The 288,358-nt window shown below is 39.4% G+C and overlaps 8 protein-coding genes across 11 annotated transcripts; 6 read left to right on the top strand and 2 right to left on the bottom strand.

Annotated features, from left to right (window-relative positions):
- Positions 1-24,640: 24,640 nt before the first annotated feature.
- On the top strand, positions 24,641-43,496 carry sax (saxophone). Its single transcript, XM_065217286.1, has 9 exons — positions 24,641-24,767; positions 25,672-25,780; positions 36,194-36,492; positions 36,559-36,782; positions 36,848-37,062; positions 37,126-37,348; positions 37,404-37,591; positions 41,983-42,208; positions 42,282-43,496. Exons 1-9 carry the CDS (start codon positions 24,713-24,715, stop codon positions 42,432-42,434), a joined length of 1,692 nt encoding a protein of 563 aa, XP_065073358.1. The 5' UTR covers positions 24,641-24,712; the 3' UTR covers positions 42,435-43,496.
- Positions 43,497-51,548: 8,052 nt separating this feature from the next.
- On the bottom strand, positions 51,549-54,008 carry LOC135697530 (uncharacterized). Its single transcript, XM_065217287.1, has 4 exons — positions 53,860-54,008; positions 52,831-53,799; positions 52,514-52,774; positions 51,549-52,456 (listed from the first exon to the last, which is right to left on the bottom strand). Exons 1-4 carry the CDS (start codon positions 53,914-53,916, stop codon positions 52,157-52,159), a joined length of 1,587 nt encoding a protein of 528 aa, XP_065073359.1. The 5' UTR covers positions 53,917-54,008; the 3' UTR covers positions 51,549-52,156.
- An 11,097-nt stretch (positions 54,009-65,105) lies between these two features.
- Mettl3 (methyltransferase like 3) lies at positions 65,106-67,117 on the top strand. Its single transcript, XM_065217269.1, has 3 exons — positions 65,106-65,357; positions 65,416-66,889; positions 66,948-67,117. Exons 1-3 carry the CDS (start codon positions 65,150-65,152, stop codon positions 67,060-67,062), a joined length of 1,797 nt encoding a protein of 598 aa, XP_065073341.1. The 5' UTR covers positions 65,106-65,149; the 3' UTR covers positions 67,063-67,117.
- A 97-nt stretch (positions 67,118-67,214) lies between these two features.
- Positions 67,215-68,683, bottom strand: LOC135697520 (uncharacterized). The gene is made up of 2 exons (XM_065217268.1): positions 68,558-68,683; positions 67,215-68,491 (listed from the first exon to the last, which is right to left on the bottom strand). The coding sequence occupies exons 1-2, from the start codon at positions 68,575-68,577 to the stop codon at positions 67,357-67,359; spliced, it is 1,155 nt and encodes a 384-aa protein (XP_065073340.1). The 5' UTR covers positions 68,578-68,683; the 3' UTR covers positions 67,215-67,356.
- A 15,283-nt stretch (positions 68,684-83,966) lies between these two features.
- On the top strand, positions 83,967-85,482 carry LOC135697519 (BTB/POZ domain-containing protein 6-like). The gene is made up of 2 exons (XM_065217267.1): positions 83,967-84,090; positions 84,157-85,482. Exons 1-2 carry the CDS (start codon positions 84,068-84,070, stop codon positions 85,250-85,252), a joined length of 1,119 nt encoding a protein of 372 aa, XP_065073339.1. The 5' UTR covers positions 83,967-84,067; the 3' UTR covers positions 85,253-85,482.
- Positions 85,483-89,832: 4,350 nt separating this feature from the next.
- On the top strand, positions 89,833-99,866 carry Cdk4 (Cyclin-dependent kinase 4). Its single transcript, XM_065217288.1, has 5 exons — positions 89,833-90,052; positions 90,207-90,375; positions 90,480-90,621; positions 98,830-99,158; positions 99,224-99,866. The coding sequence occupies exons 1-5, from the start codon at positions 89,959-89,961 to the stop codon at positions 99,441-99,443; spliced, it is 954 nt and encodes a 317-aa protein (XP_065073360.1). The 5' UTR covers positions 89,833-89,958; the 3' UTR covers positions 99,444-99,866.
- A 10,535-nt stretch (positions 99,867-110,401) lies between these two features.
- or (AP-3 complex subunit sigma-2 or) lies at positions 110,402-111,827 on the top strand. The gene is made up of 4 exons (XM_065217266.1): positions 110,402-110,568; positions 110,695-110,786; positions 110,848-111,247; positions 111,311-111,827. Exons 1-4 carry the CDS (start codon positions 110,500-110,502, stop codon positions 111,323-111,325), a joined length of 576 nt encoding a protein of 191 aa, XP_065073338.1. The 5' UTR covers positions 110,402-110,499; the 3' UTR covers positions 111,326-111,827.
- A 2,796-nt stretch (positions 111,828-114,623) lies between these two features.
- On the top strand, positions 114,624-283,837 carry zip (myosin heavy chain 10). Of its 4 annotated transcripts, XM_065217273.1 has the most exons (15): positions 114,624-114,798; positions 131,640-132,492; positions 150,758-150,973; positions 219,329-219,485; positions 241,790-241,911; positions 270,297-270,317; positions 270,793-270,816; positions 275,391-275,483; positions 275,564-278,303; positions 278,373-278,677; positions 278,933-279,287; positions 279,350-279,759; positions 279,823-280,884; positions 280,956-281,119; positions 282,891-283,837. In XM_065217273.1, the coding sequence occupies exons 2-15, from the start codon at positions 132,358-132,360 to the stop codon at positions 282,994-282,996; spliced, it is 5,910 nt and encodes a 1,969-aa protein (XP_065073345.1). In that variant the 5' UTR covers positions 114,624-114,798; positions 131,640-132,357; the 3' UTR covers positions 282,997-283,837. The 4 variants fall into 4 exon arrangements, with proteins under 4 accessions (XP_065073345.1, XP_065073347.1, XP_065073344.1 ...); XM_065217275.1 differs by lacking the exons at positions 114,624-114,798; positions 282,891-283,837 and adding an exon at positions 281,216-281,395 and having other exon boundaries at positions 131,193-132,492; XM_065217272.1 differs by lacking the exon at positions 114,624-114,798 and having other exon boundaries at positions 131,194-132,492.
- Positions 283,838-288,358: the final 4,521 nt, after the last annotated feature.

Below are 288,358 nucleotides of genomic sequence, written 5' to 3'. Positions count from 1 at the left end.
ATGTGAATTTTTTGAATAATTAATTAATTTAGCTTTATTTAGGATATTTTTTGAATAAACACGATTGTCACGGATTGATTATAGCAAAACTTGTCATATAGGGGAAATGGCTCTAATGTTGGCCTATAGATCTAAGATTGGGCCCATCGCTAAAAATATACTGTTTATCAATTTTATCTAGATGAACGCGTCATGGGACGGTACTAAAGAAAATTTTTGGTCGCTATTGAAAATTTTGTCGATTGCTTAATTTATGTATGGTCCCAAATTAAGGGTATTTAGGCCGAAATTACATCCATTTCCCCTACAATCGTTATAGTACAATTAAGTAAGCAAACTAACACTTCTTCCTTGTGTGTCACCTTTGTATTGGGGGCCTAGGACTGGAACCAACAATCAATACGAAACTAACGGTTTCAAATTGGCTCACTACTTGACTAGCCTATTGGTCCCAAGCAAACGATTAACTTACCCCATTCTAGTCAAAATTATAGTACTACACAATGTTTGTTTTGATTCGCTATGAAAGTTTGACAGACAAAATGAGGGGTTCGTGGATTTTCCTATGTTTCGAGGGGTGAATCGATTAGCTTGGGACCGAAGATAGTACCAGAGCTGAGCCAAAAAGTTGAGCACGTTTCTTCGGAACCTACTAGTCTTAGAGTTACCTCCATGCTGGAACCTCCTTTGTTGAGAACGTCAGAAAAATCTATTGAAACATTTGTTGGCAGCAGGCATGGAAAATCAGTTACATTCATTTCATACATTCATGTACAATCATTTGTCTCTAACTTTTTTCATCATCAGTATTCCGCAAAATGATGTATAGAGCTTTTGTAACTTTTATTATTAGCTACAACTTTTGCTCATAACTCAATTATTTATCTCTTATGCATCACGAACTAGAGTGGGAAGAACTTGTTACTGTTTTTCAGTGAATGTAAAATACATTCACTGCAAAACAGTAGTGGCTTCTGTTCGCTCTGGTTCGTCATGCATCAGAGATACGGATTTTACTTGTTAACAAAACTTGTAGCTAATAACAAAACCTTTAAAAGCTCTATACATTATTTTGCGGAATGCTGTTGTTGAAAAAAGTTAGAGGCAAATGAATGTAAATGAATGCACGAAATGAATGCAAATGATTTTCCATGCCTGGTTGGCAGCATCAAAAATCTCCACCAAAATTGTGTGGAACCTCCTCAGAGCAGAGACAATGTTATATAAGAGACGCGCGGAGGGAAAAAAGTAAATCTGGTTTGCTCGACCAACTAATTTATTTTTCTACAAGATTTGGCAACCCGCAGTTTTGTGTTTACTTCAAATGACTTTTAATTTGAGCGACCTTCAGCTTTTAACCGTATCGGTAGTATCGCTATTCAATGGAAGTATTTGAAGACTCAATTTTTGACAACTATGAGTGAAACCAAATATACCACATTGGAGGGGAGTGTACCCAATTAGGCATAAATACGTTAGGCATACGGACGTTAGGCATACGGACGTTAGGCATAATGGACGTTAGGCATAAAGTCATTAGGCATAATGGACGTTAGGCATAATATACGTTAGGCATAATGGACGTTAGGCATTGCTGCTGTGCAACTCTAGAAACCTGCTTAACCTGTAAACCTGTGAACAATGCTTAAATTAGGCTCAGCGTTGAATAAAAAATGATACATGTTAAACAAACATAGTTTATTTAATATGCACAGTTTGGAATCCATTATTTATCATATCATAAGTGACGTATCTACATATTTACTTAGATCCATGATTAGTAGCGATAGTGGTTAAGTAATCTTACAATGAAAACTCAGCTTAGTTTTGAACTATATCTTGAAATCAATCGCATCTAGGAATAAAAAAATCACACATTTGTTGTAATATATTCTTACACACATATTGCAAAAGTCAAAGAAGAAAAGGTTTTCCTCAAAGAACAGCTCATGAAATGAATGGTGAATTCTGTGATTTTTCATTCAATAACAAAAAAAACAGCCAAGGTTGAATAAAATATGATGCCAAAAAACAGCTCATGAAATCAAGAATGGTTAATTCTGTGGTTTTTCATTCAATAACAAAAAAACATACCTGCTGCTTCCAGGATTTCCTGCCATACTTTCCGATACAACGATTCTGATTTTGTTGTCATCAGAATGAAAACTAGCGGAACCGTCTGCTGATGTGAGGGAGCGATACTTCCATGAACAGTGACGAGTTGCCGAAACAAACAAGGAACTGTGGCAAACGTACCATCTGTAACCCAATACTTTGCCTGTCCAAGACGTCGTTCATGAGTTCCAAAAATTAAGGCTCTTTCATTATTGTCATCGAAGTCAGCAATCAATAGACGGTCTCCATTATCATCCTTCTGGAATTCATCCGGTAGATTATGCCTAGCGTCCATTATGCCTAACGTCCTTTATGCCCAACGTCCATTATGCCTATCGTACATTATGCCTAACGTCCGTATGCCTAACGTACGTATGCCTAACGACCGTATGCCTAACGTCGTGCACCCTTGGAGGGTACACAATGTACACAAATTATTCAATCCACAATGGTTGCTTCCTATCACGTACAAGTGAAATCTCTTTTTAAGTCTTTCACAAAGTTTACTTTCTTGAAAAATTGCACCGGAAACGCCTTGATCTTTGTTGAGGCCCAAACGCAATGTGGACGAAAGCGGAACGGAAACGGAAAGTTTGACAGTTGTCACAAATGACATCAAGATGCCTAACCAAAGTCGATTTGGTTGCAACAAGTTTTCAATCCGACAAGTTGGCTTACTGAGATCGGGCTTTTCCGTTGCCGTTCCACTTCCGCTGTCATTGCGCTCGGGCCTGTGTAGATGTATTTCGTTGTGCTGGAGAAAATATTTCGTGAAAACATAACGAGAATACAGCTGTCCAATTTCACTTGTCACACGCAAACTTAATTATAATTATTTAATTCTCAACTGTTAACCAGTGTCTGGCTGAAAATCTCCTTAATAAAAACACCCAACCTCAACAATTAAATTCAACCCCTATCTCAATACTTCTCACGCTTTTCTTCGTGAAGCGCTAGTGTTTATTTACATTGCTCGATTGGAACCGCGTTTGACGGTTCGATTGGAACTTTTGGCTTCAGTCTTCACGCGTCTCTTATTCAACATCGTCTCTGACTCAGAGTATTTCTAGTTGCGAACGTCGTTCTTTGTGCAAATCACAACAAACACTAGACTAAAAAGTTGCAAATGGAAAATTTCGTTAATTAGTTAAAATAATAAATAACATTTTATATTAAATATGTTATTTGCAGTCATCATTGGTGATTTTCCTGTAAAGATGAAAAAGGTGCTGGACATACTGACATTTTCAGGTAGCCTAACCATAGCGCTCTTGAAGTCTGAAGCTACATCACAATTGGAAGAGGACATGATGACGATGACAGAGTCAATTGGGAAACGGCACGAAAACAACTATGCAGACCTGTATGGGGACTTCAGTGAAACCCCGAGAACTTCCACCTGTTTACCCCATTGTTACCCTAACCTCGAGCATGCCACGAGTAATCGGTCCTCGTTCCATTAACATTAGGTTTCAGAAAACTCTGTTAATCCAAAATTGAACTTCGGCTTTGTGAAGCTAATGAAAATGAGCTTTGACACATAAAAAAGTAATGGTTTACATTTGGCTCACTGTCCTCTTTCATATGTTCGCCTATTAGTACTGAATTTGATCAAAGGATTCAAATTAATCACTTATCTATTTCTATCTATTTATGTATCACCTATCTACCTTATTTTGATCGAAATCCGTTTCGATCCCAATACGGAATAGGAGTGAATATCATGATGAAACTTGTACAGAAAAAGTCTGTTTGCTCTAATACTATCTCAAATATAACTTCTTAAATAAGATAGACGGGTACTTCGGTGCAGCTGGTAAGCAGATTTTTTTAATTTTCTCTTATGTCAGAATGAAAGACACATTCTCATAAGCAAAATACATACCAAAATTGGCCTTTCCTCTGAAGTCGTACATAAATCTCTTCCTTTGTATGATTTATTCAATAAATACTCGCTCGCAATTCAGAGAATCACATGACAACATTGAGCAAACAAACAACATAAATTTTAGCAACCAGGGAAGCAATCTAGTACTAGGTATTTCTTAAGTATTTTTAAGTATTTATAGGTATCTAAGATATCAGTTAGAACTTTGTAAGTACATCGTAAGAAATACAAAGTTTAGAGTGGGATGCCCCTAATTAGCCAGAATTCAACTATGTTTCCTATATTTGGATACTGGAGACAACGGAATTGTCCTCCGAAAGATCCGCAATAACCCTAAAATCAAGTCAATCCATGAAACTGAAGCCCTTGAATTTATTCGAAAGCCATTTTAACTGTGATAAGATAATGAATTTGGGGTCGTGAAATAAACATGGACCTTAATGGCTACGGAAACGATCATCCGGAAGATCTGGAACATCCGTAAAAGTGGTCAATCCATGAGACTGATCCTAAAGCTCCACTTTTTTCGAAATCCTTTGGAACTGTGATATAAGAATGAATTTGGGGTTTGTGACATAAATATAGACTCCAATGGCCACGGGAACGGTCCTCCGAACGATCCGAAAAATCCAGAGTGGGAATCCCAGGGAACAAATAACAACGGGTTACAGTGAACTGGATCCACAAACATACAGTCACACATCAGCAATGTATGCTTCATCGATCTCACGCACTCACGCACACTCATGCAAACAGCTAGTATTTTCCGACTCATAAAACTCAAACATCAGAAAACAAATCAACTGTCTTTAGCTAAGTGGCGCAGGTGGTGTAGTGGTAAGCGTGATTACCTCTCACCCCAGCAGGCCTGGGTTCAATCCCAGTCGGCGCCGCCAGGATGGTCTGAGGCATAACATCTCTGATCACGTTTCCCTTCGGAAGGGAAGTAAAGCCGTTGGTCCCCGGTTCATGAGTTTGATGGGTCGATAGGTGTAGGGTCCAGGTGTGGGAGCTGCCTCCCTAGCGTCAGTAGCATTGATGCTCAGCACGGAAAACAAGATCGACGGAAAACAAACCAAAGGAGAAAAAAACTGTCTTTAGCTATCCTATAATGAGCTTTTATAGCCACTTTGCATGCCCATTTCCAGCGCAATTGCATCAAAAATGCAACTCCCATAATGACAAGAGCTTAAATTTATCTTCGCAATTAGTGCATTTTCCTTGCTGCCATGCCGGTAGTCTTTGATACATTTAATACACACACACTCACGCGGAAGTGCCATAGCTTTACTTCCTCCTCTCCTGAACTCAACCATGTGGACAGAGATGAGAGATGCTACACGCGCGCTTATTCTGCCTTTGTTGGTACCGGGGAAAAAGGGAATTTTCTCACTCACGAGGACGCCCGGACCAGGCCGACGCTGAAGAAGCGAGTTAATTTTAGCCATCGTTCAACAACCGTCCAGCCTGGAACCTATTATAGACTAAAGGTCTGCAGTCTAGTCTAGCTGAAGGCCGATGTGGTGTGATGTGACAAACCGCACCAGGATGCAGCAAAGCAAAGCAGGGAAGCATTTTTACCATTGTTACAAACTCAAGCCCAGGTTCATGCTCCACAAGGGACGCCCAGATGCCTCATTAAAATACGGGAAATGAGTTTATTACATCGGAAAGCACACCGGAGAGGAGAGATAGATAGCGCTAACGCGTTATGAAAAGTTGATGAAGCTGTTTAGAAAGACGGATGAGACCGAGTTTGGTTGTTGGCTGGAAAAATGAAGCTGTGTTGAGCGAAAAAAAATGGTTTTAGCGGTCTCTTCGCCAGACGATGGAGATAATTAAAAAAGTTTCGAGGGGCATACGAGTTTTCAGTGTAGATTACTCGCTGCCGGGACGTTTATTTGAAATCCCTAACAGCGAATGGTTCTCGTCACTGCGTCAACCATGAAATCAAGTATTGAAATGATAATGCAACCAAATTCATTTCAAACAGAAATCCTCGTCCCGAAACATTTAAATACATCCCAACTACAAGGAACATCCTCACTGAAAACCAAACGACCAGCTTTGTCCAGCATTCTACAGGAGCACAGCATGACCTATGATAATTGTTCAACGTTTGTCCAATCTAGTTGAACAATTTCTACCTCATGCCACACACAATGAATGGCAACAACAGCGTTCTATTCCATGTAACAAGCTCAACTTTCGTCCTGCTGCTTCGACTACCTACCGACTGGTGCCATCCTAAGCCTGGCCAATTCACTCTGTTGACATGTGAAATTCATTAACACTAACCACATAAGCCAGCAAATGGATTGCATATTCACTGTTGGTGAGTCCCTGCTCCTTCCGTGTACCATGCAGCAGCACCCACAACCGAACGAATGGAATCAGGGTCAATGTTGCCCTCCTATCATTGTTGTTCATGCTGCCGGTGGCACTTTTGTGTGGTTGTGGTATTTCTAACTAACCATGCCAACCAGCGTGACGACCGACAGGTAGCCTACTTGCTGATCTAGCTTATACCGTGGAAGCGGTTGGTGCTTTGTATCATCAGGTTGAGTTATGCTATGGTCGACCCGTTTCCCGAGCGACTGCGGGAAACAGCATAATGCATACATTTGATAACTGGCAGCAGTTTATTTTATATAGCCCCACATAGACCGTTCCTTTGCAAAGTTTTGGGTGGCAGCACTTTATCGGAATTTTCCAGATTTTTGTTCCTCCTTCCTGATAAACACCTGATCTCTGATCCTATTGCTGATTTTTCCGGATCTTTTTTTGCGATTAGTTTGCTAGTGTCTATGCAAATATCCAACCATTTGGACGATTTTCTACGCAGGGTTGAGAAGGGGGGGGGGGCCTAAAACCTCTTAAAAAGTATCTACACGGCGAATAAGAACGACCAAAATTTGAGTTTAGTTCACTCATAATCGCCAAAAATACAAGTATGCAGGCATGATCTTGTGGAAAACCAAAAAAAAATCTGCTGGAAAATGAAGGAAATTGACGAAAACTATCTGAACTTTATGTGATTTATAAGTTAACTTAACTCAAATTTGGGTCGTTCTCATTCGCCGTGTACGTAGTTTTTTTTTTTGTATTATTCGTTTATTTTTCCAGGCTTATTTGCTGTAGCTTTGCGGAGCCGGTATTCATTGTTTAGATAACAAAATTACTTAAAACTATCGTTAGTAAAGCGGGGGCCGATTACTCGCGACTATCTCGAGGTTAGGGGTAACAAATTGTTACAAATAGATGGCAGGGTAGGGATTGAGAACACAAGGTTTGGAGAGCAATGTGCTCTTGATCTCGAACTAGGCGACACTCTGATGAAAAAGACAAGAATGGGGGTACACCGATGGGCAGCTAACAACTTAGGAGAACACAAGATGACACTAACTACTAAATCTTCAAATCTATCCGTTTTAAAAACACATAAATTAAATTCAAATAGTCGAGGTCTCGCCTCGCCAAGACATCTCTAACGGGTATCGCGGGTTGTTTTCCTCGGGCCCTGAGGGATGTAGATAACTCAGATCTGGCAACACGGTGTAAGGTACATGACCAAACAACATGCTCGATATCGTGATAACCACTGCCACACGCATATAAATTGCTGCCTGAGAGCCCAATTCGATAGAAGTGCGAGTCTAACGAGCAGTGATTGGACATAAGCCTTGATATAACGCGTATAAAGTCGCGGCTCATGTCCAACCCTTTGAACCATGGTTTGTTCGACACCTGTGGGAGAATAGAATGTAACCATCTTCTCAATTCACCATCATTACATTTTTGTTGCCAACTGATGAGGACTTGCTGACGAGCAATGGAGAAAAATTCGTTGAAGACGATTTGTCGCTCAAAAATATCGCCTTCCATAGCGCCCACCTTAGCCAATGAGTCCGCTATCTCATTACCCGGAATTGAGCAATGAGATGGGACCCAAGCTATGGTGATAGTATAGGAGCAGTTAGATAAAGCACTCAGTTTAGATCGTATTTCAGGCAGGAAATACGAGGAGTGCTTCATCGGCCTCATTGAACGAATAGCCTCCAATGAGCTGAGACTATCCGTATAAATGAAATAATGGTCAAAAGGTAGTGAGGCAATTCGCTCTACTGCGTAAAATATAGCTGCGAGTTCCGCAACGTATACGGAGCATGGTTTCTGCAGTTTATAGGAGGCGCTATGAAATTGATTAAATACACCAAATCCAGCATTTACGGTTGACCCATCTGTGAAATATCTTTTATCGTTACTTACATGGTGGTACTTGATTGCAAAAATTGAGGAAACAACCATCGACCGATGGTGATCTGGTATTCCACGGATTTCTTACATCATGGTCAGATCAAAATTTCAGAGGAACTATAGAAGGCTTGAAAGCAATCACGATTGAAGATTAATGAAGAAGGACCAACCTCCAGCGTCATGTACTCATAGTTCAAACTCATGAATCTTGTTTGAGGATTTCGGTCGAGTAGCTTCTCAAAGTGTTCTATTACCAAAGGATTCATTACTTCACAACGGATGAGAAACCGGAAAGACAGCTCACCGAAACGATCTGTCAGTGGGAGAACACCCGCGAGTACTTCGAGGTGTATGTAGTTGATGAATAGCCCTTTTCCGAATTAAACCACCTCCGTTTGGATGTTGATTCATCTTTTTCAAATTCATTTGTGTTGCAACACGTATATTCTGATCAATTGTAGTTAATATTTAAAAAAATTTGGCCCTGTGCTTCACATGGAAACGTTCATTTGTTTTAAATTAAACTGTGGGCCAGTAAGAACCCGGAAGTAGTTTATTTTATGGTTGGTTGTAAAATGTTTTGATAGCTGTTTATTGAAAGTACCTTTCTTTTCGTGCTGCTAATTTCGTCCCGACTCTTGCAATTTTTAAAAACTTGTACCTGCTGCAAGACGAGAGTAGAAAATTAATCACATCATTCGATCACACGACCAATAAGAATAACTTGGAGAGAGAGTCACTTCTACTTAGTAGTATAAGAAATTTATAAAAAAGCGCTGAGTAACTACAGTTTTTAGTTAATTTCCCATACAACTGAATAGAAGTGACTCTCTCTCTCTCAAGGTTATTGTCATTGACCGTGCAGTTCAAAATGATATTTCCCACCACTCGATCTTGCTCTCCCTACAATGTTATTTAGTTGGTATTTAGGCAGCTATGGAAACGTTATATTAAAACCATGAAATCCACCTTAAACATTGAAAAAATGCTGTTTTACTGCGTAGCTACTCAGATTTACTGTCCAGCCCGTATTTTTTTTTAACAGAGGAGCGGAAAAGCTTCTTTTAGAATCTTCTTGATAAGCTTCTGCTATACGCTTCTTTTAGAATCTTATGTTAGAATTTGTTTACTAAGCTTTTTTTAGAAGCATTTATTTTTTAAAGAATCTTCTTCAGAAGCTTATTCTAAACGATTTACCGTTGATCCGCTCCTCTGATTAAATAAAACACGGTAGGAAAGTAAATCTGAGTAGCTACGCAGGAAAAGAGCATTTTTCCAAAGTTTAAGGACCATTTCATCGTTTTAATATTGCAAAAACTATTTTCTTGATGATGAACTGGAAGGTGTACAAGAAAGAGTGCCTGGTAAAACACATTCTTTATGAAAGTGCATTATAAAGTTTCATTGTGACCTGGGAGGGAGAAGCAAACTCATCAAAATGAACGTCAAAATGAGCCAGAATCAAGCTGTCATGAACTGTCATTGGGAACCAAGCAGTTTGATGATGGTTTTCTTATAGTCGAACAAGAATGCAAAAGGCGGTATTAAAATCTTGCGTTATGTAATTTATTACAAACTGTCGTTTCAAGCTACTTTATTCAATGGGGCTCAAATCAATATTGAGAGATTCATAATAAAATGTATATTGCTTAACGACGTGTTCGGAGTATCCTTCATACTATTTGTGGAATAGTTTAATCATTTGGGTTATCGTTCATGTATGGTATTTTTTTGATTTGGGATACCATTAACCACGGTTTTTGTCAAAATATTTAGCGGCAAATGGACAATCTCAAACAATCACTACACGCTCAAAGCAAAGCAGGCTATTTTACTACGCCTATTTTGATTTGATTTCAACAGCACAAATGTTCATGACAAGAAGAACAAGCTATAAAATTAATTCAGTGTGTGCTATCTACTTATCCCTCCCCGTAGAGATGAACCAGCCTAAGGCTGAAAGTCTCGTTAATAAAGGAAAAAAAAAAAACTTATTCCTCCCAGATTGTGACTAGTTAAACAATTTCTTATGTCAAACCAATCCCGAGATAGAACTGATTTCTAACTTCCGGATTCTAACTGGACCACGCTTTAACATAATTACTAAGTGGACAACGATTAATAATTGTATAATCCTTTAAATTTCCAAATAAATTTAGATAATTGCTTCTGATGATTACTTTTTAATGCTGTATTTTCGTGAGTCTCTGTTCCGTAATCAAATATCAATCACCGTCGCCAGGGAGGTCACTGAACACTTAGACGCTAAATATCTTCCAAACAGGGATGCCAGCTGTGTTTAGCAAAATCTTCAACAAGATCGACGAAATGTCTTCACCGCTATTTTTAAAATTTGCAGGTGGGGAAGGCGTTAAATATTTCGGATTTATAAAACTGTGTCTACCGAATTAAAAAAAAAAAAAGTTCAGAGACCTTCGTAAAGGCCAAGGGCAATTCATAGATGTTAAGAGAACATCATATGATTTTAGAGAACTGTGTTGAAGTTCGAAGAACTTTGTTGAAGTTCGAAAAACTTCGTAAAACTTTAAGGAACGTTGTAGAATTTCAAGGAACATCATAGATCTTCCGGAAAATTTGTACAGTTTTAGAATACTTCGCAGAAGTTCTTCAAACTATCTAGTAGTGCAGTAAATTCTATTGTAGTTCAGCTAACTTTGTAAAAGCTTAGAGAACTTTGTAGGAGCTCAGTAAACTTTGTAGAAGATCCACAAACTTTGTAGAACATCAACACATTTCGTAGAAATGCAGATAACTTTATAGAACTTCAGCAATTTTAGATTGATAGTGATTTCATAGAAGTTCAGTGAACTTTATAGTAGTTTCGTGAACTTCATAGTTTGGCAAATTACGTAGCTATTTCAAGAAACTTCGTCAAACTTCATAGAAGTGCAGGGAATTTCGTAATGTTTCAAGGAACGTTGTAGAAGTTCAGTAAACTTTGTAGAAGCTCAGCGATCTTCGTAGAAGCTCAGGGAATTTCCTAGAAGCTGAGGTGATATCGTCAGGGTTTGTGATAGGAACTTCCTGGAAGTTTTGGGAAGTCGTTTTTTCCGGATGTTCAGTAAAATTTATAGAAAAGGTGCAGCGTCTTTCCGAAAGTTGTGAGAGGTTCAGATGGAGGGGGGGGGGGATAATCCTCACCATCCCTCTCCAACGGGGGAGTTTGGTAAAGAGAGATGATAAAACCGATTTACACCTTCCTAAAAAAAGTTGTCCTAGCTAGCTTTCTTCTCTCTATGTGCAATTTTCACAATGCCGTACTCTAACGGAACTATCAATTCTACACTTTTATCTCCTCATCTATCCTATAAATATTACCAAGACGGTAGGACAAGTCCTCTAGTGAATAATGGCTTTTTTGGCTTTATGTAAAACCCAAGTAGCCCGCTATTTAAAAATCAACGGAAAGATCTCACCCGAATGATCTGTTACAAGCCTTCCTTCTCATGTTCCGAAACTGATGAAGCCCGTTTCTACTTCTCGGGCCCGTTTCTACTTCTCGGGCCCGTTTGACTCACTCAATCACGATAACCTTCAGTTGCCTATCAGCTTCTGTCACTTTTCCTCCCTTAGCTGCATCCTCTTCAGCGCACAGCTCCCAACGAATGTCGTAGAAGGAAATTCCTTCTCATCTCAAAATCAAAACACGTCAGTTCTTCCGTGCTGGCTACTTCGATCCTTAGATGGCCGTCTTACCAACAATCAATACGAAATCAACAGCGATATTCTACAGCTGTCAAACCCCTCATGTTCAGTTATACCATAGAGGTAACTCTAAGACCATAAGGTCCCGAATAAACGTGCTCAACTTGTTGGCTCAGCTCTGGTACTATCTTCGGTCCCAAGCTAATCGATTCACCCCTCAAAACATAGGAAAATCCAATAACCCCTCATTTTATCTGTCAAACTTTCATAGCGAATCAAAACAAACATTGTGTAGTACTAGAATTTTGACTAGAATGGGATTCGTTAAACGATTTGCTTGGTACCAATAGGCTAGTCAAGTAGTGAGCCAATTTAAAATCGTTAGTAGATGCGAGAAATGAAAGATGATTTTTCGAAGATTGATTCGCTAGTGTGAGATTTTTTGGCACCGGTTTATTAATTAATTTTACAGAAACGATGAGTTTATCCATACAGAAGACATTGCAGGATAATGGATTCAAATGGGGCCTCTATTTTAAATCCAAGCGTGAAATATCCCTTGTTCACCAACCTTTGCTAGTGAAAGCCGAACTGCGAAAATTTTCCCAGTAACTTATTACTTAACCAGCAAGGTTCGACACCAAAAACCAGTGGCACAGCCAGGAATTCTGTCTGAGGGAGTTTTGTAAAAAATACATGATTAAAAAATCTATTTTATATTGTTAAATCAGTGACATTCTTGGAATAAATTTACACCAATTCCTGGGAAACAGCTAAATGAAAGGCATGCCAAATATAGATTTTTACTAAAGATAGCCCACACCGACCAGAAATCCATGAGGAAATCCATTCTAAGGAAATACTCTGTATTTTTTTAAATAATCAATAAATTAAGAGAAATTTCCTGTGGATGCTTATGGAAACTTTTTAGAGATGTTGGAAAGCACATCGAGGAAAGTCGGAAAGTTCCAACAATGATCAGAACGAAATTCCGGGAATAGTCTAAAGACACTTTCAAGGGAATACAGCAAAAACTTTCAGGATAAGTTGGAATAAGCTTCCGGAGTAAGTAAAAATGTTTCTTTAATTCATTTATTAGTTTATGGATATTTAGTTTGAACCCTGAACCCCTCCCCCCTTAGCTACGCCAGTGACAAGATCGCTCCAGTCATCAGGCGCTGCTCATATATAGATGGAGATGGAGCTTATTATTATCATTATTCTTGCGAAACAACCAACTTCCGAAACAGCTGTCCATTATGATATTTCGAAAACACATATAAATAGACGCAGGGTGGTTCAAATTCAGGCCGAACATGGCCGTTGTTCGCGAACAATGGATTAGGTTCTAAGTATCATACACAGATTCTCTGCCTGATGAATGTTCTGCGCACAGGTATACAATCGATCTCAAATAAAGTCCTTCAAATTTAAGCACCTTTGATGGCAACCTGGTATAACGATAGAGGTAACTCTAAGACTAGAAGGTCCCGAAGAAACGTGCTCAACTTTTTGGCTCAGCTCTGGTACTCTCTTCGGTCCCAAGCTAATCGATTCACCCCTCGAACATGGGAAAATCCACTAACCCCTCATTTTATCTGTCAAACTTTCATGCCGAATCAAAACAAATATTGTGTAGTACTAGAATTTCGACTAGAATGGGGCACTTTAATCGTTTACTTGGGACCAATAGACTAGTCAAGTAGTTAGCCAATTTAAAATCGTTAGTTTCGTATTGATTGTTGGTATAACTATTTGAAGTTAACATTGGGAATACTCATCATAGATTGTAAAAAACTACGTCAGCTGCAGTTCAATGAAATCAGTTAGCTAAAAATCAAACCAAACAAGGTACAGCGCATCAAGCAAAATGGATTATTTGAACCACCCTAATCCCCGTCTACACCGACCGCACGTTCAGCTGCGGGATCGGATACCAAAATAATCCCAAAGTAAGGTAGATGAGTAAAAGCACTTTCACGCCTCTTGGAAGCGGAAGTTTAGCTGTTCTGTTTCTCTGGAGATGCTGGACTCAAGACGGGATATTTATTTATCATCTCACAGGCCGACGGGTGGCTGCTCGTCACATTCAATGAACGTTGCACGATGGTCAGACAGAAATGCTGCACTACGTGTTTCCGCCACGTGCTGCGGTCGAGAAAGTTATTGATTATGTGCGATTTATTGAGAGGAAAGAATTAATGGAATTATGGGAGTTTCACTGGGTTTCCGCTAGGATACTGAAGGCGCAAGGAATCGACCTACTTACATTGATTGGGTGTATGGATGGAGTATACTACCAGGGGAACACGAGATGATGAGCTCATTAATCAAGGTGCTGCTGATCAAAACGATTTGGCAATAAGGCACGTGGTTTTGTTTCAGTGCTTTACTAGCGATGCGATTGTTTTGAAAAGTCAAGAAAGATAATGAGGCCGTTCAAATATGACATCCACAAGTTTTTCGATTTTTAACTCCCATTCAATGATGTGCACAGTGTTGGCAAAATCATCAATCAAATTATATTTTTCCGCACTCATACACTCTCAATATCACGTGTGATATTGGATAAAATATCAGGCTTGTTCAGCGAATCTAAACACATGAAGCAACCGACGATAAAGACAACACGATTGCTACTACGATAAAGTCTCTTTGTAATATAGCTTGATCAGAGTTGTAGAAGAATAATGATATATTGCTTGCAATATGCATGGTTGAACACACCTGTATCATCGCGCGAATTGTTACAACAGGGAATCTATTTTCTTGTATTTTGACAGTCGACTGCGTCGCCCATAATGAAATAGTTTTTGCACGGTCGTTTCCGCGAGAGAAGAAGAACACGTCACAGACAAAAAGAAGCCAGCTGTCTCCTCTTCATCTTATGTTCCCTTCTACCGGCCCGAGCGAGCCAAATTTCAAAGGCAGTTTGTCATGAAAAAAAAAAGGAAGAAGATTATATCATTATTGCTTTCCATATCTGACAAAGCGTTATCGTTCGGCTCGTTTATCACTTGTCATTTGGAGATAATTTTGATTCATTGGATATTGATTTTACAAGCGAAATATTCACAACGTGCAAGAATCAAGCTGAGAAATGACTCGACACAAAAATGCACATAGTTTTCATAGAAAGAGAAAGATGGTTTGTTATCTCTTTTTACTCTTCCACACAAGTACAAGGACCAACGGATCATTTCAAGACTCCGGACCGGCCATGCGAGGATTTCCCACAATTTTGGTGGGACACCCTTCCACAAGGTTTGTCCAATCTGCAGCATCCCTGCCTCGGTGGAACACGTGCTGTGTGTCTGCCCAGAGTTTCAGAGGCTACGCGAACAACACCGACTCCCAGAGAACATCAGGGAGCTGCTTGGCAACGACCCCTCGACGCTGGCTGCGCTGATTGCTTTCTTGAAGGACGCCCACCTGTACAACCAAATCTAGCACTCTCGTCGTTGGCTGGCGCTGTCCGTGTTCTTCCACCTTCCTATTTTCCTGCCGTCGGGGTATCTCTGCCGGACTGGGGCACTGTCTCTTACGGTGGAGCTCTACCTTGTTAACGCATCCATTCCTCACCACAGTCCCGATGTAACTCCCATTTTACATTAAGTTTTTTTTTTTAATGTCTCAGAGCCAATTTAACGTTACGTTAATGTTAGACTGAACGTTTCCTTAGAGGCAGGCATTAAGCCTGACCTTCTACTATCAAATGTAATGAACTAGCCTACGGCTAAAAATCACAAAAATAAAGAAAAAAATTTACTCTTCAACCGAGGACAAATACGAAGCTACTACTGCCAGCAGTGACGGTAGTTTCGGGTCGTGGTTGGATGTAACAAAAAAAAATCATGATACTCAAACTCACCACGGTTTGGTTGGAATTGTAGCTGTTGAGATTTGTTAGCTTGATATTCGTAAACACAAGAAATAAAAGTTAATAAAATAAAAAAAATAAAACATTGGTAGAATTAAAAGGTTTTTTTTTTTTGGTAGAAAGTCTTTAGCATTCAAAACAAAAGTCAACCAACTGTCAACTCAAAAGTAGCTCGGTCTCTACTTTTAAAAGTTGAAACTTTCAAATCGAATTGTAGAACGGTAAAAAGGTAAATGAATCATTAAACAATTACGATGTTCCTTAATAAGTAAAAAAAATCAATTGTTTTATGCTTTAATAAAATTATTGAGACGAAAGGTTAATTGTATCTAAAACGCAGGCATGACTTTGTTTTGCTATCGTTGAATGCACTCGCGATTAGTAGATGGAATAATTTGCTCCTGAAAGACTCGATGTGGGACGTGCCTGAAGCAGAGTTGCTTCTTGATGATGATGGTTGGAGTTGGCTTCCTTGCTATCAAGCCCAAGTAACAATTTAGCAGTCTTTAGACTTTCACACTGATTTATTGTTGTTTTATAATGGCAATAAGCAATCTTTTTAGTATAAATACAGCATTTAAAAGTGCAACACATTCTTGGTCACTAGTTCAGCATTTTGCTGTTTTAAAAACCTTTTAAAGCCTGACGATAAAGTCAAAATAGGTCTGGTTTTAAAAATGAATTTAAAACAGCACTCTATCTCCGCATAAAACTGTTCAGGTAGTCAATCATAAACCTGCTCGGTAGGTTTTTATTGATGCCACGACAATATACTCCATAAAGGTATTTTATCATTATAAAAGCAATTATAAAACATTTCGGTTTTAAACGGGAACAAAAAGCATTTATTGCTGCTTTTTGGTGTCAATAAAGTGTATCACAAAAATCCCTACTGCTTACAAATTAAACTAAAAATATGGATATGGAAAATAAAGCTAGAGCTTTTAAACGAAGAATCGCAAGGAAATGCCAAAGGATAGTCGAATAATAATACTAGCGATAGTAAGAGGAATACTTGTAGCGATGCTTGCGACGGAAAGGAAAAGGACTCCAATTCCGGTCAACAATGACGGAACAGCCGACTGAGTGAGTGAATGCGGTTCACGAAGCACTGGAAGCCGTCAAATTAGACGCTTAAAATTGATGGGAATACCCGAAATATTATCAATGGCGTTTGCGACACGATCTGAATAAGCACAGACTAACCTTCTCCAGAAATCGCGTTTCGATGATGATTCGAATAACATGCATCAGTGCCAAACTGGGACTGCCGACAGGAAACTTCAGAAGCTGTCAGTCAGCTGGAAACTGACTGCCGACAGGAAACTTCAGAAGCTGTCAGTCAGCTGGAAACTGACTGCCTTCCGAACCATAGCAGTGGCTTCATTCGGTGAAAGAGTTTACTGTTCCGAAAAATCCAAGTAAGCGCACATTAATTACCACGGATCATCCGGGAGAAGGGAAACTTTTTGGGAACGATTAGGCATCCACTTGTTCCAAGTTATGCAGATACACTTCCTGATTAACTGCTTCCAATGGATGATAATCGCCCTTATCGAGGATGCCACGCAACTTGTTGATCCAACGCAGGAGTAGAGGCTCGGTGCAATGAACGCGCATCAAAACTATCGAAATCTAAACAAATTTTGACGTTTAACTTTTTCCAGGCACCATTAATGCCGTCATAAAATTAAACGGAATAGGATCAAGCAAAATGGCCTCGGTTAAATACAATTCAGACTGCAAATTATCTTCATTAAAGCCAAATTAATACGTTTTGTATTTGTTAGCGATTTCATGAAAGCAAAATAACTTTTTCACAATTGGCCTATGGAAAATCAAATTTTATGCCACCGCCATATTGCTATTATTACATTTGTTTTTTTATTCTATTATCTTCGTTTTTCAAATAACTTGAAAATAACTTTAATCTCATAAATTCAGCGATGAGCAGTAAGATAGATTCCGAAAATCATTAAATTATCTCGGCTGGACGCAATGATGATGTTCCTAAATTAAAAATAATAAGTAAAATCAACGATTTCCGAAGGCGGACTTATTTTTTTCGAGCTTCCGAAGCACATTTCACATTAGATTTATTCTGTCACCTAAAATTAGACCACAAAATGAGAACTGCTTTGATAATAAAGGGTGATACGGTCAAAATTTGGTCAATATCAACTTGACGTATTTCTTTCAAAATTGCATTTAAAAAACCTGAACACCCCTCATTTTGAAGGTGTGTGTGTGTAGAATGTTGCTCCTATTTTGATTTTGGAATTCACTCTTCAGTTGTCAAAATGCCGTCCAAGCAAGAAGAGCAGCGTATCAAAATTTTGCTCGCGCATCGCGAAAATCCGAGCTACTCGCACGCAAAGTTGGCAAAATCGCTAAAAGTTGCCAAATCAACCGTTACAAATGTAATTAAAGTGTTTGGGGAACGTTTGTCGACAGCCAGGAAGTCTGGATCGGGGGGAAATCGAAAACCGGAAGCCGCTGAGACGACAAAGAGAGTTGCCGGTAGTTTCAAGCGAAACCCTAACCTCTCTCTCCGAGATGCCGCAAATAAGCTGGGTGTATCGTCTACAACCGTGCATCGAGCCAAAAAACGAGCCGGACTATCGACTTACAAGAAGGTAGTGACTCCAAATCGCGATGATAAACAAAATACGACGGCCAAAGCGCGATCCCGGAGGCTGTACACGACGATGCTGACGAAGTTTGACTGCGTGGTAATGGACGACGAAACCTACGTCAAAGCCGACTACAAGCAGCTTCCGGGACAGGAGTTTTATACGGCAAAAGGAAGGGGAAAGGTAGCAGATGTTTTTAAGCACATGAAACTGTCAAAGTTCGCAAAGAAATATCTGGTTTGGCAAGCCATCTGTACCTGTGGCTTGAAAAGCAGCATTTTCATAGCTTCCGGGACTGTCAACCAAGAAATTTACGTGAAAGAGTGTTTGAATAAACGTCTGCTGCCTTTCCTGAAGAAACACGGTTGTTCCGTACTGTTTTGGCCGGATTTGGCATCTTGCCATTACGGTAAAAAGGCCATGGAGTGGTACGCCGCCAACAACGTGCAGGTGGTTCCCAAGGACAAGAACCCTCCCAACACGCCAGAGCTCCGCCCAATTGAGAAATACTGGGCTATTGTCAAGCGGAACCTAAAGAAGACCAAAAAAACTGCTAAGGGCGAGCAGCAGTTCAAGGCAAACTGGCTTTCTGCGGCGAAGAAGGTGGACAAGGTGGCTGTACAAAATCTGATGGCAGGGGTCAAGCGTAAGGCCCGGCAATTCGGATTTGGAAAAGCGGAAGTCTAACTGAATATTTTTCCTGAATTTTATACTAATTGAACTTGAAAAAGAAATTTAATTTGATTTTTTAAATAAACGATTTCACCGATTTACACGCGTTTTCTCTTGACCAAATTTTGACCGTATCACCCTTTATTGGTAATTCTTTCACATTAGATGAGTAAATTTAAGAAGTTTTTTGAAGGATTCATTTTTGAACAATTAATTTGGCAACATCTGATGATATTTATGTATCCCTTCTTATCTTGATTGATGCTTTATTTTCAGTGCGGTTAGCAAGCATCAAAAGCAAATGGCACAAGTATTGATGCCAAATGGCTTTTATTGCAGTTTTGATAAGGATTTTAAATGGTTTTCAATGCTTTAGTCGTATAACCTTTTTTCAGCAAATAAATCTTCGAAAATATTCCCTTCAAAACTTTCTTCGGGGTGGGCCAACTAGACAGATTCTAGTCTTAATGAGGTTTTAGTGGATGTAATAAAGGCAAAGCCGTCTTGACCAGGGTTACTTGGTAAACTGTTACTTGGGAGGGCAGCTGAAAATATTCAAAATATTCTCTATTTATGGCTTTATTCGGCGCCCTCATATTAACCACGAGCCGGAAATCTGACTTGCCTTTTGCTACGGCAGACATGCCACTTATCCAGTTGGGTACAATAAATTTTGTCACTTTTTCTATTATTCCGCGCTTTTCCATTTCGTTCAGTCTTGTCCGGGCAGCCTCCCTGAATGCTGCTGGGACGTTATAATACGCACTCTTGAGTGCTCAACTTTTTGACTCAGCTCTGGTACTCTCTTCGGTCCCAAGCTAATCGATGCACCCCTCGAAACATAGGAAAATCCACGAACCCCTCATTTTATCTGTTATACTTTCATAGCGAATCAAAACAAACATAGTTTCGTATTAGAATTTCGACTAGAATGGGGTACGTTAATCAATTTGCTTGGGACCAATAGGCTAGTCAAGTAGTGAGCCAATTTAAAATCGTCAGTTTCCACCGGTTGCTAATAAGTACCTCGGTATTTTATTTAGCTGGATCTAAGTTAAAAACTTTCCGAGATTCAGTGAACAAAACCTGTAACAAAGGGGAATTTGGCCGAGGTCTCATAGGGTCGTTTTTCAAAGCAATGAAAATTTTTATATGGCCGACTGCATTTTTGAAATTGGCACCTTAATATGCGTCCATGATGAATTAAAGTAAGTCGTAGTTCTCAGCAACCATTGGACCAAATTTGACCCACAAACCGCCAAATGAAAGGTACTCGTAGAACGCCATTGATTTTTTTTTTTTTAATCGGCCATCTGGTTCTGGAGATATGGAGAAATTGGTCGAAAGTTTCGTCTTAAAGACCATTGCTGAAATCTTATTATGTAAGAGCACCCGCACCAATGCGTTGCTATTCGGGCTGCTAGTTTGACAACTTTAGCCAAAACTATTTTAGTTAGCAACTTGTTTACGCACCGCTATCACGATTGTGAATTTACGTTTTCGGCTTTCGCACCGATAGTTGCTAAACTTATCGTCGAACTTTGAACTGAAATTGAACACAGAGTTTCGTGATTGTGTTTTCGGCAATATTGATGTATCTAACCACGAAGACTGAAGATTGAAGGTTAAGATCCAACTACAGACCCAATATTACAAAATTTAAACTTAAAGACCTATGAGTAAGTTCCAGGCAGCTCCATGAATATCAGGAAAACTGTGAGAACTTGAGGGACGTTCCTAAAACTTTAGGTTTGTTTCGAGAACTTTATGGCAGTTCCATTTATTTCAGTAAAATAATAGAAACCATCAAGAAGTTCCGAAAATTTAAGGATAGTAAAAAAAAGTTCAGGGAATGAACTTAAACACATTAAGAAAGCTACACAGAAGATCCATGTTTAAAGGGAAGTTTTAAAATCTTCCTGGCAGTTCCATTAATATCTGAATAATTCCAGGAACATCATAAGGAGAACATATGGGAAGTTCCGTAATTTAGGAAAACATAGAGATCTTCAGGGGAGTCTGAGGAATGAAAAGAAGTACTGAGAATTTCAAGAAGTTTTATAGGCAATCTGTGAGAACAAAAGTTAAGCTCCGAAAACTTCTGGAAATTTTGGTGAACTTCAGGCAAACTTCAGGATTTTCAAAGTGGATCCAAAAACTTCAGGAAACTGCAGGAACTTTTAAGACAATTTGAGAAATTCAGGGATATCCAAAGAACTTAAAAGAAGTAAAAATATTTTCAGAAATATGGAGATAACTTGAGGAAAAATGACATTTTACAGAACTTCCAAGTACCTCAAAGAAGTTAGACTAGAGAGCTTAAGGGAATTTCAGAGATATTAACGGCACTTTCAATAACTTCATAAGTTCGTGAAATTCAAGAAACTCCAGACTTTCAGATAAGTTCGAAGATTTGTATGGGTAAGGTCCGATAAATTTCGGTCAGTTCCATAAACTTCAGAAAAACTTCGGGAATTTTTTTTAACAGTTCTATTTAGTTCAGGGTAATACCACAGACAAACAGACGTAACTCTTTGAAAAAGTTTTTCTTGAAAACATAGTATCTCAAAACATAGAACCTCAGTAGCGACATCTTTCAGGCTTCTCGCGGAAAACAAGCCTGCTCGCTAACTCGCAACAATATTGCATAAAAGTTCTATAGAATGTATAGAAACGTCAAAGTGATCCGATGCCAGCGCTGCGGCGAGTAGTTCGCGGAACTGATAATATTAAAATCAACCGTTAAATTCGTGAACGAAGATACACAATGAAGAGTTACGTCTGTTTGTCTGTGGTAATACCAACAATCAATACGAAACTAACGATTTTAAATTGACTCACTACTTGACTAGCGTATTGGTCCCAAGCAAACGATTAACGTACCCCATTCTAGTCGAAATTCTACAATGTTTAATGAGAGAGAGAAGGATTAGTATTTTCCATTTAATTCCACTACTTTATTTGCTTATCCTTGACAGATACGCGTATTTCGTCTACAATGTGCAGACTTCTTCAGTGTCTTGTACTAATACTCGACTGTCGAGTATTAGTACAAGACACTGAAGAAGTCTGCACATTGTAGACGAAATACGCGTATCTGTCAAGGATAAGCAAATAAAGTAGTGGAATTAAATGGAAAATACTAATCCTTCTCTCTCTCATTATACAAGTATTCCACTAAGACGCCCACATTCATCAGGATTCTAAAATGTTTGTTTTGATTCGCTATGAAAGTTTGACAGATAAAATGAGGGGTTAGTGAATTTTCCTATGTTTAGAGGGGTGAATCAATTAGCTTGGGACCGAAGATAGTACCAGAGCTGAGCCAAAAAGTTGAGCACGTTTCTTCGGGACCTACTTGTCTTAGAGTTACCTTTATGGTAATACCAAGAACTTCAATAGAATTGAGAGTACTTCAGGAATGCTTCGAGAGCAGAAGGACTGATCAGTGAAACTAAGAACAGTTCAACTAATTTCAAGGAAACTGAAGAATGTTTAAGAAGTTCCAAGAAAATTAGGGAATTTCCGAAACTTCATCACCAAGACCTTTATTTAAATTTCGGAATCATATAAGATGTTACATTTCAAAAAAATGTGAGATCATTTTAAGGGAGTTCCATCATAGAGGTAACTCTAAGACTAGAAGGTCCCGAAATAACGTGCTCAACTTTTTGGCTCAGCTCTGGTACTTTCTTCGGTCCCAAGCTAATCGATTCACCCCTCGAAACATAGGAAAAACCAATAACCCCTCATTTTATCTGTCAAACTTTCATAGCGAATCAAAACAAACATTGCGTAGTACTAGAATTTCGACTAGAATAGGGTACGTTAATCGTTTGCTTGGGACCAATAGGCTACTAAAGTGGTGAGCCAATTTAAAATCGTTAGTTTCGTATTGATTGTTGGTTCCATGGTTTTCAATGCAGTTTAAAGAACTGCAAAAAAATGCAAGAACTCCAGCAACGATCAGGTTATGTTCAAGAAAATCGCGAGATCTTTAAAATGATCCGAAATCTTCCAGAATTTCTAGAGACCTTCAGAGAAGTATATAGATTTTTTGGTAGTTTCATTATATTTTGAGAAGTTATCGGAACTTCGTAGATGATTAGAGATCTTCATATCAGTTTAATTTGTTTAAGGAAAATTGTAGGATATTTCAAGGAATTCCACTCAACGGAATTATGGGATATTTCAAGAATTTCATGAATTTTGCGATGCTTTAGAAACAATGCGAGGTCTTCAGGAAATTTTATAAATATGATTAGAAAAAATAATGAACTTCAGGAAAGATTCAAAACCTCACAGAAGTCCAAATAAAACTAGGATTTTTACGCGAATTGTCTACTTTTGTGGATGTTCAAAATCTTCCAGAGAACCACACCGCTACCTGATTGCATATGCTAGTCCTAGATCTTAATTCATACATGTAGCTTCAGAATAAGTGAATCGTGAAGCTCTTGAATCTTTGTTATGAATTGATCACTTTTACGCATGGTCTGGACCTCCCGAAAGATCGGGTTGTGGCCAGCAGAGTTCGCATGCTGGTCCCAGATCCAAATTCATTTATGTAGCATCATAATAAGTGATTTAAAAAAACGGAGCTCTAGGATCTTTTCTAAGAATGGGCCCCCTTTACGGATGTTCCGGATTTTTCGAAGGACCCTTCCATGGCCACCAGAGTGCACATACTGATTTCAAATCCAAATTCATTCATGCAGCATAACAACAAGTTAATTTAAAATTCTAGGTTCTTTTTTACTAGTTTTCCACATTTATGGATATTCCGGGTCTTCCAGAGGAATGCTTTGCTGTCCCTTGGGTCCACATTTTTGTCCCAGATCCAAATTCATTCATATATCACAATGTTCAAATGAAATACAAGACAAACATTTCATAGATAGCAACGCTTGGGCCGGTTGCTATCGTGCTGCTATATTTGTCAACCCGCTGTTCACAGAGAGACAGATTGTTATTTACCGCACTTGCATAGCAACCCCAAGTGCGGTTACTGCGTTATGGCGGAGGTTGCTAAAATAGCTTTAGCAACACATTGGTATGGGTGCTCTAAGAATTGGTGGCTAAATTCGAGGCTAAACGAATCAATTTACCCACTGTGAAACCGCCGATTCAAATGTGTCGCACACTGAAACCTCATATGAAGCCTCCTATGAAAAAGCACATGCAATCCGTTTGTAAACGGACGATCAGACCAACTCAAAATTGAGTCGAGTCGACTCAATTTCGTCAAAAGTGAATTTCTACTAAGCTGATTAAAATTTTAATAGATTTGCTTCATATTTGAAAACTTTTTCCTAGTTTGCACGGTTTTTGCCCGGAAAATGCAACTCACTTTTGAGTGAATCCACATTTGACGAATTGAGTCACGCGACTCAATTTTGAGTTGAGCTGATCGACCGTGCAGCTGCTTTTTCGCACTGGGACCAGAAAGCTCAAACAAAAGGGGAAAAAAATCAACTCAATCAACATACAAACGAAACCAGCAACACTGCTGTCAAAAAGTTATCGCAACAAAACTTCTCGGAAGCGGAGGAGGCAGCGAAACAGAAAAGAAACAGCTCTAAAAAGTGAAGAAAAGTTAAGATGGTGTTTGCAAAGATCGGTTTAATTTTGCTGCTAGCGCTAAATCTCGTCAAAGGTGAGCCCGTATTCCACTTTCGATCGGTAGTTCCGTGCCCGGCCAGTCGGTTTCCGATGGGAACCGTTCGCGAGTGTCGTTTTTCGGGGGTGAAAATTACGTCTGAAAATTCCATTTGGCTGGCTGGGTGGTGAAGTGAAGTACCTTACACTAGCTGCAGCAAATCAGCCCCCTCAATCAATGGACGAACGCGAGAGTGCATTTATGTTGCGTTTTTTCATTTGTGAAGGAAGGAGGCAGGAGCTTTTTTCCCTGAATATCGAAGAAAGAGTGTGCAAGCTGATTTTATGTTGATCTCACGTTGTGTGGGTGCGGGGAAAGTGTAGTGAACGAAGAAGGTGGTAGGGGTAAAGAACCCAGAGGAAGAAGCACAAAGCAGAAAACGATCATCTTTTCTTCGACCTGATGCTTCTTTTTATGTGTGCATGCATGGGCGCTCCACTGCCGCATTCGTACGTTCGCTCATTATACCTATTCCTCGATCCAGACATGACTCCTCGATGTCGCGACTGAATGGAATCTCTTGCGGATCGAGTTGGAAGCAAGCGGCGACGACGACGATCGGGCGTCGTCGTACAAGGCGTTTTATGTTTTCTTTCGATTTTGACTAACGACACACACAACTGCTTGGTGGGGATCGCGATCGGATTTATATACTATAGTTTGATGATGGTCGTTGCCGTCTTTTTGCGTCGTCGTGTTTCCATTCGCCGCGGTTGACAAATTTTGACGTGAGAAGTAGTGTTGATGATTATTGTTTACGTTTGTTTTGCTGATCAATGAACGGATTCGATTGGGCAAAGTCACAGAGAGGACATTGAATAAGGCGCAGCAAAAATATTGTCGAAACTAGCAAAAATTATGACATCTACAACGCAATCCATTCTGCTATCCCCTTCAACAGGAGATTCACACGGCAAGCTGCTGGATGAAACCGAGGAAACGATGGACCTGGAGACGTACCATCCGAATCGTGATCTTCCAATACCGAATACTATAGTGTCCCACCAAAGGTAAGCCTGCATAGTGTTGCTTTGTTTACATTAGTGTAGCTATTCGCGTCCAACTGATAAGCGCTGTAAATTATTGATAACACCGCCGATCTCCAGACATGGCACCAAACATGCTGAAAGCTGAAACTGTTAAGTCTGCCAGACGATTTTTTTTTTTGTTTTGCCTCTAAATTAGTTCTGCTATCAGACGAATTAAATTCCATATACAACGTAGATAGAGAGCGTAGCTTCCTGGCAGACTTGAACACTTTTACGACCTAATAATTATTGTGGAGCGCGCATCGTGAATCTTTTACCATTATCCAGTGAGTGTGAAGCAAATCGAGCAACAACTGGAGGAAAATATTCCACCCAGCCACAATCAACACTCCACTTTTCATAACATTAATAACATCTAATCATTCTTTCTCCCCTTCCCTTCTTCCCTTACCGATTGGCGCTACCCGTTGCGCAAATAACACACAAAACCGTTCCATCTAATTTTAACTCCCGATGAACCTTTATCTCCACGAAACTCGGTACCCAAACCACACATACTCGCAATAACACATTCTCTTCGGTGGTATTGTTTGCTGGATAAAACAAAAATCTGCCACCGGATTTCGGTGGTATTTACTGGTACTATCGGCAAACCAACAGGAGGCACTCTAAATCCAAGCGACGGATGAAACGAAGGTAACAAAACTTTGGGGCGACAAGATTTTCTGTTGTTCGATATTTTGTTGCGCTTTTATAAGATTTGCTGTTGATTTGTTCACATTTGTTTTATTATCTTTTATAGAATATGTGCTTCATTACAGAAAAATGCACACATTTATTCAATAATATTATTTGCTAATCTTCAGATTGCACCTATTTTGGACACAGTAAACAATGTGTTGAGTGAGCTATCAGTAACTTATTTTGTAATTGTACTAAGCACGGAATCCTAAGAGTTGAGATCCGAAAAATAAGTTTTTATTTAAAGATAAACTATTGCTGGTAGCACCAGGCCAATTTTACTAGAATTCTAATAATGTGGGGTGATTTGTTTGATAAATGTCCATACAAAAGCAGGTCTTACTCGCATTTGACTGAGTTCAATAAATTAGGTGTTTCGTACTGCTTCTGACAGCATAATAATCGTGATACTTTGGTCTTGCATCACGGAATCTGCTTTATAGCTCTTGAGACTAAGAGCAGTTTTCATAATAAACTTTTTAGGTTTATGTTTATTAATGATCTGTTCTTCAATATTGGTAAGACAGGGTGACCAGTAAGCCGGAAAATCGTTAAAACCGGAAAATCGTCGGGAATAAGAAATGAAATGTTGATAACAAATCGGGAAATACATACTTCGTCCTCTCTTCGGAAGAATCCGATTCTGGATCTTGCAAAAATGTCAAGACCCTTGGACTGGAAAAGATTGTAAAACTTTGAAGAGTATTTCAAGGAGGTATCAGATTGAATTCTAGGAATAACAAGAAGATATTTCAGCGAAAAATTCCATGTCGGTTTTGGGAAGAAATTTTTATAAAGTTTTGAATAGAATTCCAAGTCAACTGTGAGAGTTCAGAGTAGATGTTTTAGGTCAGGCCTGCCCAACCTTACAAAACTTGCTTTTTCAAATGGCTGTAATGTGCGTTCAATGAACATGTTAAAAACAACATTTTGTTTCTTTTTCATTCATGCTGGGCTGAAATTAATAATGATGAATAAAATTTGACTAAAATGATGCCATTGCTTAAAGGGTGATACGGTCAAAATTTGGTCAATATCAACTTGACGTATTTCTTTCAATTTTGCATTTAAAAAACCTGAACACCCCTCATTTTGAAGGTGTGTGTGTGTGTAGAATGTTGCTCCTATTTTGATTTTGGAATTCACTCTTCAGTTGTCAAAATGCCGTCCAAGCAAGAAGAGCAGCGTATCAAAATTTTGCTCGCGCATCGCGAAAAACCGAGCTACTCGCACGCAAAGTTGGCAAAATCGCTAAAAGTTGCCAAATCAACCGTTACAAATGTAATTAAAGTGTTTGGGGAACGTTTGTCGACAGCCAGGAAGTCTGGATCGGGGGGAAATCGAAAACCGGAAGCCGCTGAGACGACAAAGAGAGTTGCCGGTAGTTTCAAGCGAAACCCTAACCTCTCTCTCCGAGATGCTGCAAATAAGCTGGGTGTATCGTCTACAACCGTGCATCAAGCCAAAAAACGAGCCGGACTATCGACTTACAAGAAGGTAGTGACTCCAAATCGCGATGATAAACAAAATACGACGGCCAAAGCGCGATCCCGGAGGCTGTACACGACGATGCTGACGAAGTTTGACTGCGTGGTAATGGACGACGAAACCTACGTCAAAGCCGACTACAAGCAGCTTCCGGGAAAGGAGTTTTATACGGCAAAAGGAAGGGGAAAGGTAGCAGATGTTTTCAAGCACATGAAACTGTCAAAGTTCGCAAAGAAATATCTGGTTTGGCAAGCCATCTGTACCTGTGGCTTGAAAAGCAGCATTTTCATAGCTTCCGGGACTGTCAACCAAGAAATTTACGTGAAAGAGTGTTTGAATAAACGTCTGCTGCCTTTCCTGAAGAAACACGGTTGTTCCGTACTGTTTTGGCCGGATTTGGCATCTTGCCATTACGGTAAAAAGGCCATGGAGTGGTACGCCGCCAACAACGTGCAGGTGGTTCCCAAGGACAAGAACCCTCCCAACACGCCAGAGCTCCGCCCAATTGAGAAATACTGGGCTATTGTCAAGCGGAACCTAAAGAAGACCAAAAAAACTGCTAAGGCCGTTCGCAATGCTGAGTTTCAAAATTGTTTCAAACTACTCGTCAATTCTATAATTTGAAACTGTCAAAAATAAAACTGCAACACGATCAGCGCAACGCACAGTTCTAAAACATGTTTGTAATCATCAAGTTCCATAAACTTTACTATTCTCTATGAAGTTCTCCGTTTTTTTTTGTGGAGCTCTTCGAAACATCTTCAACACATCCAAAGAAATTTGAAACAGAGTTTCATTCGTGTTTCAAACTCGCTCAGAAATAAAACAGAATAGTCGAGCAGTTGCAAATCTAGTGCAAAATAGTGCTCGAATAATGAAACTGCAACTCAGCATTGCGAGAGGTGCGTTTCTGTTCTAGTTTCAAATTGAAACAGTCCTGATAAAATACAACAGCATTGCGAACGGCCTAAGGGCGAGCAGCAGTTCAAGGCAAACTGGCTTTCTGCGGCGAAGAAGGTGGACAAGGTGGCTGTACAAAATCTGATGGCAGGGGTCAAGCGTAAGGCCCGGCAATTCGGATTTGGAAAAGCGGAAGCCTAACTGAATATTTTTCCTGAATTTTATACTAATTGAACTTGAAAAAGAAATTTAATTTGATTTTTTAAATAAACGATTTCACCGATTTACACGCGTTTTCCCTTGACCAAATTTTGACCGTATCACCCTTTATACACCCGCCTGAAAGACGAAGCAGCAAAGGTCGGACTGGTGGTGAGTGCGTCAAAAACAAAGTACATGCTAGTAGGCGGAACCGAACATGACAGGATTCATCTAGGAAGTAATGTCACGATAGACGGGGATACTTTCGAGGTAGTGGAGGAATTCGTTTACCTTGGATCCTTAATGACGGCTGACAACAATGTGAGTCGTGAAATACGAAGGCGCATCATCAGTGGAAGTCGTGCCTACTACGGGCTCCAGAAGAAACTACGGTCCAAAAAGATTCACCCCCGCACCAAATGCACCATGTACAGAACACTAATAAGACCGGTGGTCCTCTATGGACACGAGGACCCTGCAAGCACTCGGAGTTTTCGAGCGACGTGTGCTAAGGACGATCTTCGGCGGTGTGCAGGAGAACGGTGAGTGGCGGCGAAGAATGAACCACGAGCTCGCTGCACTTTACGGCGAACCCAGCATCCAGAAGGTGGCCAAAGCCGGAAGGATGCGGTGGGCAGGGCATGTTGCAAGAATGCCGGACTGCAAAGTTGGTGTTCGCTACTGATCCGGTCGGCACAAGAAGGCGTGGAGCGCAGAGAGCACGATGGGCGGACCAGGTAGAGCGCGATCTAGCGAGCATTGGGCATGACCGAGGATGAAGAGCGGCAGCCGCAAACCGAGTATTGTGGCGTACTATTGTTGATTATCCCGTAAAAAAAAGAACCGTAGAGGTACAATGAAATGTATTGTAACCATACAATAGAGTTTATGGTATTTACAATAAATCGTATTCTCCACAACGATAAAATAACAATAGAATGTATTGTTTCTACAATAGAATCTATGGTAAATGGGGGATTATACAATAGATTAAGGGGGTTGTTATGTATCTTAACCATACGAAAAATCACTTTTTCCCGAACAAACTTGAACCATTTACCATCAATTGTATTGTTGTTCTATTGTTGAAAACTCTTACTATATGGGACGTATTGTACATCTATTGTAATAACAATATGTTAAAACTTCGTGTACTATATACACACAATAAGATCGATTGTTGGCAATAGATTTACTTGTAACTGTATTTTATTTTATGGTAATTGTATGGTTATTTTTTTCCGGGATGTCTTACCTTTAATGTGATGTTGTACAAATAAATGTATGTATGTAGGGGGGAGGGGGTAATTTTTTGCTCGATTTAGCGTGACATAATTAATGCATTGGCCCTTAAACATAGTGTTGGGCATAGTGCGCTGTATTCGCACTATGGTGCGATATAATGCGCACCATGTCCGAGAGTAAAATCGAATGTCACATATGTGGTTTTCCGGTGATCAATCGAAGTCCCAAACACACCAACACAAATACATCGCAAATACACGAAATCTGGTTACGTTAATATAGGTCGATTTCATCAACATTTTTAGTGAACATGATGTGTAGGTCAAAGTTACTAACGTCACGTAACATTTGAGATTTTCTAATATTTTACGTAAATCGGACGTGACGATTTTTTAGAGTGTAGGATTTCCAACTCGAAAGGTTTTCTATAGACAGGGCTGGTAGCAGGTCACTATTATGAAGCCAGTCACTTAAAAGCCAATTTTTACACCAAAAAGTCACTACAATCACTATTTCCCTAAAAATAGTCACTAAAGTCACTTTTTCACTACTAAAATAGAGTGAAATTTAAAAATATCACCGAAGTGTTGGGTACTTGGCACTAAGAAAGTCTACAGTCGTTTTCAAAGTAGTTTTAACAAAGTTAAACAAATGAAAATTTTAACCAGGGTGACCAGTGAACCGCAAAACTTCAGAACACCAGAAAACTATTAGGAAATGCCTTCAATTTCGATTAAAATCGGGGAAAATACACCTTCTTTCCCAGAAAATAAATTAATAACCTTGGAAACTTTTCAAAGGCATTCGTTTGTGATAGATTTTCGAAAGTCTTTCAAGGATGATTAAGAACTTTAAAAAATCCAAAGTAAATTTAAGAGAATTTTGGATGACACCAAAATACATCAGAGAAGAATACCAAAGTACAGACTACGAAAGTCTCATGTAAAATTAAGTGCTCTGAGGACCGATTTCTTCATCTTCGCTTAAATCTTAAACCAGGTTCACCTACATAGTTAAACTTGTCTTAACACATACGAGCGTTTTTTTGATTATTGTTTAAATTATTAGAGCATGCATGAGCATAAGCATGATTGACCACCCACGGTTGCTACTCTGTTATTGCCAGACCAGCTGTAATTACACAGAGAACCAATAGACGATGCTTGGGACTAGCAATCATCCTCAATGTGTAAAAACTGGTGATCTCAAACTAGGCAATACCAGCGCCGGCCGCGCCCGAACACAGGTCAAGAAAGGAAGGGGTAGGAATGTGTTGACGTGACACTCGCTTTGATGGAAGCCGAGAACACCTCTGCACTTCCACGAGGAATCACTGGGATATTGGGTAATAGGGTTGGGTTTGCAGCAGGGTTCGTTTTGGTGAACGATAAGCTGAATTGATGTCCTAACAATCATATAACGCGAAGGAGCTTGGGATTGAACCCACGGTCTTCTGCTCAGTAAGCAAAAACGTTTGCACTAGGCAGACGAGCTCCTTTTTTTATCATCGAGTTGCTGTTATTACCATGTAGTAATGTTAACAAATAAAACGATTTAAGAATCTTGAATGTGGATGGGCTTGAGATTAGACTCATGATGTTCTGCTCAGTAAGCAAAACCGGTTGCTCTAAGGCCACCGAGCCCCTCATATCACATTATAGCGTTACTCAAGTTTTTATGACTATTCAGACACGGCACCGACGACAACGAAAAGTTTTACGAAATACACGATAAACAAGCGATCTAACCATACATTTTTAATATGAAAGGATCTGGGACCGCGTTTTTCTGCTCAGTAAGCAAGCCACTGCAACCGACGATCTTTGAAATCCTTAAACTAAAAGCTATGAAAGAGGCCTTCATAAAGGTCCATTTTCACGCGACGTTAAATGTTTCGATTTTCTCTTTACGCATGGTTAGCTATGACCGACGTTACGATTGTTTAAGACCTGGTTGAACAAGCTATTCAAATGAAATTACGTTCTCGAATTTTACTTGGCATGTAATGAACAACAGAAATACGCGATAATTCATATTTTCAGCGGTTGGTGGTTAATTTTAAATATACTAACGGTACTGCCTACGACTACGACGGCGATTACGACAGCGACAACAGCGAATTTGTAACTTACCATTTGTCTAGGATAAACACCTTTGCCCGGCACCTCCATTGGTTCTTCATGTCCGCTATCTGTCACTGTTTGCAAAATATCTAATAGCAATTACCTTCCAATACCAATACTTCCTGTATTGCCATGGTCATCTGGGAGGAGGGTCGCATCTAGTGCTTTCCCCAGGAACCGTTCACGGCCACCAGCTACTGCCCGTCCAGTCTTGGGCGTATCCAGCGAGGCATCCTTCAGATTACTTACAATCTCCCACACTCAATGCAAATCGCAGGCACACTTACGCTAGTTACAAAAAAAAACACACCCGTGCAAAGAAACGGATCAAATAAACGTCACTCTCGCGAAAGCACACCCGTCGTCGTCGAACGGCAAAAAAAAAGGAATCGGTGGGCAATTTTGTGATACGGATTTCCAAAATCAACCGGGAATGCACGAATTTCACCACACCCAACTACGAAACACGTTCAGAAGCACTTTTGGTACACTTTCGTTCGAAAATAATTTTTTTTTTTTCAAAAATGGTTGCGGGTGAACCAACATCATCACCGCGTAAATAAACTAAAATTAAAATTATCGCTCGCGATGCCACAAATTTCTGGACCGGGAGAAAAAATCAAATAACGCAAATAGATGAATCATGTTTTCTTTCTCGATTCTAAAACTTCTCGGAAAGCGAGAAAACCACCACTCACACACGTGTAACCGTCTGGGAGGCAGAGTGCCAGCGCTAATCCGGCAAATGCAGCCAAAAACTATGAAAGCTAATGCACGCACAAAACAGAGAAGAAACTCAAGACACAACCGTATCCAAAGGCGTTCGAAACTCGACTCCTATTGTTTAAATTATTAGAGACGCAAAATTCGGCTCCGAAACATTTTTTGAAATAATTCCAATATAATTGAGAGTGAATTTTAACGAGAGTTCTGAGAAGAATGATTGGATGAGGATTCTAGGTCCAATTCTAAAAAGAATTCAAAATTTGTTCTGAAATTTTGCTTAACGGAACTCTGATGAAAGTTCAATGAAAATCCCGTGAACTCCAAAGATGGTTTCTGCGGATAGTTCTAAAAGAATTCTGGGGTGATTTCTGAAGATACTTTCAAGAGAATTCTTAAGTGTTCGAAATAAATTCTGAGAAGAATTCCAATGGAATCGAATTTTGAGGGTTTAATCTCAAAGGAATTCTGAGAAGATTTTCATAGTTATTCTGTGATGGATTTTTGTTTTGAGAATTCTGAGAAAATACTATGGGAATTCTAAGAAGAATACGAATTGAATTTCCAATTGAATGCAAGGGAGAAGTCCAAGATTATTCTAAGCAGAAATTTATGAAATTTCTGAGGTCAATTGTATGGAAATTCTAAGGAGAATTCAAAATGGATTTATGGAAGGAGCCTTCAGGGAGTTCCTAGAAGAATCAATAAAAAACGAAAATAATCTACTTCAACTACTTACTTCATGCGTGAATTTTACGATTTACATAGTCGGAGATGCGTAACGTCAAATATCAGACTTAAAGTGGAGATTTTATACGATAGATGAGGCGATTAAATTACAGAGTTGATAGTTCCGGCAGTGTGAAAATCGTATGTACAAAGTAGAAAGCGTACTATAACGGAACTATCAACTCTTTACTTTCATCTCCTCATCTATCGTAAAAATGTCCACTTTAATTCTGATATTTGATGTTAAGCATTTCCAATTTCGAATATAATCTATTTCCAAGAATTTTGTAGCTGTTCTGCAAAGAATTTCAAGAATGCAATATTATTTTTGTAAAAGCTTATTTGCCTCTAAGTTTAAGAGAAGGGGAAATATTCTAAAAACAAACTTGAGATCATTCTAAAGACATTCTGTAAAAAGAGCGTATTATCAAAGTTATCTACCTAGATATAACAAAATTTTAAAAATAAATTCAAGATCATAAAAAAATGGGAATTACTATTTGCTAGTCATCATGTATAACGTAAGCAAAAGTAAATTATTCAAATCACTTCAAATGCTCTTCACATGAGATTCCGTTGTGAGATTCGATTAAATTAGAAGAATTAATGACATTTGATTTTAAGTTTCATCACATAAAAGTTTTTTTTTCAATATCAAACCGTATTTGAATTTCTATGTTACCATATAAATGGATACTTATTTAGTATTTACAAGTCACTATTTGGTCACTATTTCCGTAATTTTAGTCACTAAAGTCACTACTATTATATCGAATCATCACTACCAGCCCTGTATAGACCGAATGGAGAATCGAACCCGCTGCCTCGGGCTTGGTAATACCATAGAGGTAACTCTAAGACCAGAAGGTCCCGAAGAAACGTGCTCAACTTTTAGGCTAAGCTCTGGTACTATCTTCGGTCCCAAGCTAATCGATGAACCCCTCGAAACATAGGAAAATCCACGAACCCCTCATTTTATCTGTCAAACTTTCATAGCGAATCAAAACAAACATAGTGTAGTACTGGAATTTATACAAGAATGGGGTACGTTAATCGATTTGCTTGGGACCAATAGGCCAATGAGCTGGATTACCGAGGTGAAGCAATCACTCACACAACCACTGTACGATACACGCAAGTACACGCAAGTAGTGACGTCACTACTTGCGTTTACGTTGATTTTTTGGTTTACTAATACAACCCTATTTCACGATCTGCGCCACCTCTCTCTGTACCTCATTGCCAATAGGCTAGTCAAGTGGTGAGCCAATTTAAAATCGTTAGTTTCGTATTGATTGTTGGTAATACCAACAATCAATACAAAACTAACGATTTTAAATTGGCTCACCACTTTAGTAGCCTATTGGTCCCAAGCAAACGATTAACGTACCCTATTCTAGTTGAAATTCTATTACTACACTATGTTTGTTTTGATTCGCTATGAAAGTTTGACAGATAACATCAGGGGTGTGTGGATTCATGCAGAACATGCAGGGGTGAGTGAAATAGCTTGGGACTGCTTGGGACCGTTGTTCTGGTACTGAGTGAGCCAAAAATAATAATGATTTTCTTCGGGACCCAGTGGTCTTAGAGTTACCTCTATGGTAATACCGTGCCTTTACTAAGTAGGGTATCCTGTGCCATCTAGTTGATGGGTTTTTTGTCGTTTTTTTTTTCACCGGTCCGCCGGTTCAAATAAATGAAGCCCCACCCAAATCTGTCTATGATTATCGAGATAGACCGTGGAATAACGAGAAAAGTGGCTACACATATCGAATTATGGAGGGTTGAAAATCATTATTAGAATCATGGACGTAATCAAACGTCAAATTCGCATCCCAGAATGGAACCTTCCATCGCTCAGCTTGAACGGCTATTGGGAGGCTTCAGTCTGCATCTACAGCGTGCACACTTCACGATTTTGTCTTCATAACTCCCGGCTAATTAGATTTTCTTTGGCAGAAAGGTAACTGCAAAGCTCGCTGCAAAGCCACTGACCTTTGATCTACGCCATGCTGCCTATGCACAGTGGCATAAATATTTGTGTGCAACAAGTGCACCATGCAAATCAATTGTCCACAGCACTGAGGTGTTCCGTGTTTAGTGATCTTTTCAATTTCCGTTGTTTTTTTTTCAATTCCGTTAGCGTTTCTTATTCCATTTAGATTTCTCACAAATTCCTCCATTTAAATTCTATAATTTGCGTTTATTCGTTTATGGAAAATGCGCTGTATGTAATCCAATACTCACTCAAAACTGCTCTTTCCCCCTCACACTGTCCCAGATACAAATGCTACAGCTGCGAACCGCCCGACTGTGCCGACACGACGGCCCACGCCCACCTCTGCCAGAATGCGATCCAGTGCTGGAAATCGCGGATCCGCGACCAGTACGGACACGAAAGCGTTTCCCGCGGGTGCACCACCACACACGAGCAGCTTCCCCTGTACTGCAATCCGAATCTGATGAACAGCAGCGGACCGAAGAAACGGCACGCCTCCGGGACGTACAACATCGAGTGCTGCATCGGCGATTACTGCAACAACGGGAGCTTTCCCGCACTGCCGCCGGTTGAGTATGGAAGTGAGTTGCTTTGCTTTAAGATTTTCGCAAAGAAGCGTTTCATTGAATGCGAACGATTCTTTCCAGATGAAGTGATGAAGCTGGAGACTTCAACCTACCCCTTGAAACTGACGATGGCCATCCTGGGTCCGGTGCTGATATTGGTCATTGCCGGAACAATCGCGTGGTGCTTCATGCGCAGATCACATCGCAAACGACTCATGGCCACCAGGAGTAAACACGATCCGGAAACCTACTACGCCAGTGATGAGATTCTGAGGGCAACCAGTGCCGGAGACAGTACGCTGCGGGTAGGACTGCACTGCCGAATGGTTTTTTTTTTTTGTGCTTGGTTAATCAATTTTTATGATTACAGGAATACCTACAACATTCGGTCACATCCGGATCGGGTAGTGGTCTACCGCTGTTGATCCAGCGAACGCTTGCTCGACAGGTATCACTGTGCGAGTGTATCGGCCGGGGACGATACGGGGAGGTTTGGCGGGGCATCTGGCACGGGGAAAGCGTTGCCGTCAAAATCTTCTTCTCGCGTGATGAGGACTCCTGGAAGCGGGAAACGGAGATCTACAGGTTTGTTATGCACTTCAATTTTTTGCTTTCTGAAAATTTAAGCAAGTATGTTTTCGATTCCAGTACGGTCCTGCTGCGGCACGAGAACATCCTCGGCTACATTGGTTCGGATATGACCTCGCGCAACTCGTGCACCCAGCTGTGGCTCATCACACACTACTACCCGCTGGGGTCGCTGTTCGATCACCTGAATCGGACTGCCCTGAGCCATCACCAGATGGCGACGATTTGCCTTTCGATTGCCAACGGTTTGGTGCACCTGCATACCGAGATCTTCGGAACGGAAGTAAGTATGGGTTTGACGCGGCGTGGATGTTTCTAAAGCTTTGTCTGCTTTCCAGGGCAAACCGGCGATCGCTCATCGTGACCTGAAAACGAAGAATATCCTGGTGCGTATCAATGGGACGTGCGTGATAGCGGACTTCGGACTGGCCGTGACGCACAGCCAGACGACGAACAAGATCGACATAAGCAACACGGCACGGGTCGGAACGAAGCGGTACATGGCTCCGGAGGTGCTGGACGAAAGGTATGCTTCCTTGCAATGCTCTAGTTGTAGCTATCTACTGCTTGTGGTACTGCCAGGAAATTTTTGGAGACGTTGAGAGGTCTTTCTGGAGAACTTCAAAGTGTAGGGAATGTTTGTTAGACAGCAGAAGTTTCTGGAAATTTTCTAAATCACGAACAGCAAGAAAGATTCTTTTGTGAAGTTGGGGTCATACTTAACCCTCTCCTTCCCATGGTAGCACAGGTGATCCACAACTTTAATGGTCCGTTTAATGTTACCATTAAATAGTCAGTACTTATTTAAGCTCCTCCGTTTGCTCACTATTATTTGTAATATATAATTTATAACACAAGCGTTCATGTAAAGTTCCATAACGATTTCAGTTAAAGTTAAGCAGGGATTATAAACAATTTTTAACCATTTTCGGTAAGGTCAAGTTATGGTTCGCGTTTATGTGGGAACAGGGTGTCTACTACCTGGAAAAACCTGGAAAACCGGGAATTTACAGGGAATTTTATTTTTTTCTGGAAAAACCTGGAATATTCAGGGAATTTTGGTTCCACTCAGGGAATTTTCCAATTATCACTCCATTCGTAATTCAAAAGAAGTTTTTCGTTCAGTTTCTCGAAACGTTTCTTAAGGACACTGGATTTGACAAGCATCTGACATCTAAGACAACGTGTGCGAACAAGACAAGTTCATTCAGAGAGTCTTGTCACGCTCGCTCTTCGCTGATTTGTATGTGGAGGATCAAAATCGTCGTAAAAGGAAACAGCCGAAAAAGAGAGACTGGCAAAAGGAAGCATACGAAACATGTATTGTATAAAAATAAGCATGCCAGACAGCAGGTCTGAGAGCCTACATAGATTTTTTTTTTTTTTTGAGCTTCAGAGAGGGTCGGAGATCTACTGAGAAATTTGTTGAGCTTCAGGGTAGTTCATAGATCTTGAGAACAGAACTACAAACAAATTGAAAGTAATTAACAGAAATTCATAAAAACAACATCACAAGAGAGGTCGTAGATATTCAGATAAATGTTCAAAGAAATTTTCAAAACTTCAAGCAAGCAAAAATAATTTCAAATCAATTTGTAAAACTATAAGCGAAATTTTGCAAATCTTCAGGGAAATTTGCAAAACTTCAGACAAGTCCAAGAATCTACAGTGAAATATAAAGTATTTCACAGAAGTTTGGAGATCCTCGAAACATTATTCAACATCAGAAAAGTTTGTAGATCTTCAGAACAAAGTTACAGAACTTTGAAAAAAATTACAGGATTTCTGAAAAAAATCACAAGAGTCTCAGAAATGTTAATGACTCTTCAGTAAAAATTGCAGAACTTCAGGGAAGTTCGGCGCTTTAAAAAAAAATATTTACACGATTTCAGGAAAATTTTTAGATCTTGAGAGAGACATTTAAAACTTCAAAGAAGCTCAAATATTTTCAGATAAATTTTGACAACTTGAGGTAATCTTCAACGAAATTTTCAAATCTTCAGGGTAACCCGAGAGGAATTTACAAAACATCAGAGAAGTTTGCAGATCTACTGAGAAATTTATTGAGCCTCAAGTTTTTATTTGTAGATCTTGGGAATAGAGCTACGGAGCTTAAGACAACTTTACAGAACTTTAAAGATATTTGCAGGAATTTGACAGAAAGTTTCACAGTTTCACACAAATGTGAGATCTTTAGAAAAATTCGTTAAATGTCAGAAAAGCACCTCAATTCCAAAAACAAATCGCAGCGAAGTACAAAAGTACAATATTTTGCAGAACTCCATGGAAGTCGGAAATAGATACACACCAAAAAATTCTGAATTTTACTGGCGATGTAAACATCCATGCATGCAAACATTAATACATGTCACGTAAACTAGCAACTTGCAAGAAATGTTGCAAACAAAAGTGGACAGTTGCATACAATATATGGGATATTACATGACTTGTTTCATAAATTTACACGATCTATAATCTAAACTTGTATGATATATGACGCTCCATTTATGTGCATCATAGTAACGGAAATTTACACTACTTTTTTTTTAGCTGTGTAGATCTAAAGAACTTCAGAGAAGTCCGTAGACCTTAAAAGAAGTCCGTAGACCTTAAGAGCAGTCTGTAGAACGTCAGAAAGTTCGTACGTTTTTAGAAAAATTTGCAAAACTTCAGCAAAACTCACAGATCTTCGGGAAAGTTCGCCGATCTTTAGTTCAAGAATCCACAAAGAAATTTAAAGAACTTTAGAAAAGTTCGGAGATCTACTGTGAAATTTATTGAACTTCAGGGCAGTTCGTAGATCTTTAGAGCAGAAATACAGTACTTCAGAAAACTTTACAGAATTTGAAATAAATTTTAGGATCTTCAGAAAAGTTCAGAGGATAGATCGTAAATCTACTGAAAAATTAGCAGACGTTTGAATAAATTTTCAGAATTTTACTGCGGTTCTTGGATTTTCAAAGACATTTACAGAACTTCAGGTAAGTTCGCTGATCTTTAGAGATATTTGCACAGCTTCAGAAAAATTAGAAAAACTTCAGAATACTTCCTAAAACTTCCGGAAAGCTCAAACATTTCTAGATAATCTTTTAATTCTTTAGAAAATTGTATAGATTGTCAGAGATATTTGCAGATATTCATTGAATCATGAAAATCTGCAGAGAAAATTACAGAACTGGCAAGAAGTTTGTAGATTATTAGAAATTTTGTGAACATCAGAGATAATTGTTGATCTTCAAGGATCTTAAATCTTCAGAGATTCAGGAACTTTGTAGATTTTTAGGAAAATTTGCAGAACTTCTGAAGAACACACAGAGCTTCAAATAAATCTGTTGAACTACCGAGAAATTTACATATTGTCAGGAAAGATTGTTGATCTTTAAAGAAATTTTACCGGAGAACAGAAACAAAACTTCAGGGACGTCAGAAGGTTTGAAGACCTTGCAGAATTGAGTTGTTAACAGAAATTTTCAGAACTCAAGGAATCATGTATATCTAGTGAGAACTTTTCCCACTAGCTTGTCTAAAGTTGGTATCGACATCGTGGCGAAGTTTTGAAATCCATTTCCATCTACATATCGCAGCGCTTGATGGACAAGATGAGCCAGATCCCTGCCGGTGTTCCTCCTGAGCAACTATTTCCTACTCCACAAAGTTCACCTTCTCTTCCTCATTTTATTTAAAATAATAAAAGCAAATACGTCTGCCGAAACTAGAGCAATTTTCCGGTAATTCATAATGGAAGTATTTACTTTTGATTCCTGATACAGTTTAGTTTTGAAATCTAAATTGGCAGTTCTTTCGACATGTGCAAGCAGTGTGAACACCAGCACAGGGGGGTTCGACAAAGTGTGTTGAAAGTAAATTCGAGCAGATTTTTCATTATGGCGGCGGTCAAAGTCAGACCAAGAAATCAGATAGTCTAAACGGACCTTAAGAGATTTTAGACATGTGAAACCATGATTTATTCTGTGTTGATCTTCCAAACAGAGTTGAACTCAAACAAATTATCAAAATGCTATGTTGTTTTTGAAAGCATATTGTTATCAAAATTTGATATATCGTTTTATCGAAATAGTATAGAAAGGTTTCTTACTTATATTTATATTCTTGAATTAAAAAAAATACTACACAAATACCAAAAAAGAATGTAATATTGATTGACGTAATGCATGCTACTGTATGAATAACTAATGTGATTGCAAAAACCAAATACAATATTACACCCTTGGATATAATTTCTTTTCGCAAATTATGTGTAGAATAAATGCACCAATAGTGGAGGTACTTAAGTGCAATGTGTTCTGGTGGCTTATAGAGTCTCCCTAAGCCGCTATAAAAGTACATTACGTTAGTAAAATGTACTTCTATAGCGGCTTAGGGAGACTCTATAAGCCACCATAGGAACACATTGCACTAAAGTATCTCCACTATTGGTGCATTTACTAAACATAAATTGTACAAATTAATATTAAACAACCTATGTGCATCTGTTCTGCTGTAATATTCAATAACTTTTTTGCTGTGCCGACTTATAAGTACCAACGACCAAGTTTGAACAATCGAAAATAACATTAATCAATAAGTACATAAAGGGATTCCAGATGGATAAATAGATAAAATGATAATGTGTATAATTTGTATGCACCTGAAATTTTTTTTCATCCGACCTGGAAAAACCTGGAAAACTCAGGGAATTTGATTCCTTGGATTGAGTAGACACCCTGGGGAAGGTCTAGTTCGAAATTGATTATTTTTGCTTTGGCCTGGAAATGCTCTTGAACAATTTACGGATAGAATCGTACATTGCTGCAAGTCGAGTACGAAATTCATCGCATGATGCTTTAATTTACGACACCCTCTGTCATCAAATAAGTCTAAATTGTAAGCATATCTCACACCTCTCTTTTTCCTCAGCATAAACATGGAGTGCTTCGAGTCCCTGCGGAAAGCGGACATCTACGCCATCGGTTTGATGTTTTGGGAAATCTGCCGCCGTACGCTGTCGAACGGCATTGCCGAAGACTACAAGGTCCCGTACTACGACTGCGTCACGTCCGACCCCAGCTTCGAGGAGATGCGCAAGGTCGTCTGCGGGGACAACTACCGACCGTCGATACCGAACCGGTGGGTCTCCGATCCGGTAAGTTTGAGCCCGCGTTGCTGCTAATTATCGGATCTTCTTAACTGTAACTGTTCCTCCCCTTTCCGCACAGCTCCTCTCCGGCATGGCCAAACTGATGCGCGAGTGTTGGCACGCCAACTCGAACGTGCGCCTGCCGGCCCTGCGGATAAAGAAGACCCTGCTGAAGCTGGCCATCTCGGACGAAACGGTCAAGCTCAACTACGACGGGGAGATTTGCGTTTGATGGCTGCTGACGGTGGTCGTAGGACGAGAGAAAAGTATCAAATCAGACAACAATATCAAATTTGGATCGTCGTCCTTTATGTTAGTTGGCGTGCGTGCGTGCGTGCGTTTGTTGGTACCAGTGGTGAGAAAGTGAGCGTTGGGATGTGCATGCGAAGTCGTAGCGAATGATTGAGTGAGAGGGTTTCAAATGTGTATATATTTTTGTGTATTCTAATTACTAGATTAGAACTGTTAAAACGTACGAGAACCTTTTATCGATTGCCCCCTGTCTTTCTTCCGATCTTAAATTAGTAAAATTGTGTTTTACGTTGATGAAACATCTTTCAGTTGCATAAGTTTTAAATAAATTTCGTTTCGATTTAAAAATTACGTCCTATTTCGATCGGGTTTCAATCGCAAAACAAAGCAGAGAATGCAAAGATCAGACAATGTTCAGTATTATTAACTGAATGTAATACGATAATAATGATAAAATAAACGACAAAGAAAAACACAAAACTAACCTACAACCTTCTACGGATAGACACAGATACAACTATTTACACTCCGATGCGAGGTGGAAGGCAAATGCGCCACTTCATCAGTGAATGATTATTCGACGATCGAGCATTTTTCGTTTTTGTTTTTAGAGGGAAAAACTAAACATCCAAATTAAGTGCCATTTAGTCAACAATAGAGGGGAGTGAATTGCATTGATTTCATACGTAGATTAACACACTGTCAGTGGTAGTTGAAAAGCTCCGTTTTTCGCTGTTGTACATATAGGTCCGGTAGGATGTAGGAAGGAACAGACCATTTTATTTCAAATTTTATTCAAATTAGGTTGGCGTGACGTTTGCTGAAGAATTTGCGAGTGTGTTTCTTTTTTTGTTTTGATAAGTTAAATGAAAACAAGCGCGAATGCCGAGCAAAAAGGAGCAAATTTCTAACAACACATATTTATAGTGAATCGATCTTGTAGCAACCGCGACTCGACGGGAAAGGTTGGGTTCAGTAGATTATTTTAATGTTTATTTTCGAGCAATAAATGATAGGAAGCATAGTTAGTTTATAACAAAAAAATAGCGGCTGGTTAATTCAATCCGAAACATCCCTCGGGGTTTCTTCTACATATCTATCGACGATTCTTGGCAAGGCACGCAGGTTCTGAATCACTTAATCTTAAATAAAGAGTAGTAGGTATCAAACAGCCATTAGCGGTTTTATTTAATTAAATTGAAGTAAGATTTTAGCTAGTTCTATGCAGGTTGTCTACTCATTCTGCTAAATAAAATGCCCTAAGTTTTCCAAGTCCAGTACAGAACTTTCACTGAAAATTTCCATTATTATAAAAAAGCTGTTTCTATTTGTGTTAAAAATATATTATTTTTGGTATAAGAACAACGATTTTAATTGCCATCAGTTTTAAGAGATGAGTTCTACAATAAAAAAAAACATTAAAAGTTGAAGTTTAACATTAACTTAAGTTTACTAAGTCTATAACATAAAAAAAAATCAAAGGCTTAAAGTGTCGAACTCCAAGTCCAAGATCTTGAAAATTTACAAAGTGCCAATATCTCATAATTAAAAGAATTATTATTATTTATTATTTAACTTTATTAAGGAGGCTTTCAGCCTTGGGCTGGTTCGCCTCCAAATAATTAAAAGAATAGTGTCTCAGTCATTTGATTAATTTCGGCCCTTATTACGAGTGTCGCTTGACGGTAGAAACGAAATGAAGTGCCAAGTTGTCATTCACGGTGAAGTCATTCCCTGGCAAATTAAATGGGAATCACTTCACTGAGAGTGAAAAAATGTCAATTGACTTCGTATTCACTCGCTGAATCTTGAAGATTTCTCTAAATCCAGGATCATACAATTTTCTAAGCATGAAATCTAAAAAAAGAAACCTCAGAATTTCCATTTTTTCCCAAACCATTATATATATTTTTTCTGTGCCTAGAATCTTGCAATTTTTCATGGAAAAATTGAATTCCCTTTTAATTTGCTCCATAATACTCTTGAAAATCTACTGCAGAACACTCTCTGAATTCACTCTGCAATGCTCTTCATATTAAACCATGGCCCACTTAGGTAGTAATGGAACAAACTCGTTTGCTTATTACAGCGCTCCTACTTAGTGGACGTTTTCGAAAGCTTTTGACGTCTTTTTGTTGACAACAACAATAACAATAACAGTGTATTTTTTCAGTTAAGCTCTTGTTTTGGAGACAGTCACCATGCAAGAGGAGCATAGAAAAAAAACCGTGCACAGTCACCTGGAAAATCCATCGTGGTCCGCGACCATGCTGGCTAAAGTGTTGATTTTTCCTAGAAACACCGTATGGCGCGTGCTCAAAACGTACAAGGAAACCTTGACGACGAATCGGAAGCCTCAAAGTAAACGCCGGAGTGGAACTGCCAACCTTCAGCTCCATGGAAAGGTCGTGAGGTCCATCAGCGACACTCGTAATACCGTAGAGGTAACTTTAAGACCAGAAGGTGCCGAAGAAACGTACTCAATTTTTTGGCTCAGCTCTGGTACTAACTTCGGTCCCAAGCTAATCGATGAACCCCTCGAAGCATAGGAAAATCCACTAACCCCTCATTTTATCTGTCAAACTTTCATAGCGAATCAAAACAAACATTGTGTAGTACTAGAATTTCGACTAGAATGGGGTACGTTAATCGTTTGCTTGGGACCAATAGGCTAGTCAAGTAGTGAGGCAATTTAAAATCGTTAGTTTCTTATTGATTGTTGATATTACGGGCGGCATCATATGTTTTACCGAAGACATCATATCAATATCTTGATTTGTTGTCTTCGATTTTACATACCTGGGTTGCTTCTAATGGACCTCACGACCTTTTCATGGAGCTGAAGGTTGGCAGTTCCACTGGCGTGAAGATCTTAGGAATTCCGGAATTACCTTGGAATAACCTAAAAAATTTCATAACAATTCTAAGAAAGCCATCGGAATTATTATCAGAATTTTCGTTGAATTCACTTCAGAATTCTCTTTGAATTTAACTTAAGAATACACTTGCAGATTTCCTCAATATTTTATAGATTTCTCCTCAAAATTTGTTTGGCATTCAAGTCAGAACTCTCTTTGAAGTTCTCCTGGAATTATCCTCAGATTTCATTGTAATGCTTCTTTTAGCATACCCCCTAAGTAGTTTTTTTTTAAATCCACATGAAATTATGCTCTGGATATTTTTTCTTGAAATTATCTTCAGAATTCCCATAGATTTCTCCTTTGATTTGCCTTCAAGTTCTCCTCAGAATTACTGTGAAATAACCCTCTGAATTCTCTTCCATTTTTTAAAATTCCTTAGAAATTAACCTGTTTGGTAGCTCGGGACGAGTATTGATAACGTTGTATACTGAATCATTGATTGTTGAGAAATCATTACAAACAAAATTGAAGCCATTGAGAAAATAAACTTTGCAGTAAATTTAATGTTGACTTGACGCTTACAGCACAATTGTGCTTATCCCTTTGTATTTCAGATAAGTTTTACATCTGCCTGTCGAAGAATTTTGTGGTGCTGTACAATTCATAATGTCAAGCCCAGGTAAATATGTTCATGCTCCAGCTTGTGAAAACAACAGAGAGAATTCAGAATAATCAGAAAGCTATGTGTCCAGCCCTGAAAGGTTGCTTACTTACCTTACCAATCAGGCTAAGGCCTTGTTGTCCTCTGCTGTCCGAAGAAGTCGTCTTCACTCTACTCGATCCATGGCCACAGTTCGCCAGCTTCGTAGTCTGCGAAGGGTCCGCAGGTCACCTTCTACTTGGTCGATCCACCTTGCCCACTGCGCGCCTCTTTTTCTTGTTCCTGTAGGGTCGCTTTCTAGAACCATTTTCACTGGGTCGTCGTGCGGCATTCTTACGACGTGCCCAACCCACCGTAGACGCCCAATTTTTGCAATGTGGATGATGGATGGTTCTCCCAGCAGCTGGTGCAATTCGTGGTTCATTCGCCTCCTCCACGTTCCGTCATCCATCTGCACTCCACCGTAGATGGTACGCAACACCTTCCGTTCGAAAATATCAAGAGCACGTTGGTCCTCCACGAGCATAGTCCAGGTCTCGTGGCCGTAGAGGACCACCGGTCTAATCAGCGTCTTGTAGACAGTCAACTTCGTGCGGCGGCGAATTTTATTCGACCGGAGCGTCCTCCGGAGTCCAAAGTAGGCACGATTCCCTGCCATAATGCGTCTTTGAATTTCTCTGCTGGTATCATTTTCGGCGGTCACCAGTGAGCCCAAATACACGAACTCATCGACCACCTCGATTTCGTCACCGTCAATCTGAACTCGGGGTGGGACGCTAACATTGTCTTCCCTATAACCTCTTCCTTTCATGTATTTTGTCTTTGATGCGTTGATGGCAAGTCCAATCCGCCTAGCTTCAGCCTTCAGTCTGATGTACGTTTCCGCCATCGTCTCAAAGTTCCGTGCCATAATGTCAATGTCATCGGCGAAGCCAATGAGCTGGATGAACTTCCTGAAGATCTTGCTACTCGTGTTGAACAACAGACACGAAAGTCCATCACCTTGCCGTAACCCCTTTCGAGATTGAAAGGGACTCGAGAGTGTCCCCGATACTCGAACAACGCACATCACTCGATCCATCGTCGCCTTGACCAATCGCGTCTGTTTATCCGGAAATCCGTACTTGTGCATAATTTGCCATAGCTGATCTCGATCGATTGTGTCGTATGCGGATTTGAAATCGATGAACAAATGATGTGTGGGCACGTTGTATTCGCGGCATTTCTGCAGAACCTGCCGAATCGCGAAAATTTGGTCCGTGGTAGCGCGGGCACCCATGAATCCCGCCTGGTATTGTCCCACGAACTCTCTTGCAAATGGTGACAGGCGGTGACATAGAATTTGGGAGAGTACCTTGTAAGCGGCGCTCAGCAGTGTGATCGCGCGGTAGTTGCAGCAATCCAACTTGTCGCCCTTTTTGTAGATTGGGCATACGACACCTTCCATCCACTCCTCCGGTAATATCTCCTCCTCCCAAATCGTGGCAATTACCCAGTGCAGCGCTCTAGCCAGTGCTTCACCACCGTATTTAATAGCTCACTTGGTAGTTGATCTACACCAGTTGCTTTGTTGTTCTTCAGCCGACCGATCTCCTCCTCAACTTCTTGAAGATCAGGGGCCGGTAGCCTGTCGTCTTCTGCGCGTGCTCCAAGGTCTGTTGCCGTGCCACCTTCGTTTTCTGCTGCTTCACCGTTGAGGTGCTCGTCATAGTACCATCATAGAGGTAACTCTAAGACTAGAAGGTCCCGAAATAACGTGCTCAACTTTTTGGCTCAGCTCTGGTACTCTCTTCGGTCCCAAGCTAATCGATTCACCCCTCGAAACATAGGAAAATCCACGACCCCTCATTTTATCTGTCAAACTTTCATAGCGAATCAAAACAAACATAGTGTAGTACTAGTTTTTCGACTAGGATGGGGTACGTTAATCGTTTGCTTGGGACCAATAGGCTACACTGAAACAAAGATTATAGTTAGGAATACTATTTTGCAAAAACACTTATTTTCAGTATAACCAACAATCAATACGAAACTAACGATTTTAAATTGGCTCACTACTTGACTAGCCTATTGGCAACTAACTGGCGAAGAAATCCATTTGAATAATGTGGTTCACTGTAATAGAATTTTCTTGGAAGCTTGTGCCATCATCCACCAGACCAGTAGTAGTGGTGTTGCCATGTGGTACACTGAAAAATTGCAATAGCAGGTTAGTCACCAAAGTTTTCGAGCCGCTCCGTCTGTCACTTCGTTTGTGCTATTGGTCCCAAGCAAACGATTAACGTATACCATTCTAATCGAAATTCTAGTACTACGCAATGTTTGTTTTGATTCGCTATGAAAGTTTGACAGATGAAATGAGGGGTTATTCGTTTTTCTTATGTTTCGAGGGGTGAATCCATTAGCTTGGGACCGAAGAGAGTACCAGAGCTGAGCCAAAAAGTTGAGCCAATTTTAAATCGTTAGTTTCGTATAGAGATTGCTAAAGTATGATTGTGTCAGTGATTTGTTTTCATCGGGAAAATTTTCCGCTATGAAGTTTTTTTTTCCCGATGAAAACATTTTGCGTATACGTATACGTGACATGGTGTGCGTACGATAAACGTCAGCAATCTCTATTGATTGTTGATAGTACCAACAATCAATACGAAACTAACGATTTTAAATTGGCTCACTACTTGACTAGCCTATTGGTCCCAAGCAAATCGATTAACGTATCCCATTCTTGTCAAAATTCTAGTACTACACAATGTTTGTTTTGATTCGCTATGAAAGTTTGACAGATAAAATGAGGGGTGATTGGATTTTCCTATGTTTCGAGGGGTGAATCGACTAGCTTGGGACCGAAGATAGTACCAGAGCTGAGCCAAAAAGTAGAGCTCGTTTGTTCGGGACCTACTAGTCTTAGAGTTACCTCTATGATAGTACTGCTTCCACCTCTCAATTGGCAAATCAAAGTTGGCACTCGTGGAGAATAGAAGAACTATGAAAGTGATGATGGTTTCAAAATTTTTCACGGGGAAGTATGCAAATGCAATCTTAAAATGCTTTTATTTTGCAAATGGAGCATTTTGAAGGATGCAATGATGCTGTAGTTGAAGAAACGGTCCTTAATCCTCAACTTGCACATCCTCGCGTTGATCGGTTGCCAACCAATCAAGCGTTGGCGCATCTTACCCAGCACTACAAAGCCGTGTTCCAGCTCGTTGGTGGTGCAACAGCTCTGGTAGAAAGTAGCCGCTCGATGCCCGCTTTTCCATACCTTTTGTCCCGTCCAGCAAAGTTCCTGCAGTGCTACGACTTTGAAGTTGCGTGGTTGAAGTTCGTCATAGATTAACCTATCGGAGCCCGGGAAGCCGAGCGATTTGCGGTTCCATGTTCCGAGTTTCCAATCGTAGTCCTTATTTCGTCGCGTAGGTCTCTGCCGATTGTTGCGAACTTCCGATCCGTATTTCTTTCTGTCTCGCCGGGGGACCATCGTGCACAGCTCTGTTTAGAGTCCCACGCTGGCACTAGAACGGTGATCAGCCGCTCCTAACATGGAGAACAGACGCCGTTTTGAGCCGCACCTCCATGATGAACAGACGCTCAGGTTTGGTGAAGCATTTCCTCTATAACCGTACTATGGTTACCGCGCCAGTGTTCGCGTCGCACCTCTTCACTTTGCTATTGCCGGACTGGCAACATTGCCCAGGCTACGCCACCCAGCTGTGTCCATGTTTCAGCTGGTAGTCTTTTGTTATCATATGACTCGAGGAGGCGTGAAGTAGGAACTTGTGAGGACCAGGACTAGGTATTCCGCTTCTTCCAGGTTGTCAACTCACCATTTTGTAGCTCACTATTCCACTGCAGTAGATCCGGATAAGAAAACCCGAGAATTGCGGAAAAGAGTATTTGAACTGGAGAAGACTATTGCTAAAATCGCAAAAGACATGCGTAATCGCGAAGATAATCATCGTTCTGAAGCAATTCGTAGGCCTGAAGGACCGACATTAGCACCAACCTTGACATCAACCGTAATGCAAACTGGTAGCAGTACGCAAAACATCAAATGGGACAACATCAAACCGTTCCCGAAAGGCGTTCCTGCTAACAAATTGTGGAAAACTTGAATAAAATACTTCGAAAAGTTCGAGTTAGCAGCTTCATTGGCTAATGCAGATGACCTGGTGAAGCGATAAAAAATGCTATACTTATCCATTGGATATGAGTTTCAAGGAATTGTCCGTGCGACCAAGATGCGTCCTGACTCGAATGATCACAGTTGCTATGGGATTTTCGTTGGCAAAAGATTACACTCGTACCTACCTCACCGCGTAAAATTTTGAAACCATCATCGCTCTCGTAGTTCTTCTATTCTCCACGAGTGCCAACTTTGATTTGCCAGTACCGATTAAAAAGATTGTTTACGATGAAAATACAGATTGAAATAAGAAAAAAAAAATATATGTGGCAACACTGCTGAGAAGCCCGAGTGAATCACATACGTTTTTTTTTCCTTGTCGGATATTTTCATCATTGCGACCATTTTTCTGATCTATTGTGATATGTTCCCCATTTTTTTCTTTAGCTACATCAAGATGCCGTATCACTATTATTAGGAGTGATCGCCATCGTTTGACTAATAGCATTATCCCAGCACGGCATTATACCATAGAGGTAAATTATACTTCGAATAAAGTGCACTGCCGTACTGGGAGTTGTTCTCCAAATGTCAAAGGGTTCAATCAGCCCCTTGTCGAAGAACTTACACCTTTTATTGAAAATTGCCGGACAGTGCAGAGCAAATGTTCCGAGTCTTCCTTTTCTATGCCACAGAAGCGACATACATCATCTTAAAGTTTTCCAATCAGCTTCAAGTGATAATGGCTCGGACAATGACCTGTTATAAGACCTGCATATATACTAAGATCTTTCTTAGAAAGTTCCAGGATTTTGTGGGTCACAGAAATGTTTGGATAAACGAATCGCTTCGACTGCCTAGCAATAGAAGTGTTCTTCCAGTTTTCTTCCACTTTTGAAGATTCCCACGCTTTCAGCTCCATTCTAAGAGATGCAGCCGATAAGCCACAAAAGGGCTCTGGCCCGATGAACTTATGAGAAGATCCGAGTCTTGCTAGTACATCAGCTCTTTCATTTCCCTCAATCCCGCAATGACCAGGAACCCAATATAAGTTGACTTGATTATGACAAGACAATTTTTGAAGTGATTGAACACACTCCCAGACAATTTTTGATGTACATGTCGCCGACTTTAAAGCATTTAGAGCAGCTTGACTGTCACACTGACACTGACTGACATGACGCATATATTTGAACTCTTATAGTTTCTACGCAAACATATAATGGAACACTCTAAAATTGCTTGGATTTCAGCTTGGAACACAGTTGGCCATCTGCCCATAGGAACCGATATTTCTATCCCTGGGCCAGTTACTCCTGCTCCCACTTGATTGTTCAATCTTGAACCATCTGTATAAAAAACAATCGATCCTGGACGAAGAACCGGGTCACCAAATTGCCATGAATTACGCCCAGGATTAACTACTTGAAAAAGTCGATTGAAATTGTATCTTTTCTCCATCCAGTCTTCGTTGTTCCTTACCAGAGAGTTGATACTAACAGTTTTTAGAATCCTAAGATGTCCTCTAAGGTCTCCTTCAAAGAGTTTCACTGACCTTGTAATCCTTAGAGCACACTTTTCGGCTTCTAATTGTACAAATTGATTCAATGGTAGCATATAAAGCAAAGCATCCAATGCCTTCGATGGTGTACTTCTCGTTGCACCTGTTATTGAGAGAGTTGTTAACCTTTGGAGTTTTTCTAACTTTCTCTGAGCAACACTCTCTTTTGTTTTTGGCCACCAGACCAATGCACCATAAGTAATCCTGGGCTTCACAATTGCCGAGTAAATCCAATGGATCATTTTCGCTTTCAGTCCCCACTGTTTACCGAATGTTCTACGTTATCACATACGTTAAAAACGACCGACCGAAGAACACGCACCACGAGTTGTATCAAATATATTACGAAAATGGATATTGTGAAGCTTATAAAACACAGCTGAAGCTGAACAGAGAAGCAGCACCGTGTATACGATGTGCATGACGTGCAATGAACCGTTCCAACAGTCTCCGATCAGTATATTTATTCATAACAATCACAAAACAATATCACAATTCATGTTTCATGATCACTGTCAACGTTGCACAGTGGCATCTTCGAGCGGAACTGCGCCACGCCACTTGCCGTCACTGCAGAACAGCGCCGCAACTCCAGCTCCTTCAACTTGGGACAATTGGTCGTCAGTATCACCAGATGGGTATCAGTCAGTGTGTCACAGTCCCTAAGGGTGACCTTCCGCAGGTGGGGTGCATCCTGAAGCCATCCCTGAATGCCATGCTTGATGACCACCCTACGCAAGCTAAAGCTCTCTAAACCAACCATGCTGCGCAGGAATCCGGACGGATGACACGAAGGCTAAAAATGCTTATCGTGTTTGTATTATTTCCAATACAATCAATCAAGGGTACCAACCGGTCTCTCGAACGTCTCCGAGTAGCCAATCGCAAAGCGTCGAATGGAACCGACCAGCATGGGTAGAATTCGGAACATATCCTGCGGGTGCTCCAGGTTCTCCAGTGCGAGACTGTCCAGATTGGGGGCGATATCAGCTATGAACTCCAGCACGCTAATCGGGAACCGACTGCCGCAGATCCGAACCGCCTTCAACGTCCGGATCTGGGAGGGCCAGCGGGGCGTTTCTCTAAAATAAGCCGTCCCTTGGAGGGAAAGTTTCTGAAATTTTTCAGAATTCAAGAAGAAAATTAATGTTAAAAAAATACCAGACTTACTTGCAGGTGCTTGAGATTGGTGACTTCCTTCAGGGCATCTCCGTCCATGTAGTCCAAGCTAAGCTCCAGTACCCGGAGCGAGCTGCAGTTGGCGCAGATCGTCGAGAAAATCGGTGTTCGGATCATGAACTTCGGATGGAGAATCAGCTGCCGAAGCGTGCGAGAGTGAGCAAGATTTTTGAAGAATTTGATGCATTTTTCGACCACATGCTGATCGTGTAGTTCCATCCGATCCACAACGAGGTCAGCGAGCTTGAGGAAGATAATCTCACTGAAGGCGATGAAAAAGTAGCTCGAAGGTGTCAGAAGGGAGATCCTCTCCAATTGGCATCTGTAATCGTTGAGTAAGGTCGCAATGATGGGGTCGTCACATATTAGCTGGATTTGAGTTAGGTTGGGAAATTTCTGCCTAAAGCATTCAGGCGACAATGAAGATCTGCTCGGACTAACCAAACACAACTTTCGGACGTGATGAAGTTCAATTTGCGAATCCGTCGATAAGGCATCCATCCAAACTGGATTACCGTAATAATCGGAAGCCGGGATTTCTCGAAAACCCAACTCCGTGAAACAAGCCCGTTGCGATTCTTGCGGCTTTGATCCTAGCAAATATAACCGCACTAAATCAGGAACACTGCTCAGTAACATCACCAGTTGCACAGATTCTATTCTATCCATGCCAAACAGCACTAAGCTTTCGAGCGCATCATTTGCGCCGATGTTTTCCGAGAGCATATCCATCATTGCAACTGCTTGGTTGTTGAAATTTATCACCACATGCCGATAATTCCTAACACTGTTGCCCAGCGTGGCCACCACCGATTTGAGACTATCCTCCGTAATGTCCAAACTAAGACCTATTCGATCCATGAACCGTCCGCTGAAGGCGAGGGCATTCCACAGTCGGCATACATTCGAGGCTACGAAGCGACTTTTGAAGTCTAGACAGTCGAATATCTCCAGTTGAAGCTGATAAAAGAAGCGATTTAGATACTGGAAAAACATATTTGCCACAACTAGAACTCTTACTTCATTCGGTAGGTCGAAGATTCCAATATTGCAACTTTCAACACCGGGAACAATCATTTTTTCCGAAGTTGGAAAATTAATTCCAACTTGAAATTGATGTAAAGAGTGTAGCTTATTGCGCTGTAGACGAGAAACTACATCTGCATAATCAATGTCTCGCCTCACATGCACTCACTAGTATATGCTATGTCCATGTCACAGCTGAAAACAAGATGTTTTGTATACTACATCAGCTGGCTACGAAAAGAGAGCGGAGAGAATATGTATATAGAATTATGAGGCACATGCGCATGGAAGTGTTTCGTATTTTATGCTGGGCGAGTCCAGTAGGGTGGTTCGAAACTATTAGAATCGGTGGCCACATTATGTAAGACAATCGAAACGACTATTTCATACAAGCAAAACAAAAGTGAGTTGTGTAATATTACGTTGTGCGGTCAGAGATGAACCAGTCAGATGCTGAAAATCTCTTAAATAAAGAAACCAGCCAACTTACGTTGTACGATGTACATACACCGTTTTTGCGAACAAAGTTACATCCACCGATGTAAGACTATTTTTTGCACGGTTACATTTATTTAATTTTCTTGGGCTTGGTTGCATTCAATTTTGGTGTCATTTGAAGACAGTCAGAGAAACTATACACGGCGAATGAGAACGACTCAAATTTGAGTTTAGTTCACTCATAATCGCCAAAAGTGCAGGAACGCAGCGATGAGTTAAATTTATCTCATGGTTTCTTGTGGAAAACCTAACAAATCTGCCGGAAAATGAGGAAATTGACGAAAATTTTATTCAGTCTCGGAGTTGTACCAATAAACTGAGTGAATCCAATCTTTACTTTTCTCAAATTCGGGAATTTTTCCCTGGGAAAACATGTGGCAAATTAACTCATCGCTGAGTTCCTGCACTTTTGGCGATTATGAGTGAACTAAACTCAAATTTGGGTTGTTCTCATTCGCCGTGTACTTACAACCGTGCAAAATAAAAATAATCGGGTGTATAAAGAGAGAGAGAAGGATTAGGCTCTGAACCATTGGCGTTGACGGCACTGTCGAAAAATTTGCTCTTCCAGCAAATGTAGACAGTTTCTTATGGGAATTTTCGGTGGAGCGAAAGGATAGTACACAGTCCGCCATGTTTCACGCACAGTCTGACGTTTGCTTATGGATTTTCTCATAGGAGTAAAGAGCTACAGAGTCGCCGTCAACGCCAATTTTGTGGATTATTTTAACTTTTGGTTAAAATTTGACAGATGGAAAGTTATCGATTAACCCTGCTATCCGAGCATGGTTATTTCTGACAAACAAAAAGTTAAATTTCGACAACCGTGGCTCGAAAACCGGTCGATCGACAGCACAGGGATTTTCGAACATTGAGAATAACTTTCGAAATGTCACTTTTAACCACGAGTTAAATTTAACCAGGGGTTCGACATATAGCTGAATACACGTACTCAACATCAAAACAACAAAACATATCATGGTACCGCTGACAACGTTGCAGATGTTCGGTACGCAGCAAACTTAAGCGATATGACAGCCATATCCATCCCCTGAATTTAACTCGACATATCCGGCAAATGGTTCACAGCCTAAAGAGCCTGAATTTATAAAGAGGCGACATCTTATCCATTTGAAAGGTCTTCTGCTCGAGTGGAATGACTTTTCCTATATGACTTTGACAGATAATCTATTGTTTCAAGAGCAAATTTTCATTACGTCGAATGTAACAAAGGTAAACACAGTCGAGCTATCAGTGTCAATCGATTCTCCTGCTATTACACTATATACTGTCCGAATATAGGATCAAATCCCATTTTAAAATTTATTTACCAGTCAAATTGCTTTTTGACGTAATCACCTTCCGATCAAAATAGTTTTCGATGTTACTTAAGTCACCCAATTTCTATGGAGATGCCGTTTGACTTAAGTAACAGCGCTGAGAAACCCGTGAAAAGTGTACGTTCGTCGTTTCGCTTTCTCATTATTAAAGTGAATAAATCGAACTGTTTGTTGCTAAGATGATTTCCGTGGTCCTAAAATGATGAATGGGCTGCACGTAAGGAGACGTAATTGATAATTCTCCCGAATATCCTGGTAAATACACTTTGACTTAAGTAACAATAGGGGCCACCAAACGACGTATAATAACTTTTGACTCAAAAACCAGTATTTCTTAGCATGAAAGCTAGCGATTTGCCTTTGTATGATTAAAACCCGGCTGAATATGTTAAACATTGCTATCACTATGAGATTATATGTGTTTACTTGGAAATTGGAAATAGGTCATCAAAACAAAACTTTATTTTTCTCGGATTGGTGCGAATGTTACTTACGACATAATGAAAATTTGCTCTTGGTTTCATGTCGTTGACATGCCGTCTCTTTATAAATTCAGGCACTTTAGTAATTTCCATTTAATTCTACATCAGTGAGCATGCATAAGGGCCTATACGCGATGATCGATTCTCTTCGTCGATTTTCTCTTTTGTTAATAACTCGCTAGATTTCGAGGGGGGCGACACATCTAAATCTCAATTCTAGATGCTCAAAAAATCTCACACTAGCGAATCAATCTTCGAAAAATCATCTTTCATTTCTCGCATCTACTTGCATCGTGCTTCATCTTTTTGCAGGAAATCTTCAAAAACGACATAAATCTTCCTTCTATCTACTCAGCGTGCGTGCAGCTAGCCACAGCAAAACACAATCTTTTCTGCATCGTAGATAGAGTCGTCCTCCTCACTAGATTTAACCATAGAGGTAACTCTAAGACAAGTAGGTCCCGAAGAAACGTGCTCAACTTTTTGGCTCAGCACTGGTACTATCTTCGGTCCCAAGCTAGTCGAATCACCCCTCGAAACATAGGAAAATCCAATAACCCCTCATTTTATCTGTCAAACTTTCATAGCGAATCAAAACAAACATAGTGTGGTACTAGAATTTTGACTGGAATGGGGTACGTTAAACGATTTGCTTGGGACCAATAGGCTAGTCAAGTAGTGAGCCAATTTAAAATCGTTAGTTTCGTATTGATTGTTGATTTAACGTTTCTCGGTGCGTTTGCTGTTGCTTTTGATACCCAATACAACCAACAATCAATACGAAACTAACGATTTTAAATTGGCTAACTACTTGACTAGCCTATTGGTCCCAAGAAAACGATTAACGTACCCCATTCTAGTTGAAATTCTAGTACTACGCAATGTTTGTTTTGATTAGCTATGAAAGTTTGACAGGTAAAGGTCGATTTTCGAACGCCTTTGGATACGGTTGTGTCTTGAGTTTCTTCTCTGTTTTGTGCGTGCATTCGCTTTCATAGTTTTCGGCTGCATTTGCCGGATTAGTGCTGGCACTCTGCCTCCCGGACGGTTACACGTGTGTGAGTGGTGGTTTTCTCGCTTTCCGAGAAGTTCTGGATCAACAATAGAAAAGGGCCCATCAGCATTTGTAAACAAACCGTTCGAAAGCCCTTCACTCACAAAGCGAAGGCCACCTACGTAAACCAACACCATCATCGGATAGGGGAAACTTCTACCTATACGATGATGGTGTTGGTTTGTGTGGGCGGCCTTCGATTTGTGAGTAAAATGGGCTTTGGAACGGTTTGTTTACAAATGCTGATGGGCCCTTTTCTATTGTTGATCAAGAGTTGTAGAATCGAGAAAGAAAACATGATTCATCATGTTTGCAAGCAACAGAAGATTTGATGCTATCTGCGTTTGATTTTTTCTCCCGGTCTAGAAATTTTTGGCATCGCGAGTGATAATTTTAATTTTAGTTTATTGACGCGGTGATGATGTTGGTTCATTCGCAACTATTTTTGAAAAAAAATTGTGTTCTCGAACGAAAGTGTACCAAAAGCGCTTCTGAACGTTAAGCTGGGTTTAGATTAGGCAAGTCAAATGATCAACTCAGTTGAATTCAATTGGCTTGAAAAGTTAAGCCTGGTTCAACTTTTTTCAATTCAAGTGAGTTGATCAAGTCAGTTGAATCATAGAGGTAACTCTAAGACTAGAAGGTCCCGAAATAACGTGCTCAACTTTTGGGCTCAGCTCTGGTACTCTCTTCGGTCCCAAGCTAATCGATTCACCCCTCGAAACATAGGAAAAACCAATAACCCCTAATTTTATCTGTCAAACTTCCATAGCAAATCAAAACAAACATTGCGTAGTACAAGAATTTCGAATAGAATGGGGTACGTTAATCGTTTGCTTGGGACCAATAGGCTAGTCAAGTAGTGAGCCAATTTTAAATCGTTAGTTTCGTATTGATTGTTGGTTGAATGGCATGGTTTACACGTTCAATTAGCGTTCAAGTCAGTTGAATTCAACTGACTTGATCAATTGACTTGCCCTGTCTAAACCCAGCTTTACAGTTGGGTGTGGTGAAATTCGTGCATTCCCGGTTGATTGTGGAAATCCATATCACAAAATTGCCCACCGATTCCATTTTTTTTTTGCCGTTCGACGACGACGGGTGTGCTTTCGCAAGAGTGACGTTTATTGGATCAGTTGCTTTGCATGGGTGTGTTTTTTTTTTGTAACTAGCGTGCATAAGTGTGCCTGCGATTTGCATTGGGTGTCGGAGATTGTGAGTAAGCTGAAGGATATCTCGCTGGATAAGCCCAAGTCTGAACCGGCGGTAGCTGGTGGCCGTGAACGGTTCCTGGTACAGGAAGTATTACAACAAAGGTAATTGCTATTAGATATTTTGCAAACAGTGACAGATAGCGGACCGGGCAAAGGTGTTTACACACTTAGAAATGTTTGCAGAGATCTGTTGAATTTTGCCGAAGTCTCAACGGCTGAACGTTCGGTGGGCAGTTTCGCAGATTTCCTGTAGTTTTTCACAAATATCTGTGAATTTTTCACAGATATCTGTAAATAATTGCAGGAGAGCTGTAGAATTGTTTACCGAGCGTTCGGCTGTTGGGATTACGGTGAAATTTTGCAGAAATCTGTAAAATAATCCTAGTGTGTATCCTAGATAAATGGTAAGTTACAAATTCGCTGTTGTCGTTGTCGTAGGCGCCGTCGTAGTCGTAGGCAGTACCGTTAGAATATTTAAAATTAACCATCAACCGCTGAAAATATGAATTATCGCGTATTTCTGTTGTTCATTACATGCCAAGTGAAATTCGAGAACGTAATTTCATTTGAATAGCTTGTTTAACCAGGTCTTAAACAATCGTCACGTCGGTCATAGCTTGTTATGATTGCCTGAACCATGCGTAAAGAGAAAATCGAAACATTGAACGTCACGTGAAAGTGCATCTTAATGAAGGCCTAAGTACTCTTTCGTAGATTTTAGTTTTAGGATTTCAAAGATGTCGGTTGCAGTGGCTTGCTTACTGAGCAGAGAAACGCGGTCCCAGGTCCTTTAATATTAAAAATGTATGGTAAGATCACTTGTTTATCGTTGTCGTCGGTGCCGGGTTTGAATAGTTATAAAAACTTGAGTAACGCTATAATGTGATATGAAGGGCTCGGTGGCCTTAGAGCAACCGATTTTGCTTACTGAGCAGAACATCATAAGCCTAATCTCAAGCCCATCCAAATTCAAGATTCGTCAATCGTTTTATTTGTTAACATGACTACATGGTAACAACAGCAACTCTATGATTAAAAAGGAGCTCGTCTGCCTAGTGGCAAACGTTTTTGCTTACTGAGCAGAAGACCGTGGGTTCAATCCCAAGCTCCTTCGCGTTATATGATCGTTAGGACATCAATTCAGATTATCATTTACCAAAACGAACCCTGCTGCAAACCCAACCCTATTACCCAGTATCCCAGTGATTCCTCATGGAAGTGCAGAGGTGTTCTCGGCTTCCATCAAAGCGAGTGTCACGTCAACACATTCCTACCCCTTCCTTTCTTGACATGTGTTCGGGCGCGGCCGGCGCTGGTATTGCCTAGTTTTAGATTACCAGTATTTACACATTGAGGATGATTGCTAGTCCCAAGGATCGTCTATTGGTTCTCTGTGTAATTACAGCTGGTCTGGCAATAACAGAGTAGCAACCGTGGGCGGTCGGTCATGCTCATGCTCATGCTATGAAAGTTTGACAGGTAAAATGAGGGTGATCGCGCACGGGCAGAACTTCCCTACGTTGTGTGAATAGATGGTGAAAATAAAACACGGTCGTTTATCGGGCCATCCTGCCATGGCAGAGGCATGCGAACTATTGAATTTATTTGCAATCTTTACAATAGAACAGTAGGCATGATAACACTACGCTTGCGGCACTTGTGTGTTGATATGAGTATTTGGGTAGGGTACTTGCACACGCTTTGTACAAACAGAGGGGTTATTGGTTTTTCGTATGTTTCGAGGGGTGGATCGATTAGCTTGGGACCGAAGAGAGTACCAGAGCTGAGCCAAAAAATTGAGCATGTTATTTCAGAACCTTCTAGTCTTAGAGTTACCTCTATGATACAACCTGTTACTACTCTGCATTGAACAAATTCTAGAAAATTGTTTCGCTTAGCTGTAGCAATGCAAAGAGAAGATCGATGAAGAGAATCGATCATCGCGTATTCGCCCTTATGCATGCTCACTGTCGAATTCCACTACCTTATTTGCTTATCCTTGACGGATACACGTATTTCGTCTACAATGTGCAGACTTCTTCAGTGTCTTGTCCAAATACTTTTTGGACTTAGGATTACAGTGTAATGAAAGGCCAGGTTTAGAATACGAATAAGAATATATTGACTTAAGATGTTGTCACATCGAGAGCACATTTACGAATAAAAAAAATGGTTCTACGCAGTCGACCCTGCTGACATACCGATAGGGATGTACTCGCACCACACGTATACTGTAGGGGTGGCACGATTGTTGCCTCTCCAATACTCCTCCTCAACCAATGCTGTCACCACTTGAAAACAATCCCATCATTTCAGCAAACTTCTTCTGCTTGTTTTGTAAGCACATCTGCTACCATATGCTCCGTCGGACAGTACTTCAAGTTCAACACCTTGTCGTTACACATCTGCCTAATGTAATGCGCTCTGGTTTCAATACTTCTGGTTTCGGAGCTCGCAAATGTGATGCAACTCTGATTGTCCTCCAGTACTGTTACAGGACCCTCATATGGTTCCCCAAACTCCTTGAGCAGATTCACAAGCCACACCAATTCCTGAGTTGCTTCGCTGAGCACCACATACTCCGATTTCATCGAAGACAGAGTGACACTCGTTTGCTTTCGACTGCACCACGAAACGGCGGCACCAGCGAACATGTACACAAAACCAGTGGTTGACTTCTGGGTACGGATATCACCAGCCCAATCCGCATCAGAAAATCCGACCAGGTCACCACCAGTACTGTCATACCGCAATCGCCAATCCTTAGTCGTCTTGAGGTAGCGCACGACAATGTACTTCCAAGCCAAGGAAATAACTCAGATCGCCCAGATCCGTTATATCGAATTGCTTCTTCAACGCTTCGTACACCACTTCAATTTCTGCTTCTTCCTCACAACCAACGAGAATATCATATATGTATATGTACAGCAAGTAGACCCTTTTCCCTTTCACTATCTTCGTGAACAGACAGCTATCATATGTGCTTTGCTTGAATCCCATGCTCTGAAGAACATAATCCAGTCGCTTGTTCCAGCACCTAGCAGACTGCTTCAGCCCGTAAATGCTCCTCCTCAAGCGACACACCATGTTATCCTTGCCCTTTACCACGTGTCCGGGTGGTTGCACCATGTACAACTCTTGGTCAAGTTGGCCATGCAAGTAGGCGGTTTTCACGTCAAAGTGTTTTAACCTCATTCCTCTCTTACTCGCCGTTGCCAACAGAAACCGAAGCGTTGTGTGTGTGTAGTTACCGGTTCAAAAACTTCATCGTAGTCTTCGCCGTACTTCTGGGAAAAACCCTGCGCTACCAGGCGTGCCTTGTGCTTGGTTACCTCACCAGCTGCGTTCCGTTTCAACTTGAAAACCCTGCGGCAACCGACAGGCTTACATCCCTTAGGTAAGTTAACCAATTCCCACGTTCCACCGGGTACAGAACTGTCAAACTGCATAGTTTTTTTCTCGCTTTGACAGTTGTGTCCCTATTAGATGTAAGGAAAAGATGTTTCGACAGCGACGGCTGCGCTATTCTTCCTCTATAGTTTATTAGCTCTTTATTAGGGGCCTTATTACGGGTGTCACTACACGGTGATAAGCAAGTGATACTCAGAATAAGAGCCGTGATTACCGTACAAATCAAATGGGAATCATTTCACCGTGACGACAAGTGACCCCTAGGTCTGATCAATTGGGTTGATTTATTTCCAAAAAAACATCCCGATTTTTATACATAATCTGAAAGAGCTTCGTTTTCTGAGAACAACGATATTTATATCGATCCCAAACATCCATCTCGATTTTTAAATCAAGATTTAATTTTTGACACTAAATCTGTTAATTGACAGCTCGCTCCCATAAAGCTCCTATGAAGCAAAATCCTTTAAATTTCATTGCATGTCCAATGAAGAAATCGCTTTGAAAAATCCAGTTGGGTTCTTTAGGGGTATTGAGGTAATTCGTGATCTGCACTAAGAATGGATCCGAAACACAAAATTTCAAGCAAAAATCACCATCTTAGCGCTCCTCGGTGGGACTTTGTAGGGGAGCGAGCTGTCAATTTGTTAGTTAAGTGTCGATTTTGCTTTAAATCTTGATTTAAAAATCGAGATGAAAGTCTATGGGATCGAAAAAATATTATTGCGCTCAGAAAACGAAGCTCTTTCAGATGATGTATCTGAAGTCTCACTGAGGGGTGCTAAGATGGTGATTTTGGCTGTAATTCTGAATTTCGGTTCCATTTTTAAAGGGCTGAACACAATGATAGCGGCAAGCACATGTTTTTCAGTACACTGAAATCCGTTTGACTACCCACAATGAGCGCGTTGCGGCAAAAGCGGCATTGTACTAAAACTAGTTTTTTTGTTTTCAACATTTTGGAAAAACTCGGTGCGGTTGAGTGGCAACCTGAGAAGTGCTCAATTTTTCAAATGTTTTTTTTTTGTAATTTTAAATTCACCAGCAAACTTCAAGACGTGAACCAATTAATCATCCAAGGTAGAAAGTAAGTAGACAGAAAAATGCTGGTCGCATCCGGACATGTTCTGGGTTTCTCCGAGGAAGTGGTCAGTTTCTTCTTGAACCAACACCCTCATGCGACACATCAAATTACATAAGAATTCAAAAATATGACCAGTTTTATCCATATTAAGTACTGAAAGACCAAGTTGCCCCGATCCGGACATGTTCCGGATACCCCCCGGAGAAGTGAAACTTCGACCAACATCCTCATGTGACACATCAAACTACATAAGAATCGAGGGGGGCGACACATCTAAATCTCAATTCTAGATGCTCCCCCTCGATAAGAATTCAAAAACGAGAACATTAGTGGCCATATTAAGTACTGACCACGCTGGCCAGACATGTTCCGGGTGCTCCTGAGGAGTTTCATAAATTTTCCTGAGGCCAATGGAACTTCTCTGGAGTTCTCAGAAATTCACTGCAAATTCTTTTCAGAACTACTCTGAAGGTCTCCTCAGAGCTACTCTGAAGTTCTCCTCAGAACTAAACCAAACTCTCCACAGAACTACTCTGAAGTTCTCCTCACAACTACTCTCTGAACTTCTCCTCAGAACTTCTTCGAAGCTCTCTTCAGAATTACTTTGAACTTCTCCTCAAAACTACTCTGAAGTTCTCCTCAGAATTACTCTGAAGTTCTCATCAGAATTAAGTTCTCGTCGGAACTACTCTGAAGTTCTCCTAAAACTACTCTAGATCTTCGATGAAGTTTTCAAAATTTTCCTGAAATGTACGAAGGTGTCTGAATATTCTCTTGAAGATCTTTGAACTTTCCCGACATTCGGGAAGTACACAACCGATGAATTGACATGGTTGCAGCACTTTGGATGTAATATTCAACAACTTTTTTTCTTCTGTGTAACAGCGGTAAAACTGACGGAGGTACGTCAGAACAAATCAGCTTACTCTTGCTTGAATGCTTGAAAGAGTAGTCTGTTTCAGTCATCATAACACCTCTATTCATCACATTGATGTGAGCTACGATGAAATTCTTGATTAGTGATTAGTGCCAACATGGTCCCAAACGCATATTTATGATTGATTGTCAAACCCATTTTGACATGAGATTCTGACACCTAGTTGCTTTTTAATTGGGTCATAGCCCAACCAGCGGAGGCCCAACTAAAAAGCAACCCAACTATTAAAAGCCCAATCAGCAAATTTCGACTGTACAGCGACTATACCAACTATACCCGGTGGAAGTCGTTGGGTACCGGTAATAGGCATGAAACCTCGGTCTACACTGATTGACGACAAATAAATCTGTTTAGCGCCCGCACTGGAGATGCTCTAATACGGCCATGGATTTGACGATTTGTTAACCTCTATCTATATACCTCATTGAGGCTGTGAACCATTTGAGGAATTAAATTTAACTCGTGGTTAAAAATGACATTTCGAAAGTTATTTCTTATGTTCGAAAATCCCCGTGCTGTCGATCGACCGGTTTTCGAGCCACGGTCGTCAAAATTTAACTGCTTGTCTGTCAGAAGTAACCACGCTCAGATAGCAGGGTTAATCTAGAGTCGGTGTATAATGAGTCACGCCAAGAGAAAAACAGTTGAACTCGCATCACGGATTTCGAAAGATTCCCTTTCTTTTAACTTGGCAACAGAGGACTTCTGCATCAACTTCAAATGACTTCTAGCGAGGAAAAAAAATAACGGCTGTAGTAAATCATTATATCAGTGATTTTGTCGAATTATCTTAAAGAAAAATAGTAGAAATTGTCATTACTGATAATTACAAAACGTATCGCATGACAAATGTAATGCTCACTGCGTGTATATGATCATTTCTTCGATTATATTTTATATTTAATTGCAATACCTTTCGTGGACCTTTCATAGCATCGTAATGTTTGTTTACTTTGCACGATAGGTAGCCGGTTTGACTGTTCAATAGGTAGACTTGGCTTCACTCTTGGCGTGACTCATTATACACCGACTCTAGGTTAATCGATAACTTTCCATCTGTCAAATTTTAACCAAAAGTTAAAATAATCCTCCAAATGGTTCAGAGCCTGAATCAACATCCCTTTAGTGGATATATCTTGCGCGCACCGACTCCAACTGTCAAACTGTCACTTCCTTGTTTACGCGTTGCATTTTTGTACTTTCGTGCGTAAACAACAGAATAGCGGTTTTTCCATTAGTAGTTTTACTCGTAGACACCGGAAAAATGTCCTCCTGGGAGGAAATTCACGCCCTCAAGGCAAAACGGAACACCCTGCGCGAGCGGTTGGAGAAACGGAAGAAGGAACGCCAGGATCTGCTCGGCGGAAGTAGCCCCGGCCCGAGTGTGGTGGGTATGATCAAAACCGAGGCCGGCGTCACCGGAGTCGACGACAAGAGCAAGATTCTGCTCACGGCCATCAAGATGGAACAAGGTAAGTTTCGATTCATAATTGATGCAGAACCGATAAAAGTGACGTCTTACGATTGTAGACATCGATTCCGAAGTGGAGAGGACGTTGGTAAAAGTGCTGGCGGATCGCAGTTTGATTCTTCCCACCAACTCGTCCCAGATAGCGCAGCGGGTGGAGAAGCTGATTCAAAAGTTCACCCCGAACGAATCGATTCTGTGCTGTTTACAGAAGCTGTCCGGGCAGAACCTGGTCAATATTAAGGAAGTGAGCATCGGTGGTACGGTCGGATACGAGATCACTTCCGCCGAGTATGGCAACCTGCAGTCGCTGTACGATAATTTGCTTCTCAATCAAAGCGAACGGGAAGCAACCAAGCGGAAAGCGATCAAGGAGGAGATGGATTCCGACGCGAAGATGGCCCGTTTGGGTTCGAGTTCGGTGAAGGAGGAATTGTCGAAAAAACCTGGGGAATCCAGCTCGCTGAGCAGTACATCGGACATTATGTCGTTGCTGTCGCTGCCCTCGACGAGGGAGAAGCAAAGCAAGCAGGTCGGGGAGGAGATTCTAGAACTGCTGACAAAACCAACGGCCAAGGAGCGTTCGTTGGCGGAAAAGTTCAAATCGCAAGGTGGAGCGCAAGTGATGGAATTCTGCCCCCACGGAACCAGGATCGAATGTTTGCGCTCGCTGGAGGCTGCGAACGATGCTTTGCTCAAAAGCGAAGACGACGATGACGTTATCATCAGTGACGATAATAATGGGTTTGAGATTGTCGAGATTAAAAAGGAGCAGGACGACGAGAAGGGCAAGTTCCAGTGCAACAAGTTACACTTCAAAAAGATTATTCAATCGCATACGGATGAGTCGTTGGGAGATTGCAGTTTTCTGAATACGTGCTTCCACATGGACACGTGTAAGTACGTGCACTATGAAGTGGATACGTACGTTGGTCAGAATACCGGTTCAAAGTTCGAAGGGGAAGGTTCGTTGGCTTCCAAGCGAACAATTGACCCCTGTGCGACGTTGTATCCGCCTCAGTGGATCCAATGTGACCTGCGTTACTTGGACATGACCGTACTGGGAAAGTTTGCCGTGGTGATGGCCGATCCGCCTTGGGATATTCACATGGAACTTCCTTACGGAACGATGTCCGACGACGAGATGAGACAGTTGGGGGTTCCGGCGTTGCAGGATGATGGCTTGATATTTCTTTGGGTCACCGGCCGTGCGATGGAACTGGGTAGGGAGTGTCTCAAGCTGTGGGGCTACGAACGTGTAGACGAGCTGATCTGGGTGAAAACCAATCAACTGCAGCGAATAATTCGCACCGGTCGGACCGGCCACTGGTTGAATCATGGCAAAGAGCACTGCCTGGTTGGCATGAAGGGCAATCCGCCAAACTTGAACCGTGGGCTGGATTGCGATGTGATCGTTGCCGAAGTGCGCGCGACCAGCCACAAGCCGGATGAAATTTATGGGATCATCGAGCGCCTGAGCCCCGGTACGAGGAAGATCGAACTGTTCGGCAGACCGCACAATGTGCAGCCCAATTGGTTAGTTCTTTGGATTGATTGCAGCGGACTGGATTTTGAATTTTGTTTTTACCCGCAGGATAACACTCGGTAACCAGCTGGACGGGATTCGCCTTGTGGATCCAGAATTGATTAGTTCGTTTCAGAAACGCTACCCCGATGGGAACTGTATGACGCCCGGAAAGAATCCCTAATTGTACGTATTGGTGATTTACTACAGATTGTCTTAATAAAAGTATTTGATAACCCGTGCAGTTTCGGTATTGCCCTTCATTGTCCTTTGTCCAGCGGAGAAAAATTAGACCGAATGATTTTGTAAATCCATGTTTTATTCAAGAACGATAACAATCATTGCATATTAACAGCAGTTAGTCATTATAATCACACATATTCTTGTTTTCGTTCGAACCTTCTTTTTTGTATGGAAAAACAGTTCGAACGAAAACGAGAATACGGGTGTCCCATGGAGCTGATTTTCAAGCAGACTTTCAGCGTTTATCAACATATGTTTTTACACATAACAAATATGCTACGCAATTGATCACCGATGTTGAACCATAATTGTAACTGCTGTGGCGGTAACCTATATGTTGTGTACCTGCACAGCCTGCGACCGTCACCATTGTTTCGTCCATCGTATACCATCCCTGAAGATGAAACATTTCGTACTGCTCTTCACAGCCTTGCTGGACTACTGTTACACTGATCTCGCATTGTTTATCGATCAACTGCTTCTCAAAGATTATCTCATAAATCTTCAATTCATCCAAAACTGGAAACGTCTCCTTGATATTGAATCCATTGAGATTCACGCTTACAGTGACTGTACTATTAGGCATAGGGGAATCGTTCTCTACGCCCACATAGATGCCCATTCCGTGCAGCGCAATGATTTTGTTCTGGAATGGATTTAGTACGAAACGTGTGTCAATGTTGGAACTGTAAGCACATTTATTATAAAAGTAGAGTTTTCGGCAAAACGTCTTATGCAACTGAACATCAATTTCAGTCTTTTCGTTGCACTGCTCCCATTGTTCGATCGCCAGAACCAACTGGTCCTTGTTACAATTCATCACAGGGCTGGAGACAATCAGCTTCAGTGCTTGCTGGCTCAGAGTTAGGAATTCTTCCTGCTTAAAATACTTCAGCGGATTATCGCGGATCATTTCCAAGCACAAAGTATCAACTGCGGGGAACTCATATCGTCGGTTATGCTGAAGTACCTTCAGTACGGTGGTTGCGTTTATCAGCAGGTAGAACTTGTTCTCGCACATCATACCCAGCTTTCTCAACATGTACTTTTCCGAAGCGTAGTATAAATCCAACATGTTGCCAGGTAGAATGTTGACCTCTCTGCAATAAATGTATCGCAGTAGTTCCAGAAATGGGGCCGGTTCGATATCGTCTATTGCAACCGGATTAGTAAGAGTATCGCATTGAGATTCTGCAAACCCCCTGTAAAACTGCGTATAAAATACTTCGCTGGCCATTGCGATGATCAGCTTGTGCGCGTAAATCAATTCTCCGCATTGGCCAACCTTGAACCGGATATCTGCAAGGTGTGCGTTGTTCACAAGTTGCTTAAAGCTACAGGCCAGTGGCAAACCGAATTCGATATTGTCTCTGAAACAGCGAAAGACGTTTTGTTTGGAACTGATCATAAATATTTACCGTGTTGTTGTCAAATACCTTTCGGTGGAGGATTGCATTTCGGTGGTTTTTGTTGTCGTAAATCTTGATAAAAATAATCAATAATAATTGATTAATTATTATTACTTTAGAGCTATGAAAACCTCTTATAGATGAAAACCGGGAAAAGCGGTAACGCACAGTAACTGTAAAATACTCAATAATGATACACGGAACCGAAATATTACCCAAAATTAAGTTCTTTTCACTCATCTCCCATGTTCCGTTCAATAAGCTAATTTTCAGTAAACCACTTATACACAGAAATTCAAAACAACCCAAAATTAAGTTCTTTTCACTCATCTCCCACACAGAAATTCAAAACAACCCAAAATTAAGTTCTTTTCACTCATCTCCCATGTTCCGTACGATAAGCCAAATTTGGGTAAACCGGCTCAAAGTAGTTTGCATCTGAGTACTGCGGACTCACTCAAGGTGCTTGTCACTTGGGAGCCAGTGTGAACTGTCAAGCGGGAGCCAAACATTCAGCAGCAGCAAATGCAGTTACTGTTTTTATCTACACAGAAAAACAAAACTACCCACCGCTTGGGTTTTTTAAACTCAAATTTGAGTTATTTGACCTCTGTCCGTTTCATTTCCTCTCGCTATTGTTGTCAAAAATAGAACGAAAGATTCGACTCAACCGTCTAGTTCCGTACAAGAAGCCAAAATTGAGTAATATGCGATATACCCAAATTTGAGTTAATTGAACTTAATTTTGGGTAGAAAAAATTGAAAATAACTTAGCGATGGGTAATTTTTTTTGCCGTGCTTAAATGCAAACTACTTTGAGCCGGTTTACCCAAATTTGGCTTATCGTACGGAACATGGGAGATGAGTGAAAAGAACTTAATTTTGGGTTGTTTTGAATTTCTGTGTACCGTCATGCATTGAAATCTCATAAAAATGATCTATACTTTTTCATAACACATTCTTAATTTTAAGCTCAAAAATAAAAACCAACAGGCTTAGTGATGAAAGTATAAAAACCAGCATAGTTTTTATGAGGCAGTTGAGTTTTCAATTACAGTAAAACATACTTTGGCGAAACATGTATGTAAACAAACTTTGATAGAGTCATGGGGGCTCGAGCACTCCTGGCTCAGAGCTTTTGGCGGGAATCAACTGAGAAAGAGCAAACCAATTTTAAACTTGAGAAAATTTTCAAGCAGTTTTACATTGGCTTGCAAAATAAAATTGGTCGACTCCGCAGTACCCACACTCAGAATAATTTTCACGTAATTGCTACGTGAAAACATACGTAGATTTTCCCGCATAAACGCGTACCATAAATTGACCTTACCTAAAATGGTTAAAAATTGTTTATAATCCCTGCTAAACTTTAACTGAAATGGTTATGGAACTTTACATGAACGTTTAATGATAAAGTTTCAACCTTATGTATTATGGTTTTATGGAAATGGACCTTACAAATAATGGGTTGTTAAGAACCATTACCATTCCAAATTCTTGTTTTCTCCATACATTTTCAGAAAGAGAACTATATAAGAACGTTTTTACTTATGATTTGAGAACATTAATGGTAATGGTTATGGTAGTCAGTAAGGTTCATTAATGGTTTTGTATTATCGCTCAACCTTACGTGGAATATATCGTGAATTGGTAATCAGTAAATTACAGGCAACCAATTCGCGATATATTCCACATAAAGTTGATCGATGTTACAAAACCATTCGTGGACCTTACTGAATACCATAACCATTACCATTAAAGTTCTCAAACCATAAGTTAAAAGGTTCTAATATAGTTCTCTTTCCGAAAATGTATGGAGAAAACAAGAATTTGGAACGGTAATGGTTCTTAACAACCCATTATTTGTAAGGTCCAGTTCCAAAAAACCATAATACATAAGGTTGAAACTTTATCATTAAACGTTCATGTAAAGTTCCATAACCATTTCAGTTGAAGTTTAGCATGGATTATAAACAATTTTTAACCATTTTAGGTAAGGTCAATTTATGGTTCGCGTTTATGCGGGTTTTCCATCGTACTTTTCACATAAGAGCTACGTGATTCTCATGTAGTGGCACTCTTTTCATGAAGCTTAACCGTCACAGGATTATCACATAGAAGTTACGTGATTTGGTTTGTGACATTCATTGGAGGATTCTAGTATCAATATTTTGACACTGTTCATACAAATATTTCCTTAATATGTAGATACAATCTTTGCTGTATTCATAATAGTATAATTTAATAATATTTCTTTAATTTATTCAAATATTTTAAATAGACCACATTGATTTTTTTTAATTTTCATTCGATACACAGCACAAACAATCTGGACGATCATAGAGATGAGCCGAAATATTTTTTTCCTTAGAGGAAGAAACTGATGGACAGTTTGACATCATTCTGTTGAGCACGATGAAACAGACAGCTTGTTTTTGTTAAATAGAATAAAATAATCCATATACTTACATCTTGCCACCACCGAATATTAAACAAAAGCACATCATGGTGCCGCCATGATTTGCGGCGCTCTGAGTGTACGTACCACCCTTTTTTTAGATGTGGAAATTACATAAGCTTTACGTGAAATGCACATAGACTCAGTGTTATGGGAAAATCATGTACATTTCATTGATTATGTAGGTGTGTTAAAAAGGAACTCCATGTGAAATTCTAGGGACATCACATACATTCTACGTGAGTCACGTAAAATTGAGAGGAGAGGAAAAATTGAGAGCTTACGTGATTTTTCACGTAGCTTCAACGTGTAGATTATTTTGAGTGCAGGTTTGCATTTGAGGACGGCAAAAAAAATTACCCATCGCTAAGTTATTTTCAATTTTTTCTACCCAAAATTAAGTTCAATTAACTCAAATTTGGGTATATCGCATATTACTCAATTTTGGATTCTCGTACGGAACTAGACGGTTGAGTCGAATCTTTCGTTCTATTTTTGACAACAATAGCGAGAGGAAATGAAACGGGCAGAGGTCAAATAACTCAAATTTGAGTTTAAAAAACCCAAGCGGTGGGTAGTTTTGTTTTTCTGTGTAGTAGTTTACATTGGACTACGGCAAAAATAATTACTTACTCGTGAGTATTTTCTACCCAAAATTAAGTTCAATTGACTCAAATTTGAGAATATTTATCTTATATACTCACTAGTAGCTTATTGAACGATATATCGTTCAATAAGCTACTAGTGAGTATATAAGATACTGTAACTGGAAAGTACTCATTAATGGGTGAAAAAGTGCCCATTTCGCGGTAAAGTAGGTAAACTCATAAAATGGGTAAAACGTCTTTACCCACTAATGGGTAAAGAGCTTATACGTCAATTCATGGGGTACTTTTTACCCATTTCCAGAAAGCATTGTTTTCCGTAACTGGGTAAAAAGTACCCCTTTTTTAAATATATTGATGGGACTTAATCTGAAATTTGAGAATTAGCAATTATTTTAAAATCAATCAATAAAATAGAAACTACAGATTACTGAACTTGGTTTTTATTGAACATCATTGCAATAATTTATGAAAACAACGATGAAACCAAACGATTGACTATCTGACGGGAGCTGGTCGTTGTGATTCCATAACATATGGGGGCTTATTACGGATGTCACTTCACGGTGAAAACTTGTCACTTGTCGTCACGGTGAAGTGATTGCCATTTGATTTGTACGGCAATCACGGCTCTTATTATGAGTATCACTTCCTTATCACCGTGTAGTGACACCCGTAATAAGGCCCCCCTAATAAAAAATAACCATAAGCGAAAGATAACACAAATCATTGAAATATTCCACAAATGGTTTGGATGATACCCAGAACACGTCGTTAAGCAAATTAACCATACAATGAAATCAATAATTTTCTGCACTTCTGCTGGCGGACGAATGTTGAAAACAGTGAACACTTTAAATAGAGTGTCCAGCGCGCGGATGGAGTCAATTCCACCGTGGATGAGTTGAGCGTCAACGTAAATGAAGTAATTGTTCCCGTTGAAAATCAGATGGGGCGCCACATCAACGTTAGCATCGACATTCCAGGCAACATACTTCATTAATTCGACAGTGAGCATGCATAAGGGCCTATACGCGATGATCGATTCTCTTCATCGATTTTCTCTTTGCATTGCTACAGCTAAGCGCAACAATTTTGTAGAATTTATTCAATGTAGAGTTGTAACAGGTTGCATTGGCTATCAAAAGCAACAGCAAACGCACCGACAAACGTTAAATCTAGCGAGTTATTAACAAAAGAGAAAATCGATGAAGAGAATCGATCATCGCGTATACGCCCTTATGAATGCTCACTGTCGAATTGTTCTTGTAAAGGTGTTTCAGCATCCTGCAAAAAAAAATGAACCTCTTTTAAACAAAAGCAAAATCTAGTGTAATGGATTTATTACCGAGATACATCGAATTATCGTAGCCGCTAGTTCTGCTTCGAAGTCTGTAGACTCCTCCAAGGAAGATTTTCACATATTTATCACTTTTTTACTAAAACGGAACAAAGGCACTCGACAAGGCACACCAAGTATACCAGCAACGTTACCGAGCAACAAAGATATTTTTCACCCAATATAGGGTAAAAATGTACTCATTTTTGATCCCTGAACAGGTTTCGGAAATGGGTGAAAAAGTACCCATTATTTGAAATTTTCATTTACGCATTTTTTGACAGCTCCATACACTACCACAAAATGGGTACTTTTTCACCCATTAATGGGTAGTCACCAGTTACAGTGTAGTCATGAGAAAGTCGTATCTCTCGTTCCGTTTTTTACAACAACAAAAAGTGAGAGTGGGATGCAAACTCAAAATTACCCAAAATTAAGTAAAAAGAACTTAAATTTAGGGTCTGTGTATACACTCAAAAATATTACAAAACTAATATTGATTAAATTTTATGCATTTTATTATTAATCAAAATGTATACATTGGTCCGATTAATATTTTCTTCAAAACTATACTAAGTCCGATTATCGGAGTGGAATTCGATCAGTGTATACTAAAACGATCAAAAATGACAATGTCAAACACGATGGCACTCTTAGTCGTTTTTCAGTTCACGTTGAAGGTGGTAACGTTCTCAAATGGTTCTGCAAACATCGTCCGCTCATTGATCGAAAGATGCATATAAGCCTGCCGGAAGTGGAATCAGAGCCTGCCATCAATGGCAACCCTGTATCGATTAGCCGATTTATCGATAAGCTTTAATTAAAACTTTAATTTTTATTTTAAAACAATCATATTATGCATTAAACGAAAAAGAAGCAGAAAATACATTCCCTCGAATAAACCGTATGTATGCATTGCAAGCATATTTCGATTTTATACAATGGCAGGCATAAATAATTTTTATACTAAGTCTGTATTCTCTCCCTTTAAACCGACCTTTGCGTCGGCACGGAGAGTTGCGATTTAGTGTAACTTTTATACTATTTAGCTTCCAATATTTTTTGAGTGTATGTTAAAAAAAAGTTCCCAAAAATAAGTTCTTTTCACTCATCTCGGCACTATAGTGCACTGATAAATTGAACTATTCCCATTTTGCTTGAAATTTAATCAATTTGACATTAAACTCAGTTTAATCATATCGAATGATTAAAAATTAATCCTTTCTTTCTAAAAATAAGCATCTGATATTAATCCCAGTTTAATCATGATTGACTAGATTGTAGATTATCTTTTTTTGAATAAGTTTTTATCATTTTTGATTCTATTTTAATAATTTTTGATTTGATTTTGATCTTTTTTTGACTATATATCAGTATTGAAAAAGAATAAAATTTAATACTGGAAAGATTATTTCGATTTTAATCATGCATGACTACTGCCGAAGTAATCATGGCTCGGACCGAGGCTCGGACTCAATAAGGTAAAGCGGAAATCTGCATAATTTTTAAGTTTTCTTGATTTAATTTATCTTTGAGTGTGCAGGAACCCAAAAGTACACTCAGAAAATATTCAATTTTAAATTGTATAAAAGCTACGCTAAATCGCAACACTCCCGACCGACGCATAGCTCGGTATAAAGGGAGAAAATACATACTTAGTATAAAAGTTGTTTATACGGACGCGAGTATAAATCCATGTTATGTCCACTTTGTATAGTTTGACTTTATGCTTGAGTTGCTTATTCTGGATATATCTGAAGGGTGATAATAATAGTTTGTTTTCTTTCACGGTTAATTAAACAAAAGATTGCAAAGCAACTTATTATATTCATTTCTAGAGAAAAGCGTAGCGAGTTTCAATCGATGTTCTGTAGAAGGAAGTCGTTGTATCACGGTAGGAAGACGTCTTTCTTCTGTTTGGCCATTGCGTATCAGCACAGGAGTGGAACTTTGGATCAGAAAGTGGCTCCACTTGTCATTTGCGAACACTAGCGCACCTAGCGGTAGAAGGCATCTTCTGCCTGCAGTTGAGATAGGCAGCATGCTATAATAGTGTGAGTGCACATAGAAAGCCCGTGTGGAACGCTACCACAACACATCGCTTGTTGAGCAGAAAAACGAACACTTTTTGATTCACCGATTTGTTTGCACTTCTCCTTCTGTTCTGTGGTATCAGGTGAAATCGATCAATGTACCTCATTGAAAATCGATTTTCTCCAATCGGGAGCGCAGTTCATCAAAGGTGTCGTAAGGCATAGAAGCTCTGGCAATATCCGACATGGTACGCACTATCTTCCACTCTTCGCGGGCCAGACTTGGGACAGTTACTGTAACAAGTGTTTTCTTAGTGTAGCCTTCCGTGTTGACGTATGTGCATTTGTCTTTCGGTATAGATATCTTCCGGCAACATGGTGTGGGCCAGTTGCAATCCAACATCACCGTGGTGACCTTGGTAGACTACGAAGCAATCTGTGGAAAATAATTGCTTCTTGATGACACTAGCGTAGTGCACTAAGATTCCGATCCTAAACGCTTTGGCATTGGCCAATCCTCCAGCAACTGATCCACCTTGCTCTTGGGGCCGATTCGTATTTGACTGTTTCCAGTTTACCACTCGGGTTGCGCAGCATGTGGGCAATACAACGCTGGTGTTCAACTCAGAAGTGATTTTTCTTTTGCTTACTATCCAACCGTTGGATGCTGGTGTATTAACGATGGAAGCCGAATCAAAACGCAAACAATAAACACAAATTAAAAGGAATACTTTAGTTGAAGGAATTAATTGCGGGTGACCGAGGGGTTATGATGTTTTGCAACAAATAAACTTCCAAATTATAAATTAACGGTATACACTGAACGAATCCTAGCCCAATATTCGGACTTAGTATAATTTTAAAGAAAATTTTAATCGGATCAATGTATAAACATTGCTTAACCATAAAATGATTAAATTCTAATCTACCTTCGTTTAGTAATATTTTTGAGTGTAGGTAAGCAATTCACAGTAATTTTCATTTACACTGAACGAATTTGACATATTCTTGTTATGTGGAAGTCTAATAAATTTGCGCTATAAGATAATCCATTGAAAATGATATGATTGAAAATGTGTCAGGTAAATTCTATATGAATATCTGATACATTTACAATGCTGGTAATTTGGTAACTTTTATATGATCGTCATATGATAAATGAAAATCGATCAAATTATAATAATTAACTGAAATGGATTTGAAACCCATAAGCATAAGCTATACTTTTCACCACAATATAATATATGTGTCATAAATCAATCGAAGTAAAGTTTATGTGAAAATAACATGAAATTTACTTCTTCTTTTGACACATATATTTAATCGATTTCTAAAAATAAATTCGAAAAATAAACATCAGGCAGTGGGAGCTTTCACAGTTGTGCCTTTTTTTTATTGTAGCTGATTTGGGATTTGATCAAGATCTGTTGAGGTGTGATGCTTTCGGTGTCTGTGCTCGATTCCACTGGGCCACGGCTGACTTCAAGATTGAGCTCGTTCAAATAGCATGAAGTAAGAACAGCTCTCCCGACATGGAATGTAGTGCAACTTTATGCTCGTTTTGCTAGAGTGAAGACAAATAGCACTGACAAATTTATGTTCCGTTTCGGTGGTGTGGTTTGTTCAAATCTTTCTTAATGCACCTGTGTGCAATAAATCAACGACTAAATTATATGATTTGATAGAACTAGCTCATGAAGTTCGAATACTACTTAGGGCTGGAATCTGAATTAGCCGTGTAGAAGGCTTACAATTAGAATCATAGCAAAGTAAATATTACAGTAGAATCATTTTTTTTTTCAATCTCAATACATTCTTTTCTGGAACCAATTATCATATGAAACAATAACAAACAAAGATTATTCAATACAGTATCATTGTTGTTAGTAGCATTTAGTTCAACTAATCATTTTAATGAGTGTACGTTAACATCGTTGAAAATTATTTCAATAATTTATAAAGAACAATCATGTAAGATGTATTTTATTGGGAGCGATATTCATCCCAGAAAAACATGCGAAAACAAATGCTTGCTGTTGGATTTCTTAAAAGGCATTTCTATATGACTATTTAATGATTGGGATAGATCTGTTTACAATCTTTAAACGTCAAAAATCAAAGCAAGCTATTACAATGAGATATACATGTTTTCCTATACTGCAAAGTTAAATGACAGTCCAATAGTTTCTACATGTCTATTTACACGCGACATATCAACAAACGTCAAAAATCAGTAAAAGCAACTCCAATAAAATATACATGATTATCTTATAAGATATATATTTTAGTGAGCAATATTCATCATGAAAACAGGTATATTTTACTGAATTTTCTCATAGTGCAAACTTATATGATTTTCCATTAGTTTCTAGATGTCTGTTCCCACCCATGACATATCAACAGTTTTTCACCATGAAATATATCAGACAATATTCATATACTTCTTACCTTCGCTAACCACGTTCGAAGCAAAGTATTATCAAGTACTACACACAAAAAACAAAAATTGTTTTAATAAGAATAATGACATTTCAAATTAAAAGTTTCCTAAATTTCGTAATTTTAACAACGAAAATATTCAAAATAAAAGTAATTTTTTTGGTTTGAAAGTTTTTCTTTCAGTTTCGACTTGTAATTTTAAAAGTGCATTTTTTTAAAATGAAAGTTGTTCAACTGTCAAAAATACATTTTCTAGGCAAAGTTTTTGGCAGCACTGGACCTCGTTTTGCCGCTTAATTTGGCTTGACGTCAGATGTGTCACAAAGAGCGAGGAAAAGTTGGGAAGGACAATAATTTTCCTCCGTGGAAAATAATTATCCCATCAGGTAAGCGATCAAATTTAAGAACAATAGTAGAGTTTAATTAGAGATTTTTATAAATTTCAGATAAACCGAAACAATAGTCATCTGCGAGCGGACGAGATGGCTAGGAATGAACAGAAACCCTCACCGAAAACGGTCTAATTTGACACCTTCCTTCCGCTATCTGCTGCCGTAAAATCTCCACCGGTAAACAATCACGCTGCTGACAATGCTGGAGGTTGTCTTCTGTCCTTAACCCTCCATCTGTGACATCACCATGTACCTGTTCCTGTAGCAGGTTTACTCAAAGCGAGAATAACTCCAAGACGCAACAACGTAAACATCAACAAAGATAACAATAACAATGTAAAAAAAATTGGATCTTATCCAATTGAAAAATAATAAGAAAGAAGATTGAAAATGTATCCACTAAAATTAAAAACAATTTTTTTTTGCCAAATAAATATTTTTTGAAAATTCTTTAGTTTAAATTCAAAATGCCCATTTAATTTTAACTATGCCACATTTTCAAGTCAAAAATAATCCACCATTAATTTAAACACTAATACATTTTTCATTTGACAGTTCTACAATTCATTTTGAAAATATGAACTTTTAAAAGTATCGAGCGGACAACTTTTGAATTGACGGTTGGTTGACTTTTATTTTGAAAGCTAACCGCTTTCTACCAAAAAGAACCAATGCAAACTTTTTAATCTACCAATGGATTTTTTAATTTTATAAACGACTTTTCTTTGTGTGTAAGTATGTAAAATTACGATAGAAATCATTCCATATCGCAGTCATAGTTTTTAAGTGATAATCCAATGGAATCTATCAATCATCACATAGAATGAATAAATCTGCTGACATTGCTATGTTATAAGATGGATCCAATAAACTGTACATGTCGAGTTGTTTCAGTGACTTGTGTGCATGCGTACACGGTAAGAAAAAAGTACCCAACGGCCAGTTCACTTTTACCTACTTTTGACTAGTTTGTCTCCTTTTCTCCTTCTAATGTTGTCAAAAACGGAGGAGCAAAACCACCCAACACACGCTTATACACGCTTATTATGGTCAACTCAAAATTGAGTCGAATGTACTCATCTCAGCGGCAGGTAGGGCTACTCAAAATTGAGTAGCCTTATGTTGACTCACTTTTGAGTAAACGACGTTCTCACGTACACTCAAAAAATATTCAAATCTATATAGATTAAAAACTACGCTAAATGGCAACTCTCCTGCCTGACGCATAGATTCGTATAATGGGAGAGAATGCAAACTTAGTAAAAAAAATGATTTATTTACTGCTTAGTATAAACTTGCGATATTCCTAGAATGTATAAAGTCCATTTATTGGACAAAATGCGTTAAGTCACTGATTTCAAGTGATTTATTGATAAAAGTAAACAAAGGATTTCGTAATGATTAAGTTATATACCACAAAAATGTACATTGACTGGGAATATCCGTATATATCGGTGATACCTCGTAATCAGTAATCACAGACGGATCACAGCTGTAACAATGCACTATCGTCGATCGTGCAGTGTGCATTGGAGGAGGGCAGTATTTTTGCCGGACCATCGGTGCAGGCTCGTACCACATACTGCTTGGCGATCATACATCGAACTAATCGGTATTAGTTTCCCAATACCTACCATGACTGTTGTTTACCTTGGACCGGGTGATCAGAAGCTTTTTCGTCCACAAGTTGCAGGTTCTGGATGTCACCGTCTTCTGTAGCTTGATAAGACTAGGACTCATCTGCGGTATTGAGAGTAAAGGCCGGCGCAAAATAGATACGTTTTCGGGTTTTTTGACAGTTAACCCATGCATTATCTGTCAAAAAACCCGAAAACATATCTATTGTGCGCTGGCCTTAAGTATACAGTGCCTTTTCCTTACAGTTCATCAGCACCGACCAGAGATGCCAGATCTACGGAAATCTCCGGAGATCTACGGATTTTACAATTTTTTGCGGAAATACGGATCCGTAGGCAAAATCTACGGAATTCGGTACAGTTTCTACGGATTTTTTCTTCAGTGTACGTTTCCCTCCAGAATCGAATTTTACAGTCTGATTTTGAAGGCAAAGAAGTAATATACACCTCTACAACTTGTCAACCGTTTTCTTGCTCACTTATTCGCTTTTTGAGTAAACAAACGTCAGACTGTGCGTGAAACATGGCGGCCTCCGTACTATCTCTTCACTCCGTCGAAAGTTCTCATAATATACAGTCAATCTTTGCATGAAGAGAAAAATTTTCGACGGTGCCGTGTGAAGGCGAATAAAAGTCATGTCGAGACCTGTCTTGTAAGCGGTCACCGTAGTCGACACAGTTTCTGTGATAATCGACTGCCTTTGCTTCCGACACTTGCAAAACAAGCTTTCAAATCACAGTACCAAACTAAAATGTCATACGACAGGCTCTGTCATACGACACTGTCGCCGAAGACCATCACGGATGTAAGTATTTTAGTTTTTCTGCTGATTTTTTGCTTGTGCAAGCAACGATGTCATAGTAATAACCTTTTTGATCAGAAATGGTTCGATTTACACCAAATTCAGGAATTAGAACGAAATCGCATATGTCATATGATAGTCATTTGATAGTTTTCTTTTTGCTCGAATGTTGTTCTACCGTTTGCGTTATGTAAGAGAGACGACTCTCTCTTCCCCATCAGCTCGATGATGATCAGGCCTTCAACGTGTTCATCAAAAAGCACGTAATCCATAAGTCGTCGTACTTGTCCGGCTTTATAAAGGGAACTACGGTTAAAGCGTGGCTTTCTTATTAGATTACGACACCACTGTGCCACCGCTACGGGATCACAATTGATCAGATCGCCATAGATGGTCTTGAAACTCCTGTAGTGGATCCTCAAATTGAGCTGGAAACCATTGCCGTGGATAATGAGACAGAATTGCTGCTTGGGCAACAGCAAACACTCCTTTGGAATGAGAAAAAATGCCTGGAGATCGCTCCCGCGCAAAACAGGGTTCCTGTGTCTTTAATATATGACGAGCACGGCGAAGAGATAGCTTTTTCCAGCCATTTGTTTCGGCCATCTATGGAAATTCAAGCCAGGGGTTCGGGTGACATATTTCATGATGGCATCCAGTGAAACTCGTCGTCAAGACAGGCGTGTGGCCAAACCAAATTTGTTGTATATGACAATGAAAGTTCTTCGGCTTAGAGTTTCCGAAGGCTTGCAATGTACTTTTAAGTGCACGGTGACCGCAAACATTACACGTGGACCTTAATTAAGGACCGCATTATTCATGGAGCAGTGCATTGAGCGAAATCTATCCTTCCTCAAATCAATACCGATTTCAGTACAGTATTGGCAACAAAGGAAGAGAAATTTGTTCACCATGATGCGACAATCGGGAAAGCCTACGATGTTCCTCACACTCAGTGCAAGTGAGATGAAGTGGCCCATTTGTTGAATCTCTTACATCGGTTGTCAGACGGACACAATGGCAATGACTTAACAGATCCAATCCAGGAATTGACTGCACTACAAAGAGCAACTCTGATGAATGATCATCCAGTCACGTGCTGCGTGTACTTCAACAAGCTAGTTGACACGATTGAATTTCAGCACCGTGGAAGTCCTCACGCGCACATCTTGCTATGGCTGAACAAGCATCCCCGGGAAGTAATCAGTAAAAGTATGCCAAAAACTACAGGTGCAACAGTATCATGGTATTCATGCCTGTACTACTATCGGCCCTTTTCAGAGCCACCAAGATTTCCCAAAAGAGTTAAATTTCTGAACATGTCCCATCTAAAATTCATATCAAAAGCTTCTTTTCGATTGCCCTGGAAAAAAGTATAAACAGAGAGAACCCAGCTCAAATTCCTATTTCTACACAAAACACAAGTCCTGCTGCAGTTAACAAATAACATTTATTATATACAGACCACGTAGTCCGACGTCACCATTGCGTACAACCCCAGAGGACTGTCCCTGGTATTTTTTTTCAAACGTTCTTTCATCGATTTATCATTTAACGTAAAATATCAACTTAGAACTAAAAAAAATAACACCTTCGACTAAAAAAAATCCGTAGAAATCCGTAGATTTGAATAAGTCTACGGAATTGCATAGAAAAAAATCTGGCATCTCTGGCACCGACATCCACACCTTCTGATCGACTCCGTCCTCCGCTTGGAAGTGGTACGATCTGGTTCAGATGGAATCGTAGTAAATACTTAACTCTTCCATATTCCCAACAATACTTACGGCGAGACTTACGGCTAATCAGATCGAATTCTTATCTGTCATCGAGCACCGGATTATTCACCCAGGTTGACGATTTCGTTTCATCTGCGAGGTAAATATCCGAGCCCTTCGTGCGTCACCGTCACACCACTTCTTCAGTATAATTTTTATCGGCATCTTTTTAATTGAAAACATTCTCCTTAATTTAGTCCAGTGACGACCGGGAAACTTGTTAATGCTATGAATTCACGGGAATTTCACTAGCAAAAACCACCGCACCGTAAGATTTCACACAAAACCTCGCGCAAAACCACGCCGATGACCTCCTCGTCTGCAAGTCTATCAAAAGCAATACCAACGAACAAATTCCCCTCCGTAATTCGGTGTTAGTATAAATTTGAAATACATTTTAATCGAATCAATGTATAAACATCGTTTATACATAAAATTATTAATTTTCAATCTTTCTTAGTTTAGTAATATTTTTGAGTGTAGACTGAGTAAAATCCACCCGCCGGTATTTTCAGTTGCGGGGAGGGTTTTTGTTTTGACTTTTATTCAAGGAAATGGAAATAATTCAGTGCCAACATTTCAAAGGGGCGTAATTGCATTTGTAAACAATGGCTTTAGCCGTCGATTTCTCGCGAATAAAAGCTCACTCATGAAAAATAATGACACCAGAAGGTAGAGGAATGTTTCCTCTACCAGCTAGCATTGTTATTTTGGAGAGGTAAGATTTCATTCGCGAGAAATTGACGGCTAAAGTCATTGTTTACAAAAGCAATTACGCCCCTTTGAAATGTTGGCACTGAATTATTGTCTGCTCCGGATTCATTCTGCCGGAGTAGAAAATGGTTCAACACCGTTTCCCTAAACAATTCGTACTTACCTGAAGGCATTCCAGCCGGTTTTAAGTAACATTTCGACAGTGAGCATGCACGCGATGATCGATTCTCTTCGTCGATTTTCTCTTTTGTTAATAACTCGCTAGATTTAACGTTTCTCGGTGCGTTTGCTGTTGCTTTTGATAGCCAATACAACCATTGAACAAATTCTAGAAAATTGTTCCGCTTAGCTGTAACAATGCAAAGAGAAAATCGATGAAGAGAATCGATCATCGCGTATTCGCCCTTATGCATGCTCACTGTCGAATTTTCTATGAGGTTACCTCCGAAATGACTGGCATTTTTTCCAAGTCCAGGATATTGCTGACTGAGTGGCTTTTACTCAGTTTGACATTTCCCGTTTACTCAATTTTTGACAACTCGATACATCGGAACTTTTGGGTTCCTGCCTCTTACACGCTAATATCAGTTTACCTCGTACAAAGAGATTACCGAGATTGGCCGTAAATTGCACAAACTCACATATGGGTAAATTTTTTTAACCCAAATATGGGTTGTTGTGAACCATAAATGATTTATTTTTAAGCAAATTTGATTTAAATTTACCCATATTTGGGTTAAAAAATTTACCTATATCTGAGTTCGTGCAGTTTACGCCTGATTTGGGTAAAGTAAACCTATATTTGGGTTATCTGATCTTAGCGTGTAGGGTTCCTGCACTATATTAAGAACAATGTTCACGGCGAATGAGAACGACCCAAATTTTGAGTTTAGTTCACTCATAATCACCAAAAGTGCAGGAACTCAGCGATGAGTAAATTTGCCTCTTGTTTTCCCAGGTTTTTCCAGGGAAAAAATCCCAAATTTGTGAAAAGTAAAGATTGGATTAACTCATTCTATTGGTACTACTCCGAGACTGAATAAAATTTTCGTCAATTTCCTCATTTCCGGCAGATTTGTTAGGTTTTCCACAGGAAACCATGAGACAAATTTAGCTCATCGCTGCGTTCCTGCACTTTTGGCGATTATGAGTGAACTAAACTCAAATTTGGGTCATTTTCATTCGCCGTGTTTTTATTCATACGGCCCAGTGTCATTCAACGTGGATTTACCGGATTTTCGGATTTACGAGTGTCGTTGTTCCGGCTTCGTCTGCCTCGATTGAAGCCCTGTTATTGGAAATCTCGATAAAACAAACATTTTAATCAGCAAAACCCAAAATGCCATTCACTTGTATCAGAAGGTATCCACGCTGTCATCGTACATTTATTCGCAGTTTCAAACAATCGGTCTTTTACGATGTTTTCAGAGACTCGTCAAACATCAAATTCGATGTGCCACTGGCAGGAACCCTCGAGCAGCTGGTGAACAATATGTACCAGGCGGATGTCCTGTTCAAGGTAGGTCAGTGCGGAGAACTGATATACGCTCATAAACTGATCATCACGACGGCTAGCGAGGTGTTTTTCGCGCAATTCAACTGGAGCTTCGCAGAATCGAAAAGAGATACCCTTGCTGATCCGGTAGTAATAGAGGATGTCGAGCCGGCCCCATTTCTGGAACTACTGCGCTACATTTATTGCAGAGAGGTTGACATCCAGCCCGGCAACATGCTGGATATATACTACGCTTCGGAAAAGTACATGTTGAGAAAACTGAGTATGATATGCGAGGACAACTTGTATAGACTGATCAACGAAACCAGCGTAATGAAGGTACTACAGCATAACCGACGGTACAAGTTTCCCGTAGTTGATACTATTTGTGTAAGAATAATCTGCGATAATCCGCTAAAGTACTTTAAGCAGGAAGAATTTCTAACCCTGAGCCAGCAAGCACTGCAGCTGATTGCTTCCAGCTCAGCCATGAATTGTCGCATTGACCAGTTGGATCAAGCGATCACACAATGGAAGCAGAGCAACAAAAAAGCTGAGATAGATGTTCAGTTGGAATCGTTACTATGCCGAAAACTTTACTTTTTTGACAAAGGTTCTTATAACTCCAACATCGATACACGCTTCAAAGTGGGTGTAGCGACGAATATTGACCTGTACGGTGTGGGCATCTACGTGGGCATAGAGGGTGATTCCCCTCCTTTTCGTGATAGTACCATCACTATAAGAGTGGATCTCAATGGATTGTTTGTCGAGGAGACGGTTGCCGTTGTGAATACTCTGAAGATTCATGAGATTATGTTTGAGAAGCAATTGATTGTTGGGCTATGCGAGATTAGCGTAAAAATAGTCAAACACGACTGTCTGAAGGAGGACAAAATGTTTAATCTCAAAGGATTATCTACGACGGGTGATTCAAGGTTCACGGTTAACTCGGTTAATCAATCCATAACCAACGGCCGAGTGTCGCAAATCAATTGCGTCGCATATTTGCTATACAACTGGAAATAACATGTCGGCTAGTGTTATGTGCAGACTGCAGAGTTCTAAGACTATATCAGATGAGCTTTATTTTATTATAAATTTTTGTGCAGTTTGGAAAAGGCATAACATTGTCCACAAATGTTAACTCGTCATTCTTCTTTTTTTTTCTATATAAGTTTGGTTATCAACATTCCTAAGGAAACGTTCACAATTATTTTTCTTAAATAATACTGACTTGGATTTACCAAATTGATGCGTTAATTAATAAAAAAAATAAAAAAAAACAGTATTTTGGAAATTTTGATTTTTACACTGCTTACAAATCTGGAGTCCTTTTTGAATAGGTCCTATGTTTATTAATCCATAAAAAATAGATGAACTTGATTCGCTTTCTACGGCGAACTAAGAGGTGACCGATTCCACGCCAAAACGGTCGGTCACCGAACTCGACTATCTTCGATCTGGATGACACTTGGCACATATTTTCAACATCTGATTCAATACTAATTTTTGAAATTATTGGCTAAGAAAGTTTGATGACAGAATATGATTATAAAAATCATTTCAAACAATAGTGCTCGTATAGACAAACTACCTAAATGTAACCGTTTTCGAAACGTTTTAAAATTAGTTTCATCATAATTGTACTGGACAAGCCAAGAAATGTGAATTTGATAAAACTCAAGTCGGGAGTTGAGGCAACCGGTGAACACTCGTGTTTATTTCAGTTACCATGGGGACGTAATTTGTAATTAGCCCCGGTCCCTTTCAAATTGTATCATTATTTATGTACGGCCTTATGTGAAATGTGAAGTGGACCCTACACGGTTGCTTTTATTGACAATAATCGTATTGTCAATACATTCTATATTGACGTCAATACATCGAGATTGACAATATTTCTGAATTCACATCATCAATATTATTGTCAATACTTGTAAGTATTGACAATATTTCTTACCGTGTGGGGTTTGCTTGAAATGACGTTTCACATTCATCTAGCGATGGCCGATTTTCATTCGAATAATCGATTAATCGATTAACGAACCGAAAAGTAAAATATTTGTAATCGATTATATCATGTCGATATGAGCATTAACTTCTCCAGAGGATCATCACCCATCGTTTCAAACATGTTCTGTACTCTCATTGGTGAAAAATGACATTACGGCGAACAAAAAATAATCGATTAGGTGTTAATCGAGTAACATCAGAGAGTGGGACATCTCTGATTTTGGTGTGATTGTTTTGATAAAAAAAGTGCGCCAAATTTCATCTCTTCCGAGGGGGCAGCAAAACCATGTTATAACGAACATAGGGAATGAGACAGCTACCAAACCAACGATGTCGAACTCGAGAGATCATGTAAATCCAGCTGGGTGATATGCCGCCATGTTATTGAAACCAACATCTGAAACGTCACAATTCAAGTGTGAACTGCAAAAATGGCGTGACTGAATTGTCTTATTTTTATCAAATGAAATTATTTTCCCTTTTAAATGGTTGACTTCGTGGTAGAAAATAATATTTTATGAGTTCTAAGTTTATTTTTCACAAAATGTAAGCAAAAATATCAAGAATATCTTAAATATCAGTCATGCCTTTTTTTGAAATTCTGGCTTGAATCGACAATTATTGCCGATGATGAAAAATGTGCAACTTTGATTTCCAGCGGTGTGTCAGTGGCACAACGTGTAAGAACACCGTCAATTGCATTGCTGTCCAGAATCGAAGACTATTAGCTAAACTGTACCAGTTGAAGCAAGAAGAGTGGCCACGGGGTGATCGTCATGCATCCTGCCGGCGGATAATTGCCGAATTTGAACAGGTTTTGGTTTGCTGATGGCCGTTTGATTATAGAATGGCCTAACACTTTTTCTGTTCTTTGCAGATCTCACCAATTGGTTTCCGGAAGGCACCTAGCATGTCGTGTTCGAGAAGTTTTGGAAGTGTGACGACTCAGAACCATTGCGAGAGCCGGTAGATACCCTTCTGCATCCAGGTAAAGTCAAATTAGCGCAGAAACAGATCTTCGATGAGCTACGAATTACAATTATAATTTTAGATTACCAACAACGATGATGATTATGAGGCGGGTCTATCGAGACGGCTAGCCCGAAATGGAACAACTAGGAGGATTCCAGATCGGGGTTTCGTCCAATAATACCGAAATCGCAATCGCAAAAGCTGACCAGGAAGGCCACGACCAAGGCCATCATTGTCCAGACTGGAGCTTATCATGTTACCCGAATTCATATCAGCCGATGTGGATCTTTACTGTTAATCTTTCAGTTGTTGAAATATAGCTTCGACTCCAACTAAAACATGAGTCCAAAGAAATAAATATATTTTCCATATTTGTATTGCATTTATTTACCAAACCAACAACAAGCAAATAAAACTGACAGCAAGGGAAGCAACAATGAAAGCTAACACGAATAAATAAACGCTATGCATCGAAAGAATTGACGAGTGCACGGATGGATTTGAGTTCACTCACTCGACAAAAAGTGACACAACAGCGGGGCCCTGTTTACTAAAAATGAACACATCAATAATGCTCGCATAACATTTGCAAAGGGCCTATCAACTTTTGTAAATAATTTGCTAGGTCCTTTTCACGAGAACCGAAGTACGCCCACGCAAACCAAGAGCACTATCGGGAAGGGGAGAATTTCCCCTGCCCGTTGGTGTTGTTAGTTTGCGTGAGCGTATTCGGTTCGCGCGAAAAAGGCTTAACAAGTTTTGTATACATAAGTTGATAGACCCGTTTCAAATGTTACGTGAGTATTATTCATGTGTTCATTTTTAGTAAACAGGGCCCCGCTGTTGTGTCACTTTTTGTCGAGTGAGTTAACTCAAATCCATCCGTGCACTCGTCAATACATGCTCTTTATCTCTTTATACCGATTTATGCGTCAGGCAGGAGAGCTGCGATTTAACGTAACTTTAACGTAAGATTTGAAACTGTTTTGAGTGTACACGGTAACCAGCGTAAACACATAAATGAGTAAAAAAATACACATTTTTCATATTTATATGCAGCTGTCAAAAAATGTGTATATTTGGAGATCCTAAAATGTGTAAAAAAATACACATTTTAAGTATGCAGTACCAGTCAAAAAATGTGTATTTTTATACTCATTAATGGGTAAAAAAAAAACTTCAAACTTTGCTGCATCCTGCTTTGTTTACGCATGCCATTTGCTAAATAGTGAAGAACAGCAGGAAAGTGGAGGAACTACGGTCCAAACTGGACAGTGCGCAATGATGGACTTTCTAGAGGGTAGGTGATTTATACTTTTTTCATAGTTTTTACTTTTAGTTTAGTTTATATACTTCATATACTGATTTTTGTTTTTCTTCCCTTGATTTGTTTTCCGTGCTGAGCACCAATGCTACCGACGCTAGGGAGGAAGCTCCCATACCTGGACCCTACCTATCGACTCGTCAACTCATGAACCGGGGACCAATGGCTTCACTTCCCTTCCGAAGGAAGGCGTGATCCTCGGCGTGATCAGAGATGTTATGCCTCAGAACATCCTGGCAGCGTCGACTGGGATTGAACCCCTTTCCTGCTGGGGTGAGAGGTAATCACGTGCCGCTACTTATTTTTGTTGATGGCATTTCTTTTTTTAATAAAATATTATTGTATTCGGCAGTCTTTATTTTACCATTGACACAAACAAGAAAATTCTGATGTTAATAAAAAACCTAGTAAAAAACCATAATCTAGAAATGATTACTTTTTACACATTTTGCTGTAAAAACCGTCCTTGAAAAATGTGTAAAAAATACACATCTTTTGACGTTTGCTGGGTTTACACATAAATGTGTAAACGCAGTTTACACATTTTATGAGTAGGCCCCTTTTTTCACGAAATGTGTGAAATTTTACACATTAATGTGTTTACGCTGGTTACCGTGTACGGCTATTGCATCTACACGGCCGATGAGATCAATTCAAAATTCGCATAAACTTACACGACCCCTGAGAATAACTCAGAGAGGGAGAGGGACTGACTTCTTCTCAGAGGCACGGTGAAATTTCTAAAATCTGACTGAATAGCTCTCTCAATTTTTCTCATATTAAAAAAGTATTTCCCAGAAAATCGAGGAAAATTTTACCTACGTTTTTGCGAATTTGGAAAACGAAACTCAAATTTGAGTTTGTTAATCCACCGTGTAGCTCATGGACTGAGTAAGATTTTACTCATATTTGAGAACAATGTTACTCAGTCCATGAGTCACCTTCAATGGCCGTGCAGATTCAATCATTTTTTCCAGAAAAGTGATGAAAATATTACTCACCCACGGAATAACTCCACTTTTTGAGCTTATGAGTCGAATTCAACTCAATTTCGGGCTACTCTCATTATCCGTGCTCGATTAAAACATAATTTTAATTTTGAGCTACTGAAGTTTTTATGAAAATGAGTAAAATCCTATTGATTTCTGATATGTTCACAATGGTCGTGCACAGTGAATCATTGACTAAGGTCCACAAGGTTTGTGTCTTGAATTAGCCAAGCCACCCATCCTCCGTGCGTTGGGTAAAAAGTCCGCTTCGACTACGCTGCCCGGTACCGTTAGTTCATCGCTCTGACAGCAAAACACTGTGTGGAGATAACAACGCGCTTAAGCGTTCGTGCCTTTGTTTACACTTTTCGTCTCAAATTCGGTTTTATTCTGGTGCGATATTACCGTTTGCATATCTGCCGCGCGCGCCGGAAATGGCACCAACTAGACAAGCGCAACAGCACCACACTGTGAGCACAATGTTCCAACTGAGCACCAACTATGAGGAGCTGAATGTGATCGGCACAGGTATGTGTGAGTGGGGTTGTGCGGTTGCGTATGTGTGCGGGAAATGATGCAAACGGCGTCGGTCGCTTATGAGAAAGGATTCCGATGCATTATCCTGAACCCGTGAATGTTAAGAAAATGTAATAATAGTAATGTTGAAATGTGCAATTTTTAGGCGCATACGGCACCGTCTACAAAGCACGTGATCTCAACAACGAAGGTAACATTGTAGCCCTGAAGAAGGTTCGAGTGGCCCTGACCGAGGATGGTGTACCAATGTCGACGCTACGGGAGATTGCTTTGCTAAAGCAGTTGGATGCCTTCCAGCATCCGAACGTTGTCAAGTAATGAAAATGAATCTTCTTTTCTCACTGAGAAGCCACCTGTTGCTGACGCTTCCCCTGTGTGAAAGCGATAGACTTTCATAAATAACCATCTTCGTTTGCAGATTGTTGGACGTTTGCCATGGACCTCGTCTGGAGCGAGAGGGTCAACTGGTTTTGTTTCTTGTTTTTGAACATCTTGAACAGGATCTGGACGACTATATCAAGCGGCTTCCACCGGGAGGAATGCCTCGGATGGCCATTCAAGTAGGTACAATTAGCCTTGGTGAGGAAAAAAAAAACGGTATCTATGGCACTTGATTAGGCCAAACCCTCACGTAAACTTCATATTCAAACTACGTAAGCAAATCGCTGACGATGGATTAACTAGTCAGAGTTGTAGCCTTGCAGTGACTTCAATGAAAGTGTTAACCCTCAGCGACGAACCACCTGGCAAAGAGTAAGACAAATGCACAGGTGGTAAGGTTCGATTTAACAGGGTGTTCGTAACGCTGTTCTATTTTGTTAGAGCTAGTGTAAATGTGCCAGTTTTGGCACTGTCCCTAGAGCTTGAACGATAGTTCTTACTATATATTTTTATGATTTTATTTCCACAGATTGAAAAGATTTTCTAACTTCATTAACTAACTGTTGTTTAACGCAACACGACCGAAAGGGGGTATTCTTCCGTAAGAGCAACCGTAACGGTCGTTGTCATTTGCGCGACATCGGTCGCTGCTATCAATTTACTCGCTGTAGTCCGTACTAGAACAACTCAGAGGGAGAGATAGGCGGAGAAAACAAAATACAATTCGGCAGCAGGGATTTGTTCCTAAATTATCTTGCAACCCTTGCTAGAAGCTAGCATTTCAAATGACTTTTATTTTTGATTCGATTTACGTGCAAAATAATAATTGATTGCATTGCAATATTTTGCACATTTCTTGGTGCCATTTATTAACCACCAGATCAATAGAGTTAGAATATTGTTTTTGGTTCCAAAAACTAGTTGAATTTGAGAAGCACACTATACATCAAGAGCAAATTTTCATTATGTCGTAAGCAACATTCGCACCAATTCGAGAAAAATATAGTTTTGTTTTGATGACCGAAAAGTTATTCCTATTTCCAAGTAAACACATATAATCTCATAGTGATAGCAATGTTTAACATATTTAGCAGGGTTTTAATCATACAAATGCAAATCGCTAGCTTTCATGCTAAAAATACTGGTTTTTGAGTCAAAAGTTATTATACGTCGTTTGGTGGCCCCTATTGTTACTTAAGTCAAAGTGTATTTACCAGGATATTCGGGAGAATTATCAATTACGTCTCCTTACGTGCAGCCCATTCATCATTTTAGGACCACTGAAGTCATCTTAGCAACAAACAGTTCGATTTATTCACTTTAATAATGAGAAAGCGAAACGACGAACGTACACTTTTCACGGGTTTCTCAGCGCTGTTACTTAAGTCAAACGGCATCTCCATAGAAATTGGGTGACTTAAGTAACATCGAAAACTATTTTGATCGGAAGGTGATTACGTCAAAAAGCAATTTGACTGGTAAATAAATTTAAAAATGGGATTTGAACCCAAATTCGGACAGTATATCGACAGTGAGCATTCATAAGGGCGAATACGCGATGATCGATTCTCTTCATCGATTTTCTCTTTGCATTGCTACAGCTAGGCGAAACAATTTTCTAGAATTTGTTCAATGCAGAGTAGTAACAGGTTGTATTGGCTATCAAAAGCAACAGCAAACGCAACGAGAAACGTTAAATCTAGCGAGTTATTAACAAAAGAGAAAATCGACGAAGAGAATCGATCATCGCGTATAGGCCCTTATGCATGCTCACTGTCGATATAGCGTAATAGCAGGAGAATCGATTGACACTGATAGCTCGACTTTGTTTACCTTTGTTACATTCGACGGAATGAAAATTTGCTCTTGACATAAAGGTGATTGAATTTCTGTCTTGGAGGCGAACCAGCCTAAGGCTGAAAGCCTCCTAAATAAAGCTAAATTAATTAATTAATTGAATTTCTGTTCGATTGCAATACTCTCCAATTTATTCTAGTAAGAATAAGAAATCCTCGGAAAAATTCTAATTTGAATGTTCGATTGGCTCAGATTTTGACAGTTCATTTGGCTCAAAACATTCTCTCCGCCCATCTCTCCCTCTGAGTATTTCTAGTCCGTACCGGTAGTGAGCATTTTGACATTTCTACGAATAGCAACCTTTCTCCCGCGCTGCTAAATTTGGTAACGCGCTTCTCACCGAGAAGCCACTGCTATTTTAGTTACTCGTATGGCAACCCCCGATACGGTAGCTGCGCTATGATGAGGGCTGCTAAAATGAGTTTAGCAGCGTACCGTTACGGTTGCTCTAATGATAATCTCTAGAGCACTCGTATATAATTGCACTCTTTATTGCGGAGATTATAATATTCCTGTGTGAATTAGGAAAGAGTGATTCAAAGATATTGCATAATTATAGTACAGTGGTTAAGGTTATGTTTAGGCATAGGCATTATAGTTTTTAATAATTGAGTAGCTTTAGTTTTGTTTCCCCTAGGTGAGATTTGTCCTCACGTTCTAGTCAGGTTTTAAGTGCGTTCTTGCTGTAAGTAGTTTTAAGCTTTAATTTTAGAAGAAATTTCCAGTTTGTCACTAGTTTCTTACCGGTGTGCATCCAGATTAGGATTTAAGTTAGGTTATTGTGTTCATTTGTGATCGTACTGATTCTTCGTTTGTAGGCTAAATTTCTAGTTCATGTAAATAGTTTAGGTTTAACAACAAAATTTACTATTTAAATTCAATTATAAATGTATAAAAACTTCAAATTCTATCGCATAGAAATGTGTTCTGCTATTTTTCACTTTTATCATTTCGACAGTAAACATGCATAAGGGCGTAAACGCGATGATTGATTCTCTTCGTCGATTTTCTCTTTCTGGAATAACTCGCTAGATTTAACGTTTCTCGGTGCGTTTGTTGTTGCTTCTGATAGCCAATACAACCTATTACAACTCTGCATTAACAAATTCTAGAACATTGTTTCGTTTAGCTGTAACAATGCAAAGAGAAAATCGATGAAGAGAATCGATCATCGCGTATACACCCTTATGCATGCTCTCTGTAGAGCTTTTCGACGTTTAACCAGCGCACACTAATGCCAACCGGTGGAAACTAACGATTTTAAATTGGCTCACTACTTGACTAACCTATTGGTCCCAAGCAAATCGATTAACGTACCCCATTCTAGTCGAAATTCTAGTACTACACAATGTTTGTTTTGATTCGCTATAAAAGTTTGACACATAAAATGAGGGGTTCCTGGATTTTTCTATGTTTCAAGGGGCGCATCGATTAGCTTGGGACCGAAGATAGTACCAGAGCTGAGCCAAAAAGTTGAGCACGTTTCTTCGGGACCTAATAGTCTTAGAGTTACCTCTATGCTAATGCACCATTTAAATTGACGGAGTGCGAGCAAGAGGGAAACAGATTAGTGGGAAAACAAGCCATCGCTGTGTGCTAGATAGAGAAAAACGATTAAACGTCAAAAAGTTCTGTTCGATGTGATCAAGTTTAATAACCTCTAATTCAACAGTTGCAACAACATGCATAAGGGCGTAAACGCGATGATCGCTTCTCTTCATAGATTTTCTCTACACATTGCTACAGCTAAAGCGAAAAAAATTTCTGGAATTTATTCTTTGTAAAGCTTAAACAGGTTGTATTGACTATCAGATGCAACAGCAAAGAACCGAAAGCTGGATCACATTAATCAAACTCGTCTGGATTTTTGAAACGCAGCCGACAGTTTGACATTATCGGAAGGCCGAGGCATTTTATAGGTTTAATTGAATTGAAGAGATAAGCCTGGTGGTAGAGAGCAATGAAATAGAATCCAATTTCAATTTGGCGAAAAGTAATAACTTATGTTCGAAACCAATACGTAGTATAGTCGCTATATTCATAGTCTGGTGGATAGAATTTCGATCTATCGAAAAGCGGAACCAATTCAATATATTGTAGACCAACAATTGAAAAGGTACTATCAACTTTTATAAACAAAACGTTGATTATTCTTTCTTCGCCAATCGAACGCAAATTACCAGCATCATCGGATAAGCGAAACTTTCCCCAACCCAAAGATGGTGTTAGCATAGAGGTAACTCAAAGACTAGAAGGTCCCGAAATAACGTGCTCAACTTTTTGGCTCAGCTCTGATACTCTCTTCGGTCCCAAGCTAATTGATTCACCCCTCGAAACAGAATAAAAAACCAATAACCCCTCATTTTATCTGTCAAACTTTCATAGCGAATCAAAACAAACATCGCGTAGTACTAAAATTTCGACTAGAATGGGATATTTAAAATCGTTAGTTTCGTATTGATTGTTGGTGTTAGTTTGCGTAGACGAGTCTTGAGTCACGAGAAAAGGGTTTCCTTAGATTTGTTCGCAATAGCTGATGTGCTCTTTTCTGTTTTTGGTCGTGATTTGCTCGATTGGTTCCGCTATTGGACAGTTCAATTGGTTCCCGAGATTCTATCCGCCAGACTATGAATATAGCGACTATAATACGTAGTACGTAGAAAGGGAAAGTTTCTTTCTAACCATCGGTTGGTAGTGATAAGTTGGAGCCTCTCTGAGTCCCATACACGCTGCAATCTGGTTGTATAGCCAGGCTGGGTTGATGCTCGGTTGTATCTTAGAGGTAACTCTAAGACCAGAAGGTCCCGAAGAAATGTGCTCAACTTTTTGGCTCAGCACTGGTACCAACAATCAATTCGAAACTAACGATTTTAAATTGGCTCACTACTTGACTAGCCTCTTGGTCCCAAGCAAATCGATTAACGTACCCCATTCTAGTATAAATTCCAGTACTACACTATGTTTGTTTTGATTCGCTATGAAAGTTTGACAGTTAAAATGAGGGGTTCGTGGATTTTCCCATGTTTCGAGGGGTGCATCGATTAGTTTGAGCATGATTTACCGTCCACGGTTGCTACTCTGTTATTGCCAGACCAGCTGTAATTACACAGAGAACCAATAGACGATGCTTGGGACTAGCAATCATCCTCAATGTGTAAAAACTGGTGATCTCGAATTAGGCAATACCAGCGGCAGCCGCGCCTGAACGCAGGCCAAGAAAGGAATGGGTAGGAATGTGTTGACGTGACACTCTCTTTGATGGAAGCCGAGGAGTCCCTGCACTTCCACGAGGAATCACAGGGATGTTGGGTAAGAGGGTTGGGTTAGCAGCAGGGTTCGTTTTGATCGTTTTTTTCGGGTTCGGTTCGATCGTATAACGCGAAGGAGCTTGGGATTGAACCCACGGTCCTCTGCTCAGTAAGCAAAAACGTCTGCCACTAGGCAGACGAGCTCCTTTTTAATCATTGACGAATCTTGAATGTGGATGGGTCTGAGACTAGACTCATGATGTTCTGCTCAGTAAGCAAAAACGGTTGCTCTAAGGCCACCGAGCCTCTCATATCACATTATAGCGTTACTCAAGTTTTTATAACTCTTCAAACCCGGCACCGACGACAACGAAAAGTTTTACAAAATACACGATAAACAAGCGATATTTTAATATTTTTAATATGAAAGGATCTGGGACCGCGTCTTTCTCCTCAGTAAGCAAGCCACTGCAACCGACGATCTTTGAAATCCTAAAACTAAAAACTACGAAAGAGTACTTAGGCCTTCATTAAGATCCACTTTCACGCGACGTTCAATGTTTCGATTTTCTCTTTACGCATGGTTCAGGCAATCATAACAAGCTATGACCGACGTGACGATTGTTTAAGACCTGGTTAAACAAGCTATTCAAATAAAATTATGTTCTCGAATTTCACTTGGAATGTAATGAACAACAGAAATACGCGATAATTCATATTTTCAGCGGTTGATGTTTAATTTTAAATATACCAACGGTACTGCCTCCGACTACGACGGCAATTACGACAGCGACTACAACGCAACGGCGCCTACGACAACGACAACAGAGAATTTGTAACTTACCATTTGTCTAGGATAAACACCTTTGGCCGGCACCTCCACTGGTTCTTCATGTCTGCTATCTGCCACTGTTTGCAAAATATCTAATAGCAATTACCTTTGTTGTGATACTTCATGTATTGGCATGGTGATCTGGGAGGAGGTTCGCATCTAATAAAAATTAATTTCGTTAGTTAATAGAAAAACTGTTTGTACAATCTACCTTCCATATGAGTGAGTAGATTCAACAATAATTTTCTGCTTTTTTAATCAAAACAAAATATGTTTGTTCAATCACGAGCTTCTTTTTTAATCAAAAAAATATGACTTAAAGAAAATTTTGTGATGCTTCCAAAAAGAATTTACATTTGATGTAAATAACCTGAAATGTGGTATTTTTTTCGTATTGTTTGTTTCTTGCAATTTTGAACTAAAATATTTACAACCATGTTCGGATATTAAACAATATGTATTACATTTACAAAATTACAGCACCTAAATGACGATTTTTGATTTACTTTGTGTAAATTAATCGTTCTCATTTCAAGATTCTGAATGTTAGAAATATTTTTTCTTTCAGCTATTTCGTAAACTTCAAATAACTGCAAATAGTCGTGAAATTAAATGGCTGAACCTGATCCGAAATTAAATGTTCTTATCTATGACTACTTCCTCGCTCACACTAAACGATTTCAATAAATTTAATAACTCTAAATCTTCTACACCGAGGGCGAGCGTTTCTACTTCCCGCTCTTCAAATCACAACTTCCTATCACCAGTTGAAACAGTTGACGTTTTTTACTACACTCGCTTCGTTGTCGTGCACGACAGTCTGTTTGTATTCGAACACTCATGCTCTACCGTCGTCTCTCTCACACAACACGAGCGGTAGAATAACATTCGAGCTAAAAGAAAATTATCAAAATAGCTATCATATGACATGTGTGATTTCGTTGTAATTCCTCAATTTGGTGTAAATCAAACCATTTCTGATCAGAAATATTATTACTAGGACATCATTGCTTGCTATTTTCAGAATTCACACAAGCACATCATCAGCAGCTCCTATTATGAGAAAAAACTTTAATACATACATTCGTGACGGTCTTCAGCGACAGTGTCGTATGACAGAGCCTGTCATACGACATTTTAGTTTGGTACTGTACTATGATAGCTTGCTTTGCAAGTGTCGGAGGCAAAGGCAGTCAATTATCACAGAAAATGTGTCGACTACCGTGACCGCTTACAAGACTGCCTATCACCGACAAACCGACATGAATGATCATACAAATTACAAAGAAATTTCTGCTCAAATAATAAAAGAAAATAAGATAGAAAATATTTATCGTAGCCACACGCGTACACAATTTATGAGTTGGTTCGTGTCCAATCTATTTCGGACAAATTATTTTTATCTAGATAAAACATTTCTATGGTTTTGACAGATGGGATCGCTGCACATTTGAATCGACCGTTATGGATTCTCGATCAAGAGTTAAGGCCCAAGCGCAATGACAGCGGTAGCGGAAAAGCCCGATCTGAGTAAGCCTACTTGTCGGGTTGAAAACTAGTTAGAACCAAATCGACTTCGGTTAGGCATCTTGATGTCATTTGTGACAACAGTCAAACTTTCCGTTTCCGTTCCGCTTCCGCCCACATTGCGTTTGGGCCTTTAAGTTTAAGTTTCATGTCGGTTTGTCGGTGTTTCCTATAAAGAGTCCTTTTTTTCCTCCCCCTTAGTCTGCGCCGCGAGTGAGGTGAGGTGACAAAAGTCACCGCAAGTGAGGTGACTCTCCGTGTACATCAAATAGCGGTGCAGAACAGACCTGCCTGTTAGCATGCTGTAATTAAATGCCGGCTCACACATAGACAAATATTCAGCTAATTTTTGAAAGGATAGTTTTTGAATTTAAAAGCAATGCCTACTTACTACTTCTTCGCATTTCAAGCTTATTGCATATCGCATATTAGCTTATTGCGTGCTCTCAACTTAGTGTTCTATAGATGCACTTCCACAGTTATTAATTGAGAGCTTTCGATGCCTGTACCATTTTTGCATTGCATCTATGCCCAGGGAAGCCGAGAAAATTTCCAACCCGAAAAATTCCTAGACCGGACCGGGAACTGAACCCAGCCACCTCCAGCATGGTCTTGCTATGTAGCTGCGCCTTTACCGACTGAGCTAAGGGAGGCCCCAAGCAATGCCTTTGTTTCTAATAACAATACTGTAGAATGAACACACCGATTTTTTCTTTGATTCAAGCAAAACATATTAATATATTTGATTAAAATATGCCTTGTTTCTCTGCGTGTATGAGTGCGTTGATCAATGTTCAGAATGGTTCATAGCATGAGATTCGCATATGTATGAAATTAATGTTTACCGCATATGATATCGACGCGGGGAATTTTTTTTAGAGTTCTATGCAGAAATTAAAACGTAGTATTCATTACACTTTCAGCGCCTCTCCCGCGAGCTTCTGACTGGTGTCGACTTCCTGCACTCGCATCGAATCATCCATCGTGACTTGAAACCGCAGAATCTTCTAATCTCGGCCCAGGGTCAGCTAAAGTTGGCCGACTTTGGACTCGCCAAAACGTACGATTTCGAAATGAAACTTACGACCGTCGTCGTTACGCTGTGGTACCGGGCACCGGAGGTACTGCTTGGTGAACCCTATCACAGTTCGGTCGATATCTGGAGCTCCGGCTGTATCATAGCGGAAATGTTCCAACGGGTTGCGCTATTCCCGGGTACATCGGAAGGCAATCAACTGGAGAAGATTTTCGAGTAAGTTTTAGCTACATTGCTCCAAGATAGGGAATCTGTCTGTACGTCGACCTTTCCATTTTCAGATTGACCGGTAGGCCTTCGGAGAGCCAATGGCCACGAGGTATTTCTGTTGCGAGGGAAAATTTCCGACCAACACTACCACGAGAACCGCGCGAACTGTGCCCGAAGCTGTGTGATTTTTCCAACGATCTGCTTAAGAAAATGCTCGCATTCAATCCACGCCAACGACCTTCGGCCATGCAGTGCCTTCAGCATCCCTACATTACTCAGGAGCCGATGTGAATTGTCATTGGCCAACAGAAAATCTACAGCCATACAACCCATTCTCAGAGTTACGATCATATCATTTGGCACCACCCAGGCACCAATCACCATCTTTATTTTTCTTAATCATCTCTAATTAATTTGCCTTAAACATTCGACTACAATAGTGTAAACCTCTATTATAGTGTTATACATATTAAAAATATGTGTGGGTAGTAACTTGGTAACATGGGTGGTTGATGACATGATGGTTAATAGGTAAGTGAAACTGCCAAAATAATGCATAAATATATTACAGATTTCAACTGTGAAAAACCAGTTTCATGGCATGTACAACCATATTAATGATTTCATCCAAGATCTCTCGTGACGGAGAAGAAGACATACATCTACTGTACAGTTCTAGACCAACAATTGAAATAGGCGGAACAACCAAACGTAAACAGTTTCTGGAGAATCAAAATACACCCACGCAAACTAACAATACCATTCAATAAAGGAAGTTTTCTCTATCACATTGTGGTGTTAGATTGCGTGGATGTGTTTTGATTCTCGAGAAATTTGCGATCAAAGCCATTGTTTACGTTTGGTTGTTCCGCCTATTTCAATTGTTGGTCTAGAGTTGATTTAATTGTGGCCTAAAATCATTTCAATGTCTATTTTTCTGTATACAAAACGTTTTCGAGATGTCATTTATTATTATGTACGAATACAAAATGGTATCGCATTGTACCAGAACTGAAATGTGATATCATTTATCGTGTAGAAATTATGAGAAATCTCTGAACCAGCCTTTGACTGAAAATCGCGAAAATAAATTATTTAAAAAACCGATTGGCATGAATGTTCCATTAGGCGATAAGTTCGGTTTGACTTTCGGGAAAACTGATGTATAAACACTGGAAAAGAAAAAAAAAGAAGTAATTACTCAAGGATGATATGCTTTCTTGATACATTTTGAGTTAAATTTCACTTTCGACAAGAAGAACAGCAATGCACTTAATGGAAACTCAAATTGTGAGATGCACGTTTATAATACCTTAGCACAGAACTTTTTAATTGCTTACGTGCTTATACTAAAGAAAGTAGGCTCTGGGTGCATTTAACAAATAATGCCATGTATAAATAATTAAAAAATGGGGTAAACAAACGAACAAAAAAAAAGGAAGATTATCGAGTAGGTAAGTTGCTTCATCATAAAGGTAAGTGAATCACTAAATGTTGAGTAAGGAAGGGTCCACCAGGACACCCGATTGAAGCGAAATGGATGGGTACAAAAATACCAACTCCCTTTCTTTAACTTTTCGTTAATAGAGGGCGAGCTCTTCTCCCCACTCGTTGGGGCATTAGACTGATGCAAAATTTTAAATTTGCACTCTACAGTGCTCAAACGGTTCCAAATTGGGCCCTGATTAGCCTCCCAAAATTTGAACTCATTTAGTAAAAAACTGACTTGGCACAAACCATTTGAAGTTTATATGGAAATTACTATGGAGAAACCATAATTTCGGTTCATATCTATCTCAAAATTCACTAGTTCACTCTACTTTAGAAACTGATAACTAAGCTTGTTGAAAATTTTCTCAGCTACAACTTTGTTGAAGACCAGTTTTCGATCAAATCTAAGGAACAAAAATTATTAATGATTCAAGTCACTGATGTCTTATGATTATGCTCAATCAATTGTTCAGCCGGCAACATTGGCGTTTATGGCGCGTAGAATAGAGGACAAAAATCATGGCTGCAGAATACAGTGTTGCCCACAATACAGTTGCTTAATATTGCCATAAGATTATCAATCTCTTAATCAATTAATAACTATTTCATTTGACGTTTGGCTGAAAAACGATTTTCTGCAAAGTTGTAGCTGATAAAAATTCCCATAAGAATAGCAATAGAATTTGTTAACAGTACAATATGTAAAAAGGCTAGAAGACAATGAACAAAAAGTGTTGTTTTCCCATAGTAATTTCCATATAAACTTCAAATGGTTTGTGACAAGTCAGTTTCTCACTAAATGAGTTCAAGTTTTGGGAGGCTAATCAGGGCCCAATTTGGAACCGTTTGAGCACTGTGGAGCGAAAATTTCAAATTTTGCATCAGTCTATTGGGGCATCCTCCTGTTGGATGATTTGTTTTTTTACCGGTTCTATGATCCTGTCGTTGGAGGGAAATACTCATTTATCTAGTGGATGCACGTGGGCGATAGTGCCCACGGATTCACCCAAACCATTTTGCCCCTTCATACAATGGCAGATTGAGTAAAATTAGAGGTCATTAAACTTGATCAAGTCGAACAGCGAGGATAGTTCACAGTCTATTGACAGTTGTGACGTAGGACTACGTGGTCTTATATAATACATCTTATTTGTTAACTGCAACAGGAGCTTGTGTTTTGTGTAGGAATAGGAATTTGAGCGGGGTTCTCTCTGTTTATACTCTTTAGTATGACGTATTGCAAGGATGGCCCACAGCAATTCACGAAGAGCTACTGATTCCGATCAATAGCGCTGCGGCTTCTTCCTCCTTTATTGGATGCTCATGTGGGCTACAGCTCACCACTTGCAGGCAGTCTTTTGTTGTGTACTAGAGAACCCCATCACTCACCACGCGGTGATTGCATAAACACCGTTTGGTGAGACCGGATGGCATTCAACTTTGAAATCTGTGTTAGGGAAATCGCTTTTCGCAGGCAATTGGTGATAACTTTAATTATTATAACAACAGTGACAATTTTCAACAGTGACATTTAAAAAAAATGATAAAGTCTTAAGTTTAACAGATGCGTAGACATATTTCTAATCGATTGGTGATAAAATTATTGAAATTGGTCCAGGGGCAGCTGAGTTATTAACGTTCAAAATCTTTCATAATTTTGTTACATGTTCTAATTTCGGTTTTCACAAAGTGTACCCCCATATAGAAATCACAGACGTAGTCCTACGTCAAAAATACGGTTCGAACGAAAACGAGAATAAGGGCGAATGTGTGGTTCAAACAACATCACATAATTGCTGAAGTTCAAGCGTTAGAGGGCTACAAAATGGTGAGTGACAATCTGGAAGGAGCGATATACCTAGCTCCGGTCCTCACAAGTTCCTACCTCACGCCCCCACGAGTCATATGATCATAAAAGACTGCCAGCTGAAACATGGACACAGCTGGTTGGCGTAGCCTGGGCAATGTTGTCAATCCGACAATAGCAGAGTGAGGAGGTACGACGCGAACACTGGCGCGGTAACCATAGCACGGTGCTTCACCAAACCCGAGCGTCTGTTCACCATGGAGGTGCGGCTCGAACAGCGTCTGACTGGCATCCAGCGACTGAATAAGAAATGCTCTTCCCCAGAAGCTACACCTAAGATGGCAGCCCCATCACGGCGCATAGGAGACCTTAGGCCAACCACCTACTGTCTCTGAAACCTTTACAATTGTTACAGAAACCAACAGAGAAAGACATCGAACTGATTTAACGGCAACGACTTTTAGCTCAGCAGGGTAAACTGACACAACTCGCCAACGAGGTGCGACGCATGAAGCTATAAATCCTGAGACTGAGTGAAGTTCGTTGGTCAAACTTTGGAGAACACAAACTGCCGTCGGGACAGGTACTACTATACTCTGGTATTCAAGGTGAAAACGCTCCCCGCCATCGTGGAGTTGGTCTCCTACTTAGCGTCCAGGCAAGTGCTGCGTTCATCAAGTGGGAGCCTGTTAATGAGAGGATAATCGTTGCCAGATTTAGAACACGGGTTCGTAACCTTACCATAATCCAATGTTATGCGCCAACCGATGCTGCCAAGCTACAGGACAAGTCAACAATGCCGTCGTGGATAAGGTTCCAAAGGGTGACATCAAGATCTACACTGGCGACTTCAATGCGAAGATCGGCTCCGACAACACGGACTATGAGCGTGTCATGGGACGCCATGGTCTCGGCGAAATGAGTGAGAACGGTGAGCTGTTTGCAGAATTTTGTGGCAATAACGAAATGGTGATCGGTCACGTGGGTTTCCCGTGATGGACATACCGAAAATCAGATCGACCACATCTGCATCAGCCGAAAATAGAGACGGAGCCTTCTTGATGTCCGGAATAAACGCAGCGCCGACATCGCGTCTGACCATCACCTTCTAATCGGTGAAATCCGCCTACGCATGGCGTGGATCCAGCGACGGGAGGAGAGACTCGGGCGGCGGTTCAACACACGCCGGCTTGAAGATCCAACGGCGCATCACTCGCGTCAATTCCGAGGCCCCATCACTGCAGGAGATTGAAGCAGCTATCCTAAGCATTAAATCCAACAAGGCTCCAGGGGTCGATCGTATATCAGCAGAGATGCTCAAAGCTGACCCCATGCTATCCGCACAAATGTTGCATCAACTATTCTGTAATATCTGGGACACTGCGACTTTTCCGGCCGACTGGATGCAGGGCATCTTAGTGAAGGTCCCAAAGAAGGGGGATCTGACTGTGTGCGACAATTGGCGAGGCATCATGTTACTGTGCATTGTTCTCAAAGTTCTGTGCAAAGTTATCCTGAATCGGATACAGGAGAAGATCGACGCGACTCTCCGACGGCAGCAGGCAGGATTCCGTGCCGGAAGATCTTGTGTGGACCATATTGTGACGCTCCGCATCATCCTGGAGCAGGTCAATGAATTCCAAGAGTCCCTTTATTTGGTATTCATGGACTACGAAAAAGTTTTCGACCGTCTCAATCACGAGAATCTGTGGGGCGCCCTGAGACGCAAGGGAGTCCCGGATAAAATCGTCAACCTCATCGAAGCGCAGTATGAGGCTTTCACGTGCAGAGTTCTGCATAACGGAGCCTTTTCCGACCCTATCCGGGTAGTCACTGGTGTGAGACAAGGATGTATACTATCACCGCTACTGTTTCTCATCGTAATCGACGAGATCATGGTAGGTGCAATTGACCGTGTACCGAACCGTGAGCTGCTTTGGCAGCCTATCACCATGGAGCATCTCAACGACTTCAATTTGGCTGATGATGTTGCTCTACTAGCACAACGGCGCTCTGATATGCAGAGTAAGCTCAATGACCTAGCCGAACGCTCCTCTGCGGCGGGTCTCACCATCAACGTCAACAAAACGAAATCGTTGGATATCAACACGGGCAACCCTTCCAACTTTACGGTAGCGGGGCAAGCAGTGGAGAAGGTCGAAAGTTTTCAATATCTTGGCAGCCAAATAGCGTCGGACGGTGGGACCAAGAGCGACATAGGTGCACGAATCAAGAAGGCTAGGGCTGCCTTTGCGAGTTTACGAAACGTATGGAGATCCAACCAGATAAGTCAACGCACCAAAATCCGAATTTTCAACTCGAACGTGAAATCTGTGTTGTTATACGCCAGCGAGACGTGGTGTGTATCAGCGGAGAACACTCAAAAGCTGCAGGTCTTCATCAACCGATGCCTGCGGTATATAATTCGTGCTTGGTTGCCTCACAACTGGATCTCGAATGCCGAGCTCCATCGTCGATGTCATCAGAAGCCGATAGCAACAGAAATTCAAGAGCGAAAGTGGAGGTGGGTCGGCCACACACTTCGACGGGGCGGAAACGAAATCTGCAAGCAAGCGCTGTATTGAAATCCGGCAGGACATCGCAGCAGAGGCAGACCCAGGGGCTCATGGCGGCGGAGCCTCAATAAGGAAATTAAGCAAGTCGATAGGAATCTGACCTGGGCCCAGATCAAGGCAAAAGCGAGCAGCCGCCCAGGATGGAAGTCTTTCACGTTGGCCCTTTGCACCGCTGGTGGTGCACAGTGATGGACAACAGAGTGGACAGGCGGACACTTCAGGCACCCAACAGGCAACGGAATACCGGGCGGAATCCGGACAATGCGTTTCGTGATATAACAAGAAAAACTTTCACACGCGGGACCGTATACGATTAGACACGTCTTTATTCATTCGTTTCGGTTACAGACTGATTGGTATGAGAATGATGTTCTGCTTTCGCTCTGTTCCTCTCCAGTTACCAGAGATGCGGTGCAGTGACGGCGTTGGGATAAACGTCGCCCCCACTGTATAGCTGACACTCCTCCTCGACGTCACGGAGCCGATGCCACCCGGTCATGGGCACTGACCAACCCCATTGCTTCGACGAATCGTTGCTGCTTCATTGCACCTAGCGGTTTGGTTAGAATGTCCGCGACCATCTCCTCCGTCGGACAATATCGGAGAGTGACCACACCTTTATCGACCAAGTCCTTGGTGTAGTGTACACGGGTATCGATGTGCTTGGATCTTCTAGACTTGCGGTCGGTCTCCACGAAAACGATGCAGCTACGATTATCCTCCATAACTGTAGTCGGCTCTGCTTGGTGTTCTCCCATCTCCTCCAACAGTTGCCTCAGCCAAACTAACTCACGGCACGCTTCAGACAGGGCCATATATTCGGCTTCCATGCTGGACAAAGAGACGCTCGTCTGTTTCCGACTCGCCCAGCAGATCGTAGCTTTTCCCAGCTGGAACAGGTAGCCGGAATTTGACTTCCGGTCAGAAGGGTCCCCGCTCCAATCCGCGTCGCAGTATCCGACGAGAACTAGCTGCTCACCATTCGTAGCAGACAGCTTCAACTTGCAGTCAGCCGTTTTCAGCAAGTATCGGACGACGCGCTTCAGTTCGACCCAGTCGGTCTCCGTTGGGCTGCTGATCTGCCTGCTCAAGATGGATACGCTTGCGGCTATATCCGGTCTGCTGTTCACTGCGATATAGAGTAGTGCGCCTACCAGACTGTGGTAGCGCTCGTTCGTATCTAGAGGCCGGCTGTTTACCCGGCTACGGTAGTATCCTGGGTCAAGCGGGATGCTCGAACCTCTCGCGTCTTGTAGGCCGAATCGTTGAGCGAGTGCACGGATGAATACGTTCTGGTCCAGGCTGAAATATCCATCTTGGTCCCGGGTCACTCGAACGCCCAGAAACTGATTAACTTCACCTAACAACGTCAATGAGATCTTCCTCTTCAACTGGTCCTCGATAATCCTAATCTCCTCCTGAACCGTACTCGCCACGATCATGTCGTCAACATATATCAATAGGTAGATGACGTTGCCATTGGACAACTCCTTGACGTAAAGGCATGGATCTGACACCGACTGTGTGAAACCGAGCTCTCTCAACATCGCACTGATTGTCTCATTCCACACACGTGCGGCCTGTTTCAGGCCGTAAAGGCTTCGCTGCAGTCGACACACGAATTTCTCCTTCCCAGGAACGACGAATCCCTTCGGCTGCATCATATACACCTCTTCCTTGAGCGTTCCGTGAAGATAAGCGCTCTTTACGTCGAGGTGATGAACGGACATCTTCCGATGCCCGGCGACCGCCAGGAGAGTCCTCAAAGTTGTCTGAGTTGCCACCGGAGCGAAAACGGCATCATAATCCACTCCGAATTTTTGCGAGAATCCTCTCGCTACTAGTCGAGCCTTGAATCGAGAGATGTTGCCGATGTTGTCATGCTTCTTCCGATACACCCACTTGCAGCTGATTGGAGTACGACCGGCTGGCAGTTCGACAAGCTTCCATGTTTGGTTTTCCATCAGCGACCGGTATTCTTCCGCCATAGCTTCCTTCCATAATCCTTGCTCGGCGCCCGACACTGCTTCTTCGTAGGTCGCTGGCTCCTCCTGCGCCTGCATCGCAACGCAGACGACGTAGTCTTCCAAACGCTTTGGCAAGACACCCCGGGTGCTCCGCTTCTGCCTTTGTTGGGTCGCTTCCGTTTGGTCGGGCTGTGCCTGTTCATCATCCCCGGAGAAGTATTCCTCATCATCATCTTCCGGATCCCTTGGCGATTCTGGATTTAGTGCTTCAACTTGCTTCTGCGATTGGCTGCTCGAGGCCTCCACCTCTACAAGATCCTCTTCGGTTGGAGGCAAACCATCCGACACTGGTTTCTCCTCCTGAAGCTCCACAAAACGAGCATCGCGACTAATGGTGATTCCGTTTGTATCCGTATCGAGGAATCTATAGGCCTTCCTGTCACTGCAGTAACCCACGAACAGTAACTTCTTAGCCTTGCTATCTAACTTCGACCGTTTAACCTCTGGGATGTGAACAAATGCAGGGCAACCGAACACTTTCAGGTGCGACAGTGATGGTTTCCTGCCGAACCACCTTTCATAAGGCGTCGTATCGACAGCGCGGGATGGCAACCTATTCTGCAAGTAGGCAGCAGTGGCCACCGCCTCCCCCCAGTACTTTTTGTCAAGATCTGCATCAAGAAGCATACAGGTGGCCATTTCTTGTAGGGAGCGATTCTTACGCTCCGCCACTCCATTCTGCTGGGGAGAGTAGGCCGCGGTGTACTGCGCTTGAATGCCCTCTAGCTCATAATACCGTTTCAGCTCGTGTCCGGTATACTCACCCCCGCCATCTGATCTAATAACACATGGAGCCCGACCAAACATGTTCTTGACGTGCGCGACAAATCTCTTAATGCAATCAGTTACATCGCTCTTCCGCTTCAGCAGACACACGACAGTGTATCTACTAAAATCATCAATGATTGTCATTAAATAGCGGGCACCCCCGGGCGTGACGTTTACCATCGGTCCACACACATCAGTGTGAATGACGTCGAGAACACGTTGGGTACGATTAACCGCGATTTTGGGAAATGGAATTCTACATGATTTACCTTCTAGGCAAGGTTGACAAACCTGCCGGATCCCGCAATCCTGAACCTTGAAGTTTTCAGATAGCTCCTTCCTCCGGATCTCATCCAACGCCGCTGGATCCCGATGACCTAGCCGACGGTGCCAGGTATGCTGGCAATTCTGCAGGTGCCGAGCCTCCTTGCCCAGCCGAGCTTCCTCTGCAATCTTCAACGCGAACAGACTGCCGCGGGGTTCCGCCACAGCCACCACTTTGCCTCCCGCGGACAAAATTTCACACCGCGAACCACAGAATTCCACTTTCAGTCCATTTTTCACGAGTTTTCTCACCGATATGAGTCCACTGTCCAATGAGGGCACGTATAGGACGTCTTTGAACGGAATATCCACCAAACGGTTGTCTCCATTCACACACTTTACTGTGCCATTTCCGAGTCCACCGGACATCGTCTCTGACCCGTCGGCCAAGAACACTTTCACTCGCACACTCGTGTCCAGTTCATTGAAGAATGACCGATCGTTCGTCATGTGGCTGGAACACCCACTATCAACGATCCAAGGTCCACTGCACTTGGTTCCAGCCACAAAACATATCGCCAACTCACTTTCTTCAGCCTGTTTGGCCCTCGCACCACCGGACTTAGCTTTCGAATCACGCTTCACATCACTACCGCCCGGGCCACCTTTTGGCTGCTGTGGACAATTTCGCTGAAAATGTCCCGATTTACCGCACCGATAGCACACTTTCTCATTTTTCTTCTTGCTGTGCATCTTCATCGCCGATTCACCGGAGCTCCCCGACCGTTCGCATCGACGCTGATGCTCGTCGATCAGTTTTTGCTTAACCAGCTCCATAGTCTGGTCGGCGTCCGGTCTCCCTTCGAGGGCGGTGACCAAACTGCCATAGGACTCCGGTAGGCTACGGTAGATCATGGCGATTTTAAGCGGCATCTCCATCTCCTGGCCGGCGCACGCCAGCTTATCGAACAGCTCTTCAAGTTCATACAGGTGCTTCTCAATATTGTCCCCTTCGTTCATATTTAAACTGCAGATACGACGAAGCAAGGACACACGTGACGTCATCGACGTCTTTTCGTGGAATTCTTTTAACTTGTTCCACGCGCCCACTGCCGAATCAACACCACGCAATAAATTTAGCTGGCTGTCCTCAACGGCTAGGACAATCATCGCCATAGCTTTTTCATCACTGGTTGTCCACTCAGGTGTGACCGGCTCTGGCTTTTCGTCTTTAATAACACTCCAGAGTTCTTCGCGCTTCAAGTACATTTCCATGCGCATCTTCCACACAGGGAAATTTTGATTGTTCAGGCGAGCGAACAGGAATTTATCACCCATTTTCTTCTCCGACCGACACACGCGACGAGAATGAAAAACGTCAGGCCCTTTCCACCTGTTACGCTAGGAAAACAAAAAATCTTCCCGCCTTCGGAACACACCAACGACTACGCCAAAGGAAAAACGCGCACCACCAGAGTCAGAGTCAGCTCAGCACCAAATTGCACACGCACACTACTACAGTCGTGCGCCCCGCAGCTTGAACAAAATGCTGCCACCGAAAGAACTGTACCGAGCCACCGAAACCACGCCGAAACTTTTCGTGCACTAATGTCTTCCGCAAAGCACTTTTCGTCCCACAAAATACTTTTCCTTTTTCACTATCTCTGGGCCCATAACCTGATGGACAACAGAGTGGACAGGCGGACACTTCAGGCACCCAACAGGCAACGGAATACCGGGCGGAATCCGGACAATGCGTTTCGTGATATAACAAGAAAAACTTTCACACGCGGGACCGTATACGATTAGACACGTCTTTATTCATTCGTTTCGGTTACAGACTGATTGGTATGAGAATGATGTTCTGCTTTCGCTCTGTTCCTCTCCAGTTACCAGAGATGCGGTGCAGTGACGGCGTTGGGATAAACGTCGCCCCCACTGTATAGCTGACACACAGGACCCTTAAGTAAGTAAGTCAAGTGTTAGAACAGTTTTCCTTAATTGAATGTTTCGGGGTTGGCATCGCTCTTTGGAGCATCAATTTTGACGGTTTTCATCTAACTGGGTAGACTCTATCCATTTTTGGGTTGTTTTCAAGTAGTGTGTATATAACCAGTCGAACTAAATAGGAGCGGACTATATCGGAAATGCCCCACCTTGTTTACATTTTCTGATGCTCGCAGGTTGACATTAAAGTGCATCGGTGTATGTTTGTGTTTGTGCGCTACATCGGTTGCATGTTGCATCAGGTTGACGTCTCTGACGTGCCGATTTTCTTTTATTCGAGCAAAAAATCCAGCCCAGTTGTTAGAAAAGTGAACCACTGTTGTTTATCCTCCGGAAAACATACGTTTTTCATTAGGCTTTTCCAGTTTTTAAACGGATTTCACTCGGCCCTGTAGCCGCCGGAAACAATGATCAAAGCGATTCTGGTGTTCAACAATCATGGGAAACCGCGGCTGTCCAAGTTTTACCAATATTTCGTGAGTAATTTTCTGTCAACTGCAAACTCACAGATCAATGGAAGAGAAATCAATATTTTGATTACGCTAGCATATTTTAGCTTTTTCTGCAGCTTAGAATCAACGATGATTTTGTTTGCATTTTAGAACGAAGATATGCAGCAACAGATTATCAAGGAAACGTTCCAGCTGGTGTCCAAACGGGACGACAACGTGTGCAATTTTCTCGAGGGTGGAAGGTAAGTGTCATGTCTCAGCAAAAGCTTCCAGTTGACTTATCATGGTTTTTGTTTGTTTTAGCCTAATCGGTGGTTCAGATTACAAGCTTATCTACCGGCACTATGCCACACTGTACTTTGTCTTCTGTGTAGATTCATCCGAGAGTGAACTTGGCATTCTGGATTTGATTCAGGTGTTTGTCGAAACGTTGGACAAATGCTTCGAAAATGTTTGCGAACTGGATCTGATTTTCCACGCCGATGCCGTCCATCACATCCTATCCGAGTTGGTGATGGGAGGCATGGTGCTGCAGACAAATATGGCTGACATCTTGGCCCGGATCGAAGATCAGAACAAACTACAGAAACAGGAAGCTGGCCTGTCGGCGGCTCCAGCAAGGGCCGTCAGCGCCGTGAAGAGCATGAATCTACAGCAACAGATTAAGGATATAAAATTACCTGATCTTCCACAAGCTATCAAGGTAAAATTGTTAGCTGGCAATGTTTCGAAAATCGGGAATTGAAACTCATTCTGCCTGTTTTAGGATCTGAAATTCTGACCAAACACAAACTTTGATACGTCGTTACTCACTAAGATTGCCTCCGACTCGTCCTACATTCCGATCAACAGCAGCGGCTTAGAAGGGTTCAACTTTGATTCATACCAATCGGAGTGTCCTCTGGCAAAGGAAACGGCCAGTAATGAGAAGCACCAGCAGAAAGCCAGACGAAAACCGAAGAAAGCTGGCAGCACTCGCAAGGCGGCAGGAGTGGATGACCGCGAAGGAGAAGACGAGTGCCACCTTAAGATGGTTTAGGGGGAAAATTGCTGCTTTCATTACGATCTACTTTCAAAGTCCTATCACACCAGCCAACCCTAATCAAGAAAACACACAACGGAACGTGAAATCTGCTTCAGGAACTCTATTCTAGCCGTAGGCTGCTTCAAACTCAACAAGAAATTAAGAAACAAAAAACAATGGCAAACAAAAACCAGAATACAGTGTCGGTAGTCGGATGTTGTATTATTTAATTAATGGAGATACACATTTTTATAAGGTAGATTAGGTGGGTTTTTACTGGACTGTGTAGTCTATGATCACCATCCTAAGTAGCGTTACGCTTTCGTCACTGGTCAATAACGTAGTCTGGTTCCGGTGGTGAGGGGATTGTGGCACTCTGAAAGCGAAATTGACAGGTTTCATGTGTCAAACACATACTTTACAACCTCTTCTTTTAACTTAAAAGTACAAAATATCATTATAGCATTTAATGATTCCAAAATTCCGAAACTATTTTTTTTATAGCAAGTGAGAGGAAGCAACCCGAATTTTTTTTTCGGCACTGTTTATGGCAAAATAGTGAACTTTTCATGAACATTAACGGTAAATAACTCACCGACACTAGCGGACCGTGAGCTCCAGCACACTTGTGATTATCAGCCTTGGACCGCCACAATGTTGGACAAAGTTATAGAACCTAGAGTCGGGATTTTCTGAGGTATAAAATGTCTGATCACGGGGAGTAAAGCCGTTGGTCCCCGATCCATGAGTTGATGAGTCGATAGCACAGAGCACAGGCGTTGAGGCTCGAACAAAATTTCTCTAAAAACTAGTGTACAGATTCTTATTCGACTAAAGCGCCACTAACGGCGACTTCCCCACTTAAAAACCCTATTTAAAAACATGATGGCGATGGCGTTGCACAATTTACACTAGACACTAATGGTGGTAAGCTCCAACCGGTATTATCCTCGGATTAAATCCCGATCAAGAATGTCCGGCTGGTTTGATGTCGACATCAGAGTTAATCAACATAATTCTGAGCAAACATTTTTCAGATCATACAAACAGGGACGGTATTAAAAGTTAATCCGAGTTGGAGCTTACCGCCATAAGTGCTGGTAGTGCCAAGTGGTAATTTTCAACAGAAAATTTATCGATACTAGCGCCAAATTGGTCGAAAGTGGAAAAATTACAGAGGAAATCAGGAGATGCTAGCGCCACTTAACGTGGACGTTCCCACTTATCTTTACGCAAGTTTCAGGTGGAAGTTGGACGTCTGTTCTCTGTGGTTAAGGCTCGAACTAAATTTCTGTAAAAACTTGTGTAAAGATTGCTATTCGACTTAAACGCCACCAACGCCGAGTTCCCCACTTAAAAACCCTCTTTAAAAAAAACATGATGGCGCTTGTGTTGCACAACTTACACTAGACACTATGTTACAGCACAGAGAACAGACGTTGAAGCTCGGTCAGAAACTTGTGTAAAATAAGAGGGAACGTCGCCGTTACGTGGTGTTAGCATCTCCTGATTTTCTCTCTAAATTTTCCACTTTCGACCAATTTGGCGCTAGTATCGATAAATTTTCTGTTGAAAATTGCCACTTGGCGCTACTAGCACTTAGTGTCTAGTGTAATTTGTGCAACGCCAGCGCCATCATGTTGTCAAAGAGCGTTTTTAAGTGGGGAAGTCGCCGTTAGTGGCGCTTAAGTCGAATAGGAATCTTTACACAAGTTTTTAGAGAAATTTTGTTCGAGCCTCCATGTCTGTTCTCTGTGCCCACAGGTAGAGGTTACCTCCTGCGCAGCTGCATTTTTCGGAAAATGGTGAATATTTGTGATTTCCACTAGGATGAAAGTGGAAATTAAGTGAACTTACTTAGGAAAGATTGTATCATGCTGGTGATAATGGAGAAATGGTTGTATAGGACGGCAATATTCAATAAATGTTCATTTTGGCCTTTTTTAGGTAAACATATTGATACTTACAATTTTCGACGGAAAACGCAACGGAACTTGATTTGCTCAACACGCACCATACTATAAAATGGTGCTCGGTGGTTTATAAAGTGATAACAAGATGACAAATCATCTTTATTTTGAGTAATTGAGCAATTTACTTTTGTTTAATTTACATCATATCACAGAGAACAGACATGGAGGCTGGAACAAAATTTCTCTAAAAACTTGTGTAAGGATTCCTATTTGACTTCTGTGCCATTAACGGCGACTTCCCCACTTAAGAATCCTCTTTGACAACATGATGGCGCTGGCGTTGCACAAATTACACTAGACACTAAGTGCTAGTAGCGCCAAGTGGCAATTTTCAACAGAAAATTTATCGATACTAGCGCCAAATTGGTCGAAAATGGAAAATTTAGAGAGAAAATCAGGAGATGCTAACACCACGTAACGGCGACGTTCCCACTTATTTTACACAAGTTTCTGACCGAGCTTCAACGTCTGTTCTCTGTGATCATATGTACGATACAGCATTGATGGAGCTGTGGAATGAAATGAAAATATCTTATGAAAGTTCATCTGGAAAAGTCAAATATGCACATCAGTCTGATCGTGAAAACATTTTCTTCTTCAATTCAAATGTTATATTGGAAGGATTTTACGTAGGCTTGATGAAAATAATGATTTAATGCTAATTATCACGAATTATATATGCAGTCTGTCAACATTATCATCATCATACAGTGGCAACATCTGCGTCGAGCTTTTACGACAATCTCCCAATATGCAAAAAGTAGCAGTATTTTCCCTTTTACACTCAAAAGCGAAACATTAAATTTTATTGCTTCAAACACAAGTTCAAACACCAACATTCGCCCGTGTTGAAAGACGCGCTGAATTTCTCCAGCGAGCCGCAGCGCCACTGGCTGGAACGGCGTTCAGCACTGGAACTATCCATTGACAGTTTCATTCACGCGCTACGGTTGGCAACGCCCGGTACTTGCCGTTTTTCGTTTCATCGCTTCGCGGACCGCTGCTTGCCTGTGTTCAGTTAGAATCCGCAACTCGTTCGTTCGTCGCTGCAAAATCAATCGTAAGTTTTTCCCGGAAAAACCGAACCAACGCCGCCGCGTACGTGATTGCCAAATTTGCTCGCGGTGGATTTTCCCGAATTTCGATTCGCTAAATTTGTGCAGTATTTCATTGTCCAGTCCCGGTGTCGTCGGTCGTCGGTTTGCTTCGTCGTCCGGGAGTCTCCCTCAAAGTTTACGGCAGCGGTGTTCGAAATTGGTGGGTGTGCAAACCGAAAGAATAGAAGTTAGGGAGTGTTGTGTGCGGTTTGTGGAAAGCCTCGCAGCTCAGCTCTCAGTTGTTCTCCATATCTAAAGGCATTCTTGTGCGCGGTGTGTGCCGTGGTTATCGGTCTGCAATTGGATCCTCTAGAGCCTGGTAGCCACGGATTGTGTTGTACGGGCGGGGAAAGTAGAAACACTGGTTACAGCAGGTAGGGTGTGGATCCCGAAGAAAATGTTTAGCAGACGACAGTCTGAAGTGCATTTTTGATGAGACGGCTGCGAAGAAACTGGTGAAAACTTGGTAACAAACGTGCGAGAAGGAAGACGAGCGATTTGGGAGTGTCGGATTTCGAAAGTGGAACGACATTGCAAGGATTTCGCGTGAAAACATCCGCATACTCGTGTGCCAGAAGCGGTGGCAAGTGACTCCTTGCTGGATTTACACCATTCGGAATCTAGATGTTGTTCTTCCTGTTTGTCTTGTTATTCATACGCGGAATGCTGCTTGCTGTGGCTGTGTGGCTTGTTTGTGTTTAATCTTGACTCGAGTAGCTTTTCAGAGTGTGAGAGGAGACGAGAGGAAAAAAATTGTGAGCCCTTTGCACGCGACATCGTCCCGTGAGACGGACCGTGTGCGACGCTTGTGATGGCCGGTAACAGGAATCGGGAGAGTGGAAAGTGTATATAGTCCTTCGGCGTGTTCGATGCGACGTGGACACGAATAATACGGCAGGAGAGACAGTTGACGGCTTTGGATTATGGGAAAGGAGGTGGATTGGCCGAGGATTGGTCAGACGTATCATGAGCCGGCTACAGACCGTCGTGCGACACAAAACATCTAGAGATACGTTGCGAAAGAGCTTGCGTACACACGGGTTGAGCCGCGTGACAAAATACACCAACACAGCGTAGTTACATAGCGATGAAATGCGGTAGATGTGTGTGTGTGTCACAGCATCATGTCTGGAGAACGACGGTGTATCCATAGGGGGATTTGAGGGGGATACATTTTACGTACGTTGAAGAATAATATGCTGCTATGGGAGATGTGTTTTTAACAGTTGCCTAACTGGCGGTCATGTTTTTGATGCTATCATACGGTTCTCATCCTTCTGCTTCTAACATGATTAACAACCCTTTTCACCATCTATAGGGGAATTAAGGCAGATTGAACACCCCCTGTATTTTCCAAAATATCTACATTTTTTCAATTTAAATGCAACCGATATTTCATTCCTCTTCTGAATGAGTAGTTTAACGAGTGAACTAATTTCACTATGTTCCTAATATGGAACTCTGGTATAATAACACAATCAAATTTCTTTTTTAGATGCCAATTAAGTAGGAACATGTGCTGGTATTTCCTACACGTTAACCTAGTCAATGTTTGCAAAATCATCAATCAAATTATATTTTGCCGCTCTCATACGCCCTCACGTGATATTGAAACAAAATGCCATGTTTGATTTTGATTTTACAGGCGACTATTCTCAACATCTAAAAATGAAGCTGAGACACAAAAATGATTCCGTTGCATATCGTTTTCTTAGAAAAGTTAGTTTGCTATCTCTCTTTACTCTTCACCGATGGTAGAAACGAAGCTACTTCTGCCGGCAATGACGGTAGTTTCGGGTCGCGTTCGGATGCAAAAATCATGAAACTCAAACTCACCACGGTTTGGTTAGAATTGTAGCTGGTGAGTTGTGTTAGCTTGATATTCGTAGCTAAGATATCACAGCTTGTAATATCATCTGCAATTGCTTGGTTGTTGATAAAAATCAAGTGTGATCTTAGAAAACAACACATTACGGCACCGGTGCCGGGGATTCAGTAGATCATTTGATCTGATCTCCAGAATGATTTGGAGGGTCTAAAATAACTGTTATAAAAGGAAATGAATCGAAAATGATGCTCATTTGGCTCTCTAAATCTGAATGGACATATTTCAATATTAGGGGCATTGACTGAGTCGTATTTAATCTAATAACAACAAACGATCCAAACTCCAGGACAATTTGGAGGAATCATAACATCTTGTATACAGGGAAATGAGTTGTGTTTGATATAGTGGATCATTTAATCTGAACTCCAGAATGGTTTGGAGAGTCTAGAACGACTGATATAAATGGAAAAGGATCGTAAAGGATGCACATGTACCGTACCATAAGGAGGCTTCATGCTCAGATGTTTTTAGGTGTATAGTTAAGGATCAGCATTCGAGGATAGCTTGTATGGCCTAGAATGGAATTTCGGTCCAGTTTAACAATCTTCAACCACCCTAGAGAAAGAGTATCATGGTGCTCGCCAAACAATATATAAATTCATGCATTGGTTGTTTGGCATATAAAGCTCTCAATTGATTACTGTGGAAGTGATTTAAATTAAAACCTAAGAATAATTCCAAGGTAGTTCTGAGTAGAGTTTCAAGATAATCCTGCATATTTTAATGATAATTCTTAGGAATTTCTGAGATTAGGTTCATAGGAAGTAAGTCTAAGGTAAATTCATGATAATTCTGAGGTGAATTCCAAGGCGATTCGGAAGAGAATTTCTATAAATTTCTGAGATGTTTGGAATGGAATCAGAAGCTTGATTCCATTGGAATTTTCGGAGAATATAAGAAGGATGCAATTCTAGATAGAGCTGGAATTAGGACGTAAAAGCTTTTGTAAACAATGACTTCTCTCAATGATTTCTCGGAAGTCATGGCTCTCTCTGGCAAATCGACATCATTATCGAGTAGAGGAAGACTTCTTCTACACGATGGATATGTTGGTTTGTGTAGGCGTGCCTTGAATTCCGAGAAATCAACAAGAGAAGTTGTTTACAAAGGCTGTTACGCCCTAGTTCCAGCTCTATCTAGAATTTAAATGTGTGAAAAATTCTAGGAGAACATCAAAGGAATCTGGTGGAAAAGTCAAATAAAGTTCTGACTAGAATTCTCAACTAATTTTGAGGAGAATTTTAACCCTCCAGCGCCCATTGTTACCTGTTTTTTTTTGGCTATAAAAATCCAGTTCTTATTTGATTTTGATGAAACTGGTTTTCAGACGACTACTATACTGCCGCTCTTCGCATGTCGGTCCCATAGCAGTTTTTGTCAAAACTGAGTTTTACAATGCAAATGGTAGCTGATCACTCATATTTTCTTAATACTGGATGAACTCAATAACTTTGTTCTGAAAAAGTTTGGAAAGACAGCCAAATTGGTTGTCTCATCACATAAGAAGCAATGGTACGAATCAAGCTAAAAATGCGATTTTCTCGGCTTGCTGATTTTTGCCATGGGACCGACATGCGAAGAGCGGCAGTATATTTCTATTTTCATTTGCTTTGCTGTGCAACTGAGTGGCCACGCGTTTTAGTGGTCATAACAACCTTCTAAATAGCATGCAATAAATAGAAATGAGTTTACTTTAACGGTTTCCTTAGAACTGAAGGAAAATTTCAAAATAGTTGTGGATAGAATTCCAAGAAAAGAGGAGATTTAAAAAATTAAATCAATTAATATTCTTAGGGTAATTCCAAAGGAATTATTAGAAGTATTTCAATGGCATTCTGATGAGAGTTTCAAGGGAATGCTGAGGAAAGTTCTAACGGAATTTAGTGTATTCCAAGGTTATTTCGATGATTGAGATTCTAAAGGGAATTCTGAAGAGCATTTCAGCAGAATTCCGAGACTAATTCCATAGAAATTTCAAGAGAATTCTTAGTAAACGTTTGGGGGAGTTTTTTTTTATTTACAGAAAACTGTAGAGTGAATTCAAATGGAATTTTAGGGTATAAATTATAAGAGAATATCCGAGAAAAGTTCGTACATGCCCGTGGTGATCCAAAGAGAAAGCCGATCAATGTACATTTAGCCTTTTGCAATGTTCGTCGAGAATAGGGTAGGGCTGTTTTTATCATTTACCATCGCACGCAAGGAGTAGCGCTTCAATCCAATGTAGATGAATTGCGTTTGTTTTGAAAATCTTCTCTGTCACGTACGTGTGAAATGAACAAAAAAATAGTTAATTATACATCAGTAAATACGCGTTTTTCGAAATTAAACAGTGCTTGATTATGCAACCCAAATTGTCAAAATTAGAAGCGATCCTCAAAAGTATTTTAGGTAAAATTATTATTTTGAAGATTGTCGACCCCAGAATCTAAAACCTCGATATTATTATCAATTCAGCATGGGGCATGGTTATTGGGTAAAAACCAACACGACACGTTCTACAGCACTATATTTGTGTAAAATGAAAATTATCATTCTGCTATTGATCCTCAAAATAATCCCCACCAAGGTGAAGACGAATATTAATATTGACAACAACACAGGTGAGAATGAAGATGCAGCCACCAATGAACAAGCACAAAAAATGTTGACTTCGATACTCAGGTCAGGGTGGCAAGTGAACCAGGAAAACCGGGAAAAAGTCGGGAATTTATTTTTACCAGGAATTTCATAAGTCCACCAGGAAAATAATCTTGTATATATAATTTAAATAGGTTTTAAATTTTATGTACCTATGTCAAAGTTTCTTTTTATAATCAGGTCAAAACTAAGCATTTTGTTCAAGCTAAATCTTTCACACAACTAAACATTGATAAAAAAAAATTTACCCTGAGAATTTAGTAAATATATTTTGTATTTATTTTTAATTTTTTTTCTCGAATCAATTGCATGTATGATTTGTGCTTAATAGATAGCAGACTTAAGCAGTGCCGACGGGTAACTACTTTGAAGTACCTGTTCAACATGTGCAATAAAAAGTTCTATTTCCAAATACTTCAGATAGATCATGCAAGTTCTACAAAATTCGAGAAAGTCTTACAAGTTTCAGGGAAATCCTGTGAACTACTGTGATGACCTACAACGGTCAGTAAACCTCTCCGAACCTTCATAGAAGTTCTACAAATTTCAGAGAAGTCTTACAAACTTCAGGGAAGTCCTTTAATCTTTGGGGAATAACTACGAATTTTAAAGAATATTCTACATATTTAATGTAACTTCTACGAGATTTAGGCATTGCTTAAAACTTAAGGATAATCCTATGACACTTATGGATTTTTTCCGAGCTTCAGAGAAGTCTTCAATGCTCTTGGGAAGTCCTCTGAACTTAACATAGTTCTTCAAGCTCAAAAATGTTCCTAGAACTTCCGAGAAGTCGATTGAACTACAGGTAGTCCTACGAAATTTATGGGAGCTCTCCAAACTTCAGAGAATTTCCAAGAAATTAAGGAAAGACCCACCAACTTTTGGAAAACCCTTCGATATTTAAAGCCTTATGAACTTCAGGAAAGCTCTTCTAAATTTAGGGTCCTCATATATTCAGTTAAGTTCTTCAAACTTCAGGGAAGTCCTCAGATCTTCGAGAAAGTTCTTCGAACTTCTGAGAATTTCTACGAACTTCGTGGTACTTCTACGATATTTAAGAAATTCCTATGAATTTAAAAAAAACTCCGAACTTCAGGGAAGTTCTAAAATCTTAAAAAAAAGTCCTTCGAACTTCGGGGAAGTTCCATGCAATTCAGGCAATACAAACTTCAATGAACCCTTCAGGAAAGACCTTAACGCTTCAGGGAAGTTCTACGAACTTTAGGGAGTTTCAGCAGTCAGTCTTTTTAATAATAAGAGTTATTAAACCAGCGTTGTTTATGAAATCTTTTAATCATATGATTTTGAAATCATGTTGTAATCAAAATTCCGCTAAATAAGATCATTAATCGTTGACAATTTGCGGGAAATTTAAACAAACTGGAAATCCGTAAAATTGTTAGAAGCAAAGTTTTGTTTAAAGAGTCCTCATTCATATCACACTTCGCAATTTCACCTTGGGATAAACTAGCCCGTTGGCTAAAAATCTCAATAATAAAGTTAAAAAAATCGCAGTTTCAAAAACAGAAATCTCAAAATTTAGGGGCTTATAGATCTCTAAATTTCAGACATTTGATAAGGCTCCGCGTTAGTCCGTCGTATCTCAGCTTTTCTTCGTCATACACCCCTAAAATCGCTCATTTTACGGGTTATCGCAAATGTTTCAGTGTCAATCGTAATTAATCTTGTAAGCAAAGATGTTTTTGCAAAAATATGAGTGAAAACGCTTTGCTATTATAGTTTTAGCACATAGAACGGAAATGGGCGCCATGATACGACGAAGTAGCGCGGCTCCCTACTAGCTTCTTTACAGCAAACAATCAGATAAAGATTTCACGGGCATTCACAAGAACCTTAATACCTATATTAATTGGTTTGTGAAATTCTGCATTGCGTGAAGAATGATGGTACAAGGATTCACTTTATTTTTTTTTAAATACATGGTTTTTAAAACCAGGAAATGTTTAAATCATTGACCAGGAGAAAACCAGGAATTTCAAAATAGAAATTCACTAGCCACTCTGTCAGGTGAACCTTGATTGATATGCCAACATTCAAATTCATGCAGGTAGTTGATCTATCTGTTAAGGTTGTCTTCATTTTCAGCTAAGTTGAATGTAGAAGAAATTATTTTTATCAAGGGGGGTGACTTTCAAATGCGAACATTCGTCGCCAAACTCGCATAACTGGTTCCAAATGACCACAAGCCAAAAGCAACGATGGTTTGTTGATGTTTAGAACCAAATTCACATATGGAAAATCAATGAGCATAGTCCATTCTATGCGCACAAGTATTGATGGTCTTAAAGTGAAGATAAAAATACCAATTTTTGGCTGGTGCAAAAGTGAGGATAATAAAATACGCACTTGAATATGGGATTACGCAAGTGTGCGAGTTATAAACGTCACAAAGGCGAACGAAAGAGATGACAAATTCACTGGGCCTTACATATTTACATCACATTGATGAATGTTCAGTAGGCCCATTTGACAGCACATTCCGGCCCTGATTTTTATCACTAGGATCGCGATACGAAGAGTCTAGAGAGCAATAGATAATATTTTCATCAAAAAATTACTTTCTGACGCGCCGTACTACACGCTACACGTTGCACATCATCTTCGATTATGGAGTACAAATAATAATCGGTACCCACTCCACAAATACCAGAGCAGAAGGATGCTTCTCCGGCCGCACGACTCGACGACTACACAGTCAGCGGTCCATTCTCGCTCGCAGTTCACCGCAGCTGAATTCAATGAATCATACATTTTATTATTATTTTGTGTGACTATGATGAAGCTCTCGCCTACTGATGGTAGTGACCAGTGACAGTCATCAGAACAAATTAATCGGAGACAGATAGGTAGAAGCAACCTTTCGAAGAGCCTTCACCTGAAACCAGTAAAAGTGTTGGTGTTCCATTGGCCGCGTGTGTAGTGAGATAAAACGTTGTTAATCAAGTGAACATTATATTTCGGCGACCGCTCCCTACTCTACCCGCACAAAGCACCTCGCTGTGAGTGGATAAGCTTGTCGACAGGATCTTTGCCTCTGCTGCTGACTGGTCGATCGGTGGTGGGTCGCGAATACCAAGAATCTTGCTTGTTATATCGCAGGTAAACTCGGAGTGGTGGAAAACCGCACCGCATATCTAGCTAGCCGCTGTTTCAACACTAGCACACAAACATCTGTCGGTTTCGGTTTCGATGTCGAGTTTGCTGCGGGTGCATTGTTGCAAGTGACGGCGGGTGGGGTCAGATATCCAATTCAACACCAGCCAGGACGCGGGGGACGACGGCGACTCAAGGAGCAGTTTTCATTCGTTTTTGCGTGTGTGTACGGCTCGCGAACGAGAACTTCCATTTATGAGAAAAGCTGCGCGCACCGAGCTCACGATCGTTTTATTCGTTGGTCGTGTAAGCTTATACACGGTCGATCAGACTGACGCAAAAAATTGGGTCGAGTCAACTTCGCCTAAAGTGGGCTTTTCCAGGAAAAACTTCTCCAATTGACCCTTCTGACGTTGATAACGTTAACGTTGATTTTATCCTCACTTTCGAACCATCAATACTCGTGCATATAGAATGGACTTTATGAGGGAAATCGATTGAGGTTTCACGCAGTCTATTTGTAAACTCTTGGGGTTTCCTCATATTCGAGAAGTTTTCTTGATTTTCCACGGATTTAGCCTGGAAGTGATTTGAATAAATCCTATTTTGCCGAAATTGAGTCGACTCGATTCAATTTTCAGTCGGTATGAACGACCGTGTAGGGACGTAAAGCGTAAAGTGAACAGTGTCGCCGATCTTCCCCCCCCGAAAAAGCATTCGCGAAGCCGTAGCCACGAGAAGTTGAAACTGGAATTGGGTTCGGCAGGGGCGTGCTTGGGGTGTTAAGCTTAGATGGGTTTTAAAAATTAAATTAAATTCGTGATTTAATTGGCATTGCAAAAGATATCAGAAGGTTCTTTAGTCATGTTGCAATTAGTTTCTACACTGAACCAAAACCACGCGTAATTTACATTGGTGAAAGTCTTTAAATGTTATTGCGATTCTGGAAAAAAATTCTAAGGCCTTAACTGACAAGGCCCTGATCTGAGGCTCTTGTTGTTTGTTTAAAACCTATGCATCGTTGAATAGTTATTATTAAAGAGCCTGAATTTATAAAGAGGTGACATCTTATCCATTTGACAGGTCTTCTGCTCGTTTGGAATGACTTTTCCTATGACTTTGACAGACAATCGATTGTTCCAATTTTGACATGTCGTCTCTTTATAAATTCAGGCTCTTTAGTTATTATGTGACGACGAATGTCCACATTTAATCAATTTGTTAGAAGGTTTATTTTTTCAAGAATAATTCAAACCCATTAACTATCATGACAATCCAGAACAACGTAGAACGCGCATCACATCAGAGCTCAACTGCTTCGGAACTTTTCGGAACAGCATAGAAACATTCATCTCCGGAGAATACACATCCTATAAATCTAGGCTTACAATTGAAAAGGGCAGAATTCCAAAATCACCTTATCGAGAAAATCGCTTAAGAATTTTGATGACCTAAATACTAATCCTATGTCACGGATTTCCATTTTCTGAACGATTTTATTAGCTTGACATATAGGGGAATTTACGTATTCTCGGCAACCTAAGCAGCGACCTTCTTTCTATAGCCTTTTTCTCTAAGGAACGCACACCTATGCAGTATTGGTTTGTTTACAATCTTTTGCTGCCAGCTGCTCTAACAATTTCAGTCGAAAGAATTGTCAAAAACTGTTTTGAAACGCTTTTACAAGGCTCCAATCTTCTCTAGTGAGAGCGAGTATTGTCGGCAACCAGTTTTTCTTCGGCAACCGTTCCATTTGAACTGCATGTAAATCTGCTGTTCTATTATCGGCAACTCGAAATCAGCTACAATTTGTAGTGCGTGTGTTTCATTTCAAGAAAACCCTGCTAGATTGCTTTTTCTCAGTGGTAAAAATATAGTCAAATTGAAGCTGAAAGCATAAAGAATCGTTTGCATGCATTCAGCGAAGTGTTTTCGTAAGAAAATCCAGTGAAAATAGTGTTTCAATTTGTGTTGCCGAAAATAGTCTGTCATGCCGAAGCTGTCATTTCCCCTAACTAATAGTGTAATTTATCATCATGCATCACTAAAAACTAAAAAAAGTTTTTTTTTGCTGTGGAATTGAGAAGAAAACTTCATACGCCCTGATAATTTCATACATGTTATTACCCTCTAGAGCTTCCACCCTTTGAACTGTCAACACTGGTGATACGCCTTGGAAATACACCCTAGTGATTTTTTGTTTGTTGTACCGCCTTGGTTCATCGTTCGCGAATTTTGTGAGAGTGGAATAAACCCAGAGATTTTTTTTTGTCTTCTTTTTGTTCGTTGTTTACACGTGAAATATCAATAAATGAACCGGCTGTGACTAGATACTACAGAATCAGTACGTTTGGCATATTAAAACAATAAAATTCGTAGTTCTGGTGCAAGGCGTAACGACCAGATACACCATAGAGTTGGAAATTGGAAATACGCCATGTAAAAGGAAACGTTTTTGATGATTTGAAATAATATTTTCGTCTACTTTTTGTGTTTATCGAGTAGCAAAATATGATTTGTTTACATTTTGGCTCTTCTGCCTCTTTCAAATGTTAGTCTAGAAATAAAAAAAAAACCTCTCTATCAATGCTGCAGACAGAAGATGGCACCGAAATTCGTGAAGAAATGCAAATAAAAGAAAAAATCAGATCCTATGTTGAGACCTTGTACTCCTCAGTAGACAGTAGAACCTTCTATAAACTTTATACCAGCCTGAACACAACCCTGCGAATGAAAATCTGATGCAACAACAGCAGCAACACAAGATGAAGTTCTAACTGCCATTAAAGGAAGCTGTTCTCGAGAATCTCCGGATTCCGATGGGCTGCCATCAATAATGCACTTCAGGGTAATGCAATGAAACAATTCTGATGGAATCTTAGTGCTCGCCAGAAAGAAAAGAGGTGACAAAAGTGGGAAGGGTTATCGACCACTATCCATTTTGAACTTCGATTACAAAGTCTTGGCTAGAACTCTAAAGCAAAGAAGGCATTGTTTGCTTCCGCCAGTGATGCTCAAATTGAAGGAGAATTAAAACACCTTCGTCAAAGTGCACTGTTCCCAAGTAACATTGCAAGTTTTAACAAGGTTTTAAAGCATTCTACAAGGCTAAATCATGGTCTACAGAACCCCCATAAAACCCAAATTGTTACTTGGGTTAGCATCTTTCGATATAGAAGATGCATGTGACCGTATATCACCAATTTTTGAAGCAAACCATCGATAGAATGCAATTTTTTGTTCTGCTGGATACATTCTATGTAGACAACCTCTCCATGTTACTAAACAATACTCTAGCAGCAGTACAAGTGATAACTGTCTTCAATGATTATGGATTAATTTCTGGATAATTTTTAAACTAGCAGTCATAATTGGCAATGTCAATCTCACATCAGACACGCTACGGAGAGAACCTCAAACAAGCACAGAAAGTGAACTGGCAGTTTGTTCTGAATGGATTGCGAACCCAATGTTGGTTTCATCATCCAAGGAAGCTGAATCGGATTCAAAAAGTCATTCCAATCAATATTGCTGATTCACAGAAATCATGGCATGCATCGACATTTCACGAATAAGAAGAAGCAACATCCGCAGCTGTCAGCCATAAACACAACAGGAAACAAATCACAACCGGAGAATAACTATCATTCTTCGAAGCCTCGGTAGCAGATGGATCGAACTGCTTGATGCATTCGATCAGATCCGATCCGATGATTATCAATTGTATCACTCAGGTAATACTGAACATAATTGTGGAGACGAGTGTCCTCATGAAATGAAGTAGTATAGTAGTCCATAGGTTGGTTGGAGGATCTTTTTGTGCCAATACGCTGAAATGCAGTTTTCATTTACTTTTCTATTCAAATAGCTTCAGATTTCTTCAATTTATCTTGCGAGCTTCCATCTGACTTGTTGTTTTAAATGTTGCCTTGTGTTGTCATGCGAACAAGGTCTCCAACTCGGTCTTCAAGGAACGATTTTGGTTCAGTTTTCGAAAATCCCAAAAACAGCTGTCAGTGACGATTGTCAATTTCGGTTGTCAAATCTTCCTCTGAACTGGCAATATGTACATATCACTCACGAAGGAATGTCGATTTGCCACAAAAATAAAGGCGGAGGTCGGAAAGTTCATTTGGCTGGCCAAACCTTGCAAAGAATAGTTTTTGAAAATTTAATTCAACAAAATTGAAATCACTTTTCTTGGCTGGGATGATGAACCTGGCGTATCAACTTCCATTCTTAAGCAGCCTCCTGGGGAATCAAAACAATCCAATACCAGCGATGTTCAAACACATAACTTTACTGAAAACAGAGCTGTCTCACCTAACGAATCAATTGGTCAACACACCATCGTCCCGAGGATTTTATCTTCACTTTCTGACGCTGAAACCGGATCATGGATGTGTATCGGCACAACGCGATTGGAAAATCAACTTCAAACACCTCCACAACAAAAAATTCTAACATTCACGCAGCGAATGCTGGTGTGTGGTAATGCAGAAGAAGATAAGGCATTGATAGTTGCTGTTTCACTGAGTTGTAGTAGATAACCCCTATTGTGAAACAAGTTCGGGAGATCTAGAAACCACGATACATAAGCTGTCTCGTTGTCAATGCGTTGGAGGCACCTGGAGCTTCTACCGAAGACAACTATGAAACTAGTCAGATTAGAACCAGAAGAGTTTGTTTATCCTAACTTCAGAAACATCAATCAAACAACTATGAATTATACTGCCTATAATCGCATATCAGTCCGATATGGATTTTCGTCAATTTTAATATAACAACGTGTTTCGTCCAGGATAATGTTACCCTACGTTGTCTTTTAATTTGGTCTTCTTTCGGCTCAGGTTGACACACCGGTTACTATGCCCCGAGAGGCAACTTGCCTGCTCGGGGACTCAAAACGAACTATATATTTCACAATATTCTTTGGTTTAAATATACAAACATCACAATAAGGTATTTCATCACATCCAATTACAATCAAAACAATAACAACAAAAAATGACCAAAACAAAAACATCCACGTCTATAGTGTGAAAAGTGATGGCTGCACCATACTGCAATTCGCACTGAACAGATCGTTACCATGGCACGGGGGGGGCTGTTATTATTTTCTCATTCTAAACTTAAATATAGTAGAGCCCGGTGCCGATGGTACGATCGAACACAACGTTATCCACTATCAATTACCATCTACTTTCATATTATTTGATAAAACTACGGACTTTGATCATGAAAAATGTGAAAACAACATCAAGTCAGTTTATCCTATCAAGAAATTCGATCGCCCAGACGTCAAGCTACACAGTTCTGCTTTCTGAATCGCCATATTTTTCGCTGATTTAACAAAACGTACAAGCTTCATTGCAACTAATTTTAACTTACAGGGCTGGTAGCAGGTCACTTTTTAGTGACTTGGTCACTATTTTCAAGTCAGTCACTAAAAAGTCACTTTTTTCCTCAAAAAGTCACTAAAGTCACTATTTCTTAAAATTTAGTCACTAAAGTCACTTTTTTACGACCAATCTTGAGAGTAAATAATTTGACTTTAAAAACTCAGAGTAAAGTCTGGCAAGAAGAGTTGTAAACGTTTACTTTTCACGAAATCTAATGTTTTATTTATTTTTATCTTGAAATTGTCATAGACCTATCATAAATTTTCAGAGATTTCTAAAAAAGCTCTAGACCCAATTTTCTGGCTGTTTTACATTGAGATCTTGAAAGTTATCCAAACCTACACTGCAACAAAAAAAATCGTAAAATTCATCTGAATAGACGTACACATTTTCTACCACACTTCTCCGGTAAATTTTACGTGTTTTGGGGGAGAGATTACATTTGAGTGATTCACATGGAATTCAATTGATTTTCACGAAAATTTTATCGGATTTTCCGATAATCTTCAAATTGGCATCACTTAAAAGTTACGGGAATTAATAAGCAGATGTTACTGGATTTTTTAGTAATGATAAAGTGAATTGGTGATAGACTATAGATATAGGGGAAATGGATCTTATGTTGGCCTATGGATCTAAGATTGGGCCCATCGCTAGATATCTGATTTTTATCAATTTTATCTAGATGAACGCCTCATTGGGATGGAACTTATGGATATTTTTGGTCGCTATTGAAAATTTAGTCGATTGCTGAATTTTTGTATGGGCCCAAATTAGGGGCATTTAGGCCGACATTACATCCATTTCCCCTATATATTTCGATTAATTTGAGTTTTTCTGATTGCATTCTAGAAAAATTGAAATTTACTCATATTCTGCAATTTTGTTTTTAATTTATAAATGAGTGTTGATCTATAAAAATTATAAAACTTACGCTTGAAAACATGAAGAAGCCTGGGAATTCCAACTCTTTCAACAACGATGAATGTGCCCTTTCTTCCATCGCCATTTTTGAATTACAAATACGACGAGAAAATTTTCATAAACTGAAGTGAATTTCACTAAACCTTTTTCAGCATGACATGTGGACTGTATCAGTGAATCCAGTGGAATTCATTACCATGCCATTGAAGTCCTATTTTCAGGGTGGCCAGCAAACCGGGAAAACCGGGAAATATCCGGGAATTTGAAAAGTAACCGGGAAAACCCGGGAATTCGGTGAGAGAACCGGGAAAATAAATTAACCATACCATAGGATAAATTTTTAAACCAGAATTTCAGAATAAATCATTGAAACAGAGTTATCCTTTACCAAATGAATGTCTTGCTCTATTTGCTGCATATTTTTTTTCAGTTTCCCGTGTTATTGTTTTTAAAATTTAATCACTCAGCAATATTGAAAATTGATTTTTGTCGTCTTAATTTCAGATGTAAAGTGCATGGTCCTTAAAAGAAAATATTGAAGATGCTGGACTTTCAAAGCAAATATTTGTAAAAACCGAAATTGAATTATTCTTTTCCGGGGGTTTAATTTTTCGTTGTTCAAAATTCTCATGACATGAAATCCAGAATTAACTTGGAATTCGGCTCTGAATTATCTTGAAATTGTTCTCAAATAAACCAGAAGACACTCCGCGTAATAATTGCCGTTGAATTCCTTTTGGAATTTCCTTGCAACCCCGTCTAAGAATTTAATTGGAATGCTTCTTAGAATTCCCTTAAGCCTATTCGGAGACTTTGATTCCTTTGAAAATATTTTCAAAAATTTCTTTTAACTTTATTCAAAACAGCAGAAATCTTTCGAAATTTTATTTAGAAACCCCTTGGAGTATTTTAAAGAATTTCTTTCTAATTCTCAGAATTTTTTGCAATAAATTTTGTTGGAGTTCTGTGATGAATCTTTCGCACTAGGGTTGAAATTATTGCCAGCACAATCTAAGAACTCTGTTTCTTGTTGAATTCTGATCATAATTCTCTTGGAATTCTTCTTAAAATTCATCTCTAATTTTCTTCACGATATTCATACAAATCTCATCAGAATCACGTAGGAATTTTCCGCAATGTTTTGTTTTTGACAACTCCTTTGTAAATCTTCTAAAATTATCTAACAATTTAATTTAGAATTTGCATTCTTCTCCACAGAAATCCTTCCAAATTCATCTAACAATTATTAGGGTTTTCATGTCAGAATAATTCTGGAAATCTGCTCAAAACTTTTCCTTCGAAAACTGTGTGGGAATCTTTCTCAATATTTGTTTGAAATCAAAACTTTGAATTCTTTTAAAATTTACTAAAAAATCCAGGGTTTGTCCGCTAGATTCTATAGATTGTTATGTAATTTGTTATAACCCTTAAAATACTTCCAAGTCTCAGAGCGTGACAATTATGACTCCACGACTCATAAGTATTATATATATTTAATTTTTCATATCTGTGATCTTGAATTTTTTTTCCAAAATCTCACATTTTAATTATTTTTACTCCAAATCTTGCATCACAAAGATTGTTAGTTATCACAAATTTTGAAAAAAAGTTCTAGTTTCAGACACTACTCAAATTTTAAAGCCCCAGAATCTTGGGAATCTTCTTAAATTCCTTTCAGAGCGTTCTTAAAAATGCGTTCAATTTGGTTTTTTTGATTAATATTTACAACCGGGAATTTTTTAAGATTTAAACCGATAAAACCGAGAAAAAACCGGGAATTTCAAAATGAAAATTCACTGGCCACCCTGTATTTTGAAGAGGGGACAGATTTAATGCCATATTCATACTCGAATCGGTTGAAAAATACACTTAATCTTATAGTTTACTCGATATCTATCCATTGCAAGTAATATTTTGATAATTGTTTATGTTTTGAGAATTGGTGCACAGGTGGATTGAGGTTAAGGAAACGACACTGGATTTGGGCGTGGTTGCTTTTATAAACAGGCAAGTCAAACGCCGATTTCTCGCAAATAAACGCTCAATCTTGCGAACAAACTATCCCAAACGATAGTCAAATCATTCATCTACCTGTTTGTGTGGTTAATTTTCGAGATTGAACTTTGATTCGCGAAAAGTCGACGATTGACATGTTTGTTTACACAATCAATTACGCCCAAATCTCAAAGTTCTCCGAAATTTTTTCAAAGGCCAGAAATTTGAATAATCTTTGAAACTCATAAAAACCAATAAGATTGTATTTTATCTAACTATTAACAATTAATCATAAAAAAAAGAAAAACAAACAATCGAATTCGCCCCCTTCCAAGCACGCCCCTGCAACCGAGTGAATACAACTTGCGGTCGGCATCGCCACTGTCGCTATATCGCTGTCGTTGTCGTCGTCATCATCGTCATCATCGCGGGTCTCTTCTGTTGGCGCTTTGGTGGCGGTGGTCGGTCGCTCGCTCCGACACGATACCCACCCTTTTTTGAGCGTATGCGTGAGCCAGTTGGGCAGAAGAAAAAGTATCGTGTCGGAAATTTTAAATTTCAGTTGAATAAGTGCTAAGTGACCGAGCAGAAGTCACTCTCCTCTCACACCACACTCTATACTCACAAGTCACAAGCCAAGCAGTAAGCCCACACGAAAGATATAGGCAGCGGCAGCAGCTTATACACATTAGTTGTCGGTTGGTTGGTTAGTCGGCTGCGCATAGCAGAGACACTCCTATAAAAGTGTGTACTATTCCAAGTGTAGGACTCTATCGATCTACTCCGGAGAAGAGCAGAGCTGAGCTGTGTATTAATTTTCTGTTTGGTGGAAGATCCGGCTTTCCACTGCCGAATGCGAGCTATAGTTTTTAATCGTGGTTATTTGTGTTATTTATCGAACATTCTATTCGTTACATTGTTACGTGATTATTCGAAAAACGCACATTCTATCGTCTGTTAAGTTTCAGTATTTTTATGCAACCAAGTGCCGAAGTATTAATTGTTTATTTTTTTCCTTCTGTGCATCTTGTTTAGATTTTATTTGCTTTTCTGTTACAATAAAACGAATCTTACAATAGAAATTAAACTCATCAACAAACAAAACATCCTTAAGAAACACACCAACACAAACACAGCGAAGAGCAAACATACCTACAAGAACCGTACGTTGTCGTCGTCGGCTCTTGGAAAACCTTCCATCCCGTCGTCAGTGTGATTGTTATACATTTGTGTTTTTTTTTTTTACATTTCGAAAGAAGACGGCGAAGAGAAGAAGAAGAAGAAGAAGAAACGGCACAACGAACAACGAGCGAGAGTAGAAGAAGTAAGAAGCGGAGCTCTGGTGGAATAACAAAAACCAAGTGCGCGAGAAACCCCGATAAAGAAAGAGAGAAGAAAGAAGAGGTACCTTGCCCTGTCTGTCTGTCTGTCTGTTTGGAGCAGTCAGGAAGAAGCGAGCAAACAGCCAAAAGAAATCATCCTACAGTGACTTGTTTCTTAAGTTTAAAACTCCTCCGGAGAGCCCACCGCTTCCCGAATTGCAAAGTGAGTGAGAAGAATCGTAGAAACACAGCAGCACAACAGCGTCAGAGCAAGCCCATCTTGTCGAATTTTAAGTTTTTGTTGTTGTTGTTGTTGTTTTCGTTTTACTCGGTCAAGTCAAGGGGTATCGCGTAAGAAGAAACCCTCGGCTGTCCCAAGCAACACCTAACGCCATTAAAAGTCACCGCCAACACACAACAGATCAGAAAAGATGGCAGATGATTTGCGGGATCGCAACGACCCGGAGCTGAAGTATCTCTCCGTCGAGCGAAATTCCTTCAACGATCCGGCTACACAGGCCGAGTGGACACAGAAGAGGCTCGTCTGGGTGCCGCATGAGACACAGGTAAGTTGGGCCATGGGATTTTTGGTTCGATGGTTTGGAGTTCCGCCGCAGCAGGACTTTGCGGTGACATCATATTTGTAGAGTTTTGTTTTTCTTTATTATTGAGATTACATATCTGTAGAGTTTTTTTTGTTTTGTTATGATCGATAATCGCTTATCAAATGCCAAACAGACATCAATATTTCAGCGGAATTTTTTATCGAGCATCTAATGGCTTATGTAGACAATTGCATTTAATGTTAACTTCTCTAAATAATTTGAACAAGTGAGGTGATCTGCTCGTTGGATCCTATGTAGTAAATTCGACAAAATTAATCGAAAGTCGGTACAAAGATATATGTCTCAATAGTGTTGAGTAGTTATGAGAGTAATATGTTTGGCGCTAGGGTTTTCAAATTTCCCGAGTATCAGAAATCAAAAAATGGAATACCCGGGAAATAAGCAAAAATGATGGAAAATTTGCATCAAAGTTTTGACTCCTCTGAAAAATTTCTTGTAATTTTCATCCAAAAATCCTTCTAATATATCCCGCGAAATTGGAATCGGGAAACGTGATTTTTGGCAAATTTCTCGGGAATGATTTCCCTAGACAGGGTGGCCAGCAAACCGGGAATACCGGGAAATATCCGGGAATTTGAAAAGTAACCGGGAAAAACCCGACAATTCGGTGAGGGAATCGGGAAAAATAAATTAACCCTACCATAGGAACAAATTTTAACAACAGAATTTCAGAATAAACCAATGTCTTGCTCTATTTGCTGCATAATTTTTCTTAAGTTTTCCGTCTTATTGTTTTTAGAATTTAATCACTCAGCAATATTGCAAATTAATATTTGTCGTTTCAATTTCAGATGTAAAGTGCTTGGTCCTTAAAAGAAAATATTGAATTTACGGTTTAGCGACTTTCCCACCGGTGATATGTGCTTACCTCTCAGTATGTTCAAACTTTCTCATAGAAACTATTGAAGATGCTGGACTTTGAAAACAAACATTTGTAGAAACCGAAACTGAATTATTCTTTTGCTCGGTTTAATTTTTTCGTTCTAAATTCTCACGATATGAATTCCAGAATTAACTTGGAATTCTGCTCTGAATTATCTTGAAATTGTTCTGAAATAAGCCAGAAAACACCCCGCGTAATAATGACCAGTGAATTCTTCTCCTTGCAACTCCTTCTAATAATTTAATTGGAATCCTTCTTAAAATACGCCTTTTTAATAGAAACTAAACGATCGATTCAACCTCTGGTGGTAAATAGGAGGACGTTAAAAAGAGTGTTGTGAGCAGAAATGTTTGTCATGAGACATAGGAAGCGGAACACTTTTACTTTTCCTGATAACTTGATTCATGTGAGATGCTCCAAAACTTGATTTACAGTTTAAAAATTTAATTCTGTATCGTTTTTGCAAAGATCCTGCTAGTGTCCAGGAATATTTTTGGATTTGTATATGAATAGTTCAAGTGCAAATCAGTTCAGATCTGTGAAAAATCGTAAAATATGGAAACTACTGATGGAAATTGGCAAGATGTTGAATGAAAAATGCTCTAATTTACGTTGTGAAAAATCCTCATTCTGATGTAAACAACTGGTTTGGCTGACGTTTCCTCTCGAATTCGCTTGGCGCACGCTACATTGGTAGTGCATTAAAAAGACCTATTCTCTTGAGCCTATCTGGACATTTCGATTCCTTTGAAAATCTTTTAACTCTATTCAAAACAGCAAAACTCTTTCGCAATTTTTATTTAGAAATCCTTGGGAGTATTTTAAAGAATTTCTTTCTAATTATCAGCAATTTTTTTGCAATCAATTTTGTTGGAGTTCTGTGATGAATCTTTCGCACTAGGGTTGAAATTATTGCCAGAACACTCTTAGAACTCTGTTTCTTGTTGAATTCAGATCATAATTCTCGTGGAATACTTCTTAAAATTCTTCTGTCATTTTCCTCTTCTTCTTCTTCTTCTTCGCATTTCAAGCTTATTGCATATCGCATATTTAGCTTATTGCGTGCTCTCAACTTAGTGTTCTAGATGCACTTCCACAGTTATTAATTGAGAGCTTGCGATGTCTGTACCATTTTTGCATTGATATGATTGTGTGGCAAGTCCAATCATACTCTATGCCCAGGGAAGTCGAGAAATTTTCCAACCCGAAAAATTCCTAGACCGAACCGGAAATCGAACCCAGCCACCTCCAGCATGGTCTTGCTTTGTAGCTGCGCCTTTACCGACTGCGCTAAGGGAGGCCCCTTCATTTTCCTCACGATCCCCATACAAATCTCCTCAATATCACGTAGGAATTTTCCTTTTGAAATCTTCTAAAGTTACCTAACAATTCAATTTAGAGCATGCATTCTTCTCCAAAGAAATCCCTCCAAATACATCTAAAAATTTCTAAGGGTTTCATGTCAGAATAATTCTGGTATTCTGCTCAGAACTTCTCATTTGAAAGCTGTGTGGGAATCCTTCTCTATATTTGTTTGAAATCAACACTTTGAATTCTTTTAAATTGTACTAAAAACTCCAGGGTTTGGCCACTAGATTCTATATATTGTTCTGTAATTTGTTATAACCCTTAAAATGCTTCTTCAAATCTGTGATCTTGATTTTTTTTTTTTTCAAAATCTCACATTTTAATTATGTTTCTCCAAATCTTGTATCACGAAGATTTAAAAAAAAAAAAGTTCTAGTTTCAAACTCTACACAAATTTAAAGTCCCACGATCTTGGGAATCTTCTTAAATCACATTTATCCCTTCAGTAAATTCCTTTCAGCACGTTCTTAAAAATGCGTTCAATTTCGTTTTTTTTGTTGAATATTAACAACCGGGAATTTTTTAAGATTTAAACCGGGAATTTCAAAATGAGAATTCACTGGCCACCCTGCGTTCCGAGTAGGAAACACTACTTCGTCCTCTCTTAGAAGAAATGTTTTAGAATTTTAGAACATTGAAGAAATATTACGAGAGTTTGGAGCAGATTTTAGAATGTATTCTAGAGATAACACCAAGGTATTTCAGAGAAAATGTCCTAGGTACTTTTCACTAGAACTCCAAATCAGTCGTTTGAGTTAAGAGTGTTTTTTTTTCAGTAGCTCTGTGAAAAAATCCATGGCGATTGTGAAGCCAATTCCCGGATCAATGAAAAGTACCAAAGAATCCGAATTTTTAGAGTAAAACATCGAAAGAATTGTGCGAAGTGTTTTAAGACAATTCCGAGGAAAATTTCAAGGACAGCTCGAGAAGAATTTCTAGATATTTTTTTTTTTGATAATTCCAAGGGAGAACTCCAAGATAATTCTGAGTAATATTTAAGACAATTCTCAAATAAATTGCATGGGAATTAAAGAATTCAAGTGAATAAAAACATGGAATCTTCAGTCTATTATTAGATAATGTCTGAAATTCAAAGCAACTCTAAGGCCGAATTTCATTAATTTTTTGGAGTATTCTGTCAAGAATTTCTGGACGTTTAAAAATAAATTTTCAAGGGACTCCAGGAGAGAATCTCCAATTTATTTTAGAAGAACTCTGAAGAAAAAACTCTGTCGAGGGCAATAATTGTATATGATATGCTTGAGAATAATCAAATAAAATCCTGTAAAATTTTAAGCGAATTTCCATAGACACATTTTGAAGACTTCGAACGCAGAACCAAATTCAAGATCCAGGATAAATCCTGCTGTCTTAGTAATGACTAATGTAACCTAGTGACCTCTTCGGTTCAATCGAATTTGGTTTTAAGCTTTTCAATTCAAATGTATACCGCACAACCGGGAAAATTTCTAAAATTCCGGGAACAAAACGAGAAAAACCGTGAAATTGACAATCAGGATTTACTGATCACCATGATCCAAAGACTGTCTGTCTGTCAGAATGAATCCACTTCAGATAAGTTAACAAAAATGTAATTCCGTAGGCCGCATGGATAGAGGTCAATACTCCAGTGCCTTGTGAACTAATTCTTTAGTCAATTTATTTAGTTTCAGTCACTATCCGTTCATTTATTAGGTTCAGTGTCTATGCTATGGGTCCACTTCAGAGGTTTCATGGGTAAAGTTGTTGAAGAAAATCTGCACTAAATTTAAAGTCTGATAGATTATAGACAGAGATCATATTGAATAACTTCACAAATCTTATGAATCAGTTTCAAAGATCTTATACCTATCATGTTACATCAATATGATTAATGGAGATCTTTTGTGTCTATTCCGGAGGTCTCATGTTACTACTTTGAATGTGAAATTATTCCCTTTTATCCCCTATGCGTTAATTGTAGAGATTTTGTGTATCAATTTAGAATGCCTTAATGGCTAAATCTGGACACACACAGGGCTTATGGGTATTTGTCAGTAACCCTATGGTTCCTTTCTAAAACAATTATGGATCATCTTCATAGATTCCATGGGTCTACGTTATAGGTATTATGGGTTAATGATCTTCAAACCATACAGACAAAAGAGAAGTGAGGAATGATCCCGATGAAGTTGTAGGATAAGATAATGTTTGAAGAGAGTTGGATTATTTTTTATCAGAAAACATGAATGTACACTTCCAGTAAACTTAAGAAATATTTATATGGAAGACTGGGAAAATCTTGAAATTGTTAGTGTCATCATGGAACAGATAACTTTGTTGGCTTACTCTCAAGACCAAAGTGTTATTTTCGTAATATAAAAATTTAGTTTATTTTTTGTACTTTTTGCTGAAAATTGAAGAAATTTAGTGCACATTTAACCAATAGGTCATTAGGCTGAATGCGATAGTGTAGGAGGGGCTATTAGGTCAAACAGGTGATTGCTGTAACTGCTACATTTTTCTTGAATTTTGATTTTTTTTTTTCCAAACTGTTTTTCTGAGTAGACTAGATGTTCTCAAGAACCTTCTAAGAATCATGACTGTGCTCTAAGTTTTTATCATAATTAATAGGGGCGTCGCGTAACCTCACTTTTTACCTGTGCACCAACTTTCAAAAACAGATTTAATGCCATATTCATACTCGAATCGGTTGAAAAATACACTTAATCTTCTAGTTAACTCGATATCTATCCATTGCAAGCAATATTTTGATAATTGTTTATGTTTTGAGAGTTGGTGCACAGGTAGATTGAGGTTAAGGCGACGCCAATGATAATTTCCCTAAATTTATCTTGAGATTATCTCTGGTTTAATATATTCTGATATTATGATTATTCCCTTGAAATTAAATTCTTCACAACAATCACCTTGCTATTGTCGAACTGATAACATTGTCCAGGCTATAGTACACCACCCAGCTGTTGTCCAGTGTTTCGGCTTGTAGTCGTTTGTAATAATGTGACTCGTGGAGGTATGAGGTAGGGACTTTTTTAACCTTGATTTGTTTTCCGTCAATCTTGTTTTCCGTGCTGAACACCGAAGCTACCGACGCCAGGGAGACAGCTCCCACACCTGGACCCTACCTATCGACCCATCAACTCATGAACCGAGGACCAACGGCTTTACTTCCCTTCCGAAGGAAGGCGTGATCAGAGATGTTATGTCTCAGAGCATCCCGGCGGCGCCGACTGGAATTGAACCCAGGCCTGCTGGGGTGAGAGTTAATCCACATCTATGACACAAACGTCATTCCCATATACTTTGCGTGAAGCCGAAAAATCCTGGTTCTCTGGTTCGATCCACCACCGGCGCCGCTTAGGCAGGGGACTTGTGAGGACATTGGCTAGGTATCACGCTCCTTCCATATTGTCCATTTACTATTTTGTAGCCCTGTTGCACTAACGTGGCTCTTGATCCCGCCGTCTGACGTCATCGAGTTGCGAAGATATCGAACCTTTCGACTTTCTACTAAAGTTATAAATCATACAGGCTTAGTCAATGTTGACCTAAACCTAAAGATCGAAATCCAACTTGCTCATCCCAAATTCAGTCAGTGAATCATTATCTTCTGTCAGCAGACCGTTCCACACGTAGGAACGATCTGATCATGCGGATTCACTGAATGAAAATTGCCTAGCCACCCGGCTACGAAGCGTCATGTCACCTCTTATCGCCTTGTATACATACCCCGGTATCTTTACCGTTTTCCAACATGCTTCTTTTCCGACGCGCATTCGATAAGATATCACCCGAAACACACGCTGCCTCGTTGTTATCCATGAAACGCAAACAAAATTACTTTCAAATAACGAAATATCTGCTTCCCAGGAAAAGATATCATCCTCGAAGTATTTTGCGATAAAATTGATTCACTGACCAATCACACAAATAACAACAAAGTGAAGTTCCGAAAATTGATTGATGAGCTATGCTGTGGATCGATGAACAATTTTGAACTTTGAATCGGTATATGCTCGCTCACCAGCAGTGCTGCTAAATCTAATAAATTTAGGTACGACAAAACTTTTTTCTTCTCGAAATCATTCATGAAATAACATTTTTTCAAGGAATGATGAACTTTGTTGAGATCACTCGTACGGACAAATCGCACATCCTTGCATGATTGAACGTCCAAATTGAAAATTTAACTTGTCTAGGGATGATGTTATTGACTTCCCATATACCTAGTATTGTTATTATTATAAAATCATGAGCTGGTGTCTGGTTTGGGACCGGCATCGACCGACGACCGGGTTAGTGTTAGTGTTAGTGCCATCATCGTCATCTGCATTCCTCGGAACGAACATCAGGGTACCACCGGATGCTGCTGCTGCACATGTGCAATCTTACTCTCTTGCTCTCGGTCGTTATAGTTGTGTAGTATGTACTCTCACTTGCCGGCCGGGCACTCTACTATAAAGCATTTTATCGCCGGTATATGTCTTCAGCATAGAAAATGCCGGAAGCAATCTGTTCTCGTGGAGTTCCGAACGTTGACCTAGGTTAGTTTGTATTGGTTTGCATTTGATTTTTGACAGCGGTCCACGGTCGGTGGTGGGTGGTTGACACTCGCTATGTGACCCTCCCGAACAGATGATTGTCCATGTTCTTACCCCTTGATGATGCGCTGCATTCGAATTTGGCCGCAACGTTTAATAAACACGTTACTCATATTCTGTTTGCTGACGCGCAATTTTCCGCTGATTTTGGCACGTCTCTTCTTCCTATGTTTTCGTGTTATTGTTTTCCATTTTTTGTTCGGTCCCCTTCCCGCATACTTCACAAAACATCTGAATCAGCATGCTGCTGACAAACACGGTGAAATGCACGAAAGCCACAGCACAGACCGTTCGCAAAAGCCAGCTCAAGCGGTGCACGGATTTATCTATTCATCACCATCATTCGGCTCTCGAGTAGTCACTTTCGAGTTCGGCCAGTTGCCATGATGACTCGAGTACCCTCGCAACCCTTGAAACTGAGTAATCCACCAAAGTCAACACGTGCCTGCTATAGCTGTTATGTGTACTACGGGGCACGAAGTCGCAAAACCGGCAAGTAGTTCTCTTTCTCCAAGAAAGCTGCTCCATACACATAAGGGGAAAAACCGATAAGTTGATGTACGCGTTGTATCGGCACGAAAAGCGTAGCGAATTAGGCAGTCTTCGCAAATAAAAACTCAAATATTGACTCGATCCGGCCTAGAGTAAAGAACATGACGTCACCGGTGCGGTGTAAACGGAATGGGTTACCGAGCGGTTGAAGTTGTATGATGTGTCATGCTTCTTGAGTTGAACAAGTTTCATCCCAAGAGCTCTCCCTGGTATGGAAATTTCTCACGAAGATCACGACTGTGATTAATGACGGATAATTAATTGGAATTAGAACGGTCTGGATTTGCGCTGATCTGAAAGCAAAAGGAGGTTGCTCTCTTGGTACAGTAGAGCGAATGAGCAGTTCCCGGTCAATTAAATCCATGCCCCTCGTTTAGTAATTTTGTTTCTGAGTCCAAGCATGCTTTTGATTTCAAGTTTGTTCCTAATATTGGTTCTACGAGTGGTCCTGTATTAGTCATTTCAATAAAGCAGGAGTTTTCAAGCTTTTGTGTTCGATGTTTTGCAAAGAAGTTCAATCGATTTGAAATCTTCGACAAAGTAGGAAAAATACCATGGGAATTCCGAGGATAATTCCATCGGCATTTCAGGGATGTTACAACAAGCGCCGATTTTGCGATTTGTAGCGCATTTAAATTTTCAGTCGTGAAAATTACGGAAACATTAAATGATGTCGCGAAAATTGCGGAATTTACTTTAATAGCGCGAGTTGTTTATGATAATTTTTAGGTGAAATTATCATGATTTTTTTTATCCTGTATTATGATGTACAGAACAGTGATGCCAACATTCCAGTTTAAACTGGAATCTCCCAGTTTTTTTGGACGCAGTTAAAGTTTGAAATCATCCAGTTTTTTGAGAATTCATCCAGTTTTATTCAGTTTTCCATTACTAATATAGCAACATATTTTGAAGTAAGAATACCAGTACGGAATGATTAAGATGGTTACACTTTAAGCTTTTATATTGGCTATATGTTTTTAGTATTACTTCTACGTGAAGACAACGATTTACATAGTTGAAGATGCTAATTTCAAATTACAGACTGTAGTGGTAATTTTTATACGATCGTCAAGTCGACGATGACAGGAGCACATATCGTGGTAGGGGTAAACAATAGTTGCAATTTCCAAACCTACGACTGGATGCCTTCCTTCAAATAACAACTGAAGTGCGGTAAAAAATCGGTAGAACTGTTTCAAACACACAGTTGGTACATGAGCGGGTCGGTTTTCATCTCTTTTTGCCAGTGGTGGCGGGGGGGGGGGACACCTCTCACCATCCCTCTCCAAAGGGGGAGTTTGGTAAAGAGAGATGAAAAAACCGATTTGTACCTTCCTTAAAAGTTGTCCTAGCTCGCTTGTCTAATATCTATATACAATCTTCACACTGCCGTACTCTAACGGAACTATCAACTCTATGCTTTCATCTACTCCATCTATCGTATAAAAATTACCACTACAGTCTGTTATTTGAAATTAGCATCTTCAACTATTTTATATTGGGATTGAAATCTGCAAATGCAAGATTTAATTTAAATGTAATATCAAGAGCCACATGTGAAAAGGGCAAACAAGCTTTTTGTAAACCAACCTGTATAAGCCCTTTTCTCGCCTACCAAAGGTCGCCCATGCAAACCAACAACATCACCGGGAAGGAGACAGTTTCCCCTACCGAGTGATGTTGATGGTTTTGGTGAGTGTCATATGGGCAGCAAGAAAAGAGCATGAAAAGGTTTGTTTACAAAAAGCTTGTATGCCCTTTTCACATGTTGTTCTTGATATTGCAATTGACATCTACAAAATTCGTGGTGTTGCTACGATCTTTTCACGACATCGAGACAGGATAGCTGTGACACGCATTTTGCAGGCTTGGAACAAATCAGTAAGTTTCAGAAAACTTACTCAAAACCATCACATATCTTGCCGTCAATATTAATTATGTAGGGGAAATGACGGCTTCGGCATGACAGACTATTTTCGGCAACACAAATTGAAACACTATTTTCACTGGATTTTCTTACGAAAACACTTCGCTGAATGCATGCAAACGATTCTTTATGCTTTCAGCATAAATTTGACTATATTTTTACCACTTAGAAAAAGCAATCTAGCAAGGTTTTCTTGAAATGCAACACACGCACTACAAATTGTAGCTGATTTTGAGTTGCCGATAATAGAACAGCAGATTTACATGCAGTTCAAATGGAACGGTTGCCGAAGAAAAACTGGTTGCCGACAATACTCGCTCTCACTAGAGAAGATTGGAGCTTTGTAAAAGCGTTTCAAAACAGTTTTTGACAATTCTTTTGACTGAAATTATTAGAGCAGCTGGCAGCAAAAGATTGTTAACAAACCAATACTGCATATGTGTGCGTTCCTTAGAGAAAAAGGCTATAGAAAGAAGGTCGCTGCTTAGGTTGCCGAGAATACGTAAATTCCCCTATATTATTTTTGGCGAAACAACAACATTATTTCCACGAACGATTTCAAGACATGGTGATCAGTTTTAAGATACAAAATGTACAAGCAAAACCATTGAAAGTTGTAGTTTGACCAATTGGATAAAATGATTAATAATAAAGAAGAAAAAAATCCTTAAGTCAAAGATCTCATGAAATATCAAAGGATCCCGGAAAACCGGGAAAATTCGGGAATGACGTGAATCTTCATTCTATTTGCACAGAGAGTCACGTGATCGACTCTCGAAAAAAAACTCCATTTACTTAAAAAAAATTTATTTAGTTTTTGAACCTTTAAAGATTTTTGAACTAGACTAGATTTTTTTTTTTTTTTTTTTTTTTTTCATTATAGTCAGTTTAACACTCTTGGGTCCTTCGTGACTTGTCCGGGGGTGAGATTTGAACTCGTGACTTTGGCGTGAGAGGTATGGATGTTAACCACTACGCCGGGGTCGCCCCCTGGAGACTAGATTTTTTTCTGAATGAATTTTGAGAAGATTTTAGAATGGAGGTTTTTTTTAAGAAAACACCAAGGTTTTTTTTAGAGAAAAACAAAGGGAGTTTTGGAAAGAACTTTTATTGATTTTACTTTTAACTCCATGTCTTTTGTATGAGTTCATAGTAATATTTTTAAATAGCTCTGTGCAAAATTCTTAATCAATTGTGAAGAATATCCCAGGATCCGTGAAAAATACCAAGTAAATCGAATTTTGAGCGCACAATTCTAAAGAAATTCTTATAGTAATTTAAAGAAAATTCCAATAATAATTCCAAGGGCTTCACGAAACAAATTTCTAGATAATTTTAAAGAAGGTTCTAAGCAAAATCGCAGAAGAATTTAGAGAAGATCCATGATAATTCAAAAGATCTGCAGAAAATTTCTAGACTGGGGACTCTCAGAAAGAACCTCAATCTTAGTTTAGAAGAATGTTGAAATAAACGCTGGAAAAAGATTCAAAATTAATTAAATGTTTGAGAGTTAAATTATAGACAAACTTTGATGAATGCGAACACATTCGATCCAGGAAAAATGTTGCTGTCTTAGTAATGACCCATTTAACTTAGTGATACTTTCGGCTTTCGGTTTTATGCTTAATCCTGATGAATATGGGCGTCTTAGTGGAATACATGTATAAAGAAAGAGAGAAGGATGAGTAATATCCATTTAATTCCACTACCTTATTTGCTTATCCTTAACAGATACGCGTATTTCGTCTACAATGTGCAGTCTTCTTCAGTGAGTTGTACTATTACTCATTAGTATTAGTACAAGACAATGAAGAAGTCTGCACATTGTAGACGAAATACGCGTATCTGTCAAGGATAAGCAAATAAGGTAGTGGAATGAAATGGAAATTACTAATCCTTCTCTCTCTTTATTTATGCTTAATTTTAATGTATATCGCACAAATGTCGAACTTTCGAAACTTGAAATTTTTCACTTTCCCTAATATTATCCCTAACTGCCCATAATCGCAAGTCAGTCCCATCTGTAAAAATCTGGAAATGAGAAAACGGCGTTCAAAAATTTTTCAAGTTTTCTGTTTTGAAACTTATTTTGGAGGGATAAATTAAAAAATAAACGTACAATGTGATAGAATGCATCTATGTTTAGCCAAAAATATTGAGAAAAAAATATCATGAAATTTTTATTTCATAGCCAAAATCTGAGTGGGACTGACTTGCGATTACCTTTATCGTGAATGAGAAAAATAACCGCAAGTCAGTCACAATTCCATGACGATGCTGCATTAGTTTAGCACAGTATTGAACAGTAGACAGATACCATGGTCCCATAGAACGTTATTGAATGTTTCTGGATTTGCTCCGCTGGTTCCAGAGCAATGGCCGGAACATATTCCGGTCAGTATGGGTCTTCATCAGATCAGAGCTTTTCATAAACGTGCCAAACCCACCATGCGATAAATCAATTCACATGAGGATTCAAAAATAAGATCAATAAGAGTCATGATGGGTGACCAGCACCATGTTGGCCACACCCGGACATGTTCCGGGTATCCCCGGGGAAGTGGTAAATCCTTTTAAAATCAAAATCCATCAAGCGATGGATCAAATCACATGAGAATTCAAAGCTATAAGGTAGAGCGCTACTTCGTCCGTTCTATCGATCAGAAAAGATCAATAATATCAATGTTTCCACTGTACACAAATCAATAATAGGTTTTTTCTTCAATGCGTTAGTTCATTAGCTACAACAAAAATCTATAAGAGCGCATTGAATGAATATTTACGCTCATTGTTCACAAAACAAAAGAAGCGCTCCTAGCGAATCCCCTTTTTCTACATTTATCCGTAGGACGAAGAAAATCTAATGGCGTTTCAATGCGTTTGGACGGAATTAAAACTCGTAGGACGAATTTAGAATTAAGAAGCAGTATTCGATTTTAAACAATATCTCAACAATTTGTGACTCTTTATCAAATCCAACGGTACGTATGGAATAGAGAATAAATTTTGAAGTAATCATTGACACAAACATTCCTTTTTTTGTTCAAAGAGAGGTAAAACGCGGATTGTGCTTGGTAGGACGAACTAAGATCAAAAGCCCTATCCATTAACGGTAAAACTGAGTATCGTAAGAACTATATTGGCCACGTCCGGACATGTTCCAGTTACCCTTGGGGAAGAGGAAAAAATCTGTCTTGACACAAATCTCATGATGCGATGTGTTGTCTAACATTTCTAACATATTGTTTTTCTAATGGGACTGACTTGCGGCTACTTTTCGCTGTGAGACAATTTGACTTGGTATTGTGTTTCATTTTTCTTGTACAAACCACCTTTTTTCAAAAGCACTTATCAAAAAACATAGAAAGATAAACTAAATAATGATGCTAACTCAAAATTGATAAAAATGCAGATAGGACTGACTTGCTATTACCGGCAGACTAATCTCCCCTCAATGTGCGTAATATTTAATTTTAAATTAAACACCTTAAACCATGACGATTTTTCTAAATATAGGATCATATAATTTTCGAAGCATGAAATCTTTAAATATCTAAGCCTCAGTGGCTCTGTGTCCAATTGTGGAAAAATTGAATTCTAGAGATCTTTTTGATAGGGTCGTATGTAACATTCTTTTATAATTTCCTCCACAATACGCTTTAAAATCTTCTGCAGAACACTCTCTGAATTCTCACTCTGCAATGCTCCTCATTCTTCTTTCCTTTATTTAACGTCGGTCTCTGCTCCGCAATCTAGTGCCAATCACCGACGGACATCGATTGCCATCCATTGACGGCAATCGAATGTGCAGGAAGGCAGCTTCCACACCTGCATAGGATATCGCACCCATTCAACACACATGGGTCGGGACCAACGGCTTTACTTCCCTTCCGTAAGAAGACGTGACCAGAGATTTTTATGCCTCAGAAAAAATCCCACCGACCTCGGCTGGGATTGAACCCAGACCCATTGGGGTGTTAGAACGCAGTCACGCTTACCACTACATCACTGGCGCCGGCGTCAATGCTCCTCATATTGTTAATAATTCTACTAATTCCCTGAAAAATCACTTGAAGTTCTCCTCAGTATGTACTTAGTATTCTCCTGAAATTACCATAGGAATTTCTTTCCAGTTCTGCTCAGAATTCCCATTAATTCTTTGAAATGCTCCTCATGATTTGCTTGGGAATCTCTTTTAAATTTTCTAAAAATTATCATCCGAATATCCTTCGAATGCTCCTCAGAATTCCATAGAAATTTTCCTAAAATTTGTTGCTAGCATTATCCTCGGAATTCAAAATTCAATTCTCTTGGAATTTTCGTTGGAACTACCTTAAAAATTTCCTCAAAACTCTTTTGAAATACGCTTCAAAACACTAAGTTTAGATCAAGAAAACAGCTAATATGTTAAAGCAATAAGCTTGAAATGCCATGTAGTAGTAATACAAATGGTATTTTTAAGCAATAAGTTTTTTTTTATCTGTCGCAGATTAGTATTTGAAGTCGCCGATTTCTTTTAACAAATCGTGAATTTCGCGGATTACATTTTGAAGATCTTGTAACAGCTCTGCATTTCGTAAAAAAGTTTTTAGATAATTTTATGGAGAATCCCAAGTAAGAGGTCCAACATAAGAGATGTGAGACATTTTCATGTTTTTTTTAGCATTTGTCGTTGTCAAATCATAAACGAATCATATATATGCGAGTAATTGCCATGTATACCGGATATTCTAGGTTCTCCAAATCGTCCTGGAGTTCAGTTGATTTGTTCTACTATATCAACCAAGACTGCAATAATGTCTGCAGTATCGAAATATGTCCAAACAGTGTCTATGTGGATCGTGCCCGACCTATTGCTACGTATACAATATGTTATAGGTTCTGAAATCATTCTGGAGATCAGATTATTTTTCTACTAGATCACCCAAGACTAATTCAATATCTTTAGTATCGAAATATGTCCAAACAAATTTGCAGTGTCTATGTGGATCATGCCAACCTATTTTCGTGTATGCCAAATGTTCTAGAATTTCCATATCGATATTTCGATACTACATATATTATCCCAGTCTTTGTTGATCTAGTAAAACAAATCATCTGAACAGCAGGACGATTTAGAGAACCTAGATCATCTGGTATACGTGGAAATAATTAAACTTTATCCATATCGACACTATGAATCTGTTTGGACATATTTCGATACTCCCAGTCATGATTGATCTAGTAGAACTAATCATCTGAACTTCAGAACGATTTGGAAAACTTAAAACATCTGGTATACAATGCAATAGTTCATGCATGATCCACATAGACACTGTGCATCTCTCTGGAAATATTTCGATACTAAAGACATTGTCGCAATCTCGGTTGATCTACACACTTAGAAATACCTAATCTTAAACGTGACAGAATCCATCTTTGACATAAAGGATGAGACGTAAATAAACATATCATGTAAAATTAAGTGCTTCGAGACTGAAAAGCTCGAAAGTACGTTCGATTGAACTGAATTTCGCATCTATTATGAGTCAATTTTATGTCGAAATTGACGCTCGTATATGTCAGTCTCAGAGCACCTAAATTTACATTATTTTTTCTAAGTGTGTAGTAGATCAAATTATCTGAACTCCAGGACGATTTGAAGAACCTTGAACATCTGGATTACTCGGAAATAGATCATACATGATCCACATAGACACTTTGAATCTGATTGGACATTTTTCGAAACTACAGACATTATTGCAGTCTTGGTTGATCTAGTAGAACAAATCAACTGATGTCCTGGACGGTTTGGAAAACCTATAATTTCCGGTATACATAGTAATAAGTCGTGCATGATCCACAAAGTCACATATATACGACTCGGTTATGATATGACAACGAAAAGGTTCATATTAAAAAAAAAATATATACAGGGGAAATGGCTCTAATGTTGGCCTATGGATCTAAAATTGGGCCCATCGCTAAAATCTGCTATTTATCAATTTTATCTAGATGAACGCGTCATTGGGATGGTAATAAAGGATATTTTTGGTCGCTATTGAAAATTTAGTCGATTGCTGAATTTATGTTTATGTATGGGCCCATATTAGGGACATTTAGGCCGACATTACATTCATTTCCCCTATAATGAAAATTTCTCACCATTGGACATACCCCAAGGAATATCCGTGTAAATACAGAACTGCGACGTTACCAATAAGTGTGGCTTATGAAACTCTGGTAATTTCTCAATTGTGTGCAGGGTGTTTGGTTTGAATCGGTCTAAAATTGAGAAAACTAGAGCCAAATTTACTACAACATTTAGGGCAGCAAAATACGTCAGAGACGCAAAGGTTAATTTTCAAGAAAATTTGCATTACAAACGATACTCCTTTAGCTCAGTCGGTAAAGGCGCAACTACAAAGCAAGTCCATTCTGGAGGCAACTGAGTTCAATTTCCGTCCGGTATCTACTTCCTTGGGCATACGATGGTACAGGCAGAGAAAGCTCTCAATTAAAATGTGAAAGTACTTCAAAGAACACAGAGCTGAGATCAGGCAGAAATCTAATATGCTATAAGCAATAAGCTTGAAATGCCATGTAGTATACAAATGGTGTTTTTAGGCAATAAAAGCAGGTTTTTTTTTGTCGAGGATTAGTATTTGAAGTCTCGGATTTCTTTTGAGAAATCGCGGATTTCGCGGATCAAATTTAGAAAATCTTGTAACAGCCCTGGAATTCTGAGGAATTCAAGCGAATTGAAAAAAAAAATAAAGAAGCTCCAGTCCACTCCAGTGAAAAAAATTAAAAGAAAATCTAAGGACGAGTTTCATGAATTTTACGGAGTTATCTGCAGACAATTTCTGGACTTTTATGAAGAAATTTTCAAGGGATTCCTAGATAGAATCTCACATACATATCTGAAAAAAAACACTGTAAAGGGAAATGATTTTTAAAGGGAGTGCTTGAGAATAATCAAATAAAATCGTGTACAGAGCTTTGAACCAAATTTCCAAAAATCCAAACTTTGAAAACATTGAACGCATAACTAAGTTCAAGATCTAGGAAAAATTCTGCTGTCTCAGTTTATCCTAGTGATCCTTTGGCTCAATCGTATTCGGTTTTATGTTTTATTTAAATATATAGCACAACCGGGATAATTTCCAACATTCCGGGATTTGCTCGTCACAATGGACTTAATAATTCACAATACAGATTTGAGGTATCCGTACAAAGGAAAATTTTCGTGTGTCAATCAATAGCAGATTAAGAGAAATATCATTTGACACGATCATATGTTGCGACTATCAATGAGAACCATTGAATCTTAATTTATGCGAACAGCTTCGACGGAGAAATACAAAATTTACATGCATGGAAGAAATGATTAATAATCACTTTTACGATAAGTCACAGTAATATATGCATTACTAAATGGTTTAATCACAAACGTGTAAATTGCCTACAGCGTTGAATTCCGATCTCCAAAACATACCAAATTCGCAAACGCTTATTTCCAAATATTTCGTCATTCCTTCCAACTGCGATTTTTTTTTTTTTTTTGGCAATCCAACCATCATCGTCGTCGTGACTCATCCCGCACGAATTTCGGTTATGCTGACTGTGCGCACCTCCAAACAACTTATGAGAGTGCTTTGCAGTTCGCAGGCAGCTCCTCTCCATGCAGCATGGAAGGAGGAAAACACTCTAACCTCGAGCCTTGCGTGATAACCGCTCGCGGAACTAGGCACAGATCGTCAAAAACGCATTTTTCTCCGAAGCTCAAGGTCGTTTGGTGTGGCTCCGTTGCGGCATCTAGGTCGTAAAGCGCGAAAACACACCTAACCGCGAGCAGATGTTCTTTCTCCCTGTGCTGTTGATCCACCGAGATCCGTCTGGCCTCTATTCCTGCTCCTTCTCCTCCTCCGCGTACTCCTCGTTTTACTGTTGTGTTTTTTTTTCTTCTTCCATTCGAGTGGTTCGTGGATGTGCCACGTCCACTGGCATCTCACCTCAACAACGACGACAACGACGGCGACGCGCTCAACGGGCAAGTCAAAAGACTACCGTGAAATTAACATCAAACTTGGTTTGGTGGAACTTGGAAACAGGCCGCAACTTCGCTAGGACCGTCTGATGGGGTGACTTTGGTTGGTTAATGTAGATTGCCTTATTTGGTTTGAAATCGTTGGCTAGCGTTGTGTGTTTATTGAGTTTGAAGTGGTCATAAAATCTTCAAAATTTGTCATGAAATTTCACATGAAATATTTCGTTACGAACCAATGCTATCATACTGCACAGTACTATAAAAGGAAAAAGTGTAAGCTGACAGCGGCGGCGCCCCGTGTCTTGGCTTACGACGCCGTCGTTGTCGAGACACATCGAGGGAAGGACGGACATGGAATCAAAACGTCAGAGTAACTAAATACTTCCATACAGGGCAATCTCGTGAGCTCTCGGCGGCGTGCAACAGATTGTCAGTGAGAGAAGGCCTTGTGGAATCTCGTTTCTTTTTTTTTTCGTTGTGCCTTGTATGTGCCCCTCGTCGGCGTCGTCGTCGTCGTCGTCGGCATCGTCGTCACCTGTCCCCGTTGTTGTGCTGTTGTTTCTGGGGAAGATGTTCGCGGCAATATTTGGTCGTCTCTTATTGTGGATTTAATCTGCATCTCCCTTTTTCGAACGCACCGTGTCCGAGTAATGTAGGTCGGAATTCCAATACCATCTACAATGTTGTTGTTGCTGTTGATGATGATGATGATGATGACCTCTCGAAATGAGCGTGCGCGCGCGTGAAAGGTCACACGACGACGGCAACGCGAGTCGAAGATCCGGATGGAACCTTCTGATCTGACGAGTTTTTTTTGTTTGTTTGTTTCTTCTTTTATCCAGGGATTCGTCGCGGCCAGCATCAAAGGCGAACGTGGCGATGAAGTCGAGGTGGAGCTGGCCGAAACCGGCAAGCGCGTCCTTGTGCTCAAGGACGACATCCAGAAGATGAACCCGCCCAAATTCGACAAGGTCGAGGATATGGCCGAGCTCACCTGTCTGAACGAGGCGTCCGTGCTGCACAACATCAAGGATCGATACTACTCCGGTCTGATTTATGTAAGTACCATATTCTATTTACCTATGCGGGACAATATTTCAAAAATAATAACATGAGGAAGCTTGAACAAAATGTAATCTACTACCGTTCGTCCTGCGGGAAATCCTACAATGTGGGCAGAGTATCGAATGCAAAAACAGCGAAACATGTTAAGACATCGCATCGGATTGTAGGACAACTGTATTGAAATGGGTTAACAGTTTTTTATGTAGTTAGTTTATTTGGAAGGCTCAATCGCGTTAGCTTTACGGAGCCGATAATTCATTGTGCATCGTTTGTAAAAATTCAAAATTCACTTAATTCTATGTATGTCTAGTTGGAGTTTCCTCTGTTCGAGACCTAACACCACTGCGACCAGTAATTTGATCTTTTGTAGTATATCCCGTGTCCTTAGTTTAGTGCATGTCGTATTACTCCATCACTAGTGAGAAATGATGAAGTATTCGATTTTTGTTACAGTTATCATTCTTGCATTTATCGCAAGGATCCGACTCTAATTGAAAGGTACCGCTCTTTATACCCTTCGGAGTGTTGAAACACCCTTCAAAGGCACGCCCCTTTGTCAGTCAAAATTGGATTCCTTAGCAACAAAATTAAACAATGACACCGGTAATGACCATGCATCAGAACCCTAGTCTTAACCACTTCACACTAGGGAACAACGAACACTAGGGAACAACGAATAGAAGATTAGGAATCACATTGATGAAGACTAACTAACTCATTTAATACTTGTTTCAAAATAATCCTCGGTGAACAAATCCGAGTCTTGTCACTATCAACAAGGCATAAAAATTCACAAGGACTAAGATGTGTTCCTTTGATTACTGAACAAATCCTGTTCCCCTAGACTAGGACTAGGAATCGGTGGTAGATCTTACATCCCGTAACGTACCACGATAAGGTAATCTACCCGCGTTACGAGGCAACTACTTACTCACGGCTTACCCAAGGTTAGAGGGGTACATTGTAGAATGATACGATCAGGGGAGGAGCTTGGGGTGGGGTTGCGTTGTCTCATCAGAGCGTTGTCGCCAGTATGAACGGTAGTGTGGTTCTATGTGTTAACAGTTTGATGATGAATAAAGAACATGACATGTATTTGGTGGCATTTTATGGTTCAGTGGTCACTAGCTTTGGAAATATCAGCATTCCAAAGCTAGTGACCACTGTTGTTTACTGAAGTCAGTTTTATAATTTACTAGCTGAGTGTGCCCGGCCTTGCTCGGGATTCAATATTGACTTGAGTTTATGCACCGATTTAAAAAAAAAGCATGCTATTATATTTAACCGAAGACTACAAATCAAGAAGACTGGCAACTCTGCCAAAAATCAGGAGACTGTAACGGCAACGCCTCTTCTGAGCAAAAGTGGAACCCGTGTATGACGATTGCATTTACACACATAGGTACAAATTAATAGCTGTCAATTATTGGTTTTGTTATGATTGTTGTATAAAGTGAAACGTTTCTTTCTTTGCTTTATGCTGACAACGAGTAAAACTCCAGCTTGTGCTTGTGCCATCATCCACCAGATAGGCTACAAAGTTGATTTTGTGTGCAATGACGTTTGACAGTGAGCAAAGAGTGTATCATTTTGTCATTTTTTAATGCATTTCAGTTTTGAGTAGAGTGAAAGAGATAAAACCAATATATTCTAATACATTTAGTGTTGCCATGTGGTACAATCCAGCAGTAGTGTTGCCATGTGGTACACTGAAAAATTGCAATAGCAAGTTCGTCACCAAAGCTTTCGAGCCGCTCCGTCTGAAAACTATGGCAATGATGCCATTCACAATGATAGCGGGACCTTCCTCGATCATTAATTTTCTATCTCAGAATTATCTTCCACTTTTCCTAAGCCCTATTGTGATGTATTTATGGGCATTCGTATAGTGCATTAGTAAAATGCCTGCCCGTTCCGCTCGGCTTTGGCACCTGGCCACAGTGGGGGAGTTTAAGTTGTGACACTCGGCAACTTGGCACAGTACTCGCTGACCATTTGAATGTCACTGGCCAATCCGACACTGTTGTTGTCATTCTCTGCAAGGGGTCGGTGTGTGGTGAAATGGCATTCGGCCAAATTTTCCATAGTATTTTTTTTTTCACCCCTCCCTAGCTCGAATCCTGGCTACGCTCTTGGAGGATTACTATCCGGTGGTTTCATGTTCTTGTACCGGATCTTTCTCCTTGAATTTTCAGCAGCTCAATGGTGGTAGAAACTCCCAATTCCTTATAATTGATTGCTTACAACAGGCAAAATAAACAATATTTCGATTCCTCGTTCACAAGCAAAAGTTATTTCCACTAGGCATCGATCCGAGTTTCAATCCTCTACTTGATCCACCATGACAAGTTTTTCGGTTTGGAATTGGAAAACTACCGGCTTGCTGGGATTAGGATACAAATTGCCATGAAATTTTGTAGAGCAAAACAAAAACACAAGTACCGTGTTATGATTATTCGTTTCGGTGACATTAGGTCACACACACAGTCATTGTTTATGAGCAGTCTCACTAACTCTTGTGCTTCAAAGTTCCACCTTTGATTGACAGAGGCGCTGTTATTTGTATGGGAGATGGGAACAGTTGGGGCTTCCTTTAGCTCAGTCGGTAAAGGCGCAGCTACAAAGCAAGACCATGCTGGAGGCGGCTGGGTTCGATTCCCGGTCCGGTCTAGGAATTTTTTGGGTTGGAAAATTTCTCGACTTCCCTGGGCATAGAAGTATGATTGGATTTGCCACACAATCATATCAATGCAAAAATGGTACAGGCATCGAAAGCTCTCATATAATAACTGTGGAAGTGCATCTAGAACACTAAGCTGAGAGCACGCAATAAGCTAATATGCGATATGCAATAAGCTTGAAATGCGAAGAAGGAGGATGGGAACAGTTGCCCGTCTTCTTGATTTGTAGTCTTCGATTGTACGTAGCCCCCAACCACCTCTTATCTAAGGGGCTACCCCCTATGACCATCTCCTTATAGCAAGGAATACGTATGCCAAGTTTGATGGAAAACGGTACAGGTGTTCCAGAGTTATGATGGAACATACAGACTCAATGACGTTTATATAAGGTCTGGGCCAAAGGGCTTATTGGTGTTAGTGAAATGTGTAAATGTTTAGTGGTGTTCGTATTTTATTACAATGTTTATCTTTTTACACGAAACAGCTGTTGGCAGTGACGTATTTCTATCTGTTCTCAGTATGTTAGCAATGACGTATTTCTATCTGTTCGCAGATGTTCAGCAATGTTTACAACATTTTTGCTTCTAACACCAGCAAGCTACCTGTTGGCCCAGACCTTATATAAATGTCATTGATACAGACTCACAAACATTGACTTTTATATACATATCAGAGAGGGGATGGGGTTCGAACCATCATAAGAACCTTTCCAGGGCCCAAAAACCCCTGCATTCTAATTTTCACGCCGATCGGTTCAGTAGTTTCCGAGTCTATAAGGGTCAGACAGACAGACAGAAATTCATTTATATATATACAGCAGAATCATACAACCGGTCAAAAAACAAGCCGTCCAACATGAGGATGCCCAATGAGTGGGGAGAAGAGCCCGCCCTCTATTCACTAAATGTTAAAGACAGGGAGTTGGCATTCCCACTCTCCCCATCCATTTCGCTTCAATTGGGTGCCGTGGTGGTCCCTCCTCTTCCCAGCATTTATTGGTCCATATACATAATAATATAATGTTTTATATGTAAATGCTATCATTTTGGGAAAGTATATACGGTGACCTACATTTGATGATAAAGTAACTTACCTAACTAATAACCATCTGTTTTTTTGTTATTTGTTAAATACAGGGAACTATTTGTAAAATGCACTCTCGCAAACAAGCTTTTTGATACAAATTGTAACATTACTATCGATTTTGCCAGCTCCTTGAGTTTGTATTACTTTTTTAATTTCCCTAGATGAAGTTTATTTCATAATGTAGGGAAGAGCGCTACTTCGTCGTAATCGCCCATTTCCGTTCTATCGAGCAGAAATCATTAATAATATCAATGATTTCACCATTTACAAAACAATAATACGTTTGTTCCGATGCGTTAGTTCATTAGCTACGACATAAATCCTATTAGAGCGCATTGTATGCATATTTACGCTCATTGTTCTCAAAACAAAAGAAGCGCTCCTAGCGCATCCCCTTTTTCTCCGTTCATCCGTAGGACGAAGAAAATCTAATGGCGTTTCAATGCGTTAGGACGGAATTGAAACGCGTAGGACGAATTTAGAAGCAAGAAGCAGTGTTAGATTTTTAATAATATCTCAACATTGTTTGACTCTTTATCAAATCCAATGGTACGTATGGAAAGGTGGATACATTTAGAAGTTATCTTTGATGAAAACATTCCATGTTTTGTTCAAACGCTTTCCAAAAAGCGTGGTAAAGTGCGGGATGTACTTAGTAGGACGGAAATTAGATCAAAAACCCTACCTATCATGAAAACCGATAAGCGATTCCCACTTCTTTTCCAGTATCTATATTTCCTATCCATCTTGCCTTCGTCCTCTGTAGATTCCCCATCTGAAATTTCGCTATTATCTTCTTTATAAATCTCTTCAGCTTTAACTTTAATTTTTTCCCTATCTTCAGCCAATAGTACCCATTCATTGGTCTTAATATTTGAATATCTAATTAAGTCCCGATCTAGTGATTTTTTTTTTCAAGTTAAGCTAGGGCGTCCTTTTTTTTCCTTTTGAAATTCATCCGGGTACAGAACCGTCATGTCATGTTAGCCTAAACACGTTATACCTAAATCTAGTCGAAAATTAATCAACATTACAACCACCAATTAAACTCAGAGTTGTCACTAACATTTACAAAAAGGTCAAAATCAACTCCAAATGCCTAGTTAAGTGTAGGGAGTTCCAAAACCATCTGTAATCACCAGGAGCCTCCCTTAGCTCAGACGGTAAAGGCGCAGCTATAAAGCAAGACTATGCTTCGGGTGGCTGGGTCCGGTCAAGGAATTTTTCGGGTTGGAAAATTTCTCGACTTCCCTGGGCATAGAGTATGATTGTACTTGCCACACAATTATACAAATGCAAAAATGGCACAGGCAGGGTGCGGGAAAACCCAAATTGCACCGGGAAAGATAATGTATACTCATCCTAAGTAACAATTATGGTTTTATCATAGTCTTTTAGGCCATAATTTGGTCTTCAAAAACCTTTTATACCCTTATAAAACTTGAAATTTTGCATGGAATCAATCAATCTTATATCATATGCATAATTATATTCATTTGTTTACACTTCTGTTTACAATTTTCATATTATGCTTTCACTGTGGTAAAGTATCAAATTCCTCAAAATTACAAAACAAATTTATTCTTTTCTTTCACTCGTTGCTCATACCAAGATAGCTTACAGCGTATTTTTTAGAATTTCTTTTGGTTGTCATTGCATGAACATTTTTTGAATTATTTTGCTACAGTTCTGCGATTAAAGTAGTGTGGCATTTTTTTTTAATTGGCATGAATTTGCTTCTCTATCTTCAAGTAGCTTTGTGACAAGATATGTCTCGGTTAAGCTTTATGTTAACACTACTTTAATCGGAAAACTGTAGCAAAGTAATTCAAAAAATGTTCATCCAATGACAACCAAAAGAAATTCTAAAAACGCATGATCGGGTATGATCATGCTTGGCCTGCAAATGTTCGACACCGTACACAATCAACGAACTTTAAAAAAAATCATGAGATGATTGGTCCAGAGATAAATTAAAAATAATTTCTGCCCTTTGTGCTAATCAGGTACACAAGATTAGTCAGGATATCGTAAAATACCTTGGTTAACCTGTAAAATATAAAGATCTGAATCCATACCTCTCACGCTGAAGTCAATGTACTTGATTATCTTAGAGATAAATCATCCAGCTCAAACGTAGGGGTAATCATCATTATCATGAACTTAAATCTAACCGGGATAAGTCACGAATGATCCATTAGTGTTAAAGTTGCTATTATATATAGTATAATATATAATAATATAGTGTATAATAATATAATATATAATAATATAATATATAATAATATAATATATAAATTAATAAAAAAAGAATAAAGATCTGAACTCCAGGAATTGTGGAAAACCTAATATTCCAAACCACACAAGCAATATTTCCGATTTAAATGTGATCTTTCAGTCCATTCTAAACCTACACGGCATCTTCAAAACCATGATTTCCTGTGGTTTGTTTTTTCCGTCGATCTTGTTTTCCGTGCTGAGCACCAATGCTACCGACCTGCCAGGAAGGCAGCTCTCACACCTGGACCCTACCTATCGACCCATCAGCTCATGAACCGGGGACCAACGGCTTTACTTCCCATCCGAAGGAAGGCGTGATCAGAGATGTTATGCCTCAGAACATCCCGGCGGTGCCGACTGGTATTGAACCCAGGCCTGCTGGGGTGAGAGGTAATCACGCTTACGACTACACCACCGGCGCCGTTAAAAATCATGATAAAACCAAAATTGTTACTTGGGCAATTATACTATGGGGTTTTTTTCCGAAGGTTTACCCATTCTATCATTAAGTCGAATCATCGTATTGGTAAACTTAAATTATATGTCGAACGGAACTCAAAATACTCAAAAGTGGAAATATAAGTACTAACCTGTAAAATATCTCCAATACAATTTAAATATTTTGGTAACACATCTTTGTATCCTACAAAATGTTTTAAGGCATACCGTGCCGATTCAAATTTCGGACACTTAAACTCGAATTTCGGACACTTTTAAAAGTTGATTATCTCGGTCGAATATGATCCACACACTTAGAAATACCTAATTTTACACGTGACGGAATCCATCTTTGACATAAAGGATGAGACGTAAACAAACATGTCATGTAAAATTAAGTGCTCCGAGACTGAAAAGTTCGTTACTCGACGAAAAGAACGTTTGGTTGAGCTGAATTTCGCGTCTATTATGATTCAATTTTATGTCAAAATTGACGCTCGTATATGTCAGTCTCAGAGCACCTAAATTTACATGATTTTTTCTAAGTGTGCACATGTCTTGTAAATTTTAAATTTTTTTGACTAGTGCCCTCCACGATCATCTAACATTATTACTTTGTTTCTAACTGGATGTAATATTTAATTAAAAATGAAAGTGTCCGAAATTTCAAGATCCGAACTCCTGGAAGATTTTAAGAATTTTTAATACTGCGTATTGATCTATGCTTTTTTCAACATACCAAAACAATATTTAGGCTAAATTTTTGCAGGAGACTCTTTGATTTTTTACGAATTCATGCTTCCATGAGATTTTGGAGATCTAGATCAACAACATATTAATAGAAATCTAATCTCATATTTTTCTGCAAAATTGACGTATTGTAGAGAAATTCTGCTGAAAAAATATGATTATCTTTAAACAGTTATTTTTGAATGCCTTTTTAGTTTAAGGGCAGCAGTGATTTTTTGGTTGTTTTTTTTTTTTAACCGGGAATTGGAAAATTGGATTTGAATGGACACCCTGCACAGGCTTCGAAAGCTTTCAATTAATAACTGTGGAAGTGCATCTAGAACACTAAGTTGATAGCACGCAATAAGCTAATATGCGATAAGCCATAAGCTTGAAATGTGAAAATGAAGAAGAAAAAGAAGAATAAGAAGGAATCACCAGTATTGCTTAATTAATTATCCACACTTCAGCGCATTTCAGATCATTTGTAACTTGTTCTGGAATGAGATTTGAACTCGTGCAAAGTGCGTGGCGATGCTGAAAACAAGCACGCTTCTCGGCAACGGGACAGTTGTGCTGTGTCACACTATCATCACGCATTTTGCCAATGTAGAAATGCCAAAATTTCTTCAAACACTCAGATATGTCGATGATGGCTTTTCATACGTAAAACACCATGAAACGCCAAATTGGTCTTACATTTTGAGGTTCTTAGAATTTTCTTAAAACGCTAAAATACCCAAAAAAGTGTTGCCATAATCGTCTGTAAACTAAATTTACTGTAAGGTATAGTCGTAAAGAGTAATTGGTACGTAGTCATTTAAGGTAGGTGTAAAAGCACCAAAATCGGCATCCAAAATCAAACTAAAAGATGCCAGAAAAATCACAAACTGTTCTTTAAAAGGCCTTGAAATTGGCCTTCTAACATTTGAAAGCTAAAATGGTCTTAAATTTTACAAAACCAAGCGTTGCCTTTGCACCAAAACAAAATGATTTTCAAAATTCAAACATTTTCTGTGAAGAAAAAGTGATGCTGAAAATGGGTGCGGGGTGTGAAGATTGAGGTTAAAAACTGAACGTGAACTCTTCAATTATGCGAATCTGGCCGCAGAATTTATTTTATAGCTGCGCCCCTAGTGATCTGTTTTGGAATGTTTTGAAAGTTCACGGCCGATGGGACTAACTCAGAAAGAGAGTCACTTTCACAGGTCTGGCGGCCATTAAAGAGAAAAAAGTCACTTTTACTCAATTGTATTAGAAATTTCTAAAACGTTGGTTACTCAGAAGTAGACATATTGCTCCAAACTCTGAATAAATTCAGCCCAATGATCGCCGTTCTACTAAAAGACCAGTTGCTTTTATGTTTTTTTATTGCTATAATAATAAAGGGGAGGGGGACGTAGATTCTCATAATTCCGTGAAGTTTCAGGTAAAAGATTTTGTAGAATCCCATATAAGTCTTTGTACAGTTTGTTGAACTACTGAAATTTTGGAAACTATCGGATGTTCTTGAAAATGTTGATTCTTATCTTGTGAAATTTTAGCAGAAACTTCAGAACACAATCCTTTTCCGATTTTTGACCTTACATAGACACCAAGATCGAACATGACAATTATCATTCCTTTTTTGGTAGAAGGCGACCTTTACCACCAACACACGTGAGTAAAGACTAACATTTTGTACCAATGACGTAAACGACAGCGACGACCACGTTTTCTTGTTTTTACTCGTGTCACCCGGTTGAGATTGACCAATTGACAGGGGCACAGGCTCGCTCACACTATAATAGTAGTTAATCCACAGACCGCAGGTGGACCAGGGGAGTTCAAATCAATCAAAGCTTTCGAAGCACCCAACCAAAAAATGCTCGCGGAAAACGCTTATCTCGTAGGAGAGCGAACGACCTTCGGCTAAATACTAAAGTCCGTCGTCACTCGTCAGTCGCTCATTGAGCCGAGCATGAATCTTGCATCGTCCGCGGCTTTCCAAACTCCCCTTCGGTTTTCGCGGTGGAATGTCTGCTATGTGCACAACAGCATATGTGCCGGGGTCTCTCAATCCATTCTTCACTCTTAAGGTCTACCCCCAAAACGGTGTCTCTCGAGACTTTACGTAATGTACCTCTAGTATTATCTGCTTCGTGAAAACAAAACAGCACACAGCAAACCGGACAATGCCGTGGTCGTCAGTACTGCACCTTCTTGTCTGTTTTTGCTCACTCGCCGATAATTCGGATTGCGGTTGAATCGAAGTAATTTTTAGGACTCGGAGATCCTGTTTTGTTTGGGTCACTTGTGCAGCTACGCCACAGCAGTGTGAACATACATTTTCACATATCGCGCCATAAAGTAATGTTAATTGCATCTCGTTCGCCCCCTTCCCCCTACTGCTCCCATCTCAGGGACACCCCACCGCTTGCGCTTTTGGACCTCTCGGTGGTGGATGGAAGGGTGCTTGTGACTTTTGTGGAATTCAAGTTTGTTTTTTTTTTACTGCTACTACTATATACATTATGGCACTTTTGTCAACTGTTTTTGGGCATTAAGGTGCGTCATGCACCGCAAATGTGTAAGCAAAAGTACGACCAGTTTTGGCTGGTTTTGTCTGTTTTTGGGAATCCGCACCGCTTGGTGATAGGTTACCGGGGTCCCAATTGCCGTGGAACCTTGGAGTTTAATTGAAATAAAAAAAAATCGCAAAAACACTACTCGGGTCGATAATTTATGTGAGATCGGCTGGGATGTAAATTGTGAATGAAGGTAAAAGTTTACAATGTCGCAATCGAATGGAACGGTACTACGGAAAATGGTTGTGGTTGTGCCGAATCTTGTTTATTAGCTTTTGGATAACATAAGCACCGTCGTACGCCCAGATGTGAATTTCTGGACCGATTTGAGATTTGGGCGTAACTGGTTTTTGTAGACAATGACTTCATTAACCGATTTCTCGCGAATAATAGCTCAATCTCGGAAACTAAAAGGAAAATTAGGTAGGGGAATGGTTCATCTAGTAGTTGGTATAGTTTGTTTGCGAAATCGAGCATTCATTAGCGAGAAATCAGTGATTGAAACCTTTGTTTACAAATGCAGTAACATAATTATCTCGAATCACTCCGGATTTATGATAACTGTTCATTTGATGTAATGTGGCTGTCGCAAGATTTCTTTTTTAAATAATTTTGTAAGGTTTGAGCTAAGCTTATTTTTGACGTTGGACTACGTCTGTGTTTTCTATATGGGGGTACACTTTGTAAAAACCGAAAATGGAACATGAAACAAAATTATGAAAGATTTTGAACGTTAATAACTCAGCTGCCCCTGGACCAATTTCAATAATTTTTATCACCAATCGATCAGAAATCTGGTAAATTTAAGACTATAATTTTTCAAATTGTCACTGTTGGAAATTGCACGTTGCTGCGATACTTAAAATTATCACCGATTGCGAGCGAAAAGCGATTTCCCTAGCACAGATTTCAAAGTGAAATTCCATCCGGTCTCACAAAACGGTGTTTATTCAATCACCGCGTGGTGAGTGGTGGTGTTTTCCAGTACACAACGAAAGGCTTCCCTCAAGCAGCTAGATATCAAGGGTGCCCACAACCGCTGATCGGATTCAGTTCCAATCACCGTGTGTGGTGGTGTCCGGTCGTCGGCATCAGCAACAGCAGCAGTGCTTTCGGCACGTGGCGTTGAATATTGTTCTCCAATACACAACGAAAGGCTGCCTGCAAACAGCGAGCTGGAGCCCACATGAGCATCCATAGAAGGAGGAAGAAGCCGCACCGCTATTGATCGGAATCAGTAGCTCTTCGTGAGTCGCTGTGGGCCATCTATGTCAAGCGCGTCATACTAAAGAGTATAAACAGAGAGAACCCCGCTCAAATTCCTAGTCCTATACACAAGCTTTTGCTAAACTTATATTTGATGTTAATGAAAATTTGACGCGAAACTCGCCTTTAATAAGCCTCAGCATGTTGATATTACACTTAGATTTCAGGTATATTTTGAATTTTGCAGATTAATTTCGTTTCTATGATTTAGTTAAACTTTCAAAAGCATATGTTTACGCGTAATTTCCTCCAGACAGAAAATATTATGCACGGTAATCACTCAACCGGGGAAACTAGGGAAAAATCGGAAATTTGATGGCATGTTTTATGTATTTTGCTCTACCTGTGTACGTAAACTGACTGGAACTTTTCATAGACTTATCGACTTCATTTTCCTTAGTCAGGGATAGAAAAGGAAGTCCTTAGTCTCAGCCTGAGGTTGTTTACCGATCAGACTTACATATAATGGGTTCCGACTCCGTGCCATGAGAGTCAGGTTTTTCCTTTGGAAGAGTTTTCATAGAACGGGGTCTTATTTTTTTTTTGTTAGCATGAAATCTTTACAACTGTTCGAGGCCTCCGAATTAAAAAAAAAGCTAAATTTCTGTGCGTGTGTTCTTGAAAATTGTCAATGTTTCAAGATTTAGATAAGATATAATTCTTCATAGGATATCTTTGAAATTTCCTTAGAATCACCTCAAGATGTCTTCAGAGTTGCTTTCCAGATTCTCCAGAATCTTCTTATAATTCCTTCTGTTCTCTTAAAATGTTCATCCATAACAACCTTAGACATTCTCCACATACCTCTTTATGAATCCCCTCTAGGAAATTCTTAGAACTTACTCTTCAATTATGTTACGGCAATCGAATGTGCAGGAAGGCAGCTTCCACACCTGCGTAGGATATCACACCCATTCAACACACATGGGCCGGGACCAACGGCTTTACTTCACTTCCGAAGGAAGACGTGACCAGAGATTTTTATGCCTCAGAAAAATCCCACCGACCTCTGTGTTGGGATTGAACCCAGACCCATTGGGGTGAGAAAGCAGTCACGCTTACCACTACACCACCGGCGCCGGCCATGTACCTGCCATTCTGTAAACCGATTGTGGGATTTTAAAGATGGTTCTGGTGACTATTTCGGACATAGGCATTTTTGGTTATTTAAGCTCATTTCGGCCTTTTTGAAGCAATAGCTGTGTTTTTAAAAGCTATTTAATATTTATCTTAAAAGTCGTAAATATATGTCCTATCTTCAACATTTGGTAGGCAATTGCCATCTCTGCCACCAGCTGAGTACGGTACTGCATCCAACGTTTTGCCTTGATAAGATTTCCAAGACTTGTTGACCCAGATACCAGATCCGATAAATGACAATATGACCTTGCTTTCGAAAATCTAGGAGATTCTGCCGTGGTGGTTAAGCGATTAAAATCTCACTAAATTATTCGTGTGTTAGCGGATCGACTCGACGAAACCCGCATGCACCATATATGTACAGGCATATCCGATAGTCGGCATCCCTCTTAATCATGATGTAAATGCGTGACTCAGTGCAAGGCGGCAGTTATAGATAAATCATCGCGCAAATATTTACCATCTGCCCAAACTTGGCCACCGACTGTATTTTATGTTACTTCATATCTGTCTTCCATCTTGAATCCATAGGCGCGCGGTGCAGTTTAGTAAACCGCCCAAATGCGAACCCATAAGCGATAGATAATCAAATGAGAAATGACAGCCAATTAGGCCCCCCCTGGTCAGTGGGTCTGATCTTGTTAGCAATCGATGAACAAGTAGTCAAGAGCTGCGACCTCTTTACAGCGGAGCGCGGAAAAAAAATCGTCACCATCACCGGATCACGGTAAGGTAGCTTACTTTTGCTTTGTACCCGATCCGTCCGATGAAGGTTCACCGGGCTCCGATAGGATGTCCAAAAACAGAAACTTGGTCCGATTTGAGCTTTCAAGATTGAATTTAAGCAGCTGGAAATAAGATAAACACCATCGCACGCGAAGGGTAAGTGGCCCATTGAACCAGTCAGGCCCGCAACAGGTTAGCTGCATGACTAGGCTGTTTTGTTTAGTTAGAAAAAAAAAGTTAGAATCGGAGGAGTTTCTGCGGCAAAGTAATCCGATTCTTCTGCTGAAAGCCATTGGCGCAGCGTGAAAAAATGCAGCTCAATTACCAACTATAAGCATAGATCCATGCATCCGTAGACAAGCGTAGACGATCTACATATGGTGAGGGTGACACATTCATTAGCGAAGAATGTGCTCGGTTTAGCAGCAGCATTGATTGACCGGACTATTTACTTTTAGAGCTAAATTTAATTACGTAAACAGAAAGATCCTATAAGGAGTTGAAGTGGTTGTATTGTAACTTTGGCTGAAGCATAGTTGTGCGGCGTATCTCAATTAGAGCCAAAATAGACCCTCAAGGCGACCTTGACAAGTACGTCAAAATCTGACACTCGACATTTGATGCCATTCGACATGGCCGAGTAATGTACATTGCGTAAGTCAAGTGTCTTCTCTTTCAGGACAGTTGGGTAGATTACCGGACAATAGCTCGTTAAAAGGCCCGGAAATTCCGAAAAACGTAGCCTATCTTCTTCGGAGCTTGTCGTTGGCTACAAAAAGAACGTAAAACAAGCCAAGCAAAGAGTTGATTTTTCGGTTAATTGGCATTCCCTGCGTTGACTGCCCTCAGCAAACAGCGAACGTCTCCACTTTGACGAAGACGACAGCAACGTTGACAAAAACCCGTGAGTAGGAGGACCCAATGGGTCTAGCGGAATCGACTGGCTTGAACCAATCTCGAACCCTGCACTTGTCGAGCTTTCCTCCCTTTCCATCACCCCGGCGTGATATGTTTTATGCTAATTAATTTGAGTGAGCGTAGTTGATATACGTACACCAAACCAAATGGAAAATAATGGGAATGTGATTTGAATATCATTACCGACTAACTCTCTTTGCGAGATACCTTTCGCTCTACTAATCCCTGCCCGCGAAAATGTACAACTCAAACCAGTATGTTTGTGTGCGTGTGTGTGTGTGCGCCCAATCCAAACTGAGCGGTTTCTTCCTTTTGTGACTTCACAAAACTATTCCATTAACTCTTTTTTGCATTTCTTCGAACCGGGGCCTGTAGCACGTTTGCCGTTTTTGTTTTCACACATTCCTTCACCTTATAAAAGACATAACAGAAGTCAGAGCCGGACTAAAGCAAATGAGCGAACCAACTCAACTGCCATATCAATTGATTCCTGCATTCCGATGCCGCCCGTCCGCCCTCTCCATGTGCGGCGGCTGAATGTGCATACAACCAGTCTGAAAGCTCCCCGAAACGTGTGTCTTCAGCAAACTGCTACTGCGGCTAGAACTTTGATAGACTCGTCATGCACTAGTTTTTTCGCTCTTTGAGTTGTTGCTACTGACTTGGCTGTTACTCGTTTTGTGAATCGTACACACGCGACTGTGGTGGATGATGTGTTGAAACAGGAAATGGTTGACAAACGACGGGCGTATTTTGAGCCGTTACAAGAAGGCAACTTTGCAAGTACATACTCTGGTAAGCGAACCGGAATTCAAAATACCACGCGAGAGATTAGTATGGTAATTTGTTGAATTTGGTGGCCCTGGTATGCTGCATGAGCTCTAAGTTTTGAGCAGACTTTTGATGTGTTTTTGGGCCTAACGGCAACGGCTATTGGTGACGGCATACTCTGACTTAATACAACTTTCCATACGAGTTGCACGGGTGCCGAATGTAATGTAAGGCCTTATCTATGTAAAACTTACTACGTAAACGAAGGTTAGACACTCGATCTGAAGAAATTTCTCGCTAAAAGGTGTATGGCGAAGAGGTCGCCAGATCGAAATTAGACATATCTTGAACAATATATGGCCTATGTGCCAAGCTTCTGTTGGTTTGCCTGAATGTATCTTAATCCGTGAGAATTCAACGTTTGAGGGGTAGATTACCGCCACACATAGAAGTATTTGACCCAAAAAATTGACCAAAAGTTCGAAATCCGAAATGTGTGAATCTCATGATTTTTTGTCGTTTTTGTATCAACATAGGGTTACGGTATGTAATGTGGGTCTAGTCCTTTCATTCGGTCTATCACGCAAATAAATAATTAATTAGGGAATATTACACAAAAAATAAGGAAAATATTGATCACTGATGGTTGATAAATGTGTACCACACACAAATCAATTTATATCACAACATTTCAATACATTTTCAGCTCTTGTAAGTAATAAAACTGGTTGAGAATATCACAATGTTCGGAGTTTTTAGCCGCCATGACTTATAAGGTTAAGATGGGAAGGTTGACTGACGATCATCAAATGGCCTGATTATGGCATTTATTGATTGGAATTACCTGATAATACACACTAGACGTAAAACTTACAGTTGCTGTTTGAATATTTTATGTTTATTTTAATTGTTTAACAACGTTTTCACAAGTAAAACATGGACCCAACTTTAGGGACACATTTCTTTTCTATGTTCCTAACTATGGCCCATGAAATTCATTTGACAGCATATAGCAATAAGAGTAACGTCAACAATGTTGTTTTGCATTTGGATGATAAAGGAACGAACAGGAAGGGAGATTTTTTCTGCCAAACCTGTATAATGAACATCACAATGTTCTGATTTAGATATTCTGCGGTCAAAAGACGATAAGCGAAATTTTTAATTTTTAATTTTTAAATTGAGTGATTTAATGTAGTTTTCGTAAAATTTTCTCTAAGAAATGTTTTGAGGAATGAAGAGCATTAAGTTAACAGTGATAGTGATAAAAAAAAATACATCAGAAAACGTTACCAAGAGCGTTTTTTTGAGGATCAAACAAGATAGGACGAAGTTGCATCCATAAATAGACCCAATTTGGGGACAATAGACCCATATTACATACATTTCCCTCGTGAGTTATTGTCTTAAAAAAAGTAAGTTTTTCAACTTTTCGTGGTTTCTGATAGCAAACGACATGATAAGCATATCTAAGCATACCATTTAGCAGTAGAATATCGTTTGCAGGTAAATTCATTGATGAGTTATGATTAAAAACGTAATCGATGGCTGCATATTAGACCGAGGTTAGGGACGTATACCCTATTATTACTATTTTAGACCTGATAAATGCTTTTCCAAACAGAAAGATTGAAGCCCATTGTGGGTAATGAAAATGTTCCTCCTGCCCCCCCCCCCCCTTTGCTATTTTCTTGATAATTATCAAAAATTATGCATGTAATTTATGAAAATTATGTTCATTGCATTCAATTTTTTCAGTGCCTAGAACGAGTATTTTTATAATCGGTAATGCAATTATCAAGAACAACATGTGAAAAGGGCATACAAGCTTTTTGTAAACAAACCTTCTTATGCCCTTTTCTCGCCACCTATATGACACCAACGCAAACCATCATCATCACCGGGTAGGGAAAACTTTACCCTTGCCAATGATGTTGTTAGTTTGTGTGGGTGACCCTCGGTTGACGAGAAAAGGGCCTACAAAGGTTTGTTTACAAAAAGCTTGTATGCCCTTTTCACATGTGGCTCTTGTTATGTCATTAATCATATTATATACATTGGATTAGATAAATTATAGAAAAATTATTAGATACAAATATAAAAAAAAAATTCAAATTGCACTTTAAGGTAGATTTTTTTAAACTTTTTACACTAGCAAACTTTGAATCAATGTCAACAAAAAAAATCATCGATTTCTAGTGTTGGCCATCTTTTTTCGTTTAATACTCTTATTTGCACCCCGAAAAAAATCGCTTTATTTTTTTTAACATTAAAATATTAAAAAGAATCTCCTTTTCTTACAAAAACTTACGTGTCAAAAATCTGGACTCAAAAACCAGCAAAAAAAAACAATCCTTTTATTTTGTTTAGAGTTCTTCGTTTTTTCATGATGAGATAGAAAAAATATTTTTAAATGGAAATTTTATCAGAAATCTAAAGAAAAACTGATTTCTTTGATTTTTGCTATTTTTTCCAATACTTTTTACATTTTTTTGCGGTATGCTTCCTCCTAAAGTCATTATTTACATAGGCCCTTTTCGCATGTTGCTCTAGATATCAAATTTCCCGAATTATGACATCCGGGTCAAGATGGATTCAATATGGAAGGTGAATTTGAAATTGCCTTGAAACTCTTCTAAGAATTTCTACGGAATCCTATTTAAAATTTCTTTGACACTATTCTGAAAATTCAATCCCTTTGAAATTCTTCTCAACATTTTCTTTGAACCTTAGTTAAAACTCTATTCAGAAATCCTTCGAAATTCTCTTCAGAAATCTTTTGGAATTTCCTTCAGAAATTCTTCAGAAGTCTCTTGAGAAATCCCTTTGAATTCTTCTTATAAATCCCTTGGAATTTTCTTTGAAATTTTATGAGGATTTTAATTTAATTTTCCAACCATTTGATTCGTTTGGTATTTTTCACGGAATTCACTTGAATTCTGTTCACTTGAATTCTCATAAAAATTATCTATGGGTTCTCATTAAAATTAACCCGGTGTTCTTCTCAAGATCCCCGTACAATTCTCATCAAATTCACATAGGAATTCTTCTTGAAGTTATCGTCTAAACTCTCTTGGAACTATTTAAGATTTTTTTCCCTTGATTTGTTTTCCGTCGATCTTGTTTTCGTACTGAGTACCAATGCTACCGAAGTCAGAGAGGCAGCTCTCACACCTAGACTACCTATCGGCCCATCAACTCATAGACCGGGGGAAATTATTTTAAGAATAACATAGGAATTCAATCGAGAACTTCATTTCTCACCGCACCTAGAATTCATCTCAGAATTCCTTAAGATTTCATCTCTGAATTATGTTGAAATTCTGGTTCGAACTCTCACAGTTTTTCTAAGAATTTTGTAAGAATTTCCCTCGTTCAAATTAACACATTTTTCATATTTTCCTCCGTCAGAATTCTATGCAATGTCCCTTAAGCTGCTTGAATTCTAAATATTCTTCCTAGTCCCATAGTTTTATTTTTTTTCCAGAATCAATTGTTATGATTTTTTGTAGTAATCTTGAAAACTTTTTAAAATCCATCATATTTGGCACTTTGGCCCAATTCACATGTTGCTCTTGATATCATATTTCCCGTACGATGGCAACCGGACCAAGATGGATTCAATATGGATTACGTACACTATAGATTATTATTGGGTGGTGTGCTGTGCCATCTTATAAATGTTTGTTAACAGAATGTTCACCAAAACGGACAAAGAACAATATGGCTGCCGATGACGATTTGACACTAGAGAACACCCGTTAGCTTATGTGCACCCTGTACGGGACCTTAAAGTTCTCCACTGTCAAGAGCCTAAAACCTTTTAAATCCACCCGAGATTCCATTTTTGTGTTATCAAATCTGATTAATTCAAACTAATTTAATGCTCAGGATCTTGAATTTTTGCTAAATCTGAGATCCCGATTAATTTTATAATTGATGATAATGATAATTTGATGATGATCCCGAAATTAATTTAATAGATCCCTGAGATTAATCTAAAAAATACACATCCGAACAGGCACATGTATGAATGCCACATGGAAAGTCTAAGAGTGGAATTCAAAAACAAAGGTCAAAATGTACCATCTCCAAGTATATCTATGAAGTATAAGAGTATCATTTACGATAGGTACTTCTTACAAACAAATCGGGATCTCAGATTTAACAAAAATATAAGATCCTGAGCATTAAATTAGTTTGAATAAATCAGATTTGATAACACAAAAATGGAATCTCGGGTTGATTTAAAAGGTTTTAGGCTCTTGACTGTGGAGAACTTTAAGGTTGTGATTATTTAAAAAATAATATTAGTGCGCAGCGATGCCAGATCTACGGAATTAACCGAATTTTGCAGAAATACGGATCCATTTCAAATCATGCTGGTATTACTTGAAATATTCTTCAGAACTCTGATGGCATTTTCCTTTGAGTTTCCTTGCAATTCTGTTCAAAATTGCATTTAAATAATCCGCACCATTAGAGAAGTTTATTATGATGTTTTCTTCTTCTTAACGAATTTTTCCTCATGAACTATGAGAGAACATTATTTTATTTATGCTAAACATAAACAATCTTCTTACCTCATTTTCTTAAAATCTGTTGTAGAAGTTCGTTCCTAAACTGCTCAATTAAGTGATTGCTTGGAAACTCCCATAAGAATTTCCTCTGGGATTCTCCTCTGAAATCCTTTGAAATACTCCTCAGAAGTTTTTTAGAACTGTACTCAGAGTGTCCTTCGAATTTTTCTTAGAATTCTCCTGAAATTCAACTCAGAACTTCCATGATATTCTTTATATAATTCACTTCAAGTTTCTCCTTTCAATTCCTTAAGAATTACTTGTTAATTTTTTCATAGCTTTTCCTAAGTATTCTCCTAAAACTAACATGACATTTTTATTCGATCTCAAAATTCCCTTGGAAAGCTCCCGAAATTCTTTTGAAATTTATCTCGGGAATTCCTAGGAACTATCAATCCACAAAATGTATTAGTAATTATGCTCAAATAATCGTTTGAATTCTCTTCAGGATTTTTCATAGGACTACCTTGGAGTGCTTCATTTGCAGCTCTCCTCACAATTGTATTAGGATTTTCCCCAGAGCTAGTTTTAAGTTCCTCAAAGAATTAACGGGTTCTCAGAATTACCTTGGAAGCAAGCCTTAGATTTCGCTCAAAGTTCTCTTCAAACTATTATTGAATTAATTAATTAATTCAGAACTCTTTTAGAATACTTATCAGAATTTTGTTTGAATTATCTCTAGAATTCTTTACCTCAAATTATGTGGGAGTTTTCACCAAAATTCTCTTTTTCTTTTTATCGTTTTCTCCAAGTTCAAGAAACTTGATAACTTTTCAATGTTCATAATAATAAGCGTGTGGTGGTAAGCGTGCAGGCCTGGGTTCAATCCCAGTCGGTGCCACCGGGATGTTCTGAGGTATAATATCTCTGATCACGCCTTCCTTCCGAAGGGAAGTAAAGCCGTTGGTCTCCGGTTCATGAGTTGATGAGTCGATAGGTAGGGTGGGTATAGGTGTGGGAGCTGCCTCCCTGGCGTCGGTAGCATTGGTGCTCAGCACGGAAAACAAGATCGACGGAAAAAAATAAAAGGAAAAAATGTACATAATTTTTATATTTGTTTTCAGATCAAGGATCTGAAACAAATATAAAAATCTGACTTATAAATCTTTGTTCCAGGGTCAAGGGCGAACCAACCGTAAAGCCTCTTTAACCTTCCTTATGCAAAAATTACACATTGCAGGCCAAAAATGACCCCAATGCACTAGAAAGGTTCAAAAATATATCTAACGAGCTATAACCAGATTGTTTCTTCTTCTCAAAATCAATTTATTGGAAAAAGTTCTAAATTCTTATTCTGAAAAAACAACGTGTTTTAAAATCTGAATCAAAAGAATCAAACCTCAGAATTATTTTAAATTTTTCTTATCACTCTTATTAGATCGAAATCTCCACATTATGTCCCCTAATTAGGGTTGTTAATGACTTTATCACCGTTAACGTCTTTATCGAAAATTTTCATTCTTTCCGAAATTCAGCTTAAAAGCGTTTTTATGCTTTCAAAAATACCATCTGGGTTTCTCAATTTATAGTATCAGAGATATTCAAAAGCTTTCAACATCTCGAAAATCAGAAATAATATTGATTCCGAACCTTGGAAAGTTTGCTGCAGTTTTACAGTTTGTTTTCTTCTTGAAGTTGTGGTGAAGACTTTTTCTAAAACCACATCGCATTTCTGTCTGTGGTTGATCTAGTTGAGCACGTGTTCTAAACTCCACGATGATTTCAGTAGCCTGAAAATATCTAATTAATATTGTATTGTTTTCTAAAATTTGTATCATAGACCTATGAACCTTTCAATTGTCAGAATATCGTATGAGACTGCTTGGGATAGACTACGTTATGCGATTATGGGTTTCAAGAAAACAGCGCAAAAGTTCTCACCCAAACGTCATGTTTCATATGGGAGATCTAGGTCATCAAACTGGCTATAACATTGGTGTTTAATATTTTTTTTTTCTGTGTAGGCAACATCTAAAAGAACTAATTTTCTGAGGAATGTACGTAGCTATTATACAGTTTATCATAGGACGTTGTAATGCATGACCATGTGATCCCAAATAAAATAAGGTAGTATAGTAAATGACTGAAAAACGCATTCACTCAAGATGTTCAAAAGATGAGAAATGGTTGTCTGATGGCAAATCATGCTTGGCTGATCTTGTTGTATTTGAGACCTGACTTCAGTAAGTGTTTCCAATGTTTCAGGAATACAAAGAATAGTATCTAACAGGAGATACTAAATAGGCTCATATCCTGGAACGCGTTTAAAAAAAATATTCAACCGCAATAATTGTGATTATTTTTTTCGGGAAAAAACCATCAAAGATTATCCCACGTTCGACAGGTCGTCACGCATAAGTTCGACAAGTTGAGGTCTACTTCAAAATGCTATCAATCCTCGAAAAGATAACTTTACAGTCCGATCACGTTCCGCCGAACTCGCAAAACAACAATCAACACACTCCGACCAATCCATGACGCAACCACCTAGCTCGACTTGTGCACAAATATGTGTTATACACTCCCTCTAGCTCTATCCTTAGAGAAGAAGCTTAGTAACTAAATGTGAGATAACCCTTCCCGCACTCGCAGGTTCAGTTTTCGGTTAGCAGCTTAACCATCTCAACCGGTCTTCCATGTTATTTTTTTTTCATTATGCGCACACACCGGCTCTCGAAATCAATCGATGAAATCATTGATGATCCACGACTACGACGACGACGGTACCGTATAGACGCTTGTGTCTGTACCAGCTGTGCAAACATTCACTACAGACAGTAGATGTGGAGCAAATTTTCTCACATACAATCGAATCGTCAAGTCAAATCCGAATCGAATCGACTTGTTCACTCTAATGGGTTCACATAAAAGGCAGAACCTCCTCATCAACCCCACGCACAAGTACTTCGATCTACACATATCTAATCAAACGAAAATTACTCTTGTCCCATCTAAGCATTTGTCAACGAACTTGTTGCGTTCGGCCGATCCAACCACCCTCCATGTGTAAGCCGGCAATGCCCCTGTATGTGACTGCGAAGCCTTGCTACTAGTTGTTTTGCGGCCGATGTGGGTTTAATCGGATGCAGTTTAGTGCACGCACTCCCCCTAAAATGAGAACATACATGCCCAACCACACATATGGGCGGCAGTGGTTGGAACGCGCGGCACTGTGCACAACAGTAGCATTATTTTACAAGATACTCTTGAGGAGAGTTTATTAAACCCACATTATGAATGGCATGTGCCCGATTTCTGCCGGCCGCGTTTGTGATATGGGAGAAGAGAACGTAGACCGGAATAAAGAGTCTCAATTGTGACAGGGGAACGCCCAGCCCAAATTCAAACGGAAATGTGGGAGAACTTTGTCCAGCCACTCGATTTGAGTGCAGTAAGTTATCGGAGTGCGACCTTTGAACTGTGTCGAGCGCGTGCTGTTTCATATCTTCGGACATATTTGTTAGGAATCTGAATCTCGCTTGGAATGATGCTCAATCACTCAGTGCTAGCAGCAGGTATTTTTATTAGTGAATTTGAAATTTTTCTTAAGCCTTATTTCTTCTATTATGCCCCGTAACGTGGGTAGATCACCTTTTCGTGGTACGTTACGGGATGTAAGATCTACCACCGATTCCTAGTCCTGACTACTTCAAACTAGGGGAACAGGATTTTTCAGTAATCCAAGGAATCCAATTTTGACTGACAAAGGGGCGCGCCTTTGGAAGGTGTTTCAACACTTTCCCTGCCTTAAAGTGTGATCGTGTTTATTTGTATGGATGATAAGGCGTGCGTGGATATGCGTGAACGTGAGTGAGTCTGTGACTAACCCCGAGTACGCCGCGGGTAATCGGTTTCCCAAAGCTAACGGTAGGATTAAGTTAGGATAAGAGAGGCAGAGAAAAGAACAACGGAAAAATGAAAACGAAAAAAAAAAAAAAAAAAAAAAAAAAAAAAAAAAAAAAAAAACACTCCGAAGGGTATACATAGCGGGACCTTTCAATTAGAGTCGGATCCTTGCGATAAATGCAAGAGTGGCAACTGTAAAAAAAATCGAATACTTCATAATTTATCAATAGTGATGGAGTAATACGACATGCACTAGACTCAGGACACGGGACATACTACAATAGATCAATTTACTGGTCGCAGTAGTGTTAGGTCCCGAACAGAGGAAAAAAAAGCCTTATATCACTATTTTCAACAAAAATTCACTGAAGTAAATTTTTTCGACGAATCCAAAATAAATCCTGGTGGCAAAACACATTTTTGTGATTTAAGTTAAACATGATACTATTCTTATTACATTTTACATTATTGACTATTTTTATGTAGATTAGTTATTTTCATAGTCATAATGCTTTTGTTAAGAATCTCTGATAGTTGTGATACCATGCGTGGACGAGCAACCAGTTACGCCAAATCGACGATCAAATGCATTGTTTTCAAAAGCAGATACGTTCCGCATGAACATTTATTTAAAATTTGAGTTAGGCCCTAGAGCCAGACACTGTAGCGATAGTGTCATAACAGGCCCACTTTCCCTAGTCACTTTAACACATTTTAGGTCATTCGGGACTTATCCGAGGATGAGATTTGAACTTGTGACCTTTAGCGTGAAAAGCATGGATGGTAACCATTACGCCGGATCCGTCGTTTCCTGTCCATTTTTTTTATGTTCACAGTGTTTAATTAAATCTCCCGAAGGTTCCTAATGTTTTCAGAATGTTCCTGCATCCAACTGGGGAGTGTAAGATTCTCTTACAGTTTTGTATAAAACATGAACCGAATTTGTAAGGAATCACGATATGAATGGATTCCCTAATATTGAGGCCACACATAAATTTCGAAGGAAATAAACTTTTGACACTTATTCAAGCAATCAGAAATATCCATTTGTATTGTCTAGATGAAGAATTGATCTAAAAAAAATTGAAGAACACGCGATTTTTAACGATGGGCTCAATCTTTAGATCCATAGGCCAAGATTAAAACCATTTCCCTATCCTGATGAATGTGGGCGTCTTAGTGGAATACCTGTATGAAGAGAGAGAGAGAAAGATGAGTAATTTCCATTTAATTCCACTACCTTATTTGCTTATCCTTGACAGATACGCGTATTTCGTCTACAATATGCAGACTTCTTCAGTGTCTTGTACAGTCGAGTATTAGTAAAAGACACTTGAGAAGTTTGCACATTGTATTCGAAATACGCGTATGTGGAATTAAATGGAAATTACTAATCTTTCTCTCTCTCTTCATTTCCCTACACTCCCGATCATAAGTTTAAGGACACCCCCAAAAAAACATGACAAATTTGTTATGTTCATATCTCTTTCATGTTACGTCCAATTTTCGTTCTCTTTAAATCATTTGAAAGGTATTGAATGGAACTTTCCTCGTAGGGAAATCGTTCCATATAATTTTCAAATTTTGGGTGCTAAAAGTTCACCCAAAGTTACAATATTTTTCAAAATTTACTCTGAGAATCGTGACTGATTATCTCAGAATTGGGTTGGCCAAATGTTGAAATAAAAGTTGTAGTAGAACACTTATGCTATACCATTCATACCATTCAAATAACCTTTGGAGATCGAAAATTGAACGTAAAATGAGAGATCATTGAACAAAACATATTTGCATAGTTTTTTGGAGTGTCCTTAAACTTATGATCGGTAGTGTATGTCAAATTCAAATAATGTATATTTGCGAATTGTATTAAGTAAATTTCCAATACATTAAATCTAATAAATGGTTTAATTAAGGTTTTGTACGAAAAAAATGACTCTGGAAAAAGTTGTTTGTTCATTACACGCTTCTACCATTAAAGTTCTGGTATGAAATATCTATGGCAAGTGTGAGAAATTCATGATTAAATTATTTGTGACGCCATTTGTTTTTCATGTTTTTCTTTTAAATTCTTTATTAAAGAGATTTTTAGCCTTAGGCTAGTTCATCTCTAAACATTGTTTTTCATGTGATGATCTCAGAGCGCATTAGAAATCTTCCAAAACTGAAACCTCTAAAACCTCTAAGAACTTTCACAACCTGGTCAAAATTTTTGTGAACATCACTTAAATCCTTCGAACCCCTCCGAAGTCTTCTAAACAGCTCTGTAGTCCGCAGATCCAATTTGTTGTTTGTTTTTCGATCCTCTTAGAAATTCCCATATCTGCACACTGCTTCTTCTTGCAAGTTCTCTGAGATTTTTATAAAATTTCAGAGACGTCTGAAAACTACAGTGTGATTTCAGAGAAACTGTCCTGTGTGATTTCAGAGAAGATCAGTGGGTTTTAGAGATTATTTAACGAAATTGAGACGAGCGAAGGGAACATCATTGTATTCTATGGAACCTTCATAATGACTTAGGAAACCACAGCTTAATTCCGGGACGCTCAGAAAGGCTTTTCGAAGATGTTCAAGGTCAGCTCAGGGGAACTGTACAGAAGATGGTGTAAACTTCAGAGTGTTAAAAAGCTTCATAAAAAATCAGGGAATCTCAGAGTAATTCACAGTATTTTAGGGATATCAGTGGACTTTACAAACAATCATGAAACCTAAAAAGACCGTTGGAAACATGAAATAAGTTCAGTGGGTGTCTTTTACCTGTAAAACCTGGAATCTACAGGGTAAGTCCGATGTATCGAATATTTATCCTAGAATCTTCAATATTTCTTCAAGCTCAGAATTTTTATCTTTTTCGTAGTACGGAATACCAAACAATAAGTCTGAGATTTCAACAAATTAGCAATGTCTCAGGGTTTTGCAAATTTATCAAGTCCAAAATCATGATATTTTTCCTAAATGGTTCCAGTGAGTTTTTATTAACATAGAAAGTTGGCAATTTGAATATTTTCGTTAATCCGGTGTTGAGAGGATTTTTCCAAGTTTGAAATCTCACACTTCTCATTATTACACTTTTCGTTCCACTATCTTTCTATCTGACTAATACACGTTTTTTTTAGAAATTATTCTCAATTGAAGTCTCAGAATCTTGAAATTCCTGGATCTTTAATTTCTGTGTAGAGGAACTTGAAAAATTTGCAATGTCTGAGTTAACTAAATTATTTCTTTGGAAATTATCTCATGATATTTTTGAAAATGTATATTGTTGAAATTCTTCTCAAAATGCCCTCGAAAGAATCTCTTGGTGTTTTCTTGAAATTCTCTATGGAAAGCTCATGTACCTTTCATAGAATTTCGTTTGTAAGTTTCTTGTGGATCTCCTTAAACTCAAAATAAAAAAATATAAGTAAATTTAGAAGTATGCTTAACTTTCCTGTCAGAAGCTCTCTCGCAAATTTATTTAAATTTCCGGTGAATTAATTTTCTTCACAATTCCCTTCAAATTCGCTTGAAATTCTTGAAAGAATTTTTGTGAACTTTTTCAGAAGTATTTCTCATGGGATTATTATCGACATTCCCTTGAAGCTCTCCCCCCAGAAATCTCTTAAGTGATTTAAGTGATTTTAAGTCGTATTTGTTCATAAGGAGTAATGTCAAGATAGTCATATCACGTGTGTCATGTGATATCATCATTATGTTGGTCGTAGCGTTCACTTGAATCCTCCTTAAAATTGTCCCTGAAATACCATTAGGTTTGCGTTAGAACCCCCTGGAATTTGACTCATAATCCCCATAATAATCTCTTTGTAAAACTTGAAGTTAATTTTTAGTTCTCTTTACAATGAAATACCGCAAAATAACCTGGAACTTGTATTTTAGTTTAATGTTTTTGGAATTCTCAAAGCTCATTTGAAATTCTCATTAAAATTTTCAACAATAATTCTTCAAAATGTCAGAATTTTCACATTTATCCAAGTCTAAGAGTCATGATTTTTTTAATCCAAGAAATTGAAACTATTTGAAATTTCGATAAGTTCAAGAATATGAAAAACTAGCTTTACCTCAAAATCTTGAAAACTTTCGCATGTAATCTTAAAAAAAATCTTTGTCCAAGATCTCAAACGTTGTTCCGTAAATCCGAAGACAACAAATCAAGAAGACTGGCAACTTTTCCATTTTCTCATACGAACGCTATGAGACAGGTACAATCGCGTCATCTTCCGCTCAAAGGTAAATGCTTCGAACGAATTTGATAGCAAAGATTACATCCTCAGAAGAAGGGTTTGTGTATTTGCTAATTTTTATATGTGTTGCTTCCACCTTCACTCTAGCGCAGCGCTATTGTATCTGTCGCTTGGATTCAGGCAGAGTTGCCAGTCTTCTTGATTTGTTGTCTTCGGTAAATCTCATTGTTTTTTATAAGAATTTCTAAATCCAATCTATCACTTTATAACATTCAGTCCAATGACCCACTCGGCCCAGTAGCGTTTGGTCCAGTGCACAGTGGTCCAGAATGCAGATTTAGGTGGAATGATATGTTTAGAGCCTGAAATTGAAACTTTAGACTAAAAGTCTCTTGTACAAAGTTGTTCCTTATAGTTACGCCCTCATTTTTATGACAATGAATTCTAGGGTGGTTCCTATTATCATTAAAATCAGAAATTTAACTTTTTTGCTTGAATATATTATCAGGCAAAGTTATAGCTGAGCTAATTTCAAGCAACTTGGTTGAAAATAACTTTTTTGTATCTCTTAAATTGGCCGATTTAGAGCTATTTTCTTGAATTGAGTTAAGGTTGCTCTTAAAAAACAGTTTTTTTGCTCTAGTTTTCTTATTTCGAATTTCTCAGCAAAGGTGTCATCAGATAACTTTTAGATCTTAAGAAGGTGCAAATTTTTGCTGCACAAAGCTTGTCAATACATTTCGCCGATCAACAGCTATTGACGTTTTTATACTAAAAATATGCACTTTTCAAATGTTAATATCTTTGGTTGGGGCAAACAAAAAAAAAAGTGTTTTTTAAGAGCCACCCTAACTCAATTCAAGAAAATAGCTCTAAATCGGCCAATTTAAGAGATACAAAAAAGTGATTTTGGACAAAATTGCTTGAAATTAGCTCAGCTATAACTTTGCTGTAGAATGTATACCCTAATTTATTCAAACGAAAAAGTTACATTTTTAATTTTAATGATAATAGGAACCACCCTAGAATTTATTGTCATAAAAATGAGGGCGTAACTATAAGGAACAACTTTGTAGAAGAAACTTTTAGTCTAAAGTTTTAATTTCAGGCTCAAAACATATCATTCCACCTAAATCTGCATTCTGGACCACTGTGCAGTGTCCTTCGTAAAATGTACTTGTATCTTAGAAAAAAATCATAATTCAGTGACTTTTAAATTTCGGACTACACAAAGTTATCTTAAATTAAATTTGACAATCATTAGTTGCGGTTTTCGTATGAATTTTAAAATTATTGGAAATTTATGGTGGTTACTCAATTGCCGGAATCACCATGCCGGTATTCCTTTTTTACCATATTTTGCTGTTTAATTTAAACCGCGAAAAATATGTTGGGCACTCGGGAAAACCGAGAATTCAATTTCTTAATTTGTGTGGCCACGCTTATTTTGGGAGTTTTAGTATTGTAAAGCCATTTTGTCAGTTATATGTATGCTGTACGGTAATTTTTTGACATTTGTATGGCCTTTTTTGCGTTTTTCAGGCCAATTTTAAGCTTTCAAGGGGAGTTCTAGACCAGATTTAGCGTTTTACAAGCTTTTTTTATAATTGTGGTGGTTATTATTTGACGTCACTTTTGGAGTTTGGGGCCTCTTTGGTCGTACAATATTGGTGTTTTTGTGGAATTTCTCGAGGTGAGTCGCAGTCAACGATAGCTTGAGAACCGTTGTTCTATGAAAAGTCCAGGAAGGCTTACCAAACGACCAAAAATTTCGCGTTGAAAATTTTCTCCATGAAGTTTATTTATTTCGCCAATCAGTGTAGACTACACACATTTATCTTAACTTCTACGGGATGAAACTCAATAGTTTACTCAATAGCCGCACAGTATTTATTATAGACATGCATCATTCTGTTGACTGGTAATTTTTTTGCATAAGTTGTTCTCTAAGGTAATTCCATATGGTTGTTGAAAAATAAGTTGTAGCCTTCATTCTAGATAAGATTCGTTCATCAGTTCAGATATAACGTAACTGTCGCTTTTGACTTCTATCGCTGATTTTTTTTTGTAAACGCTCATACAAACGATATAATTACACTCAGGTCTTTTTTTACACGGAGGATACGTACCGTGTAAAAAAAACCGTGTAAAAAAACCTACGAGATTTTGATTTTTCACATGCTTAAATGTTTTTAAAAAATCGGATTTTGATGCCATTTGTAATTATAGCATGCTATGGTCCATATAGACATATTTTAAAAATGTTTGTATTTACACCAAAAATTGTGATTTTTTTCTAAGTATGCCATTCGATTACCTATAGCTTGAAACGGATAATGTGAATGAAATCAAGTCGATAGGTTGTATCGTTGTCGAGAAATCGTTAAAAACGTACCGTGTAAATCGCGAAAAACCATGTAAAAATAACCGTGTAAAAAAAAACCGTGTTAAAAAAGACTTCAGTGTACTAGCACCATCGGACAGATAAGATAATCTTCCATCTATTGGGATTATTAATTTGTTAGATTCAATTTTTATTAGCGAGATATTGACGATGCAAGTCAAAAGTGACAGTTACGTTATATCGAGGTATATCTGTAACTTCATAATACAACCAAGATTTGCAAAACGCATAATTCTGCATGTTTCCACGAAGGCAATTGGACACTTTCCCTTTCATTGCATTACCTTACTGTCCTGGACCATCTGTCAATGAAGCGACCTAATTTCTCTTAAGTTGAAGAAGCGATTTACCATATTTGTCCATGTCACCCGTGCGCCTCGATTTTCGAACATCTTAAACCGCGCTAATGACATGTCGCCACTGCATTTTTCGCGAATCCACCAGAAGACAGACGTAACAATTGAATACAGGCAGTAGTAGCAAGTCTGTGGATGGACCTTTCCGAGGCATCACTCCCTGCAATGGCGCCTACGATGAACTCCTCTGCAGCTTACACATGTCAGTCTGGTCAGATAATAAGCATTAAAGCGCCAGCAGAACTGACGGTTGCCCTCCGAAATGAGGCTAAGTCAAATCGTGTGCCGCCGAGTGGTAAGTCACGACTACTAGAGCTGGAGAGTGCTTTGGCATCTGGGCTTCATTTGGTGCAAATGTTCCAAAATGACCGGATTTATGGAAACTGGGCTCCGTTTGTGGTGTTCATTACAATTACGATATCAATTTGAACTTGATAATAGCTAAAGCCTTTAATTCTGAGACAGACCTTCATCGTCGTTGACCGCCGGAGTATGGCGCATATATTGAGGACGGCCGGCGCTGAATACCGTCTGCTGCGGCGGCCACTTGTTTCCATATTTGGTCAAAAGCAAATTGTGGCGTACCTTGCATGGCGTCAGATATACTTTTTATGCATTCGCGCGCAGCCGTTGCGACGGTGCTATACTGGACTCCGAGAGTGTACTTGAAAGGCACGTCGTTGTCTTTTAAACTCTGCGTTCTGAAGTATGAGATATTATCTGAAAAAAATTGAACCATTTTCGGCTGAAAGCCAATAATGTTCCTTCGATAAATATCAACAAAATCCACACACAACTGCGCCGCTGCCGTCGCCGCCGTGCAAACAACGTTCCGTATCAATTGAACTCGGTATATATTTCAGCACTCATAAAATCATTTATTTATATTTCACCATCACGTACCCAGACACCGTTTACAATATATTTATCGCGGATTCGTACCGATCAAGATGCGGAGTCTTTCTGTGGTTTCGTTTGTTGCTTTTCCGCTTGGAAGATACTTGTTTTGCTCGAAACTATGAGCGCATCTTCCAGTCCGGGCCGCCACACGACCCCTATTTCACCAAATATCTCCGTACGAGAGCGTCGTTCAAGTCAAGCAATAATTGTGTTATTTTTAATTGTTTTATTTGTGTTATTGTGCGATTTCTACGGAGAAAAAATCAAGCTTTCTTGCCGCAACTTCCTGTCTGTGCAAACGCTAGCCGGACGAAGGAAGTAATAATTTTATGTTTGGATTTGTTGCAATGGTGGAATGTTGTGACGTCACCTCCGCCAAAAAATCACTTTGTCACGAGGCAGTCATGAACGGATAAACGTCACGTCCGCCGTATACTGCGGAAACTGACCAGATTTCAACGTTTGACGACACCCCTTCCCAGAGTCAAGCTAGAAATCTGCATCCCATTTTCACTAATGATGCGTTCAATTCAAATACACAATATTTGTGCAGCGCCACCACATGACTGCAGCCAATTTACGTGGAGACGCCACCACCGTCATTGGAGTGAGGCGTGCATTGAATTATTCCGCTCTCTAGTCAAGTGCTTTGCTTTCATCAACTACTGGCCCCCTTATTTAAATTGTTTTGCATTTACCGAGCGACGGTGACGACGAATCTGATATGGGTGGCTGCAAAAGAGGCACCACCGTTTTAAATAAATCAATTCGCGTCGTAATGCAATACAATTCCGTCCCCAAGAGTCACCACAATGTGTGCGTGTGTGTGTGCATAGAAAGATCCAAGCAGCTGATTTGAATAATGGTGCATTAATTTATTTACTTGACTGTCATATTAATTGTTAAATATCAGAGACCGAAAGAACCGACGCGAACCACCCAAGTTACTTCCTGTGCTGTTCCTCCTACTTGTAGCGATACCATGTGGAAAATACACTCTCGAAACACATAGATGCATCCACGAGAAGAGTGAAGAAACTCTCTGGCTGGTCTTGGTGCTTGTCGAGTCAGTATTCAAATGGCCTTTTACTTCGATCATCACAGGCATATTGTAGTACAATTTGCCGAACAAAGAGAGTAAATTACGACCACGCACATCATAGCCCATAATGTGAAGCATCGGGCGGTGAGGATCGCTATCTTTTCAACGTTTCTGTTCTGCTATTGGAAAGGAGGGAGTGCGGGGTTGCTCGGGTATCACCGTAGAAGAGAGCTGGTTTGGGGTGAAATTATGACCAAAGACACATTTATTTAGAGGAACACCGTCTAAAGGACCAATCCAAACTGTATCCGAGAGTCTCATTAACGTTATACTCTATATGTTTTTCACTAGAATGAATTTAGACTGGTAAAATCTGCAAAAATAGCAGATCATTGTCTGAAGATGCCTTATTGACGTTGGCAGACAAGTTATGTATTTTACTAGTAATTGTAAGTAATTTCCAAGATGACCTAAATATGGCGCTTCAAATAAACACCAAACTGCTAAAAGCAGAATTTTTATTCTGGTTATGAAAATGTCAGCACTGTAACTGCTATTTTGGAAATTATCATGATTTTTGTTAGGAAATTTCCTGTAGGAAAGCTTAGCATTTTCAAATCAACCTCCCAGATCCGTTAAGATTAATTTAATAAATTGTCAAAACCTTTTCCTTGAAATTAACTTAATCTACTACTTAACTAATTCATTTAAAAACAACGTATTCTCTTACAATTATAGACTTAACAGACTTCATGACTACGGTTCAAAATATATCCGAAAAATACTATGACTCAAGTAACAATTTTTGTTTTTTTCATACTTATAAAGGGTGATACGGTCAAAATTTGATCAAGGGAAAACGCGTGTAAATCGGTGAAATCGTTTATTTAAAAAATCAAATTAAATTTCTCATTTCAAGTTCAATTAGTATAAAATTCAGAAAAAATATTCAGTTAGCCTTCCGCTTTTCCAAATCCGAATTGCCGGGCCTTACGCTTGACCCCTGCCATCAGATTTTGTACAGCCACCTTGTCCACCTTCTTCGCCGCAGAAAGCCAGTTTGCCTTGAACTGCTGCTCGCCCTTAGCAGTTTTTTTGGTCTTCTTTAGGTTCCGCTTGACAATAGCCCAGTATTTCTCAATTGGGCGGAGCTCTGGCGTGTTGGGAGGGTTCTTGTCCTTGGGAACCACCTGCACGTTGTTGGCGACGTACCACTCCATGGCCTTTTTACCGTAATGGCAAGATGCCAAATCCGGCCAAAACAGTACGGAACAACCGTGTTTCTTCAGGAAAGGCAGCAGACGTTTATTCAAACACTCTTTCACGTAAATTTCTTGGTTGACAGTCCCGGAAGCTATGAAAATGCTGCTTTTCAAGCCACAGGTACAGATGGCTTGCCAAACCAGATATTTCTTTGCGAACTTTGACAGTTTCATGTGCTTGAAAACATCTGCTACCTTTCCCCTTCCTTTTGCCGTATAAAACTCCTGTCCCGGAAGCTGCTTGTAGTCGGCTTTGACGTAGGTTTCGTCGTCCATTACCACGCAGTCAAACTTCGTCAGCATCGTCGTGTACAGCCTCCGGGATCGCGCTTTGGCCGTCGTATTTTGTTTATCATCGCGATTTGGAGTCACTACCTTCTTGTAAGTCGATAGTCCGGCTCGTTTTTTGGCTCGATGCACGGTTGTAGACGATACACCCAGCTTATTTGCGGCATCTCGGAGAGAGAGGTTAGGGTTTCGCTTGAAACTACCGGCAACTCTCTTTGTCGTCTCAGCGGCTTCCGGTTTTCGCCGGTTTTCCCCCCGATCCAGACTTCCTGGCTGTCGACAAACGTGCCCCAAACACTTTAATTACATTTGTAACGGTTGATTTGGCAACTTTTAGCGATTTTGCCAACTTTGCGTGCGAGTAGCAAAATTTTGATACGCTGCTCTTCTTGCTTGGACGGCATTTTGACAACTGAAGAGTGAATTCCAAAATCAAAATAGGAGCAACATTCTACACACACACACCTTCAAAATGAGGGGTGTTCAGGTTTTTTAAATGAAAAATTGAAAGAAATACGTCAAGTTGATATTGACCAAATTTTGACCGTATCACCCTTTAGTTGTAGATCATGGTTTAGGCTTGGAGAATGTTTTAAGACCTCGATAAAAGTTTTGATTTTACTTAAGGTATTTTACCATATTAAGCTGTTTGCAATAAACCAGGGACACTATGTTAGACAACCGGGAAAGAAACCAGGAATTTAAATTCATAAATCCAGTGGCCACCCTGAATATACTAAATAGCACAAAATAATTCAAAACTAGAACAAAAACGACTTACCGGGTAGCTGCTTATAGATCTTTATCTTTTCTGGTTACGAACTCCTTCACTATTTTATATAAATTTTAAAACTTCGAAATTGGGTCTACGAACACGGTGTTTCCGGAAGAAAATCTTATTAAAAAAAAATCAGTATCGCTGAAACACCCAGCATGGCTGAGACTAGTAGGGGGTCGACAATAATTTTTAATCCCAAAAAATATATGTAAAAATGACCCCTTTTAGCATATTTTGAAATAAGCCTCAAATGAAAGACGGGCACCGAAGATTTCGTTTGGTGGATGTTTCAGTGATACTGGTTTTGTTTAATAAGTTTAATAAGAGACTTACTTACTTACTTAAGTGTCCTGAGCGCCATCCCTGGCGCAAAGGGCCAACGTGAAAGATCTCCATCCTGGGCGATTGTTTGCTTTCGCCTTGACCGGGGCCCAGGTCAAATTCCGGTCGACTTGCTTAATCTCCTTGTTTAGGCTTCGCCGCCATGAGCCCCTGGGTCTGCCTCTGCTGCGATGTCCGGCTGGATTCCAATCCAGCGCTTGTTTGCAGATTTCATTTCCGCTCTTCCGTAGAGTGTGGCCAACCCACCTCCACTTACGTTCCCGAATTTCTGTCGATATCGGCTTCTGGTGACACCGTCGATGGAGCTCGGCATTCGAAATCCAGTTGTGAGGCCACCAAGCACGAATTATATACCGCAGGCATCGGTTGATGAACACCTGCAGCTTCTGTGTGATCTCCGCTGATACGCACCATGTTTCGCTAGCGTACAGCAGTACAGATTTCACGTTAGAGTTGAAAATTCGGATCTTCGTGCGGAGACTAATCTGATTTGACTTCCAGATGTTTCGTAAACTCGCAAAAGCAGCCCTTGCCTTCTTGATCCGTGCACCTATGTCACTCTTGGTTCCGCCGTCCGACGCTATCTGGCTGCCAAGATATTGAAAACTTTCAACCTTCTCCACTTCCTGACCAGCTACCGTAAAATTGGATGGATTTCCCGTGTTGATATCCAACGATTTAGTCTTGCTGACGTTGATGTTGAGACCTGCCGCTGAGGAGCGTTCGGCGAGATCGTCGAGCTTACTCTGCATGTCAGAACGCCGTTGTGATACTAAAGCAACGTCATCCGCCAAATCTAGGTCGTTTAGATGCTCCATTGTAATAGGCTGCCAGAGCAACCCACGGTTCGGCACACGGTCGATCGCACCAACCATTATCTCGTCGATTACGATGAGGAACAGTAGCGGTGATAGAATACATCCTTGCCTCACTCCAGCGACTACCCGAATAGGGTCAGATAGGGCTCCGTTGTGCAGCACCCTGCACGTGAAAGCCTCATACTGAGCTTCGATGAGGTTGACGATTTTATCCGGAACTCCCTTGCGCCTTAGGGCGCCCCACAGGTTTTCGTGGTTGAGTCGGTCGAAAGCTTTTTCGTAGTCAATGAAAACCAAGTAAAGGGACTCTTGGAATTCGTTGACCTGCTCCAAGATTATGCGGAGCGAGACAATATGGTCCACACAGGATCTTCCAGCACGGAATCCCGCCTGCTGCCGTCGGAGAGTCGCGTCGATCTTCTCCTGTATCCGGTTGAGGATAACTTTGCATAGAACTTTGAGAACACAACACAGTAACATAATGCCACGCCAGTTATCGCATACAGTTGGGTCCCCCTTCTTTGGGACCTTCACTAAGACGCCCTGCATCCAGTCAGCCGGAAAAGTCGCTAATAAGAGACACAGTGAATAATTTAAGTTGAAAATCGAAATTTAATAGGACTTGATAAATTGCTGTGGGTATGAACGTTTTTCAACATATGAATTGGACCCACTCGTGTGTCACTGGCTACCCTTGGATGGTTCACAAGAATTCAGTCAACTTGATGAAATGTTTTAGAAATTTTGTGGAAAGTTTATCTGCATTTAAAGTTATCATAATTTTTAATAAATTTCGAACCAAAGCATTTAGATTTTCTCATAATAACGCAAACTTGTTAACGGAATCCTTCCTAATGAGTTAAGTGGATTGATAAATACATTAAACATCATACAAAAATTGTCGTTTTGTCGAAACGAAGATAATTCTTATATCCAAACAATATTGTGGGATTGTATTTTTTTCTGATTTTTCGAGATAAAAACATGATTTATAAAACCGGAGAATGTTCGAATTATTGACCTAAAGGCTATACCGTTTAAAATCCGCATACACTCAAATTGCTCTAACTTTTGATCCGTTGGGTAAAATTAATTGAAATTTTGCGTATACATAGTTTAATGTGTATTGTTTACACTCTGTGAGTTGATTTCATTAGGTGCGATGAAAGAACAGTGCGTGCGCGAAAAAGTTTTGCACGAGTACTTTGAGAATAAGGATCTGTCGCATCGTGCTTTCAGAAAAAAAAGTTGCGAATTCCACGGTGTCTGGTATCATGACTGTTGATCGGAAGCGAAGATCCGCGAAAAAAAAGCCGTCAGGTCAACGAGAACGATCACAAACGCGTGGTAGGGGCCTTTAAACGGAAACCGAATGCCTCAGTTCGAGATGTGGCTAAAAAGTTGCATGTGAGCAAGACTTTCGTGCAGAATACCAAAACTCGAGCTGGACTACGTACGTTTAAGATTCAGAAGTCCCCAAACCGTGACGAGAAACGGAATACGGTCGCAAAAAGCCGTGCATGGAAGTTGTACAACCAGAAGTTAACGAATACGAAACCACACGTAAGGGATGGCGAAACATATGTGAAGGCGGACTTTAACCAGATTCCAGGAAACCTGTATGTGACTGCCAAGGATAAGTGTGATGTCTCCGAGAACCTCCGGACACAGAAGATGTCGAAGTTCGTTTCGTTACCGCAAGCACCATGAATGGACAGGTGTATTTGGAAGAGTGTCTCCAAAAGCGGCTTCTCCCTCTCCTGAAGGCTCACGACGATCTTCTGGCCGGATTTGGCATCATGCCACAACACGAAGGACGTGCTAGAGTGGTATAAGGCGAGTGATGCCGATTTCGTGCCGAAAGATCTGAACCCCTCAAACACTCCGGAACTGCGCCCAATAGAAAAATATTGGCCCATTATGAAGGAGCACCTTCTAAAACGACCTAAAGTGAAAAAGAAATGAAGAAGCATGGGTTAATATGCAAAAAACTGTCGATTCTGAGTTCGTGCAGAACCTTATGGTTGAGGTTAAGGCCAAGGTTCGGGTATTCGGATATAAAGGCGAAATAAATTAAATGAATGATGCCAAAACTTACTTTAATTGTTTGTTTTTACTCCCTGAAAGTTTGGTGATAATCGGATAAAAACTCGAATTTTGAGAATGAATTGTGTGTGTACGGATTTGAAACGGTACACCCTTTAAACAGTTACCGCTCTGCTTGTGAGTTAGGCTGCGGAGACCGACGGAAAATAAACAATAGGGTTAATGTCCCTAAATTAGGCCTAATAGTCCCTAATATTCGGCCCCTAGATAAAATTCGAAGGAAATCAGCTTTTGGCAATTGTTAACTAACAACCAAAAAATATCTATTTGCATTGTCCAGATGACGCATTGTTTTAAGAAAAATTGGGTCCAATCTTTAGAGCCATACACCAACATTAGAGCCATTATATGATGTCTGCAAGAGATCGGTTTAGTTACCCGGCGTCAAACCACCCTTCAGCGCGTTCGAGGTAACAGGTGTGAAGAAACGTACCGCTGTAAAAATACACTATTTTGCAGATTAGAGCGAAAAAAATCCTGCCAAATATCCAAATGTACACAAATTTAGCTCGAACTCAGTATCCCATTCTTCATTTATCATCTATACAAGGAAGACGCTAAAGCTACCTTCAAGTTATATGGAATAAAATATTCAAATAAACTTAAACGCAAAAGGTGGTAGTTTTGAAGCATGCTTTGACCTGATTATCATTCAGGATCATTTCCAAGGACCCATTTGACAATTCCTGGAACATGGAATTGATGCCATACATGTTTTAAGCTGAGATAAGATTTAGATGGAGATGGATAATATGAAATTTAAAATTCACATGTAAATTCCGTTTCTTTCCACTCAAAAGCCCATAGTCAGCTTCAAATATTTATGACATCACTTCCATGTTCCAAACAGGGTTGCTTTCACTCACTAGCTATAAAAAAATGTTTTTCTGAATTATTCAATCATTAGATGATATAATGATGTATTGTACTTATAAGTAACAAGAAGAGGATGTAAAGCATATGTTTGACTCATAAAACCTAGCAATTTCGCTTTCAGAGCGTCATAATCAGCGATCTTATGATTCGTGAGCGTTCACTCAGAGTGAGCGCTCATGAGTCGTAAAATCGCTGATTGTAACGCACTGAAAGCAATATTGACAGATTTTATGTGTCAAACATATACTTCACGACCTCTTCTTGTAGCTTACAAGTACTAATTATCATTATACAATCTCATGATTTCATAATTCCAAATAACATTTGTTTTATAGCAAGTGAGTGGAAGTAACCCTGGTTCCAAAAATTGTCAAATGAGTCCTTAAGAATGATCCTGAATGATAATCAGGTCAAAGGATACTTCAAAATTACCACCCTTTGCGTTTGAGTCCAAATAAATGGAATTTTCTTTAGAATTTAATTTTAATATTTTCCGTTTACCATAGCCAGCTTTAAATATTCATGGCATCAATTCCATGTTCTTGGAACTACCACCCTTTGCTTTAAGTTCATAGGAATATTTTATTACGTATAAGGTAGCTTTAGTGTCTTCCTTGTTTAGAATGATAAATGAAGAATAGGATACTGAGTTCAAACTAAAAGTAGTTACCTTAAATTTGTGTGCATTTGGATATTTGGCAGGATTGTTTGCGTTCTAATCTGCAGTGTCTTTTACAGCGGTACGTTCCTTCACGCCTGAATGTAAGCATTGTTGCCTGAAACGCCCTGGTATGGCAGTGGGTAATGAACTGATCTGTATGCAAGGCCTGAGTCTAGCTAATTTCGTTGAAATGATCATTTGTAGTAAAATGCTATTTGATGCTTGACTAAAGACTGAAACGCGCAAAAATTGGTCGACAAAAAAATCATTTCTTTCAGTCAAAATTCATATGACAAAGATCTTCTTATTTTTCTTTTGGTAGGTAGTTCAATTCATATATTTAAAGGAAAAAATGTTCATTTCTTTTTTGGTTTGCCAAATCCGAACTACCGTGCCTTCTGCTTAACCCCTTCCATTAAATGTTGCATAGTGGTCTCATCAACCTTATTCGCCGCCGAACGCCAGTTAGATTTAAACTGCTGCTCGTTTTCCATGGATTTATTAGATTTTGTGATATTCCGTTTGACCAAGGCCCAATACCGTTCGATAGGGCGGAGTTCTGGGCTGTTGGGATGGTTGTGGTCTTTGGGTACCACAACCACGTTGTTCGCATCGTACCATAGTAGCAGCTCGCCAAGTCCGGCCAGAACAGCACAGGTCTATTCTGTTGCTTTAGGAATGGTAGCAGCCGCTTTTCCAGGCACTCCTGGACGTAGATCTCTTGATTTATGGTTCCCGTAGTAATGAAAATGCCGCTTTTTAGACCACACGTGCATATGGCCTGCCAGACGAGATATTTTTTCGGGAACTTAGATAGTTTGATGGTTTTGAAAATTTCAGCCACCTTTCCTTTTCCTGATGCGGTATAAAACTCCTGTCCCGGAAGCTGCTTGAAATCCGCCTTCAGGTTTATTTTTATGTATTTTTAACAGAAATACTCCAATTTGAAGTTGACCAATTTTTGCGTGTTCCAGACTTTATATTGTACCAAACGAATGAACTGACAATATATAGAGCCATCGAATCTCATTCACTACCGCTCTACTCGCTGGGTTACATCATTCTATGCAGCAGCTTAGTACTTGTTCGATATAAGCTCAACTTTTGCTCTTCCTATGGATCTATATAAATGGGGCTATAGTTAAGAAGTGGACTAACGCAACCCAAGGCAACGTCGTTCCACGCTTGAAATAGTATCAATGGCGAATGAGCCGCTCGTCGTCGTCATAAGCATGTATCGTAGTACCACCTGCCGTGCGTTAGCCGAATGTATATCAGCAAACAGGTACAGGTAATTAAGTTGGTATCAAATTTCACGTTCCCCAAGTAGAATGAGTTCAACTGGTCGACTCATCGTTCACCATTGTGATTCATTGGAATTTCCCCACGTGTGGTAAACTTCACCTGAAGTCCACGCAATGCGGAATGATCTGTCCGGTGACGGTACATATTTGCATGTGATTAGAAAACGCACGTATATATTACGCGACCACGATCATTATCGCAGTCACGCGTCACTCCCAGCAACCAAAAATGGGGCCGATGGTAATTGTAAAAGTCATTCTTTTCTTACCGTGTTCGAAATCATCGCCAAACACATGATATCATCATCGACGAGCAATGAAGAGAGTGTATAGAAAGTACACTTCGGTAACCTTTTTCCAATGGTGAGCTCTCATCAGAGAACGCTCGAGCGATCGCGCTAGACCGTGAATATCAATCTTCCCGCCCGGTTTTTCAGGCAGTCGATGCAACATGAGCTGCTGGCAGTCTCGCCTTACTGGAACACACATATATGTAGTATGCATCCCTATATAAGGTGACTCGTCATCGTCACCTCTATAGCCAAACCACAAGCTCAACGGGCCCAGCAGCAAATGCTTAGTTCAGCAGAATATGGTTCGTTCGAAGCGTCGCTATGGTCACTTTTTTGACGTGTGAAAAGCTAGAAACAATAAATCACCACATCGTGTAAAGTAACCATAGCTAATAAATTAAATGTAAACGACGACGGCGGTGTGGCGCGCAATGGCTTTTTGTCGCTTTCATTGTTGTTGTTGTTGTTGGTACCGTAGAACCCCGTTAGTTTGAATAGCTAAATCGTAATTAGACGGCGCTCGGCGCTGGTACCGCCAGTTAAACAAATTCTCTATGAGCGCCGAATAATTGTGATTTTAGCTATTCAAACTTACGAGGTTTTACGGTATTGTGGCTTTTAGCGGGACAAAGGGTCTCCTCCAGTACCTTTTAAGGCCATCGCAGCGTGCAATTCAAGAACAGAGTTGACCATCTGGTTGGTACATTGAACAGCTCGCGACGATCGGGAATCGCTCGGGGAATTCTGAAGCTGATGGGCGTCGTGACTCCAAAAGTGCCATTTCGAGTTCGCTGTAATTAGGTCATACAGCGCAAGAAAGAAATGAAGAAAGAAAAAAAACGGTGCAATGTTATTGAGCGACCTTCACTGAAGCACTTCGGGTGCGAAGCGCGAGTTTTGAGGTCGCTGCTATGAAAACAAAATATGAACCAGTACCAGGCTCTCGGCGGGGTGATGCGTGTGTTTGAGTTTGGTTTGCGCAGCTGCTGGCAAAATAACACAGAAATGCCATAAAGCTTGGTAGCGTTGTTTGGTAAATAATTCCGGCGCGGTGTGGTCAGGACGCCGAATGTGTTCTTTTTTAATGATAAATGGAGAAGGAATTTCGTCCAGGGTTTTGCAGAAGCGGAATGAAAATTTCATGAGTATATCCAACTGTGGGATTTTAAATTTTATTCTAAATACTCCTTACCTTTAATAAACAGTCTTAACTAACGCTTAATTTTCTTTTTCTTTGCAGGTATGTATTCTTTCTTTACTATCGGTGTAATTCCAGTTGTTTCTTCAATGATTGAAATCGTGAGGTATATATGCACACATACACAGTAATCCATATGTTGTAATAACGCGTCGAAAACACATTTGTTCCAAAAAAATACGTGCATCGATTTGGAAGACAGGTTGTCAATCATTATTAGAAATCTTGATATGCTACTTTGATGTTGATGTCTCTGTCAGGGAAGCTCGTCATGAAATTGATGTCTTTGTTAAAGAAGGACGCAATCAAATCTATACATCTTGGTTAAATTAATTATATACTCTAATAATAAATAGATTTAAGTTATGTTTATTCTAGCTATGGTCGCATAACTGTCCCATATTTATAAGAAATCAGCATTTGCAAAACTATCCCAATATAACTTTTTTGCCCCTTCAATATTTTGTAATTTTTGAAGGCCCCCTCCTTGAAATAAAATAAAAATAAAATTTGCATCAGCCTTATTTTCTCAGAGCTAATCTGAACTTTAGTCCAAGATGTCTCCTGATCTTTATCATAAAGATCATAATGCCTTGAAATCCTCTTTGAGATTCACTACTTCTGAAGTCCTCTGAATGTTTCCTATAAGCTCTTTCTCCCATATTAGTAAAACGGATTAAAGTTGGCTAGACTTTTTGAATGATGAACTTGGAAAATAGAATTAAGAGATTGCAAAAGCCTTAAACATGAAAATCGGAGTTTCGATGAACCCTGGGGGATTTTCGGGCCTTCGAAAGTGGGTGTGAATAAAGTGGCTTAGGATTTTCATTAAATTCAAAAATATTTAACATGCAGAATCGGCAAACTTCCCCTAAATGTACATATTAAAATATGGTTTCGTGGTTAAAATTTCCTTTATTTTTGTCTTTGTGCAATATCCCGAATACATGTATCCTGAGCACATTTAGTGATACATAGGGATGCCGTAAATAATTAAGTTTCAGTCGACTTGTTGAGGCTCCGTTGCTATGAGCCGCTGGCTCTACCTCTGCTAGTGAAGGTAAAAATTCGGGGATCATAAATCAAACCACATCTACTAGTTATTGCACATCTTTTAATGATCAAGATTATCACTGACAAATTGAACACAGCTGAATTCAAACATTTAAATTCTGTTCAGAATGACGAGGCAACATTTTTTTTTTGTGAGCTACATGCTTTTGTCCTTTTTGATGAAGGTACAAACTTCACAATCCTTTCACATTGGCAGCCGCTTCTATCTATTGTTCTATCCAGACGACATTGTATCAAAAACATATGCCGTCGTCAGTATTATTATTCCAGTACGTTGAACACAATTCCAACCAACTTGCTTGATTCTTCAAAGCATACGTTTAATCCCTTACTAGCACCACCACATCCACCATCACTCGGCTAACGACGACAACAACAATGTGAATAAGCCATGCTACACAGTTGATTACTCGTTCTCTCCGTTCAAGACGCGAGAGTCATAACGACGACGACGACGACACTGACCGGACTGGAATGTTGAATTTGTTTTCAGTTCGACTGGTTTGATGGTTCTGTTCTCTGCTCCCTCTTTCTTCCAGTGTGGGTGTGTGTGCGTGTGCGCCATACCACGATTCTTGATTCGATGCTTGTTATTAGGAGTGTTTTCGCGGTGCTATTCACCTCATGATTTCCACTCAACCCTAGGGAGGCTAATGAATTCGTCTGGACGAAAACCATAAAAATGGATTCCCCTTACTTGGTGAAGCGAGCTCTTTGCTGGAAGGCTCCTTCTACGCTGTGTGTGCCATTTCTCATAGCCTTGAGGTTCCCGAGAGCAATAAATCACTGCTGCTGCACTGACGATGCATGTTCCCACTGACCAGCCTTCCAAACTCCATGATCGGTTGTCAATATGTTCGCAATATGCTTAGAACAGTTCAACCTTGACGATCTGCACGCTCCTTAATGGATTCCTAATGATTGCCTGCTGCAGGGTTCCATACACACGCGCATACACAGCAAGTGATGTAGCCAATCGAAACTTGCTTCCTTATAAGGGAAAGCTCTTCAAGACCGGCGACGGTAGATGCTGTGATGACAACGGCGACGACCGTCAATAAGTAAAGAGTCTGCGAATAAAATGTGGGTCAGTCGAAGCAGTTCGGTTTACTTTGCTTGCTTGGGTATTCAATTTCCGCTGCGCGTGTCGGATTGGAGCGGGTTGTACTTTGTCGTCCGAGAACTAATGTTATGACATTGCCCGTTCGTACAAGAAAAGGTACTTTAAAGTCCCAAGAAGCCAATCGTAATGCATTCATCGTCTGAAGAAGCTACCAAGTTTCATTTCACATAGCGACCGTCCCGCAATCTGTCTTCCGTTGACCTCTCGTTTCTTTGTGTCCACTTCTAAGAAAACGACAGAATATTCATCACCATCATGATGACTCATTTGGACAGGCGAAGCTCTTCTCAGGCGCGTATCAACAAAAAGCCATATCTCTACCACTACAAACTGGCGCTGAGTATAAGCGTTGCTGCGGAAGACTGTTCAAACTTTTTACCCGTCAGATTCACATTCAGAAGAATGGAATCTTTTTTATTCCCCTATCAAATCGTTGAAAGTGGGTCTTATCGCGATCTCAACAATCACTGCACCGTCGTCGCACATTGGAAAGGGGAGAATGATTTTTTGCAATGCGATCACACAGCCTAAAAACGACTGCCCGATGACGTCAGCGTTCGCCTTGTTCTATCGAACTCAAACACTGCTGTCCGGCTTGTTGTAGTAACCGACAACGGTTTATAAGTGATTAAATATGCAATTACGTGAGAAGTGCATTTTTCCCCTTTCCTTGCACATACAAGCACGTCGTGGGTCTCTTTCCGTGAATGCTTGCGTGCCGCAGTCATATCCGACCACACCCACGTGCGGTGAGTGTTTTAAGCGTTCTGCAACAGCAATGACTGGGAAATTGTGACCTTGTGCTATTGCGTGCCTCGGCCAACGAGTGTAACTCAGTGACTGGAATTTGACTCAAAATTTAAAATTTTTTGGTAATTATTGAATTATTAAAATTGTCATCGCTTTTCCAGGAAGAACTGCTCGAATATTAGGAAAATCGATGTTAAATTTTACTCAGTCTAGGAGTAGTTTCAAATGGGGTATGATGCACCTCCGGCAGGGCTGGTAGCAGGTCACTTTTTAGTGACTTGGTCACTATTTTGAAGCCAGTCACTAAATAGTCACTTTTTACACCAAAAAGTCACTAAAGTCACTATTTCCCTAAAAATAAAGGGTGATACGGTTAAAATTTGGTCAATATCAACTTGACGTATTTCTTTCAATTTTGCATTTAAAAAACCTGAACACCCCTCATTTTGAAGGTGTGTGTGTGTAGAATGTTGCTCCTATTTTGATTTTGGAATTCACTCTTCACTTGTCAAAATGCCGTCCAAGCAAGAAGAGCAGCGTATCAAAATTTTGCTCGCGCATCGCGAAAATCCGAGCTACTCGCACGCAAAGTTGGCAAAATCGCTAAAAGTTGCCAAATCAACCGTTACAAATGTAATTAAAGTGTTTGGGGAACGTTTGTCGACAGCCAGGAAGTCTGGATCAGGGGGAAATCGAAAACCGGAAGCCGCTGAGACGACAAAGAGAGTTGCCGGTAGTTTCAAGTGAAACCCTAACCTCTCTCTCCGAGATGCCGCAAATAAGCTGGGTGTATCGTCTACAACCGTGCATCGAGCCAAAAAACGAGCCGGACTATCGACTTACAAGAAGGTAGTGACTCCAAATCACGATGATAAACAAAATACGACGGCCAAAGCGCGATCCCGGAGGCTGTACACGACGATGCTGACGAAGTTTGACTGCGTGGTAATGGACGACGAAACCTACGTCAAAGCCGACTACAAGCAGCTTCCGGGAAAGGAGTTTTATACGGCAAAAGGAAGGGGAAAGGTAGCAAATGTTTTCAAGCACATGAAACTGTCAAAGTTCGCAAAGAAATAGATTGGCAAGCCATCTGTACCTGTGGCTAGAAAAGCAGCATTTTCATAGCTTCCGGGACTGTCAACCAAGAAATTTACGTGAAAGAGTGTTTGAATAAACGTCTGCTGCCTTTCCTGAAGAAACACGGTTGTTCCGTACTGTTTTGGTCGGATTTGGCATCTTGCCATTACGGTAAAAAGGCCATGGAGTGGTACGCCGCCAACAACGTGCAGGTGGTTCCCAAGGACAAGAACCCTCCCAACACGCCAGAGCTCCGCCCAATTGAGAAATACTGGGCTATTGTCAAGCGGAACCTAAAGAAGACCAAAAAAAACTGCTAAGGGCCATCAGCAGTTCAAGGCAAACTGGCTTTCTGCGGCGAAGAAGGTGGACAAGGTGGCTGTACAAAATCTGATGGCAGGGGTCAAGCGTAAGGCCCGGCAATTCGGATTTGGAAAAGCGGAAGCCTAACTGAATATTTTTCCTGAATTTTATACTAATTGAACTTGAAAAAGAAATTTAATTTGATTTTTTAAATAAACGATTTCACCGATTTACACGCGTTTTCCCTTGACCAAATTTTGACCGTATCACCCTTTAGTCACTAAAGTTCATTTTTCACTACTAAAATAGAGTGAAATTTAAAAATATCAACAAAATGTTTAAATTGAGTACTTGGCACTAAGAAAGTCTACAGTAGTTTAAAAAAAAATATCTGTTAAAAAATTGAAAATTTTAACCAGGGTGACCAGTGAACCGCAAAACTTTAGAACACCAGGAAAACTATTGGGAAATGTCTACAATTTCGATTAAAAATCGGGAAAAATATACCTCCTTTCCCAGAAAATAAATTGTAAACCTTGGAAACTTTCCAAAGGTATTTGTCAATGATAGATTTTCAAAAGTCTTTCAAGGATGATTAAGAACCTTAAACAATCCAAAGTAAATTTAAAGAAAATTTTGAAGGATTATAGGGATGACAACAAGATATATCAGAGAAGAATATAAAAGTAAAGACTACGAAAGTCTCATGTAAAATTAAGTACTCTGAGGACCGATTTATTCTTCTGCACTTAAATCTTAAGCTAGGTTTACCTATATAGTTAAACTTGGCTTAACACATACGACCGTCGCTTTTGATTATTATTTAAATTATTAGAGACGCAACATTCAGCTCCGAAACATTTTTTAAAATAATTCCATTATAATTGAGAGTGAATTTTAACGAGAGTTCTGAGAAGAATGATTGGATGAGGATTCTAGGTCCAATTCTAAAAAGAATTCAAAATTTGTTCTGAAATTTTGCTTAAAGGGGCCCTGTTGACCATTCCATGAAAATACCGTTAACTCTAAAGATGGTCTCTGCGGATAGTTCTAAAAGAATTCTGGGGTGATTTCTGACGATACTTCCAAGAGAATTCTAAAGAGCTCGAAATGAATCCCGAGAAGAAGTCCAATAGAATCGAATTTTGTGTGTTCAATCTCAAAGGAATTCTGAGAAGAGTTTCAAAATTTGTGATGGATTTTTGTTTTGTGAATTCTGAGGAAATACTATGAGAATTCTAAGGAGAATACGAATTGAATGTCCAATTGAATGCAAGAGAGAAGTCCAAGATTATTCTAAGCAGAAATTTATGAAATTTCTGAGGTTAACTGCTTGGGAATTCTAAGGATGGATTTATGGAAGGAGCCTTCAGGGAGTTCCTAGATGAATCAATAAAAAATCAAAAATAATCTACTCTAACTAATCATGGGTTATTACTTCATGCGTGAATTTAACGATTTACATAGTCAGAGATGCTTACATTTAAATATCAGACTTAAAGTGGAAATTTTATACGATCGATTAGAAGATTCAATTATAGAGTTGATAGTTCCGTTATAGTACGACATTGTGAAAATTGTATTTACAAAGTAGAATGCGAGCAAAGGACAATTTTGAGGAAGATACGAATCGGGTATTTGTTTACGTCAGATGGCGACTTGAGCGTGAAACAATCGATAGAACAGTTTCCGCACATCAGAGGTACATAAGCAAATCGGCGATCATCCCTTTTGCCAGTGGTGATAAGGGGGAAACACCCCTCACCATCCCTCATTAACGGATGAGCTTGGTAAAGAAGATGCTCTACCCTATTCGTACATTCCTCAAAATTGTCCTTTGTTCGCTTGCTTCTTTCTATATACAAATTTCACACTGCAGAATCAAATTCAAGATCATAAAAAAATAGGAATTACTACTTGCTAGTCATCATGTACAACTTAAGCAAAATTAAATGATTCAAACCGCTTCAAATGCTCTTCACAGGAGATTCCGTTGTGAGATTCGATTAAATTAGAGGAATTTATGAAATTTGATTTTAACATAACAAACCGTATTTGAAATTCTTAGTTACCATATAAATGGTTACTTATTTAGTATTTACAAGTCACTATTTGGTCACTATTTCTGTAATTTTAAACTCACTAATTTCACTAAAGTCACTACTATTATATCGTATCAGCACTACCAGCCCTGACCTCTGGGACAAAACGACTTTTTGGCGTTAAAAATAACGGTTTTTACCTCTTTTTCGAGGATCTGTCAAAGAACATTTCTAGTTCAGTGTCTGAACTAGCAATGCTGCATGATAAATCCACGGACATAAATTTGCAAAAATCATCTTACCTCATCTTATCCTAACTGATACATCGAGTGAAATATCTCTCGATTTGCCTCATTCAACAAGCTGTTCATGATATACTCCTTGACATCTCTTGGTATGCCATTTTTAGATACGTATTATCCCAAAATTTCCTTGTAGAATTCCATAAAAAAATTCCTCGAAATGCTTCTTAAAATGCGATCTCTTGAAAAACATGTAATTCTCTTGAAACTCTGCTTAGATTTGTTTTTTAATTTCTTCAGAATCTCCTGGAATGCTACTCAAAGTTGCTTTGGAAATATGCTAAAAATATCGTGTTAAACCCTCCCGGAAACTTCTTTAAATTAATTAAAATTTCTTATGAATTCACTTAAAATTCTGCAAACAATTTTTTGAACTATATTAAGAATTTGATTCAAACAAACAAACGTGCTTTTCGACTACGGGACAATCCTCAAGTAACATTGCAAGTTTTATCGAGGTTTTAAAGCATTCTTCAAACAGTGAATCGGGAAATCGGGAAAAAGTCAAGAATTCGATGCCAGCGGGGAAAAAACCGGAAAACCCGTGAATTTCATTGACAAATCGCCTGAGATGAACTAGCCTAAAGGTTAACAATCTCATAAATAAAGTTAAAAAAAAAAATACAAATTGGGTCGTATGAATAAAAAGAGTTGACTTTACTTTCTCGTGCTTTTCTTACGGGAAAAGTAAAGTTAACGCTTTTATGCATACGACCTATTGGGAAGCAATTTCATAACGCTTTTATTTTCAAAAAAAAAAAAAAAAAGATTTTGGGCCATTAAAAAAATTTAAGGATCTTGGACTAGACTTTTCGAAGGAATTTTGAGAAGTCTTTCGAATGACTATCAAGGATAACACCAATTTATTGTGAAGAGGATCGCAGGATCCGTGAAAAATACGAAGGGAATCGAATCTTGAGGGTTCAATTCCAAATGAATTCTGAGAATAATTTTAATGGAAAACGATTTCTAGAGATTGTTAAGGAGATTCCCAAAGTGGATAGTGGTTATATCAGAGAAACAAGGTTTTTATGCGTGCTATGCGGATTGCCTGAAGTATATTTACAATAGCACACTCGGAATGTATTGTCGTGTTCGGTAATTTTTTACCAAAATGTCATCAGCTGATCGTTCGGTAAAACTTTGACCTTCATTTTAAATCCTATTTTGTTCAATAATAATTTCAAAACACGATCAATCTTGTTCAAATGATCAAATCTTGTAATTGCAGTTGAGATTTCATTTAATGTAGCTTTAAAACAATTCAACCCAAATTTTATCGAATCATTAATCTGTGTGAGATTTCGGTAAAAATTACCAAAGTCGGCAATATTGTCTAAGTGTCAGTGACAATTGTTCATCTAGCTTTCCCTTTCTACTAAACTGACGACATCCCACCATGACGCAATCCATCGTCCATATCATCCGCTGAGGAATGTCAATTTCACCTCCAGCTTTATGACTTTCCTTTATCAATGTCAATAAACCGGTACCAAATGGCGGTTGAATGCGCACAGACACACTAGCACACCAGCAGTTCCTATCGTGCACATTTGACGATAAATCATATTCTTTTATCGCAATTCCAGACGACTGCCGCGACGAGCGGAGTTCAATGTCATACGCACGCACGCTATGCGGCTTTACGACATCATCGTGTCCCCCGACAGTCAATCAGTCCATGTATCACTCTGTCCGTCCGTCCGTCCGTCCGTCGGACAACCCTGCATGGTGGTCCCCGTTGTATTGCAAGCAAATAAAGATATTATTCAATTAGAAGTGCAAATACCGGCACGACTGGCAGCCTGGAAACACACCGACTATTCTACCGACCCTTGCAGAGACAGATCGTGACTATCCCTCAACCAAGACACTAACTGCAACTGCCGGATAGGTAGCCACCCCCTAATTGCAGTTCAATTATCCAGATAATAATGAAGTTAGACTTATTTCGCTGGGATGTAGAACGTTACGTCTACAGATTGAGACGTTATCTACTGTGTGCAAGCTATTTTCCGGTTGATGAATTCGGTCAAACTTACATGGCTCCGGCGCCGCAACTGCCGTGTGTGCTCTTTCAAAGTATGATTTGCAACAATCTGAAGCCGTTCAAATGACGCAAACACCTTTGAGCGACTGCTGAATGGCACCATGCACTTCAACGATCATCATCAATAGTAGTACTTAAGCAACAAAGAACTCAATTTATGAATTTGGTACCAACACATCTCGTGCATGGCCGTAAATAGTAATGTGACGCTTGAATGAGGACATAATACCCATTTCGTCGAAGTAAAGGGATAAGAAGCGAACGCTTAACGCCGGCACTAAGTAACCATAAGTGCACACATAGTGCAAATCGGTTTATGATTTAGTAGCAGAAGATTTTGCAGCTACGTTTGCCCATTTGATCGGTCATGGGGGATTAGGAGGACTTGCTGGAAGCTCATTAGTGGAAGGGGGTGTTTGCAACCGAAAGGTGAGACAAGCCCCCGGCGCAAACACCTCTCCCTGGTTCGTAAAAGCAGAAGTGGATGACTAATTCGAATATGCTTGCCAAAGACAGCGGGAGAGGGGTGGGTATGTTTCGAGTATCTGGTTGGAAAGCACTCGTTGAGTCACGGGTGAAAGGAATGCCGGTGATGTGATGAATTATCTATTCGATGAACAGGAGATTATTCGTAGTCGAGTGTACTTTTTTATCGATTTTCATTTAGTCAAGCAAAGTGAAGAGTTGGTGTTTGCTAATTAGCACTGTTGTGTTAGGACGAAATTGGGCAATGTAGTGGGTGAAGTTTTTGGACTGCATCCATGTACAGAGAACGGCTTAACAAGAATGTAGTTGTTTCCACAACTTAGACTTTGCTCGTGATTTCTGGCGACGACGATGATCCTCAGAAAGATTTTGTAAATCCTGACAACTACCTAGTTCGCCTAGCAAAGATCAAGATAAGTTCGGCATCGTTCGTCACAGAACGACAAACCATATCGAATCGGCGTGCAAACGTCTCGAATGCGGAGGCTGTTCAACGTTGATTGTGGGGGCGCTACAACTGCCGGTAAAATAAAGCAGCAGCGGTTAGCCTGAGCACCTTTTTCAACCAGCCAGTCTATATCGATACTGACAGTAGTCTCTGATCTGATAAACTTGACATATTTAGAATTAGCACACCACCGCACCACGTCATCGTTTTCATTATAACCAACCAGACTCAAAGAAAGTCGATCACATTGCGCCAGCATGCCTCCTGTCGGTAGAACTTGGTCGATTTCCGGCTTTTGTTTGAAAAACCACCTCTGTTAATTCGTGTGCCTGAATTTGTCGTTTAACTTAACAAGTATTATTCCCATCACGAGCACCTAACCCAGCGCTATGACATTGACCATGGTCGTGGGACAGCGAGCGCGCGCTCGTGGAAAGTGACGACAGAGGAGCGTCCCGTCGTCGTCAACCAAACAAATACTTTTTCGCACCAGCGGAACCGGCACCTAAGGTCGCGTGAGATCATAATTTAGTTGTTTGACTTTTGTGGCATTCGACGGCCTGCGACTGTGTAGAATGATGCTGTAAACATGTGTCGCCCTGCTCGCACGGTGCGGTGATCGCGATGTGGAATCTGACTGACAAATGGACCGAAATGTGGCGTTCGCTCGCTGACATTACAAATGAGGCACACGAACATGATCAGCACTGAGAGATGGGGGTGGTATAGTGGCGTTTAGCGTCGCGAGGTTTATGTTTTACGCGATGGTAGATCAAATTATGTGATATTTATACTAGTAGCTTGATGGGAAAATTGGGTGCTTGACATTGATGTTTATCGTAAACGTAGTATAAATCACAGTGAAAGTGTGATACGGTGTTTGAACTTAGATTGAGCGATTGATCCTATTCCTTGGCTGACTATTTCAGCCTTGGATATCGTGAGGGATCTATAACAAAATGTCTCGCAAAATAAGGGACACAACAGACCACAAGTGTATTGAGACGTGGAGCGTTGAATGTTTTCCGGGGCAAGTTGAAATGGCAGGTGTATAACTTATCGGAAGTGAATAATCACAGTGAATAGCAGTTTGCGGTACTACACAATGCCTCTCAAAACTAATTACAGAAAATATTCACTTCCGCTAAGAGATACACGTACCGTTTCAACTTCCCCGCGCTTTTCAACTTGCCCCGGTGTGCCTTAATCAATGCCTCTAATGGCGGTAAGCTCCTACTCGGATTAACATTAAATCCCTTGGATCTGTTTGGATGATCTGCAAAATGTTTGCTTAGAGTCGTGTTGATTAAATCTGATGTCGACATCAAAGCAGCCGGACATTCTTGATCGGGATTCAAGCCGAAGATAATACCGGTTGGAGCTTACCACCGTAAGTGTTTTTTAGAAAGCTACGGATTAGTATTTGGTAGAATACTATGATTTTGCTTTCTACCAATAAGGTACGATTTTCGACTTTTAACGCTTTAATAATGATGATCCGATGACATTGTCTACAACATTTAAGTAAGGGGAGCAACATAGCCAAAAGGCAAGGCCATAAGCCTGTTATGTCTAATTTGAGAAAATCTGTTGTAGCCATTTCGAGAGAAAAATTAGATTATCATACACTGAAAACGAAACTAAATCAGAGAGTGAGTCACTTTTTCTCAATTATGAGTTACTGTTACTCATCCGTATGGAAAAAATCTTAGTGCTTAGCTCACACAAAGCATAAGTAACCTGCGCTATTAGAAATTTCTCCATACGAATGAGTAAAAGTTACTCTCTGAGTAAGATTCGTTTTCAGTGTACATTTTTAATATGTAGAAAAAGGACTGTGATCAAATTTGGTAACGATGTTGCCTTGCGGGAGAATTTTAACGTTTGTATGGAAAAATGTATGGCCGACGAATCAAAACTATTCAATTGCTTGTCAAAAATTAAAAAATCTCTTAATTTGGACCAAACCTGAGATTTAGATTGAGGAAACTAGTAAGACAACTTTACCTTTTCTACTTTATTCTGCATAGTTTTCCCAATGTAAGTCCGAGGTTTGGTATACATAGAGAATTTTTTTTTTTAATTTTTGATGAGCAATTGAATATTCTTCCTCAAATCCAGGTCGTATGCAAATTCGTTTATATTTGGCACAATTGTAGGGGACCTCAAATCGAAAAAGCAACGGGGGGAGTAGGGGGTGCTCACCCAAGTAACAATTTTGGTTTTATGACGGTTCTGGAGACCATGATTTAGACTTGTAGCATGCTTTAAAACCTCGATAAAACTTGAAATGTTACTTGAGTCATGTTTAATCAGATAAAACGGGTAGTCCTCTCAACCGGTTTCGGTATAATCCCTAATATTTGTTTTATTTGTTTAATTACATGAACTCTCTTGGGATGAGATTTTAATTTGTTTCTTTGGCGTGAGAGGTATAAAGGTTAACCACTACGCCGGAGCCGGCCCCTGAATCTGGATACTGGCCACTACGGCCAGACTACAATTTGGAGAGATCTCTGTTGTGTAAGCCCATGTTCCATCAGAGATAGATCGTCATAAATGAGACCAACCAGGAGTAGCTAACCGTTCTGAATTCTGAAGCTTCATTAATTTATAAGGTCAATAACGCTGGCCACGTCCGTATGGTCATCAATTAAGGAAAGGATTCTTCGTTCGGCAATCTTTGTTACTAGAGACCGAATACACTTCTGCATCTCCACGATTATCACAGAAAGGGGTTTTTTTTTTATAGTGAAGATGGTAATTTTGATTTGAATTCATTTTGGAATGTGATGTGATCTTTAACGTGTGATGCAACCCTATCAATTCAGGAATGTAATGATAGAGTCGGTGATCTTTAATAAGCTAAAACGACGATACTCAGACTTCTATACCTGGTATTGAAGTCATCGATATTATGTTTAGTTAGCAAAAACCGTCTCTACTGCGTCACCGAGATCCTTACCTTATGGCGTCATGAAGCTATTCAAATGGAATCGATTTGATAAATCATTTGGTCATGCTGAGAAATAGCACATAAAATCGAAAGATAAATATCCTCCGTGGCAGAAATAAATTACGTTCTGATTTTTCTAAAAATATAGACAACATATATCGAAAATCCTAAAAAAACACACTTTTTTTAAGATTCGAGTAGTTCTACGTCAAATCACGAATCGACTTGAATTTCCCTAATTGCATGAAATTTTGCACAATTATTTGTTATGGACAATCACAAGAGGTAGGTCACTCCGCACACCAATCTTGGGTCATATTGTTTATCAGTGTGCCGATTGTGCCGGTCATAGAGCAAGCTGCGATTGTTTGTAAAATATCCATCCCGGCAACCCGGTATTTCTGGCACCTTGAATGTTTTGGTTTGAAATCGCAAGGATAAATAGGATTGAGGATGACGCGGGAAGTGGCGGGTGTGCGAAATTTTGGTATTTTGTGCTCATAGGGTAATAAAAGTTCTGTGTTTTAGTGTTTTACAATGGCCTCAAAGGCAGACTAGCCTTTCGTGATGTGAAATGTGGTCTATCAGTGGCCGGAAAGAGTTGAAGCCGGTGGGGAGCATTGTTGGAGACCGACTATAGAGGATGATGAATAGACTTCTTTAGCTTGTTTTGTGTGATTTGCATCATTATTTGAACTAAGGGTACTAATGGGGTCTGATTCTTTTTCTCTTGAGCCCACTCTAGAACCTTCATTTCGTATTTAGATCTATAAGTGAACTGCTGGTCTGAGTTCCTCTGGTATATTCACTTAAAGGATGGTCCTGAATATACAGTCAATCATCACGTAATATTGTGAACATCTTCAATGCCAGTTGTCCAGCAGTGCTCCCATTTTATTTACAACAATCCAATGCCTACGAGATAGTGCCGAAAGTTTGCCCAAGCTGTGCCGAATCTAATTTCGGCACAATGTGCAGAGTGACTTACCCCTTGGATTTACATTTGTGCTAAAATTCGGCCATTTTGATTCGAACTTTTTTTTCAAAATGGCGTATTTGTAATTTTTCATTAAATCGTAGCACGGATACGTAACTTTAAATTGAAATTACTTTTAAGACAAAGTTGTAGGGAAGCATAAATTATTTCCATATAAAAATTACACGGATTTTTTTTTTCTAATTTTGAGTAGAGAATCCACAAAGTTTTAACACTACACTAAAAGAAACAAGATATTGTTTTCGGTACATAAATTACAAAAAAAAAATGGTACTAGTTCGCAGTAGTAGTTTCTGAAAAAATCAATGATATTAAATAAGGAAATTTAAACACTTTGATTTTTTTTTCTAAACAGACTTTTCTCTACAACTTTGTGTCAGACGCAGGGTGGCCAGCGAACCGGGAAAACCGGGAATACCGGGAAATATCCGGGAATTTGAAAAGTAACCGGGAAAACCGGGAAAAACCCGGGAATTCAACGAGAGAACCGGGAAAAATAAATTTACCATACCATAGCAACAAATGATTACACCAGAATTTCAGAATAAACCATTAAAACAGAGTGATTGTTTACTAAATGAATGTTCTGCTCTATTTGCTGAATAATTTTCTTCAGTTTCCCGTCTTATTGTTTGTAGAATTTAATCACTCAGCAATATTTCAAATTGATTTTTGTCGTTTCAATTTCAGATGTAAAGTGAATGGGCTTTAAAATAAAATATGGATGATGCTGGACTTTGGAAATAAATATTTGTAAAAACCTAATCTGAGCTATTCCTTTCCGTGGTTTTACATTTTCATTATTCGAAATTCTCATGATATTAATTTCAGAACTAACATGGAATTCTACTCTAAATTATCATGGGATTCTTCTGAAATTAACCAGAAAGCACCCCGCGTAATAATTACCGGTGAATTCGTTTCGGAAATTCCTTGAAACTTCTTCTTAGAATTTGATTTGGAATCCTTCTTAGAATTCCCTTCCCGGAGACTTTGTTTCCTTTGAAATTCTTTTAACTCTATTCAAAGCAGCAGAAATCTTTCGAAATTTTATTAAGAAACCCTTTGGAGTATTTTAAAGAATTTCTTTCTAATTATTAGCATTTTTATCAAACAATTCTGTTGGAGCTCTGTGATGAATCTTTCGCATTAGAGTTGAAATTATCCCCAAAACACTATTAGAAATCTGTTTGTTGTAGAATTCTCATAATAATTCCTTGGAATTCTTCTTCAAATTCATCTGTCATTTTCCTAACGATTCCCATACAAATCTCCTCTGAATCACGTAAGAATTTTCCTTATAGTTTGTTTTTTCAAAGCTCCTTCTAAAATTACCTAAGAATTTAATTTAGAACTTGCATTCTCCACAGAAATCCCTCCAAATTCTTCTAAACATTTCTATGGACTTTATGTCAGAATAATGCTCCTTTGAAAGTTGAGTGGGAATCCTCCCAAATTAATCAATAAAGTCGCTTTTTACGACTAATATTGACAGTAAATGCTCAAAAGCAATGCTAGTGGAAATGTAACGGCAGCGGGAAAGCCCGATGTGAGTAAGCCTGCTTGTCGGGTAGGAAACTAGTTAAAACCAAATTGACTCTGGTTAGATATCTTGGATTCATTTGTGACAGCTGTTCAATATTGTTACATGGGGACGTCATAAATTTTCAAAAACTCAAGAGCAGTTTCCTCGTTCAAAACGAAAATCTCGTTCATGAAAATATGGTCATTGCATTCTACTTGCCTACCATAGTGAACACATTTTCACTGACAGAACATCCGTTCTAAACGAAAAAACCGCTCTTGAACTTTCAAAAATGTATGACGTCCTCATTCCCTTAAAGAATTTGTTAACACTTTGAATACTTCTAAATTTTACTGAAAATTCCAGATGTCTAAATTTGTATGTATTACTGATACGTTGTGTAAATTTTCAAGAAAAAAAAATATGACATGCAATGGTCTCGAGACCATCGAAATCATGAAAATAGATTGTAATCAATGTTTTTCAATATAAACCACGATTAAAGTCAATATTATTTTTTTTTTTTTCTTTTAAACAAGATATAATGATCTTTAATTTGACCTTTTGATTCAAAAATCGGTCCAGTGGTTCAAAAGTTATGATTTTTATAAAACAAAAATTAGTAACAACGCTGATTTTTTGGACCACCCCAACATGGAAGGGGCCTCCCTAATGGCGAAATAAAAAATAATAATATTTTTCGATAGTAAAATTACCGATTGTTACGAAATTCTAATATCCATTCTAACTTTTTCTCTATGGAATTGCTGAATGTGAAGGAGTTTGGGATTGAATCCACAATCTTCTGCTCAGTTATCAAAAACGGTTGCCATTAGACCACCGAGCCCCTCATATCGTTTCAAGCCACTATAACCGCGCAGAAATACTTGAAACATTATTTCACATCATACAGTTCACAAATGCTATTAGGTGACATATCACCACCAGTCGAACTTCTAAAAAATGTTCCCCTCTTACTAAATCCGATATAAAAAAAAGCGCACGCACCATATGATCCTGTTCCCCTCTCCCCGACAAGAATGAGGACCTAGTGTGGTATCAGCCATTATAGGAGGGACTCCCGCTCTACGCACTATTAATTGCAATTTACAGTATCCCATGACACATCCCATCCTGCGTGACTGACAATTTCATCACCACTTAATTTTATTTTTAAATTTCAACTCGCGAAAATCGCTTTTGAAATGCCATAATTTTAAATGATCCTTAGGAACATATTGAGGACGTAGTGTGTTATTAGAACTCCTGAAAATTTCTTTTAGAATGTTGACAGTTTCCTCTTATTTAGGGTAAGTGTGACAGTAGTGTTTCAGTTTTGGCCCTTGGGCCTAAATTTAATTTGAAATATTTTTGCATGGTTCCCAGTAGTACACTTATCCGGTTACGCAGTTAACACATTCTTTCACCTGTATTGTTAGCCACTATTTGATTGTATTTCAAGACATTATCTTGATCCAAAACCAATCGTGTGTATGATATCGATTTGAACCTTGACGCAATATTTACTGATTATTTTATTTAACATCGTTCTCCAATTCAATGCGAGGGAGGTGACTTCCACACCTGGAGTTTTATCGAACCCATGGGTCGGGACCAATGGCTTTACTTCCCTTCCGATGGAAGACGTGAACAGATTTTTCGCCTCAGAAAAATCCCAACCACCTCTGCTGTGATTGAACCCAGACACACTGGGGTGGAAGCAGTCACGCTGACCACTACAGTATCGGCGCTGTCAATTGACGCAATATTTGTTGAATATTTTTTGCAATTTATTTTTTTTCTAAATGATACATGAAATTCACAGTATCCAAAGTTCGATAATTTCGGCCGGTAACGATTCTTGGAACTGTATGAAGATGTTCAGTTTGAGTGAAAGTAAGCGTTTGGGCGAAGACAACAAATCAAGAAGACGGCAACTCTTTCATGTTCTCATTCGAACGCTATGAGACAGGTACAATCCCGTCATCTGCCGCTTAAAGGTAAATGCTTCGAACGAATTTGATAACAAAGATTACATCCTCAGAAGAAAGGTTTGTGTATTTGCTCATTTTTCTATGCGTTGCTTCCACCTTCACTCAAGCGCAGCGCTATTGTATCTTATCTTTCTTTATTAAAGAGACTTTCAGCCATCCACTGGTTTATCTCTGCGCTATTGTATCTGTCGCTTGGATTCTGGCAAAGTTGCCAGTCTTCTTGATATAATGTCTTCGGTTTTGGTCACCTAGCAGTGAGCGACCGCATGTGTTTGTTTGCTCTTTTTTCGCCGTATTATTCACCGTGAGAAATATTCGGGTCGATAGGAAAACAAATTGAATTGTACGCCGCTGTTGCATACTACTTGAACTGGAAAAAACTATGATACGGTTTGATGACAAAATCTTCAATTTTGAATTTAACCATGAACTTGTGAGAAAAGTCAGATGGTGAAAATTGAACAATGCCAAACAAACAAACTACCCAGCTCACCCGGACATCCCGCCGAATAATGATTGACATGTGTTAGTCATCAGTCAACCGGCAAACTACACAATATGCCAAACGTCTAATCTCCGTACCGAACCTAACCTAACCTAACCCGACAAATGAGCCGGTGGTGTGCACACACACGCACACATTCGAAAAAAAAGTTTATATTTTCGTTCCATTTCGACTACTGCATAGAACGACGACGCTATAGGCTGTTAGTTGTCAGCAATCTCTACCGTAGGAAATTGGTAATCGACAGGCGATAATCATACAATGAATGTGTCACCGAAAAAAAAACTGACAGTCGTGAAACCTATAGCTCTCTGTTTGGACAGTCAGTTGAACAGAAGAAAGGAACATGTTGGCACTACTCATTCACATTTCACGTTGGTCGGCGCTGTGTGGTGATTGAAGCGATGGAAGGTGAGAATCTCGAATTAGCCGGTGACTAAGGTTCGAAACCGAAACAAATTTAGACTAAACTTCCTTCATTCCATTTGAGATTAATAAAATCTGAATGCCAATTAGTGGTCGTAAGTGGTGCGCCCGCCCTCAAAAACCATTGACTATATGCCAAATTGCATGCAAAAGTTTGACCTTAAATAATGTTAATCAAAACAACGCTCTGTCACCTACGCTACGAGATGCGAAATCCTATCCAGTAGCTCTGCCAGACGAATCTATTTCGAGTCGTCAACATTTGAAACATCAAGTGCAACTATTTATAGATCGCTTTTATATGATGCACTCGATCGACGCATCTCCCGCATGCTCTTTCTCTCTCTCTCTCTCTCTCTCTCTAGCGTGGCGTCTTTGTGTTTACGAGAAATTGCTTTCCTGATGTTTTGACCACACCACAACAATGTCAGTTGAAAAGTAAATCTGCGTTAATCAAGTGGCATTATTTTGGTTCGCGTAAATTGGTCGTTTCCACCTTCTTCGCTTGCCATTCAGTATTAAGGCAAGTGTGCGACTTAATTTATTTTGATGACGGCAATTTCCCTGTTTTTACGAGACTTATAAATAATTCGGCGCGTTATCCCACCTCGGTCGAGGAATTCGTAAACTCTCAACAGATATCTCACATGATTTGAATCGCTTGCTCTCTGATTCGATGATAAACTGCCATCATGTTTTAAATCATATTCACCGTATTAATCTCTCGCAAACTCCTGGTTAGAGAATGTGAGATTTTTTTTTAAATACACTTGTTGACATCCGTTTTGACAGCTTCGCGGTCGCTCGCAGACGCCGCCTGGCGCACGGAAAGAATTTGGGAAATTTTTCATCCATTTCACCCGCAACTGTGATTCGCCGCCCGCGACAGGTCAGGCCCTCGCTAAATAATCCACCAGATTAGCGACGTAGGTAGGTCGTGTGAGCTATGCCGAGAATCTCTCACTGTTTGCTCTCAACGAAGCTCGCAAGCTGATTGAGAGGAATTTGGATGTCGCCTCATTTGTCACAATGTATAGCGGAAAACTGCGAGGTGACTTACGTGACGAATTCTGAGTAGGAGTTCCAAGAAGAATTCCAAGAGAGTTCTTACTGAAGTTGCTTAGTAATTTTAAGGAGAATACTAAGGGATTTGTAAGGAGAACTTCAAGGTTCTTGTGAGTAAAATTCCAAGAGGAAAAGGAGAATCCAAAGGGCATTCTGAAAAAAAAATAAGTGAAAGTTCTGAGGATTATTCCTAAGGAAAATGTCAAGGAAATTTCCAACGAAGGTGAGGTAAATTTTAAAGGAATATTTAGCAGAGTTTCAAGGGTATTCCAGTAATATTTTTGAGATAACTCAAAGAAAAGTTCTTTGAGAATTTTGAGGATCTTTTCATGGAATTAGCGGGACTACTCCAAGAAAATTCTGTGTAGAATTTAGAGGAAATTCCGAAGATAATTCCTTGAGAATTTTAGTTGCTGTATACTGAGGAGAGTTTATTTCAGGAGAATTCTTCGAGGAATTCCTAGGTTATACAGCAAAGCCAAATAAGAATGTTAAGAGAATTTCAGAGTGACTCAAAGAACCTTCTATGGAGTATTTGTAGAGTATTATGGTGCAAATTTTGAGTGATTTTTTTTCCTTGATTTTTAACCTAGATAAATTTTCAAAACCGCAAGATTTTTCAATTTTTTGTTATTTTAGACTTAGTAATAAAACTAATCGATCTTAGCAAAACAAATTATTGACTCCTGGAACTAGATTTCCCTTCGTTTGAAATATTGCCAATTCATTCAAGATATTACACTCCTCTACGCCTTTGGTACTTAATTTTTGTTATTAACATACAGTTTTGCCATAATCAAATGAGATACACATGGAAAAACACAATACATGAGTAGATCTTTTGTTGTAAAATGATACCCCTGAAAATACCAGCATTTCTGTTAAAAATTAAAGCATGTCAAATTTTGATATTTATCGATTACTATTATTTGAAATTATGATAATTCAAACTATCAATTTTCAATGTTATCTGTGTAGGGTTAACTATCCCATTTCCGGCCTATTAAGCACAACCCGCACTTAGTCGTTCTTAATCTAGCGCAGTTTAGCACCAAACGGAATGTTATTATTACTCATGGATTCCAAATTTATTTACCTTTCCGTACGTACCGTAAGATTTGATAAAAAAGAAACCAATCGTTGAGATATTGTCAAAAGTCTAACACTGCTTCTTGACGCCAAACTCGGCCTACGGATTCTAAACTCGGCCTAACGCATTGAAACGCCAATGAATTCATTTCGGCCTATGGGATGAAGATAAAAATTGATTCGATCGGAGCACTTCTTTTTTTTTTTTGGGAATAATGGGTGCAAACCTTCATATCACGCGTTCTCATTGACTTCGTTTGGTAGCTTATTAACTAAAGTATCGTACCAATCGCATAATTGACTTGTTAACTCTGAAATCATGGATTTATTTGAAGTTTTCTGCTCCATAGGCCCAAAATGGGCGATTAGGCCGAAGTAGTTCTCTATCCTATGTATTTTTTATAAATGCAATTTTCTAATTATTATTTTTGTCAATCTAGAATGAAAAAAGTTATCCTTACATCAAGACAACAATTCCGGAGGGATTTGAGATTTGGGTGTAATTGGTTTTGTAAACAAATACGTCAATCACCGCGTTCTTGAGAATAAAAGCTTCTTTTAACACTCCGAATACGATGCCTCCGAAAAACGTGTAACGGCAAGATTGCAATTTCAAAAATTGTGGTACCTGTAGGATTCCTGCGCTGCAGATTATTTTGATTGTAAAAAGATTAAAAATATGGTTGTTTACTTTGTTTAAAGCGAAAAGAGTCGTTACACGTTTTTTTTTTTAGAGGTTTGTTTATAGGTTTTGCAAGTGGCTTTTGATTTATAATTTAGATTAATAGGCACACATGTTTATAATTAGCCAGTCATGGTTCCAATATATGGATTCTGGATATCCTCCGGAAGATCCGGAATATCTGTAAAAGTGGTCAATCCACTAATCTGATCCTAGACCTCTGCGGTTTTTTTTTCGAAAACATTAAGATCTGTGATATAAGAAAGAATTTAGGGTCGTGACATAAACACGGACCCAGATGGCCAAGGGACCATCCTCGAAAAGATTCGGAACATCCCTAAAAGTGGTCAATCCATGAAACTGATCCTAGAGCTCCACAGTTTTTTTTTTTTTGAAAACACGAGGAACTATGATATAAGAAAGAATTTGGGGTATTGACATAAAAATTGATCCGGATGGCCATGAGCTCATGCTCCGGAAGGTCCGGAACATCCGTAAAGTGGTCAATTCATGAAACTGATCCTAGAGCTCCGCGTTTTTTTCGAAAACACTTCGAACTGTGATATAAGAAAGAATTTGGGGTCGTGACAGAAACATGGTCCCAGATGGCCATGAAACCGTCCTCCGGCAGATTCGAAACATCCATACAAGTGATCCATCTATGAAACTAATCCTAGAGCTCCGCAGTTCTCTCGAAAACACGTGGAACTGTGATATAAGGAAAAAATGGGGTCATGCCATAAACATGGACTTGGATGGGACCGTCCTCCGGAAGATCCGGATCATCCGTAAAAGTGGTCAATCCATGAAACTGATCATAGAGCTCCGCTATTTTTTTTTGATATCGCGAGGAACTGTGATATAAGACAGAATTTGGGGTCATGACATGGTGCCGGATTGTCATGAGGCCGTCCTCCGGAAAATCCGAAACATCTGTAAAAATGGTCCATCCATGAAACTGATCCTAGAGCTACACAGTTTTTTTTTTCGAAAACACGAGGAACTGTGATATAAGACAGAAGTTGGAGACGTGACATAAAAATTGATCCGGATGAGCTCATGCTCCGGAAGATCCGGAACATCCGTAAAGTGGTCAAGTGGTCAACTGATGCTAGAGCTCCGTGGTTTTTACGAAAACACTTCGAACTGTGATATAAGAAAGAATTTAAGGTCGTGACACAAACATGGTCCTGCATGGCCATCAAACCGTCCTCCGGCAGATCCGAAACATCCATAAAAGTGGTCCATCCATGAAACTGATCCTTGAGCTCCGCAGTTTCCTCGAAAACACGCTGAACTGTGATTTAAGAAAAATAATTGGATCGGGACATAAACATATACACGGATGGCCATGGGACCATCCTCCGAAAAATCCGGAGCATCCGTAAAAGTGGTCAATCGATGAAACTGATCCTAGAGCTTCGGGTTTTTTTTCGAAAACGCTTGGAGCTGCGATATTTGGGGTCATCACATAAACATGAACCCAGATGGCCATAGGACCATCCTCCGGAAGATCCGAAACATCCGTTAAGTGGTCACTCCATGAAATTGCTCCTAGAGCTCCACAGTTTTTTTTTTCGAAAACACGTGGAACTGTGATATAAGAAAGAATTTGGAGTCGTAACATAAACATGTACCTAGAAGGCCATGGGACCGTCCTCCGAAAAATCTGGAAAATCACGGTTTTTTTTTTCGAAAGCATTTGGAACTGTGATAATTATAAGAAAGAATTTGAGGTCATGACATAAATATGGACCCGTATGGCCATGGGGCCGTCCTATGGCAGGTCCGGAACATCAGTTAAAGATGTCATTCTGTGAAACTGATCCTGTAGCGCAGCATTTCTTTTTTTAAACACTTGGAACTGTGATATAAGAAATAATGTTGGGTCGTGACGTAAAAATGGATCAATCGAGATTACAAATTAGAGATTACAGTGGCGTCGCGTAACCTCACTTTTACCTGTTCAACATCTTTGAAAACGTTATTTAGGGTCATGTTTACATTCAATTCAGTTTCAAAAGGCATGGGGTCTTCTAGTTTCACTGATTTGTATCCATTGGAACCAACCTTGTTTTGTTTGTTTACGTTTTGGGAGTTGTTGAACAGGTAGATTGAGGTTAGGGCGACGCCACTGCAAATTACCAAATTCCGTGACAAGTTTCATAACTGGCTCCTAACATATTGGGAACAGTAAAACAGTAGAACTGCTAAATAAGGAAAAATCTCTTAAAATGATCGAACCCTATTTTGTCTTCATACTTTCAAAATCTCAATTTTCTCATATATTTTTCAAAATTTCGTACTGTCAAAAATAACGAGGGTAGTAGAATTCAAAAGAACTTCCCATGATTAGGAAGAAAAAGTCTCCTAAAAGTATTAAGGGGAAGCTCACCGCTCAGAAAAAAATAATTACGCTTTGATTTTTCTAAAAATATTGGAAAAAGATATCAAAATTTTAAGAAAATCACATATTTTTTTATTTTTCAAAGAAAATTCACGTTCAAAAAACATTTTTTATAAGTCATTATGGCATAAAGTTGGACTCAAAAAACCACAAAACATCGACTTTTCGGTTTTGCTGAGAGGCCAATTTTTTTTTCATGATGAGATAGAAAAAAAAAATTTACATGTAATTTTTGACAAAAATCTAAGGAACAAACTGATTTTCTTTGATTTTTGATATTTTTTCCCAATATTTTTAAAGAAATAAAAATGTACCGAAAATATTTTTTTATTTTCGGGCCGGTAAGCTTCCCCACGTTGTTTCGACATCTCGTGAGTGTCACGAAGAAAGGCTTCCATTCCCATTCCACAGTACCATAGGCAATACCATGTTGATAAATATTATAAGCTTCAGAAATCATGTAAATGTTTTGATTAAAAAGAATAAATCAAATTTGAAATAGCATTCAACTAATCCAAATAAACATTTTCAATTGTTACGCATTGCACTAGTTCAGAAGCTTTTAAAACATCACAAGTGTAAAATCAAATAATCAATAATTTTTTAAAATTTTTTTATTATAATCAAAAAAATCACAAAAAATGGTTCATGTTTAAATTTAGAATTCTCGATTGTTCGAAAATGTATGAATTCGTCTCAAGTATTCGACCAAATGACCCATTCAGTCAAATGGCCGGACACTGCTTGCAATCTAGGACATTACTCTGGATCTCTTAAAATTAGCCTGAATTGATGTGTGCTCGCATGCTCATGTCCAATCAGAGAGAAAATGTGCTTTTCAGAAGCGGTTTCCAGGTAATCCATCCCAGGCTACATTTTGAAGAGATTTTTGGGACTCCATCGTACTAGCCTTTGAAAAATAGCCTGACTTTATGTGTCGTATGGCATTCATGTTTCATCAGAAAACACAATCTCCATAACCAGGAAGATCCTGATAATGACCACCATGGCCAGATTAAAAATTGGAGGGATCTCTGGCTCCCCATTTTGTTTGTGCGTGCCGCCGTAAAATGGGGTTGAATTTGATCACTGAGGGTTCTGATTTTGTTTTGATATAATAATTTGTATGTCGAAAGAACTTGACGCCCTGAAACAAAAAAAAAACATATTGAACTTGAAGACATATAATAAGACATACCAGTGATCATACACGTTCCGCTGATCAAATTGACCCCGTTTATGGTATTCCTAGTACAAAGCTCATATGATTCTCCATAACTTCTTCTCAGACGATAGTGCGATGCAATCAGGGGTTGAAACAGTTGACGTTTTTTACTACACCCGCTTCGTTGTCGTGCGTGACAGTCTGTTTGTATTCGAACACTCATGCTCTACCGTCGTCTCTCTCACGCAACACGAGCGGTAGAATAACATTCGAGCTAAAAGAAAATTATCAAAATAGCTATCATATGACATGTGTGATTTCGTTGTAATTTCTTAATTTGGTGTAAATCAAACCATTTCTGATCAGAAATATTATTACTAGGACATCATTACTTGCTATTTTCAGAATTCACACAAGTACAACATCAGCAGCTCTTAATATGAGAAAAACTAAAATACATACATACGTGACGGTCTTCGGCGACCGTGTCGTATGACAGAGCCTGTCATATGACATTTTAGTTTGGTACTGTACTATGATAGCTTGTTTTGCAAGTGTCGGAGGCAAAGGCAGTCAATTATCACAGAAAATGTTTCGACTACCGTGACCGCTTACAAGACTGGATGCAATCAACGGTTTTTGAGCCTATTTTAATTTTTGAAGAATGTATATTTGTATTTCATCTTTTGAAATATGAGTCTTGCTTGAGTCGAAATGATCCCTTAACGTGCGGAAGACACACACCGAAGTCACGTAATTTATATTATTTTTTGAAAATCTGTGTATGTGGAGATTCTTTAAATCTTTTGTAAAAAATTGTGTCAGAATCTTACGTTCTCCGGTTTTCTTCGCAGCCTTGTACGCGTTCCCAATTTGAATTTCTTCATCCGTTAATAGCTCACAATTTTTACTACTATTCTGCATACCCTCTATCATACTCTGTCTGTTTACGAACTGACAACGATCTTCTGTCCACCGTTCGCTGAAATGCAGTCTGTAACATTACTGATGCCGTACGCACTCGACGATTCCTCCACGCCTCCACCTCCTTGACTTAACGTTTGTGACTATCTTTTTCCATGTTTATTACTGTGCCTCCTTCTCACTCCTTTATTATAATAATCTACGGTCCAAGGGTGTAAATTGCTACCGTTGCTGCGTTACGTTGTTGTTGTTGTTGTTCACCAGAAGATGCGGTGGTTGGTAATTGCATGCATATATAGAGAGGCAGACATTCGAACCAAGCAAAAGCATTCCCTGGCTCGCTTGAAGTTGCGAGGGGTATAGAGGCATGAATGAAAACAAAAAACAACCTGAAAAAGAGAATAAAATAATAACAAAATGTCCATTTAAATTAATTACGCCTTTCTGTTGAACCTTCCAATTGGCACGGAGCGGCGGCGGCCATTTGGGTCAGAAATAAAGAGCTGAACATCAAGGGAAATGTTTCGATTCCAATGCAATTAGATGGGTTTGTTTTGGTCAATAACGATCCCATCTTGATCGACAAACAAAGTTGATAAGAGCTTAGCACGAGTAACCGCTCTCAATGTAATGTTTGACTAGACGCGCACGGAAGCGATTGATTAGTATAACTGAACAAGCGAAAACTGGATCTACTTATATGCATCTGCTAGCGCAGATAAGAGATGAAACTGAAACCCTTTGGATTCGAAGCATTTTAGAATCAAAAAATTGAATTTGACCGTACCATTACAGTAAAACCAAACTTTCACAGATTCAAAGTCACCTCCAAAAAATTACAGTTTGACAATCGATCATCCAATTTGCACCGAATCATGCATTACCTTCATGTGCCTTGATTACACCGTGGAAAAATCTGCACATTCGCGCCCCTCAATCTTCAATTACCGCGCGCAGTTCTGTTCCTGCCTTCTCCGAAAATAAAGCAAAAATCAATGAAACAGCTTCCTTACCTCACAACACATGATCACCACGACCCACACTCACACCCCTGTACCTTCTAATTATCTATTTTTCACTCATTGCTTCTCCGTTCCGTTTCTTTTCTTTATTTGCAGACATACTCCGGCCTGTTCTGCGTGGTGGTCAACCCGTACAAAAAGCTGCCCATCTACACCGAGAAGATCATGGAAAAGTATAAAGGCATCAAGCGGCACGAGGTACCGCCACATGTATTCGCCATCACAGACACCGCATACAGATCTATGCTGCAAGGTAGGTGGCGCAACTCGCGCTAGTCCCAATTCCCAATCCCAATTCAATCCAACATTGACTACCTTAACCTGACTGACTGACTGACGCGACGGCGATGTTGATTGAAATCCAAATCCCACTTGCCGCTGCGGCAACAAATGAGCGAAATGGCAAACAATAATTGTTCTGCTATTGACGGTGGGCGATGGACGAACTCAGCTTTCGAGCGCCCCCGAAGATTCGATCCGTCGTGGGCCAATTCGGTTCGGATAATTGAGTCGTACTGTTTTTTTTTCCCCGCTGGCGCTAATACCTTATGGTGTTTGTTTGAACTACCTTTTCTGTATCTGTGTGTCGTTTTTCGTTTTCTAGCGATTGCTATCTAGCTGTAGCTGTACAGCCTAGGGCAATGGTTTACAGCAGTATCGAAGGGATTGCGGGTGGAGTTACATGAAGCGCGTGGGTTGATGTGTACATACCGGGCTTCGATAGATGCTCATCGTCGTTTAAGTTGGCTCTGTCAGTCAGAGTTCCGCAAAGTGGTAATGGGCAAAGTCACACAAGCGGTCGGACGAGGTTGGACGGTTCGAGCAAACAATGCACGGTGGATGTATCAGATAAAGGCCTGGCAGGTACATGTTTACGGCGGGCGTGTAGTGCTGTTTGATCCGCCTAGTTGAGCTCGGATGAGATGGGTGGAAACAAAGTGTGTGATTCCGAGTGTTGATTTACTTTGAAGAGTGTTCATTTCATTATCAATAAAATGGTATGGTGTTAAGGTTGGGTAGAATTTGTATCACAGGTTGGAACTTCCTGAGATTTCCACAATGTAGATTAATCTGAGTTCAATTTTGCTATAACAAATTCTTTAAAATGTTGCTTCTTTATATTCATAACAAAAATCGTTGTAGGGGAAATGGATGTAATGTCGGCCTAAATGCCCCTAATTTGGGCCCATACATAAATTTAGCAATCGACTAAATTTTCAATAGCGACCAAAAATATTCATTAGTTCCGTCCCAATGACGCGTTCATCTAGATAAAATTGATAAATAGCAGATTTTTAGCGATGGGCCTAATCTTAGATCCATAGACCAACATTAGAGCCATTCCCCTTATATCGCTTATTTGACTAATATCCGTTCACTGCGGAAAAATCTCAACATAAGCATTTTGCTGAGATTAATTAGAAGCTAGGCCAGTCGGGCCCGGAACTGCACCGATGTGTGGTCTGCTTTTTTATTCAGTTTTTTTTTTATTTAAAAGGCTCAATTGCGTTAGCTTTACGGAGCCGATAATTCATTGTTCTTTGTTTGTATCAAAATTCACTTCATTCTATGTCTAGTAGGAGTTGGGCCGAATACTCGCGGCTTATCCGAGGTTAGAGGGGTGCATTGTCGAAGGATAGGAGGTGTTACTATCAACAGTTTCGGGGATTTGTTCGTACTGGTGCATGGACAGTTTCTGGATGCACTGTACATTTATTATCATTATTGTTAGTTCCCTTTTACCCAGTGGAATTGATCGCGATCGAACATTTGAATAGCTTCAAATCGCTTGGCTTGATCGAACGTCTTTTTTAATTTTAGGATCCCGGTGGCGTAGTGGCGATCGTTTTTGCCTACTGATGTTTCGAAAGCTAGGAATATTATACTATAAGGTTGAATTTCGGAAAAAAGAGCGCTTGAACTTTGAAATTGATTCAAGGACAGATTTTTGACAGAGGAATCTTAAGACTCTGAAGGTATTGTGGTCAATCCCATGGTCCTTCTAAAGTATAAAAGTCTTTAATGCTACGGAAATATTAATGTGTATAGTTAAATGTGACGTATGCACAATCCGGGTTTGAAAACATTAATAACTGCTTTCGAAGACTTCGATCGTCTGTTGCAATGGTTTGTTGTAATGTGGGCTTACTTTCCAAAGAGAATCCAGGTTAACAAAAACGTCATTCCCGTGACAACCATGTAGCAGTGCTGATAGCTGGTCACTTTTTAGTGGCTTGGTCACTATTTTTAAGTCAGTCACTAAAAATTCACTTTTTACACAAAAAAGTCACTAAAGTCACTATTTTCCTAAAAATAGTCACTAAACTCACTTTTTCCAATCCAATAGGGTGTGCATATCTGTGAAAAAATATACAATTATAACCGGACAATTTAAAGGAATTTTAAAACACCGCGAAACAAACATGGAATAGTGTTGAATTTCGAGGACAAATCGGGAAAAATAAACTTCCTTTTTTTCGGAAATAAAGTCTGCACCTTTTAGATTTTTAGAAGTCTTTAATGAATTATCTAGAAATATCAATGACACTTCCAAAGGAAATTTGAAATGAATATCAAAGGAATTCTACGGATGATACCAAGATATTTCAGAGAAGGATGCAAAACTACACACTACGAAAGTCTCTTGTAAATTTAGGTGCTCTTAGGGTCGATTTGTTCACCTCGGCTTAAATCTTAAAACTGTTTTAAGGCTTAAGCGGAGGTGAAAAAATCAGCCCTGAGACTGACACATACGAGCTTTACTTTTGATATTACTTTATTAGAAACGCAAAATTCAACTCCAAAACAATTTTTGGAAGAATTCCAAGATAATTGAGAGCCGAGCTCCAGGTGCATTGTAAGGCGATTTCTGAGGTTGATTCCAAGAAAATCCTGAAGAATTCGAATCAAATTTCAAGAACAATTCCAATAGAATCAAAATGGAACTGTGAGAAGAGTTTCAAGGGTATTCTGAGATGGATTTTGTTGTTGAGAATTCTGAAGAAATACCATGAAAACTCTAAAGAGAATACGATATCAGGATCTAAGATCATTCAGAACACAAATTTAAGACATTTCCTAGGTTAATTGCATGCGAATTATAAGGAGACTACAAGTAAAGTAATGATTCTAAAAACAGGGCTTGAGAACATTGCGATGAATTTCTGGCGAATAATCCAGGTTAACTTACCTAGATACATAGTATTTTTTAAGATTTCGAACGCAGAAATAAATTCAAAATTTACGAAAAATACTGCAGTTTTAGTTAATCCTATTAAACCTAGTGGTTTCATTGGTTTATAAATTAGTTTAAAAGTATGTCGCACAACCAGTAAAATTTACAAAACTCCAGGCAACCCCAAAAATGTTTAAAATTGATATTTTCTGGTCATCATGTAAAATGGAATCAAAAGAAAAGTATTCAAATCGATATAATTAGAGGAATTTATGGAATACAATTTGGGTTCCATGACAAAAAATGGAATTTATTTCAATATCAAACCGTATTTGAATTTCTGAGTTCCTATATTTATTATTTATAAGTCAGTATTTGGTCACTATTTTCGTAATTTTAGTCAGTAAAGTCACTCCTATCATATCGCATTAGCACTACCAGCCCTGATGTAGATGCAGAGGTATATTCGGCCTCTAGTAACAACCGATGTTAAACAAATCATCTCTCCCTTCCTCAATGACCGTAAGGACGTGGTCGGCGCCGTTATTGATCTTGTAAGTACTGTTTCTCCCGAGATTCACTCAAAATTCCCTTGGAAATGTCACTAGAAGTCAGTCTTGGTTTTTCTCAAGAATTTTCATGGATATAAAAAAAAAATATGATGGGAAATTAGAAAATTTTCTTGTGGATTAAGACTCATTTAGGAAATCCATCAGAAGCATCTGGTAGAGGCAGTTTTCTCAATCAGACGTTGCGCGGGAATGCTGGGAATTGTCGATTGTCCTTTCCAATTGTTTGTCTAGATATCTGAATTGTGTAATTTCCACTTTCTGGCTACTTTCAGGTCAATGATAAATTTGTCGAAAGTTAATGCGAAGCAACTGGATCACATGAAGCTGAAGTCATTTGACAAGTTGCATAATTTTGGACTGATTCGTGATTAGGGCGTATGTACATGCTTTTGTAAACACACAGATCGATCGCCAATTTCTCACGGATAAAAGCTCAATCTCGCAAAAAAATTGTACCAAATGGTATAGGAATCATTCCTATAGTTTGTTTGCGAGATTGAGTTTTTACTCGTAAGAAATCGGCAATTGATCTCGGCCCTAATCACTAATCAGTCCGTAATTGTTCGATGACGCATGTCTTAAAAGTTAGAACGACTTTCGACGAAGGAATCAAATAATTCTCAGATTGATCTTCAGAGTCTGTATGTCCCCTGTGAGGCCCAGTAAATGTTTAAAGCGGATGAGGGAACGAACATATGTTATTCTTCTTCTTTCTGCCTTTGACGCTCTTACACGAGCTTTCGCCTACGCTCAACTTAGTGTTCTTTGAAGCACTTCCTCAGTTATTAATTAAGAGCTTGCTACGCCAACCAATGCATGAATTTGTTTATTGTGTGGCATGTACAATGATACTTTATCCCCAGGGAAGTCGAGGACATTTCCAACCCTAAAAATGTTCTAGACCGGACCGGATTTGAACCCGCTGCCTCCAGCTTGGTAATACCGTGATTAGCATCCAAATGATCCAGAGATAATAAACAAGAAGCCCTCCAAAAAGAACATCATCGTCTAACGATGGACATATGTGCCGAGATCAAGGTAAACACTAGAAACTAATTTTGTTCATTCGTCCTGATTCCATTCAAATCTAAGCGGACAACATAATCCGGTTAGATTGAATTGTATCGAAAATTACTTTCCGTCATCGAATTAGAAACATCCCTACAGGGTGCCACGACTGGTTTTATCACATCAGACCGCAAACTTGTTCCATTGTGCGACAGGCCTATCTAATCGTCACGTTAAATCTCTGATGATGGCTTCCAACTCTACACGACATTGTAGCGGGTCGCCCCTGCCGCCGTTGACACCTGCTACATATCCCAAAGATCCAAGCTCTTGGAGTTAACCGAATCAACATCACACACCTATGCGGGCTAGCTCACTGCGCTTGCTTCAAGACTGTAAATTATCTCCTGCGTGCGTTTCGTTTGTCACCCCGTTCGGCTACAAAAAGTGTGAAAAGCGGCCCGCAGTAAACAGCGCATGCCTAACCGACATTTAACACGCGGCTTGGTCAGGAAAAAAACACCCTCCTCTGCGCCATCGCACCGTCCTCAGCGAACGAGCTATCCAGCTAACTAATAGGCAAAGATGCTAATGTTTACCCGTTTAAATTAATCGCTTAATTCCCATGCCATGACACTCACTCTCACATTCGTCGATGTGCAGAAAAGAAAAATTGACGTTCGGACACATTTGCAACATCACTTCTCTCTGCTAGAGACCCGAGTCAGTTCCTTCTATGGCGATCTCGCTTGAAATAGGGTCAGTTTCATCGCAATTTGAATATGCATGGGGAATATCCACGATCCACATGGACAGTAATTCACCTAGCACTGTGCCTGCTTCGCGCTACTGCCGAGGCCAGATTTTATTCAAATGACAAAATGACCATATTTGGGAAGAGTTTTTCTCGATTAATAATCGCCGGAGGGGCTGGATTCGTACCACTGAGGTTGAAAGGGTAAAATTCGTGACACTCTCGTAAATCTTGACTGCCACCGCGCCAAGTCGCGATCGGAACATATGGTCGTCGTCGCATTCGGTCGGTTTAGGACGAAATAGAATTAGCTAATTGACTAGTTTTATTTAATTTAGGACCCAAGCTGACCCGCACGGTGGACTGAGGCAGAGGGCGGGCGTATCACTGGTAGCCCCAACACAACACTGACGGCGGGTGCGGGTTCCTCTAATTATGGAGGTCCGGATCTCCCGATTTGGAAGTTAACGACGACTCTCCTTGGTTTTTTTTTTGTGTGTGAAATTAAGTGATTAGGACCCGTTGCCCTCCGACGATGACGGCGTTGTCAGTTGATCGCACTGCGCGCTATCTGTCCAGTAGTACCTCGATAATCGATTGACAAGTTGTGTCACTAACAAAGCCATCAAGCTCTCTTCGGTTGTTTTTTTTTTCTTTCAATTGAATAATTTGCATAGACAGTCGGTAGGTAATTAGTGGGCAGTGGACAGCTCGGGCCCGGGGTCGGGTTTCTCTGTTTGGAGAATGAATGTTGGCTGTTGTTTTGACATACTAAATGATTCAATTCGATTCTGTTTGTGCTGGCTGTTATTGAGTTACTGGTTCAGAAATTGTAAACCAAATACATTGTTAAAATTTTAAAATCCGATGAGAATTTGTTGCATAATTAGCTGACTATTTGATGACTGTATATATTGTAGTTTGGACTGTAATTTATCACAATTGAGAAGCTTAAGATTGGTGGCTTGTAATGTAAGTTCACTTATTCAATCTACTTATAGAACATCAACGGCGCTGACCTAGTTCTTAAGTCAGTAAAAATTAATGTTCGGAATCTTGTAATTTTTTTCCAAGCAATGTATCCAAGCCCCAGAATTTAGACATTTTTTTCAATGTGTAACATTTCAAAAGTTTTTCGAAGTATCTGATTTTTCGAATGCAAGGAACGAACGATTGAACTTTGAAATAGATTATGAAAATTTGAACTTGAAACAATTTAAGATTCAGTGACGAATTTTTTAAATCTCCTACTAAGAGAAATCTTAAGACTCTGAAACTTCAAATCTAACCCTTAGGCTTGACTTTTTTCTAGAACATGGATAATTTGAGTACACTTAATTGTTTTCGAAATCCTGGGAACTCTAATTTGTTTAAGCCTGGTGTAATTTTTAAAGATTAATAATTTTTCCAAGATCCCAGATTTGAAAACGTATACCGTAATGTTTTTCAAATATTATTTTTTTAAACAAGTACTGAGGATTCTAGAGTCAATTTGTTAGTAATATGCTCAACGGAAATTATTGCATTTGCACTATATTTTTGTCTTGGGACCGAACATAAGTTTTTTGTTTGTTTTGGGATTACTTCGATAATACTCGATGATTAAAAAAAAAATGCGTGAATCTCAAACAATTTAGTCGAAAAATATGAAATTTTGAATGAATAGGGGAAATGGCTCCAATGTCGGCCTATGGATATAAGATTGGGCCCACCGTTAAAAACCTGCTATTTATCAATTTTATCTAGATGAACGCGTCATTGGGACGGTACTAATGGATATTTTTGGTCGCTATTGAAAATTTAGTCGATTACTGAATTTATGTATGGGCCCAAATTAGGGACATTTAGGCCGACATTACATCCATTTCCCCTATATAATCAGAAACATCATAAACAATAAGAATAAACCATTGAATTTGTGATAGCTATATCGGAAGTATGAATGATTATTTCAGTGCATTTTCGATCAGGCGAAAAACAATAAAATTGTTTTCTTTTTAGATGTTTGTAAAATTTAAAAAAATCTATATCTTTACAGCCATTCCATAGCAAAATGATATAGTGGTTCTCAGAATTTCGTAACAATTGGTAGTTTTGTTCCTTATCGAAAAATATTAGGCTCGATTTTTTTTATTTTTTTATTGGGGTGACCATTTCCATGTTAGAGTGGTCCAAAAAATCGTTTTTTTTTTCTATTTTTTCCAAAAATGGCATTCGAAGCACCGTGGGACTCTTATGCGTATAACAGGGCTGATAGCGAGTCTTTTTCTAGTGTTTATCTACAGTGTTTCCACTCTTTTGACTTGGTCACTTTTTTCAAGTCAGTCATTGAAAAGTCTCCTTTTTTAAAGCCAAGTCACTAATATCACTTTTTCTAGTAATCTTTAAACTTTAAACTTTTTTTAACGTGAATTTATTTCAAGAGTGATCATTCTTCTTGCAGTGTGTAGGTTTTTTTTTACGTTTAATCGTCTTTCTTTATCTACAGTGTTTCCACTCTTTTGACTAAATAAAGTTCCCTGAGTTTTCCAGGTTTTCCATAACTTTGGCGGATAGTTTCTAGTTTAATAAAAAAAAGCTATTTATGAAATGCGTTAAAAATTGGTTTTTTTTTGTAAAATAAAAATAACAACAATGGACTCAAACGTTTTTAAGACATGACAATCAGTTTTAAAGAAACAGTTTTACTTCATTTTAGTAAGTCTACGATCATAACATTTTTAATGTCTTCAATTTTCTTACTAGCAAAATTGTGGAAACTTTTAATAAGTTCTATTTATCTTATTATTATTATTATTTAGCTTTATTAAGGAGGCTTTCAGCCTTGGGCTGGTTCGCCTCCAATCTATTTATCTTAGAAAAGCTAGATCTAGAGATCTTTCGAGAATTCCACAGATCTTAAGGGGAAGTCCCCGAAACTTAAGCATCTTTAAGCGTTAGTTTAGACAAATTCTGAATAGTTCCATGATGTGCTGAAATGAAATCGAGAACCCTTAAGATGTTCTGAGAGATTCAGTACAGTGACCTGTAGAAAATCTATGAAAACTTCAGAAATATATCAGAAACTTCACAGAAATCCAAATAATTCCAGAAAATTTAAAGGTGTTCACGAGAATTCCATTTATTTTAAAGCAGAACCGAGATCTTCATTAGAATTGAGAGCTTTAGGGAAGCTCCGAGAACATCAAGACAGGTCATAGAATTAAAAAGCAGTTAAAAAAAATTTAAGGAAATTGCAGAAACCTTAAAGAAGTTTCCAAAAACATTCCGGGAATTTCCGAAAGCTTCGGTTTGCTCAGAGAAATTTTTTGGAACGCAAAAAAAATTATACGAACATTCGGAAAATGTGAGAGTATTCCAAGGGTGTTATATCATGGAAATTTCAAGATCTAAAAAAAATCGAAAATTGGGCTAAGTTGATTAGACAACATCAACGAAGTTTCATTAATTAAAAAAAGATAACTTTTAGCTAGCACCGATAAATTCCGGACAAATTCCAATAAATTTAGATATTTTAAGATTGTTTCATTATATTCAGTGAAGTTTTTCGAGGACGATGAGATAACATCTGAAAAATCCCATTAACTTAAATAAATTTGCAGTGACTTACAAGGAGTTCATTGGAATTATGGGATGTTCCGAGAATTCTATGATTGATCTGAAAACTTTAGAAATAAATTTACCGGAACATTTGATCAATTTAGAGAAATTAAGGTAAGTATAGAAAACTTCAGGGCTGGACTTTCCAAGAAAAATTAGTGATTTAAGGCAAAGTTCCGTGAGCGTTTATAAACTTAAGAAAAATTGTAGCACTTAAAGGTAATGCAATCAATTCCAGTAAAATTGTGGGTTATTTTAAAAAATACTAAGATATTCAGGGCAGTATAGAGAATTTTAAGGAAATTGATAAATATTTTGGGCAGTTTTAAAAACATCAGCAAACTCTAGACTGTTGAAGAAGTTATGGATTAGTATCGATAATTTGAACTTCATACACATCTTGAGAACTTCAGTGAAAACCGTAGAACTTTATTATTTATTTCGTTACGGGAGCAATAAGTTCCAGAAATTTCAGAATAACTTCGAAAACTTCAAAGAAGTACAGAAATCGTCAGAAACATTTCGAGAACTTCATTAAAGTCTATGGAACTTAAGGGAAGATCCGAGAACTTCAGGAACTTATATGGACATTTCGGGAGCATTTCAAATAAGTTTAGTAAAGCTCCAAAAACAAGGCGAATTTCAGGGGAGTTCAATTCCATTAGTTTCTCTAAATTTGCGGGAAATTTCAAGAAGTTCACAGATTTTCAGAGAACTTTATAGATGAACTCGGAAGCTTTAATATGTTTAGAACAGTTCAATTAAATACAGGGTAGTACAACAAGCTCCATGAGAAATGCAAACACTTTAGAAAAGTTTCGAGAACTTCAAGAAAGATATTGATTTCGCTAATAAAGCTCTACAAAAAAAAACTTTAAGAAAGAACAGATATCCTCAGAGCAGAGATATTCCAGAGCAGTGAAATTACATAAATTTAAAAAAAAAGTTTCGAGAAATTCAGTGAATTGTTAAAACTTTAGAAAAGATTCATGATCGTTAGGAAAATTGTGGAACCTGTAGAAAGTCCGACAGTTTCATTAACTTCAGGAATAGTTTGGGAACTTTCAAGCTGTTCTGAAGACATCAGAATAGTTCATTACATATTCAACGGAGATTTCTCATGAAGTTCGCTTGAAGTTCTCCTAATCTCGTATTCTTCCGAAATTCTCATGGAATTATTTCAGAAATTCACTAGGAACGCTCCTCTAAATTCTCTAAAAAATATCACAAGAATATAGTTAGAATACTTCTCGCTGTTCCATTTAAATATTCCTCAAAATGCCGTTGAAACTATGCTCCGAATTAAGTTTTATTTTAATTTTCCTAGGAATTATCTTGAAATTCTTCTCAGTATCTTATGGAAAGATTCTCAGATTTTTCATTGAATTCATTTCAGATTTCCATTTTAATCTCACTCCTTCCCTTGGAATTCTACTCTTATTGAAAGTCTCCTATGAATCCACTTTCATTTCTCCCCACAAATTACTTAGATTTCTACCCTTAATTTGTAAATTAATATCTTTGAAGATCTTCTGGAGTTACTCTCAGCTTTAATTGTAATCAAGGTTGCAAATACTCATTTCAGCTAAAAAAAATGAAATAATTAGAGGCTATGATCATATGTTGAATTGGTAAGATACAAGAAGAGGTTGCAAAGAATGTGTTTGACATATTAAACCTGTAAATTTTGCTTTCTATGAGTCACAATCAGCGATTTTTCACACACTCACTCACTCACTCACTCAGCGATCAGCAAATCGCTGATTGTGACTCATAGAAAGTAAAAGTTACAGGTTTTTTGTTTCAAGCGCATAATTTGTAACCTCTTCTTGTAAGTTACAAGTGAAACATGTCATCATACAATCTTTTTGTTTTATTAATCCGAAAAACATTATTTTAGCTGAAATGAGTATTTGCAACCTTGATTGTAATCCTCCTTTTACCATCCCCTTCACCACCTGAGTATTCACCAAAAAAATACGAGGAATTATGCTCCGATTTCGTTTTCTTTCACAAACTGCAGAATGCCCTTGGAATTTTCCTCTGAAGTTCAGAGGAGGAGAAATTCCCATGAATTTTCATTAAAATTTGCATTTGAATTCAATGCCGGGTTTTCTTGAAATTCTATTCAAAACTATCTCATGCTCACACATGAAATCTAAAATTCTTTAGGACTACCATGAAAGCAGATTGCACTTGATATTTTTCTCATAAAGGGGCTATAAAGTTCAATGTGTGAATGAAAATAACTAGGAATATTAAATGTTTTTATTTTAAAATGCAGTCTTTTCTTTGGAATATCTTAAGTTAGAAAATTATAAAATTTCCTGAGACTTCCAGGTATTTTCAGGAGGAATAAAATTCCGTGAGAATTTTGCGTTTTTCAGGTTTAGTCATAAACTTTCTATTAAATCTTTTGCTTTAAAGGTTCCTATCGTAAATATTTAAGTTTTTATGAGATTCTAATTGAATGAGTCTAAAACATTATACATTTATTTCGTATGCCATCATAATGACTAATATTCTTCCCTTAGGTCACTTTTGGTCACTTTTTTACAACCATAAGCCACTATTTGGTCACTTATTTCTTCAACATGGTCACTATAATCACTATTTTTGACAGCATTGATCGCTACTAGCCCTGGTATAACGGCAGCAGAGTGGGTAGAACTTCTTATTGTTGTTCAGTGAATGTAATTTACATTCACTGAAAACGATGGTAGGCTCAGTTTGCTCTGGTGTATCATGCATAAAACATATAGATTGAGTTAATGACAAAAATTGTACCAAATTTCAAAACCAACAAAAGCGTCATACATCATTTTACGGAGTTCTGTTGATGAAAAAAGTTAGAGGCAAAAGAATGTTAATGAATACATGAAATGAATGAAATTTTTTTTTCCTCGATTTTGTTTTCCGTGCAGAGCACCAATGCTTCTGACGCCAGGGAGGCAGCTCCCACACCTGGGCCCTACCTATCGACCCATCAACTCTTGAACTTGGAACCAACGGCTTTAGTTCCCTTCCGAAGGAAGGAGTGATCAGAGATGTTATGTCTCAGAACATCCCAGCGGCGCCGACTGGGATTGAACCCAGGCCTGCTGGGGTGAGAGGTAATCACGCTTATCACTACACCTCCGGCGCCGCTGTAATGAATGTAAATAGTTTTCTATACCCGCTCGCAATCCTCTTGGAATTATATTCAGAATTACAATTTGATTCTACCTATTAAAAACTTTCGAATTTCTTTACAGAATTAATTTATAGCCTTCTGAAATTCATGAAGAATACTTTTCAAAATTCCATAGGAGTTCTATTCGGAATAAGTTTTGATTTTTACAACACCTTTGCCCGGCACCTCCACTGGATCTTCATGTCCGCTATCTAACATTGGTTGCAAAAATATCAAATAACAATTACCTTTGTCGTAATACTTCGAACCTGCCACCTCCGTCTTGGTAATATCGTGTCTTTACTGACTAGGCTATCTGAGGCCCAAGGCCATCTGAGTCGGGCTATGCACATTGGGTTCCTTTAGTTTAACTTCTAAGATCTTGTAAGTCAACTTCAGCTGCCTGATTCCGGACTCCGGAGTTGTCGCTAGAGACCGTATAAGGCAACTTATGAGGCCAAGAATCCAAGGAGTAAACATTTTAATTGTTTATGTGAATATCGTGAACGGTACCTGTATCTTAATGTTCTTAGACCATTATGTCCATCAATATTGATGAAATAGATCCAATTTTGGAATGTATTCCAACCTTCTAGTTAAGCTAATTGCTATGGGAAACCTTTTTTTTTCTCGGTATTGTATAAAATATTATTCCATTGACAGTTTCGACGTTAATTTTTTCCGTTCGTTTTCACCTTCGATATATCTTACAATCAGCGGATGCTACATACCAATATTCGACAAACTTACATAAACATCATATCGACATCCCCGGGAAATGATCTCACTTCGATTTTGACTCACAAAACTACGAAACAGAAAACGAAAGCTTTCACTTTACACTTTATCAAAGTCAGCAAATAAATATAAACACACGCACCTCCGGTGGTGATATTTCATTCATCAAGGTTTCTCGGAACAATGCAACAAAAAACCTGGGTGCAAGCAATTGGAAAAAAAGTCCTCATAACTACCAGCACTTGGCAACTGGTGGTTGTATTTAGTCTGACTGAATCGGAACGAAACGCCGATCGGAGACCGGAGACCAGCGCGAAAGATTTTTAATGATCAAACTCAATTATCCGGCCATCGGAGGTTGATTCATTTGTCGTCGTCGTCGAAGGCAGGTCACTGATGATGATTACTCACTACCGCGCACAAACGGAGTTGCCGGGCACCAATCGGACCCAAATTGACAAGAAATGTGTGCAACGTTTTAATTAACCATCTTGCACATCTAGGCACATGAGATTATGTGAATGCACCCTGTTTCTCGGTCCGGTTCGTATCAGCGCCAAAAGGCCGCGAAGGAGCCCATGTATGGAAATAATTATCGACTTGTCGCGGATAGACGTGAAAACACCATAATCTATATCGACGCATGTAGTACGCGCAGCAATTTTCCAAAGGGCGCCTCTAGGTGCGCAATTTTCTGGACATCTCGAATAGTTGACCCCCAAAGATTGGTTAACTGAAGCATCGGGCTGACGCCAGATGGGGGGCAGTTTATTATTTTTTTCCCTTAAGGGGTGAAGGGATTCCAACTCTGCCGTCGCCATTGTGATGCGTTTCGATTAAATTAATGAGCATTTAATTTGCTGCCATCAAATCTGGCGGCGTCGAGAATCGAATTGCCTCTGGGCGGTTTGATTGTAACGTGCCATCGCATCGCCGGAACGTGGCTGCAGGGTATAGCATTATTGAGCCGAGTTGGAGAATAAGAGTGGGGCATTAGCACTCTTCTTCATTGTTATTGCGATTACCCGAAGTCACGAGAGAAAAACATCAATTTGATGACACAGCTGGTAAATATGGTCAAGGTTAGAAGAGGTTGAGAGATTCGTGAATTGGGACAGGTTTCCAATCCGAATGCTTGTGTTGTTGCTCACGAACCATTTGGCGCTCATAAATCATGGTTTTGTATCAGGAACGCTGAATGCAATTTGGATTAACGTTAGTACTGTTGTATATTTCGGTGTGAGGTTTTCTGAACATTTTTCAGATCTAGTTCTACACTCTCTGTCTGATTTTTGTACCTTCCACAGTTCTTTTACGATCTTTGTAACCGGCAATGTCTTTGCAAAAGTGAATCTCCAGCACGTACGTTGATCGCTATTACATCCGTCATTGAAATGAATTAATGGGTTTGAGTAGCAGTCCTTGTAGGGCAAACAAACTTGACAATGTTTGTTTCTATGAGACAATAAATGACGGCGAAGGTGCCGTAAAACGATAGATGTTTGAAGTAGGTATATTCTAAATATTTTTTACATCAATGAATGTTTTTCAATTTATTTTTTATTTTTGTTTTTTTGAAACAAGTAGGTACTGATGATCCTAGAGTCAGGGCTGGCAAATGTCAATTTCAATGAAAGATCTCACGTGATACTTACAGAGATATTTCTGTCACTATCACCGGATAAGAACATGATGATAGAGATTTACTTCAAAATCTCATCGATTTTTTGGTCATGACAGAACGTGACAGTGTCGTTAACATCGCTATTACTAGCCCACTTATTGATATTATTGTTACTTGTACCGCGGAAATCTTAAAAATATGCACACTCTTCCGAAAACATACTGTTGGTTGCCTAAGTTCATCTAAATCAGTTAGAAATGTTGATGTCAAAACCGAATGACAATTATTCTCATGAATGCTAGATCATAGGAAAATGACAAGAAATTTCATGATAGGTAGTTTCGTCTGGTGATAGTGAGAGGACCTGTTTTCTCATTGTCACATGATGGTCGTGATATTTACCAGCTCTGCCTAGAGTCAATTCGTTAGTAATATGTTTAACAGAAATTATTGCATTTGCACTATTGTTTTAGTCTTGGTTTAGAAAATATTGAAGAAGTTGGACTTTGGATTTTGTTTTTGTTAAAAGCGATACAGAACATTCTATGTGCATCAATCACTGAACTCATAGAATTTTGATGTCGAATTGAAAACGAATAAATCTAACCCCGAAAAAGTTTACTTTCAATCTTTTAAATTTGTCGAACCTCTTAACGGAATCCCTTTATGGAGAGCTTTGAGTGTGTTGGTTTATTTCCTTTTAATTCCGTTATAATTGCTTATGATACGTGACAGATGACAGATATGACATATACGTGTATTTCGTATACTATTTGCAGACTTCATCAGTGCCAAGTACTCAACACCACAGGTTTACTTTTTGTGTTCAATTTGACATCACAATAAACAAGCAATGTTAGTTGCATTTCCCATAATATGAATTAATTAACATGGACTCCTGCTCTGAATTATCATGGAATTCTTCTTAAACTACCCAGAAAACTCTCTAAGAAATTAGAAACATAAAATTTCCTTGATAACCCTTCGAAGAATTTGATTGAAATCGTTCTGTGAATTGGATTTCTTTGAAATGTTTCCCAAAATTTTCTTTTTAATTTTAGTCAAAACTTTGAGCAGAAATCATTTGAAATTCTTTAAAAAAAACCCTTGGCTGATTTTTAAGAATTTCTTTTGAATTCACAGCCATTTTTTTAAATCAATTCTATTTGAATTCTTTTATGTTTCTTGTTGAAGTCTTATCATAATTCTCGTAAAATACTCCTTAAAATTCATCTGTTATTTTCCTATTTACCTTACCAATCAGGTTAAGGTCTTAATGTCCGCTGCTGTCCAAAGACGTCGTCTCCACTCAACTCGATCCATGGCCACACTTCGCCAGCCTCGTAGTCTGCGAAGGGTCAGCTGGTCGCCTTCTACTTGGACGATCCACCTTGCCCGCTGCGCGCCTCTTCTTCTTGTTCCTGTTGGGTTGCTTGCGATAACCATTTTGACTGGGTCGTTGTCCGGCACTCTTACGACATGCCCAGCCCACCGTAGTCGCTCGATTTTTGCAGTGTGGACGATGGATGGTTCTCCCAACATATGGTGCAATCCGTCATTCATTCGCCTCCTCCACGTTCCTTTATCCATCTGCACTCCACTTCCAAAAGAACTTCCTTTCTTTCCACAGAAATTCCTCCAAATTAATCTAACAATATCTTAGGACTTCATTTCAGTATAATTTTGGAATTCTGCTCAGAACTTCTCCTTCCAAAATTATGTAGAAAACGTCCTCAGTTTTTTTTTTAAATCAACACTTTGATTTCATTTAACTTTAACTTAAAATTTTGGGGTGGTCCTCAGGATTCAATTTTGACTTCAGGGTTCATAATTATGGATCATGGGAATTTTTCTAAATTTCAAATTTCAATATTTTTTCGCTAAATCTACGATTACGAAGATTGTTATTAGTTACAAATGCTGACGAAAAGTTTTAGTGTAAGACTCTACACAAATGTCAAAGCCCCAGAATTATGGGAACCTTCTGATGAATGTGGGCGTCTTAGGGGAATACCTGTATAAAGAGAGAGAGAAGGATTTTCCGTTTAATTCAACTACCTTAATTACTAATCCATCTCTCTCTTTATAGTGGAACCGTCGGTAATAGTATTTTTTTTAAAAGCATTTCTTGATCCGAGATCTCCAACAATTTTCTCTAAATCTTATTTGTATCTAGTTATTTTTTTCTAACGCATTTTTTTCTGATTACGACCCATTCAGTCAGAGAGCGTTTGGCCCAGTGACCTTTTTTCCATAACCCTTTTTTAGTAAATTCTGGGGCTTTGAAAACATAAGATGTATCGAGCTTTAAAAATTGTAACAAATTGTTGTTTTAACGTATCTCTAAAGGTTAATATTTTATCTTGATTAAATTTAGTGACTCATAGAGTTGAATTATACTTTCTGCTTTCAAAAATACTTCATGTAGTTTTGCTTCTGAAGATAATTTTCCCACGATTTCCGTCGATCTTTTTCTTCTTACTGAGCACCAATGCTACCGACGCCAGGAAGGCAGCTCCCACACCTGGACAATACTTATCTACCCATTAATTCATGTACCGGGGACCAACGGCTTTAGTTCCCTTCTAAAGGAAGGCGTGATCAAAGATTTTATGCCTCAGAAAATCCCGGCAGCGCCGACTGGGATTGAACTCAGGCCTTTTTTGGCGTTGAGGAAATCACATTTACCACAACGCAACAACCGAGAAATTTTTAAGGTATGACCCGGGAAAACGAAAATTCACTGGCCACCCCTGCTGCAATAAATTTCTTCACATCGTAAGATCGATTGTCGTGTTTCACAAATTCTTCCACTACTTCAAAGTTATTACCATCGCTCTCCCAATCGTTCCCTGTTGAATGTTGAATAGTAGTAGTCTTGGGTCACAAATTAGGTCGAAATCTCATCTGCCATCCGTACTTTTGATTTCATTTCTAATAATTCTCACCGGAAAATAATATTCTAGCATAATCTGCCCACTCTTCACTGAACCGTACGATGCCTTCGAAAAGTGGGTTGAAAGTGTCAAAACATGGGTTTTATTACTTACGGAAAAACGAATGTTTTTAAACATACACTTGGGAGAAGTTTGCCTGCTTGAATGAAGACTGTACTCGAAAAATGTGAGACACATTGATTAGTTTGGCGAAATTTTGACTGAAACTAGCTAAGAGTGTAATGTTTACACTGCAGAATTTCGTCACAATCTGTCAAGTGGTTATCGAGATGACATCGGAGCAAGAGCATATCCGTCAAAAAATCTTGTGCGCCGTCGTGGAAAATCCGACTGCGTCTCACAGATGGATCATCATCATTCGACGATTTCCCGGGTGGTGAAGTCATTCAAGGAGACCCAGATGACCTAGCGGCGGGCAGGCTGCGACAGAGAACCGAAGACAGCTGATCGTCCTGGCCAGCGTTGCCAGATTGTTTTCATGCTTATCGGTATCAAATGTTTAAAAAATCTGTATTTATCGGTATTTACTATTTTAATAAATGTTATGTTCATGCCGATGAAGTTCAAACTTTTGGGCTAAGAACGGAAAATTTTCTCTCCATAAGATGTCCGGGGATTCTTTAAATTAACTTCTGATCGAAGTCGATAAAACTTCCAATGAAAAAATAAAGAAGCTTTTCTGGAGGAAGTTTGAAGAAAGTTCTGTGAAAAGTCGGAAACACATCCGGTGAACTTCCAGGACGGTTATTGAAAAAAATTAACGAACCAGTCGAAAAAAAAAAAACAGATGAATCCAGAAAAGCTTGGGAAATCCAAACCAAATGCCAGGAGTAGTTATTTCCAGGGGATGAGAGAAGATGCTCGGATAAACCTTCCAATAGGTGTCGGAAAAAAAGCAACAGAGAATGGCTTATGGAGAAACTTCCAGAGGAAAACGACAGAAACTTCTGGGAGAATTCGATAGAGAAAACGGAAGAAACTTCCTGGAGATGCTGGAAGGTAGATTGGAAGAAACTTTTGGAGTAAGTCGGATGCCAGAGGGCTTACGGAACAGTCGTAAGAAACTTAAAGGAGAAGTTGGGGGAACATTCCGGAAGATATAGATTTCTGGGGGATATTAGCACAACACTCCCTGAAGTCTCGTACATGTTCTAATGAACCAGCAGTTTTTTTTTTTCTGATATTCATAAAATAACCCTGAAGACCTCGCAATGTCGCTGAAGTTTTCGAAAGATTCCTGAAATGCACTCCCATAATTCTTCGCAACTTCTTGAAAATTCTTGCAACTTTCCTGAAGTGAATGGAATTGTTTAGAAGTACTCTAATCATTCTCAAAGTATTCGTAGCTTCAATGAAACTACGGGAAAATATCAAATTTTCTTTGAAGGTCTCTGGACTTTCGTGAAGATTTCGGAACTTCCCTAGCAGCACACTTCAGGCAATTTTTATGGGACTTTCTTCAACAGTGTTGCGCTGCTTGAGTTCTTAAGTGCTATCACAATTTTCATGACATTAATGGAACATCAGCATTGAAATTCTCTGATCTTCCAGATTATTTTAAATTTTGAAAAGATCTTCAAACTGCCATTACAAACACGGATCTTCCTTAAATTGTTTTCTCCATTTTATAATAACACATGTAACTTACCTTTCGTTTCCAAAATTTTCATGAACCTGAACTTTGCTTAAGGTTTCGGAAATTCCATGAGTTTCTCGGAAGTACTTTAAAGTTTCAGTAATATACTTGAACTGAACTGATGGAACGAATGGAACTGTCATGAAAACTATTCTATTTCCCTGAAGTTTTTTTTTGACTTGTGAAGTTTCCAAAATATTTATGATGTTTCCTTAAGTTAACTGAAGTTCCCTGGACAGTTTTGAAATTAATGTAACTGTCTTTAATTTATAGAAACCTACCCATACAGATCTTTAAAGTAATCCAAAAATCTAGACATTTCAGAAGTTTCAGAACTTATTAAAAGTTCCTGTAGATTTCCTAAAACTAATGGAACTGAAATAAAGCTCTGGAAACATCCCTGAAGTTCCGGGGAAGTTGAATAAAAAACTGATGTGAGAAAACGGAAGATGTTCAAACGGATTAAAGTCTCTCATAATAGTTTCTTCTGACAGTTAAGCGTGGGTAGGCAATACACATTTTGATTATTTAAAAATATCGGTATAAATCGGTATAAAATCTCAAAAATCGGTATTCTGAGAAACCTTATTGATAAATCGGTATATCTGGCAACGCTGGTGCTGGCATCCACGGAAGGCACCGTACCGGCGTACACAAATCAGTTGCCGGGGCAGGAGTTTTACGTTGCTACATCACTCTTGGCCGTTCCTGAGGAGGTAAGGAAGAAGAAGTTGGACAAATCCGCCAAAAAGTTCTTGGTTTGGCAAGCCATCTGTGGGTGCGGCAAGATGAGCCAGCCATGGGTACCATCAACGGGAAAATCTACCGGGACGAGTGCCTCCAGAAGCGCCTCTTACGGAGACGAGACGCTGTTTTGGCAGGATTTGGCATCCTGCCACTACGCGTGGCTGGTGTTAGCCTGGTACAGAAACAACAATGTTGTTTTTGTACCAAAAGACGTCAACCCGATTGAGAAGTTTTGGGCCATCATGAAGACCAGATTTCGTAAAACATCTAAGGTGTTGGAGAACGAGCTGGCTTTGAAGAAACGGTGGGTAAAAGTATGGAAAGAAGTCGGCCCCACCATTGCCCAAAACCTTATCAGTGGTGTCAAGGGCAAGGTGCGGGCATTCGGTTATGGAGCGGAGATCCAATAAAGGAATGAAATAGAAACCTTACCATGATATTGTAGTTTATTCCCTGGAAGTTTGAAGATAATCCGACTTAAAATGAATTTGAGCTTCTTATTTTGAACTAAACGTCTTCCTATGACCAAGTTGACTGAACTTCTGTGACTCGTAGATGAAGAAACGGGGTTCAAAAAGTCAATTTTTGGTTAATCATTTCCTTCACGGAGAAAAAATGCTACCCAAAATTTGCGTTGTTTTTACTTAATTTTGAGTTGAGCCTCTCGCTTGCACTCGTTATTGTTATAAAAAAAGGAATGGGAGATTCGACCCAACGATTTAGTTCAGCCCAATAAGTTATTTTTGAGTAAATTGCATATTCTTAAATTTACGTAAAATAAACATAATTTTGGGCAGAATTCACTTAAGAGTAAGTAATTTTTTTGCTGGTGTTAAAAGGAATCTACTATATGCGATTTACTCAAATTTGGGTTATCGGGCTAAACCCGTGAATTGAGGAAAAAGTACTTAATTTTAGGTAGTTTTTCATCTCCTTGCTCGTCTTTCCTTTGGATGACCACCTCCATGGAAATATACTTTAGGCTTTTACACGGCCGATGAGACTAACTCAGAGAGAGAGGGAGAGTCAGTTCTAGTCAGAAGAAAGAGATATTAATTAGAAAAACAAATTTTCGTAATTTCTCTTTCATCTGAGAAGAAGTGGCTCTCATCGGCCGTGTATGTAGCCATCTTGATTAGTCCTCTATGCAAGCACAACTAATCTGGCCAAAACGGATTAGCAACTACGGGCGGCCAATCAACCTCAAGGTCAAAGGTTAACTTTACTTTCAAACGCAGTGGTTCTGTTGCATAACAAAACGAAAGCAAACTGTTAGGTATTCTCCTTCAATATGTAATTTGATTCATCTCGATTCTGCTGCTGAGAACTATCTAGTTGAAAAAAAAAATTCACTTTCGTACTGCTCCTTTACGGTTAGCATTTATAATTTTAATTGCGTCAGTCTGCAGGGAACGCAGGCAGCCATCATCAACATCATGGGAAACACGGCAAGTCTGGCGCACGATATGTGATTCGGGCCACAGCGAAGCCTGTAAAAATGCCTTTCCGATGAATCATTTTAGTAGTTTAGTCATCGCACGTAGCCGGTCTTCTCGCTTATATGCATATCTACCATGCAAAATCAAGATCAAGCTGCTACTCAACTCTAATCGAAGAGTTTGAGTGGAATTACCTTACCAAACATTTTGCACATTTTACCTCGTACATTGATAATAAAAATTTCGTCAGATTGGTACCGTAAAACGGGGTAACTTAGATAGTTTTTTGAAGTAGGGGAAATGGCTCTAATGTTAGCCTATGAATCTAAGATTGGGCCCATCGCTAAAAATCTGCTATTATCAATTTTATCTAGATGAACGCGTCATTAGGATGGTATCAATGGATATTTTTGGTTGCTATTGAAAATTTAGTCGATTGCTGAATTTAAGTATGGGCCCAAGTTAGGGACATTTACGCCGACATTACATTCATTTCCCCTATATAAAAACACTTTAAAATATCAAGTGTAATACCGTAAGCTACAAAATGGAACCAATTTTTTTCCAATTTGGAAATAGTGCAGAGAGTAAATTTAATTATTATATTCTACTTTCAAAGCTATCCACATCATCAAAGATACCCCGTTTTACGGTATGCATTTTTTCCATAACCTTTAGATGGTTTATTCATTCCAACGATGTTCAATTTCGATGGAAATGTACTCTTGTTTTATTTCCCAACAGCTAAATCTTATTTACTATTTATTAATGATAGATGCTCACACCCAACCCCATGGTATGCGCCAAGTAAACAGCTCTATAAATCGGACCAGATTCCGCATACTTGTCGCGCGTTCCTCCAGAAAAACCTCCAACGTATTTGTCCATCATACAATTTCCCTTTGCTGGCCGCTCGCAATCCCACTTAGGAATTTGCAAAGCAAATATACATTTGTCATCGTCCCTCACATCTGCTCTTGCACTGCCAACTGGAACGGACAAATTCCTCTGACTGGCTAATCCTCACCACCGCTATCTACCTCTCTCTCTCTCTCTCTCTCTCTCACTTTGATTGTCACTTAAGCTAACATTTTCTATCGTTTTTTTTTCTCATCTCTCCCCTAATGACGTGCAGATCGAGAAGATCAGTCCATCCTGTGTACCGGAGAGTCGGGTGCTGGTAAGACCGAGAACACAAAGAAAGTGATACAGTATTTAGCGTACGTGGCAGCATCCAAGCCGAAGGGATCCGTCGCGGTAAGTAGAAGAACCCTAGCGGTTTCTTTGTTTTTCTTGCGTTTGTTTTTTATCTTTCCGGGGTTTCAATCAATTTGACGCGATGAACATTGGGACATTGTTGGAACAAAGGCCCATTAGGTGTTAGCCGTTAGAGTTTAGCTAGGTTAGCGATGTAGTAAGTAAAACAGGTGTCTTTTAGCGATCTGTGGAGTGGATCTCCTTCTAGGGTTCCGTTTTCTGTAAATAATCCCTATTTAAGGTATGTCTGAACAACTGACCTACAATGACTGAAAGGCGCAGTGAGGCTGGTAGGTTTCTTGGAGTCACGTTTAATTCAACTGTCAGGTACTGTCAAAAAGCATTTGCTTGTACGCGCGCATACGCTAGCTGATTTATTAGCCCATGCCTGTCGGCGAACCTCATCCGTGGTTAACCAACCATGTTTGGAAATGGTTTTATTTTGTTCAACTCCGTTTCAGTTTTGTTTGTATCCAAATAAGTTACAACTGTCTGTCATATTTAGTTTATTTGGTAGTTAAGGAAAACGAATGGTAGTTTTTTGTTTGTAATCTAAAAATATCACGTCTTGCGCTGGAACTCATCTGCAGCAAACAGTATTTATAACTGAAATACCAGACGACGACGACAGGAGTATCAATTTCTGCAACTGCAACTTGTGATTGCGTCGTTCATTGGAAATCGCAATGAAAATAATCATTTTCATGGCAAACCAAACTCATAACGACGACGATGATGACGGAGAGTCGTGCGAGAGCAAAATCAAAACATCTCCCCGGCAGTGCAGTATCTAAAACATACCTACATGTGTATGCGATAGATATAGATTTATGGATATCATGTATCGGACTGACTGTGGCTGCCGATACTTAGAGCAAAACACCCTTCAGAAGTGAGTTATTCCATGGCTCGAATCCGCGCCTTTAGTCAGTGGTGCACTTCTCTGAATACAGGGTTGATCGAGCGCCATTACTTTGGTGTCTATTAATTAATGACACACTACTATAAAAGGATGGAATTGATGGATCGTTAATGAATTTGATTTGTTTGCTCGGATACTGATGGATGTGTTTGTTTATGGTTCGAGTTTCGCTGTATGCAGCTGGAACTTGTGAAGGATTATCCAATTCTATGAGTTCATTTTTCATTAAATAGTTTGAACGAGCACTCTTCAGATAATTTCTAAAAAGCAATTTACAAATTTAGTCTGATCGCTGCGTATAAGATTAAACGTTTATTTAAATGTTTTACGAACCATGAAATGAGCACTTCTTGCTAATTGCGTTTATACTTTATTGCGAAAGACGCAGTATCTGAAATCGACAACCTGTCCACAACGCTCATTTAAGTCATGTTTGCTGATATCGTGTAAAGCTTTTTGAGTGTATGGGAGATAAGAGTTAATAGTTCATGATAAGGAAGATTACCATTTTAGTAAAGTCATTCCAAATGTTGGGCTATTACAATTGATATTTGAGCAAGCTTCATGAAAAAAAAAATCAACAGAAACCTTTTTTTCCACATACTACGGGGCGAAATGCGCATATTAAAATTGTGCCAAAATACAATAAATTTAGGCTTATTATTTATCAAGACTCAGCGTGTTTGAGCGTACGAAAGAAGCAAATCGTGCGAAGCCGACTGAAAGCCGAGTGAAAAACGAACTGCACCAATACGTACAGGCCATCAATTCCACACCTTGTATAGACCAGGTTCCAGGCGAGTAAGAGAGGTGCCACAGTCGGAAGAAGTGTTAGTTTGTTTACTTAAATGAACCATGCCCATTTTGTTATGGCAAGTTTGCTATAAGAAATGCTCCTCGAGTTTATTAGCGAAATTCACTTCAAAGATTGATTAGTTGCGTAGGAAAGATTAGTTTGGCACGGCATTTGTGACCAGCATACACCTTCCGGTCGTACGAAATAGGTCATAAACAGTCCAAATCCGCAGATAAAAATTTTTGTTTTGAATTTCTGTATGGCAAAATAGTGAACTTTTCGTGAACATTAACGGCAAAGAACTCACCAACACTGGGAGACCGTGAGTTCCTGCCCACCTGTCTTAAAAACATCTCGGACCAGGTTGAGCTGTGATATCGCAGCTCGGAATATCAAACTATCAAAACTCACCAGCTGCAAATCTCTCCAAACTGTTTGCCCATAATCGCAAGTCAGTCCCATCTGTAAAAAACTGGAAATGAGAAAACGGCGTTCAAAGATTTTTCAAGTTTTCTGATTTGACACTTATGTTGAAGGGATAAATTTAAAAATAAACGTACAATGTGATAGAATGTATCTATGTTTACCCAAAAATATTGGAAAAATATCGTGAAATTTTTATTTTATGGCCAAAATCTGAGTGGGACTGATCTGCGATTACATTTAACGTGAATGAGAAAAATAACCGCAAGTCAGTCACAATTCCATGACGATGCTGCATTAGTTTAGCACAGTATTGAACAGTAGAAAGATACCATGGTCCTTTAGAACGTCATTGAATGTTTCTGGATTTGTTCCACTGGTTCCAGAGAAATGGCCGAAACATACTCTGGTGAGTATGGGTCTTCATCAGACCAGAGCTTTTCATAAACGTGCCAAAACCACCATGCGATAAATCAATTCACATGAGAATTCAAGAATAAGATTAATAAGAGTCATGATGAGTGACCAGCACCATGTTGGCCACACCCGGACATGTTCCGGGTATCCCCGGGGAAGTGGTAAGTCCGTTTTAAATCAAAATCCATCAAGCGATACATCATATCACACGATAATTCAAAGCCCCATATCGATTGGCGGTCAAGCTGAGTATCGTAAGAACTATATTGGCCACATCCGGACATGTTCCAGATACCATAGGGGAAGTGGGCAAAATCTGTCTTGACACAAATCTCATGATGCGATGTGTTGTCTAAAGTGAACCCTACACGATTGCTTTTATTGACAATAATCGTATTGTCAATACATGCTATATTGACGTCAATATATCGAGATTGACAATATTTCTGAATTCACATCATCAATATTATTGTCAATAATTCCCCTTCGCATCAATATATTGATGCGTGTGGGGTTTGCTTAACATTTCTAACATATTTTTCTAATGGGACTGACTTGCGGTTACTTTTCGCTGTGGGACAATTTGACTTGGTATTGTTTTTCATTTTTTTTTTAACAAACCACCTTTTTTCAATACCACATCTCAAAAAACATAGAAAGATAAACTGAATAATGATGCTAACTCAAAATTTATAAAAATGCAGATGGGACTGACTTGCGATTACCGGCAGTGTAGTGAGATTGAGTTTAATGATTTTTGCTTTACACCCGGACGCAACCGAAAGTTCCATAACGGTTTCGGCAGTAGTCGCTTCGTGTCTGCCATCGGTGAAGAGAAAAAAAGAGGTAGCATTATTATACCTTCTCTTTCTTAGAAAACGAAACGAGGTGCAACGGAATAATTTTTGCGTCGATTCAACTGTCAGCTTCAACTTTACACGTTGTGATTAGTCTCGCAATATTAAAGGAGCTTGTGAAATCAATATCAAGCATGATATTTTGCTCCAATATCACACGTGATATTGAGAGCGTATGAGAGCGGAATAATATCAATTTGCTGCTGATCATGCCATCACTGGATCCCAGTGTAGATTTTTAAGTTGAAAGTCTCAACTCAGACGCACGAGCTTCAGTTTAGTACAGGCGCGACAATAACTTACATGTCCTAAACAGTCTCAAAAGCTATTGAAAGAATAAATTTAACATTTGTTCAACAAATTTAAAGACATATGCTTTAAATTATTAGAAAAATCAAGAAATCGTATCATTGATGATAGCTCTTTTCAAAACAAAACTAATTATAAAACTACATTTATTCAAACATACATATACAGATGAGATTGGTACAGGAATTCAATAATCATAATTTAAACGAATGATAATTAATTGGTTACTTGAACTGAATTTTAAGTACTTTAATTTATAACGATGGGTAATATTTACGACAAAAGATCTACTTAAGTATTATGTTTTTCAATGTGATATTTATTTGTCTTAGCAACATTTTAGGTGGACAGTTTTCGAATTAGTGGAGTGCAAAATTTTGAATAAACTGGTGAAGAAATCTAGTTCTAGGAGACGGAGTCCGATTTATCGCAAATTTTACAAAGCACAAAAAGTTGAAAACTAAAAGTTTTAAAAAATTGTAAAGGCTTTTAAGACTCTATATATGTTAAATCCACCAGAAATTTAAAAATAAATGAAGTCCAGACACTTTCTTTATTTAATTTAATGAAACATTTCGAAATACGGCGATAGTTTTGAATCATCAAAGATTCTTATGTTCCAGGATTGTTTGAGAATTCACATTTTCTAAGTCCTGAAAATCGAAAAAATAATGCTCTGGAAGATTTTCCTCAATCCAGAATGAAGAGAACTTTTCCAAGCATAAAATATCAAAGAAAAATACTTCAAAATCTCAGAATTTTGATTTCCTTTTGTGATCTCGATTAACTCTCTATGTTTGAATAAACTAGATTTTTTTTTTGCGAGACAGGAGCGGGTCTTATGAAGGCCAAATCTCAAGTTGCAAGGCCAGATTCCAGAACGTGAATGGATCATGGTGATCACATCAAACTATAATGTCTAAAATGAACCATATGCCCCAAACAACCCCTAGAACGGCTCCCCTACAATCTACCATATCATTGCATGCAAAATAATAATTCAATGCAGGTCAATTGAATATGCCTAAATGAATTAGTTGCAATGATAGTATGAACAGTAATGACATTATAATATATCAAATGAATAAAATGAATATTTACCTGTTAATAATGATCGAGATTGGTGAAAAGTAAAGGAAGTTGTTAGTTGATTTTACCATCAAAGAGTTTGGCAATAGCGCGATGGTATAATATTATGATGCTGATTAGACGAATCCTGGGAAAGCATCATCCTCGTTGTTAGAGAAACCACTGAAATCCGGGATGTTCAGTTGATCATCGCTGCTTAAATCACTGAGAGTATCTTCCGAGTCTTCGTAGTGGTCATACTTAAAACAGGCCTGATAGGACTAGGAACTGTAATTAATAATAGTTGAAATTTCAAAGGAATTAAAGTTGAAAAGACGCATCTGTGTCACTTGATAAGTTATACATGTAAACCACACAAATTCAAGAAATATACATCATTTAAAGTCAAAAAGTCCGAGTCTTCGTATTCTGATTCCACTATTGCAGTGAACAATCTTGTGGTGGCTGTTTTAAACTCGCTTCAGTTATTAGCCACTTCGTGCCAATAATCCGCCGATCGACCGCTTCCTTCTACATCGTACCTTGCGCTGGTCTTCCAGTTTTCTTCTTCTCCGGGATCCCAATTTTCTTCTTCTCCGGGATTCCAATTTTCTTCTTCTCCGGGCTTTCCTGATGATCTGTTGATGGTTCTATTTTTATGAAAATAAAATGATGTTCTATCCCTCTATTATGGCTATATGTTGATCCAGCGTGCAGATAGTTAATATCGTTGCCCTCTTCAAAACTTGATCGTCTTGATCTAATGGAAAGAAAATCGACACTCGATCAAGCCAAATTCAAAGGTAGTACCTGTGTGATGCTGCTTTCCAAATGTTTTGAACCAAATAAAAAATTGTGCAGCCATTAGACCAGGGGTTGAAACAGTTGACGTTTTTTTACTACACTCGCTTCGTTGTCGTGCGCGACAGTCTGTTTGTATTCGAACACTCATGCTCTACCGTCGTCTCTCTCCCACAACACGAGCGGTAGAATAACATTCGAGCTAAAAGAAAATTATCAAAATAGCTATCATATGACATGTGCGATTTCGTTGTAATTCCTCAATTTGGTGTAAATCAAACCATTTCTGATCAGAAATAGTATTACTAGGACATCATGGCTTGCTATTTTCAGAATTCACACAAGCACACCATCAGCAGCTCTTATTATGAGAAAAACTAAAATACATACATTCGTGACGGTCTTCGGCGACAGTGTCGTATGACAGAGCCTGTCATACGACATTTTAGTTTGGTAGTGTACTATGATAGCTTGTTTTGCAAGTGTCGGAGGCAAGGGCAGTCAAAATGTGTCGACTACCGTGACCGCTTACAAGACTGCATTAGACTCAATTATTTAGAAAAACAATTATTTAATTTTGGCTAGCAGTTAAATTCCAACAAACTTTTGGTCCACTATATCACAACTGGCATCACTAGTGTGCATCTTTCAAAATGTTAAGATACAGACAAGCCCTGGGTTGCAGTGAAACAATCCTCAAGGTTATGCCAATGCCCAGGGAACTCTCTATGTTTGAATGAACTTGGAACTTTATTCAGAACTTGTTTAGAATTGTCTGAAGAATTTCTTTCGAAACAACTAAAAAATTAACCCAGTTCATCTGAGGTATTCCCTTACAATTTGGTCCACAATACTTAAGAAATTCTCTATAGAACGCTCTTTGATTCACCCTGCAATTCTCATGAAAATATCTCTTCTCAGTATCCTTCCAGAATTCCCTCCATATTCCGGTCAGAATTCTCATGAAGTGGTATCGTGAATTCCTTGAAATGGTCCTCCGAATTCCCGGGGAACTCTTCTTTGAGTTATCTAAAGATGATTACAGGAGCAACCTTGAAACTCTCCACAGTATTCCTTTGAACTTTAACTCAAAACATCGTTGGAAATTTTCTTGAAACTTTACTCAATTATCCTCAGAATGTTCATTCTTTTAAATCTCTTTCTTCACTTGGAATTATTCTTACAAGTACCTTGAAGTTCGCCTTAAGATTTACGTTCAGTTCTCGTTACAAATCCCTCAAAATTGCTTTGCAGTTTTAGTTAGAACTCTCTTTGAATTCTCTTTAGAATTGCCTTGGAATGCTATACAGAATTCTCTTTTAAATCAACTTTGAATCCAACTCAGGATTCCTTTGGAATTCTACTCAGATATCGTGGTCGTGAGGCTTCACCCGTCGTTCAGACGTATTGTGAGTGCCACGAAGTGAGGGTTCCCGCTCCAGCCGGTGCAAATTTTGACAACCTGAAAATTTCCCTAGTGGTCTACTGGGCGTGGTGTGTTGTCCGTTTTCTAGTGTTAAATACTCTGTCTGTGCAACCTCTGGTTGAAGACGGTTTCAATTGGCTTGTCAACTCTGATGACTATTGCATGGATATTTTGTGAATATAGCAAATACAATCTGGAAGAGAAATCATAGAAAATTTTTATTGTGAAACTTAAGGAGTATGCTGATACAAATCGTTAGATAAATTTCAATGAAATTCTCAATAATAATCTCTTAATAATATTTTAAGACATTTTAACGGAATTATACGCAATTTCTTTGAGACTTTCAAGGCCATTTTGGCAAAGTACTTGAGTACTTAGGAAATACTGAAGAGGATTTCAAAACAATTTTGACCTTACATACAAAACAGTTCAAAGGGAATGATCAAAGAAGTCTGAGAAGAGTGTGACGGTCATTCTGAAGGGTGCACAAAGGAAATTATTGAGAATATTTTAAGAATTTCAAAGGTAAAAATGGACACAAAATTATGCCAATTCTTGGGAATTATTACCAGTTTGAGGGAATTGTGGAATTGGAGAGTAATTTATAAGAGATTACAATAGGTAATGCTATGAACTCTTAGAATGTTACTAGAGAAGTTTGGATATTATCAAGATTATTTTAAGAGAATTCAGAAAATAAGTATGATGAAATTCTATGATCTTTCAAATGGAACTAAAAAAAAGGGTGAAGATATCCTATGAAGAGTTCCAAGAAAATTCAGACTAACAGAGTTTATAATCATTTCAATATCCTGAGACTTTAAAAATGACGCTATCAAACTTTCATTTACACAAATAATTCAATTTTGAATTGCTGCGTAATTGATATTTAAACTTTTTGGGCACACTGTGTCAATAATTTTCAACTTTTGGATGATTTAGCAATGCTTACAAGTTATTTGCTTTATATAATTTATTTAAACATGTAATTTATAGCCATTCTAGTAGCTTAAATAATTTCCAGATGATATTACTGGTCGATTTTTACAGGAGATTGGCACATCACTTTGATTTCAATAGCATTATGTTAAAAACAGGATTTTTTTTAGCATTCCAGATTTTTCCAGACTTTATATTTAAACTGGTCCAGATTTTTCTGAAAATGACCTGGCAACGCTTGATCATAGAAAAATCGTTCTGTTGAATCGATGGACACCTGGTTAACTAAGGGCTCGAACAGTTTAAGAAAAAGATCTTTTTTTGAAAATTGTTGGAAGAATTAGATCAATATATCTCTAAAAGTTCTTGCAAAAAAAATCCCTAACATTTGACATATTTAGAATTTTTGGCGGCCACTTTAAATTTAGGTGCAACAATGTATTTCCTTACGAATACCTCAGCTTTAAAATGGCGTTCTGAGTTTTTAAATTAGTGGAGGCAAAGCTTAAGAAAATATTTTTTTTTCTCGAAAAAGTACAATATGGCGGCTAATTTAAATATGGCCACCAAATATTTAAAACATACCAAATGAAAGCCCTAACTTTTCCCTTCCGAATGGTATGCAAAGAATTTGTAGAAAAATAATAATTTAAATCATTTAATATTTTAAAACCTCGAAAAACTAGTGGACCGGTTTCAGCGAGATTTGCTCATCAGCTTTTGTAAACAAATTAAAAGGGCAATTTGTCAAAACTATTAGCTCGCTCACGTAAACTAACACCACCTGCTTCGATAGTATTTGGTCAAATTAAAACCCTTTACCCTACATGATGTAGGGATCGAATACTATTCAAGCAGGTGCTCAAACTATACATTTAGGAACATATTTCGTAAACTTTAACAATTCTAGGGGGCAGAAGATGGAAGGAATGAATGCCACTTCGATTCACATGTCAGTTTTTTTATTGATGGCTGCCCTTCAAAATTTTATTTGGTTGGTTATCATTATTAAGGAGATTTTCAACCGGACGCTGGTTCATCTCCGGGAAGCTGATTTTGAAGATTTTAGAGATTTTAGAGCCCATTGTGAACTTTTTCTGATGTTCTGTAATTTGACATTGATAATTAGACGATGGCCGAATATCGAGTTAGGTAGAGCTTACTGTATTCAAGATTCTGTATTTGGAAAACAAATCAGCTTTTGACGATTGCAAGAACGTTTCGACTGATTCAAATTTCGTTTTTTTAAAATTTTAATTATTTACCTGTGCTGTTGTCTAAAGTTTTAGACGAATTGTTCACGTAGGATACTGCTAAAAAAACTGTTTTTGAGTTCTTTTTAATTTAAAATTTACAAAGAAAGTCGATTTCAGATAACGATCGGAGCTTATTAATATGCACATTTCTGTCGGATACAGATAATCGATCATCAATCACGAAATTTTTAGAAACACTATCAATCAGTTTTGAAAAATTGTTTTAAAATGAGAACGTTAAGAGGTAGAACAAATATGTCCTCCACAAATTAGCTTGAAGTCTTCTCAGCTACTACTTTACCGAAGTTAGTTTTTGAATATAAATTAATTTGTGGACCAACCTAATTTTTAATACAACCAAAATAATGAGTAAGTAAACAAAAATTAACCATAGCCTAAAACTTAAGCCACGGAGCCTTAAGCACGCGGACTTTCGTCTAGTTATATTCTCATCCTGAACCAAATTAACGTGATTATATCTCGTAATTGTAAAGAGATATCAATTTAAAAATCATCTACAAGCGATTTTCACTAGAAATTCAGATAACAATGCTCTAAAATGAGAACGTTAAGAAAAAAATATTTCTTGAACAAAGTAGCTTAATTCATGAAATCATGTCAGTTGCAATTTTGTTGAAGAACAAGTGTTGCTATTTACGAAAGTAGGAAAGTTTGTTTTAGAATAACAATTGATTTGTGGTCCACCCTAAATTTAGAAACGGTCAAAACAAAGAGAGAAGCAGCAATTTTGTCTTGCTTAGTTCCCATCTTGGACCACTGTGCATTGTTATCGAAATTCCAAATCTGTCATGGATACAAATTCAATAAGTGGAATTATACGGTAACTACATACTCGCACTTTTGCTCTTATGAGAATGTTGACATAAGTATCCGTATCATGGCATTTAAGATGCATTCAAAATTATATTAAAGCAGCATTCAGACAAAACCTTAATTAGTGTTACCCGATAAGATCAACCTTTAAATTTAAACGATACCGATGGATAGAAACGTGTTTCCAAAATTGATATCGATCTCCGGTTCTATGCAAATGAAACAACTATTACACCACCAGTCCATATCGACAAATCGTCGTTTAAATCGAGACAAATGGAAACACATTCCTCTTCTAATTAGCGTCTTGTTTGACGAATGGTGGCACATATTTCCGATATCAACCCCCGCGTAGAAATTGATAATGCAGATTAACTGGTTGACAGCCTGACCGTTTGTTTTTTCGCACATGATCAGCTTCCCTGTCATTTTCGCGTGCTCGCCATCTCATCGATGGCCGTTGTGGCGCAATGTGTCAAATATAGACGATGGAGTAACAAGACAAAACAAAAACACACGCGACAGGCAAAAATCGTGTGTCGGCTGGGGGAAACCGATTACCGGGCAATTACTACCGAATCAATTATTAATTAATTAACATGTTCATAAATTATTCGATCCTAATGATTTCCAATTCCGTGGCGCGGAGTGGCGAGGCGAAACGCTTCGCAGCCACACGCATTTGGCTTCGTCGGGTTTGCATCGGGCAACTGTTAAATCTAAGTCTAAGCGCAGCAGCAAAAGTGGCGAAGGTTGCGAAGCGTAATATTATGAAAATGAGACTGCAAACATGACAGCTAGTACCAGCTGTTCTGGCAGGGTGTTAATTGAAATAGTTTTTTGTTCTGTTCGGAAATGGCATGTCCACACCGGAGTCGGATTATCTCACGACGACGGCGACGTTCCGCGTGAATGAAAATGCATCATCATATTGACGGGTGTATTGAATTTCTCAATCTCCAGCGGACCGACGATCCGATCGAGAGACTCTTGATGATTGTTTACGTTTACGAGCATGTTTGATTCGCCTTAACGAATCCATATTTCGTAGCAAATAAAAACATCGCACTTTGCCGAAAAGGCCCGCTACTTTTAATTACTCAATTTACGACGAGCTGTTGCCGCGAAATCAGCCAAAAAAGGAGGGAAGGGCCTAAACATGTACTCCGGTTACATCTGTTGCTCGATCTATGCGTGTGATTTATTAAGTATTTTCGTCCGAAGCGACGGCGCTCTCTATTTGGCTGGCGGCGCAGGGTAGTCTAACCATATCTAGAGAAGAGCCAGATATTTATGCCTGTCATTGCCAAAAGAAGCAATTTCATATCGCCGCGCTGGTTGCGTTGAGTTGAGTTGACCTCTTGGTACGTCCGCCGTACGTCTTGCGCTGGCTAAGATTGACACATATTAACTTCGTCGGAGGAGACCGCAGTACCCTCAAATGACAGCAACAATATCTGCTCGCCGAATCACGTGTTAATATCGTGTTCGACCCTGGATGGTTGCGCTGCACCTAAAATCACAACGGCGTCAGCAAAAAAAAAATCCGTTTTCAATAAATTGATAAAAGTAGACTTTATTTCAGCGTACCATATTTGGAAGAAATGTGGAAACCAGATTATCATATTTTTTTTTATGTGCACTCCCTGGTGCACGTAATGTACATGCGTTTGTGGGTCGGACGAGGGGTCTCTCTTGGGCAATTAACTACGCGAGGTGGTGAATAGATTAAACGGTAGCATACCGTCGTCGAGTTGCATGACAGGAGACAAGCGCGCTGTGGACAAATTTTCAGTGCGTTTTTCAAAGATATAAAATTTCAAAAGACCACACAAAATTCTTCAAAATTTAATATAAACTTCATTGATCGTTTTTCCAATAAATTGTATGCCACAATTTTTTTTGTTCTGCAAATTCCCAGACAATTTTCTGTTAGAAATTCTCAAGAAATAGTCGGATTTAGAAATTAAAGAATCTCCTTCCAACAATCATGATTGTACTAATCAAGTGTGAATCAATACTCGCCCGATTTTTTTTTCTACCGGAAGAAGTTGGCAATTTTAATTAATAACATACCAATTCCCATTTATCGGGTGCCTCTCAAACATCGTTTGGGATAATGTTCACTGAATATCATGATAGGAACTCACCTGAGTATCTGAATCAAGTTTTAATGTCACCAATTCCAAGATTTGCTATGGCGATTTGATGTGTCTCTATGGAATAATTTCACCCAGGACTACTTGTTCCGGGATGTCCATCGCAGAACCCGGATCAGGTTCAATTTGTTTGTAAATTTCCTCAGATTCATGTTATACTGACATTGTTGTATTCACCTTTGTTTTGCTATAGTCAAGGTGGCCATTGAACCGGGATAACTGGAAATTAACCAGGAATCGTAAGCAACCGTGAAATAACCGGGAATTTGATTGGAATCATATTTTTTATTCTATTTCTATTAATAAAAATTATAAGTCCGATAACTCAAATATTTTATTTAGAATTCAGAATATTTTCAATAGGATACATAGGGATGCTAAAAATTAAGTCTGAGGTCTCAACATATCAGCAATGACCCAGAATTTACAAAATGTGTTAAGGTCAAGATCATGACAATCATCCAAAATGATACCAGTGAGAATCCCAAACAATTTGTAAGCCTTAGACACGTGATATTTTCAGGGTGGCCAGCGAACCGGGAAAACCGGGAATACCGGGAAATATCCGGGAATTTGAAAAGTAACCGGGAAAACCGGGAAAAACCCGGGAATTCGATGAGAGAACCGGGAAAACTAAATTAATCACACCATAGGAATACATTTTCACACCAGAATTTCAGAATAAACCATTAAAACAGAGTGATTTTTCACCACATGAATATCTTTCTCTATTTGCTGCATAATTTTCTTCAGATTCCCGCCTTATTGTTCTTAGAATTTAATCACTCAGCAATATTTCAAATTGATTTTTGCGAATCAATTTCAGATGTAAAGTCCATGGGCCTTAAAACAAAATATTGAAGATGCTGGACATAAGAAACAAATATTTGTAAAAACTGAAACTGAACTATTCTTTCTATTTTATTAAAAATTCTCTGAATTTCAGAATGAACTTGGAGTTCTGCTCTGAATTATTATAGAATTCTTTTAAAATTAACCGGAAAACGCTCTGCGTAATAATTTCCAATGAATTCTTTTTGGAATTTCCTTGAAACCCCTTCTAAGAAATTGTTTGGAATCCGTCTTAGAATTCCCTTAAACCTATTCGGAGACTTTGATTTCATTGAAATCCTTTTCAAAATTTTATTTTAACGCTAGCATAAATTTTTCGAAATTTGGTATTATTTAGAAACCCCTTGGAGTATTTTAAAGAATTTCTTTCTAATTATTAGCAATTCTTTGCAATCAATTTGATGAATCATTCACACTAGGGTTGAAATTATCGCCAGAACACTCTTAGAACTCTGTTTCTTGTTGAATTTTTATCATACTTCTCTTCATACTTCTCTCCATACTTCATGTCAGAATATTTATGGAATTCTGCTCTGATCCTCCTCAATAGTTTTTTGAAATCAACACTTTGAATACTTTTTAATTTTACTGAAAATTCCAGGGTTTGTCCCGCAAGATTCTATCGATTGTTCTGTAATTTGTTTTAACTCTTAAAATACTTTCAAGTCTCAGAGCCTTGACAATTATGACTGCACGACTATGTAATAAATATGATTTTTTTTTTAAATCTGTGAATTTTTAAACTCTCACATTTTTTTCACGAAGATCCCAAATTTTGAAGAAAATTTTTATTTTCAAACCCACACAAATTTCAAGGCCCAAGAATCTTGGGAATCTATTTTTGTAGTAAATAATCTTTAATCTAATCAATGAATTCTAGGGCTTTGAAATCATAAGATGTATCGATCATAAAAAGTGGTAGAATTTGATTTATCAAAGTATCTTGAAAGATCAATAAATTGTTTTGAATACATTAAGTGACTCATAGAGTTGAGTTTTTCCTATAGCTTTATACCCCGTACAGACTATGGCTTATATCATGTAATATAGGCTGTCTTGCAATGAGCACTCATACATCTAGTTTTCACTGGAAATCCTATGCATTACAGCCTATTTTACATGATATAAGCCATAGTCTGTACGGGGTATTAGAAAACACTTTCTGTAATTTGGCTTTCATTTTTCCCACAAATAACCACTGAAAATTTACAGTTGGCCACGTTTTAAAAAATGTGTACAATTTAGTTTTTTGTTGAATATCAACAACCGGGAAATTTTAAAGATTTGAACCGGGAAAACCGGGAAAAAACCGGGAATTTCAAAAGGAAAAATTACTGGCCACCCTGTAATTTTGTTAAAATTGCAATCTCGAAAGTTTTAAGATGATGTCCAATATCCGAAATTTTGAATGATTTTTTGATTTTAGAATCTTGAAAACGTGCCATGTCACAAAATCTACCAAATTCCTTCGTGGTTGGATTTTCAAATTTACGACCGGCATATAGAATTTTTTACAAGTTTGAGAGCTCACACATCTGTTACACTTCATTTCTAGTCCCACTGGAAAATTTATAATTCCTGGATAAACTTTACTATTACTTCGGAATTTTTCTCTGACTTTCTTGCAATTTTCTCTAGGATTTCCTTTGGGGCCACCCCCATTAGATCAGTTTGCGTTGCGTTGACGTAAATTGGACAGTTAGACAATAGATTTAGCTGTCACTGTATAGTCACAACCTGTATACGAGCTTTTGTTTTAAAACTTTGAAATTCAATAACTGAATCCTCCAATTTGCAAACAACGTTGTACTAAGCACCTACTTATTGGAAACCAAATGTTTGATTTAAGAAAAGTCAAAGTATTCTATTTGCACCATTCTACGAACACGCTGTACTATAAACTACATAATGATGATACGTGATGATTTTATGTTAGGGTTTTTCTCCAAATTTGAGAACAAAGAGGTTCGCTTACATATGAGCCAACATTTTGTTCAATATTGAAAGTTCCGTCTTCTGATAAGGAAAACATTTTATTATTATTATTATCTCTATTTAGGAGATTTTCAGCCGCAAGCTGGTTCATCTCCGAAATAAGGAAAACAACTTACTGTTGCGTTATAATAAAATGTAACCTTCACTCTCTTATCTGCTTCAGAGACCTTATTTAAAACAGATAATGGAAGTACTAAAAAAATTAACGTATTTTTTTGGCAATTATTTTATTCCACAACATGCATGGTGTCTTTGTGGACTATACTGGGGTGCTACTCCAAAATATATAACGGCTGGACCCCACACTTGAATTTTCATAATTTATTACATTAAAAAAAAAAAACTTGAGCCAACATTAAACCACAACCGAAACATTGGTTGGTGGTTGGTTGGTTGTCTTTATTAAGGACAAAACCGGAACATTGAAATAATTGAAAAATTTAAAATAAAGTATAATAGTCAAAAATGAATTACATAGGGGAATTTACGTATTCTCGGCAACCTAAGCAGCGACCGTCTTTCTATAGCCTTTTTCTCTAAGGAACGCACACATATGCAGTATTGGTTTATTTACAATCTTTTGCTGCCAGCTGCTCTAACAATTTCAGTCGAAAGAATTATCAAAAACTGTTTTGAAACGCTTTTACAATGCTCCAATCTTCTCTAGTGAGAGCGACTATTGTGGGCAACCTCTTTTTATTCGACAACCTTTCTATTTGAGCTGCGTGTTAAACAGCTGTGTTGTCATCGGCAACTCGAAATCAGCAGCATTTTGTAGTGCGTGTGTTTCATTTCAAGAAAACCCTGCTAGATTGCTTTTTCTCAGTGGTAAACATATAATCAAATTGAAGCTGAAAGCCTTATGAATAGTTTTAATGCATTCAGCGAAGTGTTTTCTTAAGAAAATCCAGTGAAATAACCGTTTCAATTTGGGTTGCCGAAAATAGTCTGTCATGCCGAAGCCGTCATTTCCCCTATATGAATTTTGCGTAGTTCTACGTCATACTGCGGTCGAGACTTGGATACAACCCTTTAATTTTTTTAAGGGATTTGTAAGCAGAACTGAAAGTGAATTCTAATGAGAACTCCAAGGTACTTGTAAGTAGAATACAAAGAGAAGAAGGAGGATCCAATGGGAGTTGATGATGATGATAGTCCCACCTTTACCCCTACAAAGGTTTGAGCTGGACGATTTATGTTTAAGATATTTAGGATAGTTTGGAGTATTTCAAAGAAGATTTGAGGAAAATTTCAAAGGAAAACTATGGAGAATTTCAAGGCTGTTCCTTTAATCATCTTTAGAGAACTCAGATCCTAGGCAATTCTGAGGACCATTTCAAGGAATTCACATTCAAAAAAAATTTCGTCATGAACATGTAAACTTTCCGTTGAAGTCCTGGAAAAACCCGAAAATATACAGGGAATTTTATTTAGCAAAATGAGTAGACACCCTGATTGAGAGTCGGCAAAAATTAAGAAGAAAAAGAAGAAGGTCATTGTGTTATTTTGAACGAAATTCTTAGCCCAAGATTAAAAGCTGATTTTTTTTAGATAATCCTTTTTTTTGACTGTAGGTATATGCTATAATCCAGTTATCAATATTGGGTTGGGTTGGCTCCCATTTTTACCTGGAATTTAGAATAAATGCAAATTCAGTTGCCACCCTGAATCTACTTAGATCTATTATTTATGGATCGCTTGTTTCCCCTTTTGTTCACCTCAAAAGTACGTATACTAAAGTGTATGTTGCTTGGTGCAAACTGCAGCGCACCTCGTCCTAACGGTTCAAGGCCCGGTCAGAGCGATCGGAGAACATTCACTTAAGGCAGCCCAGTATCCTACCCCTGATTAGAGCTTATTCTGAACATGTTTATGTCAATTTAAATCAAACTAAACACCAATCATCCCTAATGAGTTTGCGCCCCCTGTAGTGTTGTCGAAGTGCTGCAGCATGGGGGTAGTGAAAACAAAAATGTTATTAATATCATATTTGTGGCATCAATACCCGCTTTAGCTGAGTCTGCCAACCAGTCTCTGTTCGCACCCTCCACCTCAACCAAGGTGCCAACAAGAAGCAGCATTGAAAAGGGAAACCACCGCGCCACCATCCGGCAGCAGAAGAGGAGGAGACCCACTAAACTACAAACACACACTCCATCCGCACCGTGCGACGAGATTTTGCAAGATTCTATAAAAGGCAAGGTGCTCGGCTCACTCCACGCACCGCCGCGCGCTCGCTCGCTACCGGCCCCCAGCATCATGTGTATGTGTAATACATTCTATTTTTCCCAATATGGAATGAATTATATAAGCGGGGCGCACTCACAAACTTCGCTCTTTCTCAACGCTGATGCCTGGATCCTTCTCCGGTTGTTGAAGACCGGTTGTTGTTTTGTTGTTGTTGTTGTTCTTGTTGTTATTGTTGTTTGCATGATTGTAGCAATACTGGAGGTTGTTCCGAAAAGCAAATCCACAACATGAATAACAACATCAACCGACTGTACATGGGAGCGGCATTGGATGGAAGAATCTAAGCACCAGCGATTGTTATCTTCTTACTTCGCGTGACATTCAGGTGTCGATCGTTTAAAACTAATCAGATGATTTTTCGATGGAGTGATTGCAACAAAGTTGGTAGTCATCCGAAATGCGTCAGTTATTGCCATATCCGTCGAATGAAACCATCCGCATCCGATCCGGGGGACGTCTTTATGGGCATCTCGGATCCATGATCCATGATGTAAATGGCGAATGATTTGTTTACCATTTCGAAACCCGCGAACAGATGTTACTTTGTATTGCATGCCGGAGTCATGAAGTCGCAGAAAATATCCTTCATTCCAATTAGCACCGGAGTGACTTACGTCAACCTACTATAACTGTTCCGTTGATTGATTTTCAACTTTCCTTGCTCGAGCACACACAAGGCACTGACACTGTCATTGTAGCTCACATGTGTTTACTTTTTGATAAAAACTGCCATCCGAAGCAATATGAAGAGCGCAGCTAGCGGACGCACGTTTCGAAACTGCATTGTAGGCCTAGGGGAAAATGGGGCTGTTTAGCTACCCCAAGAAAATCTTGAGTTGACTATGATAGAATTACAGATTTTTATAAAAAGTATACATGATTTGTAATGTTTCACCGCATGAACAGATTCTGTAATGTGGTCGCCAAAAGGTTGTTTAAATAATGTTGTAATTTTTATGTTAGCTAAATTTTCGAACATAGCGTGTTTCCACAAATTACGGCTAGAAAATCATTTCGTTGAAGTTTTTACGTAAATATTCATTCTGGAAAAGCTTGCCTGTACGCTACAGTCAATTGTTAGTACTGCCATTACATTTGTCGTAAGAAACATATACAGAGGATGTAAGAAATCTACCTTTACAATTGATGCCATTTGTTTTGCGTGTTGTAAAATATATGCAATTGATGTATTTCCACTGCCCCACTTTCCCCTAACTGATAATTTATTTTATGGCCATTTATCCCACATCCATATCCACTCCCGATGGCGGTTCCTTATACTTCGGCCGGTCTGTAGGTTATTGAGCACGCGGGACATGCCCAAAATGTAAACAGTGAAATATGGACATGCTTCTCTCCCGTTGTTGGTTGAGCTCTGGGCGGTGTCGAGACAGGCCCAAACAATATCGGCTGGAATTGACGATTTATGCCGAAGCGCTCTGATTTACGCGCATTCGTAATCGATTCTGACCGCCTCGCATGGCACCGCGCTTGGACGATCATATTTTTGGTGGAAGGACGATGGTGACAAATATCATATTTCACCGATCGACGGACGTTTTTTTTTCTGACAGAATGATGGCGTCGTCATCGTCATATCATGACCATAAAAGTATATTTTGAGATAAACAACGTGATTTGATGGGATTTTTAATTGTTGGATTCTGCGCGTCCAGTAATGTCACTTACTGGAGCCTTTTCGTTTTCTCTGTGCGACTTGTCCATATGAGTGCTCATTCCGGTAAATTAGGGTCACATGCAACACCACAATGCCATATGAGGTGTTCCGAAGGAAACGGGGTATGGCGTGTTTGGACATTTTACGATGATTGCAGTTTATTACCCGTTCGTCGATCGCTGGATAGCTGGAAGAGATTAAGCAATCAATGCGGATGTCTCGTAACCTGGTTATTGTGGGTTAATGCATCTCAGAAAAAAAATCGCAAATGTTAATCCATGAGATAATTTTGATTTTTTGCTGTTATGATTCCATAAGGTAGCGATTGACATGCATGGATTGAGGTTGGACAAACATAATCATGCACTTAGTTGCTACATGGGGCCATAAGGTACACTATTTGCTCTATATCAAGCTAAGCTAACCTTTTTAGAATTATCCTATCAAGTTGAAGAAAACACACATTTGAAAATTTTATTTTCGAAATGTGAAATTGCTGTTTTTTACATTAAATTACTGGAAAATAAAGAGTATCTCACATTAGGTATATTCTCTTGAAAATTTGGGTGGAAGTAGTAGAAAGTTGGAAAAAATGGCATCACCCGAAAAGCAACGTCGCGAATTGATTTTGCGCAAGCACCTGGAAAATCCTCAACTCTCTCATCGGGACATCGGAAAACAACTCGAAATCGTGCAGTCAACGGTGAGTCGTGTTACTACGAAATTCAGAGCATCAAACGGAAGGAGAAATGCGGTCAGAATGGATGTTCTATTAAAGGGTGATACGGTCAAAATTTGGTCAAGGGAAAACGCGTGTAAATCGGTGAAATCGTTTATTTAAAAAATCAAATTAAATTTCTTTTTCAAGTTCAATTAGTATAAAATTCAGGAAAAATATTCAGTTAGGCTTCCGCTTTTCCAAATCAGAATTGCCGGGCCTTACGCTTGACCCCTGCCATCAGATTTTGTACAGCCACCTTGTCCACCTTCTTCGCCGCAGAAAGCCAGTTTGCCTTGAACTGCTGCTCGCCCTTAGCAGTTTTTTTGGTCTTCTTTAGGTTCCGCTTGACAATAGCCCAGTATTTCTCAATTGGGCGGAGCTCTGGCGTGTTGGGAGGGTTCTTGTCCTTGGGAACCACCTGCACGTTGTTTGCGGCGTACCACTCCATGGCCTTTTTACCGTAATGGCAAGATGCCAAATCCGGCCAAAACAGTACGGAACAACCGTGTTTCTTCAGGAAAGGCAGCAGACGTTTATTCAAACACTCTTTCACGTAAATTTCTTGGTTGACAGTCCCGGAAGCTATGAAAATGCTGCTTTTCAAGCCACAGGTACAGATGGCTTGCCAAACCAGATATTTCTTTGCGAACTTTGACAGTTTCATGTGCTTGAAAACATCTGCTACCTTTCCCCTTCCTTTTGCCGTATAAAACTCCTGTCCCGGAAGCTGCTTGTAGTCGGCTTTGACGTAGGTTTCGTCGTCCATTACCACGCAGTCAAACTTCGTCAGCATCGTCGTGTACAGCCTCCGGGATCGCGCTTTGGCCGTCGTATTTTGTTTATCATCGCGATTTGGAGTCACTACCTTCTTGTAAGTCGATAGTCCGGCTCGTTTTTTGGCTCGATGCACGGTTGTAGACGATACACCCAGCTTATTTGCGGCATCTCGGAGAGAGAGGTTAGGGTTTCGCTTGAAACTACCGGCAACTCTCTTTGTCGTCTCAGCGGCTTCCGGTTTTCGATTTCCCCCCGATCCAGACTTCCTGGCTGTCGACAAACGTTCCCCAAACACTTTAATTACATTTGTAACGGTTGATTTGGCAACTTTTAGCGATTTTGCCAACTTTGCGTGCGAGTAGCTCGGATTTTCGCGATGCGCGAGCAAAATTTTGATACGCTGCTCTTCTTGCTTGGACGGCATTTTGACAACTGAAGAGTGAATTCCAAAATCAAAATAGGAGCAACATTCTACACACACACACCTTCAAAATGAGGGGTGTTCAGGTTTTTTAAATGCAAAATTGAAAGAAATACGTCAAGTTGATATTGACCAAATTTTGACCGTATCACCCTTTAGTGATCAAGATCACAAGCGTGTCGTGAAAGTGTTTAAGCGGAATCCCAATGCTTCGGTCAGGGATGTGGTGAAAAAGTTGAATCTGTCCAAGTCTTTCGTCCAGAGAGCCAAGTACCGGGAGGGACGTACAAAGTGCAGAAGGCTCCAAATCGTGACGAACGGAAAAATACGGTGGGAAAGTCACGGGCCCGGAAACTGTACACCCAGATGCTAACGAAACCTCATTGTCTCATCATGGATGATAAGACTTACGTCAAGGTGGACTTCCGGGGCTACTGTTCATCATCGCCCAGCACAAGTTCGATGTTCCGCAGGAAGTAAGGAAGCAGAAACTTTCAAAGTTTGCTAAGAAATACATGATTTGGCAAGCGATCTGCTCATGTGGCAAACGGAGTGCGCCGTTCGTGACTACCGGGACTGTAAACGGGGAGATCTACCTCTAGGAGTGTCTACAGAAGCGTCTGCTTCCTCTGTTGAAGCAACACGAGGGCCCTACGATCTTCTGGACGGATCTAGCTTCGTGCCGGGGTCACTTTCGTATCCAAGGACATGACCACCCCCCCCCCTCCCCCAATGCACCGGAACTTTACTGGTCTATTATGGTGCAGGCGATACGGAAGCATCCCAAGGAGGTCAAATCTGAGGAAGACATGAAGAAAAAGTGGGTTTCCGTACAGAAGAAGCTGCAGCCAGATGTTGTACAGAACCTAATGCGTGGAGTTAAGCGTAAGGTGCAAGCGTACAGTTATGGTATTGAAGTTGTAATGAAATAAATATGCCAAGAGCTTATTAATGGGTTATATTTTAGTGTCTGAAAGTTTGAAAAGGATCGGTCTACTAGGTAATTTTCTACAGCGTTTTTTTTCCGTGATGCAATTTGATGTCGGACACCCATTAGTACCTAAAGTAATGCAGGTATTTTTTTAAGCTCTCAATATTTTGTTGTACACCAAGTTCAGTCAATAAATATTCTAAGTTCGATGTATGGAATATTTCTCTTAAAATCTTGAATATTTCCGATTTTTTTTTCTTTTCCATAGTACCAAAAATAAAGTTTGAAATTTATAAAAAAAATAGCTTTATCCCAAAGTCTAACATTTTTAATTTTTAATAATTTTAGAACCTTGAAAACTTTTCATCTCACTAATTTCGATAATTTCTCCATTTCTGGGATATAAAATGTACGTCTATAGAGGATGTACCTTACTGTCACACTTTTCTGAAAGTTCTTGCTCCATAATCTTAAACAGTTTTCTAGACCAGGATCTCGAAACTTGTTCTCAATCGATGTCTCAGAATCTTTAGATGTTTTGTTACACCTGGATCGTGAATGTCTGTGCCCGGAATCTTGAAAATGTTGTAATGTTTGAATTAATTAGTTTTTTCTTTCTCAGAAACTCATCTCTAGATATCTTTGCAAATTTTTCAAGGATTTGATAAGGTTTATTCAAAAATTTCTTAGGAATTACTTCTACTTTCAGGATGTTCCTCAATAATCATATGATTCTGTTCGGTGTTCCATAGAAATGTTCACCATAACAGTATCAAAATTCTGTGCAGAACAGTTTTTCGGAATTCCTTCCAGATTACTTTCGAAATTCATTCTTAATTTCTTAATAATTCTCGCGAGAAATTGTTTAATGTCTCTCCATAATTTTGTTTATAGGATGTCTCAGAATGTCTAAGCATGACCCCTGCTTGTTTCAGATGACGTTTAAACACCTGATTATCACGCTGAATCAGTGTTTACATTTTGATCAACAGTTTCGTGTATCGCAAGTGTCGGTTCTTTACATTTCCGTGACAATGAAAAGCGCAAACAGATCGTGCACAAATGGTGTACTATACCCAACATTTCTCTGAGTAAATTAGCGATATTGGAAGGTGTAATCATCGAAGCCGTTTGAAACGCGATTCGGAGGCATGGTGACAAGCAAAAATCTGGACGCAAACCGAACTTTGTTGACCGAAACCTGGAACGGAAAATCGTGCAAGCTTTCACTCGCAAGAAAAGTGCTTCGGTTCAAAACTAAAAAAGTTTGATCCTCGAAGAGTAACGTCCAGCGGGCCAAGGCAAGAATGGGTCTAAAGACGTATAAGAAGCAGAAGAAGCCAAAGCCGCATCCGTCAAACCGAGGGCTCGACTAATTGCTGTGCGGAAAATCGGTGTGCGTGATTATGGACGATGAATCATACGTTATATTTGATTACAAAACTATTCAGTGGCGTCGCGTCCACATGTGCAACCTGTGCACGACACAGGTGTGAATAATTTTAAAAAAAATGCGTTTAGATTTTCATAGATTTTATGGTCACATTATATACACTATTTTATAGTGTGGCTCAATTAAATCTTCGACCTTGGTTTGCTTCAAAAAGGATTAAATTCAGTTCGGATGGTCTGCCTAATCCCTAATGCATTGATTTATAAACATGTCGAAAGCTCGTTTTTAGGTGCACTATTTAACGAGTTTTGTCATGGTAGTGATCATGACAAAACTCGTTAAATAGTGCACCTAAAAACGAGCTTTTTTATGTGGCGGGTGGCAAGGTTGTGAATGGTCAAATGCCTGATGTAAGTCAAGCAGACCTTCTATCACCTCTTGAAGCATACAATAAATTTTCCACAATACATGGCGGATTGCACCACTAGTTGTAATTGAAACTTTCAGCAGTCACGCGTCAAACGGGAGGAACACGGAAACAGCAGTCTGGTACGCTTTGGACGTGTATCATACTTGCAGACTGGTTTGAATGTGTGAGTATAAATTAGAACAACATTTGTGATCTATGGGTGCCTAAAGCGTGCATTTCTCGATGTGCACTTGGATATCTGATTGCAGACAAAGAGAGTAATGGAAAAAAAAGAGCGCAAAAGCCCGCTCTTACTCTCTTGTCAGTTGTGAATCTCTCAATTACCGATAGTTGCGCCGGTGCGTCTGTCAAAACTTATAAGCTTCCCCTGGTTCATTCTGACAGTGTTGTTCTGATGAATAACGAGTTGATTAATTCAAGTTTGCTACCCAGGCGACGTCATGAATTTTCTCTAGATTTTGACGCTGTTTTGTATCTAAAATGCTTTAGGAAGTGTTTGACGGATATTCTTTATTACACTTCAGTCGAAAGAGTTAGCCTTTTGATAAAAACGAGAATTAGTTAAGTTTTGCAATTCCTCCTACATCGGTTAGCGTGAAAAGGGCCATACAAGTTTTGTTTTACACAAGATGATAGGCCCTTCAAATGTTACGTTAGGTAGTGATTAATATAGTAATTGGGAATATGTCCCTCGAATTCATGGATCATTGAAAAATATACAAAAACTAATATGTGGTGATGAGGAATAACGAACAAAGTTTGGTGCACAGGTAAACAAATGAAGCACGCGACGCCTCTGAAACTATTCCTGGTGATCAGTTCAGTACTACACCGTTCGTGATGGCGGAAGTGTTGATGACGCGGATAAGTCGATTTTTACCGAAACATTCGATATAAAGGCTATGGTTTGGCAAGCCATTTGTGAGTCGGCGATCTGGATTCGATTTGCTTAGACTGGTGATGTTTCGGATTAATCGCTTTTTAATAATCGATATTTTCATTTGTTTCCATAACTAGATGGGAATTCATACTCACACCACTTTTCTCATGTACAAATTTCTCGATTTGTTTGAATAGCTTTTATCTCCTTTCGTCGATAAAAAAAAGCAAGAGGTTGTATCCAAGACACGACCGTACATTTGACGTAAGATAACGTGCTCGGTATCAATATTCGGCGACTGTGTTAGGGAAACCACTTTTTCCCATCACAGAAGCGCCTCGTTTTATGATGACAAAATTACGCATTTTTGTGCACAAAACGCACGGAATTTTTAGGACATTCAATACATAATAAAAAAAGAAAAAATTGATTGGAGGAATTTCTTGCTAAAATTTTTTCATTCGCGATGATCAAGAGTGACCTTTTGCCGCGACCGACTTTATCTTTTGAAATTGCACCCCCAATGTTGCAAGAAAAATACATAGTATGTTAGATTTAAACTTATGGGAACTAACATCCGATTGATGATGTTGACAGATATCCAGAAAATACTCTTATACTTTTTTTTATTTTGCGGTGATGTAGGGGAAATGGATGTAAGGTCAACAAGGAATCAAAAATATCTCCAAATGACAAAATGACAAGCGATCAACGAACCGAATGATAACGATATGTCAGAAGTGCAAAGCAATGATGATATAATCTTCTTCGTTCTTTTTCATGACAAGCAGCCCGTGCGACACAACTCACTCGGGGCGGTAGAAGGAAACGAGCAAATTGTTGGAAAACTGCTTCACGAAGTAGAGCCGAAGATGATACACGTGTGTTAATGGGAATTTTTTTGTTATGTCTTTTCTCGATTCATATCAAGCTATGTCCTCATCCGTGTATATTGCAACAAAGCAGGCAAGCAATATATCATTATCCCTTTACCACTCGGATCGAGCTACGTTATAGAGCGAGTTTGTCATGGTAGTCGTAGCAACCATTTTGTCTGTATCGTTGGTTGCTTTATGTGTTTGGATTCGCTGAAGGTCAACATAAATACCCCTAATTTGGGTCCATACATAAATTCAGCAATCGACTAAATTTTCAATAGCGACCAAAAATATCCATTAGTACCGTCTCAATGACGCGTTCAACTAGGTAAAATTGATAAATAGCAGATTTTTAGCGATGGGCCCAATCTTAGATCCATACACCAACATTAGAGCCAATTCCCCCTATATTGCGCTTACTATTAAAATGCAGTTTCACCATGTTTAAAGACAAACATAGGTATGTTGCCAAATGGCAACACTATGCATTTAAGGGTTAACAAATTTATGATGGTCCTGAAAAGGACCGTTTTTGTCGTGATGGCTGAGTAATGCTGAGCTATTGGGGTATTCAATCTAGATGAGGCTGACGAGCTGTATGTTGTATGGAACGAGGGTGACGTGCTAGGCATAGATGGTCCACAGCGACTCACGAAGAGCTACTGAATCCGATCAGTAGCGGTGCGGGTTCTTCCTCCTTCTTCGGTGAATGGACGCTCACTTTCGTTGTGTACTGGTGAACAATTTTCAATGATGATGATGACGACTGATCGTACCCCACCACACACGAAGATTGAATAAGCATCGTTTGGCGGGACCGGATGGAATTCAATTTTGAAATCTGTGTTAGGGAAAGCGCTTTTTGCAGGCAATCGGTGATAATTTTGATCACCATTGCAACAGTTGGACATTTGTGTAATTGTCAATAGTGACCTATTGAAAATTCATAAAGTGTTCATTTAAGCAGATTCGTAGAAAAATTTCAATTCGATTGGCTTGTTTAGAAACCGCGGTCGAATTTGATTTTTTTTTAATTGCACTCCCAATATATTGTCGAAAGACATAATCGTGTGTCAAAAAACCGATTAACTTGAGTGACTCTTATAGTGAGCAAAGTTAAATTTTTGAAATATTCGGTGAGCACTCACCAGTGAATGAAGCCGATTGATGGATAGTGATAGATAAACATCCAGGATAGGATAGGATTAAGCCGAAAGCAAATTTTCGGCGGGATGTTTGGCTCCAAAATGTTTAGGACATTTGGTGGATGTGTCATCAATCACCTTGACTATTATCGCAAGCTGGCCAGCACTTGCTAATGCAGCCTACATCGAGCGCCAGAACGGATTCGCCAAAATTTGTCTTATGGAGGAAAGTTTGCCAAATTTTCTCCCCCTTTTTTTTTTTTCTTCGCGTTTCAAGCTTATTGATTATCGCATATTAGCTTATGGCGTGCTCTCAACTTAGTGTTCTAGATGCCCGTACCATTTTTGCATCATTATAAATGTGTATAAGTACAATCGTTTTCTATGCCCAGGGAGGTTGAGAAATTTTCTAACCAGAAAAATTGTTAAACCGGACTAGGAACCGAACCCACAAACTTCCAGCATGGCCTTGCTTTGCAGCTGCGCCTTTACCGACTGAGCTAAGCGAGACCCTTCCCATACCTGTCCTAAAAAATGACCGTTTCAAGCTGCACTGGAACAGTACCGTAACCACCCAATCGTTATAGTTTACGGCGTGGAGTTGAAGTAATTGTAGGGCTTGTTGGAGGCCCCTGTCGTTCTCTCAGCAACCGGCATTGTGATGAAAACGTTGATGGAAAACGCTGACGATGGAGAAGGAATTACTGGTTATCCAGAAGTCGGTGATATTCAGCACTTTCGCCATCGTCCGAAACGTCATGGGTCATGTATAGTTTGTTTAAATATTTGTTTAGTGTTAAGTAATACCGCGTCATTTTACCGATATGTTGCATCGAAGTAGACTAAAAATAATCTGTCAATTTTTTTTCGGTCATACCGCAAAATAAAATGAATTGCTTTTATTACGTTCAAAATAATCAAATTTTATTTTAAATGGCCTATAAAAATAAAAATAATAAAAAAGATTGGTCATTTGAAAACCTATTTTTCATTCACCATGTTTTTCAACAATTTCTGATAAATTTGCCCATTACTACGATATTTGAAAATATGTTCTGTGATACTTCACATTGAAGTCCGTGCTTGGGAAGCATTTTGTTGCTGTAGTTTGATACTCTATTTCGTCGTTCTGGCTAGGTTAGCACTCGAATTATTGAAAGTTTGTACAAACAGGTCTAGAATAATGTCTGCGCATTACATTGATCCTTCTTCAAGGATAACCTTGAAACTAGCTGATACTGTAAATTAGTGTATAAAATAAAATTATCCTCAATACATAATGTATTCCGTTTAGCTAGGTTTAGCTAGGTGCTAGTCGATGAATAAATGTTCCATGTTCAAACTTTTCCGGTTATTGCTACTAAGTTACTTTAAAATTAAAATTTCTTTATCATTTTCTGTAGATACATTCCTTTTTTATTCTAGTCGTTTATATTTGGGTTTCGTTTTCCCTATGTTTTTCTTCTTTTTAATTTCATATATAAATCCCGAACCACGCTGCTACCGCACGATTGCCACCACCATCAAAATCCTTCCTGCACAATACAAAACAAAATCGACACACATACACTCATACACAAACGCAAACTATGTATCTATTGTTTGCTACTCTCGTTGAAACTTTGTTTTGATAAAACCTGCAAATACACCAACCCTCCTTCACATACAAAAAAACATCCTCTGATACCGTACGCATCACCTTGCTCTTGTTTTGTGGCTGGTGAATGGGCCTGATGAATACGACTACCAATACCAATACCTTTCGAATCTACTACCACTACCAATGCCACCTCTATTGTGATTATCCTCATGCGCGATGAGCAGCCGTCACCAGCACTTATTATTGTAAGTATGACTTTCTCTTATTTCTCACGATCGAAAATATTGATGAAAATAAACCATCCGTCACTAATTATGCTATTGTATTTCCATCTCCATCTCTTCTCGTTTTTGGCACTCTAAATCAAAAAAAAAACACACACACACACAAACACATTTACGCATACCATTGTTCCATCAAACATGTAATCGTACGCGATCGTGTATCGTGTATTGAATCATCATTGAATATTCGTGTGCGAATCGCCTCTGTCTTCCTAATACATACCGCGCGCTGCCTGGCCGAAACCAAACACAATGCGCTATCGCTACAACATAACGCTTCTTCGCAACGCAACAAAATAAAAAACGCAAAACGTGCTGCTACCCTTCGGAAACAATCGAAAAACGAAAACATAAACACATACATACAAACGCACAAACAAACAAACAAACAAAAAACCGAATCGCATTGAAACAAAATAAATAAACGAAACGGCAGGGTGGTCACTCATCAAGCCTATCGGTAATGTATAAGATCAGTTTGGTTTTCCGAATTCTGTTCCTGTTGTTTTCGGTTTTGTAGTTAGAGTTTGGTTGGAAAGTAGTGTAATTTTTTTTTTATTTGAACTCTGATTTTGCGTTTTCAAACTAACCTCACTTTCAAACAACGGTCATTTCGATGTACCTGCTGTTACTAAACGAATGGATTTGGTTATGTATTACTAAATATTGGCTTATGTAGGAATAGAACGAAATATTATGATTTTTTTTTTCATTTGATTAACACTCGGAACACGATGCCTCCGGTAAAATGTGTAACGGCAATCTTGCAATGTTTAAAAAATCGTAGCTCAGTCATTTATTGACGATTTTTAAATCTTTCGGCGCCGTTTGAAACTACAGACTTTGCTGTAAATGGATTAGAAATCTATCGTTAAATTGCTGAACAATGATTTTTCAAAAAAATTCAATTTTCCGTTACACATTTTACCGGAGGCATCGTGTTCGAAGTGTTAAACTTCACTCTATTTATGGCACACATTCTTTCGACAAGTACCCCGAAATGCTGCAAGTTGTTCACAGACTGACAGACGCTACACTTGAAAAAAAATATAGTGTGGATTTCTTGATTAACTAAGAAAGGTTTTCGAGACATCTAACATCCCCTTAAACAATTGATTTTGAAAGGTTGAGAATATTAAAACAATTTCGAGCAGAAAGTGTTAGATGTGGCCAAGCATGGTAAAAAGTAAAGACATCATATCAAGAAGACTGGCAACTTTGCCAAAATCCAAATGACAGATTCAGTAGCGCTACGCTTGAACAAAGATGGAAGCAACGTATAGATAAATGCGGGAGCCTGTCCCATAGCGGTCTTATGATAAAACGGAAGAGTTTCCTGCTAGTCTTGTTGATATGTTGTCTTCGCAAAAAGTCGTTCACTCAGGCGAGCACCAAAGTAACAAAATATTTAAAAAAATATGCCACCAAGCAAGTGTTACAGCACGTAGATTGAGAACTAACAGTGTAGTAGCACGAAACAGACGAGAAATGGAAAGAATGTGAGAAAACGTTCTCTTTCTAGTGCAAACCCAGTTCAATACGAACAAACTGATTCTGCGGTTGACTCGTTTTTGGCTCAGTGATAGTAACAGTTGGATAGTTTACGACATAATATAGTCACTAGATGGCGCTTATATACACATTATACAGATCCTGCTCATATAAATGTTTCCCGTCTTCAGCGAAGTTGATCAGATGAACAAAGCCTATGCTGAGGTAAAGAGTTTAGTTCAGAATTCACTCACCAGGCAACTCTAGTGTGACATTGATTTTGAATTGAGTGCCCTAACTTAACATCTTGACTAGATAGAATGTTCCCGTGTTGGGCAAAGTTTTTCAGATAAACAAGACCTATTTTATGATAAGGAATTTAGTTCAGGATCACTCACAAGACAGCACTTGTGTTCATAATGTATTGTTTGCCCTAACCTAACATATTTACTAGATAGAAGGTTACCGTCTTCGATAAAGTTGTTCAAATGGACAAGACCTATCCTAAAGTAATGAGTTAAGTTAATAATCCACACATCAGGTGGTGCTAGTGTGCCATACTAGCACTACCTGGTGAGTGAATTATGAACTATACTTTTTACTATAAGATAGGTCTTGTCCATCTGAACAACATTATAGAAGACGGAATCCTTCTATCTAGTCTATATGTTAAGTTAGAGCAAACAATGCAAATTGAATGTCATACTAGCGCCGCCTGGTGAATTAATTTTAAGCTAAACTCTTTACCATAAAATAGTTCTTGTTCATCTGAAAAGCTTTGCCAAAGACAGGAACCTTTTATCTAGTCAAGATGTTAAGTAAGAGCCAACAATTCAAAATTAATGTCACACTAGCGCCATCTGATGTGTGAATTCTGAACTAAACTCATTACCTTAGGATAGGTCTTGTTCATCTGAACAATTTTATCCAAGACGGTATCTATCTAGTACAGTCAACTTTCGCTCGTTGGGCTAAACCCGTAACCCGCTTAGTGAAAGACTTTCGTTAGTAGGGCTGAGCTGTCAAGCTGAAAATTGATTGAGGGATACACCGATTGTTTATTATCATCACAATACTTTAGCAACTATCCAATTGTTCGAACATGAGTCCCTCGAAAATGAATCAGCACTGTCAGAAATGACGTTTGACTTCGATTTAGGTTGACTGCAGCCCAACTAACGGGAGCTCAACTAAAACGTAGCCCACTTAAGCATAGCCCAAGGAGCGAAATTTGACTGTACATATATTAAGCTAGGGTAAGCAATTAACTATGTATGTTACACTAACACAGCCTTGTGAGTGAATTCTGAACTAAACTCTACCATAAATTCGGGAACCTTCTATCAAGTCAAGATGTTAAGTTTGGTCAAACAATTAAACATGAATGCCACACTAGCGATGCCTGATGTGTGAATTCTGAACTAAATTCTTTACCTTAGGTCCTTAGGATAGGTCTTAACCATTTGAACAACTTTACCCAAGCCGGGAGCCTTCTAGCTAGTTCATATGTCAGGTTAGGGCACGTTATTCAAAATTAATGTCAAGCTAGCGCCACATGGTGAGTGAATTCTGTATTAAGCTCTTTACCATATGTTAGGCTAAGGCAGACAATGAAAAATTAATGTCACACTGGCACCGCCTGGTGAGTGAATGCTGAGCTGAACTCTTTACCATAAAATAGGTCTTGTTCATCTTAACAACTTTTTCGAAGGCGGGAAACTTCCCTAATAAAAAAAATACTATACCCGAACGATATCCCAAATAATAGAAAACTAATCCACAAATGGTTTGGATCATGCGCTGAACTCGTCGTTAAGCAAAATAACCATACACATTTTATTAGGGTTCTATCTAGCCAAGAAGTTAAGTTAGGGCAAATAATTCTAAATGAATGTCACACTAGCGCTGCCTGGTGAGTGAGTTCTGAACTAAACTCTGTATCTTAGGATTGATCTTGACCTTCTGAACAACTTTACTGAAGATGGAAATCTTCTATCTAGTCAAGATGTTAAGTTAGGGCAAACAATTCTAAATGAATGTCACACTAGCGCTGCCTGGTGAGTGACTTCTGAATTAAACTCTAACTCAAGACAGATCTTGTTCATCTGAACATCTTCCCTAAATAGTACGTTTAGACTACAGAGTTATAACGCTTGTCAAATAATTGCAACATAGAAACCACCATCAAGACAGCGCTATCACATGTTATAACTCTGTAGTCTGAACAAGGCATAAGACGAGAACCATCCATATAAGCAAGATCTGTAGATATCGTTATATAATGTGTATTTAGAAGGCGCAACTTGATAATTTTCGTTTTAGCGCCATCTAGTGAGTAAATTTTGTCATAAACTATCCATAGTTAAACATCTTGGAGGTTCCCGTAAATTAGCGTTACCAGACTAAATAGCATCATAAAAACAAATGTCAGACTAGGATTTCTTCGATTTCCATGAAACTTTGCGCTGTTGTTCGCTATGGGCAATCAATCAAATTTGGTCTGGACTTAGGCCATCGGCAATGGTCAGCATTATTTTGCAAAATGGCGTATTTGATATTATCCAATAAATCAAGGCATGGAACCGTCCCTTCTTATCTAAATGTCGTCTGAGACGAAGATATATGAAAATATAGTTCTATTAAGCTTTCATAAAGGCCTAAGTCGCAAATTTTGCCAAATTTCTCCAGTACGCTAACTTGCCTGAGTAAACCACCACGATGATTGTGTAGGGGGAGAGTGAATTACGAGAAATTTGCGGAAGAATCCATTGTTTACGTTTGTGACTTAACCACTGAACTACTGGACCGATTGCTTTGATCAAAAGGTCAAATGAAAGATTTTTAAATCTAGACTAAAGTAATAATATTAATTGTGAAACACTTGTAAAACACTGATTGTAATCGATTTTCATGGTCTCGGCACTATTACATGTTATATTTTTTCATGATAATTTGGACTTTTTGACACAACATGTCAGAAACTCAGCGATGTATGTTTTTTCGTTCCTGAGCTACAATTTTTATAAAAAATATTGTTTTTAGTTTTAACTTAATATTTTTGAAAATAACCCAATCAGCAGTATTTCGATACAAAATCAATGTAATAATAAAAGTCAAAAACATTTCCACCATTATTCCCGTTTTCAATCAAAACAGATTTCCCACACAAAAACGTTGTTTTGAGCATATTTTCCGCCATTTAAAACTAGTCGAGTTTTTTTTTTAGGAACAACCAACATACAGATAATTTTTATGCAAGCATTCGATTGACCATAACCATAACCAAAAAATAATCCAAATAACTTTTAGAATCGCACACGACAGATTCGACCACACTGCAGCAAAACGTTTGCATCAAATGACATGACAGCTCTTATGAACTAAATTTAAGCATGTTCAAATTAATTCTGATTTCAATAACACACCAGTAATGCACTAACCGAAATGCCAATTTCCATTTTTCTCATAACCTAAAAAAATCCCAAACAAACAAAATTGTTAATTGCCAGTTTACTACATCGTTTCTTTCCTCCGATTGTGCAGGGAGAACTGGAACAGCAACTCCTGCAAGCCAACCCCATTCTGGAAGCCTTCGGTAATGCCAAAACCGTGAAGAACGACAACTCGTCCCGATTCGTAAGTATCCTCCCACGATCTACCTTCTACAAGCAACAACCAACACAAATCAACAACTCTCCCTCCATCCTCCCCACCAGGGTAAATTCATCCGGATAAACTTCGACGCCTCGGGGTACATCTCCGGTGCCAATATCGAGACCTACCTGCTCGAAAAGTCCCGTGCCATTCGCCAAGCGAAAGATGAACGTACATTCCACATTTTCTACCAGCTGCTGGCCGGGGCGTCGCCCGAGCAGCGCGAAAAGTTCATCCTGGATGACATCAAAACCTACCCGTTCCTGTCGAATGGGAGCCTTCCGGTGCCCGGTGTCGACGACCACATAGAGTACCAGGCCACAGTCAAGAGCATGAACATCATGGGCATGACCGAGGATGACTTCAACTCAATCTTCCGCATCGTCAGCGCAGTGCTGCTGTTCGGTTCGATGAAGTTCAAGCAGGAGCGCAGTTCCGATCAGGCCACCCTGCCGGACAATACGGTCGCACAAAAGATCGCCCACCTGCTGGGGCTGAGCGTGACGGATATGACCAAGGCCTTCCTGACGCCCCGGATCAAGGTGGGCAGGGACTTTGTCACCAAGGCACAAACCAAGGAACAGGTCGAATTCGCGGTGGAAGCCATAGCGAAGGCATGCTACGAGAAGATGTTCAAGTGGCTGGTGAATCGCATCAACCGATCCCTGGATCGAACGAAACGTCAGGGCGCTTCGTTTATCGGTATTCTCGATATGGCCGGTTTCGAAATCTTCGATCTGAACTCGTTCGAGCAGTTGTGCATCAACTACACGAACGAGAAACTGCAGCAGCTGTTCAACCACACGATGTTCATTCTGGAACAGGAAGAATATCAACGGGAAGGAATCGAGTGGAAGTTTATCGATTTCGGACTGGATCTTCAGCCAACGATCGATTTGATCGACAAACCTGGTGGCATCATGGCCCTGCTGGACGAAGAATGCTGGTTCCCCAAGGCAACGGATAAGACGTTCGTGGAGAAACTGGCCACCGCCCATACCATGCATCCTAAGTTTATGAAGACCGACTTCCGAGGAGTGGCCGATTTTGCCGTCGTGCATTACGCCGGAAAGGTCGATTATTCAGCTACCAAGTGGTTGATGAAGAACATGGATCCACTGAACGAGAACATCGTTTCGCTTCTGCAAGGTTCACAGGATCCGTTCGTTTGCCAGATCTGGAAGGATGCCGAAATCGTTGGAATGGCCCAGCAGGCTCTCACGGACACCCAATTCGGAGCCCGCACTCGCAAGGGTATGTTCCGGACGGTTTCCCATTTGTACAAGGAACAGCTGGCCAAGCTAATGGACACCCTTCGCAACACCAACCCGAACTTTGTCCGTTGTATCATTCCGAATCACGAGAAGCGTGCTGGCAAGATCGATGCTCCGCTGGTTCTGGATCAGCTGCGCTGCAATGGTGTCCTCGAGGGTATCCGTATTTGCCGCCAAGGTTTCCCGAATCGTATTCCGTTCCAGGAGTTCCGACAGCGATACGAACTACTCACTCCGAACGTCATCCCGAAAGGTTTCATGGACGGTAAGAGGGCATGCGAGCAGATGATCAAGGCCCTCGAGCTGGACAACAATTTGTACAGGATCGGTCAGTCGAAGATTTTCTTCCGAGCGGGAGTGTTGGCGCATCTTGAAGAGGAACGTGATTACAAGATCACGGACTTGATTGTCAACTTCCAGGCGTACTGCAGAGGTTTCCTAGCTCGTCGCAACTATCAGAAGCGACTGCAGCAGCTGAATGCCATCCGGATTATTCAGCGAAACTGTGCGGCTTACCTAAAGCTACGCAACTGGCAGTGGTGGAGATTGTACACCAAGGTGAAACCACTGCTGGAAGTTACCAAGCAGGAGGAAAAGCTGGTCCAGAAGGAAGACGAGCTAAGGCAGATTCGAGACAAGCTGGATAACTTGTCCAGGAGTTCACAGGAATATGAAAAGAAGTTCCAGACAGCGATAGAAGAAAAGACGCATCTAGCGGAACAACTGCAAGCGGAGATTGAATTGTGCGCTGAAGCGGAAGAAGGTCGCGCTAGGTTAGCTGCTCGCAAGCAGGAATTGGAAGAGCTGATGCAAGATTTGGAAGCTCGTATTGAAGAGGAAGAGGAACGTGTCAATGCCTTATCGAGTGAGAAGAAGAAGCTTCAGATCAACATCCAGGATCTAGAAGAGCAGTTGGAGGAGGAAGAAGCTGCCCGGCAGAAGTTGCAGCTGGAGAAGGTGCAGTTGGATGGCAAGCTAAAAAAGATGGAGGAAGATGTAGCCTTAACGGAAGATCAAAACCATAAACTTTCGAAGGAGAAGAAGATTCTGGAGGAACGTGCCAACGATTTGTCTCAGACTCTCGCCGAAGAGGAAGAGAAAGCCAAACATTTGGCCAAGCTGAAAGCGAAGCATGAATCGACAATCGCCGAATTGGAGGAACGTTTGCTCAAAGATCATCAGCAACGTCAGGAAGCGGATCGTTCCAAGCGGAAGATTGAGACCGAAGTGGCTGACCTCAAGGAACAAATCAACGAGCGTCGCGTGCAGATTGAGGAAATGCAACAGCAGTTGATCAAGCGCGAGGAAGAACTGGCCCAGACGCTGGTGAGGATCGACGAAGAATCGGCTGCGAAGGCAAGTGCCCAGAAGGCCCAGCGCGAGCTGGAGTCGCAGCTGGCGGAAATCCAAGAGGATTTGGAAGCGGAGAAGCTGGCTCGTTCGAAGGCCGAGAAGCAGAAGCGTGACTTGAACGAAGAGCTGGAGGCGCTGAAGAACGAGCTGCTGGACTCGCTGGATACCACTGCAGGTAAGTTGTCGCAATGTTTGTTTTAGCAGAATACATATAATCGCTGTTGTTCTATAATGACTTCCACAGCTCAGCAAGAACTGCGCTCCAAGCGCGAACAGGAAGTGGCCACTCTGAAGAAGACCCTAGAAGACGAATCAGGCAACCACGAGAGTCAAGTATCCGATATGCGCCATAAGCACGCTCAGGAGATTTCCTCCATCAACGAGCAGCTGGAGAGTATCAAGAAGATCAAGGGTGGACTGGAGAAGGCCAAGCAAACGCTGGAAGCCGAGAACGCCGATCTGGCTACCGAGTTGAGGAACGTGAACCAATCCCGACAGGAGAATGACCGTCGCCGGAAGCAAGCCGAGACGCTAATTGCCGAGTTGCAGGTATGCCCGTGTGCTAGAACTAAGTTGATTATGATAATCTCTTCGGTTACTACTTTCGTTTGTACGATATCTTATAAGTTCCGCTTCGATTTTTCTCGCATGCAAACAAACGAATCTTTTGTTTTCTTACATCTTGATTTGTTGTTTTCAAAGGACCAAGTTGAGTATTTGCACGTACGGTTTCTAGTTCATATGGATCTGTTCATGGCGAGCAGTCGTTTGCTAGTGCGACTAATGTGTCTCTTCTTTTACAAGGTTAAACTGGCAGAAGTGGAGCGCACGCGGGTGGAACTGCAGGACAAGGTGACCAAGCTGCAGCAAGAGACGGAGAACATTACCCAGCAGCTGGACGAGGCCGAACTCAAGGCCTCGGCAGCGATTAAGAGTGCCAGCAACATGGAGAGTCAGTTGACGGAAGCGCAGCAACTGCTGGAGGAGGAAACTCGCCAGAAGTTGGCACTGAGCTCGAAGTTACGGCAGATTGAAAGCGAAAAGGAAGCCCTCCAGGAGCAGCTCGAGGAGGATGAGGAAGCAAAGAAGAACTATGAGAAGAAGTTGGCCGAACTGAACTTCACCATTCAGGACATGAAGAAGCGATCGGAGGAAGATTGTAAGTATTTTCTCGTATGTGTATCTGTAGGGAAAATCTGAAATGCGTTTTGCAAAAAATAGCCGACCTTGCCAAGGAGCTCGAGGAGTCCAAGAAGAAGATGAACAAGGACATCGAAACGCTGCAACGGCAGATTCAGGAACTGCAGGCAGCCAACGATCGGTTGGACAAGAGCAAGAAGAAGATTCAATCGGAGCTGGAGGATGCCACCATCGAGCTGGAGACCCAACGCACCAAGGTTCTGGACCTGGAAAAGAGACAGAAGAACTTCGACAAGGTCCTTGCCGAAGAGAAGGCCGTCAGCGAGCAGCATGCCCAGGAGCGAGACGCCGCTGAACGGGAAGCTCGCGAGAAGGAGACCAAGGTGTTGTCGTTGACGAGAGAACTGGATGAAGCGTACGAGAAGATCGACGATCTGGAAACCAAACGGAAGGCACTGCAGAACGAGCTAGATGAGTTGGCTAATACACAGGTTCGTGGCTGGTAGGCTTCATTCAAAGATAATATATACTGACAATATTTGTATCTATTGCAGGGAACAGCTGACAAGAACGTGCATGAACTGGAGAAGGCCAAGCGAGCGCTTGAAAGTCAACTGGCCGAGCTGAAGGCACAGAACGAAGAACTAGAAGATGACCTGCAGCTTACCGAGGATGCCAAACTGCGACTGGAAGTCAACATGCAAGCCCTACGAGCACAATTCGAGCGGGACATCCAGGCCAAGGAAGAACAATCGGAAGAGAAACGTCGTGGTCTGGTGAAGGCACTTCGCGATCTGGAAGCCGAGCTGGACGAGGAACGTAAACAGCGAGCCGCTGCCGTGGCTGCCAAGAAGAAACTCGAAGGTGACTTAAAGGACATTGAAGCCACCCTGGAGATGAACAATAAGATCAAGGAAGACGCTCTCAAGCAGGCCAAGAAGCTACAAGCTCAGGTCAAGGATGCCATCCGGGACGCCGAAGAAGCTAAGGCTGCTAAGGAGGAATTAGCGGCCGTTAGTAAGGAAGCCGAGCGCAAGGTGAAAGCTTTGGAAGCGGAAGTCATGCAACTGTCCGAGGACTTCTCCAGTTCGGAACGAGCAAGAAGGGCAGCCGAAGCTGAACGGGACGAACTGCTGGAAGAAATCAACTCCAACTCGAACAAGGGCTCCTTGATGATCGACGAGAAGCGACGGTTAGAGGCACGAATCGCCACCCTCGAGGAAGAACTGGAAGAGGAACAATCCAACGCCGAATTGTTGGTCGATCGCAACCGCAAGGCACAACTCACCATCGAACAGCTCACCACCGAACTGCAGGCCGAGAAATCAAACTCGCAAAAGTACGAAAACGTCAAGACCGGTCTGGAACGGCAAAACAAGGAACTGAAGGCCAAACTGTCCGAGCTGGAAACCGCCCAACGCACCAAGGTGAAAGCTGCCATGGCCAGTATGGAGGCCAAGATTGCCAACCTCGAGGAGCAGTTGGAGAACGAAACCAAGGAACGACTCACCGGTCAGAAGTCGAACCGCAAGCTTGAGAAGAAGATCAAGGAACTGACGATGAATATCGAAGACGAGCGACGACACGCCGACCAGTACAAGGAGCAGATCGAGAAGGTAATTTGCAGTTTTATCTTTGCAGACAATGATCAAAATTTAAAAAAAAATCGCTTCTTTCTTCTTTATAGATGAACAACCGCATGAAGATCCTGAAGCGAAATCTCGACGAAGCGGAGGAGGAAATCCAGAAGGAGAAGACTCAGAAGCGCAAGGCCCAGCGAGAGTACGAGGATATGCTGGAGAGTCATGAAGCGCTCACACGGGAGGTCAACTCACTCAAAACGAAGCTGAGGTAAGTCTTTTTAAGCACTTCGTACATCTTATTTTGTTTTCCTCAATTTCTCAAAGACGAAAGGATCTAATTTTTTTTCTGCAATTCTACATTCAGTGCAAAGTGAGATTACGCACAACTTGCTCAACATCGCCACCTCGTGTATAAATGATTTTAAGTGAAACAAAGCAAACAAACGGAGCAATTGTTGCGCGAATTCTACAACTATGTAAGCTGTATCTGTGTTGATCCTGTTTAGTGTGATAGGGATACCTACTTTAGTTCTTACTGTTAGAGATTCTTTATTAGCCAACGGACAGGTAATTCGGAATCCCTCAAATGATCGAGTGTGCATTCGCAACCCTGTTCTCCTGCTCTGCAATCCAATAACCCAAATTCTACCAGATACACTGCTGCACGAGTCCCCACATGTGTGATTTATATACCTAGATACTAAACGGTTGTCTTTACTACGAACTAATATCTCGCTGCATGTGTTTCCTGTAGTTGTACCGCTTCCAAGCGAACTAGCTTTTCCCGTTTGTAGGCTGTCTAACTTGTTTAAACTTTACGGTGAATCTTTTTGTTTTGTGCTAGGACTGTACCCAGTTCGGCCCACTTATAAAAAAAAAGCTTTCCGGTGCCGAAAGTCTTTCAAACAATTTTACCGGGGGCCGATGAGGTCTTCTGATGTTTCCTGGGTGGTGATTTACCGTGTGTTTTCTCCTGTGAAATTCTTCAAACTAGTTTTGTTTTTGCCAGCACCAGCCGCTCGGCCTCCTCTTCGTTAATTTCCCACTGAGGTTGGGTCTCACTTTGTGTGGGCAATGCTCGTTGGTGATGTTGTAGTTGAAGAAACGGCTCTTCCTCACATAGATAGGATACCATCTAATCGCGCGTTGGTGCATTTCACCAAGCACTATAAAGACGGTCCCCCCTGCTCGTTGATCGTGCCCCAGCTCTGGTAGAAAGTAGCCATTCTATGTCCGCTTGTTCATACCTTCCATTCTGTTAAGCAAACTTCTTGCAGCCCTGGGACTCTTCAAAGATGGGGGATTGAAGCATATCTCGTTTCTGTTTGCGCCTGGTTGTAATCATATTCCTTCAACTCCGAATCATCTCCCAAATTCTTACCTCCGCAAATCTAGGATAAAATCCATCGATACCCGGTTAGGGATAATTGACCGTACATATTTACTTCTTTGAACACGAGGAGTTCATTCTCTTTCACTTTGAATTTGCTATGCATTAATTGTGCTTCCCCTTCATTAGAACGATTCTAAACTATCCATGTGGTATGTGTAGAGCCCCTAAAATGCTACGACATATTCTAAATCCTTTTTTCTTGTTCCCTTTCTTTCACATGGCTGTTCTCATCCGAATGTAGCCTGTTTTTCAAAATAGTGGGGAGTGTGTTTGGGGCATGAATCTCGTTTGTGTCATTCTGTTTTTCACAAAAAAAAGCATTTGTGTTTAAAACCATCATAACAGCTGTCTTACATGTAATCTCAAAGAAATGAAGTGACTATAACCATAGAGATAACATTCCCAACACGGATATACCAACAGGAGCTATTCAAACGCCAAAAAAAGATAGTGTCTACAGATTGGGTTGAATCCCTTTAGAGACCTAGAATCGATCAACCCAAACAAAACACCAATAACCAACAACCCCCTCTAGTTACCAGCCAACGTTAACAGTGTGTGCGTTTTTGGATCGAAATATTCTTGGACGGAGACTTGAAAAAATACCTAACATTCTCTCCCTTGCATCGCATTATCCAAATTCCAGACGCGGCGGCCTCGGCGTGAGTTCGTCCCGGCTTACGACCCCGAAGCGCGAAAACGACTCGCTGGTCCAGGATGAGTCTCTCGATGGCGAGGACAACAGCAACTGACGACTGACGAGCACGTCTTCCAAATATCTTTCCAACTACTATTAGAAAGAAAGAGAGACCGGAAACGGGGAAAACGGCAGAACCATTAAAGCATGAGTTTATCAGCAACCAGCAGCAGCAGAACCGAGATTGAGCGAATGAGAGCGCGTGTCTTTTTTACTTGAAAATAAAAATGCAAAAAAAAGCAAAACCCTTATCGAGAGTATGTGCGAGAGACGAGCGATGCTAGACGTGGAAAAGGAAATTCATTCTTTGTTGTATTAAATATTCGGTATAAATCTTATTGAGGTTGGTCAGGGAAATGCGATGTTTGATCCCTCAACCGGGGTAGCTCGCCTTCCTGGTCTTCCTTTTTGCATGTATTTAGGAGGAAGAATAACGAAATAGCAGCGGGGATGATCGAGTGCCCGCAGTTGGAGAGAGGAGGTAATGAAGAAAACGTATTTAGCGAATAAGTAACCAGAACATTTTCCTAAATCAAAACACGCAAGCAAATAATGATAAAAATCTACACACATAAATCGACCGTTAGAAAACTCCATAAAAATTACCATTTCATAGACTAGCATTGTACCCGAAAATGTATCCGTGTAACTTACAAGTTAAAAAAAGCAAACAAATCAATCATATTTGGCGGAAAATTATAAAATAGCAAACAGCAAGATAATAACGGCAAGCGATCAGAGGGACACATTTTTACAAAAAAGGAAATCGAAAATCAGTATGTTTTATGCTTTCAAGAATGGGAAGGAAAAGGAATCAACATAACAATTGAACCGATGAGCATTTAAATACGTTTATATATGTTACGAAAATTTATTGTTTTTAATTATTATTATTATTATTAAAATAATTAACGCCTATTTTTCTTTATTATTATTTGTCGTCATTAAGTTTCCGCATCTTAAAAATTTCCTTTTCTTAATGTTTCGAATAATGACAAGAAAAACAAAAGATAACAACGCAACACCAACACACAAATACACAAACACACTCACACACAATTACACATACGAAGTAATTCCATTCTTTCTAAAACACACACATACATACACTCTTCTTCTTGAAAATCAAACAGACAAAATAGAAGAAAGAGAAAAAAAAATATATCAGAAAACAACCCTCGCCCGGTTTTGATGAGCGGGAGAAACACGAACGAAGAAGAAGATGAAAAAAAACGGTAGCTGCCTAAGGAGTAAAGTTCGCTTTTTTATATTAATTAACAAGAAAGTCTCTAGTTGAAACAGAAAAACCCGTTAAATAAAAAAGATATTGCTATTGAAAATTAAACTGCGAGGCGTTGTTTTTTCCCGATGACAGCCACCACTTCCGCTGACAGCTGCTGGCATCCCGTCGGTGGTGCGGTTCGATGTAAGATCCATCACTTCATTGGGTCCTAAGTAACATTGCTCGATTCTCTTCATCGACTTTCTCTTTTGTTAATTTTGAGTACAGAACCGTTTCCTGTCGTATAAGATGCTAGATAATAGCTTTTTCCATCGATCTGTGGCTGAAAATAGCTGGGAATGTCTTAACGTGGCCGTGACGGTGCAAATAGGAAGTCGACGTTACTTCGGATCTAATCAAGGGGTAGGCCACTCACCACAGTGTGCCAAAAACACAGTAGGACACACCATGGCTCACTCATTTGGCACTCATGGTACATATTTTTGTGATGTCTGTAGTAACTGGCATCACTGCATTATTTCTGCGCATGCGCAGTGAGGATGTGTCAAAATTTGATTGTTGACACAAATAATTTCGCCGGAGCCTCCAACTCACCCTTACCACAGAGAACAGACGTCCAACTTCGGTCAGAAACTTGGTCTCGGTCAGACGACCGGGTGGATATAATATGAATCTTTGAAAGCCAACGCAGGAGTACAGAAACTGCGACGGAATGGGGAAGTTTATGCACTTCTGTATTGACTTCCTAATGTTTCACGGATTTTTAAGCAAAACATTAACTAACATTGCCTGCTGTAGAGCATAGATACGCTATCCGGCACACCAACAGAACTAATCAGCCGAATCACATAGAAGCATTTAACGCTCAACCTGCGTTCAGGATTGATTAAAAAAGAATCACTGCTACTCCGCCACTAAAAATTTTAACCTCAGTCGTCGAAAAAAAATCATTAAAAATTAATCCAAAATATATTAATTATATAGCAGTAAATGTTGTTTTTATAAATTTTCCTTGAAAGTTTCACCATCGACATCATCGAATATCGAAAGGCTGTGCGGCGACGTGGAAAGTCCCGTGGTGTTAGCATCTCCTGATTTTCTCTCTAAATTTTCCACTTTCGACCAATTTGGCGCTAGTATCGATAAATTTTCTGTTGAAAATTGCCACTTGGCGCTACTAGCACTTAGTGTCTAGTGTAATTTGTCCAACGCCAGCGCCATCATGTTGTCAAAGAGGATTTTTAAGTGGGGAAGTCGCCGTTAATGGCGCAGAAGTCAAATAGGAATCCTTACACAAGTTTTTAGAGAAATTTTGTTCCAGCCTCCATGTCTGTTCTCTGTGCTACAACTTTGCTGAAGATCGTTTCTATGTAAAACGAGACAGGAAAAAGTTATTAATTATTTAAGAGATTGGTAAACTTATGACACGATCAAGCAGCTGCTCTGTAGCACAGAGAACAGACATGGAGGCTCGAACAAAATTTCTCTAAAAACTTGTGTAAAGATTCCTATTTGACTTAAGCGCCACTAACGGCGACTTCCCCACTTAAAAACCCTCTTTGACAACATGATGGCGCTGGCGTTGCACAAATTACACTAGACACTAAGTGCTAGTAGCGCCAAGTGGCAATTTTCAACAGAAAATTTATCGATACTAGCGCCAAGTTGGTCGAAAGTGGAAAATTTATAGAGAAAATCAGGAGATGCTAACACCACGTAACGGCGACGTTCCCACTTATTTTACACAAGTTTCTGACCGAGCTTGAACGTCTGTTCTCTGTGTCTGTAGGCAACACTGTATTTTGCAGTGTGACATAGTAGCCATGATTTGTGTGTCCTATTCAACAGATTCAACACCCCAGAAACACCAATGTTGCCTGCTGAGCAGTTGATTGAGCATGATCATAAGACATCAGCGCATTGAACCATTGATAACTTTCGATCCTTGCACTTAATCAAAAAGTGGTCTTGAGTAAAGTTGTAGCTGGGAAAAATTCCTACAAGTACAGTTGAAAGCTTTTGAAGCAGACCGATATGGTGAATTATTAGATAGACATGAGCAAAAATCTTGGTTTTACCATAGTAATTCCCATACAAACTTCAAATGGTTTGTGCCATCTCAGTTTCTCACCAAATGGGTTCAAATTTTGAGAGGTTAGTCAGGATCCGATTTGGAATAGTTTAATTTTGCATCACTCTAGTGACCACCCTTTGGAATCTAATGCATTGTTCAGTTTGAATTATGAAGTTTTATATAGAGCAAGATGACAATTCTAGATAGAGCTGGAATTAGGGCGTAACAGCTTTTTGACACTCAAGGCTCGCCCAAGCAAATCATTATCACTATCAGGTAGGGGAAGTCTTCCCCTAACCGATGGTTTTGTTGGTTTGCGTTGGCGCGCCTTGAATTCCTAGAAATCATCGGGAAGTCATTGTTTACAAAAGCTGTTAGGCCCTAATTCCAGCTCTATCTAGAACTGACAATATGCGGATGACTGCATTGTAACAGGAAAAGCGTGGAGCAAAATGATGAGTCGATACTTGAAGCCTCTGACTGTAATGCGTTGAACGATTTATTATGGCGCGATACACAACATACGTTACGCAGAAATTCGCATTTTGAAATCCACCCTCCCTCCCCTCACTGTAACAATAAGTAACTGTAGCCCCGTATCGTGGGTAGATCACCTTTTCGTGGTACGTTACGGGATGTAAGATCTACCACCGATTCCTAGTCCGAACTGCTTCAATCTAGGGAACAGGATTTTTCAGTAATCAAAGGAACACATCTTATTCCTTGTTACTTTTTATGTCTTGTTGATAGTGACAAGACTCGGCTTTGTCCACCGAGGATGATCTTGAAACAAGAAAAAAAAAGTTAGTCTTCTTCTATGTGATTCCTATCTTCTATTCGTTGTTCCCTAGTTTGAAGTGATTAAGACTAGGGTTCTGATGCATGGTCATTACCGGTGTCATTGTTTAATTTTGTTGCTAAGGAATCCAATTTTGACTGACAAAGGGGCGCGCCTTTGGAGGGTGTTTCAACACTCCGAAGGGTATAAAGAGCGGGACCTTTCAATTAGAGTCGGATCCTTGCGATAAATGCAAGAATGACAACTGTAAAAACATCGAATACTTCATCATTTCTCAATAGTGATGCAGCAATGATGATTATGATGGTCCCACCTCTTACCCCTACAAAGGTTTGAGCTGGACGATTTATCTTTAAGATAATTAAATCTGACAACTTAACCAGATTTAGTAAACAAAATCGAACTGATTACAGTTACAGATATAAATTCCCTCTAGAGTTCACAGTTGCTTCACAGCGATATAAATGTGGAAAAGCTCAGGCGTCCACCTCTTATGGGGTGTTTACACTTATGCTATTTCACTAGCGCTAATGAGTCAGCTGCTAGCAAAAAAGCTCACCAGCATAATGTAAACAGAGTCTACCAGCATGAGATTTCAGGAGCAATTGAAATTCGTGCTAGTTGACTAGTACACTAGCGCTAGCAAATTCGCACAGATATAAACACCCCATTAGTTCGCCTTGTTGCCCACCTAAAATATTCCTAAGTATTACTCCCAAATCTTTGACCTGGCTAATCCTCTCTAATGTTTGCCCGGAAATGGAATAATCAAATATTATCAGGTTTTGTTTGCGGTGAAATGATATCACATTGCACTTTTTGATGCTGAGCACCAACTCTGCATACGATCCACAATCAGCTACAACTCCTCACAATCAGCGATGCAATTGATAACCACATACATTTTGACATCGTCAGCGTAGAAAAGCCGGCATCCAGGTGGCAGTAGACACGAAAGCTCATTGACGAAAAGCGAAAACAGAAGGGGTCCCAGATTACTTCCTTGGGGAACGCCGGAAACGTTCGTGAACACTTCAGAACGAGAAGGTCCATTCTAAGCGAACGGTTCGTTAGGTAAGGTTTGAACTACGAGATGAAAGATGCAGACACTCCGAGTTTCTCAAGCTTGCTCTAACAGGGTGTCGACTACCTGAAAAAACCTGGAAAATCAGGGAATTCATTTTTGGACCTGGAAAATCAGGGAATCTCAGGGAATTTCATTCGAATTCAGGGAAATATTTCTTAATCACAGAAGTATGACTTAATTTGCTAGTTTAAAACAACTTGATTACTCGGTGTAG

The sequence above is a fragment of the Ochlerotatus camptorhynchus genome, unplaced genomic scaffold (assembly GCF_037179485.1).
Source record: "Ochlerotatus camptorhynchus isolate MF236.1 unplaced genomic scaffold, CSIRO-AGI_Acam_v1.1 ptg000071l, whole genome shotgun sequence".
NCBI classification, from domain to species: domain Eukaryota; kingdom Metazoa; phylum Arthropoda; class Insecta; order Diptera; family Culicidae; genus Ochlerotatus; species Ochlerotatus camptorhynchus.
The sequence above is the reverse complement of the archived record's forward strand: the minus strand, read 5'-3'. Positions and strand labels throughout refer to the sequence as shown.

Coding starts and splice junctions, on each gene's coding strand:
- sax (XM_065217286.1), top strand. CDS start 24,713: ATGGTGTTTGCAAAGATCGGTTTAATTTTGCTGCTAGCGCTAAATCTC. Junction 36,493..36,558: donor GCCGCCGGTTGAGTATGGAA/GTGAGTTGCTTT, acceptor GATTCTTTCCAG/ATGAAGTGATGAAGCTGGAG. Junction 36,783..36,847: donor CCGGAGACAGTACGCTGCGG/GTAGGACTGCAC, acceptor TTATGATTACAG/GAATACCTACAACATTCGGT.
- LOC135697530 (XM_065217287.1), bottom strand. CDS start 53,916: ATGATTGTTCCCGGTGTTGAAAGTTGCAATATTGGAATCTTCGACCTA. Junction 52,775..52,830: donor CCAATCTCAAGCACCTGCAA/GTAAGTCTGGTA, acceptor GAAAAATTTCAG/AAACTTTCCCTCCAAGGGAC. Junction 52,457..52,513: donor CGGAGACGTTCGAGAGACCG/GTTGGTACCCTT, acceptor AAGCATTTTTAG/CCTTCGTGTCATCCGTCCGG.
- Mettl3 (XM_065217269.1), top strand. CDS start 65,150: ATGTCCTCCTGGGAGGAAATTCACGCCCTCAAGGCAAAACGGAACACC. Junction 65,358..65,415: donor GGCCATCAAGATGGAACAAG/GTAAGTTTCGAT, acceptor TTACGATTGTAG/ACATCGATTCCGAAGTGGAG. Junction 66,890..66,947: donor CACAATGTGCAGCCCAATTG/GTTAGTTCTTTG, acceptor TTTTACCCGCAG/GATAACACTCGGTAACCAGC.
- LOC135697520 (XM_065217268.1), bottom strand. CDS start 68,577: ATGCAATCCTCCACCGAAAG. Junction 68,492..68,557: donor ATGCAATCCTCCACCGAAAG/GTATTTGACAAC, acceptor TCGCTGTTTCAG/AGACAATATCGAATTCGGTT.
- LOC135697519 (XM_065217267.1), top strand. CDS start 84,068: ATGCCATTCACTTGTATCAGAAG. Junction 84,091..84,156: donor CCATTCACTTGTATCAGAAG/GTATCCACGCTG, acceptor CGATGTTTTCAG/AGACTCGTCAAACATCAAAT.
- Cdk4 (XM_065217288.1), top strand. CDS start 89,959: ATGGCACCAACTAGACAAGCGCAACAGCACCACACTGTGAGCACAATG. Junction 90,053..90,206: donor GCTGAATGTGATCGGCACAG/GTATGTGTGAGT, acceptor TGCAATTTTTAG/GCGCATACGGCACCGTCTAC. Junction 90,622..98,829: donor TGCCTCGGATGGCCATTCAA/GTAGGTACAATT, acceptor TTACACTTTCAG/CGCCTCTCCCGCGAGCTTCT.
- or (XM_065217266.1), top strand. CDS start 110,500: ATGATCAAAGCGATTCTGGTGTTCAACAATCATGGGAAACCGCGGCTG. Junction 110,569..110,694: donor CCAAGTTTTACCAATATTTC/GTGAGTAATTTT, acceptor TTTGCATTTTAG/AACGAAGATATGCAGCAACA. Junction 110,787..110,847: donor AATTTTCTCGAGGGTGGAAG/GTAAGTGTCATG, acceptor TGTTTGTTTTAG/CCTAATCGGTGGTTCAGATT.
- zip (XM_065217273.1), top strand. CDS start 132,358: ATGGCAGATGATTTGCGGGATCGCAACGACCCGGAGCTGAAGTATCTC. Junction 275,484..275,563: donor ACGACAACTCGTCCCGATTC/GTAAGTATCCTC, acceptor CCTCCCCACCAG/GGTAAATTCATCCGGATAAA. Junction 278,678..278,932: donor CGCTAATTGCCGAGTTGCAG/GTATGCCCGTGT, acceptor TTCTTTTACAAG/GTTAAACTGGCAGAAGTGGA.